Source organism: Chaetodon auriga, chromosome 4, assembly GCF_051107435.1.
Source record: "Chaetodon auriga isolate fChaAug3 chromosome 4, fChaAug3.hap1, whole genome shotgun sequence".
NCBI classification, from domain to species: Eukaryota; Metazoa; Chordata; class Actinopteri; order Chaetodontiformes; family Chaetodontidae; genus Chaetodon; species Chaetodon auriga.
In genome coordinates this window covers 10,329,753-10,602,500 of record NC_135077.1, presented here as the reverse complement: position 1 = coordinate 10,602,500, position 272,748 = coordinate 10,329,753, and the positions used below count along the sequence as shown (strand labels likewise).

The 272,748-nt window shown below is 43.3% G+C and overlaps 12 protein-coding genes across 40 annotated transcripts in view; 5 read left to right on the top strand and 7 right to left on the bottom strand.

The window, feature by feature from the left end:
• LOC143320151 (uncharacterized) overlaps positions 1–316 on the bottom strand; it is a 19,990-nt gene extending 19,674 nt beyond the window's left edge. For all 3 annotated transcript variants that reach the window (XM_076729608.1, XM_076729610.1, XM_076729609.1), the window contains exon 1: positions 157–316. In XM_076729608.1, coding sequence (XP_076585723.1) covers positions 157–251 — 95 coding nt within the window. In that variant the 5' untranslated portion in view covers positions 252–316. The remainder of the gene's footprint in view (positions 1–156) is intronic.
• Positions 317–11,620: 11,304 nt separating this feature from the next.
• cntf (ciliary neurotrophic factor) lies at positions 11,621–17,468 on the bottom strand. The gene is made up of 3 exons (XM_076729304.1): positions 17,036–17,468; positions 14,394–14,708; positions 11,621–14,295 (listed from the first exon to the last, which is right to left on the bottom strand). The coding sequence occupies exons 1-3, from the start codon at positions 17,153–17,155 to the stop codon at positions 14,122–14,124; spliced, it is 609 nt and encodes a 202-aa protein (XP_076585419.1). The 5' UTR covers positions 17,156–17,468; the 3' UTR covers positions 11,621–14,121.
• Positions 17,469–19,253: 1,785 nt separating this feature from the next.
• On the top strand, positions 19,254–20,593 carry LOC143320150 (uncharacterized). Its single transcript, XM_076729607.1, has 2 exons — positions 19,254–19,563; positions 19,713–20,593. Exons 1-2 carry the CDS (start codon positions 19,481–19,483, stop codon positions 20,407–20,409), a joined length of 780 nt encoding a protein of 259 aa, XP_076585722.1. The 5' UTR covers positions 19,254–19,480; the 3' UTR covers positions 20,410–20,593.
• zfp91 (ZFP91 zinc finger protein, atypical E3 ubiquitin ligase) lies at positions 20,546–27,005 on the bottom strand. 2 transcript variants are annotated; one of them, XM_076729606.1, is made up of 12 exons: positions 26,224–27,005; positions 25,872–25,909; positions 25,550–25,666; positions 25,104–25,143; positions 24,569–24,679; positions 24,392–24,484; positions 24,115–24,300; positions 23,932–23,982; positions 23,667–23,745; positions 23,105–23,219; positions 22,913–23,012; positions 20,546–22,816 (listed from the first exon to the last, which is right to left on the bottom strand). In XM_076729606.1, the coding sequence occupies exons 1-12, from the start codon at positions 26,634–26,636 to the stop codon at positions 21,811–21,813; spliced, it is 2,349 nt and encodes a 782-aa protein (XP_076585721.1). In that variant the 5' UTR covers positions 26,637–27,005; the 3' UTR covers positions 20,546–21,810. The 2 variants fall into 2 exon arrangements, with proteins under 2 accessions (XP_076585721.1, XP_076585720.1); XM_076729605.1 differs by having other exon boundaries at positions 20,760–22,816; positions 25,532–25,666; positions 26,224–26,998.
• A 2,432-nt stretch (positions 27,006–29,437) lies between these two features.
• On the bottom strand, positions 29,438–61,846 carry rbm47 (RNA binding motif protein 47). 12 transcript variants are annotated; one of them, XM_076728892.1, is made up of 8 exons: positions 61,714–61,846; positions 59,945–60,116; positions 36,754–37,612; positions 36,301–36,628; positions 35,791–35,814; positions 35,084–35,293; positions 33,075–33,268; positions 29,438–32,739 (listed from the first exon to the last, which is right to left on the bottom strand). In XM_076728892.1, exons 3-8 carry the CDS (start codon positions 37,579–37,581, stop codon positions 32,488–32,490), a joined length of 1,836 nt encoding a protein of 611 aa, XP_076585007.1. In that variant the 5' UTR covers positions 37,582–37,612; positions 59,945–60,116; positions 61,714–61,846; the 3' UTR covers positions 29,438–32,487. The 12 variants fall into 12 exon arrangements, with proteins under 12 accessions (XP_076585007.1, XP_076585010.1, XP_076585008.1 ...); XM_076728895.1 differs by lacking the exon at positions 61,714–61,846 and adding an exon at positions 60,761–60,899 and having other exon boundaries at positions 59,945–60,112; XM_076728893.1 differs by lacking the exon at positions 61,714–61,846 and adding an exon at positions 60,769–60,899.
• Positions 57,037–84,901, top strand: LOC143319721 (putative methyltransferase NSUN7). Its single transcript, XM_076728891.1, has 13 exons — positions 57,037–57,145; positions 69,792–69,938; positions 70,489–70,671; positions 72,148–72,206; positions 73,327–73,454; positions 73,622–73,774; positions 74,467–74,650; positions 75,343–75,556; positions 75,676–75,819; positions 77,244–77,345; positions 77,481–77,598; positions 80,031–80,151; positions 83,945–84,901. The coding sequence occupies exons 1-13, from the start codon at positions 57,115–57,117 to the stop codon at positions 84,869–84,871; spliced, it is 2,511 nt and encodes an 836-aa protein (XP_076585006.1). The 5' UTR covers positions 57,037–57,114; the 3' UTR covers positions 84,872–84,901.
• Positions 84,902–85,419: 518 nt separating this feature from the next.
• On the bottom strand, positions 85,420–133,150 carry apbb2b (amyloid beta (A4) precursor protein-binding, family B, member 2b). Of its 10 annotated transcripts, XR_013077062.1 has the most exons (19): positions 133,046–133,150; positions 115,293–115,426; positions 114,237–114,308; positions 111,979–113,034; positions 106,047–106,291; positions 105,219–105,350; positions 104,562–104,633; positions 103,561–103,611; positions 102,428–102,513; positions 101,955–102,015; positions 99,738–99,884; positions 99,026–99,153; positions 95,173–95,287; positions 93,476–93,563; positions 91,522–91,602; positions 91,307–91,422; positions 90,364–90,543; positions 86,822–89,312; positions 85,420–85,562 (listed from the first exon to the last, which is right to left on the bottom strand). XR_013077062.1 is itself a non-coding variant. In XM_076727822.1 (18 exons), exons 4-18 carry the CDS (start codon positions 113,012–113,014, stop codon positions 89,142–89,144), a joined length of 2,712 nt encoding a protein of 903 aa, XP_076583937.1. In that variant the 5' UTR covers positions 113,015–113,034; positions 114,237–114,308; positions 115,293–115,426; positions 133,046–133,150; the 3' UTR covers positions 85,420–89,141. The 10 variants fall into 10 exon arrangements, 9 of the variants coding, with proteins under 9 accessions (XP_076583937.1, XP_076583940.1, XP_076583941.1 ...); XM_076727822.1 differs by having other exon boundaries at positions 85,420–89,312; positions 91,522–91,605; XM_076727825.1 differs by having other exon boundaries at positions 85,420–89,312.
• Positions 133,151–139,826: 6,676 nt separating this feature from the next.
• haspin (histone H3 associated protein kinase) lies at positions 139,827–146,423 on the top strand. The gene is made up of 12 exons (XM_076729068.1): positions 139,827–140,524; positions 141,075–141,219; positions 141,319–141,500; positions 141,663–141,851; positions 142,399–142,484; positions 142,643–142,705; positions 142,789–142,880; positions 143,025–143,104; positions 143,766–143,854; positions 144,486–144,628; positions 144,725–144,827; positions 145,721–146,423. Exons 1-12 carry the CDS (start codon positions 139,940–139,942, stop codon positions 145,920–145,922), a joined length of 1,959 nt encoding a protein of 652 aa, XP_076585183.1. The 5' UTR covers positions 139,827–139,939; the 3' UTR covers positions 145,923–146,423.
• A 633-nt stretch (positions 146,424–147,056) lies between these two features.
• On the bottom strand, positions 147,057–170,813 carry fam184b (family with sequence similarity 184 member B). Its single transcript, XM_076728562.1, has 18 exons — positions 170,178–170,813; positions 164,702–164,890; positions 162,229–162,894; positions 161,437–161,572; positions 160,870–161,021; positions 160,105–160,650; positions 158,925–159,032; positions 158,542–158,840; positions 157,594–157,744; positions 156,569–156,688; positions 156,242–156,374; positions 155,775–155,905; positions 155,386–155,501; positions 153,761–154,117; positions 153,541–153,655; positions 151,504–151,611; positions 148,256–148,653; positions 147,057–147,691 (listed from the first exon to the last, which is right to left on the bottom strand). Exons 1-18 carry the CDS (start codon positions 170,325–170,327, stop codon positions 147,619–147,621), a joined length of 3,948 nt encoding a protein of 1,315 aa, XP_076584677.1. The 5' UTR covers positions 170,328–170,813; the 3' UTR covers positions 147,057–147,618.
• Positions 170,814–173,661: 2,848 nt separating this feature from the next.
• On the top strand, positions 173,662–183,972 carry ncapg (non-SMC condensin I complex, subunit G). Its single transcript, XM_076728708.1, has 22 exons — positions 173,662–173,716; positions 173,998–174,110; positions 174,568–174,816; positions 175,301–175,529; positions 175,652–175,797; positions 175,901–175,985; positions 176,408–176,600; positions 176,684–176,833; positions 177,998–178,138; positions 178,810–178,933; positions 179,233–179,322; positions 180,110–180,298; positions 180,436–180,546; positions 181,021–181,140; positions 181,379–181,615; positions 181,721–181,902; positions 182,054–182,219; positions 182,460–182,627; positions 182,774–182,897; positions 183,178–183,225; positions 183,369–183,438; positions 183,556–183,972. The coding sequence occupies exons 2-22, from the start codon at positions 174,003–174,005 to the stop codon at positions 183,680–183,682; spliced, it is 3,057 nt and encodes a 1,018-aa protein (XP_076584823.1). The 5' UTR covers positions 173,662–173,716; positions 173,998–174,002; the 3' UTR covers positions 183,683–183,972.
• A 286-nt stretch (positions 183,973–184,258) lies between these two features.
• lcorl (ligand dependent nuclear receptor corepressor-like) lies at positions 184,259–202,773 on the bottom strand. Of its 2 annotated transcripts, XM_076728041.1 has the most exons (8): positions 202,638–202,773; positions 201,601–201,666; positions 199,870–199,958; positions 199,600–199,726; positions 198,475–198,699; positions 198,295–198,376; positions 186,335–191,847; positions 184,259–186,218 (listed from the first exon to the last, which is right to left on the bottom strand). In XM_076728041.1, exons 1-8 carry the CDS (start codon positions 202,729–202,731, stop codon positions 186,211–186,213), a joined length of 6,204 nt encoding a protein of 2,067 aa, XP_076584156.1. In that variant the 5' UTR covers positions 202,732–202,773; the 3' UTR covers positions 184,259–186,210. The 2 variants fall into 2 exon arrangements, with proteins under 2 accessions (XP_076584156.1, XP_076584157.1); XM_076728042.1 differs by lacking the exons at positions 184,259–186,218; positions 186,335–191,847 and adding an exon at positions 192,449–197,327.
• Positions 202,774–269,760: 66,987 nt separating this feature from the next.
• The window catches only part of slit2 (slit homolog 2 (Drosophila)), an 89,819-nt gene continuing 86,831 nt past the window's right edge, over positions 269,761–272,748 (top strand). For all 5 annotated transcript variants that reach the window (XM_076728525.1, XM_076728523.1, XM_076728524.1 and 2 more), the window contains exons 1-2: positions 269,761–270,694; positions 271,593–271,664. In XM_076728525.1, the coding sequence (XP_076584640.1) occupies positions 270,486–270,694; positions 271,593–271,664 (281 nt within the window). In that variant the 5' untranslated portion in view covers positions 269,761–270,485. The remainder of the gene's footprint in view (positions 270,695–271,592; positions 271,665–272,748) is intronic.

The following is a 272,748-nucleotide window of genomic DNA, read 5'->3' as shown; positions in this document are numbered from 1 at the left end:
AAATAACGAATGTTTACAACTTTAGTTCCATCAAAAACACCCTCACATACATGCGCGCACACACCCACCCAGAGTCCCCCTGTCATTGTGGAGGAAAACACTGTCATGAAACAGTTTTTCACTATTGTAAATGCCACGGTTAATTGACTGCCTCACCCTCGCAGTGGCGGTGCCGGTTTGATGCCGTCTCCGTCGCTGTCTAGGCTGTGAGTCTCCCGGTAGTCGAAGAGCGAGCGTACGGTCTCCGCCATGTTCACGCCAGCGATCGCTGATCTTCCGCTGCCGCAACGTCGTTCAGCCTCTCTCGCTCTGCTCTCCAGCCGCTCAGCTAGCTCACACCAAGGTTATTCCAGCCGCTCCCACCGCGGCGGAGACGGGAGGGGTGCACGCCGCGCGGCAGCCAACAAAATGGCACTTAATGTAGGCGGCCGTGTCTTTTCAGTCTGCCAAAGCCGGACGAAGGAGTGACTTTCAAAGCATATGTGTAAATGTCCGCACTCTGGGTGGTAAATGTTTAAGTTGTGGGTCACTTTTTAATAAATAATTTGATGTTTGCCACCCCTGCAGAGGAATGGATGCGCTCACCAAGCAGTAGAAAAAACAGTAGACTGTTTCTAAGAAGAGTGATTAGCTCGCTAACTGGGGGAAGAAATGAAAATGCATGAAATAAACGTAGTGGTGAAGGAAAAAACATTGAAGTTGATTTTCACTTTCAAGCAGAATAACATTGAGGTGTGTTGGGAAACATTTTCTATAGCCATTTACTCACACATTGACACACCTTGTTTTATCAACAGGTTAACGCAACCCCTTAGGCTATCCAGAAATTGTGACAATAGGCTTCATGATTGATTGATATACTGTGTACACTGCGTTTTCTGTTGTTTCTTCTCGATGCAACTTACAAATCTAACGCACGGAGACAATGCACTCAAGCAGCTGAGATATGACTGAATAAATCTGTACTGACAACCATACACAAACTGCTCTTGCACAGATCTCCCAATTCACAATGAAATGATATATTTGCAATAATCAATAATCTGATGATCAGTATACCCCAAATTAGCCTTAAAACAGTTGTGCATTGGTGAAAATGGCAAACTGTAACCTGTGCTTCAATAAACATTTTTTTTAACCTGTCAAAATACCTCAGGTGTATCTCTGAGGAAAAAAAGTGTTTCCAGATTATTGGCCTGTAAAAAATTGGACCGTGGAGTTGGTGAGGATGAAAGTCAGTTTGAGGGTGACACATTGCAAAAGTTTTAGTGATACGGCAAACATACATTTGCTAACATACATTGCACATGAGATGTATCATTTATTGTTAATCAATATTCACAGATGTTATTGAAATTTAGTTTACCATCCCTCATAACAATGCTTGGGACAACTGCAGCCTGCACTCTGTGCTTTATGAAGTCCAACGGGGCAGTCATTTAGGCTTTCAAAAACCAAGATAAATGTGCTTTTCGAAAGTGCCAGGCCATTACACCACATTATCTTTAACAATAGCACCCATCAACACCTTATTGAAAACCAAGTGATTTCATTGGCTGTTTTAATTAAGCACCATTTTGTTATTTTGTTGTGCCTAGTGGGAACACACTGCACAGAATTAGCATAGCGTACAATTGAAGCACAGACTGTATTGATACAGGGAGAACACATCGCTTCACTACTGACATCAAATGGCTGTGATTTTTTTTTTTTTTTTCATGCAACATGGGGCCTTAGAAGGTAATTGGTGACGACTTAAAAAAAATGTTGTTTAATTAATAGGGTATGTGTCTAAAACACAAATTGGATTTTAAAGGGGAAAAATAAGTCTTGTTCTGGAAACTCACATGTGGCTTACATTACATTGTGTTCCAGAGGTTTGCTAATGAAATGCTAATCACAAGGGAAAGCAGAAGTTGCACTGATTAGCCACTTCCTTCACCTCTGATTTTCACACATTGCATGTTACAAGACAGTGATTTCTGGACTCAGCTATAAGGATGAAAAAGGTAATTCACCATATGATATAAAGGCAGTTCTCTTTTGCACAATGCTGCTGGTGAATCATATGATTCATTTTGATACCTCTGCAACTGGAGAGGGAACCATATATTTTAATGAAACTATATATCATGGCACTATATATATATTTCCTCTGTGTTATTAAACACTTCTAATTTCATGGAATTTCACAGAGAACTCAGGTGACACATGTAACACGTGCACAGCCACAGTTTTAAACACATACTACACACACAGCAACACGTTGATGTGCTCCATCATACACATGTATCATCATAAACTAACAAAAGGCTTCAGAGAGGAGAAGAAGGTCAGAATTATGATGTCTGAATAGCTGACTTCTTCTTAACTCAAATGAATGGTTTTGATTGAAAAACGCTTGAGAAAATGGCAGGTTACTCTGTAAAATCCATACTCCAAATAGCAAGCAGCAATAAATACTGCAAAAAGAATGTGTGGTTATGTATTGTCATATTTGTCCGAAGGCCATTAGGGTGTTGTTAATCCCCGTTATCAAGCTTTTAATGTTGCTTTGAGCAGCGATTACAGTTGTTTGTGTTATTAGCTTATTGTATGAAAGTGCCACGTAGTTAAAAATGTCTTCCCCAACCATATAGTATTTCACTAAAAGCATTTAATATGAAAACCAACCACCGAAGAAGATTTGCTGATTTTCTGCAGGTGTATTAGACTAGAGCCTCTAACTTTACAGCCTTCAGTATTTGCATCAGAGAACACCTCTCACCTACCAAAATGCATTTCTAGTGTACAAAGCACCTTACTGATGAGTTTATTTCAAAATACAGCAAAAGTGAGTTTTCAGTGATTTTTAATCAAACTACCAATTTGGTCTCAATAGCAACTCTAAAGCCATAATATTGATGGAGTAACCTACCTACATGCACAAGTACACTGTACATTGTGGCTGTTGGTAAGTAAACTCTTCCATCAATGCTCTGAAAGGCCCTTTGAAAACTATTTTTTTGTCAACACACACAAACAGCCCTTCTAATTTCTGCTCTTTAGGTGTTGTAGTGCGACTGTTGCTGTCAACGAGGTACTGTTTATTTGTTTGGTTTCTTTTTTCTGTCCATTTCCCGTCATTTGCCAACTGAGGCTGGACATTAGTGCAATTAATGTTCCATTGATATTTCAGAATCAAAATGTTACTGCAGTACAAAAGTGCAAAAATGTACTTGAAATTGTCAGTGCATATATATGGGTCTACTAATATGATGCCACATCAGTTTGAGGCACACAAATTCCCTTTTCCATTAACTGAAATATGTCAAACCTTTTGATCCATCAGTGTTTGGTGATATCCAGATGATGCTAGCATAAAAACAGACTGAAATACAAAAAAAAAAAAAAATTGCTCTGTGATATGGAACAATATTAGATCGTAAAACAACCAGTCAAGAAATCAATTCAGCCTAGTATATCCGAAATGCAATTTGCTGTTTCCCCAAACTCCCAAATACCATTAACAGCTATTGAAAGTAGTCCTTTTAGACATAAATTTATATGTGGTTATGCAAATGCATCACCCGTTTCTTGTCCCATACAGAAATTTGGAGAACTGCTGCCATGTTTGTTCAGATGGTAAACTGGAAGTAAAGTCCTGCAAATGTCCAAATTCATGTTAATGTGAACAAAAAACTGTCTCATTTTGAAACATAAAAATAATATTGCAGGCTAGCAAGAGTAGCTCATGCGTCAAATCTGGCTCTCCATCAAACATATTGGCCCTCCAATGATAAATATTTTACTGGTGGTCCTCATAAACTGTTAGAACGGGAGGGGTCATATCAGGTATCCGGTGTTTCTGGAATGAAAGTCTCGTTCATTTTGTGCTTAGACAAGGTAACTGTCAATTGGGGCCCTTCCAAGCCTTGGATGGACATGAAACTCTCATGAATCATCGACAGAGCAGCAACAGTGTTGGAAAATATCCTTTAAAACAAGGTACAAGCCAGGGTACACAAAAGCCTAAAGAAGCATTGCTGTAAGAAACCTGTAATCACTGCATTCAAAACTCTGTTGGTAATGAGGTAATTGCTAACGAGTGGAAGAGCCGCTTTGTGAAAACCTGATAGCACCTTCAGCAGTTAAAATCAGACCTTTTTGGATTAATTTAGCAGATATATCACTGCATTTTGTTCCCAAAAGCAACACTAAGCGTTCTGAATCTGCTAAGCTGTGTTTGGCCTCCTCTCCATCGCACCAGAAGATGACTGGCGTATCTAACTGATGGAAACTGTCGTCTTTGTTTCTGATTAATTTCAAATTTTTTCAAATGGTCAAAACTTACATCCATAACATGTAGTATATTGTCATATATGTCTTATGTTATGTGTTATGTTATATTTACTTATTCACTTACACAGAACCATATTGGGCAATATCCATACAATAACTCATGATAGGGAATTTGCAGTTATACACTTACAGAACCAGCAGCTTCTCCACTTTGAAAACCACATCAAAACTTTTCAGGCCTTTTCAAATCTAGTTGCAGAAATAAGAAATCCCACTGAAAATGACACAAATTTACTCTCTAATAATCAATACCATCATGGACACCGAAATCATACTGTTCATTGCTCTGTGCCATGCGCTGGGCTATTCAATGGCTCAAACTTGACAGAATATGGTGCTAAAATTAGGTGGAATGAACCCATCAGATGAATATCAGACTAATGATCAATTCAATTCAAACATACAGTTGATCCATCAGTCAAAGATTTGCATCTCACAAACACAAATGAGAGAGCGACAGTTTAATTGCAAAGGATTGCAAAGTGATGACCTCACTGATGTCATCTGGGTTATCTGGCATGAATGAAAAACCCTTGAGTTGCATTATGACGAGTGTTAGCTTTATATCCATGTATTTTAGCCTGACCTATAAACAGGTTTCCAGGGAACATCACCAGTGAGAGAAGATAAGGGGGGAGAAGACAAACCAGATTATGAAGAGATCACCATGTTTTTGTAATTTATTAAACTGTATGAATTTAAGAGTAATGGGTGGAAAATGTTCATTAACTCAAGAAGGATACCTCCCTGTTAGCCCAGTGTGCATAATTAGCCATTAGCTGCAGTGAGCTCTGCAGGTCAGAGCCCTGGATTTTATAGGTGCTGAATAACTTGTTGAGAAGGACAGGCCCGTTTTAAGGTAAGACTGTGTCAGGCTCTGTGATCAACGCTTTGGCGATCAGACTGACGTGTTTCAGTGTGTGACTTAGTGACAGCAGTTAAAATGGATGGCTTTGGATTGAAAATGCATCACGCTCTATCAAGCAGATGTGCAGAGTCTGTATTCACGATCTCACGTGGCTCATAAATAATGCTTGTTAAATCTTAACATATGATAGTTGTGAGTGAAGCTTTGCCTTTATGCACTGCAGCCATCTAGTTTTAGTTAGTTTAGTTCCAGTGTCTGGTATATATCTTCACTTTTAACTCTTCTTTGCTTTGCTCATGGATGTTTTGGGACACTCAAAGTTACTTTTCACTGCCTATAGTGCTAATTTTGTGTCATCTGTGTTCGTGTGTTAGCATTACCGCTGCTACTAGCTGCCATTTCTCACTGGAATTACATGTTATGTCACATTAGCTAATTGATGAATGTCTATCAGAGTGTGGCATGTGGTTAAAAAATAAGCTTTGGAAATTTGGAATTCACTTCTGAAAAGTTTTTACTGATTTCAAGCAAATTGCTTTTTTCTAAGTACTGAAAGTGTCCATGTATAAGGTATCGTGACATCGTGGTAGGCTCATGGGTCTTCTGCCTGGTTTTGTTGTTTGTAAACTGGAAACAGTCATAGATAGTATCTCATTTAAAGGTCCAATGTGGAGGATTTAGGGGGATCTATTAGCCAAAATATAATAGTCAAAATGATGTTTTTTATTAGTGTGAGAATCGTTGTGTTTTACCTCAGAATGAACTCTTCATATCTACATAGGAGCTGCTGATCTTCCATGGAATGGATGTGTTATAAAAGGTGGATACTGGGCCTAATAATGGCACCTATTCAGTACAATAAGAATTGCTCTCCTGGCGTATGTGCCCAGAAAGTTTCTAGCTTCCAGGTTACGTCTCACCAATCATGAGACAAAACATAAATGCATGTAGCGTGTAGTATGTTGGTGCCACACCAATGACGTTTTACAAACATCAAAACCAATAACTGGAGATGTACTGGCAGTGGTTTTAGAGACATCGCTTTTACAATGGTAGTCTATGGGGAAAATACATTTGGGCCGAGGGGATTTTTTTGTTGCAATACCACGGGTGGCCATCAGGGAGAATTGGAGGCAGGGCTGAGCGTTGGCGCTGTAGCCAGCTCTTATAACACATTCATGTTCGACGGTGTGCAGCATGTTGCCCTTCCATGCTTCTACAGCAGCCCAGAATGGACAAACACTGGCTCTAGAGAAGGCCTGTCATGTTTTTACGTATAAGTGAAGGCCACCGTAGGTTTTCCTACATGCTTGGAAAGTAAGGAATGAGGGGAGGGGTCTTCAGTGGATTTCCATCTGCAACCTGGCATCGAGATGCCAAACCTAACTAAGTAGTGTTGACTAGTATATTCCTTCCATTTTGGTTATACTGCAGGTCTGCACTGATCAGCTGCCCAAGCCATGACTTGCACTGAAGCCAACACCAGCCAAGTAGTTATTTTATACTTGAACAAATTAAAAATATACATAATTACAGCAAACAGGCCAGCTGTGTCTCCACTGTACCTGTTAACCTGCACTGAGCACTGCTGTGAAAACTGCCCTTTGGCTAAACTGTTAAACTGCAGACCCCTGCTGTAGTCTCGCTGCATATATCTCACCAGACTTACTTTAAAACTTCTGCCCAACAAAATTTAGATGATATATTTACACATAATGATGAAGATCCAGGACTAGTGGAATATGGAGCCACTTGACGAATATTAAAGCATGACTCCTGACACACACATGCACACGAGGATGCAAGAGTCATCGTGGAGCTTAGAAACGATGCCCGGTTGAGGTATGACACAGGAAGGAGGAAGTGAGAGAAAATGTATGGAGATCTGGGAGCTGCTGACTGAGTTTGGTTTAATTGTAATTCTGCTCTGTTTGCGTGTGCACACTATCATGAACACTTCATCACCCGCACCAATACCCCCAATATGTGTGTGTATTCGTGTACACACAAATACACACATATGCACTCACATCCACACACAGCCACACAGTCCTTACTGAAGACAAACATTCACATGCACGTGCAAGCTGTGCACATGTACAGCAACACACAATTATACAGTCCTCACAAACTATACGCAGATACACACAATACAGGACACACACCCTCTTCCACAGCACACACACACACACACACACTTACACACTTACACACAGACACACTCGCACACACTCACACACAGACACACACAGACACACACTCACACACACTCACACACAGACACACACAGACACGCACTCACACACACTCACACACAGACACACACAGACACACACTCACACACAGACACACACACACACTCACACACAGACACACACACTCACACACAGACACACACACTGCATTCACTTCCCTTTCATTCAGCACAGGCACATATTGTGCTGCTGTAACACGCACACACACACACACACACACACACACACACACACACACACACACACACGCACACACACACACCATTTGCAGAGCTTGCTCCTAGCTCTCCCTGCACACACACCCCTCCCCCTCTATCTCTGTCAGACACACACACACTCACACACACATCACACAAGCATACACACATACAGTCACACAAACACACACAAATACATGCACATTCCCTCCTACGCAGGCGCACTCACACACACACACGCACACACACACACACTCTGTCTCTTTCCTTTCACACACACACACACACACACACACGCACGCATCTCTGTTGTACACCCCTCCCCCACTCTTTCTCACACACACACACATACACACATGCACATGTCCTCTCTCTCTCTTCCTTGCTCGCTCATTCACTCTCTCACTCACTAACACACACACATAAATACACACACATTCCCTCTCTTGCTCTGCTTCTCTCACTCACTCACACACACACAGAAGAACACACACACGCCTGCGCAAACATTCACAAGCGCACACACACATACACACACACACACACACATTCTGTCTCCTACTTGCTCTTTCTCCCCTCCCTCTCTCTGTCTGTCTCTCTGTCTGTCTGTCTCTCTCTCACACATACACGCACACACACACACACACACACACACACACAGACACACACACACACACTCTCTCTCTCTCTTTCCTGCCCTCTCTCCCCTTCTCTTTTTTCATCTCTGTCTCTCTCAGACACACATACACCCACATGCACACGAAAGCACAAGCACACACAGACACATGCACACAAGCACGCGCAGACACACAAACACACAGACACACACCCATTTTCTCTCTGTCTCTTTCTCTCTCTCCCTGTAACACACACGCATATTTTCTCTCTTGCTCGTTATTCTCTCTCTCTCTCTCTCTCTCTCTCTCTCTCCCTCACACACACACACACGTAGGCACGCACACACACACACAAACAAACACACACACACACACACACACACACGCACACACACACACACACCTCCCCCCTCTTCCACAGGCATCCTGGCTGCCACTCCTTCCCTAACAACCACACACACAAACGAAGATGCACACACACACATGCACATATACATAAACACATCTAAACAAACACGCACTCACGCACACATACACACACACACACACACACACACACCCTTTAAACACACACCCCACCCCTTTCGCTCAAACACACATCCTGTCTTTCCTTGCAGTTAAACATAAACACACACACACACACACACACACACGCACACACACAGACACACAATCTCACTCCTAATATTCAAACTGAAAATGCGAAACACACATTTTTTTTCCTCACATCATTTTTTCTCGCACCAAAAAAAACCATCCTCCAGTCTTTCAAACACACTTCTCATCACCAACATTTGCGAGTCAATCTGTTTTGAAGTCACACACACATACAAGAGACGAGGCAAATTATAGCCAAGATCAATTTATTTCAACCCTCTCACACCCTCAGAAATCCAGTCAATGATAAATAAGTTTTTACATCAGAGCAAAGTTTCAGACAAACATAAAAGACTGTACATGACTCATTTATCATATTCACAATGCATCACCTGATGCTCTCCCCATCTCACATACATTTCATACTTCTTTTTGGAAGTTATTGATGAGTAATCATTTTGTGCTTAAATGACAAAAAGAAACAAACTCAACAATATTTAGGCAGTAGCAGTGAAGTCAGAGTAAGAAGTGTGTGTCTTGGTCGCCACAGTGGCCCTGTGCTGTCGTCAGTATGTCACTGAAAATGAAACTGAGGGGAGCGCTCTTGTGCATGTTGTATTCAGTTAGAAAAAGGACTGAATCCTTCACAAAGCAGCTTCTCTCTAACATTTTCTTCAGTGTGGCTCAAGTCTGACTGAAAGCAGTTACGTTGCCAGTAAAGGCAAAGTCGAGTTGACAGTGTCCTTGCAAAACGGTGATTTTTTTTTTTCTATTTTTCACCAATTTCACCAATTTCTGACATCTTATTGACAAAGCAGCCACTCAAGAAAGTAATAAATAATCATGCACATATCTGTTAATTGCCGCTCTTCTACGCTGATGCCAAATCTTTCCACGTTCGTCCAGTTATGTGTTAACAGTCGGCTGTGAGGCTGATATGATGACACATATCGCGTGCTCCGTCGTTTATTTCGTTGTGCAAATCACATTCTTAACAGCACTTCGCTTTCTTCCACAATGCACAGATGCAAGCAGGAAATTTGCATGAAGGCAACACAAGCAAACATGGAGGAGAGTGAATGTGATACAGAACAGGGTCATCCTGAACAGGAGAAGGACTCCGAGTGGTCTGTCCCAGAAAAAGTGCTGTATCATATGTTTCGTTATCTGGACATGAAGTGACCTGTATCACGATATAAGATTTTGGTCATATTGCACAGTCAAATGTATGTTTGCAAGTCAGAGAGCCTGTACTTAAACAGACAGATGAACCCAGCAATGTTGCAGATTCCATGTCTGAAAGGGGCTTTACCAGGAAATCTCAAGAGAAAATGCTTTTCATTCTAAAAGATTTAATTCAAGACACCAAGGAGGCTTTTGGACGACGGTGACGTAGGGAAATACAAAACTAATGTGGCAGCCCAGAGATTAAAGCAAGCTTTAGTGTCTGGTCTCTTGTGTTAGCATTTTATCAAGGATCAAAAGTGTATCCAGCAAGACGGTTGTTGCCCAGATAAAGCCACAATTGCAAAACAGAGGATTCTTGCTTCTTGACCACAAACTCCAAGGATGAGCACAGCCAAACTTTGGTTGACGACCAGGGATAAACGGGGTAAATCATACATTCTTTACGACAACGCTGTTAATCATGCAGTCTTTACAATGTTAAAACCCCATCACTGTTCTGCCAACTCTCATGAGTGCTGCAGTTTCCTGCAGTATGACTGCTGCTTGTAGACAGATGTGACAGCAACCTAATCCTCTCTTTGTGCTTTGAGCCATTTGTCTACAGCTAGCTCTCACTACACCAGAGGTCAAGCAAGAGGGCACCTCGTGGTGTCACAAACTACACTCGTAAAGAAGACTTTGCACAGTAACAAAAACGGGAGATAATCAATCAATAGCACATACACCAACATTATGTTCGCCAGGAATGTAAAGAAGTGCTGCACTTCCTGTAATCTGCAGGAAGACGACAGACTAAAAATGGCTGTATGAGTCTTGTGTAGGTCAGTCCACGTCTGACAGATGATAGGGGCGGCACATGCAGAAGAACGGAGGGCTATAATAAAGCCATTGGAACCTGTAACTACTCAGTTGTCCCATAAAGCTAATGTTCAGGCTCTGTGGCTGCATTCAGACCAACAATAGCACTGCGTCAAAGATATGCAGCCTCATTCATTTCAGTGAGACCAATGCATTGGCCCTGCAGTCCCCATACTGGTGGAATACTCTGCAACAAGTACAGTGTAACTCTAGTATTTACCTTGCAACTGTGGAAACATAGAATAAAATAACTGTGACTGATAACTTCTCACAGTAAAATGCTGCCACATACTCGTGCTACCTAATATTTTTGTTTCTGATAAGCCTTTAAACTCACTCACATCCTGGTCCGTACTTCATCTTCTCCTGTAGCACCTGTAGCAACGCACTTGCATTTTTTTCAACCCAGTGTTATTTCTGGTCAGATTTAGCCTTGCGTCTCTAGTCTTCGACCACTCACTGACTCAAAACAGACAAAGCCAGAAAAGATTAACACAGCAGAAAGCTCATCATCAGAGTAGATGAAAAAGAGCGCGAGTAAAGATAATACATCCTCAATCCATGCACAGTAGAGCAAATGCAATATGTGTAATATTGCTTTTACAGTATATCACATTAAAAGTGCTGCACGCCAGAGCATTATTAGATATTTCAAATGCATTTGTGCTGTATGATGGAGTGAATGACTTTGCGCACATGTCCAGTGGCTCTTATTTTATTAGGGTGTACATTCCATCTTTGAAATTCATCACTGCAGACCAAACGAGCGAATGCATTCATGTTGCCTCCCAGTAACGACATTCAGTTCTCAGATGCCTGAAAACAGTTTGGAGTACCCTGGATCACTCAGATCTCCCACAGTTTATACTCCCAGTGCACCTACCAACAGTTTATCAAATACTTAAAACAGCATGTGACAAAACAAATACAATCCAGATTTCAAAAGAAGCTGGGACACTGTGTTAAGACATGAACAAAACAGAACGGATCATTTGCTAATACTTTTTGACATATACTCAATGGAAAACAGTACAAAGACAATATATTTAATGTTTCACCTCATAAACTTAATTGATTTTTGTGAATATATATGCTTATTCTGAATTTTATGCTGCAGCGCGTTTCAGTTGGGACAGGAGCAACAAAAGACTTGGAAAGAGGTGAAATGTTCCAAAAACACCTGTTTGGAACATTCCACAGGTAAACAGGTTCATTGATAACAGGTGATAGGATCATGATTGGGTATGAAAGGGCCATCCTGGAAAGGCTCAGTCATTCACAAGCAAGGATAGAGCGAGGTTCACCACTTTGTGAACACATGATTGTATAAAGGAAATTACTACATGGACTAGTAATGACATAAATTAAACTATAAAATGACCAAATGATCCCCTTGATCTAAAAATTGCAACACTGCAGAAATTTTCTTGCTTTTTCGTCTGAAACCTCTTGAAACATATTTTCTTCCAACGTTCCCCTTTCTGCTCTGTGCTCCACGTTATCATGGATCTTACTGGTTCTTCACGCAAGACTTCCATAGGATTCAATCCCATTTACAGTATCGTCTCTTTTTCTTACCCCGAAGCTTCATGCATCATTAAAGACAATCTGACTCTGTGGCTGATGCTAATATAATTAGTAACACAGCCCAGTTTAGACCGACAGAGCTCCACGTTTTTGAGTCATTTTCTCTCGCATGATCACAAATTAATCAGCAGGCTCCAAGTTAACTGATCATTATCCACTATGTGTTGCCACAGACCGATGGACAGATAATGGATCACTTGACAGACACACATCCTCATTTTCAGCAGAGTGAATCGAACCCAGTCAAAATGGTATATGTGTCTTAAAACTGTTGTTGATATTGACCATTGTGATGTAGAGCATGGTTGTTTTCTCACTCTTGCTGGGCTGTTAAGCCTGACATGGTAATAAAAAAATAAATAAATTATAAAAACCTTTTAAAACCTTATCAATAAACATAGTGACGTTTGTCACATTTCACTTTCACTATGTGGACTGAAGTACAAACGCAGTTTTCCGTCACTTAAAACAATTAAAATCAGTTTCAGAAACAAATGAAAGCAGACTTTTCAGGAACATTTTCTTTCATCATTTAAGTTTACAGACGTCTACTATTTACACTGTATTGCTCCACTACGCTCTCTGCCTATGTGCCTGTTTGCATGCTCATCAGTTAATAACGACTTATTATTGATGACTATTGATGTTGCCTTATACTTCTTAAGCCCTGTGACATGGTTTTACATGATTTATGATAATAAATTAAATTGATAATAATAAAGTAACTATATAAACTACACAAAAAACAACCTGTGAGAACACAGGGTGATTTGACAAAAGCATTACTGAAGAAAACCAGGAGAGGGAATACGTCTATGTAATAGCACCATGAAAACACTAGATGGTGCTGTTACACAGATTTATTTTTTTTTCCTCTGAACGTCCCCCAGATAATAATTTATGTGGAATGATTTGTAACCTCACTATTCAAAACTACTCATATCAGAGCGACAGTCTGGTGATGGCTTGAATTCAAATGGCCTCATTTTCATCCGAATGTGCCCCTCGCTGACTGTTTCCTCCATCAGCTGCAGTGGATCCTGGCAGTATATCTTAAATAATAACTAAAGCGGTATCAAAAGAGTGCATGCATGGGGAACACCACGAACGTGAATTTCATGTAAGTTTGACAAACAAAAAAATCCCACTTTGAGTTGTTTCCTCAATGCCAAAGAAAGAAAGAAAGTACCTTAACTGTGAACGTAATGTTAGATGCATTGTTGGATTTCATCTTACAAGGTCAACGATAAATACAAAGTTGCCGACTCTGTCATACTTAAACTTGTTCCAACAAATGCTGTTAGTGCTAATGAGCGCGGTCATTGCCTCTTGTTCCCTCTCTGTCTCAGGCCTCTGTTCATATAAAGGGGGCTTCATACTCTAAAAATAACCCAACCCACTCATCTTAGTGTGTCAGTAGGGATCTGTCTTTCTCTCTCTCTCAGCTGGCTATTTTCACTCTTCTCCTTCTTTTTCTCCCCCTATATGTCAGTTTTTTGGCCCCCGTCTGAACACTCGACTCCATTTCCTCATCCCTTTGATCCCTTCAGCCACCTCTGTCTCTCTTAACTTTTCTCTCTCATTATTCCTTTTCACATACATACGCACTTCTCTCATCTCCGAGCGCTTCTCGTGCTCCTGACTCGCGTGGTTCTCACTCGCTCCTTGGCTGTCACCGAGGGCAGGGCCTGCAGGGTGGTGATGGCCGTCTTGGTCCAGTAGTCCACCTCTTTGAAGATCCGGTAAACCCAAACCTTCAGCTCAAACAGGACAGTCGGGCCGTCTAACTGCCATTAAGAAGGGGAGAGATCACCAAGCTCTGCCTTAATTTCTATCCAGCACTTTTCACCGACATCATGACACCTCTGTTGACGTCAGCACCTACCTCCAATCCCTCCATGCTGGGAGTCAGGACCGCCGTGCCATCAACAGCTTTGAGGAGTTCTCCAGTGTTGATTAAGAGAAGCGACAGTCTGTCCTTAACCATCTTCCTCTGGGTCTCGTACTCGGCCTTATTCCCATTGCCCAGCTCCTCTTCCTCTTTGGCGATGGCTCTCTCCAGCAAACTGCGGCACTGCAGTAGAGCAGAGTGGAGACGCCACAGCTTGTCCCTGGTGTCCAGCTGGTTGGAAGGAGGAGGGACGGACACCAGACGGCCGTCCGCCACTGGCACATCTGCAGTGAAGCTCTCCTTCTTTCTCTTGAGGAGGAAAGAGAGAAAACAAAGAGGGTGAAAACTGAGAACAGAAGTGAGATTTGAGAAGGCCTTCCTGAGGGAAAGGAAGACGAGGAGGAGTTGGAAAGTGAAGTTCAACATTGAGAAATGCTTTCTATCAAGCACTAAACACACTGACGTCACTTTTGACAGCAATTTGGCGCAATATTGAAGATCACTGTCCATGGAGCAAGAGATTTTCTCCTCATGTGACAGGAATTTGTTTGGGCTCACTCACATTGCTTCAGTGCATAAACACAGCAGGGGAAAAAATCTTCCCGTGAGGAGGAATTTGTGTTCAGCCCGATTCCAATAAGGATTTATTAAGTCAACATCTGAAAGGTTAAGACGAGGCGGTTAAAATAACACAAAAGCAGCACGGGGAAAAAAAGAGTTCTGTAGGTACAACACATATAACACCATGCAATGAATCAATATGGGGTGATATGACAGAACTTTCAACATCTGAAACACAAAATCTTTAAAGTCCAGATGAAATGCTGCTTCACCCGTGTCCCAACGTCCTTCAGACAGGCTGTGTCGCTAAAAGGTGAAGATTGATGGGTGGCTGTCATGTTGTTGATTGAAATTGGTTGGTTGACGGTGCTAGTAGGCAGATTTTGTTGTCTCAGGACAGAGCCGGGCTAGCTGTTTCCCCCTGTTTCCAGTCTTTATGCTAAGCTAGGCTAACTAAGCTGCTGGCGGTGGCTTCATATTTACCACTCAGACATGAGAGTGGCAGACAATCTTCTCATCTAACTCTCAGCAAGAATACAAATAAGCCTGTTTCCCAAAATGTTGAACTATTTCTTTAACATTTATGTAAAATCAATACTGTATATGTACCTGTGGTAAACAGCACATAACAAAGATAGCGCCTTTGTACATTATGTCGACAGGTCACTTCACAGGCATGATTGTGGCTGGCGTCAGCTTTAGTACCTGAGTGAGCTGTGAATCCCTGAGGCGTCCTTGTGACATTTTTCTGAGGCGTTAATGTTGAAGCCCACATGTAAGTTCATAGCAGTGTGACAGAGTGGCCTAATATGGCCTGTATGCTCTGAGAGTCAGTGGGTGAATTTATGTTTACTGCTCAGACTGCAGGGGAGGTGTGATTCAGGCAGTTATGGATACCCAGGGAAGAGATACTGTAGCCACAGACAATATTCTCATGGATCATTGTGAATCATGATAACGTGTAAGGTTTGATTTAAGAGGTATCAAACCGATGTTGTAAATGAGTGTTTTCCCACCCAATGAATAGGCAAGGGACATCCCGCCTGGAAAAAATAATGCCGTGGCTGAAAAAATACTCAATCTGCATTTGATTTAAGAGGCAATTCCTCCAGGCAAGGAGAGAAAACACAAGGGGCATGAATGCACATAAAATTCAGTATGACAGGCTATGACATATCTAATCACTCCGTGGTGCAATCACTGGTATGTGTGTGGTGCTGAAGTTTTAGCAGCTGCAGCAATATTTCCAAAAAGACAATATGCACAGAGTCAGTGATAACGCTGCATACAAAACTGTGTCAGAGAGATGAATATTGAAGAAGCAATGAAGCGTAGAGGAAGGAAGGGTCAAATCCTCGGAGCAGAGTGGATGAAGTTATATGCCAGGCCGCTCCCTTGCTCTTGGCGAGACACATGAAAGGAAGGATGAGGCAAGGAACTGGCAGGAAACCAAGAAGTTTTAATAACTGGTAGCACTCACACCTATAGGCAAAGAGACGCTGGCTTGTGGAAAAGAGATGAAGGCTTCGTGCCCAGGCTCTGATGAGTTTGTGCCAGAAAAACCGCCCACCTCTGTCATTCCAACCGAGTTCACCCCCTCCATTCTGCATTCTTACCCCCTGCTGTCCTAGACATAATTTCTTTCTCTTTCACACACACACACACACACACACACACACACACACACACACACACACACCCTCCCTCTTATCTTGCGTTTGCACGCATCCCTTTCATCGTTCTTTCTTGTTCTCTCTCACGCACACGCTTTGTCCATGTACTTCTTCCAACACACACACACACACACACACACACACACATTCACATGCATACACTCACAAAGTTACAGACGTGTGCACAGACGACACGCATGACACACTCACAGAAAATCTATTAATTTTCCATTTAACCTTGGCCTATTTCTCATTCTCCTTTACCCACACACACACACACACACGCGCGCACACACACATACTTTTTTTTTTTTTTTTTTTCCTGAAGTCTTCACTTCTGGACTCATAGTGTGATCTGCAGGCAGATTGTAACCAGTGGAAACAATAATCTCCTCTACTCACATAAAGTTCCAGTAAGATGGAGCACTCATGGTGCAGCTGCTCGGCTATAGCAGCAGCCCGGGCCGCGGTGGTCCTGCTCACATCCGGGCCGGTGAAGCGCCTGGTCCGCCTGGCTGCCATTGGACATCCAGCTACGTCTGACGGGAAGACACTGGGAGCAGGAGAGCGACAGGTCGGCCCCTAATATACGCCCGTGTGCGCCTGCCCCATCCCGACAGCGCCGCTGCTCACGGCTCACTTCAGCCTGCCCTTCCGCTCCCCTTTGCGGAAAATCAGCCGGGGCTTCGTTAATTAGAGCCAGAGCGCTTCGCGTCTCTCAGGTTTCGGTAAAACGAGTTTCCCAGTTTGATCGAGCCCCGTCTGCTCACTTGCTTATGTTACAGAGTTTGCGGCCAACTCTCCGCCCTTTCCCCCGGGAACCTGATGCCAGGCTGGAGGAATTTAACGGGACGAGCGGGGGCGGAGAGTCACGGAGGGGAGGAGGGAAGACCTCGGTCACTTATTCATGAGGAGCTTATCTGATTTACTGGTAGTGACAAAGGCGAAGAAGTCTAAATTTAAGAGGATGGACTATTTCGGTCTGTTACACAAACATCACAGCAAAGGGATAAATTGCAAGGTTTATACTCAAGTATCCTACTGTAGGCTACTTGAACAGTTTTGAGGTACTTATACTTTACTTGAGTCGTCCGATATTTCGGTTTTATGCTACTTTATATGATCAGTTAATAAGACGTAATTGTTATATATTAAATTCCCAGAAGTACATGACTTCCTTAAGCAGTTCAAATGAGCTTTACTAACACTTAATGCATGCATCAGTAATAATGGACCAATAATATCATATTGACAGGGTCCAGGACAAATGATTGATACTGTAAGTAATATTCTAAATGTATGACTTTTATTTATAATATACATATGTGTGTGTGTGTGTGTGTGTGTGTGTGTGTGTGTGTGTGTGTGTGTATGTATGTATGTATGTATATATGTATGTATGTATGTGTGTGTGTGCGTGCGTGCGTATATATATATATATATATATATATATATATATATATATACACACACACACACACACATACCTATATGTATGTATATACACATATGTATATGTGCATGCATACATACATATATACATACATACACACACACATACATACTTAAAACAAACTGCAAGTACCAATTAAGGACTGTTATTGTGATTTCACCCAAGTATTCTCTTCAAAATGACTAATGTCAGGACAATACAGTACAGAAACAATAAGAAGTCTACAATGGCTTTTAATCTGGAATAATGTATAAATAACCTCACATCATGGACCCTCTCACAGGAGATATTTTCATTTGTCATAGCAGAAAAGCAACAGGTGTAACCAAAGACATGCATGATGGGTTTGTTCCATTTAGACTGCCAGGAAGCCATGTTAGTAAGCCAGCGTGAATGATGGCAGAACCCTCTCAGAGACACACAGATATGGAGTTCAGCTGCTATGAATGTTGGCCAAACATACCTCTCTGGACAAGTGTCCAGAGTGTTGATTTTGTCATTAAACACATTCTAAACAATGTGTAATTTACAGAGTCTATGAACTCCACAAAGTGACAGAACGTATTTAGAATAAGGAAAAGCCTACAAGGCATTCTGGGGACATTAAATAACAAAACACACACACAAAGAAAAAACAAACAAACACTAAATAATAATGAAAAATTCTAATAATCCTATTTTAAAGACTGATGTGGTGTCAGAGATATTGTTGCATCTTTCATTGTGCAACTCTGTAAACACTGACATAATATCAAACCATTACAATAAAGCCACTCACCAAGTAAAATGTCAGTGTCAAGGAATGCTCACCACTTATTTTTGTAATATAAGAAAGGAAAAAGAAGTTATTCAAAAAATGTCCACACGTAAATAAAAACATATTCCACAATGCATTACAAAAATATTACAATTAAAAAGATAATAATAATTTCAGCATATAAACAAATACTGATAATATTGTTTAAATGCGTCATGTGTTAAACTAACAAGTTCCAATGACAAACAAAAAACTCTATTGACAATGTATTACATCACTTTGCATGAAAAATGTGCTGAATTTCCGTTGCATGTCCTTCAGTTTCATAAATCATTTCATGTGGTTTGAGGATGAAGGATATAAGGGTGTAATACCACGCCTGTCCTGCGGGTGGCAGTGCAGGCAAATACAACGTAAACACTGAGCAGCGGCTAAGTGACAGCAGCTAACGTTGGTGCAAACCTGGAAGTGTCTTTTCAAAAGGAGATGGGAATAATTAAATATTTTTACTCTACATTCTTGTCATAAACGTAACCGTTAACGACAAAACTCTAGTTACAGGAGCAGTAGGAGTGCGCTTCAATTCTGAGACCAAGTTAGCCAGCTAGCTAGCTGAGCTTCAGCTGATTTTAGAAGCATGAACTCCCTCGTTGGCTACGGAGTGTCCTCGGACTCTGACAGCGACGGAGATGTAGGGGATGTAAACAACGGCGGAGTTGGGTAAATACTCATTTAAAAAAAAAAAAAAACATTATCACAAAACACATGTAGTTCTAAATAATACTGAACTAGCTTACACTGGCTGTCAACGTCTCTCCTTCGTGTAACTCCTAGTCTGCGTCTCTCTCTGCATCTTTTCTACCTTCAAGTTCTGTTAAGGAAACTGGTGATCAGGCTTCAGCTGTCAAAAGGACACGCAACTTCTTACTGGAGGCTGGTTCAGCTTCCAGTGACTCTGAGAGTGAACCAGAACCAGAGGAAGAGGACCCAGAGCCCTCTTCATCACCACCACGAGAACTCCAAACACCAGCATCTTCTGCAGCCTGCCTGCCTGCTCCTCGCCTGGGTTCCCTCACCCCCAATAAGCTACCCCCTCCTTCTCTAAATACCTCCTCTGACAGCAGTGTGTTTGCCAACCCTTTCAAGGCTCAGGCGGACCAGAAGCTCAGCGCCTTGCAGAAACACGTCCCCCTCACAATGCAGGCTAAACCCTCTCAAATAGGAGGTAAAAGGATGTGTGTGTCATACAGGAAAGACGGAAGGTGCAGGTTTGGGATTAAATGCAAGTTCGCTCATGACAGTGACCTCCAGACCCCGGTCACTCCCACCTCCTGTCATCCACCTGGGAGTGACGACATGCCAGATTCAGATCAAGTTGAGTCACATGCAGGTGGCCCGTGTTGTGGAGGATCCCAGAACCTCCAGAAGGAAATAAAGGAGGAAGAGTCAGGAGGGCAGCAAGTGAAGAAGAGGAAGGTTGGACTGAGTAACACCTTAATTCCTCCTAAACGAGCTATGAAGCAGTATGCCATGCAAAAAGACAGAGAGCGCATCAATATGTCCTGATGGATAGTTTATCAGCTGATGCACGGTGCTGTCGTTAAGCAATAGTAGTGGGATGAAATGCCTTGTGTTGTAGAAATTGTGGACTGTCCATTGCAGGATCAATTAATGAATCAGGTGTACGGTTACATCCGGCAGATGCTTTTGTCAAAAGCGACTTAGTTTTATTCCTCGTGAACACAGAGGAGCAATTTCCGGTTCTTGCTCAAGGACATTTTGACAAGTGGGCAGAGGGAGACAAGCATACAGCAGCTATAGTGGTCCCAGTTAAGAGAAGGAAAAGAAATCTGTGTGGTTGTTTTGGGTTTTTCCCCAGAATTGTGTTCTCAGACTGCCAGTGAATACACCTCAGATAAATGTTAAGACATTTATTTACATCATATAAATGAACAGTTTTTGTTTTTGCTCTACCACATCCTAAATCACAAACCAGAGCGGTGCAGATTTAGTATTGACATATATTCCAAGGTTTCTACATAGCTTTGCTTATTAAATGACATTACACTTCAAAAGGTTATAGACAAATTTGAGTTTGACTAATTCAGTGAGTGTGCTGTACTGTTATTTTATGGGTTCATATGTGGTTTACAATGTCTAAGGTCACCTTTGGGCTGCCTAGAATGGCCGAGGACTTTTTACAAGAAGTACAAACATAACACGGGTTATTATTCCTTCAAGGTCTACCAACAGCCAAGCTTAAACATTTGCACTGCTGCACAGATGTCACTGAAACAGGTCAAATGACACTGCCAACACTGCTAAAATATGCCCTTTTTGTGGCTTTTTTCAGGCCTGTGAAACATCTTTTTGGCCTGTGTCTTTGCAGGTTTTCAAATGTTTCTCTTTGTGAGATCAGATCATTTTCTGTTGTATCTTTTAACCTTGTCAAATAAAGGCTTTACAGTAGATCTGGACAATAAATGGAAAAATAGCTGCCTATTCACTTAAACAGACTTTACTCACCCCACACTCACTGGGCTCTGTTTACAGCTTTCCAATGTGTGTTTTGTGTTAATTCATAATATAAATAGTTGATTCATTCCTGTAGGAACCTTGATGCCACACACTAGACATTTGATGTGCTGTATATTACTAAGAGGTTTGCTATATTATTACATAATAGCAACAGCTTTGCAACATAACCTCAGCATCAACACACACACTCACATAAAAGGCTAGTAAAGTTTACAAGACTGTTATGTACAAAGGCAACAACTTACACATACAGACACAGACAGATCTTTCCCTGATACAGATATTCTAAAAAGCTACCAAATATGACTATGAGTGAACAGTACATAATATATTGGTGATCCTACATTTACCTTAAACATTGCAATACAGTATATCAGGTCACTGATACATTATCTGCCTCTATCTTGTTTTGTGTGCATGGTCCTTGTTTTACATGAGGGCCTGCTGCACATGTCTCTCAGTGCTGTCCGACAGAGCTTCCGCTTGTCCCGTCTGCTCCCAGACCACCCTGTCCTCCCCCACAACTTCTGTCTGCTGAAGGGAGCTGACTGACTGAGAGGAAGACGAGATCACCGGATTGTCCAGAATAAAGCTGTCCCCGTTGGTCGAGGCCGGATCCTGGGACTGGGGATGGGTTGGGGAGAGGAGAGGCGGGCTCGGGGCGGCTGTGTGCAGGGTCTGAAGCTGCTGAGAAGTCGCTAGAATGGGGATCTGCTGAATGTGGGTCTGAGACGGGCTGACCGGCTGGAGGGTCATTTGGAGGATTTGTGTCTGGCCCTGGTTCTGCGGCTGGGAGGAGTACGAGTGAAGAGGCTGGAGCTGGGGTTGATGCTGGGTCACCACTGAGCTAGAATGGAGGGTCAGTTGTTGGATTTGGGGCTGCTGTGGCTGCTGAGCGGCCTGCACAAACTGGACGGGCATCTGGAGCTGGAGGTGAGTCTGCTGCTGGTTGTCAGCCGGCGAAGGGGGGTCGATGGGGGACAGGGCAATCGTCACCGGCACCTGCATGGTATGGAGGCTCTGGTCTTGTCCCAGTAAAACCACCTGGTGACTCACTTGCTGGGCCACATGACCCATCTGGGACACCTGAGCCACTTGTTGGCCAATTTGCCCTTCCTGGCTCATCTGGTCCACCTGCCCGTCCTGCCCTATTTGGCTCACGTCCAGGCCGGTGACGTCTGCTTGCATGGGGTGTCCTGGCAGCTCCAGCAGGGAGGCAGGGGTTGTGATGAGGGCGCCAGCATTGGCTGCCAACGCCTCAGCAATTAGCACCTCGGGATGACTTTTGGCCTTATGGGCCACCACACAGTCCTTCTTCTCAAACTTCTTGCCACATATGGAGCAGGAGAACTGATAAGTGGCATCAGCATCGTGCTTCTTCATGTGCCAGTTGAGAGACGCCTTCTGACGACACGTAAAGCCACAGATTTCACACCTAGGCAGAAAAATTGAAAGAAAACGCATAAAGTAATCAAACTGGAGAATAAACAAACGTTAAAAAAAAAAAAGAGTATTGGTCGAAAGTACTGACTGTAGGGGCTTCTCTCCCGTGTGAATCATGCGGTGCACAGCCAGGTTGTGGGAGCTCTTGAAGGCACGAGCACAGAACTCGCAGATGTAGTCCCTCTGGTCTTGAATCACAAAACACTCAAATACAGATGCGTTCTCCATATACGTTCATCATAAATTGTAACAGGAAATGGTCAGACACAGATCGATGTACCTGTGTGGTGCTTTGCATGACGCAGCAGCTGCTTCTGTAGGCGGAAAAGCCTCCCACAAGACGGGTGAGGACAAACGTACTTCTTCTTGAGCAAGTGCTGATACTTTATATGGTGCTGGTGAGAAAGAAAAAGAAAATACAGATCAGTATATCAGCATCAGTTGGATGGAACGGCTACAAGACTGAAAACTGTCACTTTCTGTTTAAATCCACTGGGGATTTGTGTGGACCTGCTGTATGTGTGAAGAGTTGTTTCTCGCCTTCACAAGTTACCAGCCTTCACAAACGAATGTGTGATCAAACTATCAGTAAATTAAACATGCAATTTATTGGGAGCGTCTGAACATGTTAGGCAGACGCCATTATTCCCTTCAGAATGGTGCCGATAGCAAACACCTTGGATCCGAGTTGACTTCCCTTCAGCTACGGATATTCAAAAACACTTCACCAGGAAATAGACTTGGACCCCTTTCAGCGCTGAAACAATTAATCAATTAGTAATTACGGGAATTTAAGCAAGCAATTTCAGGATGCCACCCTGGACTACTCTGCTGAGACAGACCTGTAGGTAGCGAGGATGGGCCAGGACTGTCCCACATCCTTCCATTTCACAGCGCACATACTGCACTGGAGGCTTCTTCCTGTGTGGGCGAAGCACGCGTCACTGCACTGTCACACTATTCAAACCACACATTAAATGGATCTCATTAATAGCCCACATATCCTAATTTATTGCTCATCATGTAATTTCTAGATGAAATTATGACAGAGTGAGATCATATTATAATGTTCAGATTAAGATGCCCGAGAACAGATATCAACTTCACCGTCTCTTTGGCAGCCGCGGCGTTTTGTCATCTTTTTTCCGCCGGCCTCTCCTAACAGACGGACGAAAGAATATTGCAATGAAGAACAAAATAAATGCGTAGTATTTCACATGCACAGTTTAACTTCAAGAAAAGTACAACTGTTGCTCACTAGACATACGAGCAATTTAAACCTGAGCTTACTTCCTGGGTCCATCTGGGTCCTCCACCGTCTCTTCCTCTAGCTTCACTTCCTCGTCCACACTCTCCAAGTTGTCCGAACCTTCTACCTTTATCTCAGCAACCTCCTTCTCTTTTTTAGGTGCCTTCTCTTTCTCTTTCTTCTCCTTCTGTCTCGGAGGAGCTCTGCGCTTTGGTTTAGGGACATCCCTAAAAAAAGAAAATATCCAGTTACTAAACCAAAAAAAAAAAAATATGGTGCCTATGTCCAATCATGTCAGACACAGACAAACACACACACCTCTCAGCCTTTGGGTCGTAGCTCTGGTCATTTAGGTCATCTCTAAAAGGAACATCTTCATCAGTGCTGAGGCCCTCTTCCTCCTCTACGTCACTGAAAGCAAAGCAACAAATCACCTGATGCTGAATTCCCCATTTTCCACATGGGGTCAAATAAGCGCACTTGAGATGAGCGTACCTCTGACTCTGTGGCTGGTAGTTGCTGTCCTGTGGGTCATCCTGAAAAGGAGGGTCTTCATCATCCAAGACTGGCTCAGCAACATCCTCGCTTTCCTTCTCCTTCTTTTTACTGAGACAGCATGAGTGTGAGACATGTCATTGAAACACAGCAACAAGCTTTTCACTATATACAAGTGAGATACTAAACTTTAAAACCATGTGCTTAAAGGGCCCTTAATATCATCAGAAGATCTACAGTATGCTTTTGATATATAACAATGCTATGCATCCTCTCTACTGTTAAAGCTAATACAGGCATGGTAAACCTTCCTGATCCCCCACAATCACACCTTTAAACAATCAGTTCACCCAAATCCAATTAAGCAAACTTTCCCGCTTAGCTAGTTAATAAAAGTGAAACTATCAGCACGGTTGGATAACGCAAGCAATAAGTGGGATTTTTAAAAACTGTGTTAAAGCAACTGTTTAATTTATGCTTTGACACCTGCAAAGTTCATATCACGCTTTACCCAAAGGGCCATAAAGATACTCACATTTCATACTTCTCTTTAATGTTTAATTCTCCTTCCACTGCTGCATGACAAAAAGAGAAATTCACCAGTTTCACCACAAAAGCACTCTGACCCACCAGAAGCTTCAATTTTAGATATATGAACAAATTTGCGTAAAAATTCTAAAAAATGTAAAAGGCATAAAACACAAAACACCTCACTGCAGTCTAATGCACTCTCTCTAAGTGAGTTACTGGACTAGAAGGGACTTAACAGGCAGCACTGATCCCATTAGTTACACTGAAAATTACCACCATCCCATATCAATTAAACTAAGATGTCACTGAGGGTTTTCTGAATAAATATAAATAAATATATCCTAAAAAGAAAAAAAAAAAACAGTCGCAAGCATGAGGCTTCAGTGCCTCTGCGTGAATTATAGGTCCACATGCTGAACCATTGTAACTCACTGTCAACAGGTTGCTCACCAGCTGGATTCTCCATTCCAGGTTCGGTCTTACACACAGGCTTGGCAGAGCCGCGGACAGCCCTGCCAGATGGGGGCTTGGCACGAACCTGGGCTGGGGGGCGTCTGGAGGGAAGAGCTGGAGTGAAGGAGCAGAAGCATGCCATCAAACACACTGTGAGCTCTGAAGTGCAGTTAAGACTTAACCACACATGCAAGCTCACTCTGTTTGACATGTACACATTAATCCACTTGCATATGTATGCAATAGGATTTAATTTAAATGCAGGCTTAGTCAGAGGCATTTCAAAGAGTTCCCCCCCTCTCAACATCTCTCTAATTACCTTGTGCATCTGTTTCAGGTTTCTTGGGGTCCTCTGAGCTGCAGAGAGGAGACAAAAACACTGAGATCTGACTGTGTTTTTAACCCACAGGGAGTCATGCCATTATTCACCATACATCTAATGGAGCAATGCATGTAAAAGTTGTAGCAGTGAGGAAGATGATGATAATTTGAGAAGCCAGGTAAGTTTTACTCCACCCTCCCCGAGCAGAGCTGTAGAAAGGGGACGAGCTATGCTGAAGGCGTGCTTTTTGCAGGAACTGACCCCACTGACATAAACACACAAGTTAAAAGTCTGACAGGCTGCCTGTGAACAAATGCGGCTGTCTGTGTGCTGGGAATTAAAAACTCACTCTGTGCCTTGAAGGCTGTCACCTGCGACCCCCCCTCCAGCCTCAGCCGAACCCGCTGATTCCAAATTTTTCTTCCGCCTCGAGTTGGAAACTTTCCTCCGCTTGGTCGCACCGGTGTCCGGGCTCGGTTCGTCCTCGTCGTCGTCGCTCTTGGTGTCCTTCAGCCAGGCCGGTACTGCCCTCGTCGACCTGTCTCTTAAAACCCGTCCCGAGCTCTGCGGGCTCGACGCTGCCCCGTTAACGTCCGTTAATGAAGCGGAGACACCGGACCTCGGGCGGCCCGCCCCCCGCTCTCTGAGCCCCCTCCGCGGGGTGACGGTCGTACTGGTGGTCGGGGTCTGCTCCGCGGCCTTGTCCTCCGCCGGCGCTTCGCCTTTATTTACATCTCCGGTTCGGTCACCGGCCCGTTCCATCACCGTGAGGACACTTCAGCCAGACAGTTGCCCCAAATTCCGCTTCAGCTCAGGCAGGTTTACTCGCAATTTGAGGAAAAACAGGCTGCATCTGGTTAAAAGACGTTTTGATTGCAAGCGGCCTTTATCCAACAGTGGGACATTTTCTGTGATTGCGTTGGGTTCGTCGCAAATTAAATGCATATATTTATTGATTAGAAATGTAAAACTTTTCTTAATTATCTATTCAGCAATAAACCGATATCATTTTAAAGAAGCAGACACTATTTTCGCCTTCTTAAAGCTATAGTAAACCTACTTATTCGCCCGGGCCTGGAGCGCAACCATTTTGTGCGCTTTGTTGCGTCTCCTTTAAGCCAAATAGAAACTGAGGTTACGTTCAAGAGCGGCAACACATTTCAGCAGCTGCAAATATAATCTGGATTTCCCTCTGTGCCTTTGTGCAGATGGAGTCGGCCCAGCTGCATTGTTTATAAATCTACAAAGACGGCAGCAGCCGTGCAAAGGCACTGCGCGTACGAATGAGTGCCATGGCATCATGGGAACTGTAGTTTTAAGTTAGATGACCGCCGCTCCGACTTTGTTTTAAGGATATTTCTTTCTTTCTTGTTGTTGTGCTTTTATCCCTTTAGGATAAGAAATAGGAATGTAAGCTCCTGCGTGTGAGTAGCAATGGAGTTAAATCTCTGTGGCACAATAAATAACAAAAGGCTTAAATAATAAAATATTAACGTGATAATGTCAAAATGTCTCCATACATGGAAAATGCTTTGCCTGGCACGCTTAAAACCAGGTGGAATTACTATTTTCAGTATTTCATACCCTAGCCTGCAGTATTTTTGTGTTCTGCACTAAATACATGCATAAATTACAATATTTTCCTTAACATTCATACTGTATGGGAATATCTTCTCCTTGCATGTGTTCAATTCATATTCTAAGGTACCAAAGATTAAATGTGGTTTGTTTCCTACAATATTCTGAACTGGTGGCTGTGTAGCTAACATGGCTGCCAGTGCAAAACCTGCACTGTCTGGTTGGAGCTGTGCGGCTCTACTGCAGGCTGTTCCGATGAGGTCCATTTACCACCAGATGGCAATATTGTCCTAAATGTATAACCCATCTCTGACAGCATGATGTGTCTTTAACTTGGTTTAAAATCCTTCTGCCCTCAGTCAGTGTGATAAAGTAGGTGTGGTGTTGATGGGTTTATTAAGGAAGTATGTCAGAGATAATATTCTTAGGAAATGAACTCACTCTTGCCTCTGGTCTGGCAGAGTCTTTAGAGGTTTGTTAAACATACCCTGATCATGAACACAGAGCTGTAAGGAGGCACAAACCACCATGAAAGATTAACAGAGAGGGCAAAACCACAGAAGAAGGTTTTGATCTGATTCCACTGAATACTAGGGCCAGCATTACCAATACTGCTACCACTACTGGTTCTTTCTATTATTAAAAGCAGAAAATGTAGGGAGGGGAACCACGTGTCATGATTTCTATTTCTGAATCCTATTATAATACTCTACTATTCTTTGATTATTACTTAATCCCATACATGTTAAAACAACACAATCATGAATGGCACATATTTGTGTGTATTCTGCGAGTTAAGAGGTTGATCTCTGCACGCATGTGTTCATGAACATGATCTAACTTGAGAAATGATCAGTTTCTTGGTATCTATCCTACAGACACCATTGTTAAAAATAACTCCCAGTCATTATTGGAATGCCTCTACTCAGTAAAAGTGGCAGCACCACAGAGCAGAAAATGCATTCATTTCAAGTCATGCATTCAAAAAGTACAAAAAATATTAGCTTCAAAATATACTGAAAGTGTCAAAAACAGAAGTTCTCATTATGCGGAATGGCCCAAAAATAATTGATATTATATTATTATTTTGCAATTATTGGTGAATTATGTACTGCAGGATAGTTTGTGAATTTCCCCATAGAAATTAATAATAGTGATATTTTAATAATATAATAATTAAATATAAAATAACAGTTGTATTAGTATTAGTTTCTTTTGTATTATGGAATCTGTAAAGTCAGTAGTAACTATAGCTGTCAAATAATTGAAGTTGCAACACAAGTACAGTGTTTCTCTTTGGAATGTAGTGGCGTAGAAGTCTAAAGTAGCATAAAATGGAAATACTCAAATAAAGAACAAGTACCTGATAATTATACTTATGTTGAGTAAATGTACTTAGTTACTTCGAACCAGCAGTCTTCATGATTAGCACAGGTGTCATTAGTCAAGCTGGTCGTTTATTCTGTAACCTGTCATCACATTTTAATGGTTAGACTGCCAGCTGATGGGTGGTGACACTGTCCAAAAACTCTGTGTACCTGTGACTGCCCTCCTCCTGTACACATTGTCCCACATGATGAAGGCTACTTATGTTCTTAAAAGTCTCGCTGAGCTCCTCGCCGGGGTACAACATGTTTCTGGAGGAAAGTTGACCCACCACAGAGAAGTTTATGAAACATCCTTCAAACACTGCTCGCTCTCCTCTCTGCGCCGTGACACATTGCTTAACCGTAGCTGACGTATGAGGTCAGGGATGGGTTTGCATTCACAGAGGTCAGACTCAAAGTCCTCTGCCTCTGGACCTTTAAAGAAGCTTCTGACCCTTTTCACACTTTGTACAGTTATGCGGTTTAATCTAAAACTGAGCCTGGTTGAAGTGGTTTAGACAGTGTTGCTGTGTTTGAACAAAGGGGAATATGCAGACAAACAAAATGAATGACAGCACTGCATCCTTTTGAAAATGCTTTATTTATCTACTTTATCACTATAAATATAACAAGACTGAACAATCTTTTTTTTTTTTTTAAACAAACCTTCAGATAGAAAACAGTCTGTATAGGTCTACAAAGGTATAGCAAAGGGCACATTTTGGCAATAAGGCACACACTAGAAAGAGTTTAAATGGTAACACCTATGTTAAAGTAGGCATATGGAGCTCCACACCACTGACACGAGGAGCAGGAGGAGTTCACCCCACTGCTGTAGTGTGGCTGAAATGCAGACAATAGAAATAAAGCAGGTGTTTTGAGTGGGAGACAGGGCCAGATGGTTTTTTTTTCCATCTAACACATGAAGTGTGGATGGCTGTTAAATCACGGTTAGACCTTTAACAGATTAACCAAAACCAACATGCAGTTGCAACACCAGCAGCTCACAGTGCCAATGGGTTGTAGCACGCACAGCGGACCAGTTTTAGTCTTTGCTGTTGAAACTGACAAAACGCAGCCAAACCAGAAGGCCTTCCCACTCATAACACTAAATCCAGTTCAAAATAGCAAACATCATATTACACATAACAAAAACACAATAACCTTGAATTTTTAAAAACTATTGGACACTTTGGCGAAAAAAAAAAAAAAAAACTTTTTTTTTTTCTACTTTTGTTACTCTGACTTTTTATCCCTAAACAATGTGTAAATAAAGAAAAGAAACATGTTTTAGAATATATTATACCTTTTCTTCTTACTTCATACACAACACATGTAATGCATATATTAAATATATCCTGACTTATTGTCACCATACAAGAAAATAATAAAAGCAGAAGCCAAATGTAGGCGATGGAGTGAGATGAGACTTCAACAAATATGCCTTATTTGCTGTGGATAATCAATCTTTTCATTTAGCTTCTTGCACCATAACCTTCTCATTAACAAGCTCAAAATCCAGGCCATCCACACAGTCAAACTCCTCATGTTTTCTGGGTAAAATGCAGTAAAAAAAAAAAAAAAATCTGAAAACACAGTGAATAACAATAACAATAATTAAAAAAAAACAAACAAAAAAAGCTACTAGAACTGGTTCAAAAATACAAGCCAGCATACAAATTGCGTGCTTGTGTGTAAAGATGGCTGTTGTGGAGTGTGACTTCATGATTGGCAGCTGCTTGCATCCGTTGTTTGTGTGCATGTTTGCGTGTTGTGGTACATACATGCATGGCTACTTGTATATTTCAGCGTGAGGTATTGCTCCACTTATCCCCAGTCCAATATTACACTTGTTTTCAACACACTGCAGAGTTTAAAAAGTGCCTACGAAACATTCATCAGGGTTACTTTATGTTTAATGCTTTATCCACGAGGACAAACTCTGTCACACACACAGACATTGAAACTCGCCCAGTTCACATATGAATTCATACTCGGCATTTAATATCTCTTCATCTTAAAGTCGCAATCTCTTGCCTTTTATAAATAGGTTTTAAGTGCACCTCGGTCAAGCACAGTTTGGAGGACGAGAAATAAAGAGGAGACAGATATATACGGAGTGTTAATGCAGGAGCATTCAGAGAAGAGACTACAGCAGAGAGGTCGCCCTGTCGCATCTGGCTGCAGAGACTGAAGCCTACGTCTCACCACAATACAGTAATACCACTAAATTGGTTCATTGGAAATATGAAGGGAGAAAACCCCAGTTTCCATGTGAGTCTTCCCTCTTTGTGCCAACCACATGGGGCTTTCCTTTGTTATGAAAGGCACAGTGACAAGCGTATGGTAGCACATACACTTTATGCAGACGTAAGGCACTGTAGTCAGGCACAGTCTTTCTAATAGCGTGTGACTGGAGTGTTTGAGTTTTTAGGATAGAAATGGCAAATGCAGGAGCTCTTTAAGTGACAAGAGTGCTCCAGTCTATGTAGAAAACTGTCTCTCATTTCTGTCCATATTTGTTCACCTTTCAAAAGACAAACGATAAAAAAAACAATAATACAGAAATATATATATCAATGAGAAACAAAAAAAAAACATCTGTTCAGTCTTAGTCCCCTGTCAACGCAGTTTCTGAGGATAAGAAACATCTCTGTGTACATGACGTTGCCGCCTATCAGGTTTTTAGATAAACCAAGTCGGCCATCATTGAAAAGGCTTTCCAGTTTTCTTTCTCTAGTATTTGTTCACCAAGGAATCTGTCAGAATAATATTATTCAGCTCTTCAAACAAACCCCAATGCAGTATATGTTTCCAAAAGTGAAAATGGGAGAAAAAAAGCAAACTAATTAAAGGCAAATGAACACAACACTTAGAACCTTCATTTAAAACAACCAAAAACACAAATAAACCTAAATAAACCAGAAAGTACCACACAAGCATGTTTGAAGCATACACATTTAGCCACCATGGATGGACAGCATCACCTACAGCACGTAGAATTGGCTAGAATACTATATATATTAATGGAAGAGAAAAAAAAAACATTAGTATATCCAAAAGCAGTTGTATACTGTGGTATCTTCTCTTGTCAGTAGTTCTTGTTGTACTTTTACTTTCTTCCAATTAACTTTTCTTTCTGAAAATACATGCTGTAAAGTTCTATCTTTCCTGCTTCAGAGACCCAATAATGAGAGAAACCCACAGAGAATAAACTTTAAATATGAATCTTATCTTCATAAATACTTTAATGTACCTTCAGTGTTTCTGTCAGAGACACAGAGAGCGAAAGACAGAAAGGTGGGAGTTGTGACTGTTGTTATTGAGACTGTTAATGCTTGTTGTTTGGGGAGGGGGGAGGTGATTGTCACACAGGTAGGTTTCCTCAGTCTCTCCTCTACGTGTGTCATACTTTACAGTGATGCTGCCTAACGTGGATCCAGGATATGCTGAGGCCAGTTGGTCGGACAGATATGAGATGTCAGGTTGTTACTGTTTCACTGTCTGTTTTCTAAATATTTGCTTCAAACGACATTCCTTTAGAGCTTTTGGACGTTCACAATTTCAAGTGATGCTTCTGTATGATGGGACAGACTGCACGCTGCGGTGGTCGCTCAGTCACAGGCAGGGCAACTTTGTCGCTGTTTCACGTAGTCTGACCCTCACAATCAATATGTCTGGTAGACATCATGGATGGGCAGCTGGAAGGCTGTGGCGGGGAAGGCCTGCGGGACCGCGTAGCCTGTGTATCCACCGTATGCTGCGGCCGCCACCGTTGCGTTCTTCTGCAGAGCGGCCAGAGCTGCTGTGTTGGCAGTGTAGTTTGTGATGGGGACGTATCCAGCTCCGTACAGACCACCAGCTGCTGGGATGCGCTGTACGTTGTGGGCCATGGCATAAACGGGAGTGATTGGACGGCCCTGGGAAATGCAGGAAAAAGTGATGGAGGAACACAGTACAGTGAGTAAGATGATTTCTAAAGCCAACTCAGTGTACATTTAGTACATTTGTGACTGAATGCATTCAATTCCACAGTATAAATATGTAATATGTGTCATGTAAGATAAAAACTATAGACCATGAATCACCCAGGCTTTAAGTTATTTTATAAATCTAGAAATACATAGTAATGTAAAGAGAAATCTCTTTATAGCCAATGATATCAACACTTGAACACAACGTGAGATGGACATTTTACATCTTTATCAACATGAATCAAATTCAAATATTTTCATGTGTCTGTCATAATGCATACCTGAAAAGGTGGAGGGGTGGAGACTGCAGGTAGGACAGTGGCAGCAGCAGCAGTAGCGGTGGTGTGTTCAGGGTGTTGCATGGCCAGAGGGTTGATAAGGTGCTCCACCGCGTGCACCTTCCCCTCCTCCATCAGCTTGGCAGCAGGAGCCGCACTGAACACTGGGTACTGCCCACCCAGAGTCGGCAATGCCACTGCACATAAAGAGACATGAGAATGAGAGCTCGGATAATAGAGTGAACCACTGCAGTCAACAGAGCGTAGCAAGAGATGGTTAATGTGTTTGCATTCACAGTACAGGAAAGAGACAAGCACATACATGCACATGCTCAAACAAAAACAGGCACATATGTGAAGGTAATCTATGAAAGGAGTGATGGATGCTAAAGCAGCGAGGGATAAATGAGACAGGGAAAGGTTGAGGGAAACAATTTAGGCAAGAAGGGAAAAAATAAGAAATTACACAAGTTGGCGATGGGGTGTGATTCGGATTATGATGGCGCTCAACTGTGGATTAACCTCAATGCTCCAACACATACACACACACAGAGCGAACACAACGTCAGCCATTGTTTCAGATGGACAAAAGTCTTTTCAATCTGGTGGTGATCCTGTGATTCCACACAGACCGGGACTAAGACCGAGACCCCAAAGATTGGGGTCAAATCATTCCAGAAGAAGCATCAAGAAAGTCCACTTTAGAAAACAGTCCTAGGGTCACCAAGTATATTACATTACTTACAATGACAAATCGTTACATTTTTAATTCATGCTGAAATAGTAATCTGGTAGGTTTAGTAACTTTTGTGTTTAGTAATTCAGGATTAAAGAATAATACCAGTGTGTTCATTTTTATTTTGCATTTCTATCGCTGATGTGTCGACATTTCATTTTGTACTGTGTAAAAACACACGTATACTCTAGATGATCCACCCACACAACTGTCATAGTTTCTATTTAATGTCCTCATGTGAATTAGTAGTTCGTATCAGTATGATTGCACTTCCTTTTGCTTACTGTAAGGAAACAAGGAACACAGAAAAAAATGGAATTATGCAACAGGAAATAATCCTTCACACACCAGCTGTTAATTTCCGCCTGTGTTTTACACAATAGACAATTTCCAGATTTACAAATCAAAACAAAAAGAGTAAATGTCAAAAAAGATCCAATTACATACAGCATGCATTGCAAAATCATAATGGTTGTGATCGTGTAGACTAAATGTACATATCAGCAGATGGGCTTCAACTCTTCATAACACTGGTATTATTCTTTAAATGATTTTTGATCGGACTCAATCAAAAAGATGAGATAAATAATCTTTGCGCTCCTTTGTGATTTTAGTGTTGCATTTCAGCTCTGCTCTCGACAAAAGGTTTGTATTGCTAACAAAGCTACAGAATACAACTCATTGAGTTGTCATCTAATAACTTCATATTGTGAACAGAACAGGCAAATCTTTTTGTGACATATATATAGATATTTGTTATTCATCCATGTCATTCCTGCCCTAACTAAAAGAAAGAGACAAGATACTGTCAACCACCTTTAGAGTTCAATGCATGTGTAAAAGCAGAGTGTGGACGCTCCAATCCCCATTTAACAATGGCCATGTTCAGACAGAAAACAGCAGTGGGTGAAAAAACACGGTTTCCTCATTCAGTTTAATGAAACCACTGCACTTGGAGTGCCAGAACAGTGCTGTTTTTGGTCTGAGCACCCGGTGAGACAAATTTCTGGATGGAAAAAGACAAGACTGAGGAAGGTATGATAGCAGTTACTTTCTGGTCATGTTAGAAAGGACACATATATCGCACCATTTCTCTTTACTTTAAATAGAAAGGAAGTCCTTTTGCACCTGACCATCTAGCAACAACCATAGTCTTGATTTATAAAGCGTTCCTCAAACCACGAAGGAGAGAGAGATAGAGAATTATGAGCTGGAAGGTTTGATAAAGGCTTTCGAGATGGGCAAGGATATGGATGGATATATCTATCTCACTGACTTGTGCCAGGTTTGATGCCAACGGGGTTGACAGAGGCAGCGAGCTCCAGACTGGGCATCAGCTCATAGGGCTTTTCAGGCTGCTTGGTCTTGCCCTCATGGTAGCGGCTGTAGATGCCACGACCAGCAGAGTAACCCCCCAGGTATGACCCCCGTGGTCCAGGGGTACGGTTACCTGCAGCAGCACGACCACGACCTCGCACAGTACCTGCTTAAAATACAATTAAAGTAATATGATGGTGGTTTAGCATTTGGGCAGTAGGGAGAACTGAAAGTTGTGTTGGGCAAAATCTAAGGCAAGATTTTATGATGGATTCAGAACTTCTTTGAAAGGTCCTTTCAAGATATCAGGACTCAGGTAGCAAAAAGAGTCATTTAACTCTAATTTAAGGCAATCTGCCCATGACGTGCAGTTGCCATTGGATATTGCACAGGGTTTTGGGGGGTTCTTTGAATCCAGTTTGGCCTTTTTTCTGAGCACTATTCTGACTCTTAAATTAGATGCAGCTATGCAAGTTCACGGAACTGTGAAATGGTATTCTGAAATGTTCTCAGCTATGTTGGGAACTCTGCAATAACCCAGCGTGAAATGGGAGGTGACAGTACAGCAAGAAAGGTATGGTGTTAGAAAATGTATAGTTTGTCACATGGCAAGAAAGCTCATTGTTCATTGAAGGAATAAGTAGGAATAAGGATGTGAGAGATTACCATTGTTCTGTATCATTGGGGATCCTTTGGAGAGAAAACCAAAACACAATGATTGTTGAAAGTCAAATAGATTTTCCTGCCACCACCCAAAGACCATATACAGTATAATCAATCATCAAAGGTAATGGGATTAGCATTCATTGATCCATCACCTTGTTTTGTCTTTGCCTTTTAACAAGTCTGTGATTTTAAACACAAACCCTCATCAAATTGAAGAAAACTTTTACATTGCACTATCATCAAAGATTAAATCATTATTATCTTAGTCATTAAGGCCACTTAAAAATCAAGCTCTCTATTGATGAGGTGTGTTTGTCATTGTTCCTACAATAGCATCTTTTGATGTTACTATGAGATGTTTAGCAATGAATTTGGCCCAAAGAGTTTCTGCTGCCACCAACATTTACAAAAACAGATGGCTTTCAGAGAAACACTGTGGCTTTTACAGTGATCAGTAATGATCACTGAATGATCATTACTGGTACAAGAACAGAAAGAATGAATTCTAACCTTTGACGAAGTAATCCCTGTTGGGTCCGATGAGGGTGTTGTAGGGATAACCATAGTAGGCCAATGTGTAGGGATCACACTGATAAACGTAGCTCTGCTGAGTAGCCTCTGGAGTGGCAGAAGCCCCTTTGGAGGCCTTCTGGCGTGAGTACTGCTCTTTATCCACCGGCTTGGCGAGCGTAACCTCGATGCAGGACCCTTCCACCTCTGTGCCATTGAGGTGGTCCATGGCCAGGACTGCATCATCCCGGGAGTTAAAGTGGACGAAGGCATAGTCACGGATTTTCTTCACACGTTCAACACATCCAGGATTCCACTGGCTGAACACCTGGTTGACAGAGAAAATGGGTGATTGGTTAAGAATGATAGGCTAACAGTACTTCTTCTTCTCGGGTATGTTTTTACCCAATAAAAGCATGCATAATGAAACCTCACAACTGAACAGCCAGGCACCTGTCTGATTGTCTCCTCGCTGGTCTCCATCATTAGATTCCTGACATAGAGGATCTTCACTGTCTCCATAACGTCTTCATCCACATCGATCTCCGGCTCAGCCCAGTCCACTGCGATCTGGTGGCCCCAGAGTTGAATGCGTCCAGGCATCAACTTCCTGCGAGCCATGGCAGCTGCACGGTGCGACTCATACTCTACAAAGGCAAAGCCTCGGTTCTTCATCTTGTCTGCAGCACTGGCATAAACTATCACATCTAGTACCCCTTCTGTCACCTTGGAGACCTCCTCCAGGATCTCCTCACGCTTTTTGGTCTTGGGGATGCCACCGATGAAAAGACGGCAGTTGTCCACGGAGGAGCAGACTCCCAGCAGCCGCCCGGGCCGCACTTCATAGTTGTTGAGCTCGCGCACAGCCCTCTTAGCCTCATGTTTCTCTGTGTACATCACAAATGCGTACCCTCGGTTCTTCCCGTCAAAGTCCATCATCAGCCGCATCTCATAGATGCGTCCTACAGACTCAAACACTGGGACCAGCTCGTCCTCATAAACGTCCCGTGGGATCTTGCCCACAAAGATTTCACATCCACGAGGTGGAGATGAAGCATTCCAGCCAGGAGGAGGGCCATATTTACGCTGACCATTTTCCTGTACCATACTGTAGCCAGTGCGCTCCATCAGGGCCACCAGTGCAGCCTCGTTGGGAGCACCTGCCACTCCCTCGGGGATGTTGATCTGTCCATGAAGAGAGTGGTGGGAGGCACCAGCGGGTTTGGAGGGGGCAGCGTTGTTACTCATGTTCGAGGAGGAAGCAGGATCTTCGGCTGTCATTCTGACAAAACCATCCAATCAGAACTGAGGCCTGTGGAGGACAAAGAAAAACAGGTTTGTCAAATTACATTAAATTGTATGAACTGCAACTGCTATCCAAGAGACAACAGGAACTACAAGAAAAATAAGGAGGATACTGCTCAGAAGCATTTAAAACTTGTCTGTAGCAATGAAAACCCATAATAGGGCTGCTGGTGGAAACAATGATCATCAATTTATAGGCGCAATCGCATGCAAGATTACCTACCTAAAAAGCTAACCGAGGGACATAATGTGACCTGGACACAGCAGTGAAAATATAACATCTATAAATACCCAGAGCACCTTCCCCTATCAGTGGTTTTACAACCTTGTTTTGTTGAGTTCTTCAGATCCCTTGCTGACCTCTGACCCCTATCAGACAGAATGAAGGGCTGTAAACCCTGAAACCTCCAGCTCAAGGTTCACTGAGTATGAATTGGTCACATGCTTAGAATGTGTGTGGGTGTGTGTGTGTATGGGGGTGCATGCATGTGTGTGTGCCAGAAGTTAAACAAGTCGGAGTTAAGCTATATGAGGAATTTTGAGTAAAATATGACTCGGTGACTCCATACTGTGACAAAAAGCTGTGCACATTAATCTATGTTATGCACAAATCTATTGCACACACACACTCACCACAAGAGGGTGTTGGACTTTCAACCTCTTTATCATGAGTGTTAAACTGTGTGTGGGTGCAGCTTTTTCCCGTGTGTGTGTGTGTGTGTGTGTGTGTGTGTGTGTGTGTGTGTGTGTGTGTGTGTGTGTGTTTCTGTGTGTGTGCCACTTCATTAAGGGCTGCAGCCCTATAAAAGGAACAGAGAACAATCAGAAATCGGCTTTCCAAGCATAAACCTCTTATTCTGTTATTTTCCAACACTACCAGCATTCAGAACGGAAAAAATCCACAGTACTTTAAATCCCCAAATCTACACGCTGCGTACAACACGGAGGCAGCCAATCACAGCAGACTGCAAAGCAAACTACTTTTTGTCAGGCTAAATGTCATAAAAGCAAATAGGCCAAATAAAAAAACAACCTGGTGCTAGTTAGGCGAGCAGTGTGTGTGCGTCACAGGATAGCCTGAACTTTGATGGAGATAGCTGAGGCGGTCAACAAAGGTAAAACACTACTAAGCCAAGCAACCATGGTAACGCACACACTCATTTGACTTGACCCAATATCCCACTCTCCCACACACACACCTGTTCGCTCGCTAGTTCGCCCAAGGCCGGAGGGCTTAGAATTACCTGAAACCTGGCTCACACCTCGTCCACAGAGGAACGAGAATGATGCAAACGTCAACTTGATAGAATAAAAAGAGAGATGCTTAAATATCATTAAAAAAAAACATATAACAGATAGACCATAAACATTTAAATATTAGTGATTCATCGATTGTTGTATTTATGTACAAAAGACATTAAGGTCAAAAACAGAGACAAAGAGTAATACTAAATGGCAAGAACGGGGAAAGACAGGATGTTATTTTCTCCTTCTATCTTTAGCCAGTAGTTGGTTGCTGCATGTTGACATAGGTCAAGATGACATTAGATTATATAAAAACATCATTTTCAAAAGAGTTACAGGAGCATCTGTCACATAGAGATGCATTAGCGAGCATGCAGTTCCTTTTATTGCACAAAAACCACATCGCTCAAGGTTTTCCCAGCAGCCTGCTGCATTAACACAGCCCCCCCTTCAGTGCTTATTTCTGTGTTGGTTTCTCTCCGCTTCCACAGCTCGACGTGCCCTCGCTCTGTTCTTTCTATTGTGTGAAGTGCTAACATGACTCCATCTCTTATCAGCCTTATCTTGCCAGACTAATGACAAAGGGAGGACAATATTCACTTTGGGAGTTCTGCTCGGTGATAAGAAAAAAAAAGAAGCTTTGAGGTCGACACTCTTTATAACATACAGAAGTCAGTTTAAACTCCCTTGACTGGATATTTTGTGTGTGTCAAAAGTGTGGCATATTCAGTGTTCAGTCTCAGCGTGGGGTGACCTACTTCCTGCTTTTGACCACTTGGAGATGTTCCTAACTTCCTCAGTGCTGACTGCTGTTGTGCTGAGGTTTTTCCTTTCTAAGGGGGAGATTCAGGAAATCACAGCACTCTATGTGTCAAAAGTGAAGTAAAAATCAGATGTTGTGTTACAAATCTCTCTTCCTTTGCATGACATTAAGAAAATGATAGTAGTGAGTGTGTATTTGGGATCTTATGGCGTCAAACCGAATCTGAGTTATCAGAAAACTTCAGATAACAAGAAGCGACAAAAGAAGTGGGGAAGTAATGCCTGGTGAAAGAGGAAATAGAGAAAATAATACAAAGGGACAAAAACAATAATTTGCTTGAAAATCGGCACCTTTCAGAAAGCTTCATTATACCTGGTGCATGCAATCATGAGTGTGTGTGTGTGTGTGTGTGTGTGTGTGTGTGAGAGAGAGAGAGAGAGAGAGAGAGAGAGAGAGAGAGAGAGGGCAAGAAAACTGAGGCAACAACAGGTAGATGATTAACCGCGACAAACTCAAATCACAGCCTTTACTCACAGAGGGCATAAAGATTTACGGATGACGCCTCAGTGTTTAAGAAACTAGATTTTTAGAGAGAGAGAAGTTACATCTGCTTGCATGTGATTTCTCCTTGTTGCTGCAGCACAACAGCAACAGCTAGCAGCTAATAAGCAAAGCATAATCTGCACAGACTTTGAGAGCTCAGACACAGAGTTCACCTGGTTCAAAGGTTGTGAACTCCAGGAGGGAAGAGCTGGCTGGAAGTTAAAAAGCAAGGATTTTATTGGCTAACAGGACCAACTTACTGGGTTAAAGTGTTCCAGTTATAGATGCGGAGATTACCCATTACATTGTGTTTATGATTGATAGAAGCGCCTGATTGTCTATGTATTAACAGCGTGTTATTGGGGACTGAATTGTTTTACGAAGGCTTTTATACCATAAACTGAATACTGTGGACAAATTCCACCTTTTCCCACAAATTATCAAATGAAGCATGACATTATTTAAGCACAGTTCCTCACAGCCAGAAAGAGGAAGAGCATTTCATCCTTCATGTCACTGACCTGGCATTAAATCAACCCTGCTATCATGTGCTCGTCTCAGGGAGCATTTGCAGATCTTATAAGCCAACACACCTCTCTTCCACTCCCAATTTATTGCAGATTATGGAGCAAAGTAAATCCAAGTGTGTGTTCAACAGTGAGGAACAATGCATCTCTTAGTTTGCTGTTCTATCCTGAGTGACACTGATCCAGCATACTGAAGAAAACAGGCCTAAGGATGCCGCCATCTTAACTGTATGCACACACACGTGGACACGTGCATCTCCTCAGCAGCCCCTAACAGCAGGGTCACAAGGCAGCAGACGAGGATCAATGAAACACCAACGCTTACAAACACTCCAGTCCTGCTGCTTAACGCGTACTGCAGCACACAGCCAACAGATAACATCACAGCAGCTGAGTCATGCAAATACTATTCAAACCTGCCTTTACATTTGAGACGAATTCATAGACAGAGCTGCTAAATAACCATCAAAAACCTGCCAGTCAAGGTTGCAGGTTGAAGAATCCTTATAAAACCACTGACAGCCAGAGAGGGAAGTGAGACTGAAATCTTGAGAAGGATATCAGAGCAGATGGGATGTTGGTGGAAAAGAGAAGAGGAAGGAGAAGCAACAAGTGGTCAGAGGGGAGGAGAGCTACGGTACCCCTGTTGCTTCACAGCGCTCCGCTGCTTGGCCGCCTGCTCTGGGAGTATTGGTCCACCTCCATGAGAGACAGGTACAGCAGGGCACTGAGCACAGAGGCCAGCCTCCTCTAAACACACACACACACACACACACACACACACACACACACACTGAGCCAAAGTTGCAAGCATGAGAGAGGATGAGGGTGGAGCTAATACAGGTACTTTGTGTGAGTGTGTGTGCGTTTGTGGGCGGATCCCACAGACACAAGAATTTTAGTAGAATTTTTTTTGTGTGTGCTTTACTTGAGTCTTTCCATTTCATGCTACTTTACAGCTAACACTGTGGGACATATTATACTATTCAGGTCACTATGTTTGTCTAACTGTCCATCAGTTTTAGAAGTATGGTCAGATTATTTGTTAAAGATTAAACTTTGTCCCATCCTCTTGTGACTGAAACAGCATATAGTTGAGGCCCCTTGTCACATTTTAGATTTCTATGAGTTGTTACCAAAGAGAGATTTCCCCTAAAGTTCCAATTCTTTTAGACCCGATATTTCACAAGAAAAGCAAAGATTGGAGGAAAAATATATAAGAAAATGAATCTTGTGACCCCTTGGAGGGGTCCGACCCCAAGGTTGGAAACCACTGGACTAAAATACCTTAGAGTATTTAAGATAGACCACCTCAACCAGCTACAACAGTAAAATCTTACGTACGTATTGATGCGTCTCTACTAGCAATCTAAGCAAGTCATACATCAGTCTCAGGGGCCATTTCTTTTTTGCATGAGCGCTTTTACTTTGAATACATGTTGCTGATAAGACCTTGACATTAATGTATTGGTACTTACAATCTCACAATCTGAATATTTCTTCCACCACTGATAGAAACACACACCGCACAACGCAGCTGTTGCACAAACCTACAAATCTTCACTCTTCACAGGTGAGGGGACTGATGGGAAAAGTAGTTTTTCTGGCTTTTAAAGGTTTTCTGCTTAGAGTTGCAGAAATTGAAAAAAAACAAAAAAAAAAACACAGGAAACGTTCAAAGTGGTGTTTGAATACTTCCTCATGCTGCTGTCTTACTCTGACATTTGGAAATTCTGACTGGGAGTTACCACTAAACTGATTTATGTCATGTCAGCACAAGACTTCAACTGTGTGTGTGTGCATGTGTGTGTGTGTGCGCGCGCGTGTGTGTGTGTGTGTGTGTGTGTGTGTGTATATGTGTGTGTGTGTGTGTGTGTGTGTGTATTTTTGTACATAACAACGGCGAACATGTTCCTAGCACAGCTTAACTTAAGCAAACAACACACACCTTCCTGGGCAGTCAAGAGAGCAGATAGAGAGAGACGACCGAGAGGAAAACCAGCCAGATGAGAGAACATCACCCGCTTACAAAGTTTCTGTCTAAAAACTCCCCTAAGTGCTCTGAAAAGAGCAAAGAAAAGAGGGAGTGAGGGATAGAGAGAGCAGATGGGGTGAAAGGGAGAGAGAGATGAAAGTCACAGTGTGTGGTCAACAGTGCGCTGGAGTTTCAGCTGCTATTGAAACCAGCCCCACTCCTTAACGACTGAGTAAACAGGCAAGAAGAAAGTCTATTTAGCGTGAAGACCAGAGAATGATGGACAGACAAAAAAGGGATTAAAGTACAAATGATAGAGAGCTATAAATTGACTGTAGCACACCAATGTCTAATTATAAATCAATTACCATGACAGAGGAAGGAGTCGGTTGAATGTAAAGCAGAGGAAAAAGGTATGTCCGTAAAGGTGTGTGTGTTTGTGTGTACAAATATGCAGGTGATGGTGTGTATTTTCGTGCTGTTTTGTGTAATCATTTGACACGTGTGCAAAAGCTAGACAAGTGCAGATTAACGGTGAGCAGCATCACTGATCAGTAACATCAGAGCCTAACTCTGAGTCGGTGGGGTCAATCTCAATCAAAGATTAACTGTCAGTCATTAGCCAATCAGGACTCAGACAGGGGTCAGGTGTTCTGGTGACCGCACAGAAGGGCCATCGCTGCTTCAGGTCAGCGGTTAACTGTTGAACCCCACAGGAAGACTCGCAAGATGGAGGAAGAACATGTACTGTTTCTCGCCTCTTAATCATTGAGCATGTTCACTGAATCATTTGTCAGGAACACAAACACACCATAACTTCACACCACGTAGAGTGACTGCCTTTCATCTGGATTCGTGGATTACGGTTCACTTATGAGTTAGGGTTTAATTTTGAAGGAATACATTAAACGAACTAGTATTGAAGGACAGTAGTTTCTATTCTGTAGTTTTATTTTTGTCAATAAATCCCATTAAAAGACAAAAAACAATGACGCATTCAATCCATCCGACTTCCCTGTCTGCAGCACTCTAAAGCCCAAACTTTGTTACTAATTTGTATCTAATGTCACTCAAACAGGTGTAAACTGTACATTTGAAAGGGACTATTTGCAGCCACAAATTAATACACGAAATACACAAAATAAACTGCAGTGCCTGCGTGGCTCATGATTGACTTTTGTTCACGATGGAAAATTAGAAATCATACTTCTGTTCCATTTAAGACTCTAACCCTGCAGCTGACATTGAGTTTAAGCTGAAACACACATAGAACCAAATCAAAAATAATCACATTAGAGGGTGCCTTTTAGACTTTGTTGGTTATCTCTGATAAGCTGGTTCTCGTTTAAGGCCAGGGTCACACACACACACACACACACACACACACACACACACACACACACACATAGGAATTTGCCACATAGGCAAAAACCATGAATAAGCAGGAATAAAGTCAGCAATAAAGCAGTGATGGTAATCAGTATCTTGGCCAGAGAGCCATAGTCAACCATATAAGTAAATGAGTAGCGTGTCACAAGACCAGAGGTCGTGCTGTTCATTTCTGTGGAGTGATACGGCCTGTAGGAGCACACCGCAGTGTTTAGTCCCACACTGTGCTTTCCTGGAAGCAGTTCCTCTCAGACAAGTGCAGAAACTGACAAAATGTTTTAGCAACGTAAGAGAAACAGCAGGAACGCTGTGATTGTTCATCTCTGGCTGCTTAATCGTTTCAGGTAGTTTGTACAACTTCACGGTGTCCAAAAAAAACACCCACATGACTCATATCCCTGAAAATGTGAGAATTACTAGAAAGAGGATCATGTTTGCTGATTGTAACCCCGAGAAATATAAAGCAACACAAAGGAAATGTTGTTCCACTGCGTCTTGCACACGCACAGTTTCGTAGCTCAGCTGCAGTAAACGACTACAACCGAGTGAACTTGACAGAGGAGAAGTGAGAACTGTGGCTGACCCTTCAGGACACATGATGTCCTCACACTGTGGTTCCCACCGCTCAACTGTCAGCACGCTGACTACAACAGGATGAAGCATTAAGTCAGAGTCAGGGAAGCTGCGTTATCACAGCGTCCTTTTCTCTGCCTTCACGCTGTTTTTGAGGAACTGTTGCCTTTAAATGTTGTCTCACTGTATCACCACACACAGTCCTGTGCGGGTGTTAGCAAGCAAACTAAAAACTATTTTCTTTATTGATTGATTGATGCCCATCACGTCCTCCCAGACCCTAAAGTGACACACTTCAGAGATCAATTTATCACTCTCTCAATTTCTTTTAGGACTTTAAATTCAACTGATGCTTTAACTTCACTTCAACACTTAAAGAAGCTATAATTGATATTTCTATAATAATAATAAGCTGAATGATGCTGTGGGCTGTGTGCACCGCTTTGCAGCAAAAAGCCATCATGGCGTGACCCGAGCCGCTGGAAATAATAGGTTTGAATGTGAAGTGGTGTCGTTGTTTCGTTCTAAAGGGCCTTTACTGTTTAAGTTCACCCTCACTGCTCTCATAGCATCGTTTTCAGCCGTATATCCGGCAGCTGTTTCCATAGAAAAAGCTCTAAAACCTTATTGTACACTACCTGTTCAGCATCAAACCAGACATTTCCCTCAGGAGCTGATAGAGACCGAAAACAGAGCTAAAGGAATTAATGATAAAATGAATGACAATGTTAACAACTGTTTGCTAATAGGTTCAGCGTAGGCGATGATATGTTGTTTCCGCTGCCCAACGTAGGTTTAAAATAACACTTCAACTCACAATTAAACTGAAACTTTTCACAACTTCTTTCAGTATTTCAAATGCAACTTTTCTACACGACCCTCAAAAGAGTTGCAGAAGCTTTCTGTCGCTCCACACAACTGGATTCTTGTTCAGAGGCTGAAGAACTTTTTTTTTATCTAATCAACACGACATTTTCCAAAATCTGAGCCCCTTCATTTGTGTCCCTGCCTCCTGTTGCCTCCTTCCCTTTACTTTTCTTCCCTTTTTTCTCTCCTCCCATCCATGTACCTGTCACCCTCATTCCTCCGGTTCACTCAAGCTCAAAAAAGAGCAGCGGGGAGGAGGGAGGAGAGAAACGAGGAAGGTGTGGAGAGGAGGGCATGCAGAGAAGGAGAAGGGTGAGGACGGGAAAAATGTGGAAAAGTGTAGGCACTGACAGTGTGTGTGTGTGTGTGTGTGTGTGTGTGTGTGTGTGTGTGTGTGTGTGTGAGGGGAGAGCTGAAGAGGAAAAGACCAGATGGAGAGGAGCAAGAGAGGCTAACGAACAGAGCGGAGGGGACCAAATGTTCAGGCCTCCCTCAGCGCTAGAAAGCCCTTTAAAGTGAAACTGGCCTGAAGAATTTCAGGTCAGACAGAGTGCGTAAGTGACCGCCTTCAGCCCACCCCAACTTCACCACGGAGGGATGATTCCAGTTCATTTACTCCGAGAGCCCCCCGCCTTCAGGGCCTTCACATTTGTCCATTCAAAACAACAGGATTCTACTCAAACAGCATGATTTTAAGCAGGAAAACTGTTTCCTTACGACTCCAGTAACAGCATCGGACCTGACAGTGACTGATTCAAACTTTAATTTATAATTAGTAATAGTCTGGGCACTAATTAGAAACAGAAAGGCTTTGATAAGGGTCTTCATATGAAGCATGACAGGATAGAAAGGTCAACTGCAGCCAAATGTTGCCACATATGTCCCCTCACTCAGCTACATAGTCATTAGTAATCATCAGCTTTAGCTTTAGCGCTAGCTGAAAGGGGCTTTGCTTCCTTAGGCAAACACATTCCTCAGGCTAATCAGCTAGCCTGTTCAAGGCCATAGCAGACATTGTTTCAGACAATTACTACTGATGTTGACAGTGTCACACACTCGTGATAGAGGCTTTAGTGGCCCCCTGTGTGTGTGTGTGTGTGTGTGTGTGTGTGTGTGTGTGTGTGTGTGTGTGTGTGTGTAAGGGGAAACCAGCAACATTTAAGGTTGCAGAGTTGGTGATATTTGGCAACCAAATATTTGCATATAAGCTCATTTTCAGCATCCCTCACAGACTTACTATACAGGCTTGCAAAAGAGTTAACCTTCATACACACTTTTATAATCAAACAGTGACCCTCCCTGTCTACAAACACATTTAAGAGATCATGTGTCACATTCTCATAATGGCACAATCGCACAAACACACAACTGAAATAACATTTCTCTCAATGCAGGCTTTTTTTTCCACTGTGAGTTGCCTCATTTAGTCACAGCACAACTTAAATAATTGAAATTTAACTCCAGATCACTGGATTCTCTGTCACGCCCACACACACGCACACAACAAACAGCTCTCCTAATCGGGGTAAAAGTCCACATATTATATGACGGAGAACCCGGAAGTCTGTGGGTAATAATCCCGGCCTGTCCATGCACTCACTGAGGCATATTTTTATCCCCCACCTTTAACACACACACACACACACACACACACACACACACACACACATCCATGCATACACACATACAGTGTCATGCCACCCCACTGGTTCCACTGGTTTCATTGTAATCACATCTTGATCTCCATTCCAATCACTGATTGGTTTAAGTTCCTTTGTTGTCTGTTTCCAACCATTCTGGCTCTGATAAAGCGGTGAAACTGGGAAGTCTGGTGAACTGCAGCTAATTAAACAGGATGCCAGATTTCTTCTATGTGATGAGAGAAAACAAGCAATGAGTCAGCCTACAACAGTAAAAACTACTTCCTCAAGAATGTCTTCAGCAGAAGACTGTAAGGTTTGCTCATGAAGACGCTCACATGTTTTTACACAGAGCGTGAAGGCGCACAAGGAAAGGCTAAGGCTAGGTGTCACGTTTGCAAAATTTGGAGAATTCTTCAAGGCAAACCGACCCGATTGATAAACTTAAAAAAATATATATGAGTGACACAACAATAAGAAGCGATGAGAAGTTCTTAAAGAGGTTTGAACAAGATGTGTTTCAGTTCAGAGACCGTCACAAAGACAGAAGCACAGCTGAGGGTCGACATTAACACTGTACCTGTATCCCAGTCAGAGGAGCGCAGAGGTCGACGAGCAGGCCAGGAAGATGCAGAAGGTGTATTTCAGTTTGCAGTCACTTTGCACATTCACTCTTGTCTTAAACTCACTCTCTGTCTGTCCGTTCACTCTCTTTGACGCTAACAGGCTGCAGCGGTAAGACTGTCCTTGCCTGCCCGTGTCTGGGTGTACGAGTGTGGAGGTAAGCAAAGGTGGTTTAGTGTTTACTCATTCTCAATGGCCAGAAGAGAGAGGTGGGGCCACTCAGTACAGGTAACCCCCCCACCTTTTTTCTCTCTCTCTCTCTCTCTCACTCAGCTGATAAGGAATAAGACAAAAGGGAAGGGAAGGGATAAAAGGGCAGTGGGTGTGACGAAAGGTGATGATTGACAACAATCAGGGAAAAGTCATGAGCTCGTGTTTGAGTAAATGTATTCACAGATACGCTCCAACAAAAATCCAACAAGTGAAGGTTCATTTTCACCAGACTTTGAGTCCACAGCCATGTTAGATGCTCATTTCCTGCCATCAAATAATGCTGTTTTGAGCTGCATGCTAATGTTCTCACCATGCTAACATGCTGATGTGCCACAGATAAAAACATGTTCACAGTCTTAGTTTAATGTGCTAATGTTTTCTAATTAGCACTAAAATCAAAGCACAGATGAAGCTGAGGGGAATGTCTTCATGAGATATTTCTGAATCAGAATCAGTTTAAAAATTCCTCTCACGGGGAACATATTTCTATTTTGACTTGATGATGGCGCTAGATAAAAAGCCAGGGATCACTAAAATCATCAGAGTTCGTCCTCTGGGAACCATAAATGTTTCTGTGAAATTTCATGACAATCTCTCCAATAGCTGTTGAGATATTTCAGTGTGGACCAAAGCGGTGGACCGGCCGACCTGGCCGTCCCTCGAACCACACTTAGCAAAACTTCATCCCGGATCAAACCGAAGTATAGTTAACCCTCAACGGGTCCAGAAGGGTTCACAGAGTTACAGGATCTGTCACTGAGACTGAGAGACTCCCCAGGATACATCAAAACAAATGTTTACTTTTTGTATCTCTTTAGGCATATGAGGAAAAAAAGGAACCTGTAGGTCATTATAGACTCAAATTAGTTAAAAAAGTGCCTGGAGAGACGTTGTAAATCAGAAGAGCCTGAGGCATTGTAGGATGAGCCTGCTGACTTTGACAGGTTTTTCTGTGATCACATATGACCGCTGGCTTGTCTGAAAGGTAATCACAGTATTTTGTTAGCATAAGTTTGCCTGCACAGGCAACTAAATACAAAGGTCTTTTAGTTAAAGCACTAATAGCAAACTGTAGGTAAAAGTCCTGCATTCAAGTAAAAGTATGTACAAATAATCTGGAAAATGTAATTAAAGTATTAATAGTAAAATGGCTTCTTTGACATACTATTATTAGATTATACTGATGCGTTAATGTAAAAGAAGGATTTTACTGCTGTAGATGCTTGCGGTGGACCTTATTTTTAACTGTTTTGAATACAACTGCAATTAATGATTATTATATTATTATAATAAAAAGATTATTGATAATAAAGTTATTACAGTGATTATGTGGAAAAGCAGCAAATCATCACGTTCGTGAAGCTGGAACCATGAAATGTTTTTTTTTTTTTTTTTTTTTTTTTTTTATTAATCAATCAATCAATCAACTAACTTCTTCAGCTATAAAAACATCAAATTTACAAAACATCATATTTGATAAGCTCTTCGTATGTTTTGAGAGCAAAAAAATCTCAGATAAATGTTGTGAAGCCGTGCTGTAACATAGTGGAGTACAAGTACCTCAAGTAAATGTATTTAGTTACATTCCACAACCGACTGTCACAGAGATAATGATGAGTTAGTTTCAGCTGACAAAGTGCTTATAAGCGTTAATTTTTCAGGTGACATGAAGTAGGAGTGGAAAGTCACTTTGCTGGTGACACACTGACAAACACGAAGGAGATAAAGAGCATGCAAACCAGCCTAAAGCTGTCACATTCCAGTCATATTTACCAGAAACACAGAGAGGGTCAGAGAGAATGGGAAGGAGACCACGGTGACAATGTGTGGAAGTGTACATAACCTGAAACAACCCTTAAAGAGAACGGGGGCCTATAGTCTTCTCTTATCAGACAGGGGGCCGTTCTACTCCAGCACAAGTGTGTGTGTGTGTGTGTGTGTGTGTGTGTGTGTGTGTGTGTGTGTGTGTGTGTGTGTGTGTGGTATTGCCATTTTACAAGTGACACATTAACCAATGACTCTGTTAATGAAGGACATGCAATCACTGATTCTTTTTTGGCAGCACACACACACACACACACACACACACACACACACACACACACACAGTATATGTAGATAGTCAGTTCAAAGTTTACAGATGGAGAGATGTAAGCTCTCCTCACCTGGGTGCAGTAAGGTTGGAGTGAAGGCCGTATGCAGCCATAAATCTGTGTTAAAGGTTGAGAGGTGCGTGAATCAAGATAAGTTTATTACCAGCACTGGAGCACACAAACGCACCCTCTCACGCACACACGAATCACGTCAAGTGACAACAAGTTTGTTTGCATTGCCCAGTATTACATACAATATCTGTCAAGCTCACAGCAGTGATTCCCAATCCAGTTCTAAAAACGAAAAAAAAAAAAAAAAATTAATGAAGTATTGGCATGTTTTGTATAGTTGAACTGAAACTACAAATATTTTTGGGCAATGAAAGGAAAGAATGATTTTTTCAAACACAAATCTAACAACACATGTACAGGTGAGAGCATCAAAACTGACTTTACTCATCTGTGTCGCAAAGTTTACACAAGTTAGCCACATCGCAATGTTACACCTAAATGATTTAATTCAGTACATTCATGTATGTCGCAATTTGATAATTTTTTCTAAGTAGCTTTAATTAACTGAACTAGACTTCCCTCTTTGCTGTAATTCAACTTCTTCCAGACTGTTGAAGTCCGCTCGGCTCACAGGACCCTTTGGCTCAGCTTTCACAAACAAATGACGGGCAATCGGCTGCAGCCTGAAGTAACGAGCTGAGCAGCGAATGGGATACAAGTATGAGTGAGTTCAGAGGGGCAGTGTACTTCCTGCAGTGTTCAGAGGATGAGGCACTGAAGGACGGCACTCAGCATGCTGCAGTCACTCGCTGTAATTAGATGTGAGCTTGTTCACGTGTTGCAACAAATTGTAAACAGAGACTTTCATTGCATCCCTGTTGCTATGGTTACTCATTTGCAATACAGGCCGATCCTATACAGCGAGCGCATTCATTTAGAAAGGTGAACGGGTTGACTGGAACTACTAAGAGGTGTCCATTATTAGGAATTGATGCACACCCTGCAGCCAATCAGAATCGAGTTTTCACCCAGAAAGGTGTATATAGAAGGCTGCACTGAGGACAGCAGCAGAACGTGGTGAAGATGGACATCAGCTGAGAGTTCAGAGAGACAGAAACAGGGACATGTGGGAACCGGCCCAACAGGTCTGATATGAACCTGTACGTAACCGTAAGAAGCTGCACACAAACAGATTCACAACGGTCACAGAGACAGATGAGGGACGTCTGAAGAAGAGTCTGCTTTGTTTGTGTCTGCTGTCTTGTTGCCAACCAAAGTGAGAGTAACAGACACACACACACACACACACACACACACACACACACACACACACACACACACACACGCATCAGTATGAATAATGTATGGCTGTGCATGTTGGCAGATGGACACAGAGATTGCAGAGCAGCTGACTGTTTCATTGACAGCATTTTTATGTATATTTGACTTTTTCAGTGCAAGTGTAATATAGTTTTATTGAATTTTTTATCAACGCAATATTTTTAAGATCATTTGAATTTTAATTGCGTGTACTGTTCAAAGCATACCATCATCTTTAAAAACAACATCTGTGGTTCTACACACACGTCGCACAATATTTGGTTGTAACGTGTGTGTGTGTATGTAAGAAAACTGATTCATTTCGTTCTTCAAAGGTTTTGATGTCGGTGTGAGAGTCTAGCATACAATTACACATGCACGTCCACACGCTCAGGCACATACACACACACATTTATATTCCATATTGTGTGTCAAACATGATGTCACTGCTGGGCAAGCACATGCTAACATGATGTTTGCAGTGCACTGAATGACACAATGCCGCTGCTGCATTGGGTAGAAACGTCAGAGTCTTTAGTAACTGTCAATGGAAACATAAACACGGCAGAAATGTGAACGCCCTGGGACGTATGACACCTCTGCAGGGCATGTGAGACAGCTGATGGATGAAGCTGAACGAGTGCTGTTTATCGAGAAAATACTTGATGCAGGCAGCAGAAAAACACCTTCATCTGAGTCGGAAACACTTGTAATATGAGCATGTGTCTTTGAGTTTTTCGGTGGCTTTGACCATGAACGTTTTGTCTCAGTCAGTCTGTGTGTCTCCACCAAACTTTAATAACCCCATTTACTTCTGCATCTTTTTCTCCTTCCATTGTACTTTCATACAAATACTCATGTGATTGATTAAAATACCTTTACAGTAACTCAACGGATTAAAAGACTGCAACTAATACAACATGAAATCAACTCAAGAATATAATTAAAGTTGACATTTTGAAAGATTTTCTCTTCTAATGCAAGTAGAGGCAGGTTTGCTGTGGAATGCATGTCTTATACATTTGTAATACTGTCAATGAAATTCCAACTCAAACTGAAATGAAATGAAAGACGAACTGACTCATTTCCAGAAAATAAAAACTGAAACTAAACCTAACTGGAAAACTGAATGAGGTGAGATTTAAACCAAGATAATTATAAAAAAAAAGAGAGAGAGATTTAAATTACATTACAAAATGAACAAGTCATGTCCTTCATAAGACACAAGAGTTGAGACCTGCAGTGTAAAGACTCACAAACTGATCTAAACAGTTAACCTCAGCTGACCCTCAGCAAACACCACGGGGTGTCACACAGCTCGCAAGTCACAGTGGGTGTGTGTGTGTATGTGTGTGTGTGAAGGTAGAGGCAGGTTTAAGTTGACCGACGTCGAGTGTAAGAATGCTGTTCAGCCTAAAAAAAATCCTCCGACATTGAGACTACACTTGCGCCAACAGGGAAAAAAGTCTTTGTTCTGTTGTAACACTTCCTCATTCAAAGGGTCACCTAACATCCTCTAACGACTGTCAACCAATCCCAGCGTCCCTCTTATGATTAACAGTAATGACTCAGCACAAAATGAGAGCCTTTCTGCCCTCCCACACACACACACACACACACACACACACACACACACACAGGATCTGACATTAAAGTCCTACATTTTTTTTCTTCCATCCTGATGAAAGAAGTTTCCCCTTTTGCCTAGAATTTGATCAGCTGACACTCCGGTCATGTGGCTTGTCGCTAACCAATGGCAGAGCAGGGGCATTGTGTGTTTAGGTGCGATAATCACTGCCAAGGTCAAGGAGACGAGGAAAGGGAGAGAGAGAAAGAGACAAAGAGAGAGAGACGTGAAGAAAAGATGTGATGGAAAACTAAGGCACAATAGAAGAAGAAAGAGTCATCCTTATGACTTGTCACCGCAATGAATCCACTTATTATCTGACCAGTAACCACTGTAACGTCAACATGGGTGACTGTCCAGCACTGGGAAACAACACGAACTAACATGTGATGGAGTGCAACCAGCACGCGGTTTAAATAACAGATTACAACAGACGAGAAAATAAGAAGTTAGGGCCCAAACGTTTGGTGACATTTGGTTATGTGTATTAAGTACGCATGTATTAAGACTAACTCATATAGATAAAAGAGATAAAGGTAAAGATAAGACAAAGGTGAACGCTGAAGTTATCGCCTGAGCTGTCCATTTTAATGTACTGCTTCATCTGCAATACATTTTACCTGCTGCATTCACTGCAGACACGCAGTTTTCCAAAGTAACAGGACTTTTTAACAAACATCTCAGGTGTGCTCATCTTTGTTTTGCTTCTTAATTATTTGGCTCACTTGTCTTATCATCTGATGGCACTTTGTTTTAAAGCTGCATCATGTACCAGTAAAGCTGATGAGTGAATTGTTATACTGACAAATAAATGGATGTTAACAATGAATAAATATCTCAGACAGCATAGAAAATCAACAGAGGTCAGTAATATTCAATAAGACGTCATTTGTTTAGTAAGATGAAGGAGGATGGATACTTCGGAGGTGAGAAAGACTCACAGAGGTGAACTTCTCTCTTATGCTCTCATTCCTTTTCATCCTTCACATTATTTACGTCACTTTTTTGCGTACGTGGGCTATACATATGCACAATTGTGCCAATTTGTACAAATCATTGTATCTCACCCTTGACAGCAGTCATTTCACCTCACCTTTAAGAGCAGCCACTCAGAGCAGCTGTGAACACTTTTGTCTTGTCTTGATGTGGTAAGACGACATTTTGTACAAACTAGTTCCTTTTAAGCACACCCTTAATCCACCATTGTTTCCGACTAATTGTGCAACAACTTACAACAAAGCCTAAATGTTCACAGCATATCCCTTAAAGGGGGTTCCATGCCAATGTTGCATCCTACGCCGTTTTTCCACATTATGACAACTGTAACTGCATGCACGCTTTGTTTTTAGCATCTCATTATTAAATGGCAGGATGATAAGTCATAAACATCACAAAGTAATGACTAGTAATTGGAATATGCACCCATGGGCATCTTCCGGTAATCTTGAACCTGAGATTTTCACCATCCCTTATTTCCTGGAAAGATGAATCGTTCTCTAACACACACATGCAGGCCAGGAAAGTGAGAAGGGGAAAGTAAAACAGGCAGATAAGAGGCTGAATGAAAAGCTGGAGGAATTCAGTGTCGGCCAACTCCAGCTAACGCCCCCCCTAAATACAGATCCCTAAACACACAATAGCTAAACTGCTGAACAGTTTCACTCACGCCACACCGAAACAGGGCTTTCATGATGAGAGAGAGAAAAAAAAAATGAATCAACGTGAGACACTAAAAAACTGTGCAATCAACCTGTTCACCTGCTCTCGACTGGACGATGGGCTGCAACAAGGAGGGAGGAAGAGGAGGTGTGAGAAGGTGGGAGAGGGAAGATGTGTGAAGCGCTGACAAGAGAGAGGGGCGAGCCTGATTGTTTGCACATGCGTGCATGTGTGTGTGACTGCGCGTGTGTGTGCGTGTGTGTGTGAGTACAGCCACTCTGTGTCAGTTTTGTGAATGGGTTCACAGTCAGTCTCGGCCCATGGAACATTCCATTCTGACAGGGTGTGTGTGTGTGTGTGTGTGTGTGTGTGTGTGTGTGTGTGTGTGTGTGTGTGTGTGTTTTGGGTTGGATCTTATCACGAGATGCAGTGTAGAACTGGTAGTTTCTGTGCCCCAACCAAACCTACTCACTTCCACACACACCTCAACACTACTTGCATTTGCTTGCCTTCCCTGCCAGAATCAAATCACCCACTCCTTACCCACACACACACACACACACACACACACACACACATGCGCAGACACATGCACACACACGCACCTTGTCTCTTGGCCTGCTGTCCAGACAACTAGCCCATTGTGTGTAGCAACAGGTATGCAGAGAAGAGCCTGTTTCAGATCAGGCAATTGGATGCTCTGTTCTAAGGACAGGTTCATGTTCTGTTCAAGGCTATTTTAAAATAATAGCAGCATGCCCGTATGTGCATTAAAGCTGCTATCAGTCACTGTAATTGTTCCTCCAGTCCATACAGGCCATGAAGAGGTCTCCTCATGTCCAATAAACCTGCTCTGATTCTGTGCAACAATGCTGCAGGTTTTGTCCCCCATCACTGACACTGGAATCACATTAGTAAGGGATCAATCAGAGGAATTGATAATGCTTGAAATGTGCATATCGGCAGATAAGTATTGCTTTTTGACAGACTGGAAAAAATGCAAACTCCATCCAGCTGAAAGAGGAGGAGGAGGAGGAGGAGGAAAAGTAGCAGTGAAATGAAGCTTAATAACAGCATTAGCGTTACGAGCAGGTTGAAGGACAGAGGAGGGAAGGAGGGAGGCAAGCAGGACAGGAGGAGAGAGGATGGAGGGTTCAGCGGTGTCACCACCCAGCGGGGGGGTCGGGGGTGGGGGGGGGGGCGGAAGGGTTACGATGGGGTCGAAGGTTGAACGGCAGAAGGCGGGGGCGCAGGGAGAAGAGGGGAGGAGGAGGAGTGTTGATCCAGCCTTCACAGTGAGTGGATGTCACCTGTTTACACACTCAACAGTGTGCATCGGTCCAGACACGCTCTCAGACGAGAGACGGTTGCACAATGTCTCGTCTCCTCGGCTCACTTTTAGAAAGACATCACGTTTCCTCACTTCAGTCCAGTGGCATCAATTCATGTGTTTGCTGCAGGTTTTGAAATATCTGCTTCCTCCCAAATACAATAGAGATGAATGGGATTCTGTTTGTCGTGGGTGGGCAAAGCATTAAAGGAGGGCCTTTTAATACTCTCCCTGTTTGTCTGAACTCAAGAAATAGTCCCTTTGACAGCAGTTTTACACTGAGGTCTGTCTCCAAGAAATGACATTCAATAGTCCTAACTCCTTTTTCTGATTACATCACTCTTATGTCCCGCGTGGCAGCTACATGCAGGTGGTTGTGTGTTGAAGATGATGTGTTGAAAGTGCAGGACTTTGATGTGGTTTAGTTAATAGTTAAGGTGTGCAAAAATACTCTGAAGGTAAAAACAAGTCTCGTGCTTCACGTGATTTTGTGTTAAATTACAACCTGTTCCTAACCTTCAGCGAGTGATGTGAGTCACATATTTGCTGTAGCAAACTAGTTTTATATAAACATAATTTATCAGAGACACCATTGGTCTGTCCCCTCTGTATTGCGGTCTCAAGATAAAGCAAAACCTCAGTAAATTAAAGACTGTCCTCGCCATAAAACCAACAGCACAAGTCATCTTTTTTTTAAAATGACCTATGCTTGCATTTACCAAATGAGGACCTCTTGTGGTCTCGTGGTGTGTGAATAATGACTGTTGTCTGTCAGCGGCAAAGGCAGACCTGGCGTGACGTCATAGAGGCACAAAACCACTAATGGAGGAGGTTGGGGTCAGTGGTTTGGTCAACAAAATGTGTGATTTTGATTTTGACATCCTGTTTCCTACCAGTTCTCAGTGCTGTATGTTGTACTATCAGAATCATTCCCCATCGTTAACACCAAGACGCTCTTTTGCCCAAATGTAAAGGATGACGAAACATCACAAACATTTTTTCTTTTCTTTTTAACAGTTGTGGAGGTCTTGTGGGAAATCTCGTCCATTGGCGGCAAAGGAGGAGATGGCGCTACAGAGTCAGCAGAGGGCGGAAGTCGCAGTGGTTGGATGGGTCAAAAAAACTCCACATTCCAAAAAGGTAGACCGCTGTCAGTCTCTTTTAGCTAAGACCCCAACATCGTTCCCTAACATGTGTGAAACATCATACACAAACGACTGAATCAGTTGCCACTGACTCCCTCAACAACATCTGACTCATGTGACCGTTGGAGAGCACCAGCGACAGGTGTAGCAGACCTTCATCGCCACATGGTTAACATTGTGAAACGGTCGCGGTTTGCAAATGGTTTAGGCACCAAAGCTACTCGGTTAAGTTCAGGAAAAGATCAAGAATGTTACTGTCACAGATGTTACGTCATTTAAGTATGTCACATAAGTTCAAATCAGACAGTGTTGACTGACAATGTCACACGGGACGCAAACAGGTTATTCTTCACGTCACGTGACTCCCTCCTTTGCTCCCGTCATGATTACAATGACCACTAGAGGCCGCCTCACAATAAATGTAAAATCAACACATTTGACAGCACATTGTCACAATTTCATCCTACTGCTCATCTCCAAGCCTTATTTTTCATCTTTGCTGCCTGACTTCCCGACACCGTGCAGTCCACAGTATCTGCTGGCCCTTTTAGTGCTCTGTTTGCCTCTCCTTGCCTCACCTGTTCTCTACCTGTACATGCTAACCTGATTGTTACCAGCTTCAACTTCCCTCTCGTCTCGCTGCCGTTCAGTGTTTGGCGTAGAGGAGAGCTAAAGGGGAGGTGGAGAGGAGGGGGTGGAGGGGAAGAATGTGGCCATTGTGCTTTCCAGGTATGTGTGTTTGTGACAAACAGAAAGAGAGAGGGAGAGAGGAGAGAGGGCGATCAGATCTTGTTACAGGTGTTTCATAAACAACACAATAGTGCTAACAGGTTCCCCTCTCGCTCTCTGTCAGCTGCATTAGTCTCTTTACTCTGCAGCTTTAGATTTCAGTCTCAGCGTTGCTGGATTAGGCTTATGGCTTTGTTACACACACACACACACACACACTGGTCTGAATCTGTGCTTCCCCATTATGAGCATGAGATGATGGTGTGACAGTCATGTGACACGAGCATATACTACATTTGCATGTGTTTGTGTGTATATAATTAACGCTCTTTAAGCTCTTTCTCTTTCCTATGCTGGAAGCTTGCTGAATCAAAGCTTTTAAAAAGAATACAAATCTGCTCCACCTTCATCGCGTTCAAACACAAAAAAGATTTTTTATTTTCCCTCCTGCTTCCCCCGTTTCTCCAATGTTGTCTGTCTTCCTGAAACTAGATTGGACCCAAGCATGATACCACTAAGGTCATACTGGGAAAAAAAAAAAGTGTAGATATAAATTCCTGTCTTGGATAACTGTTTGTCCCTTTTTGCGACTGGAATGTGATACAGTGGGTTGAAAGATAAGTATCATTCTGAAAAATGGTTCACCTCTTGAACCCTCTAGCACAACTAGCTGCCGACAGCCTGACAGACGTGCAGCTCTATTTGAATAGTAAGTATCACATACGAAGCATTTAACTATTATCTATTTTTGGTTTTGTTTTTGCATGAGGCAGTTTGAAGAAGCCGTGTGTCATCACTTCATCAGGTCTGACCAGCACATCAACACTCACACACCTTTCACACACCTTAAACCTCAACAAGTATTCACAGTATTCACAAGGAAGCCAGTCACCTGGTGAGACAGAGGAGACACACACACACACACACTCACTCACAGAGGAGTGTGTTACAGGTGTCCCTCTGCACCTCCCTGTTCTCCACAGGTGATTGTCAGGAAACAAAAAGTTAGTAAATAAATACATAACTTTTCTCTCACATTACAGCGTCTCCAAGCTGTCAGCATCGTTCTACATCTGCTAAAACTCAGCACTCTACAAATGATGTGCTGGTTATTATTATCCAATCATTTATTGTCTGTTCATATTCTATTTCCCTAACTTCATCTTCGCAGATTATTTAGTAAAACTGTCCACCACCATGCACACATATTCAGTCAATAATTGGACTGTTGGTATTATCTTTGCACAGCCATCCTGTGCACATCCTCGTGTACATGACAGTCCTGAGCATTCTTAATCCTCCGTCACTCTTTACCTTTGTCTGTTCAGCGTTTGTTGTCATTGCTGTTAGCTGTGTGTCTATTCCCTGGCGAGCACATTCAGGGAAATGAAACACCAGCCTCAAAATCCTTGTATGTGTGCGCATACTTGGCCAGTAAAGCTGACTGCGATTCTGATTTGATAGATTTGGAAAAACTTTGGCGCGTCCATTTTCTGTTTGTTTTGTTTTGTTCTTTTGTGAAAAATCACTGATTCATCATCTTCAAAACATCAGCAGTCTACACTTGAAGCAACGACACGTGCGCTCACACACGTTTACTTTCACACAACGAAGTCTCCTTTGCACAACAGGACACCCAAGGCTAACTGGCGCCCTGCTCAACCAGTTTCTGAAACACACACATACATGCACACAAACACACACGTACACACACTCACAACTCAACAAGACAGCAACTGATCACACACACACATCCCCACACAAATAAACATCGAGTCCCTGTCCCATAACCTTGTAGTGAAGGTTATAGCAGTCAGCTGGGTCAGTGTGAACACTGGACCAGCTGAAGAAATGTCCTTCCAGATACCCACTGTGTGTGTGTGTGTGTGTGTGTGTGTGTGTGTGTGTGTGTGTGTGTGTGTGTGTGTGTGTGTGCGCACTCTCATAGTCCTCCAGGTGAGAAAACACACCATGTCCCTTAACTACAGCCTTACAGCAGAACTGTGCAGATCAAAATGAGACAGAAAGGACAGAAAGAGAGACACATGACGAGTTCCCGGCCAACCTGTAGGATGATGGGACGCGCGGTCACTGTGTCGCTGTAGCTTCTTCTACCACCGTTCAAAAGCAACCATCCAGCTCGTCACTTTCTCATCTTCCCTTCCTCTTCCTCTCCACCTTTGCGCCGTCTGTCAGGTTCTCTCCGGCCTCTCGGTCGCTGTCAAGGCGCCTCCTGTCTTCAATGACAGGTCCCGCAAAGCACAATCAGAGGAGAGCACACACACGAACACACGCGCACACACACATTGAGAGAGAGAGAGAGAGAGAGAGAGAGAGAGAGGACAAGTCAGAGTTTCTCTTCTCCTTTTTGTGTTTTTTTGGATTCTGACTCAGATCCTCTCTGTTTGTCCTCTCCTCTGCTCCAGTCACGACAGCGCTTGTAGACGCAACAGCAGGAGACAAGAGACGGGAGAGAGAGAGAGAGAGAGAGAGAGAGAGAGAGAGAGAGAGAGAGAGAGAGAGAGAGGGAGGGAGGGAGGGAGGGAGCGCACAAGGTCTCCAAGTGGAGGAGAGAGGAGAGAGAGGGAGCGCTGAAGGTGGCGGAGATGAAGGAAGGAGCTGGACGGAGGGAGGGAGAGATGGAGGGAGGAATGGCAGTGGTAATTAGTGAGTCTGTACCTGACTCTCACTGACATAAGCCCCACATTCCTCAGAAGAGAGGAGGGTGAGAGAGGTGAGGGAGGGGAGGAGGAAAGAAAGGGGGAAAAAAAAGTTCTGAACACACCAACACGCTCATGATCCCGGAGAATACCTTCAACATCCAAAAACAACCCCCCATCCCCTCCCACCACCACCAAAAAAAAAAAAAAAACTTCCTTACACACGCACATCATAGCAGCGTCGCTCAAGTCAAGGCTGCGTGATGTTGGGCAGCCGGATATCCTTCACCTAAGCGCACCAAATACTTCCCCGAAAGTTTTCTCTCTTTCTGTCCGACTGTCTCTCTCTCCCTCTCTCGATCTGTGTATGGTGTACACACACTGCCTGCTCGTGAAACTCACCAAACCAGAATCTGACTGCCCGGGTCCCCTGCGCGCCTCCCTCTCCTCCCCTCCCTCCTATCATTCCGGATGGGAAATGCTATCCTACTGCGGCTCCGGCCAATCTGCGTGTGTGTGTGTGTGTGTGTGTGTGTGTGTGTGTGTGTGTGTGTGTGTGTGTGTGTGTGTGTGTATGTATGTGCAAACAGCCAGACCTGAATCATTTCAGCCACAGTAGCATTCCTCTGAAGGAGTTTCCTGCACACCTAGTTGAAAACCCCTCACATCCACCACATGCTTATTACTGATGAGCGCGCGCGCAGGCCGACCTTTTTGGCTCATTCACAAAGACACACACGCCTGATGTCACGATGACACGCTGTCTTTATGTTTTAGCGTTCACTCCCTTGACGTAAGCAGATCCCGCTGTAATGACAACTTCCAGTAATAACAGTAACAGGCGCTGCTGTGTTTAGCTGTCAGCATGAGGATGAACGCGGGCAAATGTGAAACTTCAAATGTCGAGTTTCTCACCTTTGTTAGAGAAGCTCCTGCTCTCAACCTGAACTGAAAGCAAAACAGTGGAAGTACAGACAGTGCACATACTGGTTCAACTGCTGCTCCTTATTCTCATATCCTAAGCCTTCACGTTTATTCCCTCTCCACCCTCTCTTTATTCTCCTTCATTTTTACCTGTTAGATCATGTAGAGGAGTTTCAACACTCCAGACCTCCTCCTCTCATTCAGCATTGTGCGTGCGTGTGTGTGTGTGCGCGCGTTCCTGTGTGCCTACCTGAGTTCCTTGCACTTCCTTCTTCCTGGTCTCAGGTGCGTGGGGAGTGCAATGCCTTTGTGACAACTAGCCGTAGACAGAGATGACTGTATGACTGTATGAACCGTAACATCCGTGGTCAACCAACTGCCAGACTGAGGACAGAAGAGAGAAGTGAGGAAGCTTGATCTCTGTTTAGAGTAACAACACACACTCACACACACACTCGCACACATGCATACATTCAGATAAAGTCCACGCACACACACACACACACACACACACACACACACACACACACACACACACAGTAGGGAACTTTCGAGTGTGTGTGTGTGTGTGTGTGTGTGTGTGTGTGTGTGTAGGAAACTGAGATTGAGTCAGACGTGCTCACACAGAGAATAAGCGTTTCAACACAGCGGCTGAACTCTGGCTGGGAGGAGGAGGCCGAAGCCGTTGGACGTGTTGCTCAATACATTTCACTTTAATGCTCAGTGTTTAACAGGACTCACAGGCCTCGAGTGAAGTGTGCAAATACGGAAGCACATATGACGCTGAGTGAAGTTTTAATCATTTCACTGTGACAGGGAGGCTGTACAGCTGACCCTTAGCAATCCTTGGAAAAAAAAAAAGTCTGACAGATATCTTTTCTTACTTATCACAGGTGGAAGCAGTAAAGTGGTTTATTGGTGTTTAGTCGTCCTTTGGTTGTATAGTTACAGTGTGCAGGCAGATAAAGCCTCTTTACATGTGCAGGTCAACTTACATCCAGTGAGCTCATTTTCAACAAATCACATTATGCTCATTTTTACTGCTGACTCTTGTAAAATATATCACAGTGTTTTTCCACCTGTCTTGGTTTTCCATAATTTTCTTGCAGAGTGCAAATCCACTTGCAAAGACTTGCTTGAGTTCGGTAATCCATCGCAGTGAAGACCAGGACTTCTTTTAAGATACATTATTGTTGCGTGTTTATACAGCGCAGGCTTATGAGAATCATCTGCACAAACTGCTACCACTGACAATATAATAACTTTGACGTGAGATGAATGGAAGCACCTCACAGACGATGGCAGCCTTTGAAAAACAGCAGAGGTGGAGGAAGTACTCAGCTCCTTCATTTGAGTAAAAGTAAACTTTTTCCCTGCGAATCAAAAGTCTTTTCAACCTAGAATATGACATCGTCATCTATTGGTTGATTATATTTTGTTTTATTCATCTGAATCTGCAATCTACATGTAAAAAGCATAACATTTCCCTCCGAAATGTGGTGGAGCAGAGGTATGAAGTAGCAGAAAATGGAAATGCTAAGTACAAATACCTTAAAGTTTTACTTAAGTATAGTACTTGAGTAAATGTACTTAGTCACTTTGATTACAAGCAGTCCAAAATATGCCAGACTTTAACCTTTAACATCTGATGCAATGGTTCAAAAAAACCATTCAGCAGTAATGTAAGATGTTTGTTAGAGTATTTAGTGATTATTTTTGTGTATTTCATATCACACCATTACACTGCACAGATGTTAAAAGCATGGCTTGCATGTCGTGTTTTAGTTGATTTTGACAGCAGTTAGGAGCAAGTAGGTGTTATTGGTGTGCCATCGGTATTAAACTCACAATGAAATAGAGTCAAATGTGGATAGCATCTCTTCTTATTTTGCTATACTGTCATACTGCTTTGACTATATTTGCCTTTTAGGCTATCGTTTCTGTTGATTTTGATGATATTGTACTCATCAAAGCAGCTGCAGGGATCTGGAAACATGGCATCGTTGTTACAGCCAGATGAACTGAAGAAAAATGAGAGTGCTTGCTGATTGTAGAGGAAAACTGAATGTGTGCACAACTATTGTAAGTATGGTAGCTGATAGTTAAACCGTAAGTCCATCTGTCACCTGTGATGGTTGTTTGCAATGGACAGCTTGAGTGATAATTTTTCTGTTGGGCCAAGGTCTCAGCCATTACCTTGGTGAAAGGAATTATGAGAAATTTGTGTTCTTACCAAGAGTTAGATGAGAACATTAGTACCACTCACATAAATATGTAGATGGTTAGCTTAGCTGAGCATAAACAGTGGAAACGGGGCAACGACGAGTTTTGTTCTGTCCAAATCTGTCAATCTGTTTGGGTTAGGGTTAGTAAAAAAGTAAATGAGAGTAATTTCTAAAATGCTAAACTATTCATCTAATAGTTACAGAGATGACAAAACGAACCGCAGCAGCTGTTTCCACTGTTTCTTTATGCTGAGCCAACCATCTCCACATCTGCTGGCTGTAGCTTCATTTTTATTCAGGACATCAAAGAGTGTCATCAATCTTCTCATCTATCTTGATATAAGAGAAAGAGAGAGAATATTGAACTATGCCTTTTAAAATAACAGATTTTTTTGATCTAATCTAATAAAATAAGGCCCAATTTGTAATAAACTAGAATTATCCCTTAATTATGGCATCATGCATTTTTAGTTTACATACACACAGTGAGACTTTGAGAGCTGCACATGCAGCCTTTTCACAGGGCGTAAACAAAAGCAAACTCTTCCCACAATAAGCAGCTCAGACCCTGCCCTGGTTACTACACAAAAGACAGAGAGACCTGAGACACAGAGAGCAGAAATTCCCAGGAAAACACTCCGCCGGTTCTCCAAAACGCACCACAAAGACACACAAAGAGATGGGGGAAGTGTTATCTTTTCACCTGCAACAAGTGGGGGCAATCAAGCCATCGCACACACTGCAAGGAAAACCGAGAGAGGAGGAAAACGTGGATCATATTACTATTGTACCTGCTGGTGAACTGGGTTTATGATGTCAAATTGTATTGCGGCATGGCCTTGCTGTGGATCTTGCTGTACTTAATCCGCTGGAGTCTTTTGTTGTTTTCCTCTCTCTCGATTGGTTTCTCTGCATCTCTCTGTCATTCCCATACATAATAAAATCACTTACAGTAGCCACAACATTTCTCGTCAAGTTCTGACCTTTTACTTTACACAAAAGCAGCGTTCTCCACTTTGCCACAATAGTTAAAGCCTAGCCTCCTCTGTGTGTGTGTGTGTGTGTGTGTGTGTGTGTGTGGCAGAGAGATGTGGGTCTAATAGATTCTAATTGGGTCTTGATGAGTGAAAGAGATCAAACCAAACCTGATGAGCTCAACGAAATCTACCACAATAAATAAACTAGATGGCCAAAAGTAAGTGCACGCCCCTGTCCACACACTGGTCAGGGGTCTGTATTCCAAAGTTTAGAATTTTTGATTGACAATTTTTATTGATTTTACGGAAAGGTGTGGTACACGACAACAAGTAAACACTGCTAGAAGATGTAGGAATTCGTTCAGTTGACCCGTCCAGAATGAAATGAAAAGACAAACTGTCACATGTACAGGATGTTCTCAGCTATGCTTGAAATCCAAACAGGTGCCATTAACTATTTATGTATAGGTCCATCAAAGGTCCCAGGAGGAAGCCCCATCTTCCAAACTTCCTTTTAATCTACTGAATATAGATGCATGTGACTATCTCTACCGTCATATTTACCTTATCTTTTAAGTCATGCAATCTAGTGATTTTCCAGCACCTCAAAATAATTCTGTTAGGCACCATAATAACTGTAGAAGCATGTTTCCATTTTATTATGTTTAGTTTCTTTGATTAAACATTTGAATTAAATCATAGCCAGAATATTCTCATTAATGTACATTTCCATGTTGAAAGCTCCCACTTCCAGCTCAAATCTACCTGCAGTGTGTCTCTCTGTAGAGTCCTAATGGACAGCTGATTTTATAATGTTGTTGTTAGTTATATGGCATGCATCCTAACCACAAGGACACCCATACAAGCAACAGTTTGTTTCAACGTGAGGCCCGTAAAGAAATGTTTTCCCAGTTTGGTGTAGAAGAACTTGACTGGCCTGTACAGAGCACTGACCTCAACCCCATCCAACACCTTTAGGATGAGCTGGAACACGACTGTGAGTCAGGAGTTACTGCCCAACATCAGTTGATAAGAGCCCTGATGTCCGAATGGGAGCAGATCCCTGCAGCCAGGTTCCCAAACCTAGTGCAAATGCACCTGGATTTGGAATGAGACGTTCATCCAACACATAAGGTTGTAATGCTTGGGTGTGTTTGCATACTTTTGGCCACATAGTGCAGCCTACCAAGCCCTTTTTTTTGCAGGAGATCAACTCAAGGTCATGCAAGTAGAGAACACACACACATAATATGAAATAAAAGTGTAAATACTGAATGTGATGGACTAGCATTGGTGTGAGAGGCTGGAGGGTGTGAGTCTGTAGGTAAATTGATTAAAGAGAGAGAAGAAACTCCTTCCAGCACTGTACAGCTTCCCGTAAAGATTAGACCTTTATTGAGAAAATTCCAGATCGGCTTATGGCCGCACGACCCGCCATCTCCAACCGGGCCGATTATTGAACACACACACAAAAACACACACACACACACACCCGCACGGGGAGCAACTGGAGGCCTGTTGTGAGGCGACATTGATGACGCGTGTTGGATGGGATAATCTCTCCAGCTGTACTCTCACACCCGTGGAGAAGTGAGGCTCATTTGGCCCCAAAAAGCTCACTGAGGTTTTTCCACACAATGACAACCCCCCCCCCCCCCCCCCCCCTTCCCCTCCCCTGCCTTTTCTGGCATGTTCTTTAGGGCACCGAGCACAAGTAAACTACAAAAATCAACTTTGTGTTATCCTTCATGGTCCATTACTGCTGCTGATGTAGATGCTGAGCTCATCTCTGCTCGTGTGTGTGTGTGTGTGTGTGTGTGTGTGTGTGTGTGTGTGTGTGTGTGTGTGTGCTGGAGTTCAGTCTGCAGAGAGGCTGATATGAAGAGTCAGGTTCATGCATTCTTAATGGTCGAGTACTCAGATCAAACAGAGGCCAGAGAGTGGCTTTGAAATGGGTCACATGCTGCAGGAACAAGGCTGCACTGTATCTCTGACATGAACCTGTGAGATGTGTCCCTCTGTTGGTCTGACTCAGGCATTACAGAGCTTTGGTTTATGGCATCAGTTTAAAGCAAGGTCCCCACTGAGTTTAAATGCTTTTTTTTTTTTTTTTTTTTTTTTTTTTACAGCCACAGTAAGACAGTCACTATTTATGACTAAAAGCAACCTTTTTCCAAAAGCTAGAAAACAGCTTGAAGTCTTAACAATGACCTTCCTGGTTCATAAACAATGAGTGACAGACTTATAGCTAATTTTCACGAATAAAAGCTGAAATTTATCGATTGAAAAAACATTCAGTGTCAGAGTAGAAGCAATGGAAAGTGAAACACAGTGAGTGAATACAAATGCAAGTGAAGGTCACTGAAGACTGTTTAATATAACACTGCAGCTAACTGACGTTCAGTAAAACGAATATCAAACAACAAACACCAGACAAGATCGTGTTAATTCAAGTTTAAATGTATATTTTCAACGAGCGAACCAGTCACAACTTCGAGTGTGACTGGTTCGACTGGTTCGGCTGCTGATGCGTTCACTGACACACAGCAGTTTTCACATTAGGTTCATCGATGGTTGATGGTGGATTCAGAGAAAAGATTCGGTCAGAGGAAAAAAGAGAAACCATATAGCTCAAGAGGCCACAACTAAGGGCTGATTTAGCTAATTTGGCAGAACAGAGGGTCGTTTTCGATGAAGCAGAGGCTGAACAAACGATTTTTAGGCTTTTTCTTTCAGGCTCATCATGGAAAGAGCTCCCAGGATGTTAGGGAGCTTAGAAGGGACTGTGGTAAGGAGTTAAACGGTCTCTAACCCATCAACCCACCGGATCCCTGCGCTTTACCCAACAGAGCTGTTACAGTACATTTTATAACAGCGAAAAAGAAAACAAAAACAGCTCCAGCCGCCGACAATGTTGTGGCATGCCAGATGACATGACTTTCATAACTTTTGACAGAAGTGAAAGGTCAAGATACTCAGAGCAAGTTCTCTCATGCAGTTCTTGGCTAATGTCAGGCACTCTGTGTAGGCGGGATGTGATAACACAGTAGGAACTCTCAATCACTTTTAGTATCGTCAGCAAAGTGTGTTTGAAAAGCAGGACTCATTGTGCAGCTCCCCGTCGGTGTTTTTATGTTATATCCGATGTTTCTGCATTTCTATTACTGCTGCGTTAATGTGTAATGTTGCATTTTACTGCTGTTTGCATTTAGGTTGCACTAATTTTAACTGCTTCATATCCTGTTGGGTAGTTTTTAATATACAGCGATGCATCATATTCTATAAGATCATCATATTTTTTAAGCTTCGCTGTCCTGTGAGAACCACGTACGTTTCATGAGCTCATAAAACAGCCTGTTTTCAGCTTTAGTTGCGAGGCTCTTGCGGTGGCCAGCAGGGGGCAGTCTCAGTCTGAGCTTCCTGTCTGATGCCTCCCCCGCTGTCACTCTTAAGGAGACATGAATGAAGTTTACAACAAGTCCAACTGGTCAGACATGACACAGTGCATCACATCATGAGTAACCGCCTCTCAGAGCAGGTGATTAGTTTGATTCTCATAATTCACAAATGGATCCGTGAATCATGAGCATCCACAAATGAACCAGTCTGTCAGACTCTTTGAAAGAGGTCTTACAGTGATAACACATGATGGTAGCCTCTAAATATTAAAAAACTGTCTTATTCTGAGTGCGTTATGTATTTTACTGTATATCTGTCACAGGGAGGAAAGGCCTCCTTCATTATCATATTGTTGCCATGGTGTTTCAAACTCAGGACGTGATCCACAGCAAAACCACGCATGACAAAGAGGTGATGAGTGTATGAAGTGCTCACATTCATTGGGGCGCTTCAAGACTTTTCAGAGCAGAATATTCCAGTTTATGGTTCATAGTCAGACTCTGGATACTTGCTGAGCTGCGTTTCTTTGAGACGATGAGCTGCATTGCTCCCGTGAGGATCCTGAATGGCAAAGGTAAGACTTGCTATGCAATTTTAAACAGCCCATCATCGCCTATGCAGATTACACTAAGCCGCTGTAGCCTTTTCTCCCAGTCCTGCTCCTCTAAAGTGGACTTTCTCTTGCAGAGGACAGGAAACTGCCTCACACTCATTAAATCACAGCTGTTTGATATTCATTAATTTATTCCATTTGCACTGACATGGCCTTATTGGACACGTTGCACATTTCTGGTCAATCCCAACTTTGCGCTTAAACATTGATGAGTGCCCTAAAAGCCGATTACACTCGGTCTGTGTTTCTCTCTGTTAGTCCACTTTAATTAGAGGCTAGTGGGCCCTGCACTCTCGGATGTTAATCCTCATGTGCCAATTCTTCTTGTCAAGTTACGTGATGTCTTCGTAACACCCACATCACTGGTTCAAACTACATCCTACAGACATTCAAACTGTTATTTCATATCTCTGTGTGTGCGTGCGTGTGTGCGTGTGTGTGTGTGTGTGTGTGTGTGTGTGTGTGTGTGTGTGTGTGTGTGAGAGAGAGAGATTCCTCTGCTTCTGGGGACAAAACACAAGTCCCTATAAAGCAAATCATTAAATTTTAGGGTGAAGACTTGGGTTAGGTTCAGGGTAAGGTTAGGGTTAGGTGAGTTGCAGTCAAGTCTCCAGGAAATGAATGTAAGTCTATGTAATGTCCCTAATAGTCATGGAAACATGAGTGTGTGTGTGTGTGTGTGTGTGTGTGTGTGTGTGTGTGTGTGTGTGTTCGTGAAGCAGCTGCACAGAGATGAGTGAAGCAGGTCAGTGAGAGGTGGACCTTTGTCCAGGGTCGGACAGCAGCCCATTATTAATTCATGCTGATGTATCGGACCGGCCGCCTAATTGCATCAGGAGGGGCCCAGTTACCCACAGCGTCCTCCAGCTTCACTGTCTCGCATTCACAGGAACTGCAAGGTGGATCACATGTCAGCCCTGTCGAACGCTATGCGTCTTATTTACATTTGCACATCTCAGGTTAAACTCTGTTTACAGAAGGTTGACAAGTGTTTGGTTTTGTTGCTGAGAGCGTGGCAGACAGAGGTGAGGTCTTCATGCTGCTGTTTTTTGGTTTGTTTCATTGTTTCGTGTGGGTGTAACGTGAGCGCACGCTGTGTCCCCCTCTCTTACAGTGGGCTCCGGTGGGGATGTGAATACGAGCTCTGTGACGGGGGAGATGTTCACATCATCACATCAAGACCCAGGTCAGCTGACCAGCAAGGAGCCCCTCTCATTTCTACCTCCTCTTCCTCGTCTTCATTCCTCTTTACCTTCACCAGGTGAGATACAATTCTGAATCCTTCAATATTTTATCTCATACTGATGATATTTATTCATATACAAACGTATTCCTGGATTTTCTAGTATTGTCAGGATTCTAAAAGTGGTTGTAAACTGATGAAAAATGATGTTTGGTGATAAAAGCCGTGGCTCAGCGTTGAATGGGCAGAGGCTTTTAATGTGAAAAGACAGACAAGGCTCTCAAATACACCTGTGTGGCCTCAGGTTGCAGTCACCTATAGATCAGCTGTATGCACTAGTTGAAGCCAAAAGACAACAAAACAACAAACCAGCATCTAAACCTCTCTTTGAACTATCACTGTGAACAGTTCATTGTAACTTATACATTTTCCTCCCTGGTGTTTTTCTACATTCATCATCTTTTTCCTCCTCCTCCTCCTCCTCCTCTCCACCTTTGACATTGCTTCCCTCCTTCCATTTCCTTTCATTATCTTGTGTTTCCTCTCCAATTCTTTCTCCTCCTTCCCTTTTGCCCATCAATACTCCACCTCCTCCTCCTTCTCTTCCCCTCGCTCCTTCTTCCTGCAGTCTCCCCTCCATCAGATCAGGCCTACCTGCAAGCAGCAGCCATTTTCCAGCAGCTGCGATCAGAGAAGAGAGTCACACAACAGCGTCTGCATTACGGGAAGAAGACAGACTCACAGCAACCAGAGAGCGGAGACAAAACCACACAGAGGCAGGCCTTCAAGCTCGCCTTCAACACACTCAAATGTATGAAGTTGCTCGTATTGTTTTCAGCAATAACGGAAAACCAGCCTCATCTGGGTTTGAGATTTAAGTCGTCCCACAGACCCTGCTGGGAGAGGGCCGGCTGATGGTTAAACATAAAGTCAGGGAGAAATTAATTTGATCTACTCGACTGCTACCTCTGCAGACCTTACCCACCTCCTACGGGGAGGCCTTATCTCGATAATGCATGGCAGTGGAGCCGCAGCACGTGTCGACTCCAATATTCACTTTTGAAGAGCAACTTCGGCTGCAGACTGTAGATTAAATAGCATATAGTCATACATTTCATTTCTTCATGAGGCAGCAAATTATTTCAGCTGGAGTTACAGCAGATGTCTGTATTGGGGGTGATAAGAGGGTGCATGCCATGGACACACACACACACACACACACACACACACGTACACATACACACAAAGGCACGGTAAGCACACACAACTTTACATAAAGTATTTGATTGCACATGCAGGGGGTGGCTGGTCTCTAGCTATGCAGATTGTTTTGATATGATGTTATTTGGCCAGGTTTGGAGATGCGCATCTCTGAGATGTTTTCCGGCCTCCTCAGCACGGTGGATTTGAAGGGACCTGTAGGTCTGTGTGGCTGAAGGCAGTGAAAAATGACATTTAAAGCGGCACTTATGAATATTTTCATTTTAACAATAGGTGAAATACACAAAGGAGTCACTTGTAGTGATGAACCCACAGGAAATGATCACCCACCTCTGCAGTTAGCCTCAGTTTTATGGAGCATTTTGACGTCTTTTAGCTAATTGTTTTGGTTTTATGACATTTACTGTTTTCGCTCACTCTAACTGCATCCATCAACTTCGTTTCCAGCAGCAGGCAGGTGCTTTCGGGGAAAAAAAACCCCTCTAATAAACTCATTGCTCACTTCTATCCTGGCAGTAAATGGTTTATAGACAAGGTGAGAGGCTAGCTGGAGGATATATGGAGCCGTTTTGCAGCTGAAGAGCCAGATATTTTTCTCAGGAGTTGGAGGAGACAAAAACAAAGCAAACAGTAAATAATAATACGATTATGTTGATGCATGACTGCAGGATGTGCGAACAGGCAACCGCTTGCTAACAGGTTCACTTTACTTTATGCTGCTGATCACTCTGAATAAGCAAGAGTTCATTGTTGACAGGTTTTCATCCCTACTTAAGAAATATTACGTTTGAAAACTGCTCAAGAAAAGGTCTATGGATTACCTGCAATAACAAACACTTTTTTTTTTTAAGAGATGGTGCTATCACAGTTTTTAATGCCTTTTTTCATTACATGAACCACAAAACAAAATGGCACATACATTGATTGATTGAAGCAGAAATCTCAGAGGCGAATATCTCCAAATGTGGGCAAATTGAAGTTTGAAAACAAGTTTTAGCTTACATGAATCCCAACTGATATTTTCTATTTTTGTCTCTGTCCATTAACAACAATAATTTTCACCTAGACCAAGATTTACTGGAGGACATCATTACTGACAGCTGCTTCCACACGTCCCAGCACATTGTGAGTCCCACCAGATTTGACATGAGTGGTCACAATCCAAAAACTGATTAAAAACACTTCAGCACTCACTCACTGACTGTTAAAATGCCCGGGAGTTATCTGTCTTCAAATAAAGTAGCTGTGCTCTCGCTGTCATATGAATGTGCTCCATCAGAATATGGTAAAATGGTGGTGAGGGAGAGAGGGATGCAGTTAAAGGCCATTTGTATTCAGATCTGTGCGCAGTCGGGGTGGTTATAGGTGGCAAATGATGCATACAGGATAGAGGCAGACGCGCTCTCCAACTGGGAGACTGTAAATGGCACCATAAAACACTGTGCAATGACACACACATGGACAAAGAGACACACCTGTGTGCATGTGTGTGTGTGTGTGTGTGTAAATGATGGCTGTATTGATGGATGAGTGAGAGTTGGCTGGCAGGTCATTAGTCTGCCAGTGTGACAATGAAAGCTGCCACACAGCTCTTTGTAATTCCACACACTTTTTTTTTTACAACAACATACATATTCTACCTCCTACGCACACACATACACACCCCGAGAAAAGGAGTGGAGAGAAAGGATAAGGATGTGTGCGTGGCCATCAAGTGAAGGAATCTCATGTTTAGTTTTCCTGAAGGCAGTAATAGTCGGTATTTTTTATATTGGATGACATGACAACATGTAATGTGACAGGAGTCGCATGTAGTGACAAACAGGCAAATTAGCACCAAACGGCTGAAAAACACAGTTAGCGGAGCATTTAGCAGCAAATGAGACTAACACTCATCAGGTGACCGGAGACACAACGCCGAGTGAACAATAGTGTTGCTGGTGGATGTGGAAATAAGCAGCTGTTTGTTAACAAGTTCATATCAGTTTAAAAGGTGATAATATGCCAGTGTTGTTTTGACAGCTTGTTTCTGCTGCTCCCATGTGGCCAAAAATAGTAATGCAAGTTTAAGATGAAAGGTGTGGTGACAATATCGCTGAAGATCAGTGCAACAGACCTTTTTCAAATCGCAGGGAAACTGCTCATGTGACACTGTGACACATTCACATGTCTGCTGTGGAAAAAGGCCTACTCTTATTATGATATTATCTATATCGTCAATGATGACGATGCTGATGTTTTCCAGTCCAGCGACTTGTTGCCGTTGGCCATGGTGATGCTGTTTGACTTCCAGGACCGAAGGTTTTTATTGCGTGAACGTCCATCAAAGGAGTCTCTGCAGGAGGTCAGGGACCTGGAGAGCAGTCTGCAGAGGTGTGTGTGTGTGTGTGTGTGTGTGTGTGTGTGGAGGGGGGTATAGATGCTTGTTAACATCACTATTGAACAGTTTAAGTCTTAAGCAAGGAGATGTGAGAATAGGATATGAAGGTCTTGCTGTCATATGTTGTGTGTGTGTGTGTGTTAATGTGTATTCACTCCAGGTGTAAGACCAAGCTGGCAGCCTCTCTAGCTCGCTGCAGAGTGAAACAGAATCTGCAGAGTGTCTCCTGCTTTCTGCCTGATCCTGTCAGGACCAAACAGCACAGAGCAAAACGTCTGCCACTTTACGCGTGGGTCAATACCCTGAGGAGCAGGTACCCACAAACACACCCAGAACGAGGGCCACAGAGGCATTTGTTCACATATTTATTCCCCTTTTATTTTCTATTTGCTTCTAATTTCAGAGAGGTACAAATATTGTCACTATTCTGGTGCCACACTAGCTGCCAGTCAAAGCCTTGTTGTGCCATTAAGTGCCTGCATTTAAGAGCATATGGAGCTTATTAAATAATCTGACTTTTCTGCATTCAGTGGCTCCCCTCTGTTCTTCTTTGTGGCCCCCTCCAGACTCCACACACAGCCTGTCTGGGTATAAACCAGCATGATTATCTGGTATATGTCATACACCACAGAGCGCATGATGTCAGTGTAAAGAGAAGTGTTAAGCTCTTTAGAAAATGACTGCCACACTGTGAGTTTAAAGTGACAGGCTCGGTGTGGGGGGCACTGCAGCGCGAGGTTAATAGTCAGTGAAGTTCACCGAGGCGTATCTGAGACAGGAAGGCTCAGCGCTCTTCCAATTTGAGCATAAGGAGTGCTCCTGTGGTTGTTGATATAACACTAAATGCTGCGCCGCTGCTCACCAGACAGCCCTGCAGTAAACGCTCCATGGTTTGGCCACTGATGCGTTTGAGTCACAATATTTGTTGGAAATATTCTCAGTGCTCTTTGTGCGACTACAATGATGTTTCTGCTTCAAAGAAAATATCTCCCCTCTGCTCTGCAGCGTTGAGGAAGTGTGTGAGGCGTTACGAGGGGCTGGTTTGTGTGAAGTGCAGAACATGACGGACCTCCAGGAGTCAACATTCTGCAGAGACCCTCTCTGTCCTGACACACTGGTCTTCTCCCAGCAGCTTCATGCTCTGCTCCAGCACAGCAGCCTCACAGTTTCACATGCACTTAACACACAGGTGCGTATGAATTTGTGTGTAGTGAGGTGAGTAATTGAGCTTAATATAGGCAAAACTCACGCTCTCCTCTGTCAGGAGCATGCTAGATGATTTTAAAGGACTGCTTTGTGAGTACTCCAAATGAAGTAACAGTACTCCTACTTTGCTGAAATCTGCTTGAGTAAAAACAAAAAGTAACCAGACTAGACTGGAAAAAAATAGAAATTAAACAATGAAGTGCACCAACAGCATAAATCAAGATACTCTTTGGTGGCCAACGTTAGTCACTGATGGAGTATCAGGAACATTTGTTTTTTATATGTCCACTTCATTAATGTACACCTCTTGATTTAGATAAATAAAGGCAATTAATTTTCTGGCTTTAATGAATAGAAAAAAAAAGTTCCCAAACTGCTGACTGAGAGCTGCCCAATTAGAAAAACAGGAGGATATGTAGTTAATTACTCCTTAGACACATGAATACAGCTTCACTTCACTGCTGTGAAACTGATTAAGTTCTGTTATTTCCAACAGGTCTTTTCCTTTGTGATGTGAAATTTAAAGTTGCGTAAAGTTGTTGTTTTTGTGTAAACTTGTGTTTCCTTGATTGGAAACACAGCAGTCTATAAAGCTGGAGGGAATAGTTTATTCAAGAAAAACGAGAAAATCCTCCATGCATGCATGAGTAACGTGCGTGCACCTGTGTATTGCAGGACAGGAGTGTGTGTGTGGCAGTGAGCGTGCTACGCCCCCTGCTGTTTGAAAACGGTGACGTCCTGATGGTTGGCTCTTTCTCTGCTGTCACTGTGGCGCACGTGGCCGTCGTGGCCGCGGCACGCTCTGGCCGAGTGTTGGTGTGTGGTTCTGATCACACACCTTTACAGACAGCAGAGATACAGGAAGTACTCACACAGATGGACATCAAGAGTGAGTGATAAATGACTGTCGGGAGAACTTTTACACAAGCATACAAGTGTACTGAACACGTATTTCCTTTTCAATCTACATGCACTCCCACTGTGCATACGCGTGACTGTCCAACGTAGATGTGCGAGTCCTGCCGGAAGCATTCTGTGGTCTGGATGAGTCGGACGCCACCGTCCAGCGTTTAAAGGTCATCATAGTGCTGCCTCAGTGTTCGTCCTCCGCCCTCAATGACCCTGTGCCCACCATCCACAGTGAACATGGAGGTACGTCAGCGATGGAAGTAATAGATGTTCCTACATACAGCCTAACGAAGTTTAAGCCTTAAATGGTGTGACAGGCATGATCAGCATACCTCATGAGCAGTGGGTCGGCGCTTTGTGAAACCGCGTGTTTGCCTGTAAGTGTTTCCAACAAGCAACTGGACTTGCTTGTTGCTCTGGAGGATGTTTCATCCAAAAGGGCTTCTTGAGTGCTGACTGACTGGTGGGAAGTCCCAGGCATTTATCCACTTGCAGGATCGTAGCTCAGCCCAGCTATCATGTGAGTCGTTAGGGTCAAATGAGTCATGGTGTTGATGGGTCAGTGGGTGTTGATGGGTGAGAACGGCCTGACCATCATTAGACTGTGAACGGCTGTTAAGCTGTCTGGGGAGAGATCTCAGCCACTGCGTTGTAAGTGGCTGATAAGTGATGTCTTAGACCACCTCCTCTGTTCAGTGACAGTCTTTCCAGTTTGACATGGACGGCTTCTTTCACTCCTCTTTCAAACCATCGAGCTTCCCTGGCCAAAATATGTGCATTATCATCCTTAAATGAGTGTCCTTTGTCCTTGAGATGTAGGTGGACTGCTGACTTGACGTGTGTTGTGCCATGCACTTTTGAGGCGGTTGTTTTGTTTCCCTTAAGTGCAAGTTTGTGTATTCCTCACTGCATTGCATTGCACTGCACTGCATACACTACATTTCTCTGCCCATGCCTGGGTGTTTTGTCCGTAGGGTGGACGAGCGGGGACCACAGGGATGTGGTGTTAAAAATCCTCCTAAGTTTGAGTTAAGCGTGAGGCACCTACTTCACATAAAACTGAGTACACTATAATAACGTGTGTGCTTTTATGAATTTTGCATTAGAATAATATGAATTGTGAGTAATTACCTCAAGAACACCTGCAGAGTTTGCAGATTTTTGGAAAGGACAAAACGCTGAAAAGACAGTTTGTACCGTGGTCATGTATGGAAGATTTAAAATGCCTAAATTAAAACAAATCCAACAATGAAATAAAATGTAATACAAAACACACACATATACTGAGCCATAATTAAATTTGTGATTGACTGTCTGCAGCTGGAGGGGATGAATTATGCTGTAGGAAGCTATGCACACAGACAGAGGGGTCGTCTTGGCACAATTGTCGGTTATTAGCCACCTTCCTTTCCTCCTCCGCCTTGTAAGCTAACTCAAGCTAACTAACACTAATTAGCTGTCAACACATGGAGAAGATTCCTCTAAAGGCTGGAGTTTCGACCTGGGCAATTAAAGAAGGTGGACAGAGGAAGTAGGTAGGAGATGTGAGAGTAAGCGCTGCAAAAATAATTTAATAGAAAATAAACTATTCTCTTACTATTGATGGTAGAATGAAGAGGTTGTTAATTTTCCCGAATATGGTGAAACAAGTTTCATTCTGCTGACAGACTGGGATCTCCTGCCACACTTGTCTCACGGTCCTGTATCCCAGAGCAAAATACACACAATGGCCACCCAGCAGGGACGACTGCTAGCACACGCTCTCTCCTGTGAGTACATACTGAAAGACTGTCTGCATTGCATTCTTACTGTATTTCCTCTGTGCAGACTTTTGACAAGATGCCAGCACTGTAAGAACAGAATGGAGGATTATTCTTTGAATTCTCCTTTTCTCTGTCTGTCAGTCCCAAAGGTTCAGACTGTGGTCTACTGCACACGCTCGGTGTATCCTGAGGAAAACGAACAGCTGGTGAAAAGAGTGTTAGAGAAAACACACACTCACCCTAAACTGCTGCCTTTCAGGTAAACACACACCTGCACTCTCTTTGTCTATTCAGTGTTTATTTAAGCAATCAGACTTTTCATTACCTGTCCACAGGCTCATATCACAAATGTAATGCGAAGACTGAAATCAGGTATGTACTGATTCTACTAGAGGCCATACATGAACCAGTAAGGCTTTTTTCAGGTCACTGAAGGTGCATTTAGAGGAAAACAGGAATTTGAAGGCCTTTAGACCCAGTCTTCCCTTCCTGATGCAACCAGCTGGCGAAACAGAGCGATGGGCGATTGGCAGCTCACAGAGAAGCTCATCTGCTTTAATGTTGGCATCAGTTGGACATTTGCTTTGAAGATGAATAATTGTGCTCTCGCTGTCACCGAGATTCTGTCAGATTATTGTATTCATGCTCATTCATCAGTGATTGCTTTCACTGAGATCAAACAAAATGTCAACTCATGAAACCAAACTGCACGGCTTTAATCTAAGTTTAATACATTTTATTTTGTCTACGGCCATGCTCTGGCTCTGTGAGGCTGTGCTTGCACACGCTAACATTAGCATGCCAGCATACTCACAATGGCAATGCTAACATGCTGATGTTAAGCACGTATGATTTAGCACATTCACCATCGAAGACTGGTGTGTTAGCATGCTAGTATTTGCTAATTAGCACTAAAACACAAAGTATAGCTGCGGCTGAGGAAAAAAAGCAAATTTTGGACCAATTAAAAATTTGACCTGATGATGGCGTTAGATGAATTCAGTGAAATAAAGCACCATCAATCAAATCATCAATCACAGCACCCGTCCAGCAGTTCCTGAAATATGCCACTAAACGCTAACAAAGTGATCCTCCTGGTGGTGCTAGAGGATCACCAAAACTCAGCGGGATTCATCCTCTGTGTGTAATGAATGTCAGGACAAAATGTCATAGCAATCCATCTGATTGATCCAAACTGATCTGTACGTAAAGACAACAGCCGAATTAGTTTCCAGTCATAAGATGCTGCACAACATCATCCACTGTGCGCCATGCAGTACAGCTAACATAAAATCTTAATGATGGCTTTCTTCTTTGTGTGCTGGTCTCAGTTTGGGATTTTGTTTGAGGCGGAAACTTAAGTCCTTTTATTGTTTGCATGAGAAATGATTGCATCCATCCAGTAGGTAAATGAGCTGCTTTCAGACACTCCTCATACAGTGGCGTAATAAGACAAAATTAGAAGAAATAAGGTGAAAGTTACAGATTAGGCATAAAGTATGTGAGCTAAATTCACACTGTCATAAACACTTAGCTCAGCTCAACAGCTGCTGGTGTAACATCTGCATGTGTATCAAACTGCAGAACCCAATTAAAGTGAGAAGTGAGCTTCATGTCTGAGACTTTCAGCCTGCAGGACAGACTGTAAGAGAGAGTAAATAACGGCTGCCCAGTGCTAATATGACAGCGTATCTCATGTCTCCAGATGTACAATATGTACGTACAGCTGTGTGTGTGTGTGTGTGTGTGTGTGTTTGAGTGTGTATGAGAATGAATGTGTGTGTGTGTGGGACAGAGAGAGGTTGCAGTCCCCATGCTGCTGGCAGTATATAAAGGATCAGCTGTGGCTGCTGTGGGGACAGTAGTTAATCCTACAGTCGGGGTGAATAGGGCGGAGAAAATTTCAGAGTCTGTTTCACGCCTGCTGCTCCCCACGACTCATTTTGTACCATCCATCCTCTTAAAGAAACCCAAATGTTATTCGATTTGGTCACACAGGCTATTTTAGTAACTTACCAATGTGCAATGAGACGGTCAACAGCTGTTTCTTCTCTGTGTTTACATGTTCATTGAAAACACAGATATACTGAGCAATAGCACCAGGCTGCCGGAAGTGGCATTCGTTCACCCCAGCGAGCTGCACAACAGCAGCTAAAACCACGCACATGCCAATCTTCTAAACTGCCACCAAACGGCATTCCTTCTACTGTATAAAAAGGGTTGCATTGTCACAACTTAAAGCATAAAAGGGAGGCAATGTCTTCATCCTTAAATCAAAGATCAGGGGACGAAGAATGGGACAGGAAGCAATGAAACAAACACGCTATATGTCTTTAAACACAGTAAACTGTGACAGTAAAGCAAAATTATACAAAAAAGTCAAGTAAAAACTGTTGTGGATTTTTCAAGAACTGTGCATCAGTTTATGTGCCAAAGCTGCAGAAGTTCACTAACCTGCCTGAAAGCACTCAAAAGGAAAATCTTAAAGGTGCCACATGCAGCCGAGTTTTAAAACAAAGTCCTGCATTTGGCTGTCAAAGTTACTCATGGTAGCTTAGTATAACTTCCTGAAGCTGCCTATACTTCCAGCTGTTTCCAGTAATATTTCACTGAATCAATGTGGCAATGATGAATTCATCCTAAAATAGCATTTTTAACCACATTTCACCTGCTGCTGTGCTGCTCTCTCAGGGTGAACGGTCCCATTTTCCCCGATGACTCCCAGTCAGGAGACGCAACGGACTCCAAGTTCTTCAGACTCCAAACATCTCAGCTCACCAACGGCTGCTTCATTGCTCGACTGTCCCGACAGGTGAGGGGGAGGAGGTGGAGGCTGAGAGGAAAAAAGGAACAGAACTGTGGAGGGCAAGGTTGTGTTTGGAGATGGAGGGGGAACAGAGGTTTAGTGGTGTGTGTGTATGTCTGTGTGTGTGTGTATGTGTGTGAGCGCTTTGGGTGATTGCTTTGCCACGAGACCTTCCAGTAGTGCTGAGGCTGCACTCTTTTACTGTCTGTCTGCTGGGAGGTCGGTCGGCTCTGCTTGTCTGCACACACGCGCACACACATGCACGCACGCACACACACGCACACACACACACACACACACACACACACAGAGTCACTCCCTGAAACACTGCAGCATTATTCCAACACTCCATAAAAAAGAGACAATGGAGAGTTTTCCCTTATCTGAACCGAGGGTCTGAGGACAGAGGGTGTCGTGTGCTGTGCCGATTCTAAAGCCCCTCGAGACAAATAGTAATTTGTGATTCAGGGCTACATAAACAAAAATCACTTGTGCTGACAAGTTAAAGATGAAATAGGCATACGCCCAAGCCACTGAAACATTTCAGGACTTCACAGAGATGAATGGATAATTCTCTGTATCGTTCTTCCAGCCCTCCCTCCACCCTTCCAGTCTTGTTGCATCACCTCATTGCTCCATCTTTTTTTGCCAACATCCTCTTTCTTCCCTCTCACTACACTCATAAAAGAGAAGAAAAATACAACAGAAGGAAATGAGATGCTGCTCCTTTGATCCCCTGCAGCTTGAAAAAATGGTGCAGGGAGGGGACTGAGCCTCTGTGTGTGCGTGTATCAATACACTCACACACGGAGGGTGGGGGGGTGGGGGGTGGGGGGGGCAGACTTCGCTCACCTGTCCAGTGGCAGTGCGGAAATCTAGAATCTAATGTTCATCACATCTAATTAGATCGACATTCACCCTGACAGTGAGTGCAATCACACCAGAGCTGCGGCTGCAGATTCGGTCACACTGACAGTTGTGAGGTGGTTAACCGCTGCTCAGATGAATGACTCCACAGCAGTCAAACTGCGCTAGAGGACGATTTAAAGGGATCTGAAATAGACACATGGCAGCACAGAGAGACAGAGACAGAGGGAGAGAGGGGATAAGGCAACAGGAAGTCTCCTTGAAAATCTCTCTTTTAGAAATCAAAGGCAGACACAAGAAAACAGACAGTTTCATGAGGAACAGATGGAAGCTGTGTGTCCAGAAACCTGAAAAATCTTGTCTGTAAAGCACACATCAAACATATCTGACAGGCAGACATCGTTAATACCTCTTTCTGGCACATCATATTTTTCCTCATTTTATCACAAACTGTATCTTCAGGAGCATAGTTTCAACTTGGAGTTGTACAAATGACTCAAATAAATAAAATTAGATAAGATTAAGATCTGTACTGTTCATGTCAACATGCTCACAATGACAAACATGCTTTTGCTTATAACATTAATTATGTCTATCATCTCAGTATAGTGTGTTAACATGCTAATATTTTCTTATTAGCCATAAAAGCAAGGCATAGCTGAGGCTGATGGGGATGTGAGTAGTTTTGCAGGTTTTTGGTCATATTTGGATTTTGACCTGATGATGGCGCTAGAGGAAAAGTTCAGGCATCACCAACATGGCTATAATTCATCCTGTGGAGACCATAAATGTCTGTAGGAGATTTCCCGACAGTCTATCTAACAGTTTCGTTTCACTAAAAATGCAAATGTGACTGATGGACTAGAGGAAAAGTCAGTAGGATTCATTATCTAAAATTTCATGGCAATTCATATTTCCATGTGTCCAGACACCACAGAAAAAAAAAACTAAAATATTTAATCTGTTAAACATGTCTGACAGGCTGCCATCATTCACGCCTCTATCTAGTAAAATGTAGTCTTCTTCATTTTATTACAAACTCACAGTTTGGCAGCGTAATTAAAATTTTGAGGCTTATAAATGACTCAAAGCATATAATGCTGTCAAGGCAAGAAAAATGAAAAACAATGTAAAGGCAGATTAAACTCTCACTTGAGAGCGAATAAAAAATGCTGCAGTGTTTTGAGCAGTCTGCTGAACATCATTCAAGTTTCATTAGAGAAGAGATTGAGACAGGCAGACAGAGACAGACAGAGAGCGGAGCTGCGAAGAGAAAGACGTACAGCACATTTAAAGGGAGATCTCCTCGGTTTAAACTTCGCTGCAGATGAAGACGGTGTTTCATCCTCGTGGCACACAGACGTGCTTTAGTGTTAAAGACTCTGCTGGCTGCATCTTGATTCAGTCCTGAATCTGTTCTTAACACTCATCTCCCTGTAAAACATATATTAGGAGCGCTCTCCGCTCTTCTTTTATGCTGTATTTGCAGCAAATCTCTGGGTGGCCTGTCGCTGATTAGGTCCACCACTTTGGTCCTGACTGAACTATTGAGGTACTTGGTTAAATATATGGCCAAGGGTGTTTCACCTTGTTAGTCACAGCCAACAATTGCCTTTGTTTGCTGCATGACTCTTTGGGGATGTTTAGTTGAGACACCATGATAGTAAAGACTCAGATGTATCAACAACTATTAATAATAATAAGAAGAAACATACGAGAAACACAGCTCAACATGCTTTACAAAAATAAGAAAAGTCAGAATGAATATAAAAATATGGATAGAAAATCAATGTACAATAAGATGGAGAATAAAAGCTACTTGATGATAATAGTAGTAGAATAAGATGAAGAGAAAGATGAAGAGAATGCATCACATAAGATGGAAAATGAAACCTACTGAATAAGAGTAATAAAATTAAGTTAAAAATAGACTACGTTGAATGCATGAAGTCAAGTAAAATAGATTTTAAAAGAAGTGCAGCAGTGCAGAAGCATTTGATAAAGTTTCAGGCCTGCACCAGGAAGTCATGGACAGTTAAACATTACAGTGAAGAGATAAATTTTTAGCTTTCTTTTCAAAATGTCTGGCGAGCTGCTCCCCTGATGTCTGTAGGTAGTGTGTTTCAGAGCTTGCTGGGAACCTCCAATACACCAACAGCGGATGATCGCAGTGTTCTTAAAGGCAAATAGTGAACAAAGGAGTTAGCGATGTTGCTTGGTTTCCATTAAAGACTTTGTATACAACAAGGAGGACTTTAAAATCAATGCCGATGTTACAGTAAGCCACTGCAGAGGAATCCCCTGACCTTTTTCTTGTTTTGCCACCATGACATTGACATTTGTTACTTTTCTTGAAATGTCTTAATAACTATTGGATGGATTACCATGAAATTTGGTGTAGACATTCGTGTTCCCCTCAGGTTGAAATGTAATCACTTTGGTTCCCTTCACGGTCATTTAGCGCCATCAGCAATCATTTCAATGTGAGTGACTAAATGCCTGTAAAATGACTGGCATTCTCATCAGACTTGGCTTTGCTTTGTGTTTAGTATTACTTTGCAGCATGCTAACACGCTAAATTAAGATGGTGAACATGGTAAACATTACACCTGCTGAACATCAGCACATTAGCATTGTGAGCGCACTGGCATGCTGACATTAGCATTCAGCACCACTGAAACAGCTATCGTGTTGCCTTTCAAATTATATCCCACACTCTGCTCTGTTGGGATTTAAAAGCCATCAACCCCCCTGCGATCTCTCTTCTTCTCCTCCTCCTCCTCCTCCGCAGGTTCACTTTATAGCTGTGGCTCGTTTCTACAGCGTCGTGTTTCGTTGTATAGATCTCCTTGATGCTATATTACCCCAGAGGCCTGTAGTTTAAATGTGCTGTATCCTCACATCAAATCATAAACTGCCCTTGCTTTTTCAGGCGGATCCCACAAAGGTAGAAACAGTCCAGGATGTGCTGGCAAGGGCAGCGGCGAAGGGCCTCCTGGGTGGAATAATTCCCGAACAATCAAAAGCTGGTAAAAAAGGGAGAAGCAGGAAGAACGGCGTGGGTTCAGCCAGCAGCAAAACTTCATCCCCCTCCAGCCAAGACAGGCAGACAGGACGGGAGCTGGTGACTGAAGATCCAGACGCACCTTCAGAACGTGAAGAGAAGAAAGGTGCATGCAGTGAGGAGGAAAAGGAGGACGACAGGGAGGAAGAGAAGGGAGGAAAGAAGAGGAGGGGGCCCAAAGGGGGTAAGCGAAAGGTCAAGCGACGACAAAAACCCGCCAACAAGACTGTCTCAAAGCATCGCCCTAAAAATCCCAAGAAGAAGTCAACGAAGAGAAACGTCAACCAATCACATCACAGGAGGCGTCTGACAAAAAGCAAACCGAGGAGAATACCTCGCCTCACGCTGACGCTGATATCCTCCGCAACACCCTCCAACCACTTGTCTCCCATCACAGCCCTCGCACACAAGCTGAGTGACAGTCCAACGACTAAACCACAGCAGACGGTCTGTTCCCCTGCCCGCCCGGCTCCACCGCCACCACGTGCAGGATCCAAGCAGGTGCAGAGACAAAACCCAGAGCCCGAACGAGCAGAGAAAACACTGAGGGATGCAGTTAAAGCAGAGAGCCCGTTTAAGGCCAGAGGAAGGCTGCTCAGACCGAAGGCAGAGCTGGAGGCGCAGGAGACGTCGAAGCCTGCAGATTTTGTCCTGCCACCCATTTCCTTCCCATCCCCCAGCTCTCTGAGCAGCAGGAGCAGCAGCTCTCTCTCTCAGCGTCCGTCCCAGGCCTCCAACTCTCAGCTCCCCCGAATGTCTGTATCCTCCTCCTCAGTCTCTCTGCCTGGATTGTAGACAGGTGGGAATCGGGGCTCTCAGATGAAAGAATCGGCATATTCTGACACTACAGTCAGAGGACTTCCATTTTGAAATTATGTATCTATTATTATATTCAAATTATTCTTAGAGATTCGTGTGTATATGATCAGCTGAATACTGTGAACCAGAATGTATTTAAGTGTGATTTTTACACCATAAAATGGCAGCCACCCCACCTGACCCCAAACATCATTTTAGCACTGTCCCTTGTTGAGAAAAGATGATCAGTTTAGTGTGTCACCCTTGTCTTTAGAGACCAATGATTCTAAATCAGGATGAATCTGAGGGGTCACCAGATGACAGAACGGATTTGGGAAAAAAGAATCTTCTTATTCTATGATGCTTTTTTTGATATGGAAATGGTGCTGAAATAATACTTCTCAGACTTCTAAAATCTTATCAATCACTCTCAATCAATTCATAAGAACTAAAAGAAGTAATGACAACAAAACTTTGATACAGCTTTAATGCGCACACGCACACACACACACACACACACACACACCCACACCAAAGCCAGGGGCTCCATTTTATAATGCTGTTTATTCTCACAATTGGTTACATTGATAAAGTGTACAAATCAGTGAGCAGCAAACGGAAGCCAACACATCCATCTGTGGGAAATATGTGTTTTTTGTTGTTTATGTGTGTGAGCTTGACAGAGATGCTGGGAGTCCACTGCTGTGATCATCTATCTCCTCTTCCTCCTCCTCCTCCTCCTCCTCCTGCGAACTGTTCAGACTAACAGTGGACTCCCAGCTCTCAGTGCACTGTACAAGGTGAAGATATATTCCTTTTTCTGCAAAGCGGAGCTTGTTGTAGCCTTGTGAGTTAACCAGGGACTGAGACAATGACACTGAGTCAAGAGACGTTTCCTGCCCCAACTAATAAAATCAGTATATACCTTTTATAAAATAGAATAAATAAAATAAAAAATAGTTCTGTTCAGTACATACAGGCGTTCTTTCAACCGTCCAAGGGCATGCAAGGCTTTTAACGTCTTTCCATTTCTCGAGATCAAAAGAATGCATAGATAATTGCTCAGTTAAATTCAGTATCAACTTAATTGACAACTGTGGAAATTTCCAATCGCCTCTCCTCTCCTTTTCATTACTTGCTCTCGTATTTTTCTTATCTACAACAATGTAGAATATCAGTATTTTACACTTTGGCCATTTGGTGAGTTCTCAAAAAAGGCATTTCATTACAAGAAAATAATAGAAAACTACAGACATTCAAATTGAAAACATAGCTTATAACAATGATTAATGCCAAATGTTACATTAAATGGATATTATGTACACACATATTTTGTCATTCACATTTCAACATCCTTGTGACAAAAGAAGGTGATGTGGCTGAGTTTTCTCATCAGAATCTCAATGACACTCCTAGCTCCTTCACTCCGTTAACTGTGGAGTTCAACATCAACACACGGAGACAATAAGCAAGAGTTTGACCGTCGGCTGAGCCCCGTCCCTCTGTAGCTACTGTCGCTATGTCTGTGAAGCGTTCCTTTCAGACATTTAATGCAGTTTAGGATCAGGGTGGTAGATTTAGCCCTAAAAGCAGTCATTTTTGAAATAAAGCAGACCTAAACAAAAGCAGCTTCTCATTAAAACCAGCCACCATTGATTTCGGCTGTTGAGATGACAACTGCCACAAGCAGATCTTATCAGCTCACTGGCGAGCTAATTAAGCTAATAATAGCTCCGTGAGTTGGTTGAATATGCTATCTCTAAAATAGATTCTCGTAAAAGGGGTGTTGAATGTGCAGTTGATGGCTATGTACACAATATCATGCTTAAAAGACTGAAGCTAAAGCTACATGTTTGGGTTAGCCTCCACAGCAGTTGTTGATCCATGTAGCAGACATGGAAATAAAGACACGGTGTTCTTGTATTGCAGAGTAGAGCTTGTTAGTGCTGGTGAGTAGAATAAGGAAAATTCAAATCATAACATAACCCTGTTCGGCTGCTGGGTTTACATACCTGGACAACCGAGACAGGTTAGATTTATGCTTTAACATTCATATTTTCAAACAGTTAATATCTTCAGGCTTTTGGGAAGAGGACTAACAAACGTGCTGGGTGGTCCTAACTCTAGCCTGGGGTTGCTGGAGCGAATCCAACAAAGTACAGAACAGAGCCGCTCACATTACCCTTAACTCTCTGACGGTGGGGAATACTACGCCAAACACACAAAATATAGTTAGATATGTAGCCTGACAAGTGCAGCTCACGTTACAGCAGAAAAACACACAGTTTGATCACTGTTGTTTGTGGTACTGGTTTTGTAAAGGTGACATAAAAAGAGATACAACCATCCAAACCTGTCAGTGTTTCTTCAGCCCTTTGCACATTGCTTTAACATGGAGAGCAATCCAAAATCTTGGCGGGCTGGCCATGTGCAGGTACAGTCCCTAAACTGTGATTGGACAACTGCTGCCCACTGCAGATGTTTAGGTGACGGTCAATTAAAGAGGCTTGATGTTAATCAGGTGCCCTACATCCGAGAGAACTGCCACTATTTTTGGTGCAATGACAGACTTCATCAGTTATTACCAAACATCCAGGCTGGTCAGATATGAAGGAGCTAGCAGCGCTGAATTGAGATTTGAGTGAGAAAAACTACAGAAAACAGATCAAAAGAGGACGAAGAAAGGTGAATTTGTGGCACTGATGAAAGCAGTCGCATAGTGAGGACAGAGAGAAAACAGAGAGGGCGAATTCAAGTGAACAGAACCCTGGAGACAGACAGACAGCAGCCCAGGAAAGTCCTGTGAGTTTGAGTCAACGTGTCTCTCTGTTGGCCTTCCTCTGGAAAAACATCCGAGGCTGGAGGTGAGACCCGTCTCTCTCCCCAGCTCACCTCCTCGCAGTTCAGATCTCAGCTGTGGACAAAGTCATCGCCACCATACCCAGGTACAAAAACACATTCCTCTAGTCTTCTTCTTTGCGGGATTCCTCGAGCACTTCTTGCGATGCCAATCCCCTTTTACGAGCGGACACGAAGTCTCTGAGGACTGATACTGAGCTTTAAAGGAATAATCGGTCATAAGTTCCTCCAGCATGTGAATCAAAGAGCAGCAGCGGCAGCATGCTGATGTGTCCTGTGTGTGGAGCAGCAGTCTGTTTACCAGAGAGCAGAGGAGGGAGGGGGGTCACACTCTGTCCGTCCCTGCATTCTCCTCCTCCATTATGGCTATCGTCTGTCATTTTCCGAGGGACGACAAAAGAATAACGGCGACAAGTAAACGGAAAGTGTGTGAAGGATGTTTCGGGTGAAAAGTCACCGCTCGTTTAGACCCTCCAGATTCATTTTTGCACAGTTGACGAGAAAGAAATAATAATAAAAATAATCATAATAAAAAAAACAAATGTGGCTTCGGATTTCTCACCCCTTCAGTCTCTGAAAGCAGCAGCAGTGTGTTGATATTGTCTAGAATGGTTCATTTTTATAGAAAAAGTTCATGCAGGATCAGTTGAACGGGTTAGAGTGTGAGATTGTGTACACTGACGGCCAAATCTCTTTAGTCTGTAGCAGCTTCTTTCTTTCATTCACTACATACTGATCTGAAAAATCAGACACAATGGCTTTCATGATTCCTCGCTTCCATTTACTTGACGACACAGTCTACTGAGGGTAATGAGAAAGAGGGACAGCGGGGAGAAGAGCCACTACAGACTAACAGGACAACCAGGTGAATGACAACGGGGTGTGGCCAGGTGTGCGAGGTCATGCTGGCAGCACAGGCACAGACACAAATACGACAAGAGCATGGAGAAATAAGCGGTTTGGGCAGCGCTGGGCTCGCTCGTCACACGTGCTGTGCTTTGAAGGAGCACGTCCTACTTCTTCAGTTTTTGCTCTCTTCTCCTCGCTCCTTCTCTGTGCTGAGGGGGATGAGAGTTACTTCTATGTACACGTATCACCTCTACGATGATCACTCCAGGGGTTTCTCTGGGGTTGTTCCTTCTCGATGTGGGATTAGAGTCTAGTCCTCTCAGTTATGTTGAGGAAACAGACTTGATTTGCTGCTAAAGAGCTGATAAACTCTTGAGGTGAAATTCCAATTTGACTCCAGAAAAGCGATGGAGCAGTGACAGGGTGTCCCAAACCCCAGGGCTTTGCTGTGTTTCCATGGTTACTGGGGTCTGTGATGGCAACAGGTTTTGGCAGCGATGCGACTAGTTACCATGGTGACTGGGGGTTGTGGTAGGGAGTCGGTACCGCCCAACCGCAGTTACTGCGGCAACTCGGTGACGGGCCTCTTCTGTTTGAGGGTGTCGATGAGAGACAGGACGCCTCTCTTCACGCTGGTCGAAACCCGGCGGGACACCGAGTCACCGGGGGGAGACGAGCCGCAGGCTTTCTGGGAGGGGGGTCGAGCCACCAAACACTTCTGGTACCGCAGCTGAAAGGCAGAGAGAGGGAGAAACAAAGAGAGACATCTTGTAAATAATACAGAGTTACAACTGCTGAGTATACAACTGTGGAGGTGTGTGTGTGTGTGTGAGTTTGAGTGAGTGTGTGTGAGTTTGAGTGAGTGAGAAAGGAAGGCTGGACTGGTGCAGGCTGCTAGCTGTGATCAATAGTAATGATGGATGATTCTTGTCACCATGAATCAGTTTTAGTGTGTGTGTGTGTGTGTGTGTGTGTGTGTCCATATAGCCAAAGTTCTGATGCGTGATCAATAGCCCAGCCAGCAGTCGACTAATCTTGTGACTCACACCCGGCAGAGAGGGCAGAGGATGATGAGTAACCTCCACTAATGGGCTGCATCATAGCAGAGCCACCACACCGGCCATTCTGGGTTTGGATTATACACATTGTGATAATAAAATAAAAGCATTATGAAAGGTATTATGTGTTCACAGTGGTTGCTAATTAAAAGTACATGTGTTCTCTTTGAAAGTGTTTCCTACACAACAGTGAACAGCATGTAATACAATCTACACACACTAAGCTTTAAACAGAAAATCTATACAAGATAAATTCCAAGGACGTCCTCGTTCAGAGACAACTGATCCTGAAGGAACGCCATATTTTAACTTTAGGAGGCTTCTCTTGAATTGAATGCATTTTTTACACCAACACTGCTTTGACACAGGGCCCCATTACAACCTGAACAGAGCACATGGGGTGGACAGTAAAACACCCATCTGTCAAGACAGACACTAAACTGCAGGCAAGGACTTTCCCTTTCAGAGGGAGAGGCTGTGAATGTCTGTGCCTGTCTGCATTTGTGATGATGACCTTAGTTTAAATCAAATTTGCAACATGACAGCATTCAATTAGGAATCAAGGAACCATTTCCATAAGATTTTTACCTATTTTAAGTACTTTGTTACACACACGCTCCATTTCCCACACCCTAACTATCGACTCCAGCCATTCCTTTAACCTAGTCACACTTGGCTTCCTGTCCTGTTGTCAGCTCTGCATTTTTTTTCTCTGTGACTCACCATACAAGCTGCCTGTACAGCCTCCGACACATTCCCAGCGTTGGGCTCACACCAGAAGACGTGACAGTCAAAATGATGGCCGCCAACGTCCATGACAAAGGCAAACGTGTGCACGTCACGCCCGACGCCCATGAAAGACAGGAAACGAACGCGACACTCCACCAGCACTTCCTCTTCGTCCTGGTCAGAAACATATTAGTGTGTGAGACATGTAGCACAGATACGTGTGAAGTTCATTTTTTTGGGATTTCACTGGGAGGAAGAGACAACACAAAGACACAGCACTGAAGGGATTTATAATCATCCAGCGTGTTCTCTGCATTACATTCACACAGGGGAGCTGCCTAGTTAAACTGCAGCCTCCTAATAAACAGGCTCACTGGAGCAGATGGGCTTTAAGGGCCTTGATGTTACAGCTGAAATCTTTAACTTATTTAAATGGAGAAAGAGGACATTTTATACCATCTATACAGTCAAAGGTTGTTAAGACTTAACACGCAGATATAACATGTCGCTGTGTGTGAGGTTTTTTTTTTGCCTCACATCACTAAACAGTCCTGTACTAAAGCCACAGTCTGTGCTACAGGCCTTTTATCAGTGAAATCTCTTTTGCACGATTATTGAAAGGTAAAGTGAGTCATGCTAGCCTTCAGGCTACAGAAATAAGGCCTTAGGCAAACTCACCAACTGGCACTGCCACAGACTGCAAGCATGCATATAAACTTGTGCATTTAGCCTTCAGAAAACTGTGGTTGTTTTCTTTACCTATGAAAGATGTCGCAACAGTATATCCCATAACGCCAAAGCTCTCAGGCTGCAGCCATCACTTTTTGTCTTATGTACTGAGTTTGTTTCATTATGTATTTTTTTTTTTGCATACAGGAAAGAACAGAGTGAAGAAAAGCAGGGGGAGTTGTTGTGCAGTGACAGATGTGTGTCTGACCTTGTCTTTGCTGATGGTGACAGTAGCATCTGCCACATTGAGGGCTACTGGAGTCCAGTCCTCTCTGCTGGAAGAACCGATTAAACTGTCTATAGCTCCATTCAGTATGTCCATGCCTGGAGCAGAGGATGTTGAAACAAACATGTATTCTCTTACTGCATCTCATTATAGTGTGTATTACAGTATTGTGTGTGTTGTTTGTGTGTCACACTGACCTATTGGTCTGGCCACAGGTAACATCCCAAGGTAAAGCACCTGAAACTTCTGGACCAGCTCTGTCTTTGGTGTGGGGAACTCTGCTAGGGAGAAGCAACACACATTTAATAGGCGCTCATCAGAGGAAATATTTGAGTACATGTGTGTAAACAACCAACAATGTACATTAACAGAGGGTTCCAGGTGAAGCCTGACAGGCAGAAATCTGGATACTGACCACGATCTTGCTGTTTCTAGATGTACTTGAGAGATCTTAACAAGGCTTTTGACCAAATAATGTGATGAATGTGATGTTGAGTTTTTATAGTCTTTGAGTTTATTAAGTTTCACAGATGGCGTCAACAATAAAGTTCAGTCTGCCAAGAACATGTTTTCTTCTCTCTACAGTCAGAGACATCGCGCCATGCACTGCACCGATGTTAACATCAGAGATAGTCTTCAATCCTGCTTTCAAAAGTTGAGCTCAGGTTCTTCATAACCTACTTGTTAATTAATGGATGTTACCATTTTATAGTGGCACACTGGACTACAATCTCTCTCTCTCTCTCTCTCTCTCTCTCTCTCTCTCTCTCTCTCTCTCTCTGCACCTCCAGTTTGACATGTTGAAAAAGTTAATGTCAGTTTTTCTCTTTTTTTAGCTTTACGCAGAGACTGACACTGCAGCTGTTTGATTTGACAAGCTGTCAGCAGCAGGCTGGATTGTTGTCAGTCTGCCTGACTGTTGCTGTGTCTCATGTGTTTGCCTACACATCTCTTTAACGCTGCTCTCCCGTTTTGTCTCCCGCAAGTACAAGAAAGTTGGTCTCGCTACCACAACCATCTCTTGTCAGCGACTTTTCCCATTTGAGGAGAACCCTCCAGATCGTCCACCACATTACACGACTGCACTGGACCACCAACCCCTACATCTGAGAACAGCTGTTAAAAGGTACCCAGTGGAGTTTTTGACCAGCAGTAGAGCTCGGGGGGCAATGTTTTTCCATTCTGTTTGTGTAGCGCACGAGAATGCATCCATTGCAAAATCACGGGACACATATTCCTGACGGAGATTCGTGCTGTTCCACTAATCAGACAGTTGGCAGCGGTAGCGCACAGTGAAGAGAAGCAATGAGCTGAAGCCAAGGAACAAGAGGACTGCAAGCTGGTAAATATGGATGTAAACAATGCAGGATTTAAAATATTAAAACAAATCGGCTTTGTAAATGTTTAATGAGGAAGGAAATGTATTCAACACATTTGTCAGGCTTCAAGGACACACACAGCGTTAACACCAAAGTAAATGTAACATTGTTTATCTAAAAGAAAACTCCACAGGGCCCCTTTAAGGCCACAACTCACTCACAGTGATGAATGTGGATCTTTTGAAACATGCTGACTGATTTTAATGGCTCCAAAATGATTTCTTCATCAAACTGCCTCCATTATTCTCCTCCGAACTTGTCAGAGGACACCATAATGACAACACAGATTTTTTTGGAAACTTTCTGCTCTTGCCCAGTTTAAAAGTACGCAGAGTGCCAGACTGCAAAAATACTCTGTTACAAGTAAAAGTCCTGAATTGAAAATAGTACGTACGTAGAAGTATAAGATAACCACTACTCAAAGTATTAAAAGTAAAAGTAGTGAATGCAGAAAAATAATTCCTTTGACTGTTAAACTACTATATATTAAATCATTAGATTATAATTACTCAAGCACTAAGGTAAAATCAGGTTTTTATTTCGAACAAAACATGACATTCATACCCAAAAAATACATATTTCCCTCTGAAATGCAGTGGAGTAGAAGTAGAAACTGGCATAAATTTGTACGTAAGTAGAGTACTTAGTTACTTCCCTCCACTGCACAGCCATTATATCTGCCATGTGTCTGCTGATGCACGGAACTTGTCGCATTCACCGTCTCTCTTTCTCACACACTCACTCAGTGTGGTACTGTGTGCACGAAGCCTACCTTGTAAAGGGAGATCCAGTCCTGCCTGCATCCTGTCCTGGAGAGAGCCTCCAGCCATCGCTTTGGCATTCTTTCTCTCTGTCATTATCTAGATAGCGATAGAGAGAGAGAGAGAGGGAGGGGGGCGGGGGGGGAGAGGTAGAGAGGTAGAGGGGGAGGAGAGGGAGAAGAGGAGAGAGATGGAGAGAGAGAGAGAGAGAGAGAGAGAGAGAGAGAGAGAGAGAGAGAGAGAGAGAGAGAGAGAGGGAGAGATAGAGGAGCAAAAGCAGAAAAGTATAAGGAAATGGCGTGTAAAAACAGAGCAGAGTTGGTACACCGTGGCAGAGACACAGGGGAGGAGGGTGAAGAGACAAAGAGGAAAATGTGTGAAAGTGAAGGAGGATGAGGGAGGAAAAAAAAGATGAAAGAGTCAAAACAAAAGAGCTCAGGAAAACCTGGAACAGTTTCACCCCGATACTGTCATGCTGTCTACCCCATATCACCTGGGAAGCGCGCATACATACACACACACACACACACACACACACACACACACACACACACACACACACACACACACACACACACACACACACACAAACCAGGTCACCCTCCTCTTTGCAAAACAAGGTACAAGGTAAAAGCTGCAGTGCAACTCACAGGGAGAAACACATGCAAGCGCAGGCCCACACTGACTCAAACAGCCAAAGTCATTCACAAACACGACTAGAAACACCGCACATAAATTATACATCGCCTCAGTCGGAGAGTTTGTCACAGCAATTCAGCATCTCAGCAACCCCTGCTGTGACAAACTCTCCGCCTTTCTTTATCTATCCTTTTTTTTTGTGTTAAAAGTCTGTATTAAACAGACTCGACGCTCTGTAATATAGGTTGACGGTAAAATGTAGGACACGTTGCATCAGCGTGAAGGATGAGAAGAGGGACAAATTGCTCCTTCCCCACCTTTTTCTTCAAATAATATTTCAGCAACACACTTTGTTCTAGTCAATAATCATAACAAGGTGTCTGTGGGCAACAGGAGTTCTAAAAAAAAAAAGAAGCTTTAAAACGCTAGATAGAATTTAATTCAACACTAAATTATGAGACAACATAAATAAAATTGAAAAGTGAATGAAAGTTCTACAGCTATAAATGTGTTTTATTTGGACACGGACAGAGAAAAACCCATTAATCCCAAGTGAGTTCTGTGAATAAAGCAGATGCAGAAAAACAAACAAACAAACATGGTTTTGTTTTACCATTCATTCATCTGTATTCATCTAAGAGTGGACATGCAGTGCACAGAAAGCTCCGTGATAACTGTGTTTCGGGAGAAGAAAACTTCGTTGGGCTTGAAATTTAGATGAGTTTAATCTTGTTTTTGGACTTTTAGAGTCTCTGTGCGAAGATTGAAATGTGTGCCTAGATTGCGGAATGGTAGAAAGCAATACAAGCACTCTTGAGGTTGGGAATTTCAATGTGTTGAGAGAATGTGTTCTCTCTCAGGTACCGCCGCTACTGGTGCTTGAGCAAATGTTAGAAATAAATGTGGTGTTTTTGCAATGGAAGTTTCAGCTCAGTTTGTCTGTAAAAATAAACTGTGGTAATGACTACATTTTCTCATCTCCCAGCACAGTCATCCTCGCCTCAGTCTATCTGCCAAATCCAAACTTGGCCTCATGTCTCTGGACCCTCATCCGGCCTGAACCACTTACCCGGGAGCAGATCTCATGCAGGCTGGTGGCGATGGCTTTGGCTGGCGTGTCACAGCGGAACACATGACATTTCAGGATCCTGGTGTTTTTATCCCGCGCCACATATGCAAAGTCCCTGGGAGAGAGGAAATCACAGGGTCAATACAAAAGGAGAAAAACACCAGGGAGAAGATGAGAGGAGGGTTTGTTGGACTACTTTTTGGGCACTACTTGGAGACATAAATAATGAAGTAGTAACGTGTGTGTGTCCAGTTTTCAGACTGACAGCTCTTGGAGACAGATGAGAGATGAACTGACCTTTATCAGTCTGATGAATACAGGACACACACACACACACACACACACACACACACACACACATACACACACGTACAAATGCAGGTCGATGGACCCCAGAGATCAATAGAGCAGCGTGATGCAAGGGGGAGTTGAGTGAGTGACAGTGGGGGAAGAGCTTCCCCCTGGGCCCACTGGAGCCAAAAACAATTTGAGTCCGCTGAATAGAGGGGACAAGAAGAAGAAAGGAGGGAGGTGGAGGGAGTTAGGAATGAAGACGTTGAATAAAAAGAAATACAGCTGCACCAAATGAAACCAGTGCAGCACGCACACCAATTTACATCATTCAGAAATGCACATAAAAACAGCCTAAGTAACTCCCTTCAAGCTGTGTGCTTGAATATGGCACGCAATAGGAAACAGGGGCCCAAGGGTTAAAGAGTTTTCTGAGCCCAGGCCCTACGGCTGAAAGTCTGCACAAAACATTCCTATTTGTGTGTGCGTGCATACTTAAAAAATGCTTGTAGACGGAGAAGGACAGAGGTCACCTTCACTTCCTACATCTGTGAGTGTGTGAGCACACAATGCTCCAGTACATCAAGAGCCACTTTGAACATGAGAAAAACGAGACACAGGAAATTAAACAATAAGGAAATGACAAGAAATGATGGAGAGATATCGTAGGGGGGGGTGGAGGGATGAAAGGAAGGAATGTGTTTACCTCTCTCTGTGTCCAAGGAAGCAAGGGAGGAAAGGAAGACAGTTAGTGGAATAAAAGAGAGAAAATTTCATCGTACCGACCCCCTGCTGGGGGACAAGAGGCAAGGAGGTGGCAAACATTTGGAGTTTCATACTCTATCATCGTCTTTGCTCTGACAGAACTACTTCCCAAGAAACAGCCTCAAAAGCAGTGTGTGTGTGTATATGTGTCTGTGCGTGTGGGTTGATGGGAGTGCAGCACAGGTCAAAGCAGCAATGCGGGGATTTTTTACGCACACTTAACCTTGAGGTAAAATATGAAAAATTGACAGAAACTGAATAAGGTATGAAGGAAAAGAGAGGAGGGAGGAGGAGGAGCGGGACAAAGATGTCCTGGATGGACGCAATTAGTTTTAATTGGCTGCTGATGGTTTGTGTTTCCGAACAGAAATAAAAGAAATAGGCTGGGAGTTTCTAAAAAAAAACATATAAAAAGAAGTTACAATGACGGAGATTCAGAAGAGTGAAGAATATAATGGTGGAAAGGTGAAATACTGGAGGAGGAAATTGGAAGTGAACTGCAACAGTGTTCATGATAAAGATAAAAGCGTAAAGACGAGGGAAGAATAAAACACCCAGATGAGGAGAGAAGATAAAAGTCAGAGGAAAGAGAGGGAGAGGGAGAGAGAATCGGGGGGAAAAGGGGGAGATATCTCATTTCAAATATAATCTTATCATCATGTCGACGCCCCTGAAAATGTCAAGGTTGCTGTGGGAATGTGCAATCTCTATGGCGATAATGAGCTTCATGGCACATGGGGAGAGGGGGAGGCACTGGGGCGCCGCTCCTATACTAACACAACCACTCCACTCATGGAGGGAAGAGTGTGTGAGTGTGTGTGACAGAGAGGGAGAGCCATAAGAGGGAAAACCCCTGCTCAGACCAGGTCTCAAATTCCACAGTCTCTCGTATCTTTAACCCAAGCAGTCCAGCATAAATAAATAAAAACAAAATGGAACATGGGGAAAGATGTGCTGCAAAGAAAGCTGCTGCTATTTTTGCATTCCTGCACATACTGAGTATTTAAAATTTAAAATGTTTAGTGAATTTTGGATGCACATTTCCAAAGGTGAAGAAAAACGCTTTACTCCTGAACTGAAGCACATATCAGTTTCTGAAGCTTCTCAGCATAACAAATAATTTTCCTTTTCCCCAAAACACCAGATCCAGATTAACATGACTCCTGTATTGTGTATTCTATTTGTAGTTAGCACCAGCCACTCTCATTTAACCACCCACACACAAGCAAACCAGCACACACGCACCTACGTCTGATCTTTACGCTCCACCTGAGTTCCTGGAAAGCTGTGAATGCACACCTCACACTGGCTATAAAAACCATCCCGCAAACTACCTGCTCAGCAGCGTCCCCCTACACACCGAGGCCTGGCCATTCATGTCTTTCTTCTCCTGCCACTTAATAATAAAACAAAACAGCTGAAGTGATGTTCCAAAAGTGAGACAACAGGGATATAAATATACTCACAGAGGTTTGTTTTCCTGAGTTGGCAGGTAATCCTGCGTACGCGAGCGTATTTAAACCCTCACACCATCTATTCCTGGCGATGCTGCAGGCGTGCACACACACTCCTCAACCTGTCCGCTCCACACCCAGTGAGCACTAACCATACCTCCCCCTCTGGCAGCTTCATCCCCCTCTCTCCCTCTCTCCTGCCAAATCCCCCCTCCTCTCCTCCTCCTCCCCCTAACCATCTCCTCTCCTCCTCCTCCTCCTCCTCCTCCTCCTCCCTCTGCTGCAGCCGAGGTGTTCCCACTGCTCCAACTCTCCTGCTATATGTAGGTGTGGATGGCGGGAATTAAGGCTAAGTATTTGGAAAACAGGCGTTTGTTTTATCTGACAGGGTGACCATACGTTATAAATATGCTGTAATGTATATGCTGCATGTGTGTGTGTGTCAATGAATGAGAGAAGAGAGAGATCCCTGAGGCAACAGATTTCTGCAGTTCTGCATATGCCAAGAGCTTTTAGCTCTTTTCCTGAGTGCACTCATGCTTGTGTGTACGTGTGTGTGCACACGCATACATGTGCCAGCTCAAATTATACAGCAGCTACCGACCTCTCCAGTCCACATCACCCGGCTGCTGTGCCTGATAACCTACATTTGGTTTCTTCTCAAGTGTTCAGCAGCAGTGCAGAGCGCCCTTTACTGGTCACCCAGCAGCATTACCACGCTGTGTATGTTAAAACTTTTATTTTAATGTGCAGAAAACGGTTGCGAAGCACCTTTGCTTTTACTTGCAACTTAAGGAATGTCAAACGTCAGACGCAGCCGACGGCTGGGTGTGTGCGTGTTTGCCTTTTTTCGTGAAGCCGGCTGTGCTGAGCTCAGCTCGGCTGAGGTGAAAGCAAGGCACAGATCAGTCAAGTGTGGTGAGAGAGAATAAAGGCCAACCTCCCTCTCATCCTCAACTTTGTACTGATGAATTAATCTTTCATTAGCATCCCTTCATCATCAATCATTAACTCCTCTCCTCTGCCCGTCACCACCGCCACCCGTCTGCTGCCCTCAATTGTTACCCTGACCTTTTACTAAGTGTGTGTGTGCTGCACCATACAAGTATTTAAAAACTTGAAGCTAAACACCAGGAGCCTCAATGAGCCCAGATGAGTGGTTAATAAGACTGGAATGTCTCAGAATATTTACACTTCAGAAATGTTAAAGATAATTTAACAAACTGTATGCATTTTGAGAAAATCATACAGAGTCACGATAAACCAATAACAAAAGCAAAAGGGGAACAATGGAATTTTATGAAAAGAAAAAAAAAAGTAATGTGGTTTCCATGATGACTAACCTGCCATTGTCCCGGCCAACGCCCCAGACACGGATACTTGCGATTGGCTGAGAGTGAAGCACACTGCGGTCCATGGGGTCGACCAGGTTCAACATATTATTCTCCAGCAGTAGGTACATGTCCTTCCCCTGGAGAAACACGCACAGTCACACACGGTCACATACAATCACACACACACACACACACACACACACACACACACACACACAGAGACAGGCACACAAATTCTTCAGATCTCATCACAAAAACATGCAATACTTATTTCCTGAAGCTCAAGATGTTGCAAAAAAAAGTAGTCCTTTAAAGGTCACATGCTTACTTTTACTTGCCTCTAAAGTGTATTTGCCTGGGTGTGCACAGAAGTGTGTGTGTGTCTGTGTGTGTGTGTATCTCTAAATAAATTATCAGACCTAAAAAGAGGGGGTGGGAGATGAAAGGTTATTGAAAAAGGGATGAAGCTCTCGCTCTCTCTCTGTTCTGTCGCTTCACATTAAATCCAACCACCACAGAGAGAGGGAAAGGCTTCATAACATTGCTCCACTTTGCTCTCTTCACTGTCTCCTCCTCCCTCCATCTACTGACACACATTTCAAAGGACTACCTTCTGTTGCTCTTTGTCTTTGCTACACCCGAATCTTTAATTCCTCAGCTACTCACCCAAAACAAAACATATGGACACACATATACTGTGTAACTACACCGTCTTCCTCACCTCTCCCCAGATGCCCACAGTATCTCGGATGTCGTTCTTGCAGTAGGACAGCTGTCGGATGCAGTTGTTAACAGCAACACTGCTCTTTCCTGGAGCCAAGTCCTCCTCGGCCATCTCCACCCACCCCAGAGAGCGCACTGCAAAACACTGGACACACAGACGCACGAAGCCATGGTACTGTTACACACACAGAACAGTTCTTATAGATATGTCACAACTTTTTGACCAGGAGTTTTATTTGTTTAAGACTCTAGTAATGTTTCAAAGTATGTTGGTAGATAGGAAGAGACTGAGACAGGAGCAAGACCCATTTGTTTGTGCTCATCAAGTATTCATTTGATTTCAGCAGTCCATTCAGAAAGTGCTCTGCAGACCACAGAGACCCATGATGAAGGAGGTCAGAGCGGGACAGACAGAGGTGGCAGACAGTGAATAAAGTGAGTCGCTACCACGATAAACCAGCGGCATCATAGTCTGTTGTGGGAAAAGGGGACATGTTGATCAAATATTCTTATCAAAAAGACTATATTCTGAATTTGATGCAACATTTCTAACAAATTGGGACATGAGCAACAAGAGACTGGGAAAGTTGTGGAATGCTCCAAAAACACCTGTTTGTTAAGAGGTGATAGTATCATGATTGGGTATGAAAGGGGCTTTTTTTTTTTTTTTTTTTTTAAACTTTTTTGTGTTGAAAGGATCTCACAAGTATTTTTTTTAAGTATTTCACAGCAGGACAGACAGTAACATGATGTCTTCACTGCGGGGATGTTTGTCCTGCTGACTTAAAGCTGAGCGGGGCCGACGAGTGTCTGGCTCATCAGTCACTAACACACACAGACAATACACAAGGATTCACACACATGTGCAGACATGCATACACAGTAACTCCCAGGGTGTATCTCTTCGTGTTTGCAAGAGTCTGGTGAAAGCTGTGTCACACATCCAGACCAGCAGGAGGTGGCAGCTATATGACACGTTAACTGTCCCACCCAGCCAACAGCTTAAAAGTTTCTTTATATTTTAGGGTTTGTTTGGTTGGATAGCAGCTGTGTCTGTACTGCAGTTTTCTGGTCTGTTTTCTACACCTTGATGGATAGAAATTGTTTTTGATAAAGGTCTACTTTGTATTTAACTCTCTCACTGGGTAGGCCAATCCAATCTTGATGCTGTGGTGAGCCATTTACTGTGCGTGTGTGTGTTACTGGACCAGATGTCCTGACTGTAGGTCTGTGTTAGCGTCTGGTATTCATCACACTGTTGCTAAGGATCGTGACTTTCTGCCAGACAAACACACAGAGGGAAACAGACACGAGACAGCCAAATCAGCACTACGTCATCAAGCTGAACATTGACTTTCAAGTCTAATCTGCAATGCTTTAGATCTCTTCAGCCACACACACACCTCGGCATGTATTTTAGCCTTCCTGCAATCTGCTGCAGAATGACACTGTATTAGATCAGATTAAAAATTAATTTATTCTCCTGTTTAATTAGTTGGATGCTAAATTCATTTATACCTTGCACTTGACCTTTTGCGGTACAGCATTTAGTCAGATGTGCACGACATTCTGCTGAGTAATACATTTTATTGAGCCTTCATTAAAAACTTTAAATGTCTCATTTGAATCTTCGCTTTGAACATTAAAACAGGCCATGGTAATTAATCCACCCATGTCCAGCATTTCACTGTGTTTCCCGGGCTCACCACTTGGAGGCGGTATTGTTTAACTATCGCTGCAGTCAGAGCAAAGACCATCAAATAAACACCACCAGTAAACAAACAGGCTTTGGACATCAGCAGACTAAAACATACACACAGCATCAAGGCAAGAAGCCACATGCGCTGGGCATGTTGATTATGTTCTACTGTTTAAAAGCAGGATTAAATAACACATAAATATAAGTCTAGAGTTTGTAACTCTGCAAACTAACAGCCACATATATTTATGGTTTTTTAACAGTTTCCATGAAGGCAAGTCAAAGGAGTCACAATGCAAAACACTGCTTATTTGACAAATAAACAAACTGTAAAATGAACTTTTAAACCATTTAGAAATGTAAAAGATACTGTATCTAAACATTTCCAAACAGATGGATTTACAATAGCTGCAGAACAAAGTGAATTCTGACTTCATCTGTTTTATGTTTAAGACTAACGAAGACAGACATGCATCTTAAGGGCTTTGAACTAAAGTTTAGGCAAAGGCTCCTTACCTTTGCTTCTGGGTCACTGTTGACGCTGCTGGACTCTTCCTCCTCCACCACTGGACGGTTCCTGATGAAAAAAAAAAAAAGGTTAAAAATACAGGATGTAATTACACGATTAGCAGTGTGCCACCATTACCATTGCAACCATTAGCTGCTTTACTAACAACATTTCTGCCCTGCATGTGAAGGCTACAGGCAGTCATTACACTAATAGAGAAGATGGAGGCATTTCCTGAGTAGAATGGACTTCCTGCTTTGTCTGACCTCATTTAACTTTAACACTGATTAAACACAAGATTAGAGAAGCAAGAAGACAAAACCAATGGAGAGACAGACTGAGACGTAGCTGCGTTAGACAAAGAATGGAGAATATGTTTGATGATGAAAAGCAATTCACATGGCTGGCAAAGATTCATGCACAGGGGTAGTTTGATTTGTGTGTGTGTGTATGTGTGCGTGTGTTTGTACAGGTGTTTCACCTTAGCTTGAGTGATGCATAGCGAAGCGTGGCACCCTCAAACTCTTTCAGACTGGGGTCAGGGTTCACCGTGGCTGCCTGCAGGTCCTGGTGCACACAGGTGACATCATCAGAGCGAGCAAAATGACACCAAAATAAACTCCAACATCGATGGCCAAGAGGCAACCAACCTTAAAGCCCCTTTCACACATGTACCTTGTTATATTGTCTCCTTTATGAAGAAACATTCCCACTAGACATAACAATTGCAGACAGATAAGAGCTCTGCTGTCTCCAATACTTGGTTTTATTTTTAGGTGCTTTATAGTTGCCAGGTAAAGCAGCTGAAAGTGATCCAGATGCATTTTGATAACCTTTTATTAATACAAGAGAGTATCAAATTTGTACAGCTTCATCATAGCTTGGGAATGTAATTGTGTTTGGCATCAGTTTTCAGATGCTGGAACTTCTTACTATTACATAACACTCTGTAGTCTCTTTATGATTGAATTGCTTGCTGTGTGAAACCAACATATTTCTCCTGAAAAGACCGCATGCTTTTTCCTGGGAATGAAAAATCACATTGGCTCATGTTCCAACATGACACAGATGTGTATAACTACCAGAACATTCTCAGGTTACAGGGCATGTGGGAGAAGGGCTAATAAGACACAAACCTGGCTGAAACCAAATGTAAACATTTTGACCCCACACAGTATACACCAGCATGCATCCATGTGTGGGCAGAATGGCCTTGCTGGATGGAGAAATGGGGTTGGTGTGTTATGTGTGATGGGGCATGCTGCATCTAGGAGAAAGGGTTAACAAGTACTATGTACACACACACTTGTGTGTGCAAACATATTTGGATCTGTGCCAGCAGGAAGGAAAGATGTCAATATTTTAGCCACAAAAGTAAAGAAAGGAACAACTTGTTGAGAGTGTTGCTGCAGCCACATAACAGAGATGTTTTACATATCAGGCATGACAAAGTGCTGTGGTTGGTGCAGTTATATTAATGTTGAAGCATCAGCCACACATGCTTTTGCCCAGGCATTGAATTTCTAGCGCATAATGCATAAATGCACACACTCAAAGAGTGGGTGAGGATAGACGGAGAACAATACTCATTGGCGTTGAGTGCATTATACTTGCCTTCCACACTTCACTATCAATCTTTCCGCCAAAATCACTCCACACCTGTTTCTACACACAGCGTTAAAACGCACAAATACACACATGGTGGTGGGGCAAAGATTGAGGGTCAAAGGTGGGAGGGGAGCGAGGGAAGAGAAGACAGAACAAGGCTGTTAGCTAACTAGCTCACTCCACACCGAGTGCCTGTTGCAAAAAGGAGCGACCCAGCAAAACATTTCTTAAACGAGAAGCTGTCAGTCAAGACTTTCAAATGTTTCTTCAAAGGTTTCTTGCTCCCATCGAACATTCACCTCCCTACTGAGAATCTATTGATTCTTGATTAGTAGAATATGAACAATACAAGCGTAGAGTACAGTCAGTGCTTATTTGGACAGTGACACTCAGAACAGAATGATGCATCTGAAACGGATTACACGTCCAGCCTCTACTTCCGATCCAATTATGTGCCAAGTCAGCAAAAAAATGAGAAAAACCTAAGAGTACCACGACAAAGAAAGGCACTAAAAAATGGAGGTGAAAAAAAGTACAGTACAAAATAAACACCCAATTGGGCTTAGTGTGAAGTTCTAAACCTACTGTGCTTTAGCCACTTTGCTATGTTGCACACAATATTACTGCACAAAAAAACTGTGTTTGTCCAGGAATGCACACAAACTGCTGAGAGGTTGAGTCTTTTATTGCACTTGTCTCCAGAGTGCATAGGGAGCCATTTTCACCTCACAGTCAGTCTCATTTTAAATCAAATGCACTGAAATAAAGAGTCAAACCAAATGAAAAACACTGTCCAAATACTTACTGACTCACTGTATTGTTACAAGTAGACATACTGCGCGTATACAGTAATATGCACACACATACAGATGCTTTGGTATCATTTTCTATATGTGCCACACACACACACAGACATACGTGAACACACAGAAAGAAAGGCTACAAAACAGGAGAAGAAGAGTGGTGGATGAGGGAACAAAACATGGGAAAGATTGAAAGCGTCCCACCTTGTCCTCATATTCCTGATGCTGAGGGCGACATTCTTGATCAGGCATCCCCTGTAGAGATGTGGATCGAGGCTAAGAGAGGGAGACAGAGAGAGATGAAGCATTAGAATGAGGACTAAAATCTCCATGGTGACAATTCAGAGGACATGTCACTCCACTATGTTTATCTGCCATTTTGGTTCTTATATGCTCTTATATCATTGGCTAATACAAGTCTGCAGGTCAGTCGCTCTAGATAGATGTGCTAGATGGAGATTCTGGCACATCTATCTGTCAACATCATTCCATTCTCACTGGATCAATATTTTATCTACACCATGCTCCTCTCTATCAATCTCCTTTCCTCCCTCCGCTTCCCTCCATCATTCTGCATGATTGACTCTGATTGATCGACTCAGTGTTCTTGCATTCCTGTATTCTACTGCTAGACTGGAATATCGATGGTCCTTTCTCCGTCTCACTCTCTGTACTCAGTTGTCTTGTTGCATATTTCTGCCAATCCTCCACTAATCTCAGTCAGCGCCACTCAAAAACAGATTTATATAACTGGACAAATGCACCATCCTGAATGACCAGATGGAATTCTTACAAACTGTACGGAATACCACTGATATTAAGTACAATGAAACAGAAAAGAATTTCTTGCTGGTTACTTACAAAGTAGCAGCTGTTAACAAATCCACATGTGGTTAGGGTGGGCTCGTGAGTGGAGAGAGGCTCCACTGAGCTGTCGGAGGTGGTGCTGCCTGAACGAGTTGATGCCCTGTAGAAGATCTCTGCCTGGCATGGCTGCATGCACACACACAAACACACAAACAAAAGCACAGTTATGAGAAACTGCTGTATTTAAACATCTTCACAGAGTGTACTGGTACGGACTCTTCGTAGACATTAGCGAAAATTCATAATGGAAAAGGGATTAAGGAAATTTCGCTTGTTGAAATGAATACTGAGGTTTTAAATTTGTAGTATTATTATGGGTTGCATGGTTTGGTCCCAAGGTCAGGAAACATCTTCTGGAAGAGTAACACATGGGGTACTTACCTGGGCATAAAAAAAGTATGTCAAGTGGCATAATTAATTGTTTATAACTACGTATCGCAAAATATAATCTGTATTGCCAGTTGTTATTAAAATACTCCAGATTTTTTTATAAATACCAAAACAGCATTATGTTCCTCAGATCAAGGAGATAATAATACAAACAATGGCCTTTCGAGGATGTGTACCAAAGTGTGTTCTAAGTGTACCTATTAAACTGGCAACTAAGTATCCACATATGTTAAAGCAGCATCATCTCGTCTTCTCATTGTGGGCAGATTCTCTTCAGGCTTTATCCCAACCACAATTTGAGCCCGACTGCTGCCAGAAAGGCTGCAATCACTTAAACCATCTTGGGTGACCACAGTTACGCAGAACAATTCAAATGCAACCAAAGGCAACCAACAGTTGAAACACGTGTCAGTTTGTTGCTCTGTCACTCACCTCATGGTCAGGGGTGGGTGAGGGGCTGAGCGAGCCCAGGGAGTGTTTACGTGGTGTGGAGGCTGTGTGGTCACTCAGGGCCTGGGACTCTGTCTGTCCTGGGGGTGATGGGCGGGTGGCAGGCCTCTCCCACTGGGTGGTGCCTGTAGGAATGTGCCAGTAGTAGATACCGGCCATGTCTGTGATCTTCTTCCATCCTGGAGGCAGGTCCGGGTCCGTCTGGAATGACTGCTCACTCCAGATATCTGGTGGAAAAATAATACATCAATAACTACACAAATACATAGAATATTGATTTTTCTTCCATGTGACCAAATTGGCCTCTGTTACGCTTCCACACTCTTATTATGAATGATATTAACACCTGACTGGGATTACCAATATCTGCTGCAGCTGTTGTTAAACAGCCGCGTCTGTCCACACACAACAACTGAGTGAAACTTGTCAAGAACTGTTGTTGTGCAACACACCCACACACATACCTTACACATTTTAAAATAGAACATATCACACAGGCAAGTAACAACTCATGAATGCATACACAGAAAAACACACAGGCACTCGCATTCCTCTATCATTTAGAGCACTTAAACAGATATCAGATACGGTGTCAATGAGCAAGCACAAAGCAGAATTTCAATATATATGGTTTTATTTGACATGACACAAAGAGGGCTTAGTATTATTCTCTGGCCCTTGTAATTGTATTAGCTCTTATCTGAACCCATCCAAATGTGCTCTCTCGTTTCCATGGATGTATGATCCATTACAGGTCTTTTAATTTATAGTGTTTTATCAGCTCATACAGCAGTTATGTCCGACAAGACTTATAATGTACAGCCTATCTACCATCTAGAAATCTCCTTTATACAATCGTGTGTACACGAAGTGGTGAACCTCGCTCCACCTTCGCTTGTGAACCACTGAGCCTGTCAGGATGCCCCTTTCATACCCAATCATGACACTGTCACCTGTTACCAATGAACCTGTTTACCTGTGGAATGATCCAAACAGGTGTTTTTGGAGTAATAATAATCTTAAAACTAAATTCATAAATACTGGCACAAATTTTTAGCATGTTCTAGCACTTAATGTAATTTGAAAGCTACAATACTCGACAGTTTGATGATTGGCTGTTACCATAATTTACTGAGCAGTTTCACAAGCAGAGGAAATATAGCAGTTACTTTGAAAACGCGCACACGCGTGCACTACTTCCCTAACCCTAACCTTGGCCTAACCTCTACTCGTCTTCACCCTAAAATTTAATGATTTACATTACGGGGACTTGCGTTTTTGCTCCCGCAAGGAAGGTGATTCCCCACAATGTGACTGTGAACAGATTTATGTCCCCACAACATGAGTAATACATGGCCACACACATACACACACACATACACACAAAACTAATGATGCCATCTTAGTGTGTGTGTGTGTGTGTGTGTGTGTGTGTGTGTGTGTGTGAAGTTGATGTAGTGGCAGTAACGATGATCCGAAAGTGCATTAGGTGGTGTAGCAACTAATAAAGGTGATATAAGCTCTGAGGGACTGGTCAGCTGTGTGTGTGCCTGTGTGTGTGATCGCACAAACAGTTCTCAAACTGCTGACCATGCTGATGAAACATAGCCTGTGGGCCTGTCGCCATGACAGCAGGCCATATGTCATCATGACGACTGGGTCGGTCTAGATTGAGATGAAATTCAGACATACGCACTCTCACTGACACACACACACACACACACACACACACACACACACACACGCAAATACACACAAGAATACAGACATGCAGAGGTGGGTTAGTTTATTCCACTTAGTTTATTTAATGGATCAGAAATCACTCACAAAACTTGGCACACATACATTCTTACATTCTTGGCATCCAAGCAGACATCCCTTTGGGCTTAAGACTGTGCTTTAGAGCAAGGAGCTGGGAAGCAGTGCCTTCTGGGAGTTGCAGTCTTTCATGAGCAAAAAATAGGTCAGAGCCAATAAAACTACAATAGAGAGAACCTGAGTGTCTTTGCTATGAGTGAGGGGGAAGATGGTGACTCAGAGAAATGACAGTATGAGATTAACAGAATACTGGAGGTGGATTAAAGCATGTATGCAAAGAAGGGGGGGGGGGTTCAGTATATCACACCTCAAAGTTAGCTGGGTCACCCTCTGCAAGCACAGCAGCTGGCATGGAACTGGGAGGAAGAGCTTATGTGCTAACACAGGGGCTACCGCCTGCCATGCACCTATACAGCTCATGTGAAGGTGCCAGAGCAGAGCTACGTAGCAGTTAAGCTTGGTTTAGGCTTCTGCGTCGCGGCGACGCCGTACCTACGCCGTCGACGCAGACCCCTACGCGGACCCTACGCCGTAGCCTGACGCGCACCTCCAAAAAATCCTGACTACGCGTCGCGTCGACGCGTAGTGACGTGAACGTCGAGGACTGTGATTGGTCCGTTCAGAACGTAATTTTCGGTTCAGTCGCAGCCCTATGGTCGCAGCACAACAACACCGCCATTTTCAAAGTTTCTGTGGTGAGAGCTACAAGAAAAACTGGACCAAGCCGAAGAAAGAATTATCGAGGAGGTACGCAAGTACGACCACCTCTACAACTCCTCTTCGCGGCAGCAAGAGCCCCCCGAAATCATACAAAGACACAGCCGCACCCCCCTAGCGGCTTGGCGGTGAATTGCGGAGCAACGCGTTCCCTCGACGCAGAACTACGAATGCTCAGTGACGGCGTAGGGTGTACGCCGTAGGTACGGCGTCGCCGCGACGCCGAAGCCTAAACCAAGCTTTAGCCTATGGTAGCCTCGGTTAGCATGCAGCTCCATGCCAGAGCAGAGTTCGGCAGAGGGGGAGGGGAGAGCAGTGAGATTCTGGAGCAAAACACATACACACGTTATCTGTGGCAAACGACACCATACACACACACACACACACACACACACACACACACACACACACACACACACACACTACCATGACCAGAGCGACGCAAACACAAACACACACACACACACAAATGCAGCATGCACAGACGACAGATTCCTTTGGAAGATATTTAGAGAACAATACCATTACAGTGACAAACTTCATCCCCGTGCTGGGGGAGACACACACATATGCCCATGCTTGTGCACCCACTCACTCACACACAGACAAACACACTCAGACAGCGTTCAAACTCTAACCCCACAGTGCAGTTTCCAGCCGACTCGACACATGCACCTACCCTCGTAATTGACAATCACAATGGCCAGCATGTAGTCTTTCCCCAGCATCATAGTTAGCTAGCTGCCTCTCATACAGCAAAAGCCAGTGCTGTAACCACAGAGAGAACCCCAGACAGGGATTGAAAGAGAGAGAAAGAGAGAGAAAGAGAGAGAGAGGAGAGAGGCGAGAGTGGGGGACACTGCAAGAGAGGGGGTGAGGAGAAAAGGCGAGGAGAGAGAGCGAGAGAGAGGGACATGGAGGCACGTTAAGGCAGAGAGGCAGGAAAGAGGGAGAGAAAAGAGTGAATGAGGGGGAGTGCAAAGCGAGAACAGCGAGAGGAATAGAGATGGAGCTTTTGTATCCCCTGCAGCTGAGCTATGGCTGCTGCTGTTGTCTCTCTTTCCTCTATCTGGACCATCAACAACATCAACAACTCAAATAAGCCTGCCCTCCCTTTCCTGTTCTAAAACAAACGAACACACAGGCACATGGAAACAAACATTTGAGCACACTCATCTCCTTCAAATGTCTATATTTATCACTGTCTCACTCCATCCCACCTTCCCCGTAGCCTCTTTTGGTTGTCCTGGCAACCCACAGATCATCTTTCATTCAGTATCATATGCAGTGGAGGTACAAGCAGGAGGAGCAGAGAGGGAGAAAGGGAGAAACAATGGCAAAGAGGAGGACTTTGATATACTGAGGGTGGCAAGTGGGTGACGGAGAGAAAGAGAGAAAAAGCTAGCTCAACATATGACTGGCCAAAAAAAACCCCACTTATCCAGATTCAACTCGTATTTCCTTGCAAGTGTTACAGTGCATGTTGTTGTGTGGAGGACCTCTTCTAATGACCTTCCTCAACTCAGTGTGTGTGTGTGTGTGTGTGTGTGTGTGTGTGTGTGTGTGTGTGCATGTGTGCATGTGTTTTGGCTCCTCTGTGTGAAAGCAGTGTCGTATCGGCCTTCTAACCCGCAACATCCACAGAGGAATCTGACACACACCTGGGAAAACAACACAGCTTCGTCAATATGAGGGAGAGAAGCAGGCAGGCAGGAGGGCACAGCCGTATGGACTATGTGTTAGATATCAATAGACTCTACATGAATGATGCCAGCATGATGATTATCGACTCTTCAGCAAACCCGTGGAGGACAATACGTCTTAACTAGAGACTACAGCACTGCTACTTTTTGTCCCCTTTCCTCAGCTCATCAATACACACACACACCTACACGAAACCTAAGGCTGTCCCAGGAGAGATTTATCACCTTAGAATGACATTCTAGACAGAGGAGCGAGAGGAAATCAGGACAAAAGAACATATGGAAAGTAAATTCTACACAGTAACAACAGTGTAACGCACAAACGTTTTGGAGGACAAGCTGCTGGTACTTGTAGAGAAATGAATTACACAGATGCTCAGAGCCTGCGATTCGAGAGGGACAGTGAGTCATCAGAGAGCTGGAAGGAAAAGAAGCATTCGGAGAGAAAAAGCGAGCAACGGCGCTCAACAACTCAAGAGCGCTGCGGCTCACATGGACGGGGAGGATGGTTTACAGCTGAGATCATGCCAGAGGTCGGGGCTGCTGCTGCTGCTATAGACGGCATAGATGTGTTTCATATGTCTTACAACTAAGCACGAAGCAGAGAGCTTTAAGGGCCCAATTAAACTGAACATCCCGACTTTTACATAATGCTGACAAAAGAAATGTGATGACTTTTACAGACCTTCTGCAGAGGCAGGCAACAAGCGAGTTTAAGAAAGTAGAGGCCCACAGCAGAGGTGATGACTCAAAGGAATTTCTAAACTTCAGTTAGAAAATTGAAAAAGTTCTGCCTTACTGTGAACACTGTGACATCAAACAGTAGGGATAAACAATAAAACAGCTTATTTATATTCATTGTCAATGTCAAGTAATGGCACTGAAAAATAACTAGTGTGATAAATAAGCAATACAAACCGACTTTAAACATGCAAAGCCCTAACAAACTGAGCAACTAAACATCTCAGCCAGTCTGCATGTTGTACCAATAGATCTTCGGATCAAAGTGGGATAAAGACTAAAGCGTTTCTGTTGGCATCCACACCTACAGGTACATATGGAGGTCCACCATCCTCCATGGGAGTGTACAAACAGTTCAATGCATTTACGGCAGAGTACAAATGTTGATATTCTCAGAAAATGAATGATGAAAACTAAGAGTAGGAAAAGATAAGAGAGAGAGACAGAGAGAGATTAGAGATTGTGTATTAACTCATGACTAGCCTGCAAGCCCTGTTCTCTTTCTCACACACACTCACACACACAAAGGCACAGGACCCAGCTTGAAACAGGACGCAGCTGATCTAGCATGCTAACCACCCATGAGGTTACAAGGGCACTTCCTGTCCCAGAGGGATTCTGGGAGATTTTACTGGAGGCTGGAGTGTTTGTTATTCTCTTCCAGCCATGTCTGACTTCTGCATATGCGCGCACGCGGAGACACACACACACACACACACACACACACACACACACGGTCACCATAAATGGAAACATGTCATCAGCAGAGAGGACAGTCAAACCACTACATAGCACACAGGAGAAAAACAAAACACATACACCAAAGTAGCTGACACACACTACCATGAAAACTATGCCAAACATCAGTAAATGACAGTGCTTGTGAGGTTAACTGTAATAAACAGCATGTTTTGCACATGTCTTATTGCATGTACCTGTCTCCTCTGGGGAGTTGCTCTCCTGGGACAGTGTGGTCCAACTCAACTCTTCGTCACTAGGGTTCAGATTCTGGATACGGTTCAAAGCGCAGTCTGTCTTTGCGCCAGTCCTTCTGTCCTTCTTCGTCTCCGGGGAGGAGGAGGAAGAGGAGGAGCAGGAGGCCACGGAGAGCAGGGGCGTGTCTTCTGGGCTGGCTTGCCTTGGTGGGGAGGGAGGAGGAGGCACTGGGGAGGGCTTGAGGTTGGAGTGGAGGTCAGAGATGAGCTCCAGGCCTGAAGAAACTTTGTGGTTCTTCACGGGAGACACACTTTCTATCATCAGTAAAGGCTTTTTCTCCTCATCCTCCTGCTCCTCCACTACCACCTCATCTCCATCTTCCTCAATCTTCATCTTTGACATCATTTCCTTCTCAGACAGAATGCTGATATCATCGCTCTCCTCTGCCTCATTGTTCAAGTCAAAGGCCAGATCTGTTGTGTTGCCGTTCAGTTTGAGCTCCGCAGTCGTGTTAATGTTACAGTCTATGTCTGATTCAGTTTTCTGCTCGGGCTCTGCGTCGCTGTGAGTGTCTGGGTGCAGCTCAACGTCCAGCTTAATGACATCATCCTCTCGGTCATTATTGGTGAGAGTGTGACTGTCTTGCTCCTCAGCTGTGTTGACATTGAGGTCGTCTGTTGCAGTTTCTGAATTGCACTCCAGATCCGTCGAGTCAGGGCCGGTTGTGTTTTTGTTGTGATCCTGACCGGCTTTACGGAGCTGGTTGACTCCATTCTTGGCTAGTTTGGGATTGTTGGGGGTTGAGGACTGTGACGGGGATGATGAGGGTGATGATGAAGATGGCACTGCTTCTCCGAGGCCCATGGCAGCCTGGATACTGGTTAGTGCGTACTTTTTACGACACTTGGGAGGCGTGGCAGAGCCCTGTTTGATGACATCACTGCTGAGTAGCTGGTTGTGTGAGGAGCGAAGGCTGAGTGAGGTGGGAGGCGTGGCGGCGGGGCCATTGTGATTGGTCACATCTACTGACATCATTGTGGCACAAGACAGATCACCTGGAAGAAGAAGAGAGGGGGAACAGGAGGTGAATAAATCTAAATCCACACATGTAGGAATTAGCTGTGAGAAAAGGTGTTCCATTGACTACTTGCAAATGCTATTTGCGTTACAACAGCTATTCTTGCATCGTAATGCCAAAGACAAGAACGGTGTATTAGGATACGGTAAAACTTGAAATAAACAAACAACATTCTTGTAGCAGCAGCAAACAGTGTAAGAGAACAGACCAGTTCAGCTTAAAACATAAATACAACAAATGAAGTTAAACATAAGCAATTCAGAACTGCTATGGAATCAGATGCAAAACAGATTTTTCGAAATACTTTACATGAGGGTGCAATTATTCACTCTTGGCTCAGTGCATGAGGAGAACAGCTGTGCAAGTTTACAATGATTACAGGTGAAAAAAAATATGTCCAGGCTTGCAGAACATAGTGTTGACTATCAATATTTGAACTTAACAGATGAGCAATGATGCATCCTGGGGCTGTTCTTTTGATTCGGTCTGCACATATAAATGTAATTAAACATAGCGGAGCTTTAATCAGACAGAGGTCAAGTCTACTGAATGCAATAAAACATCCTTAAAGGTCTGGTGATATTCCATGTTTTGCTGTTGTCTCCAAATCCCAAGAAAAGACCAAACCAAACATTGAATTAAGCCAAGGCCTGATAAAGTATACAGTCTCACAGAGCGCCACTGTTGTTGAAAAATTAATGAAAACACCTATAGGAGCCAGGCAGTTGCACAACCTGACACGTCTTCATAAGAGTGAAAGTGTAGTATATTTTGAGTAGATTTCCACACTGTTCTGGTGCTGTAAATACTTGCTAGCACACCAAATCCACAGCTGAAAATAGTACCCAACACATTCACTATTCACCTCTGTTTGAGTAACGTTTGCTAAAAGCTACAGTCCTCTGCTGTTTTAGGAAAACCACAGACAGAGAGGGAAGCTAGAATGGAAAGGAATAGCATTGGACTGGTTCGGGCCTTTTTCACGAAATTTGTTGAAAATAACAAAAACATTGAATAAAGTTGCAAACTTTTCCGTATTTGTGTGGATGGCCGACTTTAAAAAACTACTAGCTGCTGCAGAGCAGGGGTGGGGAGCCGCTCGGCACGAGTGTGGAGGTTTTCATTCCAAGTGAACACAAAGACAGCATGTGGGCAAGCATGTGTGTGTGCATGCTGCACCTGACAGGAGGTCAGTCGCAGACTTGGTCAAGGCTGAGGGTTCAGTAGACTCAGCTGCGGATCTGAACACCACTGAGGGGGGAAAGAAAAGCACAAGAACGATCAGAACAAGAATGCAAAGAATCCAGAGTACTTCTTGGGTTGTCCTCGGAGACCACATTCATCCACGTGGAACCCAATTACAGCTGGTTTCTATGGAGACAACACAACACTGTGCAGGCACTGCAAACACAATAGAAATCAAAATTATGGAAGAGGCATTCTGGATTATACACAGAGAAGGAAGTAATCAATTCACAGGGACCTCTGTTTGTTCATTGTCTAATAGTTCCTGGTGTTAAGCACTTCAATTCTATCTCCTGATCAGCATACAGTGGACGGTGTTTTCCCTGCCCATTAGAAAAAATCTACACCAGATTTCCAGAGGAATTTTTGAATGCCTAAAAAAACATGTCAAAAGTTTTTCTTGCGCTATTTATCTGCTGGTAATGCAAACCCAGTGCTTTGTTTACAGGGAAGTCTTCGTTCCACACTGAAGCCAAGATCAAACCTAACAGGCAGAGGCACCACAACAAGCAGAAAGGCGTCGCCTTGCTGGACATGATATCATGTGTTTAGTAAGCTCGAAGTTCAACCAAACAACAATAAGGCTCCAATTGAGCTCAAGTGATCCAACTTAGATTTAGATATGCAGGGAAATCTCTGATTTAGTTGTTTCAAAGTAAAAGAGAATTTGTAATTTACCCTATGGGGGATTAATAAAGTGTTATCTTATCTTATCTTAATGGCTTTTACTCTGAGGCATTTACAGAAAGTGTTAAAGTGATATTCACTTGGGTTTGCTTAGCATATCCTAGAATCCTAGCATAGCTTTGTTTGTTTTTAACCAAAGTAAAAGATGCTCCAAATATATCTAATTACCATACCACAACCATGTGTGAATCCGTCCCATATTTATGAACAACACCAATAGCAGAACCAGGCCTATATTTTCACAGGAATGACGGGAAAAACAACAATTTCTAAAAACTTAAAAAAAAAATCTTACAAACATACCGACTTGAAAAACAGCCTTTTTACAGTTGCCTCTCTAAGGATTGTGGGAAATTCCAGGATGGAGCGCGTCCATACTGGTAGTCAGCGGTTCTCTCTTCATCCAATCACGAGGGCTTCACTGAAGCAGCAGCGTCCTGAGGGAGAGGCAAACATAAAACAGGATTAATGGGAGAGGGAAAGAGGGAGGGGTGAACAGAGAGAGAATGAGGACTGCAGGACACCAGAGGGACAAATAATAAAGACACATCAATTATTCACAACCCTGATCAAACATTAATACAAAAGGTGTGTGTGTGTGCGCTTGTATACGTGTGTGTGTGAAATAAGGCTCATTTTCTATGGAGCTCATATTTCTTTCTTTGGGGCAGAGTCTTTCCAACCCTTCACTGACAGGAACCATCATAAACTTAATGCCACAGGAGACTTGTAAACTCCCCCTACTTTGCTTTCCACCAACCAACACACAAAAATACACACACATGCATGCACACATGCACAAGTCTGGTGGACAATTCTCACCAACACACAACCTCAACAAGTCGAGTGAAAGTTAAAATACATACACTGAACAAAAACATAAACGCAACACTTTTGTTTTTGTTCCCATTTTTCATGAGCTGAACTCAAAGATCTAAAACATTTTCTATATACACAAAAAACCATTTCTTTCAAACATTGTTCACAAATCTGTCTAAATCTGTGTTAGTGAGCACTTCTCCTTTGCCGAGATAATCCATCCCACCTCACAGGTGTGGCATAACAAGATGCTGATTAGACAGCAAGATTATTGCACAGGTGTGCCTTAGGCTGGCCACAATAAAAGGCCACTCTGAAAAGTTCAGTTTTATCACACAGCACAATGCCACAGACGTGGCAGATTGTACAAGTTTTGAGGGAGCGTGCAATTGGCATGCTGACTGCAGGAATGTCCACCAGAGCTGTTGCCCATGAATTGAATGTTAATTTCTCTACCATAAGCCGTCTCCAAAGGTGTTTCAGACAATTTGGCAGTACATCCAACCGGCCTCACAACCGCAGACCACGTGTAACCACACCAGCCCAGGACCTCCACATCCAGCATGTTCACCTCCAAGATCATCTGAGACCAGCCACCCGGACAGCTGCTGCAACAATCAGTTTGCATAACGAAAGAATTTCTGCACAAACTGTCAGAAACCGTCTCAGGGAAGCTCATCTGCATGCTCGTCATCCTCATCGGGGTCTCGACCTGACTGCAGTCCGTCAGTGGGCAAATGCTCATATTTGATGGCGTCTGGCACATTGAAGAGGTGTTCTGTTCATGGATGAATCCCGGTTTTCACTGTTCAGGGCAGATGGCAGAGTGTGTGGCGTCGTGTGAGTGAGCGGTTTGCTGATGTCAATGTTGTGGATCGAGTGGCCCATGGTGGCAGTGGGGTTAGGGTATGGGCAGGCCTTATGGACAGCGAACACAGGTGCATTTTATTGGTGGCATTTTGAATGTACAGAGATAATGTGATGAGATCCTGAGGCCCACTGTTGTGCCATTAATCCATGACCATCACCTCATGTTGTAGCATGATAATGCACAACCCCATGTTGCAAGGATCTATACCCAATTCCTGGAAGCTGAAAACATCCCAGTTCTTGCATGGCCAGCATACTCACCAGACATGTCACCCATTGAGCATGTTTGGGATGCTCTGGATCGGTGTATACAACAGCATGTTCCAGTTCCTGGCAATATCCAGCAACTTCACACAGCCATTGAAGAGGAGTGGACCAACATTCCACAGGCCACAATCAACAACATGATCAACTCTATGCGAAGGAGATGTGTTGCGCTGCGTGAGGCAAATGGTGGTCACACCAGATACTGACTGGTTTTCTGACCCCCCCAGACCCCCCCAGACCCCCCCAATGAAGCAAAACTGCACAGTTCAGAGTGGCCTTTTATTGTGGCCAGCCTAATGCACACCTGTCCAATGATCATGCTATCTAATCAGCATCTTGATATGCCACACCTGTGAGGTGGGATGGATTATCTCAGCAAAGGAGAAGTGCTCACTAACAAAGATTTAGACAGATTTGTGAACAATATTTTGAGAGAAATGGTCTTTTGTGTATATAGAAAATGTTGTAGATCTTTGAGTTCAGCTCATGAAAAATGGGAGCAAAAACAGAAGTGTTGCGTTTATATTTTTGTTCAGTGTAGTTATAGGGCTTTTCCATTGGCACCTCAGGCGATGGCGAGTCAAACCACGTCATGCCAAATGTTACCCAACTGTCAACCAGTCAACTTGTACTCTTGACATCACTGGACATGAGAGCATGCCCTCAATTATTCTTCAAGATATATATAAAGGTTGACTAAATAACTTGTTAGTGAACCACCACAGCTACATGTAGATACAGATTATTCGGCCAAACCTATCCAGAATGATGATTTGCAAGACACATGTAAGGTGAAATAGCAACAGATATAACGAAATGTTGAAGATGCTTCTTTGTATGCTTGTATATTTAGCTAATACAACAGATTCTGATGGCCAGGAAGCTTGTTCTGAACAATGCATTGTTGTTGGGGGCACAGGCTATAATTGTAATGGAGATGCAAAAATCCGCCGCACCGGGTTGTCGCCCTGAGTCAAACCAAGTCAAGCCATGCCAAGGCAGCACATGTGTATGGAAAAGGGCTTTTAGAACGGACCATAAAATTCCACTTATCCCTAGCTAAGGGGCTGGAAAAACACCTGGAATGATTTGGGGAAATAAAGCTGCAGCTAATAGAAGAAACGCTATCCCATCGCATGGATGTTTTAGTTCAACTCACAGCTGACAGCTCACAGATAATTCCAAATTATGAGTAATTAATCGACCTCGATTAAAGATTTCATCAGTTATCAGCTACAGATGTATGCTGATGGTTGCAAGAACACTGACATTTTTTTAGTGCACGATGATCAGGAACAGACTGTCGGCAGGGATTGGTAATCAGGTTATTTAGCAATCAGCAATACCAGCCAGTGTTATTGTTTCAGACACTGAAACTGGCTGATCAGTATGCTGATTTCAATGCAGTCATTTGGAAATCTTGTTTTTTTTAAAGGTTCAATTTACCCTTCACTAATCCCTCTCATTTGTCTGCATAATGACTAGACTCACTGCAGATTTTTCCTCAACTCTCAGCACATGGACTAAACCACCTCCCATTCTGCAGCTTCCTCTTGCCTCCTTATCTTTTCTCTTCTTCTCCCTCTGCTTTCCCTTCAATGGCCATATCTTAAGCCTTGGACGTATTTCATTCTTCTTTCAGTCTTAAACATCAATGAACAGACTGATCTGCACAGACGTAACAACTGACATTTGCAGATGTGCATTTCCACATTATTCTAAGAGCCTAATATGCATACATCAAGGCCATAGAGCTGTGTGTTGTGATTTGTATGAAAAAAAAAGAAGAAACTAAAAGCAGCCATAGATTTAGAAAGGTTTTCTTATCAGTGGACAATATCTTCTGCACAGAGAAAACCCTTTTGGGTCTTACTCTATCAAACTAACTCTAGCACTGTGTGTGAGCTGTTGCTTTCCTGACTGTCTGAAGCAGAGTTCGTGATTTGTTGTTTGTCACTTTCGATATAAGGCAGCAATAAGGCAGCTATGTAATTAGTCTAGCTCTATAATTTGGGGATTTTGTATGCTTGATGACAAAGAATAGGAACATATCATCCAACAAATTAATCATTCTATTACATCATTTTATACAATCATGATTCCAAAAAATTTGGATCGCTGTGTAAAATGTAAATACAAAACAGAATGCAATCATTTGTAGATGATGTGTTTACCAAGAATGGTTTTTCAAAGAGTTCCTGAGCCCATGTAGTCATTTTCTTCATACAATCATGTGCTCCATCATCGCTTGTGAGCGACTGAGCCTTTCCAGGATGCCCCCCTCATACCCAATCATGATACTATCACCTGTTACCAATGAACCTGTTTACCTGTGGAATGTTCCAAACAGGTGTTTTTGGAGCATTCCACAGCTTTCACAATCTTTAGTTGCTCCTGTCCCAACTTGTTTGAAACATGCAGTTGCATCAAATTCAGAATAAACAGATATTTACAAAAATCAATGAAATTGATGAGGTCAGACAAATATACTGTCTTTGTACTGCTTTCAATTGAGTGTAACGGCTGTTTTAGAATCGGGGTTGTAACTAAACTGAGCAAATACAGTATAAGTCACTGAAAGTTAATTTTATCAAGGCCAGACACTTGAAGAAAACATTTCCAAGCCTGCGGGCAAATTGCAACATCAGGCTATGTGTCATGTGGCAAAGATGAAACAACACGCAAACTGTTTCTCTTCTCAGCTTTCAAAAATGTACACTTAGGATACAATAGGTAACAATGACTCTCCAAGCTTACATAACATTTATATTTGTAAAGGTTTATGTAACTACTCAAAGTTATGAATAGTGCATACGTCTAAAGTATGCATGGTCCGGCCTTGACCGGTGCTATTAACCATAGTGAAGAACAGTTGATCTACCAGTCTTATACTGAGCCATGACTGTTTACTGACATAGAACACACACAACATCTGGTTTGTCTGGCAACACTAGGTGTTACACTGACTGTGGTAAAAAGGTAAACCATTTGAAGAGCAGCTGCGTAACTGTGAGCTCAAACCAGCTGTGCATACTGTAATGTCTTTTCTCTGATTATCTAAGAAGTGGCTACAAGAGAGATGTCATGTCAGAAGTTAGTTTCATAAAACTGTGATAGCTTTCAGCCTTTAGGAATCACTGATGTTATGAAAAGGCACAGATTGCTCTGTGGGAGTTGCTGAATGTATGCATGACTGACAGAGAAACACACAAACAAGGCCATATAAAACCACAGAGAGTTCAAGTATAAAAACTGCCAAGGACAGAGACAAGGGAAGAAGGCTGATATATAAACAGGAATCATAAAATAGCAATAAAAAATGCTGCATTCTGGGAATAAAATTACAAGGCATGCTCAGTTCCTCGCATCCTGCTGCAACAAGTCTGCATACCTGGGAATGTGTGTGTGTGTGTTCGTGTGTGGGAGAATGCATTTGTATGAAGGGGTGTCTACACTAAAAACGAATGAATCATTTCCCACAAAATGTGCTGCTGACCTGGCATTACAGGTTGGATCTGCAGTAGAGGCCTGCCACCCTGCAACTGACTCAAACCTATCCAGCATTAGCACAAGAGTCATAGCAAATTCTCCTGACTGTTACAAACAGAAGCAAATTTAGTATGTAAAGACAGTGCAGCCCATAATGAGACAGTAATTTGTTTTGGCTCTGTTGAGTTAGCATTGATTTAGCATTGCATCGTTGTCACATTGTCAGACTCTTGATGGACTGATGATAAAGCTGCTAAAGTCTCAAGTTGCTAACGTCCAGCAGAGATGGGGTGTGGGCAACGGAGGTCTGGTAAGCGTACGTATTTCTAACGCCACACACCCAGATTTTTCATTTTCAAGCTTGTAGTTTTCAGCCCCAACCAATGCTGACTTGAAGCAATTCACCAGACTTTATTCAGCTCCCTTTGGAGCCACAAAAGTCTCTACTTTATACAATTTGTTTCACATATGCAGTAGTACTCCCCAAGACTTGTAAACACACTTTGATGTGTAAAATCAGTAGAGTTGCCCTTTAAGGTTACCACTTCGACCTCAAAGTGATTGTTTCATCACAAGCCCAGTGTTCTGGAGGAGAGCCAAACAACAAAAATGTGTCCAGTCCAAACTGCAGACTGCATTGAAGCTGCCATATCATTTCTTTTGCCTACCAACAGATGTAAAACGTTACATTTTCACACTTGGGGTGGAGCAACAGTTCAGCAGCATGTACGCACTGAAATTGCAACTTTCAATCCCAACTACATCTGGATATGGCTACAAAATTGGAAGGAATGATAGTGATGGTAGAGGCTGTTTTGGGTCTCCCAGGAGTTCTCTGCTGTGGACGAGGGGGTCTAGGCATAATTACAGGGCCCCTCTGTGGGCAGGGCAACACTGGCACTGACAACACGCAGAGATAAACACTCATTCTCAAACACACACACATGAACAGTAAATATGAGGGTGAACCTTCCACATGGACCCACTTGTAAACAGCTAAAAAAAAAAAAAAAACTAAGATGCAGACAGACAGGAAGACCCATATTAAAGACACACACTTGGAGCAACACGCATACAGACAGACCAAAGCACACATCCAGGGGGGTAGGTAACAAGATATAGGATGTGTCACAGCATGACGGTGACCTGTGGCTTCTGACCCACTGGCCAACCCACCGAGTGTGTGTTATTAGTGTGGGTGCAAGTGTCATAGGTATGCTTGGGGGGGGCGGGGGGGGGCTCTAGCAAGAATGAAAGGAGCAGCTGCAAATGCTCCACCTCTCTCTCTGTTTCTTTTTCTTTTTACGTGTGCGCTGTGTGTAACTGCTGAAATTTACCAGACTCAGGACTGAGCGGCAGAGACGGATTGCTTTTAAATTCATATGCCAAGTGGAGGCCTGCCAACGGTTTGATAGGCCTCTCATCCCTCCTTCCTGCCCGTCCCTCTCAAGGTTTTCTCGCCATTCCAGTTCCTCTGCTAATCCCACTTGACTTTTACCTCTTTCCTTTATCCCATTTTCTTGCCCATTTCCTCTCCTCTTCCTATCCCTCTCCTAACCTTCACTACATTCATCTTCTACCTCTCACACCCTCCTCTCTCCCCCCTTTCCTTTGTCTAGAAGAGAATTGCTGTCTTTTCTCATTAAAAGTGAAGAAGGTCTGTAAACTCTCATAAAACCAGCCGTTTCTCTCTACAACCCTGATTTACAGCCGCTCTTCCCCTCGTGTTCTCGTCTCCCCTTCTGCTTGTGAGAAACCCCATCTGTTACCAAAAAAGACTGACAAGAAAGCAAAACTGTCGCAGTCACAGGCCAGGCCATCGCAAAAAACAAAATGGATGGATTCATGTCAACATGGCAAGGCATGCAGAATAGAAAACACAACTGGGTGTTTTTCTAACTTTTGGATTAGGACGTGAACGTGTAAGCCAGCTGTACAATAGCAGGCAATCTTCCCAGATCTTTCTTGGCTTTATTTTCATTGGCTGCAGAGTAGGCTGGGTCTAGCTGCCAATTATTTCCACTACAAAGCTGGGAATTTAGCAACACAATCTATACTAATACACTTTGGAGAGGGTCAAACTTGACCAAAACTACAAAAATGGAGCACACTTAGCTGAACTACACTCGTTCCCTGTATTTATCACGATTGATTTTTAAGCCCCTGGTTGTATATGCAGCTCTGAATGCTTAGGATCAGCCTGCATTGCAGACTCCCTGTTGTTTTATGTGCTTATTTGTTCACTCACTGCAGGTTTGTTAGTTCATCAGAACCACAGTCATAAGAAAAGTGGCAGTGCAGCATTTTCAATTACGCTTCCAACCATGGATTTAACTTATAAAAAGATATTAGAAAGGAAAACTCAGCGATCATAGCCAAATATTTTGCAGCTGCTAGCAAATTCATGATGGATAAAGGTGGCTGTAGTTGGAGGAATAACACAAAAACGACACATCAATCAGCCTTTCACAAAGCTATCGAAGGGCTGGTGACTCGTCCAGTCTGGTGCAGTACAGACTGGAGGATATACTTCCCCAAGGTCTGTGTGTGTGTGTGTGTGTGTGTGTGTGTGTGTGTGTGTCCACTATAACCAGGAAGAAAACAATAGCCATCTACAGAATAACAGCAGTAAACAGCCAATGCATATATATATATGTGTGTGTGTGGGTGTGTGCGCGCACGGATATCCTTGTATTGTCAGTAACGGGAAATAACAGAGACAAAGTAACACTCTGACTGAGGCTGCAGCTTAAACAAACAATCTTGTATACAGAAAAACAAACACACTAACTCACACAGGCGCACACACACACACACAAACACACATTGAGGCACTGCTCACAGAGAGAGCTCTGTGCTTTGAGCGTGCTCCCATGGCCATACATCGTCCTTGCAGCAGCCGCGTATAGTGAGCGTGAAGGACAGACAGAAATAGCTTCACTATAATTCCACTTGTATAGTCAGAGTTTAAAGCACAATCAGACACTTTGAGTGTCCCTGTTTGTGTGTGAGAATTTATGAATGTCTCAATGTACGTGTACATACAGCTGAAGGTATCATTTTCCACTAGCATGGTTGCCACAGGCGGGAGAGCAAGAGGCGAAAATGACCACAAAAGAAAGGAAAACAGTGAGGAATTTTCAGGGTGTGCCAAAGAATCTCAGGCATGTCTCTTTTCTGGGTGGGGGGGTCAAGGCGACTGGGGGCAAAAAACTTCTAATTGGTCAACAAAAGGAAAAAGCAGACAAAACAAGCAGATACGGAGGTGAGGGTATGCGTGTGCACGATCCCTTCACTGACCCTGAGCAAACTAAGCTCCGTTACAATGTGAGGGTAAATGAAATACAAACAAAGGTGAGAGTGAGCGGTCTATTCTGCATATCCTCAAATAAAGAAAACGTGTCACCTGTGACAGAGAGCACACATAAAGTTACTTATTTACATGCAGCACTCTCCACACAGGACATAACAGAGTCAAAGGCAAAGCATTTATGGCACGCATTGACTATACCGTATGAATTAACTCCAGCTAACGTAGCCAAAATACTACTGGACTACTGGGGGTGACATGGGTTAAAGGGTTTTGTAACAGACTCAGAGATCACACCCCACACCCATCCACAGACTTTGAAATCCTGTGACGTGGAAAAGCAACATTTCAGAAACAGAAGCCAAGAGACGACTTCCTGGATTTGGGAAACTTGGGAGGGAATGGGCTGTAATCCCTCCCCCATTACCAGATACCCCCCGCTTCCTCATTGCTTCACCCGGCCCCTCTTTCCTGTGGGTGAGGGGAGGTCGTGGGAGGGGAGAAAGAGTACACCGAGAACACACTGACACCAAGCAAAACACGGTGCGAGGAGGGAAGTCCCATTTCAGCCCTTACAGCCTGCTGCCTCTGTGGAACACACATGAGCCAGTCGAGCAGCCAGCGCCACTTTGCTGAAATGAGACCACAGTTCTTTCCTGGACGGGATGTTGAAGGCAACAAGCAGTGCCAGGAGTAGAGTCAGACAACAACAAGTAGAGCCACGTCTGTATTTTCATTCCTGCTCGTGGTTCCCACTTTTTCTTATCGATAACTTTTTAGAAACACTCACAGCCTGCATTCAGTTACAGTACAGTTCACCTGAACCTTGCAGAGCAGCAACCCTACTCTTAACTCCTCAGTCTCTGTGTTTTCTGTCCGTAAGACTGAAAGTATGATTCCTTTGATCATCATCTGAGTTACAAAAGTTACAGATAACACTCCACAGCTTTTAGCTAATGGGAAAACTCTGACAGGTCATGTTGGATGAAGCGAAAGTTTCAATTTCTGACTCACAACACCTACTGATGCTGTTGTTTACTTTAGCTGCTTGAGTGAACATTAGCTTCACAGACTAGCAGGTCGAGTTGCGTCACAGCTACGAATCTCGCAGGAGACAATTCAGAGCTTTCAAGGTGACAAGTTTTAAAAAATGTGATGAGCTCCCAAGTCTACTTGATGAATTCCAGTTGCTGCTCATAATCCACCAGCTGTTTAAACTTGATTGAGAACAAGCTAGCTGCTAGCTGCTTGTCTGAAAAGGATGTGATGCCATCACCTGGACTGCTGAACTTCACAAAAGACAAAAGTCAACTCCCCACCCTTTCAAACAGCAAAATGCATGCGTGCAGGGAGCAGATATAACAGGAGAACATGCAAGAGTTGCATTTTGTAGTTTCATAGCATAACATTCATGCTGGAAACACTTGTCATTTAAGTCAGTAAAAATCAGCATATTAAGACAAATAAATAAATCCGTATCCATATTTTCTTTTACATTCTTACAATTATACCACAAAGACAGCTCTAGTAACACAATTTTTATTAGAGCTTCTGCCTGTCTTCTGCTTGATGGTGAGCATTTCTCTCTCTTTCCTCTTTTTCATTAGCAATAGAGGCCATTCGTGTACATTAAAAGCCCTTCTCCCTCTCTTAGTGCAAACACACAGACAGGCAGACAGACAAGCACATGCACAAAAGGCCTGTCGGATTCAAGGCGAGAGGCAGAGGCAGCGGAGAGACGGTGTCTCCTATATATAGCTGAGATGTGACAGGACATCCGAGAGGACAGGGAAGTCTAGACACAAACAACACAGCTCTTACTCAGGCTGCCTGTCTGTGTGTGTGTGTGTGTGTGTGTGTGTGTGTGTGTGTGTGAGAAAGAGAGAGAAAGAGTGAGAGAGTTCAACATGGCCTTGTTATCTCACATTTCATTAGAGAGCCTGTGGCAAGCTGCTCCATGATAATGTCACAAGATTGTATTGATGTCACAGCATAGTCCGATCTGATTGGCTGAAAATTTTGACTAATTATCCCAAAACGACTTTGTCAAAGAGAAGAAGACAGTAAGCAGAAGAGACAGAAAATGAGAGAGGAGGGGGGGAAAGAGTACCGGTGTAAGAACAAGAGATGTCAGGAGAGAAAACGGATCAGAGAGAGGGAGAGTGACTCATCAGAAAAGGAATGTCCTATCTCTGCCAAAGGAACCACAGACACCACTGCAATGATCGCTCCCTCTCAATACTTTAAATCATCCCCTCCCTCTCTCTTTTCGTCTCTTCCTCTCACACAATGGCCATCTCTTTCTCCCTCCGTCTCTCTCTCCCCTCCTACCAATGGAAGTTATCATTGTTGTTTCCCAACATTAGCAGAGCATTCTTTTCTGACAGGACATTGGTTTTGGACGGGGATGACACAGCTAGCTGACCACGGCTGGTGGACCAGCACTGCACTGCTAGCGTTTGGAGCAAACACGCACACGGCTAAGACTGCCTCTCCACTTGTTTTGCCAAGTGAGTGCAAAGCCACGAGGCAAATTCCAGCACTTGTGTGGTTTATCAAAGTTACACTTTTCAATTACACAAAGCCTTAATGAAACTTTTTATTACACATTTTTATGAATCATGGTCAAAGAATTAAGACAAAGTTGGCCTTGCATCACATTCTTCCCACAGATGTTAACTTATTATTACTCCCACCACAGGATATGATGTAAATGCAAGGAACATTTCTGGTCAGGAACCCAAAGCACCACAATGACTTCGATCATGATTCAACATTCCTATCACCTGTCATCCTGTGCATTCATCAGACAGGAATGAGTTTCATACAATTCACAGACTCTGAGGGTTCACTGTCACAACAGAAGGAAAAGTGGGAACGTTCCTCGCCTGTAAAAGCTATAGTGAGCACAGCTTGCTGCAGTGGTTTATAGAGGAGCCACCAAACCAGAAAAGGACCACCACTTTCTTGTATTTAGGCTTTCCTCTCCTAACTAAATTGATCAAAAGATGAGATGCTTCAGGTAGTTTACCACCCCATCAGTTTCACCATGGCCCAAAGATATTCAGTTTACAGTGATGTAAAGCAAGGAAAAGCAGCAAATAATCACAATGGAAGAGTGGGAATTAAAGCCACTCTGTCAGCATACACTGCCTATGATGATGATGATGATGATGATGATGATGATGATGGTACCACCTTTCGGTACATTTTACATTTGGATTTATTGCAAGATAGCAAAATAAAATAACAAAAATGCATAAATGCATTAAGTGCCGTATGATGTGCTTTCAGAACTCAGATCAAACAAAAATGTAAAAAAAAATGTATATATGCTCAGCCTTTCTCACACATACTGTATAGCACAACATGATTACATGCGCTGCCATTCAAATGTAAATAGATAAAGTGGCAGAAAGGCTGACCAGGCAGAAAGCCGAACAGCTCCCGAGTTTAAATGTATGCAGTAAAGCAAGCTGCAATCTGCATTAGTGCCAGGGCATTGAAAAAGTACTGCAAGAGACCGTATTGCAATGTATCACTGTATCAATTATTTGTCCCACCTGAACTAGACTGCAGAGCAAGCATAAACATTTCCCTTTTTAAATAAGCCCTATGTCTGAAATGCAACAATTTAATGGCTTTCTTTGACCTTTTGATGTCAGTCACATATCATAGGCCTTAAATACTTGACATCCAATTTGCTGATGATTACAATTTTTTGGCTGATATCAGCATCACCAAAGAACAGCCAAACGGGCCGATGTCAAACACATCTTATGATGTGAATTACAAGCACACGCTAATCGCACAATCTGAGCAGTAACAAATGATAGCAAATTACAGAAGCTGTAAACATGAAAGGTTTAAAGGCTTTAGGCTGCAAAGGAACACCAAAGGCAGCACCACAAGTAACACAACACAATTATAAAGAGTGAGTCCAGAGATAGCTGTGGGAAAATGTTCAATTGAAAGGCAACATAATGATTCTGCAAACACAGTCTAATATATTCTGGCACTTATTATCATTCTTTATCAGCAGAATATGTAAAAACATTATTTCAACCAGTCACTAATCCTTGACAGTGTAACAGTAACTGCCTGTGAGATGTTTTGAATAGCATGCTGCATGCTTTCTAATTATCAGTGTACTGCAAATATTTCACTTGGCATACCCCGCTATCACTGGGCCATGGCTTCGTGCTCCTGCACATTCCTCATGCAATGGAGTTTTGCCTGCTAACAGTTGAACATCCATCTGCTCAAGTGTTCCTGGTGAATGCGGCAAGGATGGAAGGTACGAGAAGTGAGGCACAGACTATCAAGTCTGAGTCAATCCTTGTTTTGAGACAGCGCAGCGGAAACCCTTGAACTCGCTGTAGTAGGCCAATTTACAGAGGCACCAGGGGCTCTGGCCTTTACAGCCTCTTTCATCACATTCTGGCTTTCCTGGTGTATGACGATTTGAGTGTGTGTGTGTGTGTGTGTGTGTGTGTGTGTGTGTGTGTGTGTGTGTGTGTGTGTGTGTGTGAAAGTCAGAGAGAGTAACACAGTAAGGTCAGTGAGAGAGCCAGAAAGCCCTTATGCAGCTGAACTGGAAGTGATGGGGGGCATACGTGTGAAAGTGCAGTGATGTGGAAAAGACAACATCAGAAACAGAAACATATAAACAAAAGAGTGGGAAAGTGTGTGAGTGTGTGACTGTGCCTGTAAATCTCTGTCTGTGTGTGGAGTTCCCTTTAAAAAGTGGAAAACTTGTCTGTCCTTCCACAGGTAATTTGTAGGCAGAATAACATGCATACTGACAATCCAATCACAGGACGGACTTGACAGCAAGGAGACAGCCGATCAGCGAGGGCTGCCAGGAGCTGACACATTACATGGCAGAACACACACCCACAAAGCAAGCAAACAAAGACCCAAAGTAAAACTGAGCAAAACGAAGGCAATGAGGATCGAGCATGTGACTGAAAAACTGTCAGAAGGAGAGAGAAAGCATGAGACAGACAGATAGACAGAGGGACGGACGGATAGAGAGAATGGGGGCCCTATCATTCAGTTACACACCCTACAGGATGAACGGGGCCTCTGTGCTCCTTCTCTGTTCAAACACACCTCACGGCTGTCTGCTCCCTGCAACAACAATGCACAGATACACACACACACACACTGCAGCTTGCCTGACAGTGGGCACAATAACCCCATTGAGAGGCATCGATAGGGGGCTGAAAGAGAAAGTGAAGAGAATGAGATCGAGAGAAGATTGACAACACACACATACAGCCTCCTCGACCACCACCACCACCACACATAAATACAAACAAACAAGCTGCAGGATGGTTATCTTGCCAACTTGACAGGCTGGGACGAATCTACTCGCTGCTGTCCTTAATTCATCATTCATCTGTCCAAGCTGGTCTACACACAAATATGCACATGCGCGCGCGCACACACACACACACACACACACACACACTAGTTTGGTCAAGGGCGGACCAGCGGTATTGTTTCACAGGGGAAGCAGGGGGTGATAACGGATCTCTGTATTCTTTATCTGATTGCTCACACACACCCACGCAGAAAACACACAGTCAACACAAGCATGTACACACATGCACACTTTCACCATCCCTTCTCATCAGCTGTTGTGTATGACCTCGACCACACACAGACTAACAGGTTGGCGCCGCAAGCCAAGAAAGTCCCAACACCACACACTCACACACACACATTTATAGCCTGGCTAACATAATTACATCCAATCTGCAGAGCACTTTGGGGCTAGCTACGATAACGTGGGGTATTTTTGGGTATCTGACATGCTCACGGCTTCACAAGGTGACATCTTACATTACTGCATAGCCATTTCTGTCCCTGTGCATGTGCACTGTGTTCAGCGTGGTTAAATGCATGTGTGTATTCTATATTTTGCGCCTCATAGAGGTGACAGAAGCTGCCTCAGCAGAAGAGGGGCCATCTTGAAACTGAGGCACTTTCATAATACCAAAGCTAAACAAACACGCACACACAAGCACACCAGAGCAGTCTGCAGTGCTTGGCCCAAAACTCAGCCCATAAACGTCCAAGTCACTTTTTCCATACTCAGCAACTCCTGATGTTGTATAGAAATGCTACAGAGGGAGGGAGAGTGAGGAGGGAAAGAGTGATGAAGTGAAAAAAAAAACAGCAGAAGAAGGGGGAGAGGGGTGGAATATAAACCAACTTAACAGCTCAAGAAGACTTAGCAATTAGCAATGACATCTTGGGCTGTGACGATAACTGCAGGACTGGAATACCGTGGTCATGTGATGCCTACCGCAGAGATGAGCTCACTACCATCAACGCTGCAATTTTTTTTTCTTTTTGCTGGTGAAAGTTACAGGAGTGCACATTGCGTGCAATATGAACTATGATGAACACAATATTCATTGTTTAGTTATCATCGACAGTCTTCCATTCTATGTTTAAGGGCTTTCTCTATGCACTTCAGCCTCGTGCAGGGGAGGGGGCAGTGCGTTAAAGATACGGGGGATTTCTTGTGTGTGTGTGTCCAATTATTACCTATTATTGTGGCATGCTGGGCTTTTTTCATAACTCAGACGACTACTGTGAGTACGTTTTATGCCTTTTACTGAACAGCACTCAACAGAATATAGCAGTAGGCTAACTTAACCAACTCCCATGTGACCCCTGAACTCTGATGGATGTTGACATAAGACATGGGCATACCTTAGATTTCACCACACGATTGGTCAACTGACGCAATCCAATGCCTCACGATAAATACTCACAGAAGACATTAAGTGTTTGATTTGTCATTAGTCTCCAAAAAGACACAGCCGTTCAAGGCTGGATCGCAAAGCTTTTGAAAGGGATACGATGACACCAGAACCCATGTTCAGGGTGGGTTGGGGACATTGTGTATTCTCACACACACACATGCACGCAACAGACCAGGGCCAGGTCTGGATGAGGAGCAAGCCAGCAGGGCAAGGAGGCTGGAAGGATAGAGGGAGCCAGACAAAGCATGCAGGCAGTGACGAAGGAAGAGAGAGGATGACAGTGCATTTCAACTCTGGTAGTACAGCCAGTGACACATTCATTCTCGTAGATTGCACTAATAAACCAACGCCGCAGCGTAAATCTCATGAAATCACCACAACCACTGCCTAAAATAGTGAATGCTGGCTGTTTACCATCAAAGTGTTTACACTAAAATCGTAAAATAGAAGGTTTTCAGAAGCAAAACATGCCATTATCGCAGGTTTCATTCGTTCTGTTCTTTGACAAATACACTTTATGAACACACCTCCCAAGTGTGCACATGAGGAAGCACATGCATCGGTGCAAATGTGATGCAAAATAGATGCATGAGAGCCAGTGTCACCGGGAGGGAAATGGGGAGGGAAAGAAACCTCAGCAGTGCACTCCACAAACAGCAGACAGGTCCTTTGGTAATTCATGTTATTGTCAACAACTTCAGCATCCCTTCCCCCTCCGCAAAACACACACAGGCTGTTTTCACAAGTTCTGACACTCTTACTACACCACAACAAATCCAGCTCTTGTGAAAGTTAATCAGCACTAGCCTCCAGTCGCTGGTTTCGAAAGGAAAAGTCAACAATAATTCTTTCGTTGCGTCTCTTTGCACAATCATCACATATCTGGACCCTATCTCTGCCCTCCCTGTCTCCAAGAAAATATAACAGGAAAGTTACAGCATCATCCTTAAATCATACGACGTAAACAGACCATGTAAATGACTGCATATTTCCTTCAAACAAACATGCATATTATCTCAAGGGCCTGGCAGAAACTATCCGAGCAAGGCTGGAAACGATTAGCTAGCCCTGTCCAGCCAGCACCATGCACCGATACAACGCTCAGCCTCGCCCCGGGGGCCTGCAAGAGAAGACCCTCCTTTATGCCTGTTTGTTTCACAATGAACCTCTTTTTTTTTTTTCTTTTTTTTTTACTTAACTTGGAGCTCGGCACAGACCTACATGGGACAAGACAGTCAGGAGCTGAGTCAGGAGCTGGAGCATCTCCAAACAGGAAACAAAGCATATGATAGACTGACCCGTCAAGCTTGTGAGGCCATTCGTTGACCAATTAGTCAATTGACGGAAAATCAATGGACAACGATTCTGACAGCAGATTAATTGTTCAAGGCATTGACTAAGCAAAACAGCCCAACATTTGCTCATACTGGCTTCTGTTTCTCACTATTTTATGGAAATGAAATTTTAAATGTCTTTGGGTTTTGGTCCATTAGACAAAACAACCCAATTTACTAGTTTCTAACTTGTTCCACATTAAGAAAGTTGAGGACACAATCTTGGGCTTTGGAAAACACTGATTGACAGTCGAATAATTGAGAAAATAATCGACATAAATCAACAGTGAAAAGCTTTGTTAGTTGCATCCTTAAAAGAATGGATTTGGGGGGGGAGCATTAGCTGAAACCCAACAGGCTTCATCAACTTCATCAGTTTGGCAGGTGTGTGTATCTAGTGCGTACAAACAGCTCAACTGAACTTCATCCCACTGGTGGAGGATGGAGTGGAAGGTCAATCCCAGTTTACCTTTCAAGATATGCAGACATAACGACGTGAATTAACGGCTTAAAGCACAGTAAGCAGAACCAAACTAGCTAGCTGCTGCGTCTGAAGGTGTTTAGGTGTGTTACTGTGTGACGGTTGGCTAACTTCTCATGAACGGCCGACAGGTGGTCAGTTGACCAGACGCTTACCTGCTGATAGACCCTGTAACGTTACACGAAGAGCACACGGGTTCAAAAGTCGTGAGGTTTCAGCATCGTTACTTTACTGCTCTGCTGCGTGTGTCCACATTCAAGCATTTGCCCCGTCAAACCGCTAACACCGCAGCCGAGTCGTAGCAGCTAACCTTAAAGCAAAGCGGTGGTCAACGGTGGCCGCTCGCGACACCGTTCCAGTGACGGTGGTCTTCGTAAACAGTCGTTAAATTCCGCGACACCACGAGAGCATTGACTCAACGGCCATCACGGGCACAACAAAACCTCCGCAGATAAACTCAAAGGAGCACACGCTGGGTGCTGTAAATGCCCCATCTGCCGCCGCCGCAGCCTCCCAGTCTCCTTTCCCCCACCTTCCCGACTTGTTCGCAACACAGCGGGGCCCTCGTAAACCGAAGCAATGCGTCGCCCAGAAGAACATGTAAAGTTACTCACGCTTCCACTCATTTCAAAGCTGAGGAAGAGGAGCAGCCGCTGCTCCCCCCGCATTCAAGCGAAAAAGTGTCCGCATACCACATCACTCACCTCCTCTCCGGTGTGTTCACGTCCTTCTCGCTGCGCTCCTGTCCTTTTTTCTCTCCTCCCCTCCGTTCTCTTTCGGCTCGTTTCTTTTCTCCTCCCTCCCAGATGCAGCCCTTCTCCGACAGGGGGAACCGGGGGACGCTGCTCCGGAAGCGAACGCTCCTCTGTGATTTTTTTTTTTTTTTTTTTTTTTTAACTCTCCCTTCATCGCTTAACGTGGTGATTTTATCCTACAGACTAGTGATGCTACAAACTGCTTTCATTTCAAAAGGTGTTGCAGCTAATCGGAGAAAAGGTCATTATAATACAAATGTGACATTTTTTTATGTTTTGGGAAGTTGTTCATGTTTTTTTCTTCCAAGGACATTAACAATTGTTAATCATAGCCTAGATAATGATGATGATAAAGACAGAAAACACTATTACAGGATAGGAAGAAAGGGCATACAGGTGAGTACAAAAATACGAGATGGGTTAGAAAGAAATAAACAATGCTTTATCTTTGGCTACTGTGTACTGTATAAAATATGTGTAAGTCAATAGTGCTGTTTCCTGATATTCCAGATCAGATTGACACAGTATATTTGAAATACACACACACACACACACACACACACACACACACACACACACACACATACATACATACTTTGGATTCATGCATAATAACTAGAATAATTTCTTTCAAAAAATCAAAATATTCACGCTGGGCATTTATTATTTATTTAACGTGATAACGTCATTACTACTCACATACAACCCTTTTTTATACCTAATTATGATAATAGTGTAGAAAACAAACTTTGCTTATTGCCTTGGTGTATTGGTATTAAATTTATGGATAATAAATCAACATTCAAATTGGATTTCTCCTGTGTCCCTGCCCACTGATAACCGCAAGCAGAACAATACAAAGCCGCCACACATGGCAGCTTTTGGTAGTATTCAGTTTTGCAGCAACTAAAATTTACTGACAGGGAACAACTAAAAGAGTGTTAGTCTAAAATTAGCAGATCTATTTTTTTTGGGGGGGGGGGGGGGATTTAATACTCATTCGCTGAGTAAGCTCAGCAGTGATATAAAAAAGGAAAATGAAAAAAAAAAAAAAAAAAAAAAGGCTGGATGCATTGTGTGGAGTTCATGCACTTGATAAATAAATAGTCTTCCCGGAAAAAACAAATGTGCCTCTCCTCCCCAACGTTGCATAAGATCTAATCAAGCCATATTCCCAAAGCACTTTAACTTTGTGTAACATTCTAATATTGGCCATACTGGAGTTGCATATGAGATAGTTAAGTGGATTACCTTCAAGCAGTTTTCAAGTCTCTGCGAGATCATTGTCATGTCATACAGAAATTAATGGAGAGCAATTGGTGCCTGGAAGGTAGGAGAGCGATTAAACAAGTGTAAGCCCTGCATTTGCTTTGAAAAATAATTGCCAACATTGTGCGCACGATTTGTTGTTAATGGGCTCAAAGTGCAAAACCACACAGCAATTAGTGTTTAAACTTTTTGAAATCTGAATGGCCAGAGTCCAGTTTGGAGGTAAAGAGGTCTAGCTGGCTGTTTATGCAAGGTGGGGCATTAAGAAGACACAAGCAGTCACCATGTGTGTCAAAAAACTGATTACTTCAAGTGGTCCAGTGTCATCAAAATTAATTTTCCAGGATTTTTTTAAATCTAATATTTTATGTAAAATGAATACGGCAGCATGAATAATATGCAACATATACGATACTGAAGTAAATAGAGCAAATATGTGTTAGCTTGCATGTACTCATACAGTATAGGGCAGCACAGTCTAATAAAATGATGACACCTGCTGGTTACACCTATTTACTGCATTGTTTGTTGCGCCTGTATGGTCGTACCGTATGTCAGTGGATGACATTCAAACGGAAACGAGTTCGATTTTGAGTCAATTATTGCCCCTATTCAAAGTGCAAAAGCAAAAACTATTACGCAAGACAAACTTAAACAACATGAAATCAGAGTCAGCTTTATTGGCCAAGTATGTGTGGACATAAAAGGAACGCGGCTCCTGTTTTAAGCTCTCGAAGCACTTCTACATATTTCTAAGAACGAATTACAGGATAATAAAACTAGACAGCTAAAAACAAAGCTGAGCAAAGATAGGTCAAAATCAAGTGGAAAAAAATCTGTGTATCCTGCTCTGTGTTTCTGTAAATTTAAAATGCAATAGTACAATGGTGCAGAGAGTGCAAAGAGTGCTGGAATAACTATTGAATGATTACTGTAATAGGTTACTTTTCATATACATAGATATGTAAAGTATATGCATGTCTATATACAGTATATACAGCATGCTTAGATTTAGATTTGAAATGACAAAATAGATATTTGACATTGATGATGATGACATGTACATGTAGCTTTAGTGTTACAGGGTTATTGCACAGGGACTGGTTTTGGACACTGTGGCTAATTTAAGGGTGGCGTGTGGAAAGAGACACATGTCGGCCTGCAGGTATAATTATCCCAGCGTTTTACTTCACAACAAATTAATCTCCAGAGAGATATTGTGTAATACTCAATATTACACGTTCATTAACGTGCTGTATGTGTGTTTATATACATATACGCACAAAAAGATGCTGGGTCCTCCTCCAACTCCAAAATGTCACTCCTCCGATCCGCCGGGTGGCGCTGTGCTGACACACGTCACCGGTTATTGACCAATCATTGGAGTCCAGCGGTTTGAACAAGAAGCGGGTCCACCTATTCAGGTTGGAAGAACGAAATGCCAAAACGATAATAGATAATGCTGTCAATCGTGAGTTATGTTAAAACAGCTATTTAGATTGAGTTTCACCGTGTTTCGCTGATCACTGTTACTCAGTTTTGAGTTGAAGTTAGTTTTTTTTGGCACAGTTAACCGTTTTTTTTAACGTCGAGCTAACGGTGGTGTCATCTATTCTCGTCACCTTAAATGCGTTTGAATACCCCTCTGCTTGGGTGGTATAGCTAAGTTTGGCTTAGTAGCACGGTTATAGCTATAATTTCACACATGAAGCCTATAAAGCCGATATTTCTGAAGACATACGGTAAGCAGCGCCGGAAGCTGTCCGCCTGGATCTCATCTGAAAACCGCCAGGAGGCCTTCGATACCACCGCCTCAACAGACGGTGACATCTCTGTCTTCGAACCGACAAAACCTACGAGGATACGGTAAGTTCAGGTCGACAGGCGACCAGAGTCCCATCAGTCTGGTAGTCTTACTATTCTTCCTGCTGATGGGTTATTATTCATTTCCCCACTTCTGTCTTTAATGTTATATTGCATTGTTTTTGTTCACGAGGCTCTACAGTTAACTTGTAGGTTTTAGGAGAGCTGTACATGGCAATATGGCAAAGGTTATCATATAGTTTACAGTAGATCAAAGTTTATCATCAACAGTTTGCTTTACTAAGGCAAGAAAAGTGTGCCAATATGTTTATTCTATACATAATAATAATGATATAAACTGTATGCATTAAATGCATCACAAAGCGCTTAATATAAAAGCAGACAATCATAACATTTATGATAAAACAACAAAGACGAGGAAAATAAAGTTGGAAAAATAAGCAGGATAAGGCAGGATAAAACAATCATCGAGTCACAAGGATAATCTGTGTTAAATCCATGCTCGTTTCCAAATATAGGCCTAAACAAGGACATTATACATAGTAAATGCAGTTAAACAATAGTATAGAGTGCCTGATTACACAATGAACTGCAATCACTTCTCTGGCCACAGTTGTGATTATTCAGTTATTAGAAACACTAGAGTTTCACAAAGACATACCTTTGCTGATACCACGGACATTGACTTATGTGTACATGCACGTTAGGACTGTTTGATCTAGACAGAAGCAGCTGTAGACATACAAACAGTGATTTTTAGTAACGGATACATCAGTAAGGCTGCTTTTATCAGATGTTTGCTTATGCGAGATATATCAGTGTATATATCAGCTAAACTAGAAAACACTTTATCAGCTGATAACACATAACTGCATTACAGAATGCCATAGAGGTATATGGAAAAAAAATGCTCCTAATGTGTTCATCTGCTTGTCATGCTACAGAGAGAAGAAGGTTAGTGTTGCTAGTTGCAGAGCGGGACGTCCTGCCAAGAAAAAGGCCATACTATGTCTGAGTGAGAAGAGCTTTGATGAGGATAATGTTCCCCCTCCACCTCGTCCTCTGCCTGCTCAGCAGAGCAAGACAACCAGGTCTGTGAATAAACACGCAGCTGGCGTTTTTGAGTGATGTCATTATGTCATGAATATGTTTTATAATATTTTGTCCTCCCCAAGTAGACAAAATATCCTTGAGGTTCTTTGCATCTAAGTTTTTTTTTTTTTTTGGCTTCATATCCTTCCTTATTCATCAGTCAGTTTTAATCTTTTTCTTGTTATCAGAGAGAAGAAGACTCATTCTTCCAATGGTCGAGTAGTCGGTCCTGCCAAGAGGAAAGCCATGTTATGTCAGACAGGGAGCAGCAGTGATGAGGAGAACAGACGGCCCTCTCCTCCCCACCGTCAGCCCGCGCAGCAGAGCAAGACAACCAGGTGTGTGCACCAAACGAGCACGAGCTGAGCAGATTATGAAAATGCAAGCAATCAATGCAAAACGTCAGCACGGACAGAGATTTGGGATTCTATATTTGTATGTTACCACAGTGTCTTCCAACAGACATTTGACAGTTGTGACAATAACAGAGGACAGTTCCTACAGCAGCCAATATTCATTGTGAATGCATTTTCAGATCCCTGTTGGTTCGTTAACGTGTTTCTCAACTGATCTTTGTCTCTGTGCGTCCACAGAAAAAGCCGGCTTGCGTCCGTGCCTGGAGTCTTGATGAGGCAGAGACGCCAGCAGTTACCAAGGACCAGCGAGAGTGAAGAAGAATCAGTGTCCACTGCGAGATGTCAGGAAAAGTCAGTTCGAGTGAAGACAGACTCGAAGTACGTATTTAGCCAGCAAGTTAGTTGAAGTAACTGATGCATGTCTGCTACCTAAGGCCTCATTTAGACCAACTTTGGCTCTGCATGAAATCCTGCCACCCTCTCAGTAATTTGAAAAGTGCCAGTCCGGCGGTGCAGCAAGGGGTGAAAATGAAGTTTGCCTGGCAAAAAATTTGAACTGAACTGCAATGCAGCGTCATCAGGCGAGGAGCTGCTTGGTCTAATTAAATACATGCAAGCACAAATTCCTGATGGATTACTTTGTGATGTGAACAGTATTAATATTGTTTACCTGCATTGTTTCTGCGGTGTTTTGGTGTCTGTTAAGCCTTCAGACACATTAATGTAATGGCACCACCACAGCCTCCTGTTTTACCGCTGGCTGTTTTCAGTCTGAATGCCTGGTAAATGTCCTCAGTAATTGCTGTAACCATTACCTTTCTCCCTCCTCTTCTTATTTTTTCTCAGTCTTCGTCTTACTTCTGCGGGCCGCTTTGTAACCCGCCGCAGACGTGCTGTTGGCGCCAAACCAAAACTCCCTCAAGCAATATTCAGTATACTCAACTCTTCCGATGACTTTGCTTCTGGAACCCTTGGTTCCAGCAAGATTCATCGGCCCCCTAGGAGGAAGAAGATCCCCCCAACATTTCGGGCACCAAGTGCGGAGAACTCAGTGAATGCTGCGGGGACCTCCAGCTTTGATCCCTTCCGAGAGATATCCCTCAGTGAGTCGGCAGACCACAGCCTCGGACCCTGCACCAGGAAACCCATCTTTTGCTCGACACCATCAGCAGGCCCCCTCAGCAAACGGCCACACCTTAAACCCTCATCTATCAATGATCAATCTGCCACCCCTCCATCCATCTCAGTAAGCTGTATAGGAGTCTTGAGCACATTCCAAGAGGACAGTGATTCACCGGGGCAGCCTTTCTCCCCACCGTTCTCTGCACCACCCATTGGGCTTCATTCTGAGGAGAAGCCGCAGTCGAGCCTCGGTGAGCAAGAACCTTCTGATGATTTATTTATGGAGACCAAGAACACTAACAAGAAAAGTAGCTGTAGCAAGGAAGCCAAAAGCCACAATGAAGACATAAAAACCAGGAATGTTGGGGAATTACCAAGTCTAAATCTACTCTCTGCAATTGACAGTGAAAGCAGCAGTCAGTTTGTGTCAGCAGCAGCAGCGTTAGAGTGGCTGGTGGAGGCTCTGAAGGAGAACTGTTTTACCCAGCGCTGCACTGTGCAGCTGGAAAGATTGGACGACCTCACTGTGAGTCAGCCATGCAGTCAAACAACCTACTCGTCCTGTTTGGGACATTCAAGCTCAGTCCGTGGCTGGCAGTTAAATGAACATCCACCGTCTGTGGGCAGCATTCAAGCTATTGACCTGTCAGAGTCTTCAGAACCGTCATTCAATCTTCATTTATCTCTGAGTAACACTCAAGCTTGTGGTTATTTACAGTCAGTAAATAGTTTTCAGTCTCTTGAACATGGAGCTTCGGGAACTGACAGTCAAAGCACTAACAATTCACCATCAGTTGACGTCAAGCACCCAGCTGAATACTCCTCCTCAGAGGAACCCATGGAGCAGTCGACATCAGTGCTGAATGTTGAATCTACCCACCACACAGACAGCTGCGTTGAGTTTGTCATGGGAACACAATTACCAGCCGAGGGCCCTGTGCAGGCACCGTTTACTGCAGAGCAGGTTGTAGCATTAAAGGACAAATGCCTCGCTAAGAAATGCACAGTTCAGCTCAAAAAACTGACTGTTCAGCACCTCAAAGGGTTAATGCAGCAGAAAGAGGCGGGTGTAGCTTGTGATGAAAAGTCTGCTAATCCAGATGCAAACAGGTCTGAAAATGACTGCAGCACACATAACAACCCGGAAGATCTCACACGATCAGGAGAAATCACTGAGAGCATGATGGCATCTTTGAGACGGTCAATAAGCCCAGAAAAAGAAGAAAAGGCAGCGGAACTCACAACCATGCTGAAGGAGAAAAGCCAAAATGACAAACTCATTGTTGCGGTAAAGAGAGTAACTTTATCACAGTTGAAAGAAATCCTGCAGCTCAGCGACAGAAAACTTGAATCATCCTCAGATGTGTCAGGCTCAGCCAGTGATGACCACACAAAGAATCACCACCAGTCAGAGAGTGACACTAATCACTGCAATGAAGACGCATCTGCCGTGAAAGCCAATAAGAAAAAAAGAGGCTCAACTAGTTCTGAAGACAAAGATGAAGCTGTAAAGAACTTCAGCGTCCCCCACAAAAGAAAAAAGACCTCTAAGGCTCCGAGAGAAAAGAAAAGGAGGAGCACGTCCATGGACCGGCCCGGGACGACCCGGAAGGTGTGTGTGAGCGGCCTGAGTGTGAGTCGCTGGAAAAACAAAGAAAGCACCGACACGCACGTGTTCACGAGCAGGACTAAACAGACGGCTGGCATCAGTGCCGTGAACTGCAGCATCAACGAGCTGATCTCCGCACGACACAAACAGCCCAGGGTGAGAACAGCATGCACACAAACAGCACAGTGCTGCTCAAATTCTGCCTCTGTTTACTGAATGTCTCTTGTTAGCCACAGCAACCAGCACATGTTCCAGATAAACCCAGATGACTACAGAATGTTTTAGTTCAAGCGACCTTGTTCTCCTGAATTAAACAGTGTTGAAGTCACTTACAACTTAACTGAGAGGGATTTTTTTTTTTAATTGTCGTGAAGGCCACAAAAAAGAATGTTCACCTCCATCCTATGGATGCAGGTAGGATGTCAAAACCTAAATTATGTGCATGGCAAGGCATCATAAGGTCTCATGGCTATAGCTTTTTTTTCCTCCCCAGTTGCTCCCATTGAGGGGAGAGCGCTGCACCTAGCGTCTTTTTTTGGAGTGCTCGGAAATGTTTGAACTTTTTAGAAAGGCGTTGGTGTTGTCATTGTTGCTCCTTTTCACACAACTCAAACTAATTAAATGTTCATTGTTCAGAAGGATTTGAAATGCAGAAATGCAGTGGAGTTGTGACATCAATGACAAACTATGTGCTCTCTGTGTGTAGGAGCTGATGGAAGCCCCCATGAATTTCTCCACCCCAGTGAGACCGAGTCGGTCCAGCCTCTTGTCTTTGTTGGCTGACCTCACACCGAACACACACACCTGGAGCCGACTCAAAGCTGCCCTCTCTGTTCATCGCAAGGGTGTCGGTAATATACCCACACAACACTACTTTATAATTTATCCCACAATTATTCACAACATTTTTTAAAATTCCTCCTTTCTTGGCCCTCATTTCCTCTCTTTAGTGCTACACACTCCAAGGAGTGGCTCCGGGGTTCGTGCTACTCATCCTCACTCACGTCTGTTGGTGTCGGCTACTCCTGGAAGGACGGAGCTAACGGATGTCAGCCAGGATCTCTTTGCCACACCCGGTCGGACGCTGCTCTACAAACGCTGTCAGTCACAGCTGCAGAGCTGCGATTCTCTGGTACAGTACATATAATCAGCCATGAAAGAGCCACAACAGCAAACATACGGCCAAAGTGCCTTTTGACAAGTTCTCATTGATTAACATGCTTTTTCACTTGACCGTGCATGGGTTACACTCTCTGTATGTGTGTCACCTCCTTCCTCCTGTCGTTTGTCGCAGGTTGAGTGTGAGGATGCAGATCTGTCGGATGCAGAGAAGGTGTATGCTGAGTGCGGCCAGCAGCGCCCTCTGCCCTGGGAGGAGTGTATTCTCCCTCAGCGCATGAAACACTGTGCGAAGATAGGGGAGGGGACCTTTGGGGAGGTCTTCTCCACCACCAATGTCTCGGGAGACACTGTCGCACTCAAAGTATGTGTGGTTGTGTAGGTGTGCTTTACCTTGTGTGTTTTGCATTGTATTGCCTAAGAGCTGACAGTATGATATAAAGCGTGTTTTTTCTTGAATGCACCATTGGTTCAGTTTTAAAAGGGAGACCTCTCTGTTGGACAGAAATGTTTGTGAATATTCTAAACTCAAGGTTCACTTGGTTTTTCCACACCATGTTCCACAGCCTTTCAGTGAAGGAAGCCTGCGCAGGTCACATGACCTAAGTGCATTGTAGTTCTAATCATGTGATGACACCTGAGAAGGCTGAGAAATGGTCAAAAGCTCCAGGGGGGCAAGGCCAGTGCATGTGCCTTGATTTTAAAATACTTAATCACATTTTTTTGTTTACTAGATCATAAGTGAATCTCCCTACTTGGGAATGTTATGTTAAATGTGAAAACAGGGCTGCTGAATGCCTAGAAACCTCACAGTTACTGAGGAACATTACTTACTTGTCATAAACGGTCAATGCAAATGTGTGTGGATGTGTGCAAATTGTGCAGTGTATCAGTGGTTCTTGTCTTGACAGATCATTCCAGTAGAGGGCAGTGAGAAGGTTAATGGAGAGGACCAGAAGACCTTTGGAGAGATTCTGCATGAGATTATTATCTCAAAGTAAGTACAAGCGGACTAACACTGCACATCACACGCCTGCCCCCAGCACACGTGCCGTTAGTTAAGATGTGAAAACAAAGGTGTGAGTCTTGTAGACTACATCAGAGTACTTCAGCTGGCCGGAGCTGCCGTAACAGAACTGTGTGTTTTTCTGTCAGGGAGCTGAGCAGACTGACAGACAAGCAGCAGAACCAGACTCACGGATTTATTGGACTCAACGAGTAAGTGCACTCTCCGTCTTTTTGTCTCTTAGTGTCCGTTAGTCGATTTGAGCGTTAATGCGATTCGACTCTTTCCCTCGCAGCCTCCACTGCGTTCGAGGCTGCTACCCTCCAGATTTCCTGAATGCTTGGGATGCTTTCGACCAGCAGAAAGGCTCTGAAAACGACAGACCAGGTCAGTGAGAGGATGGCCTGTTCAGCATGGAATATGTATTCCCTAATGCAGAGAATTGCAGTGCGGGATGTGTTTCAGGTTGCAGTGGCTGATGGAAATCAAACTTGTTATGTGTATCATTAGGTCTTTCTTTTTCTCTCTTAGATTTCTTTGAAAAGGACCAGTTATTCATAATCCTGGAGTTTGAGTTTGGAGGCACTGATCTAGAGAACAGCAGTGGAACGGTGAGAACACCCTCGGTGCCGCCCGCTCAGCACCTCCCCTCTGTGACATACAGAGTTCCGCAGTGACGCTGAGCAGTCCTCAGTCATGTCAGCCACTGCTTAAACCATCGCTCTCTCTGGAAAAACTAAAGCTATCACACTCAGATAGAGCTTCAGCCCACTTGAGTTATAAGTTTGCAACCCCAAGTGCCATTTTCTTTTGTCTGGCCTGAAATTGTCTTTAATAAGCTGCGGTCGAGCGTGTCTGCTCCTGAACTCTTCTGCATTCACTTTAAATTCTCGCCAGTTTCACTGCTTTAGCCCGAGTTTCAAGTCCTCAGAACAGAAGCATTACGGTCTCATTACACAAGCTTTAGTTCATTACATTTGCACACTAGCTGTAAAAACATGCTCAAACATTAATGAAAAGACGGCAGGCGTAAAAATAGTCGTCCCTCTAATTGAGTCATTACAACTTAACATTAGTAAGACCTGAAATATGCATGCTGGAGGTAATGCTGAGAGAAGATTGCAGAAGGAGATGATTTTAAAAAAATGTTTAGTTTCTGCAAATGTATTAAACAAAAAAATCAGGCAAATGTCTTTTTTCAGTAAACTGGCTGTTTTACTGGGTGAGATTACACATACAGACTCTAATTCAAACCTTTATTGTGTTGTCAAGTTGACGTCTTTGGGGGTGGCAAAGAGCATCCTTCATCAGGTCACTGCTGCTTTGGCAGTCGCTGAGCAGGAGCTACACTTTGAACACAGGTAGAGTACACTCACTCACACACACACACACACACACACACACACATGTATGCAATATACTCACAAATTATAGCATCTGCAATTGTCTTTGTGCATCAGGCTTTGGGCACAATGATCAGGACAAAACAGCAGATATTCATATGTAAGAAACTGGAGCCAGGGGATATTGGTGTTTTTTTTACTTAAAAAATAACCAAAATGATAAAACAATTTGTTAAAATCATTGCTGAGTTACTCTCCGTTGGCAGACTAATTAATTTGTGACTAATAGTTTCAGCCTTGTTGCGTTGCCAGAAAGGCACAGCTCATAATAACCATAACAGCCAATGGATGCAGAGTGCTGACGTGGATTAGACTGTTATACATAAAGTATGACGTGAGGTCGTCACCACACCTTCGTATTATTATTTAACAAATACACATGCAATCATACACAACAGATATGATCTTAGAAAAGTCCGGTGATTACCACAACAAGTGCTTTGAAACTTTCCCTCAGCTGTTCGTTCGGTATCAAACATGCGGTGTGAGCTGACTCTGATGCAGTTGCTGTGTGTGTGATGTCAGTGTGATGGATGAAGTATTGGTGTCTTGTAACAGCAGCTTTGTCTCCCTGTGATGTTTACTGCAGGGACCTCCACTGGGGAAATGTGCTGGTTAAAACAACCAAGCAAAAGAAGGGGAGCTTCCTCCTGAACGGAGCAGCCCACTCTGTGGAAACCAGAGGGGTGCTGGTCCGTATCATTGACTACTCTCTCTCCAGACTAGAAATCGGTCAGACTTTTTTTTTTTCTTCTTTTCTTTCCCAGCTCACACTTGTCTGTTAAAATCATGAACGGTAATGACAAGCATGTGTTGTGTTTCCTCCAGATGATCTGACGGTGTCCTGTGATATCTCAGAGGATGAGGAGCTGTTCATGGGCCAGGGGGATTATCAGTTTGATATCTACAGACTGATGAGACAGGAGAATGGGTCAGTGGGTTTATATGTCAGGGCCAAATTCAGAAACCTATGAAAGGCACCTATGACAAGAATTTTATCCTATTATCCACATGAGAGACACAATTTTCAGGATAACAGAGCCAACGTCAGACTTCTTATTGATTTGTCTTTGAGCTAAGATACATCAATATGTCGCATAGAAATATAAGACAGCTGATTAGTTAGAAATTCAAACACCAGAGGCTGCTCTCATTATACACCTTTAGTAAGATGGATCTCACCACACATCTGTGGCTTATATGATGGGATATATGCTTTTATGAGACGTCCAGAAAATGCAGTTTACCAGTTTGATATTCCTTTTGATTGTTCGTCGTAATTTGTTTACAGGAATAGTTTGACAATGAGGGAAAATGAGAAGATTGACACCATTCTCATATCTGTCCATTAAATATGAAGCTGCAGCCGGCAGCAGGTTAGCTTAGCTTATCTTAGCTTAGCATAAAGACTGGAAACAGGGTAAACAGCCAGCCTGGCTCTGTTTCAAACATAAGAAATCTGTCTTTCAGCACTCAGAGCTCAGTTTTCGTAGATTAAAGTCAGGACATCTACTTTGTGCATGAAACAAATATTTTTTTCATGGTTTTAGAAACTTGCTAATGCTAATTGGTATTGTTTGAGTCAGTAGGAAGTGGACCTGTGGATGTAACTCACGGATTTTGAAAAATTTGTGAGTTTGAATGCATTTGGCGAAGGTGTATGTATATTTCCACCTTCAGCTGTATGATGGTATCCATTGTCCATTCTTTTAATGAGTTTCTCAAAAAAGTTGAACTCTTGTTTATTGTCAGTCTTGTGTACAATTCCGCTCACTTACACTCAGGACGCGTGTTACTGATTTATTGCTCATTTTGTCGTCTCAGAAACAACTGGAGTACCTACCACCCCCACACCAACGTGCTGTGGCTCCACTACCTGTGCTCCAAGCTGCTTTCCATGAAGTACCGTTGCTCAGGAGGGAGGGGCGCCAAGGACATAAGAGAGGAGCTGACTCGTTTCTATGACAACGTCCTCCAGTACAGCTCTGCCACCGACACGCTGCAAAACTGCCCTATGTTTCAGTAACATGTGAGGGTGTGCACGCAGACTGGCTCTTAGTATGAAGAAGGTGCAACACATCAAGGTCTAAAATCAGCCTCCTTCAGTCGTCAGTGATGACCTCTGACACGTGAAGACGGTTACTCCTCGATCCCACCAGGCACAGACCTGTGAGGCGGTTTTCCTCCATCCTCCGCGTGGCTCCCCACTGGGAGCGCTGCGTCTGCCAGATTTAGTTGACTTGCTCAGATTTGTTGATGGCCATTTTTCCTGATTTTTTTTTTTCTTCATGTATTTCGACAGAGCAGAGAGCTGCCTCTGAAACGCACTGCAGCACATCTGGCAGAATCACAGGCATTGTGTAGAACGGCCGCGATCAGCTAGTCAGCAGTCTGCCTGCATCGTTGATGACATCTGACATGTATAGACAGTTATTGATCCCCTTGTAACACGACCACAGATGAAGGTCACTTCATGTACTGTACAGAACATTTCATAAAGGTTATTAAACTGACCAACTGAAAATGTGTTCATGAGTCTTAAAGTTTGCCCGTCATATGTTTAGAACTGGTCCACTTGTCATTTGTATGCATTTTATATGAAGAAAAAAAAATATTAATACATTTTTTATCAGATTTTTTTCTCAGGAAGTGGCGTCATGATCACAATTTTTGCAATCTAGATTTGTGCTGAAGTGATTAGTTCAGTCAGAAATGGTGATGGGCACTATTTTGTATCTATCATTCATTTAAAAAAAACTTGATAATTAAGTACTCATCAGTTTCCATAATCAAGACACCAGCCACAGCATGAACTGTAAAAACAGATGGCTTCGTGTGGACTTAGATTCCAGATAATCTAAAAAAAAGAAATAATGTCAAAATGTTGTAAAATGTGTTATCACTTAACTTATATGTTAGACCATTGTGGGCAATGCTGTAAATTAAGCTTTATTGAGATAAGAGCATGAGCAGTAAGTCTGCATTATGTCAGCAGATGTTATAGCACATCAGTACTGGTGTAGACTGTGCGTTGGCCAATATACAATGAATGCTCAGCATTGATTAACGGATTGTTAATGGTATAATTCTCAAATATCTCAGCCTGTAATGATAATTTGGGATTTGTATTATTTTTTCATTAACACAAAAAAGACGCACGTACAAAAACAAAATATTTTATTCAATTTCTTCTTCAATATTATCATACATTTTTGCATTGAAACAAGCTTCCTTTTGGTATGGTGGGTCGCGTGTGTCCGTTTTGACGAGGATCTTGATTGAATACGTCGAATGCTTCCATACTCGAAGAGACACTTGATCGTTGATTTTAAGAAATGTACATTTTGCCTGGAGTAATCGTGTGATGAGATTCGAGCAAAGGCTGCATTTAAAAAAGGAAGACTGCTGTAAAAAAACATATGGAGACATTCCAAACTATACAAACAAGATCCGGCAGGCCTATGTTCTGAGACGAGGTCAGGCATGTGTTTGAGAAGCACTTTTTGGTTGAGCTTTGAGGCAATGTTTGAGATGGCCTTGCTGGTGATGAGCCCATATGTCTGTTGATGTGGTTACGTCTGTATGTGTGTGTGTGTGTGTGTTTTCTGTGTATGTATGTGGGAAGCAAACGGATGTGTATAAGAAGCAATGAACTGTATATGAGGAAATGTACTTGCAGTTGCTGTGTGTGTGTGTTTGTGTTTGTTTGTGTGTTTTTGTGCTCAGAAGGAGAAGTATTTGGTGAACCACTCCTGTTTTAGCCCCTCTGTCCCCCTCTGCTCCAGATAGGGGCCCCTATAACACAGAAGAAACACACACAATTAATGTGTCGTCACGCTGAGGTTCAGAGCACTGTGCTTATTCTGAAACCAGCGAAGAGGCACACCTGCTCTAGCAAGGCGCTGGCTTGCAGACAGACAAAGAGAAAGCTGCTCACTCATAACTCCAGCGTATTTATTTCAGCTGATAAAGATCAACAATTCAGCAAACGGCCTTCTTCGGGAGAAGAAACTGCAGTTACCTGACTGGTATTGATGCTAAGACAGGTGTTTCAAATCAGATCGACCTTCAAGTTAGAAAAGAATTCACAAAACTCTGATTTATCTCGACAAATAAAGTAAGTATTTACTGAAATTGAAGTAAATTTACTCAAGTACTGCACTCAAGTACAATTTTGAGGTATTTGTACTTGAGTATTTACATTTTCTGGTACTTTGTACTTCAGCTTCACTATATATATGTACTGTATATCATATATGCATATGTGTGTATATGCACTGGAGTTATGAGTACACTGACGTCCTGTTCATTTCTTTTTAGATTTGTAACATCACAGCCAAGATACTCAAAGGTTCATACCTGATTGATTGGGCCTGCAGGTGTGCATATGGCTCCTGGCAGGAGGGCGACACGTAGCGGATGCCCGTCTGAGGTGAGGGGCAGACGGGAAGCGGGGCGGTGGGCGCTGGCGTGGGAGGGATGCAGGAGGTCCGGGATCTGGTGGAGCGAGGGATGGAGGGGGAGGACTGTTGGCTGAGGGAGAGGGAGGTGTGCTTGTGTGGAAGAGAGGAGGTGGAGTAATGGGGGGAGTTCTGAGGGTGGGAGGTGGACTGGTGGGGCAGGGTTGATGAGGAGTGCTGATGGACGGAGGAGGAGGAGGAAGACGATGAGGAGGAGTGGGGTAGGAAGATGCTCCTGTCGTATGTACCGGCGCTGGGGATGCTGGTGACACGAGGAGGAGACTCCACACGCTTCCTCTGGTGGTAAAAAGTGGCACAGTTTATGTCGGTGTTACAATAATAAAAATGGAGTTTGTCCAATTTATCCTCTGTTGTCCAAATACTATTAAAAACACATCAGTGGGCCACTCTGTCGTGCTGGGTGACATGTTCCTTCATTACAATAAACATGGACGCCTCATTTTTAGTTGATCCGACATACACCGTCCTGTTTTTGACTAGAGCACAAAGTCTGTACAGCCCATCAGCATGAGTCAAACAGTACTTTCTGGCATTGTATCTTCAAGAGCAACAGTGTCTCACAGTGGGTGTAATTAGCCTCGTTAAAGACTCTACTTAACATTACAAGTAAAAGAGCTCAAGTGTGGTGTGACATGCTGATAAGAGTCGACGGCAGCTCATAATCCAAACTCGACTCTTTGAATCGTACATTTAATGTTCGATACGTAAGGTTCAGTCTAGATTTGTCCGTAGGCACGGTCGTGAGCTACTGTTTGTGTCTTTGGTCTTGAGGCAGCAGTGGTTCATCTAATTCATAAGAAAAAATGGATTCGGGTTATGAATCAATAATAATGGTAATTATAAATAAATAGCATTTGCCAAGCATAGAGCACGCAGAGCTTGCCAAATAAAATACGATGATGGAATACGATGAAAAATAAAAATATAGTAACAATATTAAATCAAAGCATGAAATGCAAAAAGAAAGAGGACGTAGTAGTAAAAGCAGTGACTGTGGAGATCCACAATGTCCCCTCCTTTTTCCCAATGTGTCTTTGTTTGATCTCTGTTTTTTTCCAATGTGCTCCCTGCTTCCCTGACTCTTGTTTTTTTATGCTCGGGCACCAAACCTCCACCTGTCTCCATCCATGCCGTCTCTCTGCATCTACAGAACGGATTGGATTCAACATTCACCCGGCCTGTTCCTCCTCAGTCATCTGCTCCTCTGTGACTCATCTGGATTCGTCTGTTTGCACATTCTCCAAATATTCATAAAAACTGTGGACTTTTACTGGTCTCCTGTCTAAGTGTGGCATTTTGGGTCCTTTAAATACCAAAACATAACGGTGACGTTAAAACATCTGAAGTTTATGCCCGTATACTCTTTTAAATCAAGTGCCGCAGAGAGGAAGACATCAACATATGGCACCGTCTGTCATACCAGCTAGATCATCACTGAAAAAGTCCTGGAAAATGATCTCTAGAAAAGGACCATTAAATGTGTACCCTGCAGCGATCACATGTCTGACAGATTGTAGGTGATGTTGTTTTGATGGTTTGTTGAAATCTTGGAGAAAACAGCCACAGACTTCATGATAAACTTGATTCCATATGGGGCATAGTGGAATGAGTTTGCCTGCGCTGCACCGAGTGGCAGTGAGGAGAGTGAATATAAAGTGATACTCTGCCCAAAATACTTTATGAGCATCTAACAATCACCCACTCTGTGCTGCAAAATGGAGAGCAGCAGCAGGGGTCCGTTCGAATTCATAGCAGTTATGATATTACTCTGGAAAAGAAATACCAATAGGTACACAGAGCCTGCTGAAAACACTCTGCAGCATAATTAACCAGATGCTCACCTTGTTTCAAACATGCTTTATGCCAAAAACATATTTAAATAGGCAAGCTTAAATCAGGTGTGTGTTCAGGCATATTTTGCTCAAATAATGAGTGTTTGGAGCACACTGAGCTTACAAATAGTCACGAGATAAGAAGGTGACACAGCAGGAGTGCTGCTGATGTCCTGAAACCTTTTTTTCCACAGGATTTTGGGTGGAGCGTCATTTCAAATGCAGGCAGTAAACAGCACACATGCTTCAATTCTACGTTTAGATTTAGCAGCCCAGATGGTCTGTGATCACTTACCCATGACTGACACCCAAAATGAACGTCAGCCAGTTTATGCACACTGGATCCTGCGCTCAGTTGCAGCCTCAAATTATGAGGCTCAGTGTAGCTCGTTTAAAACACGCAGATTACATATCTACAAATGAAAAGACAACGAAATCGAACTTCCTGGAAGCTAAGCATCAAAAGTCAGTAGGTGATTTGAAGGGGGATTCCATTCTCCTTGTAAGCCAAATGATCAAAATGCATCCCCCTTGTTATCCTGCCACCCCCCTCTCCATCCCCCGGCAGCAGGGGCAGAGGTGTTGTTTAGGTGAATATCAGTCTAGTCTGCCTGAGTCTTTGATCCTTTCTCTGACTGAAGTTTGGGTTTGAATCTACGATCCCGACCGCGGCTCTGACATATCAGCAGCCTGACTGCGCTGTGTATTAATAAATCCACGGCGCTGTCTGTGGTGCTGAAGTGGCAGACGGATTTGTAATTGTGCCTTTTTCTCTCTTCTTCTGTCAGTTTTATCTTGGATCTATATTATTCGCTAAGCTATATACTATAAAAACTCAATTCTGCGCTACATCGTAGCCTACATTCTGCACAGAATAGTGTCACCTTCACGATCAAAGTGTGTGATCTGCAGTGTTCCTATAATATGTCGATGATCATTCAGCAGCACCACACATGGGTGCGTGCGTGTATTGGTGATGTGGGGGCAGGGGGGTGCTCCCATTGGCCATCCTCCTCTTAAAAATCAACAAATCACCGACTGTCAAAAGTCAAACACATGGTTCGAGATTATGTCATTAAACTTGTTTGTATCTTGCAGGAACCACATTTTTCTTCATTCATACATGGCTGTATCTGTGCCAGCCAAGTGATGTCACCCGAAGCCGTGTGACGGACAGGAGCGGACCGGTGATCTGTCGAGTGAAGTTGGCTCCAGCCCAGTGAGCACTTCTGGCTGGAGGGAGGCTCATTTTTGATGAATGCGTTATGTGCCTGAGCAGAACAGACAAACTCACCCTCATGGTTGGCGTGGTGCTCCCGGGGCGGGACTTGCTGTCACGAAGCCTGAGGGTGCTGTTGTCCCCGGCAACAGGGGGGTGGAGCTGCAGCTGATGCCTCTCTTCCTGGAGGGAAGGAGGACGAGGAAGGACTTTCATTGGCCTTATTCACAGTTGGTGTTGTTGCTGTTGTGTTCGCATTGTGTCTGGAGGGTGTACTTGTTTGCTGAGCTGCCTCGTGCCGCAGATGGTGGACACAGCACTCAGGCAGAGGGATTTAGAAAGTTTGAAAAATGTCATTTTCTGCAACGCATACATGTCCACTGATGATAGTTTGGTTTTAGTGGTTGTTTCACAAGACATATTTCTCAATTCCACCTGTTAGGTCCTTTTGTAGCCTGACAGCTAACAACACCTTTGATTTCAATCCATGGTCCACCTTTTCACTAGTTCTTAAGCTTTTGGCCTCATCACAGAGTTCTGACCATTCTTCCTTCACTGGATAGCGACAGTACAGCAAGATGCAGCCAGAAAACGTGAGTGAGCGAGGGGCCCAACAACAAAATTTGCCACAGGGCATCAAACCCTGGACACTGCAGTCACATGCTAAGCGTCCTAACCCCAAGGCGACCACGACACACTTAGCTCCACGTGCATAAGACGTCCTTGAAGTGTCCCTGGCGGCAACTGAGCAAACTAAATCTGCAAAGGAGGACTGTGTGATATGGTCAAAAGCTGCAAAACAAGCGAGTAAGTAGACCTTGAGTGGAGGTCAAGAAGGAATTTTCAAGCTGTTTGTCTTTTGGGGTTGTGAGGGCATCTTTTTGGTCATTTAACAAGAACCATTATGAGTGTTACCACAGATAATATATGGTTTAATTAAAGTACTGTGCAGACAGCTTAACTGGAGGAAAAACTGCCCAAACAAGTTTCCTGTTAGCTGCCTGTGCATCGTGCCATGGGCAGGGGCAGTGCATGAATGAAAGAGTAAGGCTGGTGTTAATATATATTTTTCTTTTTTGTCACCAAATCCAACAAAAGTTGACGCTTCAGCCCATCTTCCAGTTCTTTCTGACTGTTCATCAGTCTGTCTGTGACTAGTTTGCAATCAGCACCGAGCCCATCTGTTCCTACTGAGTGTGTGACTCTTGGAAAAGGGGTCACAAATGTATAGTTTCATTGGGGACTATTTTTAGCCACAGATTTGGCGCCCTAGTGAATTTTTTCGGCAGCAGGGCCGTGTATGTGGGATCAACCCAAAATAAACGACAGTGCCAACGTTCAACATTATGTAGGATTATGTGCGTAGCTCACTGATGACAGAGGGCTACGACATATCAGACTCTACAGACAAACTTATTAGCAGTGCTGGTGAGCAACTAGTTACATGTAACAGCTTATGCAATGAATTAACAAAATAACTCTAATCTAATCCATTTTCAGTTCCTGAGGAAAATGACAATGTTGGTGGACAGGGGTTATATCCAAATATATTCTTTAAAGGTGTAAGGTATAAGAACTGCCCCCCCCCCCCCGTTGAGGGTCACTCCAAACAAACAGGGGGCAGCACATCACCAGTAATCGCTAACAACTGCTCTTTGCTGTAGCTACTAGCTTCCATTAACATTAACTAGTTAGCTCAGTTAGCTTAGCCGTGCAGCTAGTAGCCCTATAATTAATATCATTGTGCAGGAATGCCTTACTTTGGAATATTTCCGGACAATGCAGGTCAGCAAAGCCATTGGGGCTAATTTGACTGTGACACCATCAAGGTTAGGATGGCTAACATGGAGCTGTCTCTGCTCTGTTCATTGGGCGGTATGTGCTCAGACTTTGAGCTTTGTTTTTGATTGGTTTTGCTGTTTAAATTGTGCCGCCTCTTGTCTACCGATCAAATCAATGCGCATTGCTCTCATTGCTGATTTTGCTATACCTTTGATCTGGCATCTGTGTGAAGGCGGATGGCTATGTTGTCAGACAAGAGAGCCTTTCAGTGCTGGATATGTGTGTGTGTGTGTGTGTGTGTGTGTGTGTGCGTGTGGGTGTGTGTCTCACCACTAATCGTTTGATGAGCTGATCTCTCTCGCTCAGCCTCTCCTGAAGTCTCCCCAACTGCTGGTCATCACACCGCGGCTCCCTCCGCCGGCACCGCTCCTCCCGCTCACGCAGCCTGCAGTTAAATCATATGCACAAACACACACACACTTTTCTCTCGTGCCCGTCCCGTCTACTCATTTCAAACCGCTGTATTTCCACACGTCTGTCCTCAACTCACTCGTTCTCCAAGGCCACTATGCGAGCCTGCAGGTGCGTCTGGGCGCTGCTGTATTCAGAGACCAAACTCTGCATCTCCCTCTTGTGCTCCCTTCTGATCTCCTCCACCTCCTCTCTCCTCTTCTCCTCCTCTCGCTCCTTCTTCTTCTCCTCGTCCATCTCCTCTTCTTTTACGTCCTCCTCTTTCCTCTCCTCCCAGTGTTTCTGCGACTCCTCCAGTTTCTCCATCTCCACCCTCAGTTTCTCCACCTCCTCCTTCAGACGTTGTGCTTCTTCTTCCAGCTGTGCGTCTCTCTTCTTCTGCAAATCTGCATTTTCCTCCTCTTTGTCTTCAGCTAGAGGATTCTGCTGCGCTGACCTGAGAAGGGACAGTAGATACAAGAAGAAGAATAGGAACGAGAAGAATGGAAATAATGGAAGTGGCCTGTTTAATACAATAAAACAATTCAGATAAATTGCAAAAAGTAATGGCTGTCTGCATTTGATTCACTGGACAAGACATCATAGATCCTGAAAAACACTGAATCATCACTGATGGAAGAACCACTGCTAAATATAGCCCGCTTCTTACTGTACTAGATATCATTTCTGTGTAGCATCTACTCTACTGTAGTGGCTCTGGTTTTCATTCAGGCCAGTAATAAAGCTCAAAAATACTCCAGTGAACTGATATTAACCTAGACGTGTAAAACTTCTTAGACATAGTTTAGCAAATTAAAAAAACGTCTTTATAAGAGAATGATGTTAACTCTTTTGTTAGATAATGAACATGTATTAAGCAGGGACAATACAACAAAACTGAAATTAAACTAAATGTTCACACAAAATGTTTCTTTTTTTTCCGCCCCGCCTGTCTTAAAGGAATACTTCTACATTTAGTGAGATAGAAATATGAAGCTACAGGCAGGAGACAGTTAGGTTAACTTATCATAAAGACTTTAAGTAGGTGGAAACAGCTAGCTTAGTTATGCGCAAAGCTTAAAAATGCACCTACCAGCACCTCTAAAGCTCACTACATAACATATTTACTGAAGGTACACACAGACACGTTCAAAATGTTTTAACTTGTGAGCTTTGTTTATTTATTACCTTTGTTTGACAGAGCCATGCTAGTTTCTCCCTCTATTTCCAGTCTATGTGCTAAGCTATGCTAAGCTAAGCTAAGCTAACTGGATCATGCTACAGTTCCATATTTACCATACAGACATCAGAGTGGCGTCAATCATCTCAAAAAGGGAATAAGCATACTTCCCAACTTATTAGTTAGCAATTAGTGTTTGTGATTCCAGATTTTGTGATTCCTGATTCCAAGGATAATAGAGGTGAAACTATTCACTGATTAACTGATAAGTAAATTGACAGCAAATTAATTAGCCACTATTTTGATTAGCGGTTAAACATTCACCCATTCCAGCTTCTGAAATGTGACAATTTTATCATCTTTGTCACATATGATAGCACACCGAATAAAATATTTAGTTTTGCACTGCTGATTGTTGCTGACTGTTTTGAGTACTGGGTATGCCCCCTATTGTCTGACATTAACCAAAAATGAAAATAATAGTAAATGGCAGCCCTGAAGGATCTCATTCATGTTGAAATACGTGTACCCACATCCTCCCTCACCTTTCCTTTAACTGCTTCTTCAGTGCTGCATTTTCTCTCTGCAGCTCCACCATGGCACAGCGACTCTCATCCAGCTGTCTCTCAAACACCTGATACTGGTTCTGCTGCTTCAGATCCTTCACACAAACACACACAAACATGTATGCAGTAGATACACATCATCAATATCTGTATTCATTCTAAGATCCAGTTTTTTAATTGGTTAGTGTGGCTGCAGCTGCTAACATGTTGTGTTGATCGATGCCAGAATCATGGACAGTTTTATTCATGTGAATGATAATGATGTCAGTTATGAAATGGCTGACACACTAATAGTGAGTGTGTGTGTGTGTGTGTGTGTGTGTGTGTGTGTGTGTGTGTGTGTGTGTGTGTGTGCTTGTGTATGTTACCTGTTGCAGAGCCATCATCTGTGTGTGTGCTTGTAGTTGAGCCTGTAGGTCTTCTATCTGCTGCATGTGTCTTTGGGTCATCTGTCTGCTCCACTCTGTGTGCTGCTGGGTCAACTCTGCACGCTGCTTATCTGATATCACACGTGCACACACACACACACACACACACACACACACACACACACACACACACACACACACACACACATGCACACAGCACATACAAAAAACAAAATCAATTTGGCCCACTGATACAGGTACCCTTCTGCTGTTGCCATGGTGAAGTGTATCCATGGCAATAGCAACTTCACTGTTGAATTTATAATTTCAATGTGTATATCCCTCCGTGTGTGTGTGCTCATTTGTCCATGCAGCTGTGAGCGTGTTGCTGTCTGTGGGTGCTTATTCCAATGCTTATACCTAAGCATGTGTGTGTGTGTATGTGAGTGTGTGTGTGTGAGTGTTACCTAGCTCCAGGTGGTGCATTGTCTGTAGCCTGTTCCTCTCAGACAGCACATCTTCTTTCGCCTGTCTCTCTAACGCCTGCAGAGCCATGGCGTGACTTTGTCTCTCCACAGCTGAAGTCTTGGTTTGGGGCTCCTCCAACACATTGACACACATGCGGTCGTTTTACAATTGCTGCACAAGCCTGTCTCTGCTCTACAGATGCACTGTACTTAACTGTGTGAGTGTTACATGGAGAAACGCATGAACACTTCACTGCAGCGCTGTCATCAAAGTTGATAAATTATTCATCACAGACAAAACGGACGAACGAGAGTACAAAGATTTACCTGCAGCAGCTCCCTCAGCTTCTTGTTGATCTCCTTGGTGTCTTGGACCTCTTTCCTCAGCCTGTCAATTTCGGGGTTGCAGTGGCCATCGTCTCCCGGGCCCGCCTTCTTTTTCTCCACCTGCATTGGCGAGAATTCATGAGCAAAGGATTTTAAAGGCTCTGCATGGCGTCAAAGTCATCCTGAGATGATGAGTTTGCAGCAAGCGTTGAATTGAATAGAGATGTCGCTTTTGTTGAAGAAGTTGCAGAGTCAGACAGCTTGCTTGAAATAAATAAATAAAGCACGTACTTCATTGTGCAGTCAAGACAGGCTTATGGAGCTAATTAAAAGAGTACTCAAGTGATTTAGTATTGCACTTGTTCGGGTTGCAACTGAGGACAAAATATCAAGACGTTTGTGTGACGTCTGGTGTGGCTCAGGCTTCAAAAACACCAACACCCACATCTTTCAAACTCCACTTTGCAGTTTGCAACGCAAGCTGAGGCGTTCAGGCTCCCTCAGAGTCCCAGTGTCATACAACTGCACTAATCAAGATGAGCAAACTGGTCCTGATATGCAGAGTTCGGTCAGAAATAACTATATAACCCAAATGAAATGTGACATACTAAATGTCATTTGGAAGGCAGCTGACGGTTGTTGTTTTGAGACTAACCGCCAACTATTTTTGATAATCCTTTAATCCTTTCAGTCATTTTCGAGTAAAAATGCCAAATATTTGCTCCTTAAATGTGAGGATTTGCTGCTTTTCTCCGTCCAATATGATACTGAACTGAATGTTTTTGGCTTCGGGACATTTCAAAGACTTCATCTTCTGATTTCTATTGGGTATATTTCAATGTTGATATTATTCCTAAAAATTGCTAGCTAGCTTCATCAAAGTTCATCTATCTCTTCAGACATTTGAGAAAAACATGAATAAACTAAACGGCAGCTCAGTGTGAGTATCAGGCTTCAATCAGACGCCTTCAGTGAAAACACTGAGGATGACGGATGCTTCCTGGTGGTTTGTGGAGGAGACTCACCCCTGACTGCTCCTTGCTCAGTTCACACTGCAGCTCAGATATCTGGGTCTGCAGCTCCTGCTCTCTGCTCTGCCATCTCTGCTCGCTCTCTGCCACGGCAGCATTCATCTCGATCCTGAACTCTGCTCTGAGACGATCCTCACACTCTGCCCTGGAGGCATGCAGCAGATCAACAAGTGAGGCAGAGTCAACCTACATGCAAAGCTATTATTTATTTCCTCTCGCTGCACTCTGTTCTTCTGTGCAACTGTGTGAGAGCGCCTTGTTTGCTTCTGCATCTTACTTTTTATAGCAGAACTATTAGTGTCATTATTTTTCATAACTTTATTTCATAAATGTCCATATTGAGGGATTAGGAATTCCCTGGTTGTATTTCTGGAGCAGAAACCTGTAAAACATTGGCAAACAGGTTTTGTAAATGTGTCGCAGAGAGGTACGATTGCTATAAGAACACATTATTGTTCTGTCTATTCACCAATAATGACATTATGTCATGCAAACTGGTCCTTTAGGGAAATTAAACACACTTTAAATGAAAGTAATCACCTGTTGTCTGTGTGTGTATATCAGTATATAATGAAAAAGAAGCTGCTATATGTGCAAAACCACCATCTGAGACAGGACAGATTAATCTACTTAATTACTCTTAATGCTTCTTTGGATTGTGATATTGATTTAATTTCATTTTGATGTGCTGACACTCTTTAATGTATCTCTGTATCATTTTCATTGCTGCAGCTAATTTCTTGTCCTGTTCTTTCTTGTAAAACACGTTACACGTCGATAAAGCTCATTAAAGGTTAAACTTGAGCGAACTGAAGAAAAGACGCTCTGGCTCAAGTCAACTTTCATCTTTTCAGAGGAGGCCAGACGACGATTACAAGCAGGAGTGAAGACTTCGTAATGTAAGCCTAAGCAGCTCTGGCAGGTTGGTGTTCATTCCGTTACCTCATCCTGTCCTCAGTGTGCCGCTGGCTCTGATCTAGAAGACTCCTCTCCGTGTGCAATCGGCTCTGTTCCAGGACTTTCTCCTCCAGCCGGTGTTTGTCAGCTCTCAGGGATATGACCTCTCTCTGCTGCCTGTCCCGCTGCCTCTCTGCATCCTCCTGTGCCCGAGCCAGTCGACTACGAGTCTGCTGAAGCTCTTCCTCCAGACGGGAGCACTGTGGTCCGCACGAGGATGCAGCTTCAGGGCCCTCCTTCTCTTTCTTGTCTCGCTGTTGGGTCACTGACTCCAGCCTACAGACCTGAGAGCACAGAGACTTTTCACTTCATCTATTACAAGTTTTACACATTAATACACACTCCACTAGTGCCATGTGACCTCTGACCTCGTTGGTAGCATCTCTCAGTTTTGTCCTCAGCTCCTCTCTTTCCTTCTCCAGGCTGCTGCGGAGCTCCTCGCTGGTTCTCCTCTCTTCTTCCAAACGCGCACACACCTTCCAAGAAAATTCATTAAGGACTTATCTTCTTTTTAGCACTTTAACCCAACCATACTATCATCTCCTTATTACTAAGCCTGATTAATAATTAGTCATGATGAAGTGCACATTATACGAGGGCTCAAAGGGCAGGCAATTACGTGATAAAAATTTCTACGTTAACACTTTGTTAAAATATTCATTAAACATGCTGTTGTAGACCAGTGGGAGACCCCTGAAGGGGTCATGAGATGATTAAGAGGGCAGAAGATCAGACAAGAAACATTTATGTTACACAAAATGTTCAGATTTTTCTTTTGATCTTTGCTTTTTCATTATAAATTATTGTATAATTTCCCCTCTTCAGCACTCTGAACATTCAAATAAAATGAGATCAAACCCCCTTTTTGTCAATGACATATGCGGCTGCTGACAAGGAGTCAAGTATGGGTTCATTTTAAGGGATCAAAATCTCGCAAACAACTGTTTTAGATTAAGTGGGCGACTCCTCTCATAGCTCTAACTCTAAGTCCTAACTAACCTTATTATTACAGATGCCTTTCTTAAACTTCATATTAATGAGAGCAGTCTTTGTCAGGTTCATGCATTAAGAAAAAGAAAGCTAACACGGCTCCATCACAGCTGGAGGATCTTGATTGCTGTGTTTGTTCGACAGAGTTTCTGAAGGCACGTGTGTATCACACACAGCAGGGAAGTATTACTGTTGCAGCTGTGTGATGGGATGAAAGGGAAAATTATTCCTCATAGCAGTTGGTCCTTTATCCAAAATAATTAAATCCAAATTCTGACTGAAACTGAAACAGAATAATTAAGCCGATACGAGCTGGCTGCCACTGAACAGCAGGCTATTTTTAAAACTCAAATATACGTAAGAGCACGTTAAGGAGAAACTGTGTCCTCTCTCTCTGTCCTCAAACTGCACTGTCAGTCCAAATGCTCTGACAGAGAGACAGAGAAATCCCAACAGTATGGTGGTGAAAAATATCAAATGCAGGTTTTCAAGCAGTAGTACAGCAGTATGGCATCTTGTGTGGTCCCCCCCAACCCCCCCCCACCCCCCGGCGCTGACCTCTTGGTTGGTCTTCTTCTCAGAGCTCAGAGCTTCCTGGACGCTGTGAAGTTCGGCTGCATGCCTCCTCATCACCTCCTCTATCGCCTTCCGCACTTGCTCCTTCAACCGTTTCCTGTCCTCCTCAGCCTTCTCCACCAGCCTCCTCTTCTCCTCTTCCAGCTTCTGCTGCACGTTGGCCCTCTCCGCCTCAACCTGTTCGATGCTCTTGTCCAACTGCGAACGAACACGAACCCTCTCGACCTCCAGCTCCTTCCGCAGCCGGTCGACCTCCTCCTCCTTTTCCCTCCTCAGACGCTCTTTGATCTCCTCCGCCTCTTTGTGCAGCGCTTCCTTCTCCTCCTCTCGCTCTCGGCGCAGTCTGTTTCTGTCCTTTTCGAACTGATCCCTTTCTTGCTCTCTCTCCCTCTGTAGGGTTTCTCTCTCTTTTTCTATATCCCTCTGCAGTTTGTCCCGCTCGTCATCTGCATGCTTTTGGATGCGACGCAGCTCCTCTGTCTGGGCTCTCACCATCTCAGAGCGCAGGCTGGACAGGGCCTCAGCGTGCTGTCAACACACGCAACATGCATTCAATGGCCACTTTATTAGGTACAATCCGATGCAATCCCATGCAACAAAAGAAACACTATAGGCATCATAAAAGTAGACTTTATGGCAGAACAGTTGGATAGTATTAGATTCTACAGATGTGCCTCATAAAGTGAGTGCAATATTTAATATATATGCACATGTAACTGCACTTTATCTACTTGTGTGTGCGTTTACCTGGCGTATCTGCCGGGCGTGGTCACTGTTTCGGCCGCTGCTCTGTAGCTCCAGCTCTCTGTTCCTGCTCTGCAGACGGCTCACCTGGCTCCTCAGTTCCTCCACCTCAGCACACACACACACCTCACAGCCCCCGCGGTTCAGCAGCTCCTCTGGTGCACACACAGGGGACACGCAGCAAATAAGCACCCAACCGAACGCTCACACAAACGTGCACAAGCACGGCTGATTGATTACACATAATAGAAGCAGAATGGACTTACAGCAGACCGATAGTGAATGAGGAAGCGCCTAAAACAAAAATCATTCTCATGCAATAAATAAAATCTGGGCGTTTCTGCTGACTCGGTATGATGACACTTTGATGAAACTGTTTGCCTTTGTGGAGGATGAATAATGTGTGTTTGTTGCATTTTCTGTATATATTATAATGACGTGAGGCAAAAACTTAATTAACGCTGAGTCAGAATGAATAATGGAATTGCGCTGTGCTCAGCTGATTTCCACCGATGTGAGCGTTCCTCCGGCAGACAGGTGAGAAGACAGGTGGACGGACGGGCACGCTACCTGCTCTGCTCTGCAGCTCGTCCTCCTGCAGCAGCAGCCTCTCCTTGGCGACCGCAAGCTCCTCCTCCGCCCGTTTAGCCACGCCCTCGGCCTCAGACACACGCCTCCGATCCAGCTCCAGCTCCTCCTCCAGGTCCTGGAGCAGGGACACAAAGGAGTTTTGGCATGAGGGCAAGTAAGGAGGGTAGATGCAGAGGAGTATTGTGGGTTGACAAAGTCATTGGGGAATAGAGCAGGAAAAAAAAGATGAGGGAGAGAGACAGAGAAAGCCGACAGCAAATTTGATCAGGAAGGAGGAAGGAGAGAGAGAGAGAACACAAGTCGGAGAGACAGGGAGGGCGATAGAAGAAAAAAAAAATGGGATGAAATGTGGTGAGTCAGGGAGCTATCTCACCCAGCTGTGAGCCTTTAATGGTCTGCTGTGAGAGCTTATGTCAGCTCTGTGCCAGCTCTCGTAGGGTTTCTTAATGCTCATCCACGAGGTGGTAATGGTGGTGGTGCAGCGAATCTATCCTGCTCAAACTACTCATTAGCAGATAGTTGGCAGTGGGAATAGCACTCAGGGAGGGCAGCTTGTGGTTAGACATGCAAGATCCCCTCGCTCTCCCTCTGCTTCCACCTCGCTCCCTCCTTTCCCATCAACACAATCATTAGCTGGGTGCATCAGAGACTGGAAGCAGCAACATTTCAATTTCCTTGTACCACCCTTTTCACAGCACTGGATGCTAGTTATATGAACGAAAGGATTCAGGGTGTGTGTGTGCGTGTGCGTGTGTATGTGTGCGGATGTACCTGTATTCGCTCTTGCAGTTTGACTGTGTTTCTCTTGCTCTCAGCCAACCTCTCCAGGTGACTTTCCACCTCTGCTTCGGCCCTCTTCACTCTTTCTCGCAGAGCGCTGTGCATTCCTTTCTTCTCCTCCTCTTCCCTCTCCTCCCACCTCTGCTGCTCCTCCCTCCACTCTGCCTCCATCCTCTTCCTCATCGCCTCTTTCTCCTCATTCAGATCATTCACCTTCTGCTCCCATTGCTCCCTCTCCTCTTTCACAGCTCGCCTCTTCCCCTCCTCTGCTCGATCCCTCTCCTCCTTCACCTCCTCTAAAAGTAGTTTAACTCTTTGCAAGTCCTCCCGCTCCTCTGTTTCTCTCTCCTCCTCCTCTTTCTTTTTCTCCTCGTCTTCTCTCTGCCTCTGCTCCTCTATGCTCTGTCTCTCCTTGTCAGCCGCACCCTGTAGCTCCTCACATTTGGCGTCCAGCTCCTGGATCCGCTCCCCGGCCTTCTCCAGTTCTTTGCTCAGCCGCAGGTTCTCCTCCTGGGCGTCGCTGATCTGGGCCTTAGCCTCCTGGAGCTCTTCCTCTGCCGCCTGCAGCCTCTCCTCAAACTCTTTTCTCAGCTCTGCCTCAGTTTCACGCTCCCTCTCCTCCGCCTGGATGCGGAAACACTCAAAGTCTGCCTGCACCTGGAGGCACAGAGGGTAACATGCTACACAGTGCACTTACATATAAAACCACTGTCCACTGCATATACATCCTTAGCAGTGGGTAAGACAACCTTTTCCTTCAGCTCTGTAACTAACTCAGCTTCCTGCAGTTGATGCGTTTTTGTGGTGCCACATTCATATCCTGTTCATTACACTGTATCTCAAAGGTCGTGCTGAGATCTAGGAACTGTGCCGACCACTGGAGCGAACAGTGTGGGCTGTGTATAAACATTTGAAAAAGGCGAGCCTGAGTCCATAAAGGCCAATTAGCAGCAGCTGGTTTGTGACATTCAAACAATACTCAGTATGTGACAAAACATCATTACCAGCCTGCGCTGCTGAGATCAGGCAGGTTGGAGGCATCAGTAGCTTTTTCGAAAGTCTCGACCTTTATTCAGCTCGCCACAAAAATAACCAGGATTTATGATACAATCTGCAGTGATGCACCCTAAAAATAAGAGGAAACATTTTCTTGTAGGTGTGTAATCTCTTATTGTAGGGAGTTTCCTTGAAGGAGCTACGTATTTAGGTAATTGTAGGGAAAATGTGAATTTCCTTGCATGAGAAGATCCATTTAATCCCCAGGGGATATTCATTCATTATTTAGTTCCAAACTTCATTCTCCATAGAGTATGTTGAACTGTATGATTTTATGTTGACTAATTTCACATTTTTGCATGCTGGACTGACTTGCTCAACGCTGACTACAACTTTCAACTTGCAGTCAATTGTGTTTTACTGATTGGAAGTGTGCCGGTTCAACACCGTGTCTTCTGAAGCTTTATTTAGTACCAAATTACATTGTTCTTTCTGGGATTTTCTTTTACTTCTTGGAAATTATTGCAAACTTATTCAGAAGTCACAACCCATGAAATAAACCACTTATATATGTTCACTTACAAGTATATTACTTTCTTTATCTGGACACTGTGTGTTGTGCTGCAGATGTTGTGTATGTTTTGATGCTATAATGTGAATCCAGACAGATCCATGGTTAAACTGTTAACTGGAACTGGGTTTGAGGTTTGTTCATATATAATTTAACAGGTCTGCTATTAAGAAACAATAGTTGGACACAGCATTTAAGTCCACAGTACGTTCAACTCTAACTTTATGCTGATAGTATTCTCATAATATTTGCATCAGTGGCACTAGTCTGCTCCAATTCAGATGATGTATTCCTCCAACTAACGATGTGTTTTGCAGCCCCATTTCCAGACTGCAGCGCACTTGGATTGTGCTTGCTGGTCACCAAAAACAGTTGTAAGTTGGCATCATGTAGGGATCTATTTGCTGGTAGCTGTTTACACTCCTGCGATAACATGCTGCTGAACTGGCAACAAAAAAATGTCCCAGAGCTAAAACAGGAGAACATATGGCAGAAAACAAACAAACCAGACAGATGTGGTGGCACATTTCAAAATAAAACTTTAAAGTCCACATAAATGTTTTAGGTCTTTAGTTGCTGAGATGCATTTTTTTTTCCAAAGAGCTTACAAGAAAGTCATGTGGGTATTTATGATTCATGCTGATGTTTCATGGCGGTGCAGAGCATGTAAATTAAGCATGAAGTGGGCAAAGTAACAGGCTATCTGAACGAGGTTGACTGTTGTAGGTCACATGAGGGGCGGGCCTGATTTGCTGCTCCCGCTGGGAGTTTACACATTAATTCACAGCAATGCAAACGTGCCCTTGAATGAGGTCAGTTTATCTTGTGATCAGGAGGCTGAGAGTGCACCCACACACACACACACACACACAGACACACACACACAAACACACACACCTGGGCTCCAACCCTGTGCTGCTCATCCAGGGACTCCTGCAGCTCGAGGAGGCGCGTCCTCAGCGCCGACCCCTCCCCTTCGTGACACGTCTCCACCAGGATGCGGTGCAGCTCCTCGTGGTGGGCGTGGCTCAAGGCCTGCAGGGCCGCCTCCTGCTCCTCATTCTTCATGTTCAGAGAATAAATCACCTGCAGGGCATCAACAGCAGGCAGGGATACACTTAGCAATTGTTCACATTAAAAAGTAAAGTAACAAGTACAAATTTGTTCACAGATGGGAAAACGCCTTTTCTTTGCAGCTAAACAGAAACCAACCATGACCGCACCACTCGGCTGACTCTCGATTATGGTTATATCTCACCATGAGCTGCCTCCTACAGTCTAGGGCGGAATGTCATACAATTCACACATCGTATTTGGTCATTTTGATAATATCTAAATGAATTATTGAGCCCTACTACAATCCATTAGATCCAGAAATTGTAGATCACTAATTTTTTTCTGTTTATTAATTACTCTTGTTCATCACTGAGCTTTGTATTCTTGGTCTGGCCTGCTGTGGCCCAGATGGACATAATTAGCATACATTTTATAAGGCCACAAAGGGCTTTTTTCATGTTTCATGCTGCAAACTTGTGTTTTAGGGTTTTCTGTCCCTAAGGTCAAGTGACTGAAGCTAAAGTGCTTACGGGTAGCTTTTCCCCTATTTTTAGAATGAACTGCAGAATAATTTAAAGTAGAAACAGACAATAATTGTTGAGACTGAGCTGACATTGAAAGATTTCATTGCAGACTGAGTAATAGATTTTTCCCCTTTTATAAGAAAACATTCAAATTGGCCTTTTTTTAAGCTTATCTCAATGTTGACTTCTTTATTAAGTCATCAGGCAAAATAAGTTGTAGTATACATCCTCGTGGATCCAGATAATTCACTCCATGGTGTTGTTGCCGCCATATTCATTTAATGGGGGTACATCACAAACAGTCCGAAAACTGACACCAATACTGCTTCACAAGCACAGACAATATGGAGCCGAGATTTTCAGTTGGCAGCTTTATGATAACAAATATTAAACAGATGCCACCTGACACGGAAACACAATAATCCCCTAACACAAATAACAGAGGTTAAACAGCAGCACTGACAAACTGTGTGTATTGACAAAGTCCTGTGAGTTAATATATTCCAGGCACTGCAGCTTCATGCAGTGATTCTCCTGCCTGCCAGCATGTGTGGAGTCTCTCCCCCCTCTTCCCAATATAGACTGTGACTAACACCTGAAATATGGCCTGTTTCACCCCACTATTCACTTTACCCTCTACGCCATGTCTACAGTGTCATCATCTGCTCCTACTGACCCTGATGTCTCATTTACCCACTTGCAGAGGTGTGTGTGTGTGTGTTTGTGTGTGTGCATGCATGTGCATGTGCCTGGGTGTATGCAGGGGACACACAGGCTCATATTTTACCCAGACGCCTCTCTGTCTGCAGCACACAGCTGGCACAGCACTGCCGGACATTCCCTCAGTGTGTGTGTGTATGTCACTGCTCACACACACACACACACATTTACATGGTCTCAACATTGTCACTCTTTAAAACTATGATGTTTCTCTCATAATTCAGCTGCAGATATCGATGATGGATGTGGCATCTTGCCAAATCTTAATCACAAACCCATCTCCCTCTTTCCTGTCAGTCAAACACTTGGACAGCATGTGACGCTGGCTACTCAGTCACATCACAGTGCATGAACTTAGGCTCGCGAACTATAACTCATGACTCAGAGGAATGAAAGGGACTCTGAATCGAGGGCAGGCTCTGAGGGGAGTTTGTGTGCGTGCAGTTCTTCGCTGACCTCAATGGCCAGTTTGAGAGTGAGAACAAGGAGGGAAGAGGAGGATATATCAAGAGAGAGGACGATTTAGAAAGGGTTCTCCTGAAAACTGTTTAGATCTAAACTGATGGTTCCCAAACCTGGAGCTTGTGACCAAATATGAGGTTGCAAGATACATGAAAGGTCCTTCCCAAAACTTCCCAAAGTTGGAAGCACATTATTGTGTGATATATAATTGCATGCAGTAGCATTAAGATTCCACTTAATTTGCACCAAGGTAGTTTGTTCAAAACATAAAAAACAGTAACTGCACAAATATGCAGACGTACTTCTGGCCATATGGTGTAAACCTGAGGGGCTGCTAAACTGCCTGCAAGATGGAAATTTTGGACAATCTGCTACATAAAATTCAGATTTTCCTCCAAGCCTTACTTACAAAAAACGGTTTTACCTCTTCAGGCCTCTGAAAATCACTCAAATAACACAATCTGAGAAGATAAAATAATTACTTCAAAGTCCTGACAAGCACTCGCAGCTAGTCATTACTGCATCTTAGTGAGTCTTGAAACAGAAAGGCTGGGATCCACAGATCCAGACATGTCATTATTTCTGCTTTTTCACGTTATGGCAAATGAAAAGTTTTGTATCTCTGCCTAAGAACAATCATATCTTCACCCTGCTGAACTTAAAGGGAGATCGTGTAACATTTGAAAGACTAAATAACACTTTCTTACTCTTATAAATGAAAAGTAGGAATCAGAAGCTCTTGCTGAAGAGCCTCATTTGGTTTGGTTATGGTGGCTAATGCGAGTTTAAATTACCAAACTTTGGACAGATCCTGCTGTGTGACTGACACGATGGAGTCAGTTAACTGACTGTATGACTCCTCTCTACTCATCTTACTGTTGCACTAAGTTTGAGCATTTAATATTATCTCGTAAATATGACTGTCAAACCATAATGCCGAAGTTAGCTTCTGCAACTCAAGCACAAACGAGGATATTTAGCAGCCGATTCTCTGTTTGCACCACTAGTTTTAGACATCATAGTAAAAGCCTTTACGATGTTTAAAGCCCAGGTTCAAGGTCCTTTATTAAACCTTTATTTTGAGATTTCAGTGTAACAAGGTGTCAAGCTTTAATTTAGCTGTTTGGGAGTAAATTCTCAAGATGCTTGGCATGGCAGCTTGGTCAGAGAGTGGCGAGGGCCTCTTGCTACTGTAAATCCTGTCTCGAGATCCCCATATTGATCCTGCCAGTCGATAATGTTATTCATGTAGCCTCACGAGCCAGTGCCTGCGCTTATTGACAATAACTTCATAGTCAGCAAAGCATGAAATTAATATTCTGTCTAGAGTGTAAGGAAGAGCTGGGACGAGGCTGTTGAAACAGGAGTGAGATGTAGAGTGAATGGTTGGTGCACAGAGGAGAGGTTAGGCAAAGAGACAAGCGAGCGTGCACACACTTTCTCTTACATCAGCCCCCCCTCCCACACACATACCACCACACATATCAAAGAGGGTACCGGGTGTGCTGGATTACAAAGCAGGGAACATTGTGACAGTGTAAGCTAGATAAGTACAGGAAATCGCAGAGACAGAATTAGAGCTGCCAATCAAGAGTGTGGACGTACAAGTGCACACAAACACACACTTAAATATGCTACTGTTGATCTCTGTGAGTCATGTAAAAAGGACTACTCTGCTCTCTGTATTCATGTGGGTGTGTGCATGGCTGTTCACGCACAAGCTTATGTGAGCATTCACAACAGCTGGCCCGGTCAGCGCTCGCTTTCTTCCCATTGGCTTGTTCCACCATGTAAACACACTCAGATGTGCTACTGGTTTATATTAAGCAGCGACCATTCAACCAGGACGGACCACTCTCACAGACGGGGGGGGGGGGGGGAGGGGTGGGAGCTGTGTAAGTCAAGCATAAGCGTGGATGGGTGAGTGGAGGAGTGAGGGCCGACGTGAGGAGGTGTGTTGAGAACAAGTGCATGACTATCTGAGTGTGTGTGTGTGTGAATGTGTCTGTGTGTGTGTGTGTGCCAGCCTCCATCCACACACACAGAGTGCAGGGGTTATTAAATATATAAGGTTACCACAGCTGACCCATTTCCCGCTTCCTCTCCACCCCACACCCTGCCCCAAAACACTCAAATAAACCATGTGTCACATGCCCAGCATCCCAAAGCTCAGTGAAAATGCTTACGGCAAATATCGGATTTGATGATTCTTATATTTCATCAGCGCTCTGGGTTTCGGATTTATTTACTGTGGTCAACAAACCGCTAAAGCAGGCTGACAGGGCTTGCATAAAGTTTCAAGAGAGAGAAACAAGTCCAGGCTTCTTTTTCATTGGGATGGAAGGAGCATGAGAGGGAGAAGAACTAGGCTGGCAAATTTCCCTAACAAGCACAGACACAAGTGCTGACCCCTCATCTGTGTCATCTTTGTTTGTGTGTGCCTGAAGAAGAAGCTCTCTGAACAACACACACACACACACGCACATACAAATGCAGCACGTATTGCTTTGCACACATGTGTTCCTGGACATGCACACGTGCCTACAGGCTGTGCCGAGGTGAACCCATAAAGGATAATAGGAAGTGCACAGTCATCAGTAATTGTCATAGCTCAACAAGTGATGGGTCATGCCCTGCCTCTGTAAGCATTATTGTGCACCAGAGAGAGGGAGAATCCCCATATAGCAACGCTTACTGTGTGAACAGTCAGAGCAGATACACAGGCGCTGCTGCTGCTGCTGCTGCTGCTGCAGCTGTCAGGCGTCCCTGCCTGCACACTGATAAGTGTGCATGCACATGGAGGAGGGTGCATGGACAGCATGCGTGTGCTACCAAAGCAGTCATTGTAATTGCTCAATTAAGGCGTTTTAATTACACTCTCTGTTTGCTGGTTGCGGCTTGTTCAATGTGGGGTTTTGCTGCTTTTATCTGTTTCATATTATTGTTAATCGATGCCTTTGGATTCCTTTTCTATCTCTTAGTCAGACAAAGAAACATTTTGGCCGATGAGATGTGCAATTCCTCCTCCTTTTTTTTTTTTTTTTTTTTTTACATTTAACCGTCTAAACTATAAAATCGATGCACGGCGAAGAGAATCTATAAATCACCTGATAATTAGATCGCTCTTAATTGCTGCCCTGATAGATTTGGAGATCTGCAGCCTACACCTAAAGCTCTCAGTGATGTCTGATTACTGTGTCAGTCACGAAGACGAACGAAGCCTGATCCAAGTTTTCCAGTCGTTAGGCTATCCCGAGAGATAATGGCAATTAGTAACATACTGCTCATCTATAATGTTGCTTGAGCGCATCTGAGTTTATGGTGTCTATTTCCGCAGTATTTTATTTTTACTCAATACTTCTCTTATGTTATTTATCTCATGTGGCTCAATTTTGTTGGAGCGTTTCCATTTTTTTTTTGCTGTGATATCTATTATGGTGCCCCTATAATATCTATCACAACACGATCTCAGGTCGCCCTCTCAGGATGTAATTATGTTCCAGAGCGACGGCAGATAGCGAGGCAGCCATCAGATCGTCCAATCAGCCTGACACGCTCAGTGACAGCGCGTCCGGCGGCGCGCCTCTCTCCGTGTCACCGGCGGCTCTTACCTTGGTGAGCTGAGCGATCTTCTTGCACATCTTGCTGTGCATCTGGTAGTCGTACAGCTCCTGCTCGATGTTCGCGAACTCTGCCGCAGTCCCGTTAACGGCGGAGCCCGGCCCGGGGGGCTGTGCAGCCTTACCGGCGCCTGAAGCCATAATGAACCCCCTCCCGAGGGAACTTTCCAGACCGGAGGATAGTCAGAAATGATCCTGCCGCCTCTCAGATGAAAATTCCCCACCAATATCGTGTCAACTTTTCACTCGCGCATCTCAGTCGTCTGTCGGTGGACCCCCTCCCGTGAACAGCAGCTCGAGCGATTCGCTGAAAAACATTTAGTAGTAGCTCGCCGGGGCTCTACTCGTGCGTTCCGGTTGCTGCCCCCCTCTCCCGCTATCCGCCCGGTGATCGCGGAGGTCACACGCTGGAAGTCCATCGGGGACGCGCTCGCGCCAACCGACCCTTCCCTGCTGTCAACAGATTTTTTTTTTTTTTTTTTTTATTCTAAGAGGGAGCGCTCGAGGATGAAGGTATATAGTCCAACCACCTGTCTCGCGGCAGGGGCGGAGAGGGGCGTGTGTATCCTATGGAACATTACCGGAGACGGCTCGAGAAGCGCACTGCTGCAGTGCTGCCCCGCCCCTACCGGCGCTGCTGTATCAATGCCGATCACCGTGTGGAGGGGCGGAGGGGGTCTCTGGGGTCCAGTCGTGTGATTTTACTCCATCAATCAGATATTGTAAGATGAACACAATGGGATTATGCGGCTCAAAACTAAACAGCAACATATGATAGATGTATAGGCGACAGCTTATTTCTTTTACTGGAAAAGTACAGCTTGTATTATGACTACAACTCCAACACTGGTAGTATTGACTGAATTGCCACAGCTAAAAAAAAAAAAAAAAAAAAAAAAGGTCTCATGACATTTCTTTTTCTGAAATAACCACTGCTCTGAAACTACCCTCATTGCATGCATGCATTTCTAATTGAAATTGCCTCCAGGTGTTGTAGTTTACAGTGCAAGCCCCAGAAACGCCCCTCCCTCCCTCCCTGCCTGCTAATTGCCAATGTCTTTCAAAGTCCGTCCATGCTTCCTGGTAGTCTGCTTCAAGATCAAGATGAGATAAAGAATAATCCCAGCGACATCCTCTGGGTTATTTTCTCAGTCTTAGCTGACAAAGATCTTCCAGAGCCAAAGAAGACCGACTGTTTCACCAGCTGAATTACTCATCATGATGAGTAAAGTGGCCTGTGTGTGTGAGATTGGTGGAGGCCCCTTGGCTGCTGGGGAAAATATCTGTTGCTGGGTACAGTGAACGCTATGAGATCCAATACTTCGGTCCTAGAATAATACCTGGGCCCACATTTTTTATGTCAATTCGCCTGTTGTACTTTAGTCAAATATAACTTTATTTAGGATTATTCACCATATGAACACCGTTTTGAGGCTTGTATCCAACAAATTCTGCAACTCTTCAAAACCAACAATCTGACAGTTGTGCCCACGTCACAGCAGTTGGCCAGTTATCGGAGGTATGAAAGTAGGATTTGAACTTTTCTCAAGCTCTTCTTTTTTCATTCTTACATCAGTTTTCATATATCCGACTGAGTGCAACACCATGAATGCCTTCGAGGGGAGACTGTCCGAAAGTGTATGCTGTAATGCCCATTTGTACGATTCATCACATCCGAGACTACAAAGACACAGAGATGTTGGGGAGAGATTGGTGAGGCAGAGGCACTCTGAGTGTGGCCATTTGGAAGAGCTACAAACAGTTTTACCTTCAGACGTGGTCTGACAGCATATCTTCACACCTAGTTTGCTCGAAGGATGGTGAGGCCTTAAGGCCGAGCTACAAGATTAGACAAAAGGACCAGTCTTAGTATATGTTCTTTAGTGGGACTTGTGCCTAAACAAATTTCCAGTTAATCAAATGATCACAAATCATTTGGGACATTGTGAACCTGGGCCTTTGGGGGACCATGGGGATCTGGGGCCCCTGAACGATGGCTGCTTTGCCCAGTCTGTTATCCAGCCTTGGTCAGGGCAAGATACATATTGTAAGATATGACTTTAAACATCTTTAATTTGTACTTACATAGGTCTCTGTGTTTAATAGGGCCACCCAGACTATAAATATTGGGCTATGTAAATGAGTGCACGGTAATGGAGAATGGTTTGATGGTTGAATGTTTATGCAGTTTTATGCAGGCGGTGTATCTCTTTGAAAGGCATTTGGATGTCGTAAGATCACCTACTGAATGTGCCAGTGGATTTACAGAAGCGCTAGAGGCCATTTTTTCACATCTTTGTATCTCATGACATAGTAGGTGTATAGACTAATGGAGAGACTTTTAGCCCCTGCATCCAGCAGCATAAATATTTAATATGATAATATGCCTTTCAGATAATCCTACGCCCACATGCACGCAGGTCTGAAGCAGAAGCCTGACAGAGTGTCCTCTAGATTAAATTGATTTCCAGAGATAGATGGCTGTTGTTGCAATAAAACAAGGTGCCCTGTCTGCCTGTGGAGACAGTTAACCCTGGCCTTCCCATCGGTTGGCTGTCTGCTGTGACAGCTACGGCTTTGGACATCACAACACCAACAGAGGGGTCGCACACTAATAGTCCGTGAGGCTCAAATGTAGGATATGCATGATTAGCAGATTAGTGATTGCTGATTTCTTTCATGCAACCAACATTAAACCACACGATTACCTGGTTCTTTCTGTTTTTAAATGACAAATTAAAAAAAATCCAACCAAGCCCAGTATATATAATGTGTGTGTGTTATAAACTAAATGTTGATATGTGGTCTCACACAGTATTGTGTGAATGTGTTCATATAGATTGGGGACTTTTCCCCCTGAACCCAAGCCTTGTAGGCAACCATAACACATAAGCTGTGTACAGCAAGCAAAAGTTAAGATTTAAATTAAAAAAATATTTTACTATTATTAATGAACACCAGGATCAAAAGGCTAAAAATAAGCAATCTGAACCACTGAAGAATACGGTATGATTTTTAGGCCTGCAACTAATCCTTTTTTTCATTATTGATTAATCTTGAATAATCATTTGATGTGTCAAAAGTCAGAAAATAGTGAAAAATGCACAAATATAGCCAAATTATGGCTTTCCTAATTTTGTGCGACCAAGAAAACAAACCTGAAAGATGGTCAGTTTACAATGAAAACAGAGAGTGCAGCAAATCTTTATCATTATTTAATTGTTACTAGGAATTGTGTTACCCTTTTTTCCCAAAAAATACAACCAATAAATCCCTCATCAAAATAATTGCTTAATTTCCTGTTGATCGACTGACTGATGAATCAATTATATTATGTTTCAGCTCAACTACTGAGTACGTTAATCAGCCTGATAGTAAGAGTTGCCTATAAGGCTAAGGACAGGGCAAACTGACCCCCAGCGTACGTCGTGACGTAGGACGCAAGAGTTAACATTTCAATTCTCGCGAGACGCACGACAGTTGAATTTGAAAACAGGCGGCAGTGCTACGAGAGGAAAACAGGGGAAAAGGTACATTTCTAAGATTTATAACAACTTTATTTCTTCGGTATAATACAATGTCTGGTTTAATATGATGAAAAAGTGTCTCAAGGGAAGTTTAGCTGGGTTTCGGTGTTTACTACACGGTGGGAGTTGGATCGAGGTGGGACTTTGGTTTGCTAATGAGGCACCAGAGACTACCAGGCTGCTGCCGTTAGCATGAAGTAAATACGTTAGTGGAAATGTTACTGCGAGGGAAATTTCTACTGCGGTTTGAGTGATTCTGTCTGTTAATCTGGTTTTCTGTGAAGGAAAGATGACTGCGGACAATGAAATAGACATTAAAGAGGCGTTTCAGCGCGCTCAGAAGGGCCACAATAACAAAGCAAAGCTGGTGGCAAGCCTGAAAAGCCGCTACAGTAAGGTAAGTACACTGTATGTTTGTTTTTACTGTGAGACACAACACTCTTACAGTTTGAATTCATGTCTGTCACCTGTTTTATTAAAACTGGTAAAGGCTGTATGACAAATCTTTATTATGATAAAGTCACTGATTCTAATCATAGAGAGAGATTTGAATGAATTGCCACAAATATAACAAATGAAAGGAAGAGGCAAACACAGACGTTTAAGCCTGATTTAAAAGAACCTTAAGTTGGATCAGTGCTAAACATTTCTGGAGGTTTGTCCCAAATATCTGGTGCATAGAAAGTGAACGCTGCTTCTCTGTGGTTTGTTTTGACCCCGTGGACAGTAAGCAAACCTGTCCCGTTTCACATATTTCACTCTTAACTGCTTTATTTCAAACCTGAACAATCTCTTCTCCTGCTTTTCCTCACGTGACACCTGTTATCAATGACATCCTCCTTCTCCTCTGTCAGATGGAGGACAAGACTCTGTTCCATGAAGAGTTTGTCCACTACCTGAAGTACGCCATGATTGTCTACAAGCGTGAACCTGCTGTTGAAAATGTCATGGAGTTTGTGGCGAGGTTTGCCACCAGTTTCCAGTCCCCACCTAAGACAGAAGAGGAGGAAGAGCAGCGGCAGGAGGAAGGGGAGGAGGAGGAAGAAGAGGATGCTGAGGATGATCATCCATTTCTGAGTTTCATCTTCAACTTCCTGCTCGAGGTATAAATGTTATTACAGGCGTTTATGCATGCAAAGTTAAATTCTTGAGACACTGTGTGTTTCTGTCTGTGCTAGATAATTATAAGTAGTCAACTTTGTGGCAGGTAAATATTTATCGTTTGCAGCAAATGCTATTTTAAGGAATCCTTTAACCCCTGTACTTTTCTAAAAACAAAAACCTCTCTGACTTTGTTGTGAACACTTGCTGTACAGAGGCTCCCGTGTGATTGATGTCTCTGCTGCCTCTTAATCTAGTTTTGTCCTGTCCCATCTGTCTCCTCTCCCTTCCTGTTGGACTCCATCTGTTTGTCGCTCCTACGCTCCCTTGTGATATTCAACTCATTTTTCTCTGTCCCGCTCGTCCTCCCTCCTTTGATCCATGCCCACTCTTGTTCCTGTGTTTTCTCCCCAATACCTGGTCTTGTGCCACCATTTCTCATAAACTGTTTGGACTGTTGCATTCACTGCCTTCCTTTCTTCTCAGTCTCACAAAGCCAGCAGCCATGCGGTGCGTTTCCGTGTGTGCCAGCTGATCAACAAGTTGCTGGGCAGTATGGCAGAGAATGCCCAGATAGACGACGACCTCTTTGAACGCATCCACCAAGCCATGCTGGTCCGTGTCACTGACAAGTTCCCTAATGTGAGGATTCAGGCTGCTTTGGCCATGACCCGCCTACAGCAGCCAAGTGATCCGGACTGTCCAACCATCAACGGTTTGTTTGTTTACACCGTGCAATTGTAAATATGCTACTTCCAGTACATTTCTTTGAAATGACTCTTATAACCAGGTTCTTTAATCTAACTGTTCAATGCTTTTTTTCTTTCCACTGTTCAGCCTACATGTTGATTCTGGAAAATGATGCTAATGCTGAGGTGCGACGTGCTGTTCTTTCCTGCATTGCAATGTCCCCTCGCACCCTCCCCAAAGTACTCAAACGCACCCGGGACATCAAAGAGAACGTCCGCAAGCTAGCCTACCAGGTAGCCCCAAATGATGTCAGGTTATAAAGCTGTGATCTGATTGAACACTTGTTAAGCGTCGTGATTTCCTCCAGCTTCAAAATAACTTTGTCTTCTGTTTAAGGTTCTGGCTGAGAAGGTTCACATTAAAGCTTTGTCCATCGCACAGAGAGTGAGTCTCCTGCAGCAGGGTCTCCGTGACACCTCAGGTAACGGTGATTTATCTCTGTGTGTGTGCGCACGTGCCACAACATTACATTTACACTGACAGATTTTTCAGTCTAATACTTCAATCCATTCAAACTTTTCTTTAGTTATATTTCACTCAGTCAGTTATTTTCTTGATGGAATATGAAATAGTTAAACAAGTTTGCAGTTTTCAGAGCCTATATTTTTTTACCATAATATAAAACAGAAAAGAACAAATTCTCACATCGGACTAGCTGGAAGCAGCGATTAAAATCTATAATTATTCATTTTATTTTCTTCTTCTTTTTGCCGTTTTTGCTTGAAAATGACAAATCCATCAAAAATAGATTAGTTTTCTGTTGATCAACTCAGTATTTCTACTCCAAATTGCATTGTGCACAGTTAATGTCTGACTGGTTGTGTATGTGTGTGTGTGTTGTAGAAGCAGTGAAGGAGGTGGTTTGTTCTCATTTACTGCCGGCCTGGCTGCTTCGGCTCGATGGTAACGTCATAGAGATGCTGCACAGGCTGGATGTAGAGAACTGTGCCCAAACAGCTCTGGACACACTTACAGCCATCTTCAAAGACAAACCCACCGGAGAGCTGCTGCAGAACAGAATGCAGCTCGACAACAGGTAATCCTCAAACTCTCTCTGCCTCTCACATGTGCCACAGTAACATTTTTGCAGAGATCAGAGATTGTGTGTGTTGTCAACAGGAAGCTGATCCCAGTGGACTCTCTGTCCTGTGAGAATGTGCTTTACTGGAGAGCTCTGTGCGAGTTCATGAAGGCTAAAGGAGACGAGGGTGATGAAATGCTGGAGCAAGTGTTGCCAGACGCCGCCACTTATTCCGACTACCTCTATGGGTGAGAGATGAAGCCGAGTTCATTGGATTACATTCATAGTTCTCTCGCTGTCAGCTGTATGTTTGACCCTAACCGCAGAGACAGTTGATCAGTACCAACAGGCTCGACAGAGTGATTTATTCTTGCAGTTAAAGGAGGGTTCAGAGCTTTCTTAAAATAACACTCAGTTGCCCATATGAACATTTGAACAGGGTTTTCCTGCTGTAATCACTCTTCTTATCATATACTTAATATCATATGAAGTAATTAATGTAGTTTCTTTGTGATGCTCGGAATATCTGAACACACCTAACGCCATTTCCATGATGACCATGTTGTTGCTCAGGTATCTGAAGGCAGGTCCGGTGTTCTCAGAGGAGCTCTTTCTGTATGTAACTGTGTGACCAACTCATCAAATGCTTACGTTCAGCTTAACCTGGCCTGTTACACTTGAGTGTGGCATCTATAGAAATATAAAGCCATCCCCGCAAAACAAGCGAAACAGTTTCTGCTGATGCTCAGTGCTCTTGGAAGTCTGTCATTTTTTTTATTTATGTGATCAAAGCCAGATACTGCCATCACGTTAAGATGCCTCAGGGCATCTGTACTGCTTTTATTGCACAGTAACACCTTTGATGATCTGACCATTGTGATTGAGAATAATGCAATGCGACAAATCCTTCTTTCAACTTCAATTTAGCATTTACCCAACTGAGAAATGTTACTGCTCAATCCACACTCATTCACACGTCTAAAATGAAATTAATCGTTCGTTGCATCGATGTTTGAGCGTTCTGCTGTTTTACCACCTGCCTAATCTATGTGATGCTGTAGTGTGAATTGCTCCTTCATTAAATTTGCTCTAACTGAGTGGCACGCCTAACATTTATCTGCTCATAGAGTACACGTATTAATTTGCTTCAATAAGGTTCAGGTTTGTATAAATCCCTCAGCTGATAGCTGATATGTGTGTCTGGGGCTTGTAAGTAGCACTGGTGCCTACAGTGTTGCAGTATTGCATTTGATATGATGGTGTTGTTTATGCTGAGTTTTACCGCTGTGATTCTGGTACCTGAGGACAGCCTAAATTTAGTCTTTGCTGTCACCGAGTGTCTCGCTGCATTATCTAATCTGACTGCTCTGAGAGCTCTTATTATCTCCACCTCTTGACTCCGACTGTTGTAGATATCTGAAGGCGGTGCCTGTGCTGTCAGAGGAACAGAGGGCCGACTTCAACCAGCTGGAGCTGGTCATGACCAAGGAGTTCATCTCCCAACAGCTCATCCATCTCATCGGATGTCTGGACACCAACGAAGAGGGCGGCAGGTAGGACGAAGGACAGGCGTGTGTAGGTGGAGTGGGAGGGATTTGTGCAGTTTGTTTGCTTAACTGTGTTGCTCACTTCTGATGTTTGTCCTGATTAGTTATAGTATGAACAGTGTGGGGCTGCAGCTAACCATTATTTTGTTTATCAATTAGTCTGCCAGTTATTTTCTCAGTTAATCGTTTGGTAGATAAAATATCATATATGCCCAATGTATGTATTTAGTCGTTTGGTCCAACCAACAGTCCAAAATCCAAATCATTTTATTATTAACCATGACACTGAAGTGCATTATATCTTCATATTGGAGAAACAGAGTATTTGCTTGAAAAAGGACAATAAATTCATCATCAAAATAGTTGCTGATTAATAAATCTGTCAGTCTGCTGCTCAATTAGTCGACTACATGTTAGAGATCTAGACTGTAAGCTGATTGGGTGGTTAAAAATCTGGTTAGATATTGTTGCAGCGACTCTGTTTAAACATATAGGATTAAGACAATGTTTTAAATCTGCAGAATGTGCTTGTTTAGTTTCGTAAGAGATCTTAAGTGTCCGTAATTTTGACAAATTCAGTGTCCTGTCCAGCCCGGTTTGGTTTGTTTGGCAAACTCCTTCATATTGTCCAGTTTGTTGAAGTGTTTTTCCTCAGACCGACTGTGCTGTTTTTGTAGGAAGCGCATGTTGGCCGTCCTGCAGGAGATGTTGGCTCTTCCACAGACTCCCTCCTCCCTGGTCTCCCTTCTCACAGAGAAACTCCTCACCCTCATTCCTGATGACCAGAGACGCATCCAGGCTGTAAGTTCCATTTTTACACCACAATCAAACATTTTCACTGCTCTAAATCCAGTGTTCATTCATTCCACTCACAAGGGGAAATGCACAAATTATCATAAATTCAACTGGCAGATCAATTTAACATAAAAGCAGAAATTATTTGGGGGATGAATGTGCTGATGGGTGCATGAATTAAACTGTCCTGTGCCAACAATGGTCTTTTGTTTGAGATGTCGCAAAGTGAAACGGATTTCCCATTGAGTGCTGCTCTCATTACCGCTAAGACTGATGGTGAAATGAGCTGGCTTTGTGTTACACAGGTGGCAGAAATCATCTCAGACGTGAGGGAGCCCATCACGGAAGCCAGTCGGCCGGTGGATGAGAACGAGAACCGTCGACAGCAAGTCCAGGTGGGCAACGCTGTGCCAGCTGAGAGCGCTCAGAGCAATTAGATCCCTTTCAGTGACCTTTTGGATAGAGCAAAACACCACATGTTGGCAAGATTATTACGAGGCCATGGAAAGATTGATTGCTACAAAAGGATATTCAGGTTTCCTATTTTATGAATGATCCAAATGCCTGAATATATGAAAGGTTTTACATGTTCTAAAAGTGAGATAACTAACAAACTAGCTCTTCTTTTGACTCCTCAGTCTTCTGTGCTCTATTTATGTTCCCTCTGTCTATTTCTGTTTGTCCGTCCTTTTGCACCTCCAGCTGGCAGACTGATTGCACTTGGAGGCAAAAGCATGTTTAAGTAGTTGGGTGGAAGGTGCATATCCTGTCGTCACATTTCTTCCCTATTTAACCTCAGTGACAGTCAATTGTTACCTAGGAACACCAATGGGCTCAGAGGGATTGCTCACAACATTTGGGTTCACGAGACGAGTCAAACCATCTTGTGTTCAACTTTCAACAAGCACTGAAACTCTGTAATATCTTGGAGGCCAAACAGCTGCAGAGGAAGTCGGTCCTAGCCCAGATGTTTAGCTGCCTTCCGTTCTGTGCACCTGCTCTCTGTCCCATCTCTCTTGGTTTCACTGGGTGAAGTAACCACTGGAGGGTTGTAACCTGTCACAGAGCCTCAGCTGTTGTTGTTAGTGGAGGTGCAGTTGCCCATCTCAACATCCTCTGGAGTGTATTTCAGCTAAGGAACTACTCTCTCCTCTTCCATTTATGTCCCTGCCTCCCCTCCAGCTGGCAGAGGTTAAGGTGCGTATCTTAGAGGCCAAACAAACCCTGGAGGACTGCATCACCGCCCAGGAGTTCAGCCGCGCTGCAGAGCTGAAGGACTCCATCACAGAGCTTGAAAACCGCAGGAACCACATCATCCAGGAAATCGCAGAGAGTACCCAGCCGGCCGACAAGGAGGTCCGCACAGAGAAGGTACACGATCACGCAGGAAGTGCCGCCGCTGCGTCCTAACATGTCATTCAGTGTTATTTACTCAGTAGAATTCAGAGAAATGCGACAGAAAAGTCTTAATGTGTTTCTTTTCTGTTTTATTTCTGTTTTTCTCCCAGAATGACCCAGAGACGCTTCTGAGGTGTCTAACAATGTGCGCAGAGCTGCTGAAGCAGATGAGCATCAAGACGCGAATCGGCCCGACAGTTAGCGCCTTAATGTCCTCTCTGGTATAAACCCACACTGCACACATCATCACATCTTTCACTGATGTTACAGTAGACGTACAGATCACAAGCTCCATCTGGATCTTTTAGACATCCCAAGTATCAGAACCAAGTTACTTGCCATAGTTTTGGTTGACATATGTTTGATTGGACAGCATACATTTTCACTACCACACAACCTGAAAACTGTTTTTTTACCTTTACTAAAAGAAAGAATGAGAAGATGGAGGTTACGTGTTCGTTATTTACATCAAACCATTGATGCAGATTCTGACAGAATCAGCTGCATACATTTTCTCCTCTGTGTGTTTGTGTAAAATGATCCATTTTCCAATGTCATTTCACTTGTATTTCCTCTGTGATTATTTGCTTATTGTTTATTGAAGCCATCTCATGTTGGCAAACGTTTCTGGACGCCTGGAGTGAAGTGAAATCAGTAAAAAGTTGGCTGATGTCGCTGTTCTCCATCTCCATCAGATCCTGCCCAGCATAGCAAACGCTCACCCCGCAGTTCGTAATATGGCCGTAGTGTGTCTGGGAACATGCACTCTGCACAGCACGGAGCTGGCCCAAACCCACATGGTGCTGCTCCTACAGGTAAATGTTAAACGTGTGTTTTGTCCACCTGAAATTCAAATATATTCATAAAGAACAAACCCAGCATACTGAAGATAAACCTTTTGATTACTCTGTTCCACTGCAGCTAATAAAAAATAAACTTGCATGCTATCATGGCTAAGAAGGAAAATATTTTTCCCTAATTTTCGCTCACCCAAAAACACAAACACGAATCATGTATTATGGGCTCTAAATTGGTCTGTGTGTGTGTTTTCAGATTGCGCAGCTGGATGAGGTAAAGATCCGTATCAGTGCTCTTCGGGCCATCATCGACCTGCTGCTGCTGTTCGGCTTCCAGCTGCTCTCTGAAGCAGCTGCCACTCAGACGGCGCCACCTTCACAGTCACCAGACAGACAGGAGGAGGACGCGGCGGTGATTGAGGAGAAGGGAGATGTACCCGAGGACAGCACACAGAGCATACTTGTGATGCTGTCAGACTTCCTGGACAGCGAGGTGAGGCTTGAAATATTTACTGTATAAAAAGTATGTGTCTGGTTTTCTTTGGCTCGAAAAAGCTGAAGACAGTTGGATTGAATTGTGTGTGCTGGACATGTTCAGGTGTCTGACCTGCGTACAGAGACAGCGGAGGGCCTGTCCAAACTAATGTACACCGGCCGCATCTCCAGTGCCAAGATGCTCTCCCGTCTGGTGCTGCTGTGGTACAATCCCGTCACCGAGGACGACACCCGACTGCGGCACTGCCTCGGCGTCTTCTTCCAGCTCTACGCCCGCGAGAGCAGGTAGACAAGCAAACCATGAGCTCTGTGGTTATTTCATTGTCTTGCAACTTTATCTTTCCCATCGTCTTATTATTAGTTTGACTACTTGCAGAGGTGAAGTTATTAGTCGTTTAATATAAACTGATATCAAGGGTATCTTTGTGCGTATTAGAGCCCACCAGGAGGTCGTGGAGGAGAGTTTCCTGCCGACTGTTCGGACTCTAATGAACGCTCCAGCCACCTCTCCGCTAGCTGAGGTGGATATTAACAATGTGGTTGAGCTATTTGTGGAGCTGACCCGGCCAAGTGTGCTTATTAAGCCCTCAACTAACACAGAGGTAAGAAACCTCGCTGATCGAGCTGGACTGTCTCCATTGAGAAATTCCTCTCTAGCGTTTGTGTTTTTATTAGTGCAGCTTTTCCTCATATTGCTTTCTTCCCACAAATACATTTTTTTTGAGTATGGATGATGTCTGCAGATTGTCTTGAATGCTTCAGTTCACTTAATCGTTTGAGTAAACTATTTCTAAAAGGCTCAGTGAGACATACTGAATGCATATGCTTCGCTCGTCTTTAAGGAGGTGTGTGTCCATGACTACTTGGCGGTGCGTATGTGTGGGGAGATGCTGAAGGACCCCACAGCCCCTGAGGTGCGTCTCTATGCCAAGACTCTCAGCAACCTGGAGCTCAGCAGAGATGAGACCGTTCGGAAAGACCTGCAGACTCTTCTGCAGCAGCTGGTACAGGTACATACAGACTCAACAAGGCAGAGGAGTCTACAGTCAGGCTAGCCGCTCTGTGCGAATATACTTCTGCACAGTGATGCTTTAAGCTAAATGCTAAAGGTAAGGCGATGTTCCATTTCTCCTCTTTCCATCCTTCTTCTCTTCAGGTGGTGAAGGATCGTGTCTGTCTTCGTGCTCTGGAGAAGATGATGTATCACCTGATGGACTCAAAAGAACAGGCAGAGCTCCTCAGTGCCAGCGCGCTGCAACCATTGGATGTCAATGCAGATGGTACATATGCAAACACAGTAACAGTCTATATAAAAGGCCACCTGACATCCCGCCGAGCATCTGAAACAAACATTACCTTCTCACTGGCTGCGTCTGACTCGATTTACACAACACATTAGTGACAACGCTCCCTGTAAAAGGATTATGTCTTATTACCAGAATGTTGCTAAGTGGATTAAAAATGCCTCACTCCACCCTACACCATGTCTGTCAAGACAAAAATAGAGCAAGCAGAGAGGAACTGCAAAAATCTGAGTTTCTGTGTGCCATATTTCCACAGAGACTGCAGCAGACGATCCATCTAAATCTGCCAAGAGAGCCAAAAGAGGTAATGAAGGTTCTGTACACTCATCTAAAACTGCACTTGTTCATAGCGCCACTGTATTTTTAGAGCTCTTCTCCTCTACCTGAGTCAAGGAGTTGACTCAGCATTGTGAGGTAACCTGAGTGTGTGTGTGTGTATGTGCACAGGTCAGAGGAAAGTCTGCACAGCCAAAGGGGGCAGAAAGCCGAGCAGGAGGGCAGAGTCATCAGAGGAGAGGTGAGTGTTTTAACTCAGTCTGTCAGTATATTCCCTGTGTACACACTCTGATACCATCACTGTATGTTCTCATTTCTCAAGCTGATCTTGTTCTGGCGCTTTTTGTTTTGGCTACAGTGACGGGGAAAACGTTCCAGAGTCAGTTCCTCTGGTGCGTCCTTCACGGAGGGCCAAGACTGCAGCTCTGGAGAAGACGAAGCTGGACCTCAACACCCTCATTAACCAGGAAGCCAATGTGTCATAGAAGTCAGATCATGAACAGTTTAATCAAAACTGGAAACTGAACTGAGTTATTTTTGGCTAATGTTTATGTACTCCAGTCTGTTATTCACATACTTTTATACTTTACAGAAACCTTTACTTTTCATGTATGACATAACTGATGTCAGTAAACTGAATTTGCCACTTCTCTGATTTAGAGCTCTTAAAGTGGATTCACCTCTTCGTCATATTTCTTCTGAAGTTTTATGTCTGTCTGTTTCCCAGTTTCAAGTTCTGTCATTTTAATCATTAAAATGAAATATATGTCAATAATGCGTGTCCTCTTTTTGGCTCAGGATTGTCAGTATATTGAATGAACCTTCCCAGATTGTTTTATTTTGGGGCACGGCCAACTTCGGGCTGGGAACCAGGCGATTGTAGCGCTATAGCAAAAAAAAAAAAAAAAAAAGCTACATAAAATCTCAAATCAGACAATCCTGAATGTCATCTTTTTCCATATAGGTTTATAGCAGGCTCTTGCTATAGTCTGCAGTAGAAATTTTATGGGCTGTCATTCACATTTCACCTCTAGTCTACCATTTATCACATTGCTCGCTGGTTATTCCAAAAGACTCTTTATTATTCCAATCACAGACACCCCCTTTGTTGCATCTGTAATGGACAGTATAAAAACACGATAAAGAAAATATACAACAGATGTTTAGCACCAGGTTCTTCAACAGGGGGCTGATGGTTATTTATCACAAGACTGAGCCACCTCACCTCCATCGTGTTGAAATGACAACCATAGTGACACACAATACACACTACAGGTTTAAGTTTTGACCTACAGGCCAGACATCTTGGATCTTTAGAGGGCAGGAAAACATGACATTGACCCAAGATTAGTGTTTAGCGATCATCTGTCTGACCATGTCTATCACACGGTTGATAAGCAAAAGAACAGTAGGCCTAGCTGAGCCCCAGTAGAGGTAGGCGTCTCTTGCTGCAACTTGAGAAAAACACATTTCCCACCTGACAGTCAAACAGTAAATAATGCTAGTACGTTTATGATAAAAGAAAAAAAAAAAATAATGCTATTATAACAGTTACAGATATGTTATCTTTCTGTTTCATTGAGGAGAACAAAGCAGGTGGGAAAAAAACAAGTTCGTATAGCAGTATCCTTTAAGATCACATTACATGGCTATGGAAACAACTGAAGTAACATCCCAGGCCATTGGTACTTACGTACATCCATTCGTCTTGTCAGCAATAAAATAATTACTACATACTGATAAATCATCTGGGTTTGTATTGCACCAAATATATTCTCTAGTTTTACAGTAGGGTTTGGTAGTGGGACACGGGATGTGCAAAATATAAGGGAAGAATCTGTGTAGTGGGATTAATAATCTCAGATGGAATAGTGCAAGAAGTAGATCTGACGTCAACATACAGTATATGCTTTGGGTGAAAACAAGACAATCACATAAAACAAGACACATCCCACAAACCAACAAATTATATCAATCAGAATCTACTTTCTACAACTGCATAATGCCATTTTCTTCATCACTTCACATCTACTGCACCTCTACTTTTGGGGGTGTTGGGGCTGTCATTTAGAACATGTATACTTGTGCTAAGACATGGAAATCCTATCTAAAAAATGCTTGAGAGGAAATAATGACATAAAAATATTTGGTTCTAGTACAGGCCGATGGGCAATTTCTGTAGTTCAATACACAATTTTGTAGTTGGGGGCCAAACACAGAGTGATGGGGTAAAGATGGGGCTTGGCGGATACTAAAGATTCCTTCATTTGAACCACATTTTTGGCTACTGGCTTGCCATACAACAACAGTGACTGTAGCATCAAAGACAAATATTGCAAACAAGGCTTGGATTGACAGAACGGCAATCAATTTCAATATACTTTTCTCAAATCTAAAATAAAAAAAATATATTAAATTAGCAATTTGGAGTTTTAATAGTGCCTACATCACTGTGAATAAAAATTTTATCATCACGGGGATATTTTAGAGCTGTACAATTTTGTGGTGCAGACAATAACTTAAGGTATTAGAAATTATTACTGGTTTCAGATTAACACTTACAGAAAATGATCACTGTCTGAAAAAAGCAGTGGCCTTGATAATGTGCTATAATTTGGGGGAGATGGCACTGTCTCTTTGCAGTCAGGCTCGGTCTTTCCTTCAGATACAGCCACTACGACAGGCCTCACTGTTTAAGCACTTATCCCATTAAAAATCTGTTCATTGTAATGATTTGATCTACTATACACGTTCAGAAAGACAAGGCAAGTTGACTAAAAAAACAAACAAACAAACAAAAAAGAAAAAAAAAAAAATCAAACATTCTGTACATACATATCTATGGATAAAAATAGTGCAACATCAAGCTTTCTTAAGTTAGACTGCTACATAATTGCTGAGTTTAAGACTGAACCATAGTGGGATGGTCAGTCCATGTGGTCAGCTCAATGTCCAAAGGCACCACGTTAAACCACAGTCCCTTTCCCAGGTCGTCGGAGGCCTCGTGCTTCATTTAATTTTCTGCCAGAAGAGAACAGAAGAGAAAGAGAGCGCAAGTTGATTTCTAATGATTTGAAACTGAAGCTTCACAACAGTTGTTGTTTTGGATGATATTCAATAAAACAGAAGATAGTTACCAAACACAAAGTCACACCACCTCGGTCCGGTCAGGCCCCTCATTCGCGATTGTCTCAACATTTTCGCTGGTGGTGGTTGTGGTGGTTCAGTAGACACAACCCCAGGACTTCTGTATTTGCCTTTCTGCCTCCCCCCTGGCATCTCATCCTGCTCCTGGACTGATTTAGGTGCAGAACCTGCTAGCTCTCTTGAGGCAGTTCTATTCATACTCCTTTTTCTTTCAGTTTTCACAGCTTTAACAACTCCTACCAGTTCTCTCTCCGTTCTTGCAAAGAGGTATGCAGAAGGTGACCCATCATCCAGTGTCACAGTACAGGAGTCCCACTCTTCCTCAGTTGATTCATTGTCTGGAGAGTTGATCTTCCTCAGAAACACTCGGCATTCCTTCAGCGTCTCTGGACTCCAGGCTTTAGAGCAGAGGTTTTGCTCTTTGGGTATGTCGACAGGCTCCTGAGTTTGGTCAACTGAACTGGTGCCAGAACTGTTCTCCATACAGTTGGATAACTGATATTTTGCTGATCTGCGTAATGCTTTATGTTTTGGCTGTAGTCCTGTCATTACACGACCATTTGAACAACTTGTAGCTACCTTTACGTTTTTATCTCTCCGCCTCTTTTGCCACCTCTCCCTTTCTTTCCGGTTCAGGAACCTTGTTGTTGCTCTAAATAGAGTGGCCTGGTATTTACCAAATGCTCTGCTTCTCCTCCATTGTGCTCCCTGATTGAGCGTGCCTGTTGCAAACCTGGGAGTGAAAAGTTGTCGTCTTACATCATGCGTTGATAGAGATGCCTCATTCCTCTTTCTCAGCCTTCTTTGAGCCTGTTCATGTTGCAGGGGACTTTTTGGCACCATTTTGGCAAATTTCTTGATGTGTCTGCGGAGTCGCTCTGCCTGAGGACTGTGGCAAACACTTTTTTTATTGGTAGAACGAGGGAAGTGCATAAGTTCGTAAGGATTACGAGAGCTCGCCTTCTTGACAATAGCCAGAGACTGTGTCTCTGTGGTCTGCATAAACCAGGAGCAGAGCTGCTGCATGCTACAGGACCTTGGTTTATTAGGAGGACAGTCAAACAAAGTTCGAACTACAGAGGAATGTTTTGACTTCCTGTTGCCTTTAGTGCCTAGTTTAGAATTGAAGGCAATTTCTTTTTCTTGGTTCTCCGCAGTGTCTGAGACCCAAGTGTCAGAGATGAGACGTATTCGCCTGGCAAGCTCCTGGTTCATAGTCTTTTCCTCAGCTGATGCTGGCCACCATCGTAGCGTCTCTTTAGGAGTAAAGATTGAGTCTACAGATATCCCTGCCACTCTACTCAGGTCCTTAGAGACGTTCTTTCTCTCTTGTCCACAGAGTGATCTTTTCTGCCTTGAAATTTCTACACTGCTTTGTTTCTCCGCCTGTCTCTTTTCATTGCTGGCCTTGTTCAGCAGAAGCTGCTTAGAGCGTCGTAATAGAGCAGTACTGTGGCTGTATGATCTAGACGTGGAGGTGGCAACCGCGTGCAGAAAATGGATTGAAGGCTTTCTCACTCTCATTGAGTGACGCACTGCTACCAGCTGATTTGGTAGTTTGCCTCTAATTTGATCCTTTGTTTCTATCCCTTCCTCTATGTGACTGCTTTTGCTTGTTGACTGACGACTGATTGTCCTGGGCTCTTTGGCAGATTTGAATTCCGGTAGAAGTACTTTCTTATGAATTAGTGTTTCAGGAGACTGCCGAGTGTCCTTATTTATCTGGATTTTACGTTGTCGAGGTGACACTGTGGTTACTGTAACTGAGATTCCAGAGATTTTAACTTTTGCTGGTCTTCCTGGCTTCCGTGAGGGTACAGAATCATCCCGCTTCTGGCATTTGATGTTACTGCTAGATTGAGGTGCAGACTCTTTCATGGGGCTGACAAAAGTTAATTCCTTTGACAACTCTGTTGAGGCTGTTTTGATACTAACTGAGCTGGTTTTAGAGTTGTGCATTAAAATGCCCAAGTCACTTTTAAGGCCCACTGCTTGCCAAGCATCATGGAATTCTGTTTGCAGCTGGTCAAAGCCTTCAGACACCATTCGTTTGTTTCTCCTTGAACGGCCATACACTACTGTTATTTTGAGGTTCTTGTTTACATTCTCCTCAATGTCAGATGGCACATCAGATTTTCCATTAGCCATTTTTGCCCCCATTAGTGAATCCACAGCCTTCTGCTTGCGTGGTCGACCAATTGGACGCTTCACTTTTTTCTCAAGCTGTGGTCCCAGTTTCTTTGGCCGACCTGGACGCCTTTTTGGAGGAGTGGTTTCATGGAAAGATATCAAGTCGCCAGGTGATCTCTGGCTCTCAGTTCCAGCTACACGCTTAGTTGGAGTACCTTCACCAGACCTTCTGGAACTTATTTTAGGTGAAGAGGCAGACTTTGTGGGTGAAGTAGAGGACTTGTTTGGTGAAGAAGCTGACTTGGGTGTTGAGTAGACAGACTTGGCTGGTGAAGAAGCTGACTTGCTTGGTGAAGAAGCTGACTTGGGGGTTGAGGAGGCAGACTTGGCTGGTGAAGAAGCTGACTTGGGTGTTGAGGAGGCAGACTTGGCTGGTGAAGAAGCTGATTTGGGTGTTGAGGAGACAGACTTGGGTGATGAAGAAGCTGACTTGGGTGTTGAGATGGACTTGGGTGTTGAGGAAGCTGACTTGGGTGGTGAAGGGGCTGACTTCGGTGTTAGGGAGACAGACTTGGGTGATGAAGAAGCTGACTTGGGTGGTGAAGAGGCAGACTTAGTTGGTGAACGAGCAGATCTTGCAGGTGAGGTAGCAGACTTTAGTGGTGAAAAAACAGATTTTACTCGTGAAGTAGCCAACTCAGTGCTCAGGCGTCTGTGATTCTGAAGTGTCCCTGACCATGAAGACTCTTCACATGGGTCAAAGGGTTCCTCTGCTTGTCCACTAGAACCAGAGCCTGCTGATTTGAGACTGTATCGGATTCCTTCCTTATCCTTTACTGGTGAAACAAACATGAGCTTAATTGGACTAGTGTACTGGACTTGGGGGTTTGGAGGGCTCTCAACACAGGTGGAGGACTTAATCATGACATCCATATTTGATGTGTTTTGGGGAGTTCTTGAAGCAGTTTCTGAGTCTGGTAGTCTTTTTGGAGATGACCGTAGCCTTCCAATAGTTTTGGTACCACTGTTGCTGCCAACTGTGTCATTGTCTGAGCTGGGTTTAGTCGAACTCTTCTCTTTGGCAGGTACACTGTGTGGAAATACCTGGTTTGTGGAAAGACTGTTTGACTGTTTATCAGATGGTCCACATTGTTCTCCTTGCAATGATTCAGAAGCAAACTTCCATGTATGCTCAGGTGAGGACAGAGAGGTTTCACTTTTTGATTCAACCTGGGAGTCCTTAGCATCTGGATCTTTGGATAGGGCACCCAGGATGTTAGATGTCAATGCCTTGTCCTTGCGTGTTTTCTGGTTAAAGATGCTTTCAGAGAAACACGCAACAAAGAACATTTTCCTGGGCTCTGTTACATAGGAGGAAAATCGCTGTGGAGGGACAATATTTCTCCTGGATCTCCTCCCCTCCTTAGAGTGGTGTGATTCACATTTCTGCCTCTCTCGATTAGGACAATGGCAATCTTTACCTTTACCTGGTCTATTGTCACTGTCAGAACTTTGATATGCTGAGGCTTCTTCATGGTTCTTACTGCTTCCAGCACTGCTACCTGTACCATCTTCTTCACAGAGCCTGCCACACTGTTTTGTTGAGGTTGCAGTCACTGTCATCACCTGTGTTTGTTCACTGTCACCCTTTGAGTCCTGTTGGCCGTACTTGCTCTGCAGCTCAGGGGTCAGTGTTTGTGTGCCTGAGAAAGTAACATCTTTGTCCTCCCTTTCTTTCTCCTCTGCTTTAATGATCTGAGCTTCTTCTGTTACTATAACTGTCTGTATCTCCTCTTTTACTTCATTTCTGTCACTTTCTGCAGTGAGAATGTGCAGAGGTCCCTCACCAACTCCATGATTCTCCACAGGTTCCACCTCAACTTCCATTTCTCTTTTAGCCTCCTCTTTGACTAGGTTTGAATCTGATGAAGTGTTTGATGTAGATACAGTAACATTTTCATCCTTCAGTCTTGCTTTCTTTGCTAGTGGCACCTTTCTCCTGGTGTAGGACTGGTCAAACATGGCAAGCTCTCGTTTAATTTGTAAAGTATGTCTTCTCGTTGAAGCGTCATCAGCGGGTGTTGCCATAGCAGCAAGGACTTCCTGACGACGACGGGAGCGGGTATTTGGTGACTTGGGCTCTTTGCTATCATGGCGATTGAAAAGCTCACTGAGATTGTAGTCACTAGCCCTGCCTGTATGAAGCACTGTGGTAATGATTTCAGTCAGATGGGCATCAACATGAAACTGCAAGTTCTGACTGGTTGAGGGAGACTGTGGTTGCTCCTTGTCAGAGACATATACGGCTGTGGAAACCAGAGGTGGGTCTCTCTCTAAGGGTCTGATTGTCTCCAATTTCTCACTGAAGCGATTCACGACATCTTGCAGTGAAGTCCCATGTGGGTTCTGCTCAGTCCAACAACTTCTTGCCATCCTACACTCTAGTTTATCTTCTGAAACTGGATCCATATCTACTTCCTGGTGGCTTCCATTCAAAAGACCATCTTTAACCACGAGGTCAGCTTCCTCCTCTTGTCTATGGTGAAGGAGGGAGGGTGGCTTTTCATCAGTTTTCTTATTGATATCTGAGGGGATTGGGGACAGGGGGGGAGGAGAGGGGCTCTGCTCTCTCTTCAGGACTGGACAAGGAGGATCCCCATCTCCAACCCCTCCTTCTACTGTGCTCCTGACCTGGGTCACACAGGCATGGTTTGAATAACAGGGACAAGATTGGGGGCTGTGTTGGTTACAGCAGATCGATGAGGAAGGGCATAAACTAGAGGAGGGAGTGCAGAGTGAAGGGGATTTAGATGACAAAGGAGAGGATGTAAATGAACACACTATGGTGTTGATGCGACTTACAGCCAGGCTTTGGCAGGAAACGCAGTGCAGCCTCTTGGGACAAAGAACAGGGTAGGTTTCCATCCTGGACCTCTGCAAGCGGCAGTAGCTTGAGCCCCGAGGAGCTTCACTTTTACAGTTTGTTAAAGGGTAGTGAGGGATGCTACAATTGGACTGGCAGTCTCCCGGATGATACATTGTGCTGCCATGACCTTGATGATCACAATCAGTTAAATGGTAGTACGGACTGCTGTTATGGGCATTACATTCACTAAATGGGACTGCATTAGGCGTAACATTATCCTGTGGGTTTACACCACAATGACAGCAATGAGATTCAATTTGACCTACAGGTCTGTGATTAAGGAACAGCAATTTTTCCTGGTGTGCCAGCTTCAGGATCTGGTAGAGTAAGGAACTATGCGATGGGCAGAGTGAGCTGAGAACAGCATCCAACGGAGAGCTCTGACGACACTTATTCCCTCGCTGTCCAACATCTCCCAGCTCTTCTGTAAGTGATGGCAGCAAGGAGCTAGATGCAAAAATAAAAAGATCGGAGGTTTTACTAACAGCCGAGCCCAGTTTTATATGACAACATCAAATAAGTACTCACAGTCTGATGTTTTAAATAGCACTGTTACAAACTTTGCCCTATGCTAATTCAGTCATGGTCTAGTATGATTTCCAATTCACCCATATGTGAACATTCTGCAATCCTGGGGTCTGATAAATGAGCCAAAAGCTGCAGTGCCAAATACATTGTGGCAGACAGCAATTAACCACTTCAAAAAGCACTACTATTTTACACCACTATTACAAAAGCTGTTTTAATCTTGTAGCATGTACATGTATAGCACATCATTACAATAACACTATGCTGTTCTTTATAATCTATACTAACTAAAAATGAACCACATAAAAGTTGTTCCCAGATATGATGAAATGATAATTCACATTCTTAATGAAATCCACAATAAATAAATAAGATTGAAACCCACTTATTTCCATTGCATTTTACTGCATACACTGCATAAATTCAGTCACTTTTATGTGAGCACACTCTGAACTGGGTAAGTTTTGGGTGGAAAGAGTAAGTTCACAAGTATATCCTGTTAATAAAATTATGACAGGCAACTGATCAGAGAACAGTTTTATTGATGAGTTGCTGAAGGCAAATGATAACATTCTGCTAAAAGCAGAAGGAACGATTGTAGAAACGCTTAAACCAAAATGCTTTTTTCAACAGCGCTTTCACCAACAAACACCTAAAAAAAACCCTCTCAAAAGTTTAAATCAACTAACAGTTAAGTCAGATCCTGTGAGTGATTTATTTCAATGAAAAAGCAACTCACTGATTTAAATAACATTTAAAATGCTTAAGTGTTTGATAATGGATAGTATTTCCAAATATTTTAAATACTAAATGTATCCAGACCAGTTCAACTGGTCTGGGTACAGCAGGAGTGTTACACTCTGTAGTGTTACTGTTTAGTTTGTAATGACAACCAAATTATCATTTTTTTTAAAATCACTTAAATAATTTCATCTTAACATAAGTACTAAACAACCACAATAGTCAGGGGTGTCATCTCGGGACTAAATAAATTATACAGGCTAACATTTAAGAGCGTTCATGCAGTTGTAGCAATACACATTTCACATTGCATCAAAGTGCCCCATTACAAATCAAAAACTACAACGATCAAACTAGTAAAATCACAGTTCTGAAGCACAATCATAAATAAGTATACAGCAACAACACAAAACAGGTTTCTACAACAAAAATGCATCTAATAAATCATAGTGCAATATTTGATTTATGCATAAATAGCAGATTTTTGTTAAGTCGTTAAGATTTGCCAGCAGTTCAGTAAAAAACAAAACAAAACAAAAAACTCCATTTGAAAACAAGCCACTGCCCATGTGTGTTCCCAGAGTTTACTGCAATATAACTTACATAAAGAAATAATTTTTCTTTTTCTATCTCCTAACAGGTCTGTAGGCTTGTTTACAAACTGGCCCTTTGATATAAATAGCAGATACTTCCCAGAGTGGAGACACCATGCTGCAATATGCCATAGCCCCAGACAGAGAGACTCAGGCACTGTGTACTGTTATGAACGGAGACATTCAGGAGCAGAGACATCAGCATTTGTGTAGTTGCCAAAGTTACAAAGGTTGAAATGCCAAAGAACCTGACCAAAGAAAAGCTTTAAAAAGTAATCAGCTTTACAATAAAATCACAAGTAACACATACAAAGATAACCAACAAGGACGAATATTTGCACCAGTAATCTCTCTTTCCTGGTGCAAGCTAAGAACATGGCAGATCTCCTGTAAATGCCAAAGGGCAGAAATCAAACCATTTCTTATATATTCCTTCACACCCCACTTCACCCCACTGACTGTATGATAATTTACTTGTAAGTGTTGTTGATGGCAATATATTTACACTTCGGTGTTGTTCCTTGAGAGACAAACAGCTCATAAGTGTCTCGAGGCTAATACGAGCTCATGCCCCAGTAGATCCAGTATTATGACTCAGAGGCCTTGATGTGAAACCTGATACTGGGATATAGGCAGATAAAGTTCAGAGGTATATGTGGCAATGAGGTTAGACCGAGACAGAGAGAGAGACAGGCAGGCTGACATCACAGCAAAAGAAATCGAAGCAGCTTTGTATGGGTAACCCTGAACTGCTGCTTTGGTAGTAGCACTGTTAATGGAAATAGGCCCATCTCAGAGACAGACATGAGTGTAGATGCAGCTGTTAGCATTTCCCCAGACACAGACAAAGAAGTCTGTAAGCCAAACACTGAATCAAGACATCGTCACACCGCTGACTTTTCACCAAAAACTACTGTAACCTCCAGTAGCCTTCACAATCATGCATCAATAACATTTAACCCTATCCATACACTAAATTCTGGTTGAAATGAGCTTCTCTGTTGTAGTTACACTTCTTTGTGCCAGGGAAATGGTCCAGTAGCAAAAGGTTTTAAGCAGCAGTCATGTAAGAGGTTTACAGTAAAGCTGTGTTTCCACTGCATGGCACGGCACGGCTCGGCTCTATTCTTCTCCACTCGCTTTTGGTACTCAAGTTCATTTTTCACTTAAGATAGTACCCCCTCAACATAGGTGGGACTCCTAGCTGACTGTCATAGCGACACCGTTTGAAACTACTGTGACGTCATCTTCAATGCAAACACAGGAAAAATGGAGGATATCTAAGGAATGGCTGTTCGTCATAGCAAAGAGACAAAGTTTGTTTCAGAAAAGGCTGAAGTCAACAAGACAAGACTGGTGAGAAAAAACAAACAAACAGGAGAGTTTAGCAAATCCTACGTCAGCGCACAGGTGACGAGACGCGTCGCGTAAGTGACGTTTCTCGCGACAGACCAATCAGTGGTCTGCAGTGTTGTCACTCAGCTCAGCTCGCTTGGAACGTCAACTGAGGCGATTCCAAAAAAAGTACCCGGTGCTATCAACTACTTCTAACAATGGAAAACCAAAAAAGAGCAAGTCGAGTTGAACCGAGTCGTATAAAGCATTGGAAACACTGCATTACACAGCTACAGTAGCAGAAGTAGTAAATATCTGTAATAATAAAGGAACATTTTCACAAACAGTACACATACACGATAGCATACATTTCCCAAGCTTATCAGTGCACATTTTAAAACATGCTGCACAGTTGCATTTCAAATACACTCAATATAATGTTCAGACTAGCTTGCACAAATAGAGAGGAAAACTACATGGACACAAAATGGCTTTTTTAAGCTAATCTCTTCAACAAAAACTCATAATGAAGACGTAGCCATCGCAGCAGGTTGTACTGTACAATCTCCCTGTTTCTAGAGGTCTCTATCAATAGCAATGAGTTTTTAATCTGTTATAATGGCTCTAAGTCACTTCAGTAGTCTGGGTAAAATACCCAGAGAGAGACAGAAAGCTGCAAATGACAATCATCAACACGCTCCATTAACAAGGAGCTTTAAGAATTGAATCAAACCTGAATAACCTAGTAACCTAACAGCTAGCAAACATGAGAGTCACACTTTATTTCTTAGCTCTAAGAGGTCCACAGCTGTGTTTCTCATACTTGATCCTGGGCAATCTGGTAGACAACAATCAATGTCAGTTTTTCTCCTTGAAGAAAAATCAAATCATATAAATAAGAAAACAAAGTTAAGAACTTCCTGAAGGTCTTTAAGGGAAATGCTGGTGTTATTTTATCCTGTTATTACCAACAACTCTCCTACAGACCAAAACCAAAACACTGAATTATCCTTAAAAGTATAGTCTTTTTAGCTACAGACTGATATATCTTATACCGCTGTGCTGTAGAACTCCCATGGCATCCAAAAATTCCTGTATGCGTAATCTAATGCACACCAGTAAAACAGGGGCAAGGGAGAACAGGAACGATCACAAAAGTGGAAAACTAAAGCGGCAAAAAAAAAACAAAAAACAAAAAAAAACAAACAAGGCCACTGAGAATTTCAATATATCAGCTTTTGGCCACACAGACAATGCATGTTAGGATAAAATTCATTTTTAGTTTTCGTCTTCCTACTTGTTGACAGCAGTAAACAGATAATACAATGCAAGCCATATCCTTTAAGATCTTTTAGCTTTAGTGATAAAAACTGAAGCTGCGAGGAGTTTGTTGAGTTTAGCAGCCCCTGTGAGCAAAAGCTGCAATGAGCACCACTGCCTCTTGAAGAACGCGGACCCTCGTAGCTGCCCAGGACTAAGCCAGAGAAATACTGCTAAAAGTATGACTATCACATTACAGACATAGTTAAAAGACCTGAATATCGATAACCATATATTTTGTAAAGGCATGTGTTGTGTTTTAACAAGTGTCTCCAGAAAACATTTATCTTGTAAGAGGTGATGAGTTCAAGTGTTGAGGAGTTCTGGAGGCGTTTTGTGGTCTAGAGCCTCTTTGCGTCAGCAGCGGAGGCGAGAGTCCCTGAGTTAGCAGAACCGGTCATGGTACCAGAGCCAGACAAGCTGGAATTGGATGAACAAAAGTTGGCAGATTTCTTCTTGGGCGGGTTCTTCAGTGTACCAGTACGCTCCTTGACTTTGTATTCCAGTGTGCTATGAGGCACCCCATAAACCCCCTGGGCCTTGGACACGCTCATGCGACCTGCCATCACCATGGTGATGGCTTCTTCCAGGAGGTCATGGTCGTACTGGCGGTATCTCCCGCGTTTCTTCCTCGGCTGCTTGTCTTTATCCCGGCCACCTGGCCCCTCTTCTGAGTCATCTAGTGAAGACCCTCGTGGTCCTAGGCGATGAGGTGACTGGTTGGCAATGCCCGGACAGCCATGTGGTAAGAAAGGAGGTCTGAGTTTGAAAAGAGATGAAGGTCTGGCAGCAGCGGTTGATGAATTGGCAGTACCTTCTGTTGATGAGGTTCGTTGATGTAGGTTTTCAGCCACACTGCAATTCTCAGCTGGGATCGACCTGTTATGGTCAGACATGGAACGGACCTGAGGAATACGCAGGGGCGTGGGTGGCTCCAGACTGGGGGTGGGGCTTGGTGCAGGCTGGAGGGCATCCCTGAGCTGGGGAAAAGAGTGGGTGAGGGTTTTCTGTAGACCGCTCGGCTGATAGAAGGTGAGAGAGGATGAAGGAAAACTCAAGTCTCCAATCTCCTCTGCAGCTCCTCCGATTTCTGCCCGCTCTGCCCACGCTGCCACCTTCTGCAGGACGAGGCGGGCTTCACCACCCAGCATTGATGACATCACATTGTATGATGTCACTTCATCCCTGAAATCCTTGCATCCTGGTGTCAATTGATGTAGCAACCCCAGCCTTCCCTCAGCCCAGCCATCCAGGCTTTGCCTCAGGGTGTGAAGAGGTATTCCATAAAGCAATGCTGCCCGCTGCTCCTGCAGCCTCCCTGAACGTATATCCTTCAAGGCCTTGGACAGCAACCCCTCAGACAGCTCCAAGCTCCTCTCAATGTACTCCTCCTTCTGCCTGTGCTGCCTCCTAGGGATGGGAGGACCAAACAGCAGGGTCAGGATGGAGGTGATGGAGGGGGTTTGATTTTGGCATAGGGGACAGGGGGGTGCAGAGCGAGGGGTCCACTCCTTTATGCCTTGTGTTGGTAACATCACTGCGACTGTTATGTGTCATGTCTGTCTGTTCTCAGTCTGTTTCTGTGCCCTCACACACACACACACACACACACTGCTGCTGTGTGTCTCTCACGCACACATTCTGTCTGTGTGGCAAAGCCTCTTCACGTCCAGGTGGGACAGTCTGTGAATGGCTGGGGTTACTTTGGCGCTCACACACAACCCCTGTAGTTTTGTGATATCCTTCAGTGAGAGTCCTACATGCTTGAAGGTTGAATAATCAAACTCATCATAACTGGATCAGTAAAAAAAGGAGGTAAAATCGTTACTGCAGTGTTCTCCTCATTGTACAATCCTGAGCTGTTGGCAAATGTTATAATACGGTGCCATTGCTGTGACGTTACCGCTCAAGAGATAAAAGAGTCAACCCCATAGAACCAAAACCACCAAATACAAGCTACCTCTTCATAATGACTAACAATGAAGTGACCCAAAGTACTGCCAAACAAAGGAGTATGCATTATCATTCAGGCCAGAGACGAGTTAATTAATTCACTTAAATAAAGCAGTGCTGGTAAAAATAACAACACAAAATTGATGCTAACCTTCCAAACTTAGCCATGCTATACACCGAAAAGGAAATGCAGTAGACAATAATGCTGAACTCAGTGAGACATGGGGATTTCCTCACATGCAAAATACTGTTTAGTGGGTTTGGACAAAAATGCCTCGGTCATGTAAATTTATCAGCGTATTTAAGAAGAAGCCCCAGTTTTAACCAATAGTAATGATAGGGCTTTCTCCTGCATTTTGCCACAAGGCTGAATACCACTAAAATTTATAGACAAAGGAAAGCCCAGAATGAAAAAAGCTCTTACCCTGAGGCTTTGAGATTAGATGAGGATGTTGATGAAGTTGCTGAGCAGGCAGAGTTCCTGTTGGAGAGGTCGAGCACGCCATCTGAAGAATTCATTTAAATTGGTATGGGTTTGACTTTGGAAGCTGGAAACATTTATTTGTTGGCTTTGAATTCACAGTATGCTTGATGGTTTTCCTACCTGGTTCACTTTCACCCTCTTTCTCCTCTTGGGTTCGGCTCAGTGTGAGGTCCAGAGGGGCATCTGAAGTTTCTGACAAAGGTGATGAGGTCCTTGTTGTAACACCATTTGTACTGGTGTGGTGCAGGCACTTGGATGCGTACTCCAAGGCAAACTGATGTATCATCTTCTTCATCAGCTCCTGGGCAACCAGAGGGATGTTGGAATCACAGCCAATGGACACATCTAATGAAAAAGATGCAAATGCATACAGAGGTTAAAAAAAAAGAAAGAGTAGATTTGACTTTAAACAAGTTTAAACAACACAACAAGCAGGATTTCCACTATTCTTATAGGATGAGAAAAAAGGAAATTTTGGGGTGTTTTTGGTCCTCACAGCAAAGTTTTTCTGACATCTTGCAATAAATACACTGTAACAAAAATCTTCAAGGCAGAGTAGCAAATATGGAACTGATCTAAGATGAGTCACTTAACTTTCCACATTCATAAATCAACCTTGGAAGCAGTTCAATGGTAATCTCAGTCGATTTTCTGGGGGACCTTTGGGATGACTTCAAGGACCCCTTGAATGCAATCACATTTCAGGAGCTATGGTGCTAGCATATTATCAGTTACTTGCAAGAAACTGTGTCCTGATAAACTGTTGGCAACTAAATCAGTATTACCCAAAGGAACAGGACATTGTATGTGAAAAGAGAAATCAAATGCAATTTATCTTAATTGTATTAGTGTACCAGCAGCAACATTAGAGAAGGATATCTCAAACTACAGCATCTATAACTGAAATTATCTGCATAGCAAATATTTTGCTGGGTGCAAAAATGGAATTTGACGTCTTGGCTATGGATAAACTTATGAAGGTCTGCAGACAACTAGTAACAGCAAACAAATGTGCTAATGGCAAGCCCATATGCCAGAATACCATAGCAATCTGGAGCCTTTCAAGGCAGACAAAAAAAGCAGGCCAGTCCTGTCTTTCACCCTATTTTGGAGTACTGTTATGGCCATTTAGATAGTAACTGAATAACTACAGGGTGAAAGCTGATAGCTGTGCACCTGACAACAGGAACATTAGCGCATCACAAGTTGACGCGTTTGTGCCATGCAGAAAGACATCCGGCTCACCTTTCTTGTGAAACACAGCTTGGAGGAACCTGTGTGCTGATAGGCTGCTCTCAGAGATGGTTGGAGCCTGACATGGAGAGTAATCAGAGGGGGAGGAGAGGGGCGACGTGGCTGCAGGTACTTGATCCTACAAGAAAAAAAATGTAAGTTACTTTACTAGCTGTTTTTACTGTGATGAATATGATATATAACTCTACATCTTATATCAAACAACAAAACTATTACAACTGCCTGTGACAGTTGAATTAACCTGACTAGAACAATTCTTACACTGGGTTTGTCCAGGGGAAGGTTGCAGAGTGAACACTGAGAGCAGCTTGTTTCTGGGGACCAGTCATCAACCTCTTCAGGTTCACAGTCTGAAAGACACATTATCACATAAGCAGGCGTTAATAAATTAGGACACATCAAGGATCAAACACTCTCTAACTGTGGTCACAACAGAGCATTTAATGTGAGGCAGCAGTGGTTTCCTTCAAAGAGAATACTTTGCTGCCAAATTTCTATCAACTTATGACATATAAACCTCAATATGAAAACACACGTCCCACATAAAATATATACCCTAAAATGACCAACATATTTCAGTTGTGTATGATTCACTGAAAGTAATCCTTATTACAAAGATCTTGCACTCTCATACGGGTGCGTCATGTCATAAACTGCGTGTCAGATCATAAACTCAGACTGTGAGGACCAAAGTATTCGCTTTATATCAATGCAACTATTCTTCTTAACATTTGCAGTAATAATAGATGATTGTGGGCAATCATAATTGTTACAATTATACTGCTAAAATATTTTATTTACATTGCCATCAGTAATGCTGTTACAGATATACTAGGGAAACTTTGCCTGATGTTTATCAAAAATGATGAGATCAGCACTAAATCAAAAGGCAAATAAATAAATGTCACTCAAACAGTATTTTAGGCAATTCATCATTGCTGCCACATCTCTATCACACATCATCTATTATGTTCCCAGCCTCACTCAAACTCCAGATGGCACTGCTGACTGCACTGAGACTGCAGACAGTGTTAAGCAAGCTGTGTCTTTTGGCTCCAAGTGGAAGCGCCGGTGGCCTGTGACAGCACACTGCATCTCACAGAGACAGGAGAGCTACCACAAGTAAATAGTGGTGTATCTGTCAGATGTCATTTTGGATAAGACTACAATGATCTGATACACTACATTTCAAAGCTGACTTGAATGGATTCACTTTAGCTCTGAATCAATTTTACTCCTTTCAGATGTTACATTAACTACAATTAATCATCATTATCTGAACCTGGATTAAGAGCATGAATTTTGATTGTGAGTGCCTACAAATGAAAGCAAAGTCTGATCTCCTCATAGTTATAAGAATTCACAAATAGTATTTTTATGACAACTACTAGGGACTACATCACCAAATTGTATTTACTGCCACACAATGGGGAGTGGCGGACAGGCCTGTCGCCAAAGATGCATTTTTCACAGAAAAACTGCTAACTGGGTGTTGTGTGCCTTGGTTCTAGGGCCAGTTACATCTAAATCCAGCATCATTATCAATGCTATAAATGGGGAGGTATGTATCCACAATTCTAAAGATAAATAAAAAAGATGAAATGAATCACTATTAAAATGAGTGTCTGTATACAGGGTTATAATGACATCGTGAGTCCAACCTCAAAAATAACACGGATGATGTTAAATACCTGTCCAACAGAAAAGTTGAACGTAACACACAATATTTATACTAATAATAAACATGTATTCAACATGTTTATAATCCCACACACGTCGGACTGCTGCCATAAACATTCACTGGAGAATCAAATGTAAATCAATCCATGGCTGACAGCATTCCACAACAAACGCACCATTTACTCCTGTCTGAGTAATATTTGGTAAAAACTTCAGTGACCAAGCCATAAGGCATTAGGAGACAGACTACAGCATTTTAGGTGTCTGTCATTTCAGCTCTTTTTTTTTTAACATAGAAACACAAAAACCCACCATCAAATAAATTGAGGTCCCTCAGCAACATCTGGCCATAGATTCCCTCCAGAATGCTTTCAAATCCTGCAACGCAAAACAAACAGAAACAATCCGTCAGTGCTAATTTATAAACAAGATATGCATGCTTGAACTCAATGACACTTGAGTGAGGTATGTTCTCCCCATGTTATGCCGTGCCGAAATAGACCAGTTTGACGACAACTCCGATTCTAGCTGCCAAGTGCACTGCTGTCAACTTAAGGGCAAACAAGGTAACACCTAACACCTGTAATGCTTAACACCGGGTCCTTAATGTCACTCGGTAGACAACACAAACGATAAACAGTTAGCGATTAGTACTGACATTAATATCCTAATGTGTTATTTCGTTTCCTGTATTCTGTCTTTGATGTCACTCTGATTAAACGTTATAAACATGAAGAAATCCGGTTAACTTCGGGTGAACTAGCATGGGGTTACCGGCTACTGTAGCAGGAAAAACGCTGTGTTCAAAATAACCATAGTACGTGGAAGACCGTTACCCGAGACCACTGAGATGTATGCTTTTGCCATATTGCACTGACATTAGCTGCCCTAACGTAGCAACAATCCCCTCCCCCAAAATAACATCAACAGCATTAATGTGAGCATAGCTGTTAGCATGGTATTAGCATAGCCAACATATATGTCAATAAACAAATAAAGCTAACATTGTAACGAAATAACTACATTTTGTATGATACGCCTTAATGCTACATGTTCGATATCCCCTGAATCATACAAAATAGACAGAGTTAGCACCGGCGAGTAGAAAGCTAGCTCAGAGGGACAAAGAAAAGGAGCCAACTCGAAAGGCTAGCCAGCTGGTAAATATTAGCCTGCCAGCTTAACTTAACCGCTAAAGCTGGCCACCTACAGTGCCTGGCTACTAGCTAGCTATTAGTTAGCTAGCATTAGCTAGCAATCTAACATAGCGATCGGTCTGCAACCAGACGGAATCGCTTTGAACCTCATTATTTTTTTTTACAAAATGTGAAAAAATACTTGGATCATACCAACGCAGTGTATCAATTTGTGACGCCAAGAATCAAGTTCCCGCCGAAACCCTTTCCTTTCTGCCGTGCATTTGGAGCACTGCACGGTCGCCATTCTGCGTCCTTCCCCCCTCTCTCTCCCTCTGTCTGAACGGCAGGAAGCGGCTGTGGACGGTTTACCGCTGCAGCACAGCAGCTGTCATACCGTCAGCCCACCGCTAGAGGGACAAAATGTAGAGACATGGGACATTTTTGCCCTGAACTAGGTCTCTCAGATTAAACTGACTCGCACTTTCGGTGCCGCTTTATTAAAAGCCTATCAAAAACATGTTTGTTAGTTGTAAACCATAGACAGATGGATAAAGATAGAGTAGTCTTGTAACCTAATGCCATTGACCTTGATGAATGCGATGATCCGATCCTGTCGATACTGGTGGGAGCTGCATTTCTTGAATGCTAAAGCAATACATTTTTAATGTTCAAATTTTACAGAAAGGACAGCAGTATATCTATATTTCATGAAGTCATGTGTATAGATGGTCACATGAACACATCCCCTACTCATTGATGTCCATATGTTTATGTGTCAACCCCCCATTGGCTGATATACTATCTGTATTGCATTTGTGATTGGCTGACTTTGTGAGTACTTTTGCCGTAGAAATATTATGTGAATGTTTTTGACCTCGATGAAAACCACAGTGTTGCAAATCATCAGGGTCATTGTTTTTGATCGAGGTAAAAGGAAACAGATGGACAAAATCATGGTTCAGTGGACGACCTCAACTTGTCTGGTCTATTTTATTTTATTCATTTATTTATTCTATTTTGTTCTCCTCTATAAATCGACGTTTTGGGGGCTTTAACACAGGATAGCTTGGTCCTTACTTTGTTTAAGATTTTTAGATTTAGATTAAACCAACCAGTGATGAACAGTTTTGCAAAATCATCTGGGCACTAATGCAGAAATAAAACCAAACCTTACAATTATCAAACTCTGCCTAAGACTCAATCGCCTCTCAGCAGGTACTGACAGTTTGAAAGGACTGCCAGCTCCTCCTCAAAGCAACCACATGAGGGCAGCAGAGAACTTCAGATTTTTCAGAACACATCAAGGAGGTCCTGTTTGCATAAAGCTGTTAGGATGAACACAGGGTCACATGAGAGGTAACTCAATGAAATACAGTCTGCAGTACCATTCATCCCATTCTCTAAAACCATATGAATACCGTTTGTATGTTTACATCCAGTTAACAGGGCAGACCTTTAGGGGCCCCAGATGATCCAGTTTTAATTTGTCTTTAAAATTGTAATTAAGCGCAGGTGAAATTGCGTTGATGAAAGTGTGAACCACAGAATCATACTTCCCTGTTGAATAATGGACTTTAAGGTGCATCTTGCATCATCTGGTGGTCCTTACTTGAAAAGGGGCCAAAATATAGCTAAAAAACCCCCACATTTGATAACATTTGTATTATTTCGGTTGACTGTGTGTTTAAATGGCAGATATTACCAACTGTAGTTGTATTTAGGTAAATTAGACAAATTGATACGCAGCAAACCCCAGATACGAGAAATGGTTGGTCTCTGGGGCTCCAGACAAAATCTAACCCGTGTGTTATGATGTCTGTTATGATGTTACGTGTGTTGTTCTGTCTGCACTGCACTTGATTTGCACTTGTGTTCACTAATACAGGGAGAGTGGGTTTCAACAGGGGGACCCCAGCTCATTTTTGCCCTAGGGCCCTATGGCAGGTTAATCTGGCTATACATCCAGTAATAGAGAACATCAGAAAGGTATGAGAGCAAGCAGCAGAATTGGGGTTCATGGAGAGTGTGTCAGTGATTGAGCGAAGGACAGTAGCAGGGAGGCTGATGAGAGAACATGTGAAATAGAGTTATAAAGAGCTATGGAGGGCTGTAAAGCAGATAGGGTGATGTGATTGAGTGTTTAGCTTGGAGGAGGCAGCAAGTGTCACAGGCCCAGGTGGAATTTGTTGTCACGGTGACTTAAAGCATGGTTGCCGTGGAGATGGTGATGAAAGACGGTGGTCTGGTGAACTGGGCCGAAGCGTGACCAACAGCATACAGCCCAACGTGCCCTGGGGACAGAGATGATTATGTGCAGGGTCATGACAGCGGTGTGTGTGTGTGTGTACTTTGTGTCTATGTAAGTATGTGCACGTGTATTTGAATGTGTTCAAGTAGAGTAACAATGCAGTCCACCTCCGCTGTGATAGCATGAATTTATGTAGTGATTGTGAAATGAGCGGCAGCTTAGCACTAAGGCGGTGGTCTTTCTGCTGCCTCTGCAAGAGCCCAGAGGAACTTTTAACACCTCAGCTACGAACATATCTCATTACTGCAACACCACACGGTCCTAACCGCAGTTAGGGCCACTCAGAGCCGTGTGTGCCTGCGTGTGTGTGTTAGGCTGAGTGTGCCTGTGTCGGTATGCACCTGGATCTTGTTATCTAGTTCAGAAGAGGGGCACAGTGGCTACACGTTTTAATTTCCCTCAGTTTCACTGCCTCAAAAAAGTCCAAACACAACTGCCCGAAACTGACTGTGTTGACAAACTATCAGGTATTTAATATAGTCACAGGATGAAGAATGAACTCATTACACCCAAGAAGGCAAGATGAGGACCCAGTCATCCATCTCATTCTGTCTAACTCATTCCTCCTTTCCACTTTGTCTGAGCTCTACACCAGCACACGTCAGCTCTTCAGTTTGTCTCTCTGCTACCTGAAGGGGGCAGCGTGGACAATGCTTGTTAAGAGCTTTTCAGCCAGTTAAATTTACAGGTGCATTCCATGAGCCCATAGGTAAAAGCTTTTTTTTTGAAAGATGATTAGAACCAGTTCTCCTGATGCCGTAAAAGAAACACCTCACATATTTAATATAAACAGGATTTACTTGGTATTAGTAGGGTTTTATTGTTCGCACTAACAATTAAAGTGGCTCGGTGCGTTGGCTCAGTATGAAGTCACTGTTCTCGCCCCGTGTGCCCTCAAACTGACTGTGACGCATGTTTCCCATTGTTATTTTCAGGTTTCATCTCGTCCTAAATTCAAGACATCTTGCTGAGTTTACAAGAGTGTGGAGTTGAGTTCCCCCCGAAAGTCTAAGATAGATTTTATTTAAGTGTTGTGTGTTGTACACAAACCAGTGGGGATCATGTTTAATTAGAGGGGGGTTGATATATTAGAAAAACACTCCAACAAGGCGTTATGTGTAAAAGCTTGGCTTACAGCCGGGGGCCTGGCTCTTTTTAAGGTGGTGATTTGTGACAGTTGATGGATTGAGTAAGCTTTTTGTGCTAATACTTGGTTCCAATATGTTTAATCGTTTGTACATCAAATTAATCAAAATGGACTTTTAACTGGGGTGAAGCCACAGTCACAACAGATTGGGAGAATCTAGGAGTCTCACTGAGCTCTTGGCAGCAACCTCCTGCGCGCACTCTGACATGGTACAGGCAGCCATCACTCTTTGAGCTTGACCCTTCAAATGGGATTTTCAAAAATCACTTATTTAACCCAAATTGAGAGGCTTGGCATTGTTTTTATGAAAACATATGAAGCGGAGAGGAATATGAATGCAAAGAAAAGAAATATGGAAATGATTACCTGGGTGTTTCTGAGCATGTGTGCCTGAGTGTCTGCGCATGTGGAGTATATGTGCATGAGTGTGTGAGGTTAGAGTCCTGGGGATCAGTGTTATGGTTGGAACAAGGCCACTGAGATTACTACAGAGGTGCAGTATTCTCATCCCTGCAGAATCCAGTGTGAACCCACACTTCAGCTTCCCATGTCCAAAGACGAGGCTAAACTCACTGATGTGCAAACAAATGCATCGATATCTGCTTAGAATTCCTCGCTTTAAATGAGAGATGATGGCTGCTGTAATGTTTATTTGTGATGCAGCCTTTCTCGACATTCCTTCTGCTAATGCGTTCTGGCTCGCCATATCCTACATTTTAGAAGCTGTGCACCAAGATGCAAAATTGTAGGAGCTGATGGGGAAGGCAAATAGGAAGGGGGGGCAGTAAAGTAAGAAAAGGAGCATTTAATTTAAGCAGGAGTGTGTGTGGACATGCATGCAGAGACCCGGAGAGCTGCACTGCTGTGCAGGGAGACACCAAGCCACTGCTGATTTGAAGAAGTCTTTTATTACTTCTGCTCTGTCCAGCTGGTTCCAAGTGACCCCCCTCACTTTCCCGCTCTGTCTGAGCTGTCTGTCTTGTGAGCATCTGGGCAGGTCTTTAGGTAAGACGGGGCTCAGTGAGACGTGTGTTGTTCTGGAGGTAAAAAGCAACAAGGGGCTCGAAGGGCTTATGCAGCACAGGAGCACTACGGAGGATTATCATTAATTCTGCACACAATAATGCACTTGACTTTGAAGACAAACGCTCATGCCCGCACACACGCACACAAACACTTATCATTTGGGGAGGGTGGTGGTGCGTTGCGGAGGGGAGCTGAAAGGTGGAGGGTCATTTTAAGTGGAGGTGCACGGGGCCAGACCTTGCCCCAGGGATGACGGGGGGAGGGAGGCGAGGAAGGGATGAGAGGAAATAGCCAAACTAAAAACACATGCAAGGTCAAGTGTACTCCTTCATCTAATATAATGGAGAGAAAAACCAGGAAAGAACCATATTGCTGTGAGACTTATCAGTCTGGACTATTCTGTCTGCTTCTTTTCTTTCCTGTATTTTGTGTATCGTAGGTCTGTTTATCCGTCTCTCTGTCTGTCGTTCTGTTCTAGGCTGTGGCCCAGCTGTGTCCTAAAGGTGAGGGCAAACACTGGGCCTCTTTTGTGATCAGTTGCTGGCACTCCGGCACATTGTTTCTCGAACGAAGGTGTTGATATTTATCCATGCATTGATTTTGTTCCACTTGGACGACTGTAACTCTGTTCTCAATTGCCTTAACAGGACATCTAATGCTTCTGAAAGGTCCTATAAATGGGCTCTTCACCCACCCATCCTGATGAGGCTACTTTAGACTGCCTCCCCATCAAATTCACAGTCCAATTTACAATCCTTGTGATCACTTTCAGAACTCTGTATAGTTAGGCACCATCTATATCAGTGATTTATACGGCCTTATGTCTCCAGTAATTTATTGGATTTGGGCTTAAAACTAAAGAAGAATGTCCCTTTAATATCACGGCTCTGAAATGATGGAAGATGAAAGGACTAATGCCCACAAAATAACCTGCAAATGTTATTTTGAGGAACACCCACCGGGGGTTTTAATGTCATCTATTTATAGCGGTTATATCAATATTTTTATGATAACAATGTCTCAAATTGACAGTGTGACAACAATGTGAAAGTGAGCTTTCCAACTAATTGCTGAGCTGTTCAGCCTGCAGCTTTACTCTTATGTTCACTCTCACTGCTGACAAAGTCTCATTTTTGTCCACAGTAAGCAGCTTTTTACAGAGAAAAAGTTTTATAAACCCAACTACACACTACCTGCTCTGCACCAAACAGCAAAGAGACACAGTGAGTTACCAGCGGGTGAACATAGTGGAACATTTAGCAGCTTAAGAGCCAGATATTTCCCTCAGGAGTTGGTGAAGAGACCACAGACAGGTATAAAAGACTGGGTATTGGACTTAATTCACCAGGTGGCCATATGCACTTAAATATGTGTGTTGTGTTTGCTACCTATTTCTGCTGCCCCCAAGTGGCCAAAGTATATGACTGCAGGTTTAAATAAATGTAGGAGTTGGGGTCAACTGTGTAGGTGTTAAAATGTCTCATATTGTGCCAGTTGTTGTGTCTGCTATTAATTTATTTTATAGCATGTGTTAAGTGCTATATTAAAACTTTCTTTCTAACCATACTAGCCAAGGTGTGCAAGAGCCTCCCTATTTATTTTGAATAAAAAAACTCAAATATTTTCAGTTGCACTGAGGGTAGACAAGGTATAAAGTAAATATACTGCAAATTCTTGCACCCTGAGTGTGCATCTGACTAGTAATTCTTTGATGTGTTTTCAGGAAGCATCAGCCAGTAATGTTATTTACAACTAGTCTATAAAATCTCTGTGTCTGGGGCCAGATACTGAATTCTCCACTGTCATTGGCAGGAGCAAAGAGAGTGGGTTTTGAGGCGTCTGAAAGGGCCCTATGCTTATCTCTACCAAAAACTAGGAGCATGTTTCAAATATGGAGAGAGAATAATCCAATAATTCCAGTATTTTCGGGCAAATGTGATGTTTATCTATTGATAGAGAAATGAAATAGTAGTTTGATATTTAAAGCTGCCAGTGTTCACAGACCACTCATATATCCAGACAGCTGTCTCCCTGCATGTGTGTGTGTGTGTGTGTGTGTGTGTGTGTGTGTGTGTGTGTGTGTCTGCTGTATGTAATGCAGTTATGAATCTTCTGTGTTACTCATGTTTCTGCTAAGAGCTGCGACCCGCTGATAAGAAGAAACACCAGACAGCAGCGGGATTTTCTCTCTCTCTCTTTGTCTGTCCACTAGCTTGCATGCATATCAGCCTGCTTTGAGTTGAATGCTAATGTCGTCATGCTAACATGCTGACTTTTATAAGGTTTAATGTTTTCCATTTTCACCATCTGAGCTAGAGTGTCAGCACTGTAGCAACTGCTAATTAGCAGTAAAGACAAGTACATGTGAGGCTGATGGGAATGTCACAAATTTTTTTGGTCATAAACCAAAATTTGGACAAATTAACAAAAATGACCAGATTTTCAAGGCATTTGAGACATTTTCAACACAAATACCGTCCTCATGGTTGCACTACAGGAAAAGTCAGAACACAAAGTTGTTAGGACACAATCTTCAGATCCTTTAATGTCTTTACAAAATTGTGTGCAAATTCATCTAAAAGATGCTAACAGGATAAGCGAAAACTCTAAGTGACCTGCTGGTGAAACGTTGATAAGATATCTGTACCTAATTTCATCCATTCATTGCTGAGATATTTCAGTCTAGCAGTCCAGACTAGCAATCAAATTAGGAATAATTGTTCTTTATGTCAGAACTAAACAAAGTATTACCACTAATGGACCACCATGAAGTACACGTAGGAAGTACAACACAGTAATCAATTTAGCAAACACACGCATGAATCGTAAATTATAAAATAACAGTTACTTAGAATGTTTTATTAGCAGCAGGTTAGCTGAGCAAGCTAGCATGATAGTTAGCATGGTAAGCATTGAAGTGAACATTAAAAAACTCAAAAACCAAACCAAAAAACTCAATTCACCCATAATAAAACATCTATAATAAAAGTATAATGCTTGAACTAAAGCATCTGGGGAGCAGGTAAAAGACGGTCTGACAGAAAGGTGGATGTAACGAGGTCGGTTAAACTGTAACTGCCGTGAGTCAGTAGGGGTTGCTAGTAGCAACAGAGTGTTCAGCTGAAAACAACTGCATTATTATTATACTGCAGAACGGCATTCATCACCTTCTGGGGACACGGGTCGTAAAACACCTACCATGCGGCTTTGCTGTTTGTGCTCTTGCGTGTATACATTAAACTGTTGTTTAGAAAGGTGAGTGAGTGTGTGTGTGCTGCCTCTAAGTCCCAGATGGTACTGTCAAGATGGCCACAATGCAAAGCGAAGCCAGGCACCGTGTGCACTGAAGCAACACTCACCTCTGACCTCACACAAACCCACAAAAAGCCCACGATACACACACACACACACACACACACACACACACACACACATACGCTTATAGAGCTGAAATGAATGTCAATCATGATGTGTGTTAATGTCAAGCGAATGGGCGTCGACGGTGATATACAGCCGGACAGCAGGAGAGAGGAGGGTCGAGATGGAGATAGAGGCGATGACGGTGGAGGGAAAAGACAGTTTAACAGCTGTCTTCGTACATCATCTCCCCTTCTGATAACTCCTCTGAAGTCACACACACACTTTTACACACACAAACGCACGCGACAAGCAGTAAATATACCACGTGCTAAATACCTGCAATATCTGCCTTTGCATGTGTATTTGTGTGCTGGTCTGTGCCTATGTGATCGTGAGCTGACACTTATATAATACATGTATATGTGAGTGTGTACAGTGTGTGTGTGTGTGTGTGTGTGTGTGTTAACGCTCTGTCTCTACGGTGTCATTCTTTGAAAACAAAGGAGTGAGTTTCCACGCAGTCTTGCTGCACTTTCACTGATGCCTGCCCGTCTCTGGCCAGGCACCTTGTGTCTTTTTGTGGAAACTTACCATTTCTCCTGTCTCTCAGTTATACTCCCTCTCTGCTAAATATATCAGAAAGGACCCCCACCCCACATCCACCCCCTCTCTCCGTCTCTCCATCTCAGTAATAGAACAGGGTTTATAAGGCTCGGCAGGCCTGGCTAATCTAACCCACATGCCAATAGCGCCGTGCCCATTCTCTCTCCTGCTCTAATGAAGCTAACACAGACACTGAGATCTACGCTAGTGTGTGTGTGTGTGTGTGTGTGTGTGTGTGTGTGTGTGTGTGTGCGTGTGGGAACACCAGTCCTGGCAATAGAACCTCCACCTCAGTCTGGGCCAACAATGAGACACCGCAGGGAGGGAAAGTACGAAAGTAGAGTTTCTCACTTTAAATCAGTTATGATTTACACACACCCACTCACAGACGAACACACACACACACACACACTCACACACACACACAAACATAAGCCCATCCACACACAGATGTTTCAGCTAATTGATTGCGAGTGTACGCTGTGGAGACTCATTGCTCGTGATTGGCTCTAAGTGTGTGGTGTGTTTGTGGCTGACACTAATAGACCACACAGCAGTGCTTCCCCACCCACACAGATATAATTTAATCAAGAATCCAATCTAATGCAACTGTGGCGCACTGCTTTATATGGTCATATGAAAAATGATTTGAAGTCGCTATCAGAAGAGGTTTTTCTTTGTGTGTGTGCATGTGTGCGCACGTTCTGCCGTGCCATGCTGGAAGAGAGAACACATGCCACGGTATAATGCTGGAAATGTCTGTCCGTGAGTGAGTGTGTTGACTGATGGAGTGTGTGTGAGAGTGGCCAATATTGGCCATGTCATCTCACACGTTCACGGTGCCCTGCTCGCCACCATGATATCCAGGATGGACTGCAGGAAATTAGGATGGGATGTCTTTGTGTCTGTGTGAATTTAAGGGTGAGAATTTTTACAAGTTTCACCAGAGGAAGTGAGGGAAAGGGAGGAGACCTCTGTGGAGATTATTCAGGCACTTGGTCCAAGTATGTTGAATATCTGTGTATGCTGCATGAACGTATGTATGAGCAGCATGTGTGTGTGACAACTGCTGCATGTGCTCTTCCCACAGTTGGTGAGACATCCTGTAGGGCTTGGCAGCACAGTGGGAGGCAGCGTACCCTTTTGACTCTACTGCGTGTGTGAGTATATATCTGTGAATATGTGTGTGTGCGCACATGTGTGCGCTGACAGGATTTACTATTCGTCAGTCCATCCTGTCATCACCTCGTAACTCCTGGACCGGCTGGGATCCTAAAAAGACACAGAGAACCAACAAAAAGTGAAGTCTCGTGTTCATGTACAGTATCACTGCCACAATTTTAAAGACAGCAAATGTCACACACTAGAACTATCTGTTAACACGCCTAGTTAGGTTATATCTGATTAGATCATTCAGAAGCAGACCCCAACTTCTGCCCTGTAGACACACCATTTAAATACCCTAGATTTGCCACTGTTTGAAGAGGTTTGTTAAAAAGTGAAACCAGATACAAATCCTTTTAAATGAGCTGCATCGTTTCAGTTATGGATTGTATTGTGCTGTAATGGCCAGGGTTGCAGGTGGCTTTGTGGTGGGTTTGCAGCCATGTTGCAGCTAGTTTGCTGAAGCCTCTGCAGCTCTTTTCCAGAAGTGGGATATATCATAGCTATCAGAAATTCCCAAAAATCCATGACTTGGAATTACAGTTCAGACGCTGACGTGAATGTTTTTTCAATCACATCACACAGTCTTTCTCAGCAGATGGATTTTGCCCCGTTCTCATGAAATTGTTAAACACTTTGAGGATTCTGTATATTTCATGCTGGCTTCGACGTTGATGTTAAAAGTTCATTCTTGACTTTGTAAGTGGCAGTTTACAAATGCTAATTAAGAAGTTTAAAGGTTAATGAAAAGTGTAACAGGCTGAACATGCCACAAGCACCATTCCCTCTTGCAAACAGAGCAACACAGTTCTGGTTGTTTAGAGAAGCTAAATGATTGCAATGTGAGTCCAACTGGCCGCAGTTACTCCAATATGCAATATCAATGTGGGCAGAGGAGGTTGTGGAGAGTTTCCAGTGACATCAGAGAGAGTATGTAGAATGACAGAAGATAATGAATTCTCATTTCGGCATAAACCGTTTAAGAGATTTGGTACAAAATTGAAAGTGATAGTCTTATTACAAGAATCGATTTGCAGAAAGCTTTTAACTGGCCAGATTTTTCTCTTGCTCATGATATTAGACACAGTGACAAGGGTGATCATGATGTGTGTAGGGATGTGAGGAAGACGGAGGGAGAGAAAAGTGCATGAATTTTCAACATTAACCTTTCTTCATTACTGTTGTGAGCATGCTTTATTTTGAAAGTGTATCCAAGTGTTGCATATTTATTCTTGCTAATGTGACCATGAAGCACTGCATATTGAAAAATGACGCTTAAGGGATACCCGGTCATTTAAGAAGTGACGCCAAGGGATCCTGACCGAGCGTTCGTATGTGACGAGCTGAGAGTGAGAACGGGTTGGCTTTACTGATCAGAGTGACTTTCCCGTCTCCTTCTCTGTCTGTTCTTGCAGTCATGATGTGAACACAGCATCAGACTGACAATGGAGAGAGAGAGAGAGAGGTTTGGGGCCTGTCAGTCACATGGAAAGACTGATAGACTGACAGACTGACAGTGAGTCCGAAGGCATCAAGGGCTGTGATTGGCTGATTCCCCCAGGGAGGTGATGTGGTATTCTGTGGTCATTTTGGGCCTAAGCTGCAGTTGATCCCCTGAAATGTCACCTGCTGAATACATTACACAAGAACAGAATTTTAGCCATTTATTATTTCCATCCTTGTCACCTCGCTGGTGAACATAGTGGCGCATTTTGCTGCTAAACAGCCAGATAATTACCATATGAGATAGTGCAGACCAAAGCCAGTGCTAAACGGACAGTGAATATTGGAGTCGGACATGTGGTGTGAAACATGACTCCAAATGAATATTAATGTTTTGTTCTGGACATGTATACTGTTTGCTAACAAATTTCTCATATCAGCTTTAAAGGTGACAAAAAAAAAATCAGCTAATGCAGATTTAAGGCCATTTTCACGGCATTTTGTGTTGTTGCCTACGGTACAGAGAGACAGAAAAAAAGGCATTCTTTGATGATGAGATTTCTTTCTTCCTTTTGTGTCTTTTGTCATTTCTTTCTCACAAGTAGAAGCAGAGTAGAAGCCAAAAAAAAAAAACAAAAAACATTTCAGAGAGAAAAATAAGATGTAAAGCTATCAAGGACCCAGAAGATTATTTCCATTCTTTCCTATCGCTCATCATCCCATTTCATCTCATCCCTTCCTCACAACACAGAGATCAAATGCTCTCCAGAGACACAGAGATGGAGGGCCTCTCTGTCCTAAAGGGGAAGTGATAACTGTAGAACCTCAATATGTTCTGATGGTGGAATCGATAGAGCTTGGAGGGCTGATCCGAACACATGGTTCTACTAATGTCCATCTGGAACTCATCTGAATATTATCTGCATACTTTGGACTTAAAATAGAAAGGAGGAGAGATTTTGAGTCTGAAAAGTGGATGGTGGAAAAAAAAAAAAGGGATTCGGACCTTTTGACATCCTGCGTTGATATATGTTCCAAAATCACGTCTGTGACCTCAGCTGTTTACAGTGAAGACTCCCTTTTGAAACCCCCCACTGTTTTTGTGGGTATGTTGCTGTGTAAGCATGCATTCATGGGTGCCTATATGTGCATGCCTTTGCGTATTTAAGCGATCGCTGGCACTGGGGTTATTGATTTGCAAGGGTGAATGTGTGTTGAAATTCAAGGTGGGCTTTCCGTATCATCCGTTCCCCTTGGCTGACGGAGCTCCCTGTAGATCTGCATGCACTCTACACACCCTCGGTTCACTAATTCATTAGTTTCACTCTCACACAACTATCAAACGCCATCATCTGGCATTGGAAGTAGCTGCTGAAGCAAGTCTGCAATTTCACCTTTGGGGAGGAAATGCACAATGCAGCATACTAAATGCCATACAGATGTAGAAAGTATAGAACTCCCACTTTTTTTTTCTCTGTTGAACCGCAAACTATTGCTGCACTAACGTGGGTCTGAAAGGACATATGTCAATAGTGTTGTGATAGTACTTTTCAGCTTGGTCCGCCACCACTTTGATCCAGACTGGAAAACCTCAACTACTGGATGGACTGCCCTTAACATTAATGGTCCCTGTAGGATGAATCCTGTGGATTGGGGTGATTCTCTGACTTTAAATCTAGTGGCACCATTGAGAAAATTCTAGAAGATTTATTGCAAGTCCATTTTTGTGGAATGTGATAACTGAACCCTTTATTAACAATGTAGAAAAATTCAGTTTACTCCAACTGTTTGCCTGTTTAGACAGAGGCAGACAATGCAAAATGTATGCATCTGCTCTCACAAGGGCCCATTATGCCTGTTATGTTATGGCATATCTGGAAAAATCTTTATTGAATTTTGAGTCTGCAAAGTCACTGTCATTAAAAATCACAGGCACATGTGCACAGTGTGTGTGTTCTTTTGAAGGTATTTAATTAATCCAAAACACGCCAGTCATTCAGCCAGGGACATACTGTACATATAATTGCCTCATCTTGTAGTCCATCTTCTGTGGTGTTCTTCAGCAGTGCTGCCACCACCAGTAATATGTACAGTACATAAATCCACCAAACCATAGCTTTACCGAGGTACTTGAACTCTCCTTCAGTCTCTTGCTCGTAAATGTTGTCTTCAAATGCTTAAATGGGACAAGTTGAAACAGAGCTTTGGCTTATTCGTCCGTGAAGGCTCTCTCTCTCTCTCTCTCTCTCTCTCTGTCTCTCTCTCTCTCTCTCTCTCTCTCAGTTCAGGGACCAGTGGCGTCACCGCCCACAGTGTGGTGCTGAATGACCTTTTGAATGCTGACCTCCTTGTGAACGGTGACCTCTGGCCAGGTTCAAGAGTCACCGCAACGACATAGCAGGCCTGTCATCTCATCCGCAGGGTTTGCCTGGTTAACCACTGCCCAGTAAGAAGGATGTGTGTGTGTGTGTGTGTGTGTGTGTGTAAAGGGTCAGGAATTGTCCTCCCTTTGGGCTGATCTACCCACTTAGATCAAAGCGAACTTCCAGGACAAACTCTGGAGTGTCCACTGTTCCGGACGCCGCCTGGAAAATCCCACTCGCTGAAACACAGTCACCATGGGAACCATCAGCCATTGTGTATGTGTCTGTGTATGTGTGTGTGTGTGTGCGTGTGCTTGTGCGTGTGTGTGTGTGTGTGTGCTTGCAAGGCATGTAAGTGCGGAGTCCTGAGGCTCATTGAGACCTTTTATGTGGGTCACACTAAGAAAGCTCTTCTGTTGCAGTCATACACTTTGAACAAACACACACACACACACACACACACACACACACACGTTTGTATGTGTGTACTTGTGAAGGTGACCATTCCCATTTCCAAGCTCTAACCCTAACTGTAACCATCACAGCTACAAGCCTAACACCAACCCTTTCACCATCAAACTCAACCTAACTGTAACTTTCAAGCAGCATTTTTTGATGTTTTTGGTCATTTTGGGGCAGCAGAAGCTGTAAACAGAAAATTGACACATTATCACCTTACTGAGTTGTGATGGTGAACTTCAAACAAATTCAAAGCAACATTATCATTCATTTGTTGTTATTTCTCTCTGCCTGGTGAATGTAAATCCAACACTTTTTGCTCTGCTTTGGTCTCCACCAACTCTTGAGGGAAATATCAGGCTCTTTAACTACTGAGTGATGCACAACATTAACCAGCCATTAGCTTTGCCTGTGTGTTGTTTGGTGTCATTGGGTTTATGTCAGAGGGCTATAAAACCAAAACAAAGAGCTGAAAGATGCTAAAATGCTCTGTATAGCTGAGGGGAACTGCAGCGTCAGGTGATGACCACATAGTCGTTTGATCCATTATGAATGCAGAAATTTTAATTATCACTGCTTTAACTCCAAAACCAGCACAATGCAGCCATTTGAAGAAGTAAAACTCGGATTGGGCCTCACAAAGATACAACAGTCACGCACAAAGCAGTTCTGGTTGCAGTTGTCTTTATGATGTCTGTGGAGAAAGGGTGGACTAGACACCAGTTATAAACCTTGTGTCTCTCAGGCTGACTCAGGCACCAGATTTTATAGCACTGGCACTGCTCTGTGTGTGTGTGTGACTGCAGACGTAATGAAAGTTAGTGTGTTTCTACCTCGTCCTACTGACACATTTATTATCTGTCTGAAATCTGCGCTGAAAACTTAGACACGCAAGTCCAGCTGAAGTTCTCACCACACAAAGATTTGAGACCGGGAAGAGGAGGCACAGTAGAGAGCACTCTGTCTGTCTGTCTCTCTCACACAGACACACACACATTCATGTTTCCATCACTTCAGAGGACATTACATAGACTTCCATTCATTTCCTGGAGACTTAATCTAACCCTAACCATAACCACTACTTGCCTAACCCTAACCCTTAACCTAACCCCGATGGTTTACATTATGGGGACTTGTGTTTTGCCCCCATAAGGAAGACAAATCCCCACAGTGTGACTGTGTAAACAGATTTACAGATTTACATACCCAGAATGTGAGTAATACGAGTCCATGCACACACACACACACACACACACACACACACACACACACACACACACACACACACACAAGCCATTATCAAAAACCAAACCAGCCAAAAAATGCGGGTTAAAGGTTCATTCTTGACCTTAGAAATAACAGTTTGACAAAATAATCTTAGAGACAGGAACCCCCTTTGGAAAGACACACATCAGCTGTCTGTAAACACCAGACCAGCAGCATCGACTTGGAAGAGGTCAAAGCCATCGAATAAGGAGCTATCAGATGACCCAAAACACTGAAACTGCTGAACACATATTGCTCCTAAATGCCAGACCAGAACCTCACATGGCATCTCTGTTGCTTTCGATTCCACCATCAACAATGCATTTCTTATGTGATGAAATGCAAGTTTGGTTAGGCGGGCTGGTGCAGGTGCTCGCCTCAAGTCACCGCCGCAAGATTCTTCCATTCAGAATGGACGTCTCCTGGTGGTTATCAGCCATGTTTCTCCACCGTTTCCTGTGTGGCTGAACGTCCAACCAGTAACTTATATGTCGCATTTGTGCTAGTAGAATTATTTGATTTTTACTACGGTAAGTGTTTACATTGTTTGTCACTTCATCACTGGCAGAACTGACATCAACGTCATTTTTAAGTACATTATGAGCAAAGCATGGTTAACTTGTTATTACTGAACAAATGTATGTATATTTTATTTCCAATGTGTTTCAGACTACACACCTACATTTCATACATGCCATAATTGGGTCTGCTGTACTGTATTAAAGATAAATCAGACACAAAATGGTTAAACCTTCACACTGTCTCCTGTTTAGTGTATTCTGCCCAACACCCCAGGGTGTTTGCTATCCTAAATATTTCCCAGGCAGTTTCCCCCGTTTTTCATGTCATTTCTATGATATGCTTCATGATATTTTACTCATGTGGTGCTTTATATTTAATGAATATTCCTGAGATTAAAATGTTGACAGTACATTACTGAGCATCAAGTCTTTGATGCTAAATAATTGGGTTAGCATCACTTGAGTCCTGCATGTGGTTACCTTTAGGCAACAAAAGACTTTCTTTTAAATGTTAATAAAGGAAACGTCCTGTCTCCTGATTCAAGCCCCTGTTGCCTCTTTCACTCTTAAACCACGACCACAGTCTTTCCCTTAACTGTAGCAAAGTGCTTAAACGCAATCATATAAAAACGTTAATCATGCTTCAGCCGCTGCGAGCGGATAGTGTGTTACGCGAGAGGATATGGTCGGGGAAAAAACAATATTTTATTCATTTCAAAAATTACTTGCTGTTACATACGAGCAGACAAGCATAATTTTGAGGAGATGGGGTGGCTGCATGGCCAGAAAATGTACCTTTTTTTATTTCCATTAAAAATCTTTTCTTTTACTTACAGTAATATGATGATCTATTGATCTAAGGCAAATAACTTCATGTTCCTGCCTGAGGCTGCACTGTGAGTTTCACATGGAGTTACAACATATCTGCAGAACACATAAAACCAGATTAATGAAAACTATTATTATTATTTTTGGTGAGTTTCATGCATTCTGTCTCTCAGATAATCTCTTTTCCTGTTTCCTTTCATCAACGAAACTAAATAAATACATTAATGATTATCCAACCTCCGTGACATTTATCACACATAATTCATCTGTCATTTTCATTTTTGCCAGCTGGAAAAATGTAGCAGCCTTTATTTGTGCATGGTTAGAGAAGGGGTGTGTTCAAATTACAGTATTGGACTGGCACTGATCTCTTGTGTGTCATAACCTCACTTTCTGTGTGAGGGGAAATTTCCTGTAACATTATCCTGAAATACACGCTTGATGTCTGGGAAACGCTTTCAGAATGTCACAATTTCGGCTCGGTCTCAGACACACATTCAACATCTGAAAATAAAAATGTCAGCTGATCAAAATGAAAATATGAAGGAGAGGTCACGTCTATCTTTGTCTGTCTGTCTGCCTCGCCCTCTTTAAGTAAGAGAACACAGATTCCTCTCATCTCCAAGTGGTAATTTCCTCCCTATTGATTGACGTGTCCTGTTAAAGCTATGACAAAAGAGCCAGTTAACACACATTAACCTGGGGGGCATCAGGTGACACACACACACACACACACACAAAGGTCAGTGCAGAGGTTGTGGAGATCTGCTGTGTGTATGTTAGAGAGCTAATGATGTTAGTGGGATTTTGCTTATATATATTGCGTACATGTTTGCATATTAGCTACAGAAAAGCAGCTAATATGATATTAGACACACGTTTCCGAAAGTTGCTCATACAGTTTAGCTTTAGCTTAGCTATTAATTTTATTGATCAGGTACTGGGTTACCCTTCAGTGTAATTTTTCAACATGCAGGGTAGTACGATAGATTTATATAGCCAGCCTGTTCGATTTCCCAACTCGTCAAATAGCGTAGTAAAAAGAGCAAGAAAATTCAACATATGGAGGAGGGTGGGGTGTTTGAATGGGTCAAGCACAGGACTTTCACCCAGTAGATCGGGGTTGGTGTCCTGTGTGGAACCAAAGGTGAAGTTAGATTTCTTTTGTAAATTAGATAACTTAAGCTACATACATAGCAACTGTTTCACAATGCTAACCACGAATTATTGTTTTTCTCGGCAAGCTGTATTTTGAAAGTGTGACCGGAAATTGTTATATATATATAATGCAACTTGACCACAGAGCCCTGCACATTGAAAAGTGATGCTGAAGGGGTCCTGACTAGCTTCAGGACGTGACGAGTTGGGAGTGAGAACGTAAAGTGGGGTGAAAAGCCAGCTCTTAAACACGGGGATCATGCCGCACATTTTCAGACAGTCTCTTCTGGAAGACATTCAAAGTGTTGTACTCGGTTGTTCACATGAAAAGTGACAGAAATAGAAGAAAGAGAGCAAGAGACAGAAGCTCCAACCCAGTCTCCTTTCTTGCCACCGCACATCTGGTCAATCATAGCCTGAAGTGGGTGTGAATGTCAGATTGTCGGTTTTGTAAACTGACAGAGGGGAGACGATTTCTGAGGCTGTCTGACCATCTGACAAGCAGTTCTGAAGACCAGCAGCATTCACAGTGGATTTCTCCAAACCTCTGACAATAAAACCAAAACTATCTGCACAGCCGGAAAATATGCTGTTATTTGGGCGAACTGGCCCTTTAAGTTGCTCTGCATAACAATTCCCAACGAAGAAAACATCCAATAAACAATATGACATCACATCGTACTGTGTTGTCCTTGTTGCCCTTTTCTCCTGTTAATTTGTGTTTACAGTTGAATTTTGTCTTTCCATTTTGTAACGGCTGATAAAGCGTGAAAATGAGCATGTTTTTCCATTTAATTAGGAAACAAATTGTTGCTCAACTTTTCCGTGCACTTCTGAAAAAACCGGACTGCCTCGACTGGTGAGCTGATCCTCATTGCGGAGAACTGGGCGAATAACCAAACTCTCCACTTTGATATTGTTATCTTTGCTGTCACTACCGCTGTATCTCAAACTGGTGCTCAGAGCCAGTTTTCACTCTGCTCAGTCCACATGGGATCATAGAAATGTTTCACTTCAGACACCTCAGCCTCATAAAAGATTTTCATATTGGCCAACAACCTTGAAAGTCCCCCAGAGTAGAATTTGTGCACATAAATCACCCAACAACTTGATATGAACATGTAATTACAGTTGTTCAGTGTTCCGATCATGTTGTGGTCGTGTCCTGGTAATTTTCTGTCCAACCTGTGGATGTTATGGATGTAATAGGAGACAGAGCCCCGAAGGCTTCTTATCAGGGCCATCAACAGGTGGGCTTTTACTTTATAGACACAAACACACACACACACACACACACACACACACACACACATGCACACATGCATGCAAATGCACACATATAGGAACTGAAACTTGTGCACAAATGCCTCCAGGTTAAATACCTGAGAGCCAAGAACCGCAATCCTAGCTCCCACTCCACCCCCCAACAGACACACACACACATTCACTCTCTCTCTGTCACACACACTCTCTCTCTCTCTGTCACACACACACACATTCACTCTCACATACCTCGGAGTAAAGCGAGCGTAGCTGAGCACTTGCAGCTCGCCCCCCGCCCCTCTCCCCGAGTTTAATCTGATTTCACATTCAGAAATACGGGAACACACACATGCCACACATGCATACTACATATACTCCAAGCACACACTCACAGAGAGGGGGGGGGGGGGGGGGGGGTGTCGGGTTTCTGCGTTGAAGCCTTGTGTAAACACCTGCCAGTAATCTACCAGCTGAGGTGAATCTAGATGAAACAGAACCTGTTCTTACAGTTCCTCTTACAGTCTGTTTCAGTCTGCTTCGCGTCTCAGTGTGAACTCTGTGAGGCCACACTCGACTCTGCGCCGCGCTGATGGGGTTCTGGCAGCTTGGTTGTGATTCTGCATATGAATGCGAGCCTTCATCATTCCACATGATTGTTACATGATTGCTGCACTTCTTCTGCACTGTTACCCGACCCTCAAAAGAACTTGTGTGGAGGATCCAACCGCAGTACCGCACAGGATGCAGGGTGGGGATTTTCTGCAGTGGCTACCACAAAAGACTGGGGGCCGTGATTATGATAAAAGCCTATTTCATGCTCTCCATGGCCTGATTCCAAGCCACCGGTTCACCAGAAGTATCCCAGGGATCACAGACGTAGAGGCCAGCTTGTGGGTCAACATACGAAGGTGCATACTTGTAAGAATTTAAAGCTGCTTCGCTGGAGTCATCTTCATTTTTTTCTCTTTTTTTTTCTTATATTTTCATCAACCTTGTCTCCCTCTGGAAAGAGCAAATTTTTTCTCAAAAGCAATCAACACAGATAATTGTGAAAAGCTCTTTGTTAAGGCTTTTTGATTAGCGATCCTACCTTGTCAATGTGGCTGTGTTGCTGCAAGATTCAGCAAAATTGAAAAGTTGAGTTTACTGAATAAATCATTGTGTTTTCAGCCTTATTTGATGCAAAATCATTGTATATATTGTTTATTACCTCATCATTCTTTGTATATATTGTTTTTTGTTAGTTTCATATTTTTGCACTAATGAACTTGTTGTTCAGTCTTTTGTTTTTTTTCTGAGCATCTTCACTGAGCGCAGTGTTTAAAACAGAGTCTGAATCCTTGCATGTGCACACATACTTGGCCAATAAAGCTGATCCTGATTCTGAGCAATCAACAGTGGACTGGATGGAGGGTGGAAGAAGGATGTCACAAGTCTGTAAAGTTGTCAGGGTGATGATTATTTCATCATCCGCCAGGTATCAGTGAAACTATGGCACAGACTTTACAAAGTCTACCAGGAACGTGTCCTGGCACATAATTGCTCCATTTTTAACATTTTTGCTTAATTGCCCTCAATTTTGCTGCTGGACCTTTCAGCGTCTGGATCTCGCTGTGCCAACAGAGTGCTCTCATCGAGTTTTTGAGGCAGTCCTGATGTCTATCTGAACAAGGTCTTAGTCTGGTCTCACACTTGTAAGTCCCTGTAATGCTGAATTTGCTGTTTACCGAGAAAAGAGAGCGAGACGCGAGTGAGAAATGGCTGGAGGATTCTGACTCAGCTTCATACATTTTAGAAGTTTATGCCTGCTTTATTTACTTCAAAATCTTAATGAGCACAAGAGGGTTGTATTGGAAACAGGTACAGAACGTAAACTCAAAACTTAGTCAATACAGTACGAAGACTTTAAATTGGGTAATTTTCACCACTTTTGGCAGATGGCCCTAGATTGTTTTAGCGGATGCCTCTGCATCGTGATCCTGCTGTGCCAAAGCAGCGCACTCCCTGAAATAAGTGAGGAGGCTGCACTTTTTGACATCAGTCTGAACATGGCCTGTCTGGTCCAACTCCTGTGATTACCTGTCAATAATGCTGGTAGCAGGCTGAGATTTAGCCAGACAGCAGAGACCATTTCCATAGATCTTCTGTCAAATGTACGATAAGAGCAATCAAATCCGAGAAGAACAATCCCTAATCAAAGATTTCCTCAAAATCAGAGACAATAACAAGTCTAATTTCCTGCTGATTCTCCACAATCTGAACAAGATTGCTTTTCATGACAGCCATGACCGCAGTCTGAACACAGCCCTCAGTGCTCTTTAAGGAAGGCACTGTCTTCCAGCTCCACACCCTGTGAGAAAAATGCTGTTCTCCCTTCTCTTTTGAATGGAAAGCGATTTTTACATTCTTTCCTCAGGCTGGAGGATAGAAGGGGAAACCGCAGAGGGGAAAAGATCGTCTAATGACAGTATCAGAGCACAATAATGATAGATGCAGGTTTCAGGCCTAATCCACAGGGATGCATATGTGGGGTATGATGGGACTGATAGATCCATTACAGTATGCTTTGCAGCTATCGCTCCCGTGCTGCTGCTGATGAGGCTGCTGATTGACGGCCCGGTGTGGACCAGCCTATTGAGGTCATGTTTCTGGTATGAGATTCATTTACCTTCATTTACATATCAATCTACCAAACTGGAGAGCGGGATTGTGCAGGAATTGTCATTTCATTGCTATTCAGAGTGTCGTGTGAGTGTATTGCTGCTTGTATGTCCTCGACATGAAGAATGTTAATTTTTACTGTCAAGTAGAGACTGAGTGTGTGTGTGTGTGTGTGTGTGTGTGTGTGTGGGGTGGGGTGGGGGGGACAGAAAGAGAGAATATCTTCCTCCTAACTGATATGATGTTTGACATTTCATTTACTGCTCCTGACCGGTGAGGTTAATAATGCTACCAAAAGCAATCAGAGCTAACCACACACACACAGCACATGCACAGACACAGCACATGCACGGGCATGCCTGCACACACACATACACCCATTCACCCTAATGCGTTCCAATCATGTCAACCTAGCTAAATGGCCATAAATAAGGTGTCATTTTAAACCGGGAATTTAAAACCGTCTCCAAATCTCATCTCCTCATCAGCAAGAGCTCTTTCCCAGATTTGGACAGCAAATCCACACACGCATAAACGCGCGCGCACACACACACACACTTCCTCGACACAGAAGAAATATAGATCTGCTGCTGTGAGTGTCTGATGGTTTGGATCGCTTCACTAAAGTTATGTTTCTCATATATTTGTGTGGCACCTTCCAAGAACAGTAACCGCAGCCAGCGTGAACATGCCTCAGCTGCCATGAGGGCTGTTCCTGAATGCAGGATTTTCACCTCACACTGTTGGGGCAACGGTTACTTTTTCGCAGCTTCTGGTGTAGCCAGTGGATATCTGGATAGCGGACACCAGGGCCAAGCCTTCCTCTTCCGTGCGCGGGTCATTGTTTACAGTCAGATTAGATTAGGTCTAGCCTGTTATACTTTGTAGGAGAGCAGTGTTGCGTTTGATTGTGGTTTGTATCTACATGCAACAGATGACAGTAGCTTAAATTACAGTAATTACGAAAGCAAGTGCAATAAAAGTGATTTAGTGACAGCTTAGTGGTATTCACTTAATTTGGTAAACACATAAATCGCCCCTATGATGGGTTGTCATCTTTGGTATATTAACTTCTGTTTAATGTGTGTTCTTTTGGTTTATTGGTTCCTGCTTTTTTTATCCATAGATATTTTCTGTTTTACACTCAACATTATCACTGATGTATTTTCTTCAATACGTGAAGAAACATGAGAAATATATCATTCACTCCCCTGCCCAGTTAGTGTCAGTTCAGTGCACCTGCAGAGCTGCAACCTCTGAACTCAACTCCTATATCAGTCTACACTGGTCTTGTGTTTTACCTGCAGGACTCACATTTTAATGCTTTTGTTCATCATCTGTGATGCTAAAACTTTAGATTTCCACACAGTCGTGGATCCATAGTCACAGTTCACCACCGTAGAGCGTCTCTTCTGCTGACAGCGATGTCAAGCAAGAAGGCAATCATATTGAATAATAGAGGAGCTTGTACCAGCGTCTGGTTCAGAAGTAGTTCAGCAGACTTCACTAACATTCGCACCAGAGCTGAGAACATCAAACACTATCAAGCAGCTCCGCCTCCCTGCCTCGCTGCCCGATATCACACTGCCCTTTGTTTCCATCACCCTTCTCTATTTCCATCCCAGTTAGGTTTGCGGTGAGGTAATTTGGAGACAAATTTTGGTTTCTAATGTTTACATCCTGTCAAGCTGTTGCTCCTGCATTGCTTTGTGAGCAATGACACAGCTAAACAGAAAGCGCAGTGATTCCCACTGACAAAATCTAAGTCGCCTGAGGGGGGGACTCAAATCATCGACTTTTAGGAGGCGGCCATTGTTACCACTCTGTTTCTTTCTCTCTGTCACACACACACACGCACACACTGGCAGATGAAGCTCAGCGTGTGCGGTAGATGTGAACTCATGTGAGCAGCATGCGGGGCCAGTATAAACGAGAGGATTTCTTGTTGTTATAGTGTAATAAGGGTGACGATCAACAGGTGGAGATAATGGAGCTCAGTCTTATTGAGCCAAGGTAATCACACACACACACACACACACACACACACACACACACACACACACACACACAGAAGCTTCTATACTGCATGTCTGACCTGAACACATGCATCAATAACTGACATCAGTTGTATAGATTACCGTCACAAATCCCTTCCTCTATATCAAACACTGTGTGTCTGTCGCTTGAGGATTAATGTCTGTTTTTATCAGCATCCAAATACACTTTAGCTTTGAGGGTATGAGGGCAGAGAGAGAGAGTGAAGTGGAAGATGGTGGTGGAGCTTAAAGAACAAGAGGTTTTGTTTTTTTGGGGGGGACTTATGGTTTGGGAGAAGAATGGGAGAATGATGTGAGGTTTACATTGAAGAGGCTGCAGGTGGGTGTGTGTGCTTAGTCACGCGTGTGTGTGTGTGTGCGTGTGTGTGTGTGTGTGTGTGTGTGTGTGTGGAGGGGCCCAGTGTTCGACCATTGAGCGTACTCTCCTGACAGGCATTACATTTCAACCACAGATAGAAAACTGAGTCTGGAACAACTGGACCCAAAGGAAGGAGCGATAGACGAAGGGATATCTGGGGACGAGTGGTTGAAGGGAGAAATTAGTCTATCAAAACCATATTCGTTATTTCAAACGGGAAACTGGGAAACAAGATGGAAGGAGAAGGGGAAAGCAAATTATCATATGTTTTCCATAAATAGAGCGAGCGGCCGACTGAGTTGTAATGTTTTTTATTTACTAAGAAAGCAGAGAGGGGGACACGGGAGAGAAACTTCTGGAGAGATTTGACGGCTGGCCAGGGAAATAAACACTCGACTACTGCACGCACTACACACTTTTACATACTCTAATACACATTTTTATGTGTGTTGATATTTAGTTACTGTATGTTAAAGTCTGACTTTACTCGACTGGAGAACATTAAGGCTTTATTGAGCGCAACATTGTACATTTGTAAATTTTTAAAGTGGAACTCTCTTTGTGGCATATTTTGTACAATTTGAATATTTGTCATTTGCTTTAGATTCGTCTGGACTTAGATTTATTCATAAATGTAACTTATAAAAACAAAGTTTTGATAAAGCAAGTTTCATATTCACACGTGAAATGAAACTTTCTGCGTCCACAACATATATGTGAGATGTTGTAAGCATGCAGCACTTCAAAGTTTACTTTGTCATTAAATACAGTACAGCTCTTTTCACTTAGGAATATACACACATATATAAACAGTATATTACATATTTTCAAGGTAGATTTGTATTTTATATTTATGATTGCTTGACTTTTGGACTAATTTGCTTTTTGTCTTTGTGTATTTTGACTGTTATGCATCAAAACATCAGGACACATTCCTTGTATGTACTTGGAAATAAACCTGATTCTGATTAATAAATAAAAAACATTCTAAAAGATGAAGAAATAGTCTAAACAATGACATTAAAATAGTACAAAAAAAGAAAGTACATGGACAAGTAAGAGTAAAAGTCAAGGTGGCAGGTCTGTGAGGCTGTACTTAATGCTATTGTAAGCGTGCTAACATGCTCATCGTGCCAATGCTATCTGCGGCACTAATCACAAGTTACAACTGAGGCTGATGGCAATGCCATTAGTTTTGCAGGTATTTAGTTATAAACCAAGGTATTAAAATTAAAATATGGGCCCGATGATGGTGCTGTGAATACAATTCATCCTGAGAAGCATATGGATGTCTGCACCAAATCTCCTTCTTCCAGACATTTTACTCAAAGCTACAAATGTCCACCTGCTGGTGATGCAAAAGGAAACATCACAAAATCACCAAAGCCATTAAAAATCATCCTCTGGGGACCACAAATGTCTGTTTACAATTTCATGGCACTATATCCCATAAGTGTTGAGATATGTCTGCCTGGACCACAGCGGTGGACTGACCGACAAATCGCACCCTGCTGCTAGCGTGGATAAAATATTTCTGACCTTTGTATACTTAAGTGAACCATACACGCCTAAAAGAAAAAAAAAATGGACTGAAGCCCGGAAAGAGGAGTCTTTGCCACAAACCTAAGACAAACCTGTGCAACAGAAATATCTCAGACACATAAACAGGTTTGTTCAGACGAACGCTCTTTCACCAACTCTTAGCTTGGCTGCTAACACGTGAAGTTTTGTTTGAAGTGTTGGGGGGCACGTTGACTTCTCCTATTGATGGAGGCCTGTTTTATCCGCTGAGGCAGAGCAACAGATACCCGTGTAATCAAATCTGCTACGCTAGGGGCACATTTCAGAGCCAAACCCTCTACAAGCCAAATTTATACAAATGGGCCTCTTTTGTTCACAGGATACAATACAGCTGCTCAATTTACTGCTGCACTCCGAACGGATGTAGAAGCACAAATGCACCGAGGTGAAAGTGAGTGAGCACACACACACACACACACACACACACACCACAATTTTTTTTTCTTTATATATTTTCATTTTCATACCTTCCTTTGTTTTTCATTGCACACACGCACACACAACCAGGGCAAATCTTATCTAGCTTGAGCTGATCAAACCTCTGGCTGATAGTACAGATAGCGAAGGGGGGGGGGGGGTAAATCAATGGCTCTGTGAAGAGGCTGTGTTCTCTATTAAAGAAAAGGCTGACGCACGCATTGGGCTTCGTCTGCTAACTGACAGCTGTAAAGATGAACAATGAGACCTGCTTCATAACCTCGAAAGAGAGACTGCACTTGCCACCACATTCGCTCTCACCAATAAATTGTGTGAGTGTGTGTGTGTTTTAGGAGGAGTTTGCCCTTAGAGGTGAATACAACGTGGGGCTTTTTATTAGAACAGTAAATGGATGGTGTTTTACAGGGACTTCATTGAGGAGGCGCAACATCAGAGAAAGGGTCGCAGGTGCTCATATGCACATAAACGCGACCTAAAATCAAGTGCACGCACATAAAACCGGGGCAAAGGTCAAAAGAATCCATATTTTTTTGCCTTTGAATCGCAGCCTTTGCTCAAAAGTGGAGCGACATTTAATTCTGAACCACGCAGGGAGCCCATTTAAGATTCATGGAGTTCCCCCTTCTGTGCAATTGCATTGTCAGACCATCTCGCTCAAAGCTCTTTGTGAAGCCATGAAGTCAGGCCTACAGCTGCTATCTACAAGTGTCCTACCCTTTCCTTCCTTTCTCCTCTCCCTCTCCTTGTCACTAGTTATCACTGTCAAAGTCCAGCTGCGGTGTTTACGCTGGGAGCTGTCACAGAGATGTGTCACCATGATGTGATGTTTCACACGCTTGGTGACAAAACCGCCAGCCGTTATTCACACATGTGGCATCAATAAGTCTTTTTGGCACAAAAACACAGGCACAGACACACACACACACACACACACACACACACACACACACACACAGAGTTTTCATCACTTCAGAGGAAGTTACATTCACTTATATTAATTTCCTGGAGAGTCTAACCATTGCTTGATTAACTCTTAACCTTAACCTTAACCTAAACCTAATCTAACCCTTAAACTGAGTCTTAACCTTCAGCCATCTCTTTGAAGTTATGAAGATATACAAAAATGTCTTCACTTTCCAAAAATGTCCTCACTCTGTGGTTAAAAACATCCAGCCCTCACTATGTAGCAAGAATAAGCACACACACACACACACACACACATGCACACACAACCATACGCACACATCTACTAATCTACTATCTGTAGACACATTATTTCTCCCTCAGGTTCATTTTTATTTGACCGGACACCACAGAAATCATTCAAGTTTCCCCTTTTCTTGCTTTCCAGGAACAGCTCTGACAGACTCAAAGGAACACGAAACACAGTTTTACGGCCACACTGGATTGCTTCTGTCTGTTCATACTTAGTGAAAACTTTGCTGTTTGCTAATGACTGTTTGGCAAGCTTGCTAATAGCTTCATGTAGTCGCAGCTTTGTCATAAGCTGTCGCCTGTGGCATTTCCACGAGCTTACTGTGCTATTTCTAGCAACTGCAGCAATATGAAGAAAGAGAGCGGATGAATGTGACCAGAAAGGACAGTGCAGGAAGCAAATAATGAGACTCGCCATTAGCGCCAGTGTTAACATTCAGATGTTCTTGTTAATGAAACAGTCATAACCTCTGTTCCATTTTCAGAACAGATATGACACTTACGCTGGCACATCCTCTGTCATATTGTTTTCTTTTCATTCTTGAGAAAGCGATACACGGTCATTAAAGTGGACTAATTTTAAAACTTGGTTCAAACTGCCAGAGCACAACCTGTCAAGCTGGATACACGTAGATAATGAAAGCAATGTGTGTATCTTTTCCTAGCTAGTGATTTGTAAGCCACCCTGATTGAATGAATTATTTACACAATGGAGAGAAACGTTCGCAGGGAGCTCACGTCAGCTTGTTGGCTACTCCGATATTTTTCACATCACAACCATGCAACATACATTAGGTCTTTCCCTGTAAGCATTTTCTGATAAATCGGCTTTTCTTTTAAGCCGGGGAAATATCTGACAACAGGAACAGGGAGATGTTCCAGTGACAAGATTTGTTTTACATTATACACTTCACGGCGGCTCTCAGTGACGACAGGCTGCGATGGAAGTGATGGAAAGTGGGCTTCTAAACATCCTCTTCTCTGCAGCTCGCTGCCAGGTTTAGAACTCCAGTCTGTGTTCGTCTTCCAGATGTTGCACCGCTCAAGGAAAACACCTCAGGATGCCGTAATGCCATTGCTCAGATAAGGGTCATTGTTTTTTCATGGTGTTTCAACTAAAAAAATCCATAAGTTTGTTTGTAAATCAAAATTTAAAACAATAATATCTTACTTTTGCTTAACCTGGATGACTTTTGTACACTTTGTCTGAACTTTCCTCTCTCCAGAAGTTTCTTATTTACTGGAAAGTTACAGTTATTATTCTGTTTTCTTTTGTGTGCGCGAAGACAACGTCCAACTGAAAATGAGCTTGAACTGATCTGTTCCTTTGATGAAATGAAGTATTTTTTGGTATAAACCTGAAAATGACAAGCCTCACAATAAGTTACAAGAGCCTGTCTTTACATTCAGACGTGATCTGTGGGGAGAAAAGGCACATATTCGCTCACTGACCGCGTAAGAAGAGAAGAAGCCAACGGTGACACAGTTTCGCACGCAAACATGCACACAAGCAAACCTTGAAATGGACTGAATGAATTGAGGTAATACTTAAGATGAATTGATGTGGTCGAGCCTGATGGGGTTTTCATATGTGTGTGTATAAACGCAGATAATGAGCCAGCTGTTAAACTGTTACAATGACCAGATTCCTACACACATGCAAACACACACACACACACACACACGGACACAGAGTCTGCCAAAAGTTAAGCTATAACAGAGACAATATGTGCAATAAAGCACCATTAAATAAAGAATGTGGCTTTAAGAGAACATTAAAAGAATACCTTGTCTGCTGTATTTCAGTCCCACCATGTCATGTGTCAGACTGACGTGTGCGTCTGTGTATTTGTGTGTGATGTATGAGTGGTTGTCGGGCGTATGAACTTTGGTGCTCTGTTTGTTTTCTGATAACGTCAGAGACTCTTTAGAGCACTAAAATAATATAAGAAACGTGTGTGTGTGTGTGTGTGAGTGTGTGTTTGGCCACTATTCTCAGTTGCAACTCATTCCAGCCTGATGCCTCTGAACTTATTGGGTGTTCTCAATGTGTGTGTGCACATATTTTCATCTGTTCCACTGCGTGCACACCCTTGCTTATATTTCAGCAGGCTGATGTGTGCGTGTGTGTGCGCGTGTGTGCATACAGTACATGTACGTGCTTAGTGTGTGGCTCTGTGCCCACAGCTGCTCGACACTGGAAATATGGGGTTATTTCTCTGCCTGCAGATCTGCGTCTGGTTAGTTTAGCGCAGGGCGTCGAAGTGAACATCAACCTCAAACCAAATAACAACAACAGCAGCCACCACGACACCACAAGTCTTCTGTCTCCAGCCACACACACTTCGCAAACCCTTTTAAAATGTCAGCTTGATCAAAGACAGACATTAGAGAAAGAGTCTGAGTTTTTAAGGGTAATTAAGGGCACTGGTGAGGTGCATGTGCAACCCTGTCTCCGACAAATGGAGTTTATATGCCACTAATGTGCAACAGTAAGTACATTTTGAAGAAACGTAATGCCAGGAACATTCATTCATTAAAATATCTCTAATGTTGCACAATGTCAATACTGAACATATATACTAGTTCACTGACAGCATATTTCTTTTGTAACTCATACAAGCAACAAATCCACCAAATTAAACGGCGCCATGCATTTGTTCTGATGGCCCATTATTCCAATTCCCATTATTCCATTTTGTGAAGAACTGGCCCTACTCTGCCTCTGATTGGCTCTGACCCTGACATTTTATCTAACCCTAACCGTCTAACCCTAACCAAGCAATGAACATTAGCCAATCAGATGGACATTGGGCGGGTCTTTTCAGACATTTATCACACCATTGGAGTTTTGGAATAATGGATGCAGGAACAATGTGCAGTCCCCAATTAATTTTCCCACTCCCCTCTGTAAAGACACGTAGGAGCGTTTCCTGATCTGAACCTGATCTGACTCCTCTGTCAGCAGGGTGACATCATTTGTCTGTTCCTTCCAAAACTGTTGAATCCCTGTTGAAAAATAAATCAGTTTTGTAATGTGACAGAGTTATGGTTAAGATTTAGACACAGAAACATCTTGGTTATGTTTAAGATGAAATCATAAAATTTGACTCCTGGATTAAAGTTGAATGATTTGCTTTCCCATCCATCCACCCCGACTTCCCTACATGAACTATGATGCTCTGTCACCTGACTTTCTCCTCGCTCGCAAGAGACAAGAGTCATAATCGCTAAGGCCGTAAACAAATTAAAGTCACTGTCAGTTTCTTTTTCAACTTAACCAAGACAACAATCTTGTCTTGACCCTAAGCAAGCTGTGTTTGTACCGAAAACTAATTAACATGCATCTTGGGTGATCGGATCACAACTGTTAACAACCACCAAGACGCATTGTGATCCGATCACTCTAACCACTTGCCGAGGTGGTCGAGGATGCATGTGCATGTCCGTTATGAGTCTACCTTCAACCCTGACTACCTCTTTTACAGACAGGGAGACAGACTGAGCATATGTGTTTGTTGAGTCAGCCCTGTTGCTGAGTGTTTTAAGGATGTAGGAAACAAGCTGAGGAGGCTGTAACCTCCTCACACACACACACAGACAGACTCTCACACTCCCTAAAAGAAAATCCTATGAGCCACCAAACAAGTATTCTGATATCACTTCCATGTCGAAATAAAGTTTAATTCGTTTATTAAGTGTTAGCACAGGCCAAGTTGCAATTATCTCTACGTGGTGCAACCGTAACTCTGGAATACCCCTGCTCTCATTTTCCAGGCTCTTTGCTGGCAAACGGTTCGTCCAAAACAGGCTCATCAGTGAGTCATGAGCAAGGGAAGACTCCCGTCACCCCCAGCCAGCGAGCAGTCGCAAACATCACCAAGAGGGGAAGGAGGGATTCAAATCCGATGTTCTTTATAGTGTTAATTATGGATGCAGGGTTTTGGACTCTGCTGGACGGTCTAATAATGCCATGCAATCATCTCACATACACTCTCTCTCTCCTGGCAGAAGCTGTATGAAGTATCTCACTGGGCGTCGTCATCGGGCCAGCCCTAATCCCTGGTGTCTGCCGTCACCAAGCTGACCATTGACCTGGGCGACGGCGTGTGTGTGTGGGTGCCAGGTGGCCTGTTGTCATACAACACACTATAGCTGCAGGTCAGTGTGTGTGTCTTTATGAGGTTGTGTATGTAGGTTGAATCATATTCACTTTTCCAAGGGTGGTTTCCAGTGACTCCAGCCCCTCCTCACCATTATGGCTCTCACAAAACCCTCACCTCTCCTCCCTCCTGCCTGCAGTGACTCACTGTGGTCTGTTAGCGCTCACACCCCAAGACCTGGGCTCGAGGGTGGGGCTGGATGGGTCGTGGTGGGTGGGGGTGATGGGGTGTGGTGTGGGGGTCAGTGGGCGGGTAGCAGGCGTTTCCTCTTATATTCTGGATGGCTACACACGGATACGTGTGAGTGTTTAGCGACCTCTGGAAGGCTTCTGCTAGGTGTGGACATTATGACTGGACTGGGCTGTAATGACAGTTTTAGTCCACACCGTGTGCAGGCACATGCACGCACACACACAGACAAACAGCTGCTGGAAAACTTAGCGGTGAAACCATATTTGCAGAAATCACAGTGACAAGCAGTATTAACCCTAAATGTCAGCGTCAATTTTACTAGGAGAAGTGCAGCACATTATGCTGCCGGGCCAACGTTTGGCTTGGCCTGAACCCACAGGGAAGGAAACCCCACTCTGCTTTTTAAATGCTCTACTTTTAATCATGTTTCATTTTAATATACGCTTTAGGAAGCGTCGCTCCACAGCTGAGAGTCTGCGTGTTTTAATGTTATTCCATGTGATTTATCAGGCTTAATGTGGCTGTGCTGTATCTGATTGTAGCCTGGTCTTGTGATACAGTTGTCATGTGGTTTCATTTGCATGTCCCACACACTCAGCGTGCTTTCAGTTGGTTCTCAGATCATGTCCACGCTAACGCAGCTATATTTAAAAATGCATGGGCATCCTGCTGGCCTGGTGCTGAAGAAACACACAGATTCTGGCGTGTTGTTGGGATCCTTGTTGTATGTCATCCGTCTCTCGCTTCCTATGTTTCCTGTCTGTGTCACTCCTGTCAAACAAGTCCTCCAAATTAAAAACAAAGTCATTTGTCCTCCTGAATGACACATAAAGGCATTTTCTGATCTTATGCCCTGATTAGCAGGACAATCATCATTTGTGCATTTCAAAAGCGTTACACGTCACTGCTGGAAAAAAAAGGTTTTATGAAAACTAACTAACTTTTGTCCTTCTCTTTGGAACAACCAAAAGACTCAACAACTTGCATTTTGGAAAATGAAACATGTTAAAGTCCAGTGTTTAAATGACCCATCCATCCTCTTCCACATCCTCCCTACGCAGACTTCATGCCTGTATGATAACGTCACCTTACTTCCTCTTTTGCTCCCGGCTTTGTCACTTCCATGTACAAACATGTGGTCATGTGGAAGTCGCTGAAACAACTGATGATGCACTGATTCTTCCTCCAAAAAACGCAAAACGACATCAAGAAAAAAAGAGACTGAGAAAAAAAAACATTTTTTTCTTTCTTTCAATATTTTTCTTCTCTATTTTGGGTTTCTTTCCACCCTTCAGTCCCAACATTTTTGAGCTGTTAATGTTGGGACGCCAACCTCCTGTCACTTCTGCCATTACTAATGTTCAATGCAAACCTAGCCGGTTACAGAATGCAGCTCATGAATCTGTATTTAGGTATGTGATCAGACAGCAGCCTCAGTGCAGCCACTCAGTTATTTTTGTTGGCCTTGATTAACAGGTAGCATTCACTAGCCATGATCAGATCTCTATTTCATGCTCATTCACATGTCAGGAGCACATCAAAACACGGTGTGTGTTTGGCAAGACTGAAATACAGTATCAGTGATGGTAGAGAGCAGGAGCTGTTCAGTACGGATAGAGAGCTTTAAAAATGACCTGAAAACACTTGTAAATGGTTTTTCCTGATGTGTTCATATTAGTGTCTAAATGTCCTCAGGTTGGTTTCACAGTGACTCAATTAACACTTACAAAATACCATTTAGTACCACCAAACTAGCCACAGGGCTACAGGGCACACACTGCTGAAACAAGTCTTGTATACTCTGACAGATGACACAGAATTGTGTGTGTGTGTGTGTGTGTGTGTGTGTGTGTGTGTGTGTGTGTGTAAATATGGAGAGATGGGGACTGTCAGCATTGCTTTTGTTAACAAACAGCCACAGGCGACACATATGTGCAGGGGAGAAGTTGTTATCACCATCAGGGAATATAGTCTCTCCACAGCAGGGGTGCTAAAAAGATCTAATAATCAAAGCAGACTTAGTCACAGAACTGTGAGATAAATATGAGATGAAATACAGCCCTGAACATTTTATTACTCAGTTCATTCTGGGCTTATTTCATACAGAAATATGCAGGTTCAATCAATCCACCCACACTAGTTTCTTTTTTCAGTTCAGAATTACAACAGGTGTATATTTAAACTTAAAATTTAAGCAATCCAACCTTTACTTTAATGAAAAAAATGACTTTTCTGTACGATTAACAAGAATAGACAAATCAAAAGTACAAGTGGTAAAAGAGAGAGAATGAAAGCAAAAACACATCACACACACACACGCACACACACACGCACACACACAGATATATATACTGTTTTACACATAAAGTTGAAGTATTTAAAGAAAAAGTTACAATGCTTCATCTCTATTCCTAAAATTCTTTGACTTTTCGCTTGATATATTTGGATTTTTTGTTTTTGGTGGTCCTAATGGTCCTAATGGACTGTATGTGTTTCAACAACACTGAGGTGCTCCAACTCTGTTGTTTTTATCCGTTAACTTCCTGTCCAAACCGCAAGTGGGGATGTATTCCCTTGTGAAGGTGGGCATCAGCTGCTTGTGATCACCTTGTGCTTTCATTTTAGTACATATCCAACAAATGAACAACTTGCAGGACAAACACAGTTGGAAGAAAATGTGTTCTTCCTGCTTGATGTCAATGGCGATGTTGCAGCAGTGTTGCATGGAAGCCTGTTTCTCTGTCTATGTGCATTTTCTCTTCCCTTAACCCGACCCTGAGGGGGGGAACTGCGCTAAGGGAAAGTATTTGAGAGGGGAACTGACTTTGACAGAAGACTGGCATCGGCCGGTTGTGTTACTGTTATAACATGTGTTGGTATTTGTCTTTCTTCCTAGTGGGAGCATGTGTAACAGTAAGACATCCTAACAGAACTTTGAATGAATGTGTGCTAACACAACATGTCTTGGGCAGTCAGAGCACTGGAGCAGAACAAAAGAAAAGGTGCATTATATTTTTGTATTGTGGACCAGCTGAACTGCAGAGACAGCGTGCCACAGTGAACTGACAACCTGCAACACACGCTTGCTTGTAGCACGTCGACTTCGTGTTTGACATGTGTTCATGAGCGCCCGAGGTCAAATAAGCCGTGCGTATGCTGTGCATGTGTGTGCATTGTTTTTGTGTCAGATGAGCTGTTACTGGCGACAAGGCTACAGTGGGGAAACTGGTACACTAACGACATGTGACAAGGGTACACAGAGTTGACCCAGTCTCAAACTTTCTCCCCTTTTTCTCTCTTTTTCACATCATTCTGTCTCTGAGCTTAGTTGACAGCAGTTGTGTGGAAGGAAAACCCCCCGGTGCTGTTTTTCCATGTCACTGTGAAGCACTGTCATCCAGCCTCGGCCGCTCTTGCCAATAGTCACCAGTTGTGATTCCTGTAACATACTTTTGGTTAGCAGGGATTCTACAAAATACTCCAGCAATGTGAATCTAATGATCTGCTGGTGCCACAGATTTGAAAGTCTGCTATGCGGCTCTTGCTCTGATTTGAAAGGAGCTAATTAGCTCTATGTTCTAAGCAGAGGAATCTAAGTAAGGATTAGGAGAAAAGGGCAGGAGGGGTGTGTGTGTGTGTATGTGTGGAGGGGGGTACAAGAGCTGAGTTGGTGAAAAGCAGGAAGAAGTAAGAGGATGTGAACCAAACAGAGAAGGCGAAGAGGGTCAAACAGAGGGTGACGCGTTTGTGGGTGTCTTAGCGAGGAGAGAGCGCATGATAATTAGCCAGTTAATCATCTGGTCTGAATCACTGACGGAGTCCCAAAAGCCTCCAGGTTAGACACATATGTGTGTGTGTGTATGTGTGTGTGTGTTTGTCCAGGTATGCTGAGTACCACTGCACAGTTGGTGACCCCATAAAGTCGTGCCTGCAGGAGAACAGTTCTCCACAGCCATAACTCAGCATCTCAACCAGCCTTCGCAAAGATCCTGACAGAGCGCTGATCTACGCTGCAGCAGCAGACAGGAGATTCATGCCCGTCCATATTCTACAAAGCAACGACCAACAAACTCCATAAAACATCTTGCAGAGCACTGCTGAACAAGCTGACCGGCCATCACTGGAGAGTTTTGAGTTCCCTGTCACTTCAGCGGCGGCGGCAGCAGCAGAAGTTTCACCTTACAGCACGTACTCAAAGGCGCCCTGATATCGAGTTGCAGCCAGTTTAAACTGTCTGAGCTGCAAGTTTGTTCCTCTTTGTTTCTGTTATTGCAATTTAGTGGCGATTAACTAAATAACTAACAATATGTTCACTGTATAATCACAGATGTTACAGGTGTTCTGCAACATTTACAGCGGCAAAATCACAAAGCGTTGCTAAACATCTTAACCTCTTCACGTGTTCTGAAATCTGGAAATTGAACATGTCGGTGTCATGTCTGAATAAACACTGATCGCATTCACATAAAAGTCACAATGATAATAACATCACGGCACTGATGATGATTTGAATGCCATCAGATTCAATGTAAAGGCTGCAAACATGGACACAGATAGATAGATAGATAGAACTCCTGCTATTCACTGTTGCGTGGTATAAAGTTATGACGAGTTATAAAGGCCAGAAGAATTTGCTCTGTAATGTACCATAAATAATAAAACTAATGAGAAAATTAGTGTTGGTGATTTCGCGATGAGAAAAGGGTTTGAGCGTTCATCGTCTGTGGTCATTGATTAAGGATTCAGTGGCACGATCGGTTAAAAACCCATCAGTGATGGAGCCTGTGAGAGAGCTTTTTTTCTTCCTGGCTTTCATCACGTATTTAACTCACTCCTCTTCTCTCTCTCTCTAGCTCTCTTTCTCACTCTAACGAACTGATGAAGCCAATCATAATAAGGATCACCTGTCTGAAAAAGGCTTCAAGCTAAAAGTTGCACATAAAATAAACACATATGCTAACTCTGGAATTTCGCAGGTGATGGTTGGCCACTGACACCCAGTGGCAACTGGGTCAGGTGTGTCAGGGTCTTCAGACGGAGGTGAGTCATTTAAATATCCACATGCTCCACCTCCCCACCCCTCAGTAACAGGAGCTCCACTATTAGCAACTGTAATGTTCTGACCGACATGCACGTCTGTCTTTCACATCTGGAGCTGCCTCAGGACATGCGCTGAAGCTGACTGGTGTTGGCAGCCCTCTTTGACTGGTCACTGGCTCGCTGGTATGTGTGTGTGTGTGTGTGTGTGTGTGTGTGTGTGTGTGTGTGTGTGTGTGTGTACTCCCTCACCTTGCTGTAGGCAGGACATTACAGTGAGAGTTGAAGGGGCCTCCTGTGAGGTCACACACCCACACAGCTCCTCCTCGAGGCATCTTGAGGTCAGCGGCGGCGTTTCCCCGTTTTGGCTGCTGTGAAGAAACGGGAGGATCAGACTTGGAGAGGCATTACAAAGACTTGATGTCGGTTTTTGAGGGGAGGAAGGCAGAAAAAGAAGACGGGGGAAGGCACCGACACAGGTATGAGGGGGGGAAGAGTTTGGTGGAGGAGGTGGTGAGCAAAGCAGAGGTTTTACATGAGAGTTTGAGGATTTGTTTAAGATGGATGGCGTGTTTATTTGATCCCAGTGGGAACACCTGTGGCTTGAGCAAGACACACAAACAAGCTGAGAATAAACTGAGCTGGGTTATTAATCTTACTCAGACTTGGTGAAATGTTGGGTTCATCAGTGGGAAACAAAGTGAAAGCATCAAACACAGTCGGAACCTCAAACTCCTCCAAGGCTAAATGGAAGTGTTAGCTTAGTTCGCTGGTACTTGAAGCGAGCAGCAGAAATGAAAGCCAGCTCACGTCATCATGGGGCCATGGTTAAGGCTGTCAGTGGCTGTTCCTATAGCATTTCTTAAACCTCCATCTCAGCATCCACCTACAGGCTCTCAGTCTTCATTCACATAAAGAGGAAGCTATCATCATCACCCCCTGATGCCTGCTGTGCTGAACTTGACATGGGGAGTGTCCCCGCTTCCAAATGAGTCAGCAAACATTTGCTAAAGTAAGTTAAGTTCATCAGCCTTGTTTCTGTGTAGCTGAAGGAGAGTTTATTTACTTCTAACTCCCAGCAGCTCCCAAACCTCGTCCTTTCTAGGGTATTCTTATAAAGAGGGTTAGATTTTGACTCTCTTTTAGCAGTTTTTGAATAGGTTAGAGGTGAAGAAACACTGAAAATTTGCAGCAAAAGAACCAGGGCGAACGATTTTTCAAACAAGCGACACATTACTTAGCCTGTCTGACGCACAGAGCAGGTTAGGACATATTCACTGGGAAAAACTGAAACAATCTGATGCTCGCTCATTTGTGTTGCTTCCAGCAAGGAAGCAGTGTGACAAGGTTCACATACATTTCCATAATGATATATAGTGGGTAACTGAGACAACTTTGTGTGTCATTCCTCTAATATCTATACATTGACAGCTGATGACAGACATTGTGATATTTGTGGATACAAACATATATGCAATAAGCATGACCTAGTTACACACACAACCACCTACACCACCTTTTGCTTGTACAATCAAGTGCAACACAGCAAATGCCTTTGAGGAGATAAAGTCTGAAAGTGTGTGTTGTCATCTAACAACAAACCGATGCACGCATGTGTTTCTAGCATACCCTGGCCTTTACATCAGCAAATATAAGATAACAGCGGGCCACTTTTTTGGTTTCTTCAGCTCATAACTTTTCGAATGCAGGTCAATCTGTTCCTCCTCTCTCTCCTCTCTAGATCTGTTTTCTCCATCACCCCATGTCCTGCAGGAATCTGACAAGGATATTATTAATGCGATAAAGACTTTTCGCTTCCTCCTCCTCTGGTCTGTAATAAAAAACTCTGCGTAAACACGGCAGAGTGGTCCAGATCAGACACTATGCAGATTCCTGCCTTGTTCCCTGATTAACATCTCTGGCTCGTACAGTGTGGTGGAAACCTAAGGCCCAGCAGTGTTTTATTCATTGCAAAGAAATGCACGGATGAATGATTAGCGCAAAGGCTCTGAGGAGTGGATTTCTGAAAAATGCATGTCTGCATGCATGCACACACGCAGAACACACGCACCTGAGGACACTGGCATAGAAAAGTGAAGTAATGCCAAATATGAACCACACATGTTGTCCAGTACACACACAGTCACCTTTTGTGGGTCTGAGGGCCATCTGTGACAACAGCAGAGGTTTTCTGTGTATAAACTGTAGACAGACTGCGCTCTGTGTGATGGTCTTCCACTGAGACATACCTTCACAGTCTGGATCAAAGCTTGTCTATTTACTCCTCTGGCTTACAGAAAGTCAACAGACCTGATAATAATGTTTAAAATTATTGTGGTTTATTTTCCATTTTTCTATTCAATATTCACTGTTCTGCCAGGATTTGCTTCCTGCAGCTGGCAATGTTGTGTCCTCTGAGTTCAGCTCTCAAAGATGTGACTGATGATATTTTTGGGGATTTAGGAATGGGATCACTGTGTGTGTGTGTGTGTGTGCATGCGTGTGCGTGTGCAGTGGAGGTACTTTGCTACGAAGCCCCGACATTCCTAAATGACACCGTTCCCACAAGTTTGCCCAAAAAACCAGGCGTCATATCCTTTCTGCCCTTCTAAGGACAACTCTTCACTCTCCGATGAACGGGTGCAGACGTGTAAATGTAGAACTTAAAACAATAAAGATGAATTTTATGGGACAAAGAAACCTTTGAGGCAAGAGAAGTTCATTCTTCCAACATGAAAGTGAGAGGGGGAAATGTTTGGGTCATGTCAAAGTCTAAGTATTTATTTATTCTTTTTTTTTTTTCCACTTTATGACTTTGCCATGCACGTTTTGATCCAAAGAGCATCTGACCAAGTGAATAATGATAAGTCAAGATGATAAACTGACCTGCTTTATAAATCTTTTAAGGGAGAACAGCACTCAAGGGAGGAATTCACATTATTATGTACTTTATTCTAATATCCCAAGACAGTTTAAGCATCTCTGAACATAAAATAGCCAAAGATGGAGATTAAAGATGGACTAATCTAGTGTTAGTGAATGTATGTATAGTAAATACTTTGCTCAGTGGTGGAATATAGCAAAGCGCATTTACTGCAGTACTGTTCTGTGGTAAAGGTTTGAGGTACTTGGACTTTATTTAAGCTTTAAATTCTTTACAATACTGCACTTTTTACTCAGTTGCTGCTGTAAAAAAGCCTTTTAAATGAACTGGCTAGTTCAACTTTTAGGAAATTTGGGGAAATACATGTTAGCTTAGCTTAGCACAAAGACTGGAAACAGGTGAAAACAGCTAGCCTGCATGGCTCTGTTCAACAGTCACAAAATTAACCTTCCTGCCCCTCTAAAGTTCATTAATTAACACATTATATCTAATTTGTTTAATGTATAAAAACTTAAGTGTAAAAACAACGATTTGGTGATTTATGGTGTGTTATGTGACTATTTCTTGGCTCTGCGCAGTTGACAGGCAACCTGTGGAGTTTCCAGGAAGTTACAGTGTGTGGGAAGAAAGTGAGCCTTATGGTGGATTTTGTTACCTCAGTACAGAGTCAGGCTAACTGTTTCCCTCTGCTTCCAGTCTTTTTGCTAGGCTAAGCTAAGCTAAGCTAACCGGCTGCTGGCTACATATCAACTGTCCAGACATAGAAGTTGCACCTATCTTCTCACCTAACTCTCTCCCAGAAGTCCAAATGTGTGTCTCCCAACATGTTGATCAGACCACACCACAGTATGGCTTGATGTCAATGAATGGATGTATACTGAATGAGTACGTGTATTGAGTTTAATGAATGTACACACATGTATACATGAACATGCTGACCTCCCTAGAAAATCTTTTGGTTACCTTGAATCATCCCATGTTTGTCTGAGGTTAAACTACATGATTTTCTGTGTGTTCTGCTCACAGAAAATCACTCTTTTTTACATTTCCAGTCAGTTTCTGTTACTTTAAACTACTTTTGACAGTCGGCTTTACATCAGTATGATTTCACATCTTATGTAACGAGACAGCATCATTTAACGACAGCATTAAGTTCTTACAAATCAAACATTTAACTATCCAATGCCACAAGAATGCGGCTTTTGAATTTGCGGTTCAGGCAGAAATAACCCAAATGTGTAATTTTAGAAATTTATTCCTACGCAGACAACACAGTGAAAATAAACAATGTTCGTGCTGAGAGGCTTTTAAGGCTTCGCTGAGGTTGTTAATCTAAAGTAACGATTAAGTTGTTTTCCCCTAAAATCAAACCGTATCACAGTGTGCTGCTTTACCTCCCTGAAAATAATACTTTTTGCTTCTCAGAATAATCGTTAGTTGTATCCTGATTTTATTGTAAAGGCAGCTGTTCTTGAGTGCGTGTGTGTGTGTGTTACAGTGGCAGCAGATGATAGCTTTGTGTAACGATACCCCTGTGTACCTCGACACATGTGCACACACATACACACCTTCTCTCTCACACACACACTCCCATGCATATTTTTTCCACCCTATGTGACTGTCCAAGTGGTAGAAGGTGCCAATAGCCTTAAAACCACAGGAAAATTGCATTTCAGATTCATAAATTCAATCGTAATATGAATAACAGCAGATTGGAGGCAGGGAGCAGGCTGTTTTCCCAAAGACGGCAAAAACCAAACTAAATGTAAAGATAATGACTTTTTCCACAGTCTAACTGTGCCTCAAATTGCATCTCAGCTTACCAGACAAATAGGGAGTTAAAATAAAGTTGCACTTGAACCTTACATGGTCATTTCATTTTTAATGGTTTACTCCCAGGAGTGTCTTCAAATTATTCAGCGGTCAGTAAATGTGAGTGGTGAGGAAATGTACCCAGAGCAGCCTGTTTGTGGACGGCTTATTGCCCTCAGTTTTGAGGCTGAGCAGTGACTTTGCATTTGCAGCGTCTGTTCCTCGTTCTTGTCTGAGAAAGTGCACGAGTGCACATTCCCTCGCACACTCACACACACACATGCAGGGACAACATTTAAGACAAGCCGTAAGTTACTTGGCTGTGGTGGTCGTTCTCATAACATTGTTTCATTGCTGGCATTTTTCTGTGGTTCTAAATCTGGGTCCATGTTTATTGATGCAGAGGGTGGAATGGAAGTGTGTGTGTGTGTGTGTGTGTGTGTGTGTGTGTACGTGTGCAGGGGATGAATGGGACTCATCATAGGCCGGCTCTAGTCATCCCCAGTCATACCGTCACACTGTCTGTATTTATTTGAACCAACTAATGCTTTGATTTACAGGAACATTTGTGGATGTTATTCCTTGTATGTCTTTCTCCTGCTCACTGCTCTCTCTCAGCTCATGGCTTTAATCAGGTGTCTGACTGTCTGAATACACAGTGGAGACCTATAGTGTTTACCAGCTTGGCTGACCCTGGACCTTTAAACAGAATAAGAGTGCAAAATGCACTTTTTCCTCTTCTTTCTCTCATCATACAGCAAACATGTATATCAGTAAATGCTTGTAGCAAAGCCCTTTGGCAGCCTATTAGGAATTACAACCCAATCTCATTCCCAGGTTGTCATAAACCATCTCATGCCTTTAGTATCTGTATGAGATGGTATGAGACCTTCAGTCACAGTTTGGTGAGGTTTAGAAACAGATCATAAGAATAAGTAAGTTTACATACGAGATGGTACGTACGCAACACAACTTAAAGGTCAACTTCTTTGACCTGGACCCTGTTACCCCATGTTCTTGTGTCTAAGTGACTAATGCGGACAACAGTTTTTAAAACTGGCCCAGTACTGAGCGAGAGCACTGCAGCCAGCAGCCGTGAAATGGGCTGCAATCTTATCCTTTCGGGCAATTGCGCACCATCAATATATGTACAAGAGAAGTGCTTGCTTTTGCCATTGACAGTCAGATTGTTATTGTAAGTGTGTGACAACATTATAGAGAGGATCCCCACAGAGATAGAGTAACCACAAACAGCAGTTATATCCCTCTCATCAAAGCACACCAGACTCCATTCACAGAAAGAGTCATTTTATCATCATAAAATGTCGCTGGGACTGAGAATGGCTTGGGAATTATGACTCTTGTCGGGTGGGAGAAAAGGCAGATAGTGTGATGTGATAGTATCTTCAGAGGTCAGGGTGGATGGATGGAACAAGAAAAGTCTTTGAACACGAGAGGCCGTTGTTTTCTTTCTGCTTCCAACCGACAGTCAAAGCCGTTTCAGTTAACGATGACCATGCACATTCCCAAACCTTAACAGCATCACTTTGGTGCCTAAACCTAACCAAACCTTAATCATGGCTGCGTAACGTCATAAAACTGTTTTATTTTGTGCAACGGTGATTTGTAACAATTTCAGCGGGCACTCACAAACCACGCTGCCCTGCTGACAGCGGCCTCACATCAGGAAACACTTTGTGCCATTCTGCAGGGAAATTGTAAGTCGTGTTTGTTTTGTTTAATGTGGAGGATTCATTATTTATTAATCTGCACAAACAAAAATCTGCATTACTCCTTCATCACGGGCTCCATATTCTTCCAGCACCATAACACAATGATGAAATCATTTGATCTGAAAACAAAATAATCTTATCTTCTTGTGTGTGTGTGTGTGTGTTTGCGTTCTTGTTATTGAATGTATGCATTCTCTCAGCCCCTTGGTATACGCACACACTCACACAAAACCCACACAGATCTCCCATAAGTTCATAGGCCAGTCCCCATATCTAATCCTAGGCCTTTAGTGAGACAAAGGACTCTGTTCTCTCTATGGCCACCATGCTAATCTGCCCTCCAAACTACAAAGGTACTCCAGCAGGCTGCTCCCTGCTTCTACAGGGATTATCATTCACTTATTGAACCGGCTCTTATGGGTTTGGAAGAGAGAGAGAGAGAGAGAGAGAGAGAGAGAGAGAGAGAGAGAGAGAGAGAGGGATGCAGTTGCATGCAGTTTAGTGGGAGCAAAAGGCATGAACCCACTTGAGTTTATTTTCTTTCACCGAGCTAAAAGCGTGATTGAAATGTTAATATAAGAGAGCCCGCAGTCCCATATTCTCCACTCAGATAAATTTCTTCGTCTGTGGAGAAAGAGAGAGACGGGGGATTGTAAAAGAAAGAAAGAATGAGAAAGAGCAGCAAATAAAGAACAAGAGTTGAAAAAAAAAGTGAGACGGAGAGGCTGGAATGTGGGAGCAGCCAGTAAAAACGCCCCATGTAATCGGCAGCGTAATCCTTGTAAAATAACCCAGCAAAGGTGGTGCGTGCATGTACGTGTGTGTGTTTTCTGTGCATGTGCCTAATTAAAGTTGACAAAAATGAAAGACTCCGTATCTTCTTCCACTTAATTATCAGGCCGGTTTCCCTAATGTTTCATTTGAAGTTCTCCTCTGCTTGTTATTGGAGTTTCAAGTTGATTAGCAGGCCATTCTTTTTGCTGTGGGATTTTGCAATCCCCCTCATGAACCCCCCGACTCGCCCGCGTCTCTTTCGTCAACTGTTGGATTTAATTCCAGTCATGCCTCCGTTCTCGAACAAAGCATGCCAAAACTGATCATTTACATGGCGATATGGTGCCTGTGTGCTGCAGCAGGAGGACAGTCAAGGGTAAAATCTCACAGTGCAACATTAATAGGATGAGGTTAATCTCCATAAACAACAAAAGTCTTGCTCGAGGAACAGGCCTTACACGAGATTTACGGCGCTGCATAAACATCAAATTTTTAACCTTGATCATTGTTCCTCTTGCTTCCTCTCTGTCTCATTGACCTTTACACAGAGCGGGGCCGGCGACAACACCAGCATCACAATACATTCATACAGTCCTAAACACACACACACACACACACACACAGACACATACACACTCATACATCATGCAGACCACACCAACGCAGATCTCTCACTCTCGGATGTGAACACAAATAAACATGCTGATTGGGGCATTAATCATGCATGAACGCCCACATACATACACACACACACACCACCACCACCACATACACCACACCCCTTGGTTGTTTAGCAAATTAATTAGGCCAATGTTCAATAGGCTCTTAGCTTTGATGAATAGAGCAATAGAAAAGAAGGAGGGCCTGAGAAAAATCAGCAGACTTGTTATCGCGCGCTCGGGCCGGACCTTAGAGGTTAACGACCTTTGTTGGCAGACCGGCGCTCAGTGCGGCTTGAACATTTCCCTGATCATTCAGTAAATATTACGTTTTCGCTTGGGAAGGGTCTCGTTTGAATAAACAGTGTTGGGGAAGCTCTGTGGTGACAAACAGAAATATAAATCTGTTCTTATTAACCTATACACATAACAGTTCTGACATTTGTTCCACAGAACGAAATCTTGCTTCTGGCATAGTCACTGCCATTTTCAGGACTGTCATGTGTACTGTATTTGCTGTAGAGAACTTTTTTATTTAGCAAAAATTTAACGCAGTTTAAAATTGTTTGCCATTTTTTCCCCCTGTAGGGCTAAAGGTTTTCTATCTGTAACAGTATGGATTGAGAATAAGAACATTTAATGACATGACTGAGTATTTATATCAATAATAACTCCTTATATTGCACCTTTCTTAACAGGACCAGCTTTTAGGGCCATTGTGGAGAAGAAGTGTTGTTGTTGAGTTGTACATTTGAGAATAAAGTTTAAATATTCAAAAGTGAAGTATTATTTTGAGTCATAATTCTACAGGGAGAAGAGTGATGATATTATGAGAAGAAAGGTATTATGGCTTAATGATTTTCAATTTTTTTTTCCACACCAGAGGCCCTAAAGTCATCAGCGTACTTCAAGTTAAGTGCTGCGTCTTCAGAATTGGTGGAGCCGCATTTGACGATTTTCCTAACTTTCCAAAATTGACATTACGCCCAGTTCATGCGGTGATTGGCCGTTTTTTAGCGCAAGCTCACATTTTTCATCACTTTTCACTTGTGTAACCCCATTAAAACGTCTGAAACCTCCAAAAGTCTGCAACGTTATCCCCATTTGTACGATCGTGTCTCAACTACGAAGGCGAGCTTGTCATCCCGTGCGGCCGTCTGGAACAGCTATAAACACATTTATGTCACAGGAGCGTACATTAGCAGTGTCTGAAAACGTAGTGATTGTACACGCTTCCATTTGGTCTTTTGAGCTGTTGGCGCTGTGGTTAGCTCAGACATTACAGACTGCATGATGTATGATGTTGATGCCACATTGGGAATCCCTGTCTTTGGACGCAGCACATCAGGGGTAATGGTACAATCTGTGGAAATTTTCTCATAAATGTGGCTCTGCTTCTGTGGATAAAGTGTGCTGGCTGACTGCATCTTTCTGCTTAAATATTCCTTTTGTTCTTGCCATTTCTGTCCCTGACCTGGTGCTAACCTCCCTGTCTCTTATTCACTTTGGCGAGCATTGATTACTCTGCTGCTGATTCACCGTGGACGCCCGACACCACAGTGACGTAGGTAGCTGCACTATCACAAACACTCCCACTCACATTCATTTAGAGACAGACTCAACAATAGATGCGGCCCAATCACCACTGTGTATTCTCCTTCATCGCCTCTCTCTCATCCATCTGACATCACGGGTCAGCGTCTGTCTCTTGCATGCAGAGAAATATCATGCAAAGATTATGACTCCGTTAACGTTCAGGGATATTACGTCCCTTTCCAGCAGTATGTATCACCTAATCCATGCGTAATTCATCCCTGATGAATACAAGCTCCTGATCAAATATCTTCTCAAAGTTCAGTTGGTTTTACTTTGTGCTTTGGCTTCATCCCTCACTGATACATTTTGTTTCTTGCTCCAAAATTCTAATTTCCTGGAAAGAAAAGGCTCTAATATTGACTCTTTTCAAAGTATTTGCTGAGTGCTTGGCTCTTGATGTCTATGTGGGTGAGAGCGAGTGCTTGTTCGCAGAGGTTTGTTCTTATGTGCAGATGCATGTATTAAATTTGTCGGAGAGTGCAGAAGCATCTGACGGGACCTGTGTGTGTGTGTGTGTGTGTGTGTGTGTGTGTGTGTGTGCGTGTGTACATGCGTGTGCGTGTGTGCGTGATGTAAGGCCGATATGTGGTTTACATTAGTTCTGTTTGATGTCTCCATCAGAGGCCTCTCTCCTCCTACTTCAACACTACTGTTTGATCTGTACCAATCTGGTCCTGATCACTCTGCCTTTGTTTACTTTCAAAGACACTTTTCATTTCTCCTTGTTTCTCTAACCCCCGCTCACCCACTCTCCCTGTCACTCTCGCTTTCTGTGTGTGTGTGTGTGTGTGTGTGTGTGTGTGTGTGTGTGTGTGTGTGTGTGCAGGTTTGAATGTCTTTTGTTCTCTGAGCTGATGTGTGTCAGAATAAAATGCCGAAAAGTCAAGGGTGTTCTACATCTGCATGGCTGTCCTGTGCTCTGGGTTTAATTCCGTCTTTCAGGAATTTCCTTTTTTTTATTCATTTTGAGCGAAAACACAACTTCTGCTCTGGACATGTTCGTGAGGTCTTGATTAGAGATTATGATTATGATTTGAAGACAAACACTCGCTTGAGTCTGAGTCCAAGTGTGGATACATGCTTTAATCCCTTGCCTAATCAAATGTTAGGAGGTCAAGTATCAGTCCACATGGGCCTCACTCCCACTGGCTGTGATTCAGATCATAGAGGACGGACAAAGACCAAGGTCTCTGCTGATGTCTGTCCTTGCCCAGCCCCAAGTGTGTTTATACATCTAGTGTTAATACATGTTGTTCCTCTTACTGTCATTACAGCTAAAAAAAAAACAAAAAAAAACCCACTTCTGAATCCTGAGTCATGCACATGAGCTTGTGGCTGACACAATACTTATTCCTGATGTCAGCTCCACTGCTCCACTTATTGACAGGTGGGTGTTGGTAACATGCAATTAACAATGACCAGCAACTGCGAGCTAGTGAATATGGACGTACGAGATATTCAAAAAAAGAATCTTTGTCTCATGAGAAAGGAAATGCTGGGTTGTTGCAATGTTTGCAGGCCTCAAGGATTCAGTCATTGTGGTGTGAAATGAGAACGCAAACATAACTGACTACAAGAAAACTTTAAGTGCCCCCATCACATTAGAAAGTGACAGAGCAACGTTCATGTCAGTTTGTGAAAGAAGTGCCTCTAGAAGCTTGATGGCATCATATTCATTTGCAGCATGGCTGCCAACGGCTTTGGCAACTTTCTTTTGAGGCAAAACAATACAAAGTATAAACCCTCTATTGGCATCAGTCCACATGCTGCACAGCAGTCTTACATAAAATTGGATATTGTGACAATGCTAATAATAGGACTCTCCGTTTCTTATTCTCCCTCAAAGGTTGCCACTGTCAAGGTGCTAAAGTTCATCAGAGTTGCTCTCTGTACAATGGCACCATGTTCATTTAGTTTCTCTCTGCAAGAAGGTTGCATTTATTTCATTTCAAGTGAACGAGCTCGGTCTAAAATGCTGTTATAAATGGTCATGGAGCCAAGCTGTAAGAGATCTCAGAGTGGACTCAAGACACTGACAGGGATTACATCTACCAGCAGGCTTCTGCACATCTGCAGATCTCCCACAAAGGCCTGGGTGGATGGATATGGGTCAATCTTCCCATATTTATCGTTTTTTTGTAGCACATCTCTTTATCGTCCTTAAACCTCTGTGCTCATTTCCCCATCCACCCCTCCTTTTTGGAGAGTTTGATGTCAGAGTTACATGTCTAAGACCCATTAATACTAAAGGCTTTAGACATATAGTGAAATTCCTCCTCTTGACGCAGAGAAATTCAATCCTCCAAATCATTTATCTTCCAGCAACGCCTTTCTTATTCCACCCAACTCTGCTGGATACTCCACATCTCACATTGACAGACAGATACGGACAGAAGGATATTACAAAGAGTGGGAATTGATGGTGCAACAGAGGGTATAAAGTGGGCGAGAGAATAAAGACGACCTGCAGGGAAGAAGCCAACAGACATACATAGTTATCGTCATCAGCGGCAGGCATGTTCAGGAACATGTGCACATTACCAAGTCTTGCTCCTCATTGCACGTGTCGTCAGCATAGCAACCGAGAGGATGAATGGTTGTTTACAAGGGTGGACGGTTTCTGTCATGGCCTCAGGTTTGGGTGAGGGATGAGTCTGGTGCCACAGTGAAACGTGTGTGTGTGTGTGTGTGTGTGTGTGTGTGTGTGAACGTACACGTTTTAATTTAACCAACTTTTCCAACTATTCAACTGTTGGACCCCTGTTTGATGAAAATGTTCATTCACAGACCTTAAGGTATAATTCTTTCCGTCTGTGACAGTATCGATATAAATTAAGCAATCAGTGCGTAATTAAGTAATTCTTCTGAGTCCGACTTTACGCTCTCAGATGTTTAAATCATGGCTGTCAATCATCGTACCACTTTTCTGTAATGAAAACCACACAGCGGAGGACTGAGTGCTGATTAGATTGGATATAATTAGGTCATTGGAGATAATGAAAGTCAGCGTTGCTCCGCTGTCGTCCCGCGTGTTCAGGGCCCCGTGGGACCGAAACAGGCCTGTTAAACTTTATTAGAGTGAACAGGCTTCCTGAGTCCACAGCAAACTGGGCCTGGGAGAAAAACCCACAAACAGAGACCATTAAACACAACAACAACAGCCTATTGTGTCTGCAAGTGGAGGAATGAATGAATGACATGATGGATGAATGAATGAGTGGTCTGTTCTCCGCTCCTCCTGAGGGTAGAGATAACAGTTACTGTGCTAATGCATACAGCTTTTAATTCTTGAGGTTTAAGGTAAGTGTTGAAAACACATAAAGTTTAGTCTGTGCAGTTTTCAGCTGCAGATGTGTCAGACTCAGCCTCACTTCACGGCTGTTGCTAAGTAACTTGAGATTAAATGCCAGCGGGCTTTAAGTACGTTGATGCTGACAGTATTGTGCAGAACATACTACATCGATCACTTGATGCATCTCAAGACAGGCCACCACAAGTGAGAACACACACATTTAACACAGAACACCAAGTAGTTTCTGGGTGTTTTTTTCGCTCACTGCGGACTCATTTTTCACTCTAATATATATACAATAAGTCATGAACCTCTGTGGAAACAACACAATCACTGCTAGAAGAATAGGTAGTAAATATGGTTTCGCACCTGAGCATAAAAAGAAGCAAGAGTCAGGAAGGCAGGTAAGCAGACAGGAAAGAAACACAGATCGAAAACACTCTTTGATAAATTGACAGTTTGACGAGTACTGGGTGGAAACACCGGTGGTTATATTCTGTGGCAGCAGGTGAGTCTTGATCGTGTGATTGAGAGTAGCTGTGCTCAAGAGGAGAAGAGGAGGCCGGACCAAACCTGTCAGCCACACCCTGCAGTGAAACACATACAGGACAGACAGGGGAGAGACAGCCAGGAGACAGAGGGACAGGGACCACAAAGACACAATAAGATAAGGAGGGGAAAACTGCAGATCCCCACAGATAAACTATTTTGGAAAAATTGAAGGACAAAGAAATCTATATATCCAACATTTTATGCCCACAAGTGTAACCAGTATTGGAAAAAAAGCGGCGGCTCCACATGTGGAACTATTTTCCATTTTTACAATCTGTCCAAACAAACTCTCTTGTCCTTTTCACTGAATGTTTGCCACATGACTGATGGTCATTCAAGGTTTCCCAGCTGTGCTGACGAGCGCAAAATTTAATGTTCTGCTCAGGATCTGCTCTGTGCAAACAGTGTAATTTTGAGAGAAAGAGAAAGTGATTGTGATGAAGTACCGTTATTTTAATTGACTGTTACCACGTACATGAAAGTGTCAGATCAAGACAGAATAAAAGTACATTTCAACATTTTCATTTCAATCCATTAAACCTAAGTAAAGAAAAACTAAATTTATCCCTGATTAAAAGCTCTGACAGTAGAGCTAAAACTATACTAAACTTTAGCAGCTCCTTGGTAACCCGGAGTGAGCTCCTGACAAAATAAGGCTTCATAGTTTCCACATCCATCCTCAACAAAGAACAAAGCGAATAAAAGAAAAACACAAGATAAACAACAAGTCTAACTTCACAGCTCTTCCCAGATCCATGAAACTGAACCAGTTAAAGACTGCATGGATCCTCCAAGTATTTAAGTGAGCCTCTTTTGTCTTCATTTACTCGAAATCGCCATAATAGCAGCTTTGCTTCCAATCTTGGGACCCTGACAAGCCAAAAGTCAACCATTGCGCACGCCGACCATCTATTACTGACCGTCACCTGTAGCCTTTGCGGGTGTGTCTGACTCTACTAAGTTATTATTAGCAAACCATTGACCTTCTCAGCATGTCGGACTGGGGCCAAAGGCGGTGAGACAGAGGTCTCTGGAGATAAATCAAAGATTTCAGCTCTTTAGTGTAGTTTCTCCTCAGTGTTCGCTTCCTTTTCTTTTTCTACAAGTTTTTTTTGTACATATACTCTCAGAGGCTGGATAGACCAACTAAACATCAGGCTTTTCATAGGAGACACCTGTTCATTTCCTGTTTCCAACCACAGTTAATGAGGTGATCTGAGTTTACTCGGGCCTTGTCAGGGCTGGTTGTCTGAGGTCACCTCAGTTTATCATCACCTTTATCCAAAAAAAATTGTTTGCATGATGACTCAGTCCAGTCGTTATAAGCTCCATCATGACAGAAAAATCCATCCCTGATGTTTAAAGTTCTGCTCCTGGCATCGATTATACCCCTAAAAACCGATCTCTGTTCATCGTAATTACATATTCTGAAATAAAAATCCCTTAATGCCTTAAAATGCCTGAGATGTATGGATATGCTAATAGTCTCCACCTCTATCTCCACCCACTCCTCCACAGCTCACCTGCAGCTCGAGCATACCTGCTCACCTGCTTTGCTACCTAGTGCACACTATACAATGCTAAGTGGCAAATCATCCATACATGTCCAAACTGGAAGAAGAGCAGGGTCGTCTATGAGTTGATGTATCAGAATGATAATGTATTTTATATACGGCCCCCTAAAATGTTCGAAACTCAACGGTAACAGATAACACGGGACTTTGGCTTGACTACGATGTCATGACGTGGAAAGCCCTGCAAATTAAAGAGATGAGTTCCTTATATATGAGACATATGAAGCGCTGGCATCCTGATGCATTTTGTAGCGTGCAAAAAAAACTTCCCATGGACATGTTAATAAGGTCAAAAGCTCCATTTTCATTGGAGGGGGTCTTCAATAAAGTATAAGGAAAAAAACATCCCTCCAAGAAACTGCAAGTGTATTCAAACTGACTCATCAGAGAGAGCTTCATGTGACGGTAAAGCACCCGTCGGGACCTGGCTCACAGCGTCAGTGAGCTGTACAACATCACTGTGTGATCACTGTCCTGATTAGCTGCTGCATCTATCACTGAGTGTTTAGACGGGCTCCGCTGACGGACATGAGGTCACTCCTCTGTGCAGGTGCTGAGAGGGTGGGAACACATACAACACACACACATACATCCACACTGTCACTACACATGACCATTGCATGAAAACTATGACACAAAGCTGTAATCAGCGAATGTTTATTTTTGGAAATATTACAAAATCTTAAGAGTCGCTGTGCTGCCAACGCTGTGATGTATTTTCCCTCCGAGTTTCCGTTGATGAAGTGTGACTTCCTGTAGGTGTTACCGTTTACTTTGTGTCATCGGTCAGGGTGGCTCTGAACACCCAGCATGCAATGATTTTTTCTCACATGGCTCTTCAGGCTCATCACATCATTCCTTACATTTATTATAAGATTTTTCCTTCTCTCCTGGTTTGGTTGACAAATCCTTGGTCTATATTTCTTAAATATTATGGCTTGCATGCATGTTGGTTCATAAGGAGCACACTGGAAAAAACAATGGCGCCGTTGTTTCGTGTATCCCTGTGAATTCATTCCAAGACTGTCCAGTTTGCTCTCTTTTCCTTTTTATTCCAAACAGTCTGTTACTATAGTTGAGGAGCTATTGTGAAGTGTCAAAGTTGTCAGATGTGACATTTATTTTACTTGAAGATGTCACAGATGATTATCTGAGGAGACTTTCAGTGTGTCTCTGTTTACAGCAGTAAGCTGTGAGGACTCAGCAGCAGCAGCAGCAGCAGAAGCAGCAGGTGGAGATCTGTGTGTCTGTTGGAGCTGAGGTCTCTCCAGAACTTCAGACGGATGACTCCACTCTCCCTGATCTGGAAATAATCATTTCCTGTGATTTGAGAACGCTGTGCCGCAGACATCACACTCTGTCTTTCCTAATTAATCGTGGACTCTGCAGCGTTTTGAGTGTGTATCTCTGTCTTTGCCATTTGATCTGAGAGACATAGAAGTTGTTTGTTCTTGATTCGTGCGAGGTGTTTGTTTTCCTTTTGTCTCCTCTATCTGCCCCCCCACCCCACCCCCCCCATCCCCCGTCCTTTCTATCTCTCCATGTTTCTTTCTCTTAATTGCTTCCAGAGTGTTTGTTTGGAAATTTGTTGAGTTCTCCATCACACGCAACCAGAGTCTGAGCCAAGGCATTCCCCTCTGTACCACACACTCACACACTCACACACTCACACACAGAAAACACCACATTAAAACTCTCTCCACTGTGTCACTGTGCAGAGTGTGTGTGTGTGTGTGTGTGTGTGTGTGTGTGTGTGTGTGTGTGTGTGCGTGTGTTGCTGCACATAAAAGTTTTTATTAGGCAGGTATGTAAGGGGATATTAAGAATCCTAATTCACAATTTATATATAATAAGTCATTTTCTCTCACGACACACACACACACACACACACACACACACACACACACACACACACACACACTCCAGTCGCTGATGTTTGTGTTTGTGTTGCCATGGCGATGCCACTTACTCCTCGTGTCTCGGCAACAGCACTGAGAAAGGTGAGAGCGCCTCCCTTCCCCTTCCTCCCCTCACACGGCCATTCATTTCTCCTTCTTGTCCATTGCTCCCAGTTCATCTCCTCCATTTCCATCCTCCTCCGCTTCTTTCACCTGAGTTCTCCGTTTCTCCGACTCTCAGGAGACACCTTCGGCGACTTCCTCCCTCTCATCTTCCTCGAACCACACAGAGAAAAATATTAGGATTTCTTTCATTTGCATTCCTTACCAACTGTGCACTTCCCTTTCTTGTCGTGTTTTACTGAGGCAAAAGGTCAATAGGTCACATCATATACTCTCAGCAGGAACTCAATTTCCCATCATCCACTTCACACTGAGCTGAACCTGTCCTCACGCTGTGGTGGGATAAAAGGTCCGGAGCAAGAGATGAAACCTGACAGATGAGAAAAGAGACGTGAAAACATACTGGGTGAGACATATGGATGTGCTGAGAGATATGAAGTGAGATGCAGGGAAGGAGGGAGGAGGAGGAGGAGGAGGAGGAGGAGGAGGAGGAGAAAGAGGTGGAGGGAGGGTGGGACTGTAAGGTGCTTTCCCAATTCTAGTCTTGAATTCATTGTTTGAAAAACATGTGGTCTGAATTTGTTTTGAGGAGAAAGAAGGACAAGATCACACAGTAGTGCTTCACACACACACACACACACACACACACACACACACACACACACACACACACACACACACTCCTCTTACAGCAGTCTGTGAAGTCACGTCCCGCTTCTAGGGGGAACAGACAAGATGCAGGAGAAAATCCAAACCAGTGATGTGAATAAAATGGGCAGTTTTTTATATACTCGCTGTGTGTGTGTGTGTGTGTGTGTGTGTGTGTGTGTGTGTGTGTGTGTGTGCATGTGTGTGTGTGTGTGTGCGCGCGTGTGCTATTTTCGCCTGAAAAACAGCTTAAAAACACACACATACACAACACGTTTCAACAAGGCTCAACCTATTAAAAGTTTTTCAAACAAAAATCTGTGGTGAAAAAAAAGTGAAGCTGCAGTGTTTCCAATTAATCAACCAATCAGACCTTTGCTTTAATGAGGTCGTCAGGTATAAAGCCCTCTGATAGGTGGAGACATGGGTGTTTGGGAAAGCTAATTGGTTAATGGTCCTTTTTTCCGATCTTTCATCACCCCTGTTCCTCATCTGGTTTCAATCGAGAAGTGAACCACTGTGTCAACTTCTCGCCTCCTCTCCTCTGATTCTTTCTTTCTTTCTTTCTTTCTTTCTTTCTTTCACTCCTCTGTCTCTCTTTGTGCTGGATTTGTCAACGAAGGAAAAGGGAAAATCCAAAAGTTGTGGCATTCGTGATGAGAAGATTGTGTATCCACTTGAGGTTTCATTAAAAAGCGCAAAGGCACACACTCCCTTTCTGTCTCATATACTTGTGCTATTGTTCCCAATTTAATCATTTATTACATGGGAGGAGCCAATAATATTCTCAATACTTTGTTTGTGCAAAACATACTTTTGGTGTTTGTCAGTGTAACTGTCCAACCCCTCATCAGCTCTGACAATCAATGTATTACAGATCAGCCAGCCCACATACACTCTATGGTCCCGCTGTAAGAAAGTGACAGGGCGGCAGCTGGTTTCTTTTATTCATTAGCTAACAGCTCGCTTATTTTTACTGTTTTCTCTGTGAACTGCTCTCTCACTTCGACTCCCGCTTACAGACTAATTCACACTACACAATGTTTCTGTCTGTTAAGACATCTCTCTGTGTCAGATTAGGCGATTATGAAGTCATTCATTTTTGCGGTGACTTAGCCGAGAGACATTAAAGATCACAGCCCAATCACAGCTTGCCGCCTTTCACAACCCGAGGTGCTGACGACTGTAATGAGATTGCAAACAAACAATGGCGTCTGACACTCTGTGACACTACCTGTGTGATGTGTGTACACTTCACTGCACCAGCAACTTCACTGTGAAAGAGCTTCACCATGCTTACTGCTGTGCACAGAGGAGCGCTCTGTGCTCCTGTTGATCGATGCTGGAACATGTTGTGGAAGGCAAAAAAATTTAATGCACTCAAACTTTTAGTCGGGCCGTCATGAGGCGTACCAGATGCAGCATTGGTTGTCATCCGGTATGTTACACAACACCAACATGTCTGATATGAAACTTAATTAATTCTTAGGCTGTATGTGCTCATTGGGGAGTGATGCTGTGAGTCAGCTGTGACCAGAAGTTAAATCTTTAGCTGTGGTAAAAGGTAAAGGAGAACCACTCTGAAGTGTTCATCAGACTGGTCAGACTGGTCATGGTGGTTCATATATGGACGCACGGGATGGAGCAGATCAACGGCGTGCAGATAAACTGACGCAACGGAAACTCGTTTCTTCATCAGCTTCCTTCATCTGCCTCATATGCAGCTGATTTTGTGTGTCCTGTTAAGGGAAAGTCTCAGCACTGTGCTCTCTTTAATATGCAGCATTTCATTGTGCGTGTCGCCATTTCTCTCATCAGATGTAAATAAATCTCAGCTCATGTTGGCTTCTGGTTACCATGGTGACAGTGCTCATCCAGCACTTTGTCCTGTGAGTATGAATTATGACTGAACTTCAGGCAGAAGGTGGAACAGTGTACAAGGCACTTGTACAAAAGAATGAATGAGTGTGAGTGATAATGGACTTATGTGCAAAACCTCAAACTATCTTCACTTTTCGGAAAGTTCAATTAATTTTTTTTTTTTCTACGATATCTGAGAATGGCAGCTGTGGTTAATGGTGCCAATTACCAATTACTAGCAAGCAGTCTTGTTTGCTGTCTCTTCTCCCCTGTCCAAGGTTGCACTGCAGCAGATCTTTGTTTGTGTGAATTCATTCAAAGACAAAACTGCTCCATAGCGCCACAAGAGGTCACAAACTCTACAGCGTACCTTTAAGTTTAGGGAAAGATTGTGTAACAAACAGTGGTTAAGGTGGTTAAGGTTAGCGAAAACAGTTGTTTAAGGTTAAGAAACAATCATGGTTATTGTTCCAAACTGGTTCATATGAACTATGAAGCAGTGGGACAATGGTCTCACGCCCACCCACCTATGACCTCCATATTTCTTTCTTTCCATGTCTCAACATAACAGGAACACCATTTCCTGCATTGTTCTTAAGTCTTTGACCTGTGGAAAATCTTTTGGCACTGTTTGTTCTCTGTATTAGACGCGGGATCATCTCAGCATTTCAAAGAGCACAGAGTGTATCTGTTGTGCAAGCAGTGCTGAGAAAATGCTGTTTAAGTTATCAGCGAAACCTCAGTGGATTTCTCCATTTTATTCATTCAAGACAGTCTCAGCTCTGGAGCTGCCACGAGACTAAAGGTAACGCTCAAAGAACCTCCTGTAATTCTGCGGGTGATATTTGGAAATCGCATCAAGCCGAAGCCTGAGGATGACTCACTGTAAGAGCACGACTCTGAATCACTTGAGGAGCAATAAGCAAAGGAGAGGAGATGAAAACTTGGAAAGGCTTTTTCTGCGTGTTAGAAGATTGCAGAAGAGCAGAGATGATGAGAGATGGAGTTTTCTCAAGGGTCCTTTTAGGACACTGTATTTTATTCTAACCTGTTATCAAAGTTAATTGTGTCATATTAGGACTTAGTCTCACCCTGGAAAGCAATTTCCTCCAGAGACAGGGAACATTAGGAGGGGAAATTTTGTAAAAATTTGATCTGCATACCTTAAATTGCTTGTAATCCATCTTGTTAAACAATACCTCATTGAAATTTTAAAGAGGTCCAGAGTGTCTCAAGTTGAAAAAGCTTTGGCTGGTGAGTCCCCGTGTGTGTGTTTGTCTTAATCCATGCATGAATCCCATTAAGAGCACGCATGTGGTGCAGAGCTGTGAATATTCATAGGGAGCTATAAGTGGTTATGAATGTGTTGAAAGTGATTTTCAATGGCCACATTATGAATCATGCCCAGCAAAGGAGCTCATTCAGAAGCATCTGTTGCCTGATGCTGTTGCTGCCAAATGAGTGTGTGTGCATATGTGTGTGTGTGCGTGTGTGTTCTTCTATATATTGTGTTCATTGTGCCAAAGCATGGGGAGTGTTCTGTGTAAGTAGATGTGTGCCAAAAGGGGCCCGAAACCCTGTAGGAGACCCTTATCTGTGCTCTCTGGTGTGTGTGTGTGTGTGTGTGTGTGTGTGTGTGTGTGTGTGTGTTTGTGTGGGTGCGCGTGTGCATGGGAGACTTTCTGCATTGCAGAGGTTCGAAGCAAATGTCACTTTTTGATTTAGGGAAACTGTCGGTTCTCTATTCCCATGAAGTGTGTGTGTGTGTGTGTGTGAGTGTGTGTTTCCATGCATCAAAAGAAGAGGATATAAAAGGTGAATGTCAGTCTTTGATGTAAAGCTTCCCACTGTTAAACTTCAGCTTCAATCAACATCTTAACTGCAACACACACACACACTCACACACACACTCACACACCAGCGCAGCCACTGTTTCACATTAAAGACTTCACAATGAGAATTTAAAAAGATCGAGGCAGAAGAGACGAAGATGAGTCAGAGAGAAAACGATCTAATTTAGATCGATGGTGATAGAGCGATGATCATCCTACTCACCTGTTTCCCTCACTACAGGTGTCTGCATATGTGTGTGTGTGTGTGTGTGCTCTTATATGTTTGTTTATTTCTTAGTGTACAACTGTAGTTGCAGGAGTGTTTGTGTTGCTTTAGTGTGGGTGTGCATGTGATCATTTACATGATCACACAGTGAATTTGGCAACAGACCACCAGCCTACCATCTGCTACTAACAGAGCATGCAGAGTGCTCGTAAGCGCGCACATACACACACACACACACACACACACACACACACACACACACACACACACACACACCTGTCAATCTATTCTGTTTTGTGTGCACAGTGCTTCGATACGCCACGCTGACTTGTTGGATTAATTGTGTGATTTATTCAGTTGGTTCCTGATTTTGGGTGAGGCAGGCTTTTCCAAAGGGTGGAAACCATCATTAAATCTGACATCACCCCCCAGACACACACACACACACACACACACACACACACACACACACACACATGCACACACTTACTCTCTCTCTCAAATGCATACACACTCTAACAATGCAGCTGTTGCATAGCATAACACTGAAAATGAGGAGTCTTGAGCATTTCCTGTGTCTTCAAATTTTGATCATTTTGCACAGAGAATTGTGTGTGTCTGCGTGTGTGTGTGTTTGTGTGTCTGTGTGTGTGTGTGTGTGTGTTTGTGTGACCTCTTAGCAAAGGTGTCATAATAGCCCCCTGCTGCTCAGACCTCAATTAACCCCCTGCAACTGCGCAGCAGAGAGACAGAGCACGGAGGAGGGCAGAGGGAGGGAAGGATAAAAGAAGTGATTGGATGATGGTGGCAGAGGAGTGATAGAGAGATGGAGAAAAGTGGATTTCGTGACTGGTAAATTTCACTCTCTCTGAGGAGTCGTATTTTTCCTGTCTGCGCTTTCATCTATCCATCTACCCCCTTCGCCCCCCTGTCAGTCTGAGAGGCGCCTGGGGGCAGATGGAGAAACTGAATTCAGGAGTGGGACTTGGACAATGGCGGGTTGAGCCAGCTTTACAGACCCCGAACGTCGAGTGGACGGCCTGTGAAAGCCGCTAGCCTCGAGGCTCGCTAAAATACTAACCATTCACACACACACACACACACACACACACACACATACGTACACAGGGAGAGGAGGGTAGAGAGCAAAGGAGATCTTTGTTCTTTACATTGATAATAATAATAGCTATCAAAGCGAGGACATTTCACAAAAAGTAGCTCGGGGACATTCTGAGAAAATCTGGCCCACAGCCTGTGGCTTGTGAGTGAATGTGACCCCCTGGATGGCGGTGACATAGATGGAGTAAGTGAGGAAAGTGACTGCGAGCCACCGTAAGCAACAATCAACACATTCAGTGCCAGTTAAAGCTGCTCGAGCGTCCATCTGCGGATGTGACAGCCTCATCCCATTTCAACTTTGCTCGGAGTGTTTGTTCGATCTGTCCTCTCTCATAAAGTTGATAGAGGGAGAGTAATGAACTTTTATCCCATTAGCTTCCCTGGCATCGTTCTCCTGCCCCTCAGCAGTCATGCCAATAAAACATATTTGAGCTGAGGACAGCAAACACAAGAGGAGAAAGACACACACACACATACACACACATGATTCCAACCACACACGTCTGGCCGTACATATTGGCGCACAAATCTGCGCCAGCTCAAAATCAATGTGCAGGCATGTTGCTTACAAACACATACAGGCATCTGTGAATTAAATGCATGTACACACAAACATACACGCACACGCAGTAGCGCACACACTCATACACACACACACACACACACACGCTGACACCAAGGGGAGACGAGGGTCAGACAGGACTGATTGTCTCTTCCAGTCGCTCCAGAGAGCATATTGATTTTTCCCACACTCCTCTTTCTACACACCTCCCTCTCCGTCTCTCGCCTCCTCCGTTTCTCTCTCTTCCTCTCCAAAGGACCCTTCATATTTTTCTTTCCCTCCTTTCTCTGCCCTGTTGTCCTTTCCTCAAACCTCACTTTTTCTTCCCAAACTCCTCTCTATCACCCCTCCCACTTTCTCTCCCTCCATCCATCCCACTCTCCGCACTCCCCCTCTCTGTTTTCTGCTGTTTTTCAGCCTCCCCTCAGCATTGAATGGGCCTGACCCCTCACTCTTGGGATAACTCAGAAACTGACTTTGATTTCTGTACAACGGTGTAACAGTGAAACACTTCTCCAAGGTGCTGTGGATACATACACTACTGCGAAGGACTGCAAAGATATTTCAAGCTTCAAATGATTTACTTGTACACCTTATACTCCTTATATAAACTTCACTCTCACAGGACGCAGGAATCCACGCATTATTCCTCGCATCTGACACAAAGCAGGCCTCTCCTATAAAGGCCCATCTGCAACAAGATCCCTGTCCTTGTCAGCTAATCATATACTGTGTCAGTATTTAAGGCCCATTTCTTCAGCACAGCTTACAACCCACTATAACTCACTCACTCACTTCTCCTTCTGCGGCACTGCCGGGGCCTTATTTCACCGTGTTTGTGACGTACAGCCTGCCTCCAGCTTTTGTTAGCGGTTTTTGTTCTGTGGCAGTTTAGGTGAAAAAAGGTACGAGCAAATCCTCAGACAAATTCCTGGATTATGCGCAGCGTGATAAACAGATGAAATATCTCCTGCATATTGCTAAAGTATGTGTGTGTGTGTGTGTGTGTGTGTGTGTGTGTGTGAATTTGAGAGTGTGTCAGGACGCAGTGTTTTATGGTGCAAGTTATTAACTCCATGTGGCTTTTCTCTGATTCAGCATGCAGGAAAAACAACGAAGGAAAGGAGAGCAAAGAAGTGAAGAGAGTGAGCGTTTGTTGGTCTTTTCTCTGATTTATCTCAGCGAGAAAGAAGAGAAGAATTTCCTTTGTTTTTGTCTGTAATCTATTCTGTCTGCTTCTTCTGCTCGCTCGCTGTCACCTAGACTGCATCTTCCCCAATTTGGCGAGACAAGGGATCTATGGGATATATTCTATTTCCCTCCTAATCTCAATTTGGGTTCAGCAATAGGTTCAGACAGATGTTTAATCTGTTGTCACAACAATGCTCCTCAACAAGCCAGCTCTGCACAACGCACAATTAGTTTCACACACATGTTTATCTTGTACTTACGGGCTATTTTAGGATAATGGCGGTTGAGTTGTTTTGGTTCACGTCCATGGAAAAGCCACAGTCAGAGTAGCTGTGCTTAAACACACAAACACTGAGGGATAATTGTGTAAAAGGATTAGAGCGGCGGAGACTCTATTGTTGCGCCATGAGGGGAAAAATGCAAGACTATCACGTCTGGTTGGATACCTTCTTCTATCATTGCTAAACACACATTCAAATGAACCAACTGACCCGCTGGAGCACACACTCACAGGTGCAAAGAACATTTTTAACACAAAAATGCAAAAACCTTTTTCAAAAGCAATTCAGTTTAAGTTGAACCAAGTTCAAAGAGATGCTGAGAGTTTACAAAAAGCAAGGCCTTCTTGCGACAAGCACCACATAATAAACTTTAGGTTGTATAAAGTGAAGGGAAAATGGGGGAAATAGATATTCTGCTTGTTTCAGAGGAGGCTGGAGCTCAGATAATAGAGCAGGTTGGTCTTTAAGGGGACTAAATTTTAAGCTACTATTAGTGAAATTGTTTCATGAGTGGGTCCCCATTTAGTTTTTTTTGTGCATTAGCATGTAGGTGACAAAATACACAGTCCCACCAATTATTTTGTGCTATTCTACTGATTCACAGGTGGTAGTAATATGCCAAGAAATGCAAGACGAAAGGAGAGCATGCATCTAAACAACACAATTAAAATCTGCAAAAAAAAAAAAAAAAAAAGCTCCACAGGGCACCTTGAAAGTCAGCAAGAGCAAGACACCAGAGCTCCTCATGTGTTTGTGTGAGTAGATAAAATGCATTTGGAAAAAACATGTCTGCAATGTAATGATTATGCACCAGAATGCCTCAAAATAATTTAATAAATCGTGAAAGAAATTGTTAAATTGTAAATTTTTAATCACATTTTGCTACCATTTGCTAATTTTCAAATAATTACTGATAAAGACCTGCTTTTTGTTAACAAAAATGAAATAGTGAGTGCTGTCTGGCTTTTGGATCTCTTCTGTCTTTGTTTCACATGTCACGTAATGATGAATTCTTTTCCCCTGCTACACACACACACACACAAACAGCAATATACACACACCTGACAGTGAAACCAGACACACCTCTCTGCAGCAGCAGACGAGTGGAGCGTTTCCAACATACCAGTCCCTTCATGAGATCCTATTTACCTTCTCAGCATCTCCCCGGCCCTCGGCGACTGGGTGTGGGAGACAGACAACAGCCTCTCAGTCCCATCACAACAAAGGCAGGCAGCCACCTCCACACCTCAGGGCCTCAATCCAGTTTCCATGCACTTCATGGACGGATCACATCAGCACGAAACTGACAGCTGGGAGTGAATGGAATCCGAGACGGGAGGAGGAGTTTTTGTTTTTTTAATGTCGCTGTTTGTGTGTTTTGGTGTGGCACTGTGTGCTTATCCCTGTGTGTGTGTGTGTGTGTGTGTGTGTGTGTGTCTCAGTGCAGCTGTGTAACCAGCCTCTGTGTTGACAGTGCCAGTCCAAACACAAACATCATTGGTTTTTAATAATGTGATTATTAGGCAAAACACACACACACACACACACACACACACACACACACAACATGAAACCCACAATATATTTGATTAATGTGGTTAATTAATACATAGATGGAATAAACTGTTTGAAATGCTCTGTGTGTGTGTGTGTGTGTGTGTGTGTGTGTGTGTGTGTGTGTGTGTACAGTAGGACACGCTCTGTGCAGCATGTGTTTCAGTAGCAGCTGTCTAGAGGCCAGGTGGCTGAACTGACCTAAGTCTCTCTCTCTCTCACACACACACACACACACACACACACACACACACACACACACACACACTGACCCCCACACCTTCAGCTTTACTGCACGGCCATAAACCAAAGATAACACAAACAGCTCCTAAATCAACAGGCCGGATTGAGCAGTACCAACATCACAGCCGTCAGACAGATTCACTTCTCATTAGCAGCTCTGCAGCCCTCCTAACCTGCCAAATCTGCCAGCATCCGTGGCTATTCCACATTGTCAGGCTTAGAAAGACATACGAGTGACGCTTTAAAGTCGACTCCATAATGACCGCATACTTCCAGATGTCTTTATTTGTATGTGGTATCGTTGGGAGACATTAAATCCTCTGTGGGATGAGCCGTTTAAATGGTATGACATAAATGAAAATTTAAAACTCCATTCATTCATTATTTGCACAGCGAACAAAGACGACTCAGTGTAAAATGAAAAGGGATTGGATTTACCACAGCTCACCTGCTCACTGGTGCAGGTACCTGTTGTTGTTGTTGTTTGAGCCCTGCAGGTGGCCTTCATTTAGGCCCATTTGTTTTATGCCTTTAGCACAAAAGATAGTTTTAACACAAATTGAGAGCTTGGCGGGGTCTAACCGCTGAAAGGGCTTTGCTTAAATGATGATACATTATGTGCTGTTTTTCAACACTCAGACGTGTTTAAAGAACTTAAGGAAAAATCACATATTTCTATCTGTGGGTATGGTGCAGTGAGGGAAAGCATTATGTAGCGCTGTGGCTGAAGATGTTCTCCATACTCCCCTTGTGAGAAATCAAGTTACTCAAGTTGCACCCGTCTTAAGTGGCAATGCTATCTGACTTCCTGAGCTCTGAAAATACTAGATCTTTGTTCATGTCGCCTGCAGGCTTAATGACATTTTCATTTCATGAGAACAACAGCAACATAATGACAAAACATGACACCACAATAGATGCTGCACTGTTTACTTATTTAGCATATTTTCCACAATCCAAACAGAAAAACAAATGTTATGCAGACGCAGACTCTAATGCAACATGCACACTCCCTCAACAACAATTTTTTTTCTACTCTGTAGAAATGGAATCAATAGTAGCTTTGCCAGCCCTGAGAGGGGATCTGTCCTCTGTTGCTCTTTGTTCTTTCTTTGTTTTGGGGGTGTTTGTTTGTCGTTATTTTGCTTTTTTCTTATCTGAATCGAGGATCTAAGGACTGAGGGGGTGTTAGGTTTTTTGTGCAAACGGACCCAAATGCTATAACTCAGACAGGGGAGGCTGAATTCGAGTAAAAAGTCAATAGATGGTTTCAGGTGATTCACAAAACACTGGAGAGATGGCTGAGGGGGAACAGGCCGGAAGAGTGCCCAAATCCAGTAACTCAGACAGACAGGGCATGGACTGAGACAGGTGATGGTTTGAAAAGGAAGGAAGACAGGTAAGCAGACAGGAGAAAAAATGCTTAGGAGGTCTTGGTCATTACCACACAGATAAACTGACGATTCAGCGAATACTGGGTGGAAACACCGGCGCTTATATTCTGTGGCAGCAGGTGAGTCTTGATTGTGTGATTGAGAGCAGATGTGCTCAGGAGAGGAGGAGGCTGGACCAAACCTGTCAGCCGCACCCTGCAGTGAAACATACCCATACAGGACAGACAGGGGAGAGACAGAGGTAAGGGGAAAACACAAAGACACAACAGGAAAAGGAGGGGGAAACTGCAGATCCCCACAGGTTTTACAGATTGTCATGCTCTTTGGAGCAAATTTGTGATTTTAGGCTATATATATATAAAAAACTGGACTGTTTTGTCACTAAATTAACAGCGAAAAGTTTCAATATTGTCGAGAAATTGGAGAAAATATTACTTGCAAACCAATCCCTCAGTCTGCACTGCCCTCCGCAACATTTAAACAATCCTGTAGCTTGACCTGGTCTTTAGGTGTAATCTGAGTGTGTGTGTGTGTGTGTGTGTGTGTGTGTGTAAGAGGAGGGCAGGTCAGGATAGCTGTGTCTAAACAGGCTGTGTGCCCTGAAGCCTCGTTGTATTGCAGGAGATAGGGGTCACCCTCCTTCCTCCTCCCCTTTGCTTCCTTCCGTCTTTTCTCTCTTTCCTCACTTTAGCTGTGATACACCGCCATCAACGACTGGCCTCTGCCCTCCTCCTCCTCTTCCACATGTCTGCTGTCATGCTCCTCTGTCTCCTCCCCTTTGATCAGCAGAGTTTTCTTACCCACCACCCACAAAAAAGAAGCAGAAAAAAAGACCTCAGATTTGCTGTGGGATACTTCTCTGAGTAGACTGTGTGTGTGGGTGTGTGTGTGTGTGTGTGTGTGAGGGGTGGAATGGGGGATGCAGGGGAGAGGGGGCGCAGTATAAAGCGCGCACACACACGGCCTTTGAGGCAGGACATAAATGTTTCAATGGTGGAGTCTGTCATAAATTAAGAGGCTGTTCTGCAACGTTGGAGTCACAACATGACCGTCAGCTCCGACTGTGGAGCAGCCAGCAGCTTCAGATCAGACGACCTCAGAGACCTGGAGGAGGCTTGAGCCTTCAAAAGGTCTGATGTATGAGACTGGGTCACCTCATTGAGTTCAAACCTATTATACTGATGTATAATATATTCCTAAATGTTTTCACAATCTTGTTATAGCAAATGATATTCCAAATTGAATGTGACTAAGGCAGTTATTGGTCCTGAGTGACAGCTCCGGGCTTGTCAAACAGTGGGGCAGCGACTGCATGAAGGGCATGTGTTGAATGATGCTGAGAAACCGAATATTCACCGCAGAGACTGTAGACTTTAAGTAAAATCTATGATGAAACATCAGACAAAAAACAGTCAAGTTGAGTTAACTTCATCTATGTTTGCCAAAATCCAAAGAGACTGTACAACTGACCTCCTGTTGGCTCAAAACAGTGACTGAAGTTGTGATTTTAATTATATTGTACGCAATAGTGATATAGTAAACACCACATCATACTTCTGCTTTGGAAGAAGTACTCAGCAGTACCACAGAGTAGAAAGGTATTCAACATTTTATTCATTTTATTAAGTAATAGTACAAAAGCATTGGCATCAAAACATACTTAAAGTACAAAAAGTAAAATGTCAAATGGCCCAATACAGAAAAATGATTAAATCTTTGAATTAGAGCTCTAATTATAGTTGAGGCACTCATATGTAGATTACTTTAATCTTGCTAATAAGACATCGAAACTTCTAATAATGCCTTAAAATTTATTTCTACAGTGTATTTTCTATTATTAATCTGATTCTGCGAATTAACTAACAATATGAAAGAAATGTGAAATGAAAAGTGCAACATTTGCCTCTGAATTGCAGTGGAGTGGAGGTATAAAGTGGCAGAAAATGCAAATGAGTAAACTACACATACTTCAAAAATGTACTTGAGTAAATGTACTTAGTTACTCTCCTCCACTGGTATAAAGCTCTGAGTTCACTTCATTCACTCCATGGATTCCTGCCAGTCCAGAGCATGAGGCACATACTGTCATTATCAAACATCAGTAGAAATCAGAGAGCTAATTCTTTGTTTTGTTGCATTTAACATTTACTGATCTTCATCCAAACGAGAGGAAGGAAAAGTTTCTGACAGTTTGATATGAGAGCTGGAAAGTCTTCCACATGCTTTCAGTGTCTTTCTATTTGTTCTGACAGAGAAACTAATTTACTAAATCAAAGACACTCATAATTCTTAATTTATGAGGCTCCCGTTTGATAACTGAAGCTGGACGCTCACTCTGTTTACAGCGATTAAAGATAACTTCATCTCACATCCAGTGCAGCTGGATATGAAAGTCGCAGAGCATCAACAAGTGTGTGTTCACGATGGGACGGGATGCTGAACGTTTAAATGTGTCTTTTGAAACTTGGCACTGAAGCTTTAGCCTGCAAAAACAGACGTGGAAATGTAAGAATGGGAAGGATTTTCCCCGTTTCGTCCGCGTTAGATTTTCACCGGGAAGCTCTGTCGCCTTCCTGAGGCCAGATAAATAAGGCATCAGGTGACCGGGACACTGCAGTGAGAATGAAAGTCCCCTTCCGAGGTCAAACTGTTGCTGTTTGACTGACGGCCAGTTGGAAACCTGCTGCTACCTTGAGGGAAAACGCAGTGCGTGTGTGTGTGTGTTTGTGTGTATGTGTGAAAGAGACAGAGTTGCCTGGACAGACGCAGTAGCAGACGTGCCCGCTCCCGTCTCTCTCTCTCTCTCTCTCTCTCTCTCTCTCTCTCTCTCCCTCTCTCTCTCTCTCTCTCTCTCTCTCTCTCTCTCTCACACACACACACACACTCTCACACACACACTCTCGGGAGCAGCGCTTTGACGCACCACGCAGAGTTGGATTATAGTATTGCGCGCTGGTCTTTCACGGGTTTTTTTTTTCCTCCCTTACATTGCCTACACCTTTGCCTCTGACTGGCAATTGATATATGATCGGAATCAATATCTCCACCACGGTGACCTCTGCTGAGCTTTTGGGAAAACCGAGCGCCGCCGCTGCTCCCTCTCCGGACGCGTGTTGTGAATTAATAACCAAGACAGCCTCACCTGGAGTGTGTGAGTGTGTGTATGTGTGTGCACTAAAGTGTGTGTGAGAGTGTGTTTCTCTGGATCAGATCAAGGATCGAGGTGTTTCACTGGCTTGGTTCCGCAGGCGCACGTATACATACACTGACACAACACACACCGGGGGGATTTGGGCACCGCATGCCGGGGACATGTGGAAGTTTGCGCCGCTGTAGCGCAGCCAGAGAGCCGGTCCATCGCCTCGTCGACCTCCCCTCTCCCTGCCCAGGGGGACCAAATTCCCGGTTCACAGCCTTCACACATCGAAACCCCTGTAAGAGGACCCAAATGTAAATTCAGAACGAGAAATTTCAGAAGCACACGTCTGAAAACGGAGGACAACGAAAAGCAGGACGGCATCCCGTTGCGTGCAGAGTTTGGTGAGCTCTTTCGGGGGATTTCAGGGCTTTTATTTTTGAACGCCCTTGTATTTTCTCAGTATTTTGTGGGTCTCATATTGGCCCCCCACTTGCCGCAGTGATGGTGGGAGCTGTGAGCCCCGTTGGCCCTGGCCGCTCCCCGGCGTCTGCGCCGGGGCTGCTGGCGGCTGTTCTGGTTCTGGTCCTGTCCAGCGGAGCGGACGGCCAGCCCTGCCCGGCCCAGTGCTCCTGCACCGGGACTACAGTGGACTGTCACGGCCAAGGGCTCCGCAGCGTGCCCAGGAACATACCCCGCAACGCAGAGAGACTGTAAGTACCGAAGCTTTAACAGCGCAGTTTGTGCTTTAATCTGCGCACAACATTTCTCAACAACACTTGACAGGGAACAAACCAGAATGTGATGCGTTTCATTGTGTGTCAGTGATGCTGATTAACAAGTGACCTTATCTTACTTATGGCATTTTTAATGGTATATTTAATAAAGCCGTGCTTCTCCTGAAGACTTTACGCCAATCTTATCACACTTTCAGGTATCTGATAACCTAAATGATATCGCCACCTGCGCTTTTATGACGATAGAGGCAAATGTTTCTGTTTTCTTAATTAACACTCTTGTTACATTTGTATATTCCGTCCTTTTAAACTGCATGTCGGTGGCGTTATTAGGGTTTTTGCCTGAGGGACCAGATCTTAATAGCGCAGGGCTTTCCATTTGAACTATACTCAAAAACTGCACCTCAGGATCTGTGCACGCTGCCAAGTCCAGTCCGTTTAAATTCTGGTTTGTCATGTAAACTGCAGAAACACTTATTGCTTGTGTTCCATGTGGGGAAGCGCTATTGCTGATCGCGGAGCTGAAGTTGGGGGCACTGCTGTGGTTGTGTTGGTGGTTTCGCACTGTTGCATTAGCGCAGCCTCCGTAGACCACATCGGTTTGTCTGGAGACCAGCAAGTTAATCAAAAACGGATTTGGACGAGTGGGCTTTGAGTTAAACAGGCCGTATTTTATTAGTCAGAGACCTCTTGAAGAAATCCATTCTCCGTTTCTCTGACGCTCAAATGACAATTCTGCAGTGGCCACGGCACACCAAGTTTCAACAAAGAAAAACCCCTTCAGCCGACCTGCTCACCTGCTCTGCCTTTGTTTTATTAACAGATCATATCTCATGTACTTACAGTCCCTTCTCCCCCCCCTTTCTCCGTTCAGGGATCTGAATGCAAACAACCTCACTAAAATCACCAAGGCGGATTTTGCAGGACTGAGACATCTGCGAGTGTTGTAAGTTTTCATCTATTTTATTTTCTCCTTTCTTTGTCTCTCCTCTTTTGCAAAACGCCAAATATATACATAAATAAATACATACTCTAACGCACAGCTCTGACAGGCTGGTGACAACTTTCTCCCCCAAAACGCAAACAACACACACACACACACACACACACACACACACACACACACACACACACACACACACTGAAGTGTTCCCAGTCCTGTCTCAGCATCAGACTCATCCAGCCCTGGAGCTGCCGCATGCAGCACTGCGTCTACAGCCGTGAGAAGCGGCGGTTTCATTGAGTCTTGACTCCGTGTGTGTGTCTAAACAGACTACCAGTGGCACCTGTTAATGCTGTCGTGTTAATCTGCCAGTGGAAGTGTCAGGAGGGGCTTATTTTAACCACCGGGCAACGGGGGAAAGAGATAGCGGTCATTAGGTGTAACCGCGGAGGGAGGAATGCAGCTGGAAGGGAGGGAGGAAGGAAAGGAAAGGATAGAGTCATGTAAGAACAGGTTTTCTTACCTGGGATGGATCCAGGTTAACAGTGGGACAAGGATAGCCTGCTCCCCTGTGTGTGTGTGTGTGCGCGCGCGTGTGTGTGCCTGTGTGCTATTCAGCTGCAAAAAGTGAATGGCAGGAAATACACATTGTTGGAATTCCTCCAGAGATTATGTCCTTAATTGAGTGTGTGTGTGTGTGTGTGTGTGTGTGTGTGTTCCACTCTTCATCTTCGCTGTTTCCTGTGTGTTTTCATTAGCAGATCTAAAACAGTTTTTTTTTTTTTTTAAAGCTCTCTTGGTAATCAATTCATCAATTCATTTTTGGAGCAAAACTGGTTAAAAAAAAAAATAAATAAAAATCTCTGCTCCAACATGTGTGTAATATACTTCTCTTTTTGGCATGTATGATTGCCAATTATATATCTTTGGGTTTTGGCCTGTTGGCTGGTCAAAACATGCATTTTGAAGCCATCTCTTCAGACACTCAGTCGTTATTTCTGACATTTGCACACAATTAAATGAGAAAAAAAAACTGGAAAAAAAAATCTGTGGCGCAAATATTAGCTGCAGCCCTAATTTCAATGCA

Coding starts and splice junctions, on each gene's coding strand:
- cntf (XM_076729304.1), bottom strand. CDS start 17,155: ATGGCAGCCAGGCGGACCAGGCGCTTCACCGGCCCGGATGTGAGCAGG. Junction 14,709..17,035: donor CCATCTTACTGGAACTTTAT/GTGAGTAGAGGA, acceptor TTCCTCCTCAAG/AGAAAGAAGGAGAGCTTCAC. Junction 14,296..14,393: donor CCAGCATGGAGGGATTGGAG/GTAGGTGCTGAC, acceptor TCTTAATGGCAG/TTAGACGGCCCGACTGTCCT.
- LOC143320150 (XM_076729607.1), top strand. CDS start 19,481: ATGAACTCCCTCGTTGGCTACGGAGTGTCCTCGGACTCTGACAGCGAC. Junction 19,564..19,712: donor GTAAACAACGGCGGAGTTGG/GTAAATACTCAT, acceptor TCTACCTTCAAG/TTCTGTTAAGGAAACTGGTG.
- zfp91 (XM_076729605.1), bottom strand. CDS start 26,636: ATGGAACGGGCCGGTGACCGAACCGGAGATGTAAATAAAGGCGAAGCG. Junction 23,013..23,104: donor TCATGCAAAGCACCACACAG/GTACATCGATCT, acceptor TTGTGATTCAAG/ACCAGAGGGACTACATCTGC. Junction 22,817..22,912: donor ACGGGAGAGAAGCCCCTACA/GTCAGTACTTTC, acceptor TTTTCTGCCTAG/GTGTGAAATCTGTGGCTTTA.
- rbm47 (XM_076728892.1), bottom strand. CDS start 37,581: ATGACAGCCGAAGATCCTGCTTCCTCCTCGAACATGAGTAACAACGCT. Junction 33,269..35,083: donor TGGCATCAAACCTGGCACAA/GTCAGTGAGATA, acceptor CTTTATGTGCAG/TGGCATTGCCGACTCTGGGT. Junction 32,740..33,074: donor CCACCCCTCCACCTTTTCAG/GTATGCATTATG, acceptor TGCATTTCCCAG/GGCCGTCCAATCACTCCCGT.
- LOC143319721 (XM_076728891.1), top strand. CDS start 57,115: ATGGGTCAAAAAAACTCCACATTCCAAAAAG. Junction 73,775..74,466: donor GTCAATACCCTGAGGAGCAG/GTACCCACAAAC, acceptor TCTGCTCTGCAG/CGTTGAGGAAGTGTGTGAGG. Junction 75,820..77,243: donor CATCCACAGTGAACATGGAG/GTACGTCAGCGA, acceptor TTCTGCTGACAG/ACTGGGATCTCCTGCCACAC.
- apbb2b (XM_076727822.1), bottom strand. CDS start 113,014: ATGATGTCAGTAGATGTGACCAATCACAATGGCCCCGCCGCCACGCCT. Junction 102,016..102,427: donor TATGCATCACTCAAGCTAAG/GTGAAACACCTG, acceptor TTTTTTCATCAG/GAACCGTCCAGTGGTGGAGG. Junction 95,288..99,025: donor GTTGGCCGGGACAATGGCAG/GTTAGTCATCAT, acceptor CCTCTCTCCCAG/GGACTTTGCATATGTGGCGC.
- haspin (XM_076729068.1), top strand. CDS start 139,940: ATGATGGCATCTTTGAGACGGTCAATAAGCCCAGAAAAAGAAGAAAAG. Junction 142,881..143,024: donor CTCTGAAAACGACAGACCAG/GTCAGTGAGAGG, acceptor TTTCTCTCTTAG/ATTTCTTTGAAAAGGACCAG. Junction 143,855..144,485: donor GAGCTACACTTTGAACACAG/GTAGAGTACACT, acceptor TGTTTACTGCAG/GGACCTCCACTGGGGAAATG.
- fam184b (XM_076728562.1), bottom strand. CDS start 170,327: ATGGCTTCAGGCGCCGGTAAGGCTGCACAGCCCCCCGGGCCGGGCTCC. Junction 161,573..162,228: donor AACTGCAAGAGCGAATACAG/GTACATCCGCAC, acceptor TCCCTGCTCCAG/GACCTGGAGGAGGAGCTGGA. Junction 161,022..161,436: donor CGAGCTGCAGAGCAGAGCAG/GTAGCGTGCCCG, acceptor TGTGTGCACCAG/AGGAGCTGCTGAACCGCGGG.
- ncapg (XM_076728708.1), top strand. CDS start 174,003: ATGACTGCGGACAATGAAATAGACATTAAAGAGGCGTTTCAGCGCGCT. Junction 174,111..174,567: donor TGAAAAGCCGCTACAGTAAG/GTAAGTACACTG, acceptor CTCCTCTGTCAG/ATGGAGGACAAGACTCTGTT. Junction 181,616..181,720: donor CAGACTTCCTGGACAGCGAG/GTGAGGCTTGAA, acceptor GGACATGTTCAG/GTGTCTGACCTGCGTACAGA.
- lcorl (XM_076728041.1), bottom strand. CDS start 202,731: ATGGCGACCGTGCAGTGCTCCAAATGCACGGCAGAAAGGAAAGGGTTT. Junction 198,700..199,599: donor AGCTGTGTTTCACAAGAAAG/GTGAGCCGGATG, acceptor CTTTTTCATTAG/ATGTGTCCATTGGCTGTGAT. Junction 191,848..198,294: donor TCTAATCTCAAAGCCTCAGG/GTAAGAGCTTTT, acceptor TTTTGCATCTAG/CTCCTTGCTGCCATCACTTA.